At 34.0% G+C, this 288,358-nt stretch overlaps 15 protein-coding genes across 18 annotated transcripts; 6 read left to right on the top strand and 9 right to left on the bottom strand.

Annotated features, from left to right (window-relative positions):
• The first annotated feature begins 23,818 nt into the window (after positions 1-23,818).
• LOC123665269 lies at positions 23,819-25,345 on the top strand. Its single transcript, XM_045599596.1, has 2 exons — positions 23,819-24,401; positions 25,154-25,345. Exons 1-2 carry the CDS (start codon positions 24,222-24,224, stop codon positions 25,319-25,321), a joined length of 348 nt encoding a protein of 115 aa, XP_045455552.1. The 5' UTR covers positions 23,819-24,221; the 3' UTR covers positions 25,322-25,345.
• A 51,288-nt stretch (positions 25,346-76,633) lies between these two features.
• LOC123665267 (leucine-rich repeat-containing protein 70-like) lies at positions 76,634-83,012 on the bottom strand. Of its 3 annotated transcripts, none has more exons than XR_006745019.1 (3): positions 82,717-83,012; positions 80,772-80,895; positions 76,634-76,731 (listed from the first exon to the last, which is right to left on the bottom strand). XR_006745019.1 is itself a non-coding variant. In XM_045599595.1 (2 exons), the coding sequence occupies exons 1-2, from the start codon at positions 80,323-80,325 to the stop codon at positions 76,700-76,702; spliced, it is 429 nt and encodes a 142-aa protein (XP_045455551.1). In that variant the 5' UTR covers positions 80,326-80,372; the 3' UTR covers positions 76,634-76,699. The 3 variants fall into 3 exon arrangements, 1 of the variants encoding a protein (XP_045455551.1); XR_006745020.1 differs by having other exon boundaries at positions 82,761-83,012; XM_045599595.1 differs by lacking the exons at positions 80,772-80,895; positions 82,717-83,012 and adding an exon at positions 79,929-80,372.
• Positions 83,013-86,592: 3,580 nt separating this feature from the next.
• On the bottom strand, positions 86,593-87,564 carry LOC123665265. The gene has a single exon (XM_045599593.1). It carries the CDS (start codon positions 87,439-87,441, stop codon positions 86,680-86,682), a length of 762 nt encoding a protein of 253 aa, XP_045455549.1. The 5' UTR covers positions 87,442-87,564; the 3' UTR covers positions 86,593-86,679.
• A 5,703-nt stretch (positions 87,565-93,267) lies between these two features.
• On the top strand, positions 93,268-94,718 carry LOC123665264. Of its 2 annotated transcripts, none has more exons than XM_045599592.1 (3): positions 93,268-93,527; positions 93,608-94,021; positions 94,292-94,718. In XM_045599592.1, exons 1-3 carry the CDS (start codon positions 93,315-93,317, stop codon positions 94,424-94,426), a joined length of 762 nt encoding a protein of 253 aa, XP_045455548.1. In that variant the 5' UTR covers positions 93,268-93,314; the 3' UTR covers positions 94,427-94,718. The 2 variants fall into 2 exon arrangements, with proteins under 2 accessions (XP_045455548.1, XP_045455547.1); XM_045599591.1 differs by having other exon boundaries at positions 94,283-94,718.
• An 8,402-nt stretch (positions 94,719-103,120) lies between these two features.
• LOC123665262 lies at positions 103,121-104,351 on the top strand. The gene is made up of 3 exons (XM_045599589.1): positions 103,121-103,583; positions 103,657-103,845; positions 103,928-104,351. Exons 1-3 carry the CDS (start codon positions 103,187-103,189, stop codon positions 104,221-104,223), a joined length of 882 nt encoding a protein of 293 aa, XP_045455545.1. The 5' UTR covers positions 103,121-103,186; the 3' UTR covers positions 104,224-104,351.
• Positions 104,352-111,877: 7,526 nt separating this feature from the next.
• LOC123664960 (equilibrative nucleoside transporter 1) lies at positions 111,878-136,336 on the bottom strand. Its single transcript, XM_045599326.1, has 10 exons — positions 136,262-136,336; positions 135,242-135,366; positions 128,519-128,694; positions 121,408-121,648; positions 118,874-119,019; positions 116,798-117,030; positions 116,153-116,348; positions 114,892-115,007; positions 113,377-113,579; positions 111,878-112,521 (listed from the first exon to the last, which is right to left on the bottom strand). Exons 1-10 carry the CDS (start codon positions 136,334-136,336, stop codon positions 112,386-112,388), a joined length of 1,647 nt encoding a protein of 548 aa, XP_045455282.1. The 3' UTR covers positions 111,878-112,385.
• Positions 136,337-165,714: 29,378 nt separating this feature from the next.
• LOC123665266 (transmembrane protein 80-like) lies at positions 165,715-167,703 on the top strand. Its single transcript, XM_045599594.1, has 2 exons — positions 165,715-166,087; positions 166,336-167,703. The coding sequence occupies exons 1-2, from the start codon at positions 165,847-165,849 to the stop codon at positions 166,527-166,529; spliced, it is 435 nt and encodes a 144-aa protein (XP_045455550.1). The 5' UTR covers positions 165,715-165,846; the 3' UTR covers positions 166,530-167,703.
• A 537-nt stretch (positions 167,704-168,240) lies between these two features.
• On the bottom strand, positions 168,241-170,417 carry LOC123664959 (piggyBac transposable element-derived protein 4-like). The gene is made up of 2 exons (XM_045599325.1): positions 170,229-170,417; positions 168,241-170,142 (listed from the first exon to the last, which is right to left on the bottom strand). The coding sequence occupies exons 1-2, from the start codon at positions 170,415-170,417 to the stop codon at positions 168,241-168,243; spliced, it is 2,091 nt and encodes a 696-aa protein (XP_045455281.1).
• A 3,904-nt stretch (positions 170,418-174,321) lies between these two features.
• Positions 174,322-175,347, bottom strand: LOC123664958 (zinc finger protein 813-like). The gene has a single exon (XM_045599324.1). The coding sequence runs from the start codon at positions 175,345-175,347 to the stop codon at positions 174,322-174,324; it is 1,026 nt and encodes a 341-aa protein (XP_045455280.1).
• A 2,700-nt stretch (positions 175,348-178,047) lies between these two features.
• On the bottom strand, positions 178,048-179,940 carry LOC123665260 (zinc finger protein 225-like). Its single transcript, XM_045599586.1, has one exon. The coding sequence runs from the start codon at positions 179,802-179,804 to the stop codon at positions 178,761-178,763; it is 1,044 nt and encodes a 347-aa protein (XP_045455542.1). The 5' UTR covers positions 179,805-179,940; the 3' UTR covers positions 178,048-178,760.
• An 8,665-nt stretch (positions 179,941-188,605) lies between these two features.
• Positions 188,606-189,787, bottom strand: LOC123665259 (zinc finger protein 93-like). Its single transcript, XM_045599585.1, has one exon. The coding sequence runs from the start codon at positions 189,785-189,787 to the stop codon at positions 188,729-188,731; it is 1,059 nt and encodes a 352-aa protein (XP_045455541.1). The 3' UTR covers positions 188,606-188,728.
• A 6,242-nt stretch (positions 189,788-196,029) lies between these two features.
• On the bottom strand, positions 196,030-230,231 carry LOC123665270 (phosphatidylinositide phosphatase SAC2). The gene is made up of 18 exons (XM_045599597.1): positions 230,007-230,231; positions 229,512-229,897; positions 228,830-229,105; positions 222,003-222,187; positions 221,481-221,592; positions 215,227-215,299; positions 214,465-214,657; positions 213,906-214,071; positions 213,557-213,718; positions 209,854-209,924; positions 207,570-207,708; positions 205,378-205,505; positions 203,552-203,720; positions 202,817-202,979; positions 201,325-201,431; positions 200,360-200,483; positions 198,231-199,018; positions 196,030-197,809 (listed from the first exon to the last, which is right to left on the bottom strand). The coding sequence occupies exons 1-18, from the start codon at positions 230,131-230,133 to the stop codon at positions 197,708-197,710; spliced, it is 3,471 nt and encodes a 1,156-aa protein (XP_045455553.1). The 5' UTR covers positions 230,134-230,231; the 3' UTR covers positions 196,030-197,707.
• A 335-nt stretch (positions 230,232-230,566) lies between these two features.
• LOC123665271 (GDNF-inducible zinc finger protein 1-like) lies at positions 230,567-244,554 on the top strand. The gene is made up of 12 exons (XM_045599599.1): positions 230,567-230,798; positions 230,986-231,157; positions 231,813-232,010; positions 232,527-232,664; positions 233,339-233,412; positions 234,942-235,132; positions 237,690-237,785; positions 239,781-239,915; positions 240,734-240,844; positions 241,996-242,201; positions 243,175-243,269; positions 244,133-244,554. Exons 1-12 carry the CDS (start codon positions 230,679-230,681, stop codon positions 244,190-244,192), a joined length of 1,596 nt encoding a protein of 531 aa, XP_045455555.1. The 5' UTR covers positions 230,567-230,678; the 3' UTR covers positions 244,193-244,554.
• Positions 244,555-253,722: 9,168 nt separating this feature from the next.
• Positions 253,723-254,706, top strand: LOC123664957. Its single transcript, XM_045599322.1, has one exon. It carries the CDS (start codon positions 253,723-253,725, stop codon positions 254,704-254,706), a length of 984 nt encoding a protein of 327 aa, XP_045455278.1.
• Positions 254,707-260,557: 5,851 nt separating this feature from the next.
• On the bottom strand, positions 260,558-262,997 carry LOC123664956 (GRIP1-associated protein 1-like). Its single transcript, XM_045599321.1, has 4 exons — positions 262,914-262,997; positions 262,263-262,406; positions 261,234-261,443; positions 260,558-260,905 (listed from the first exon to the last, which is right to left on the bottom strand). The coding sequence occupies exons 1-4, from the start codon at positions 262,995-262,997 to the stop codon at positions 260,660-260,662; spliced, it is 684 nt and encodes a 227-aa protein (XP_045455277.1). The 3' UTR covers positions 260,558-260,659.
• Positions 262,998-288,358: the final 25,361 nt, after the last annotated feature.

Raw genomic sequence — 288,358 nt, 5'->3', positions numbered from 1 at the left:
CATAAATGCTAACCTATTTTATCCCGTATGTATTTTATTACACTCTCTAAATTACAGATAGTTTACAATCCTTTAGTAATCGTCTAAATAACTTGAAATCACATATTGTATAGAAACTCTTGGACTATCTTTAGGATTGGATCTTATACTGAAGATGAAAATTCTGGAATGAACTGTAATCTTGTATGTATGCACTAACCCTTTTTTACCTGTTATTCTAAGGCGTATACTTTGTAAGTTGTCTTCCACTTTGTATGAGCAAATAAAAGATGACATGCTAAAATCATTTAAACGCATTGGTATCCATATTTATAAATCCATACGATAACCATAAAGAGTTTATAAATACAAATTGACAAGAAATTTTCGCCTACGTGTTTTGTTTCCACTTCACCGTGAAAAATAAATCTGACATCGTTTCGGTTCATTGACACACACATTTCTAATTTTGGCCCTATAACCCGACAAAATACAAAATCATCACATTTTATCAGTTTCACACTTAGCACGGTGTCATTCGATATAATCGAAATGTTCGCGAAAATTGCTAGCTAGAGTTCACGATCACTTTCTTTTTTCAAACTTGTTCATAGAGAAACTAATTGTACATATTGACTTAACAAAAATATCAATATGAATGTATTACTGTACGGTGAAAGATGTATGTAAATAAAATTTTGTATCAATGTAGCCTCTTAGCGTCCCGACCGTGAGAAAGAAAAGAAATGCCACTTTTACAGTACGAACTTTTGAAACTATGAATTTAGGTACGCACGTACTACGTAAGTTTCAATCTATAATTACAACAAACTACAATTTAATCCAATTTTATCGAAAAATCTTTTCACTCTTTTTTAATTTATTTTATAAAACATGTGTCAAGAGGTAATTATATTAACTTTGTAGAATATTTTTCTTAAAGATAAATCACGAAGAATCAAGGTTTTTAAAGTGAAAGCATTTTTTTTTTATAAAATATGTGATTAAATTGTAGAAGTAATTGTCCCATAATTTTATTTTATGTTGAATTTATCATTAGTGTTATAATAATTTATGGTAGTATATAAATAAAATAAATAAATATAAAAAACATTCTTTTACATATTAGATTTACATTAGATATTATTTATATTATATTTATATGTTGGTGAGATATGAACTTAGATAAATAAAATGCGCTCTAATTACAAGTATATAATTAACTGTATTTATAACCTTAAGGATAATCAGTAATTGAATTATTTATTTTATGACATCAGTTTAATAATATATATTTAATTAATGAATCAGCAGGAAAATATTATAATTTAAAAACTATTTCATAATTTATCTTTTCCAAAAACTATGATTGTATGGAATTTATTTTCGTATTAGTTGTGATTTATAAATTAAAAACTTTAATTAATAAAATCTTTAATATATTTTTAACAAAACGATTTACAGAAAAAAATGATTTAAGGTAATTAAAATTAACGCAATTTTGTTAAAGTTTTATTTAATTTGTAAATAAATGTTTTAAATTATTTTAGTGCAAACTGTAAAGTTTATTTCTGACTACTTTATACTATTCTGCTATATTTTATATCATTGAGAACCATAAAGCCATATTATATAGCATTGATTTCATATTACATAGCAAAATTTTATAGCATCATCATTACAGCCTATACAGTCCACTGCTGGACACAGGCCTCCACAAGTTTACGCCAAAAAGAACGTGAACCCATGTGTTTTGCCCATAGTCACCACGCTGGGCAGGCGGGTTGGTGATCGCAGTACTGGCTTTGTCGCACCGAAGACGCTGCTGCCCGTCTTCGGCCCAATTCTTAAAATACAGTTTATAATAAGCCAGCAACGAATAAATGTATGTGTACAACATTTATGCCGTGCCCTACCCCAATACTTTTTAATTGACTTGAGAAAAACCTTTTCCAATAGACTGTAATATTTTATATGTACTGCATAACTTTTTAATGAATTTGATACTGAATGTGATGATTCTTTTTACATTCGAAACTAAGGCTTACCATGTGGTCGTATTTAATCTTGAGCGAGACTAAATTTGACTTCGACTATGTCGATGATGTCCTCATTTTTATCACTTGTCGATGTACCTAAATCAAAGGCGGTTTTTTTTTCAAATATCCTTTGCTTTGTCTCATTTTCGTTAAATTACGGTTTTGTCTGGTCATTTCTTATCTGCTGTGAGATCTAACCCTTATTGCCGCAATAACGTTCCATTCTTTAATAATATTTGCGTTTTTTTAAGGCAATTGTTGTCTGTTTTGTACCATTGTAACTCTTTTTGGCTTCAAACTTCACAAAGTATTTTGTTTTTAGCGTGTAAATTGCGATTTTTTGGATTTTATGATAGAAAGTTTATAACGCCTTTTGAAGAGCGGGTGAATTATTTTCCCTTTAAAAAACTATTGTTGAACATGGGTAATTAGACAGTAAAAATTTGTCGTTTTTATTGGTCTTCTCTCACACAATACATTTGCACAATTTCGACACCCAAACTTTTGGACAATGGAATTAATATAAAGTATATCTAAACAATACCGATAATTTATTACTGTTAAATGCTTTTGTTTCCTTTCTATTTGACTAAAAACAAAAAAGTATCCCAGGAGAAATTTTGGGACTTAACAGAAATTATAATTCAGCCGACATTTCTTTCCAATATTTATTCCAATGTTCCAGACAGACGCTTGTGACCTAGATGCTACAGTGAATGTATATTATTTATTAAAAAGAATGTGTTATAATTAAATTATAATAATTAATCCTTTTGTTCATAAAACATCATATTATACGGTGCGATTGTGTTAATTTTTATTCATATAGAGGCTAGGAACTTAAAACGTATATGAATAAAATAAAATTCGGACCGTACTAAGAGTATTTTGTGACTTCTTATTTCAATTATATAGACAAGATTCGTAATACAATAGTAGAGATTTAAAATATTAGAACGCCGTAGCACTGTTAGCGACTGCTACGCTAGTAGGCGTGGTTTCATCTAGACTAAAGAGAGGGAGAGACACAGAAATATTTTAAGGTCACAAATTTCTTGCGGTCTTTATTGAACGAACTATTCTGACACAATAATTATAACACAAGAATTCATCTTACTCGGGAAAAAATGAGATCCTTTTTTTACAAAAAATACAATCGGATTTTAAATTTATGGTTACGTCTCACGCGAAATTAGTGATTAATTCCTGAAATTTAAGTGCTATATTTTATAAATTTAATAAATTATAATTAAAAAATTATAATTAATTGTATTTAATAAATTTAATTAATTCCTAAATTCAAATTTATAGATTTCTAATTCTCCATTATAGGTTTATTCGTTGTAACGTTTACAACTATCTAAAAACCAGCTTAACAAATAAATACTTCTATTGAAATATAGTCGTATTTTATTTCAAAATGTTACAATTTTACACGTATTTACCATACAATTGTAAGAACTATTTTACTGCTTAATATTCCAGCATAGGGACATATCTCAGTAGGTACACAAGAATTAAAAAATTGTAAGTCCTTTCAACGTGGCGTATAATAAAATGTATTTTGTGTATCGGTCTGTATAGTATCTGTCTTTTTATATAATGTCTCCTTGTTTCTATATATTTTATTAAACTAGGCCAGCAAAGAAGCGTACAGATTACCTGATGATAAGCGTTTACCATAGGATATAGATGCTTACAATATCAGAAGCATCGGAAGCGCGTTGTCAATCCGATTACTTTTTAAGTGACTAATAATAATATAAGTTTTACTAGCATGATGCACATAAAGGGATACAGTAATTAAATTCAATTAACTTACCTTATATAGGCATCAATTACGTCATAAAACAGATTTAATTAGCCGACAAATGTGGTCACGTACGAACTAAAAGTAAAACTATATGACAAAACCACATAGTGACAAAATTATTAGGATAATTACTTAATGTAATATATTTAGTTATCTACCACAAATTTCTAACGTCATATCAAATATATACTGAAGTAGAACGTGGTCCATCTGAAATATTTAATTCCGTTATTTATTTCAAATATCATTTAAATGTAACTTCGTGGTTTTATGTAATACTATAAAAATTTCAAATGTCTAAATAAATTTTATAATATGGATATCGTAAAATGGCACCTTCTCGCACCAGTGGCTAGTGACACCAGAGCTGTTGTCTTAGCTTAATAGAGACATTATATTTAAATACAAAAAAAAATGACAATAAAATTAAATAGTACATAGATATGGTAAAATAAAGTTTTAATCGAAACCGGCCGAACATATTAATATCAACAATATTAATATTTTGTATTTGAACTTCTTAGTTAAAAAAAAAAACACAAACTGTCATTCATAAATATAGGAAACTAGCTTTTAACCGCAGCTTCGCTCCCATAGATTTTTTTTATAAAAAGTAGCCCATGTTACTTCTAATACCTCCAAGAATATTTGTACAAAGTTTTATGATGATCGGTTAACTTGTTTACGCGTGAAAGCGTAAAAAACAAACTGACATTCACATTTATAATATTAATTAGGTATATAGGGATAGGTATAGGTATTTCCTAAATTACTGATTAGTTCAAAATTAATAAAAGCTACCCTGACCGATGTTGTTTTGTCTCGAAAACTATAAAGTAGTGTAGTGTAAGTTAAAAAAATCGATGATTCCTGACATTTTAGATCTGAAGAAATTGTGCTGCATCTGCATTTTTTAAAGTTTTTATTCCACGAGAATCTTCCGTCTCAAAGTATCAGAACATCACGGCTAGATCTATCGGCTCAGCCGTTTTCGAGTCTTGCGCCTAGCAGCACATTTAGCGATTCATTTTAACTAACTTCAAAAAAGGCGTTATTTATGTTACTTTTTACTGGGTGTACCGATTTTGATGGTTCTTTTTATAAGCGAAAGCGAGTTCTTGTCGTGGGAGCTCATTTAATTAAGTGATGACAATTTCATTTTCAACAGGGTACCCATTTTCCGTAAACGTACGTATTTTCCGTAAACTCAGAATCTTGAAATTTGGTACGAAGCAACATCTTACAGCACAAAGAAAGGAAAAATTGCGAAAAGCATAAATTTTTAGTTACATCATACCATAAAAATATTTTAATAATTTTGTTTGTAGGTACAGAACCCTCGGTACGCAAATCCGACTCCGCAATTGGCCAGTTTTTTTTTTGTTTTGCCTGACTAACGTGGACAACGTTGTTTCGTCGTTAACGTGTTTTGCAAACAATCAATTAACTAAGACTATTTATTATTGATTTATTGACCATTAGCCATTCATTGTTTTCATTCATTCGTTTATAAAAACAAACACTTAGGTAATCATTGAAGAAAGCAAAACAATACAATTACTTTGAGGAGCGAATGAAAGGTACAAAAAAAAGTTTTTGTTCGCAGACCGTATAAAAATTCTTCGAAAAGTAAAGAATCAACATCAATATAACCTAAACACTCATTATCTTCACTAAAAAAATATCATAAACTATGAAACTAAAGAAAAGGTTTGATACTTAGCGACGTAACTATCTTTTTCGAGTTGAATAATTTTTGCAAGCATAAAACTGCATCTTAGGTATATTATGCAACATAATAAATTTTCAGTTTAACTTAAATTCTGAAATAAATATATATATATATCAAACAATTTAAGTATTAATTATTACTATGTTTGTCTAATTACGAATTTATTGCCCAAAACAAAATGTAAAAAATAAAAATACTGCATTAGTTACAAAGTCGCTAAGTTTAAATTTATTAAAATAAAACCTCCTCTTAATTAATATTTAATTTTTTAACAACTATAATTTCTTACATTTATCAATTAAGATGATAAAATAACTAATTATAAGAATTCATTAGAAAAAAACATAAAACTACACTAAATAAAACAATTTGACTATGTATTATATATTTTAATTGTTAATTAATTTTAAAAAACGTTTTTTTTCTATACATCTATACAAATAAATAAAATTGGAGTGTCTGTTTATGTTATTAAAATAACCGCTTTTTACTAAATGCATATGGATATATGGTACAAATATATATATAGTCTGAATCTCGGAAACGGAAATTTAGTATGCAGATTTCGGGGGCGATAAATCGATATAGTTAGGATTCATTTTTAGAAAATGTCGTTTTACCCCTGTTATTAGGCAACGAAGGTAAATTTCGCAACAGTCAATAAAGTTGTAATAGCTTAAAGGGAAATCGGCCGGTCAGTATCGACCGAGAGAACCACGGTTCAAATCTCAGGTGTCCAGAACGAATATTTATTTTCCTTTTTTTTCTAATTGCACTCATGATTTTTTATTAAAATAACCAGTTCATATTTTTTATTATTATGTCGGTAAAATCGTAAAATATTATTCAGATTTTATCAATTTGTAATTTTAATATGATTTCTAAAAAACACGATTTACTAAAAATATCGAGCTAAGCTCGGTCGACCAGGTACTATAAGTAAATAAACTCATTGGTTAGTATGTGTCATCACTATATGATTGTCAGTATCCCAACTTTGATCTACCACTTATTTTCAACTATTTTTTAACACACTTTCGTTTCTAACAAAAAACTTTTGGCGCGTTTTTTGCTCCGATCTGTTTGTTTGCGATAAACTAAAAAAAGCTACTTATTACCGCATGTGTTTTTTGCCAATAATGTGATTCATGAGGTAGGTTAAGGGTTGTAAATTAGGAGGATGTGTGAATTAGTAAAAAATTACGATAGTTGATAAAAAAGTACAATAAAAAAAGTCATCTACAAATTTTTGTTGACATCGCTGCCAAATTTTTTTGAGACAGAACTATACGACGTATGATGGAATAATTTCAAGAAAAGTCATTCAGAATATACATCTATTTTTTAAGGATATTATATCTATTCTAACATTTCATACATATTATTATAATCCAGGCACACCAGGCACCACCACCAGGCAGCACCACCATTAATTTTTTTTGGTGGACTGCACATAGATTTAACTCTTATTAATAATTTAAAAAACTTTATTTATAATAAATATTAGAACAAAAAAAATTAAATAAAAAAGTAAAGATTTCATATACAAATTTTAATGCAACATAAAAACAAACAAGAAAAGAACAGAAAACCGAATTTACTTGAAATTTTTAATGACAAATTTGGCACTGTTTGCCCCATAAAACATGTTTAACGTGCCGCAAGCGGTCCGCAGGCCGCGTGTTGCTCATCCTTGCTTTACACCATGTAATTTAAATAAATATCTTAAGAGAATTGGCTGAATAAACAAAATCTAATTTCACACTTCAGCCAACCACATCCTACGGTTGGACATAGGCCTCGTCAAACATCTTAGTTTTCCGCGATCCTCACCCGGCCTCCACCAACAATCTTACGTAGCTCATCGGTCCAGCGGGTCATTTGCAAAAACTCAAAAAAAAAAAAAACGTGCTATAATAAATAAATCTCGCTAATCTCACGCGATGACAGGGATGTGACCATCCCCGTGCCGCACCCTTCGGCGTCGCTCGTGCGTAGCTGGGGCTAAAAAAAAAAATAAAGATGAAAAAAATGTACATACATAAAATAGACCTTAATTTGCTTTACTTTAAGATCAGATGACCGTGTATTTCAACTTCAAACTTACGAATTATTATATAGTATATATATAATCACTAATAAATAATTATCCAAGTTATGCAAATATACAAACATAAGCAATTTTTGTTTTAAACTAAATACGTGCTTGGTAGTCACATCTTATTAATTTGCCAAATAAGATTATTACTGTAATTATATCACGTTTTGCTATTGCTTTTTCAGCATATGTAGAGTGCGTCATATGTAGTATTTTTTTTTATATTTCTGCATTTACTCAGTACCGATTAAATATTCTTTAATAATATTAATAAAAAAGGCAAATTAAAAATTAAGTTACTAGGACATAATGATTAAAGAGCGAAAATATATGCGATCTGAATATTAAAAGACATATCTGGAACAGCATGCTTACTAGCATATGTTATACTTTTTTTATTTAAAAAAAGCTAGATTAAAAAACACGCAAGGGCGGGGGTGCAGACGCCCACTTGGCTGAAAGCTTCCAAATTCAAATCGCAAAAAAATACGCAACTGCGCACGAGATACCCTATAAAAGGAGGGCACGTGGTTGCACGGCCATCAGTCGTAACTGAGACACTACAGTGTTTGCACGTCCTTATCGAGACTCGCGCATTGCTCATCGTAAATAAGATCGATCGAAGAGTTCAAGGAACGTTTTAAAATGGACATCAAGGTTTTAGACCCCACTGGCATTTACTAAACATTTTTGAAGATCACGTAATTTAGAAAAAAATATTTTTAAATCGTCTTCATTCAAGAAATTAAAGAAAATGTTCGGCTTGGACCCGACTGGTGTTTACTGAAGTTTGTGAAGATTTTTTTTTCGTCTGAAGTATTTTCATCGTTGGTAATCAAAATGTTCGGCCTTGACCCCACCGGCATCTACTGAAACATTATCAGTATCAATTTGCAAATCTTACATTTATTGCAAAATCGAAGAAAATTATCAAGATGATTGTTCTCGACCCTACCGGAGTTTACTGAAGATTGGAGAAAAGTGTTCAAGTTCGTGTTGAAAATAAGATAAAAATCACCATGTTCGGCCTGGACCCCACGGGAGTGTACTGAGAAAAGACTATTTAGTGTTAGTGATAGTTTTGTGTCCAAAATGGCTTTAGACCCAACTAATGTTTATTAGGATTATTTTTTTAAGCTAAGTCTAATTTTTCTTTACGCTCTAATTATGGCTTTCGGTCTAGATCCGACCGAAGTGTATTAGATCAGTATTTATCGTAACATCATTTTGTTATAATTGAGTGCATCCTGTTAATGCTACTTTCATATTCATTTGCAATGTACAAGTGTTCTTGCACGCATCGGCGTCACAAGTTGATTTCCGTGAGTAGAAACGAAGTGTCGTCGAAAAGGAAAAAGAGGAAAATGTTAAATTTCAATGATTTAAAACGAATATAATTATGTATTTAGGGAACCAAAGACTGCAAATGCCTGCCCTTCAAAGTAAGTCTGCCCAGGATGCGAGGGTCATACACACTTTATTATATAAAAGTTACCTGTAATGTAAGCGGTTATTTATTGTGTTAATGTTAGTAGGCATGTAGTATTTAGTCGAAGAGTCTTTTTGACCAGTCCTTGATAAATTTGTCTGACATAAGTATATCCAAGTTTTTTTTTTAACAATTTATGTACACTTGTATAGCAATAGGAAATAGCTCTTATAAACAATTCTGGTACAAAGCACTACTTATCCCATAATGCAATCTCTTCCAGTAGTCCTGCCATAGGAAAATTGTAATACATTTGTTAAATTAGCGTGTACAGTCTCAACATATTAAAAATTAAAAATTATAATTAATAACAAATACATAATTATACAATATATAAATGCATACATACATAATAATGTATGCACACGAATAATACAAATAATATGATACTTATACATAAACGCATACACATATAAAATACATAGTTAGAAACTCATACTAAATTGTTCTTTCTATCATCGACTGGTGAAACTGACTCGAAATGTTGTAACTTTCCAGTTACTTCTCCGATCTATTTCGGATGTTATTGGGATCGTTGATGGAACTATTAATTGTGCATTTATTTGAACGCAATGCATTTTATCTGATTTTATACTCTTTTAAAATAATAAGACTGTTAGATAAATACTCTAGCTAATTGTTGTCCGATAGCGTTTTTAGAATAATAAACTTTTCGTAAAAACTCTTTCTTTATTTATTTCTCCTCCTCGTCCCTTTTAATAAAAAAATATTAAAAGTGAAAAATCAGAAATTTAAAAATTTCACAAACCATTAGTAGTAAATTTGAATTATTACATCAGCTAAGAAAAGTGAACGTAAGATTGTTGATTGATCAAAGAACATACTAAAGCGTCGTAGTATAGAACATGGATGAATGTTATCCAATAATTGTATATGTACTTCTACTATATGTACTCCTTACTTTAAGCCTATAATAAAAATTTAAAATAAATGCAATAACGAGCTCTTTCAGACAATATTTGAGAATAGGACACATAGATTTGACCTGTCAAGTAATCAAGCAAGTAATCCAAATTGTCTTAAAGAACAATAAATAAATTGTAAAAAAAAGAAAAATTTCAAAATTAATTTTAATCTGTCGAGATTGTCATTCACGTGAATTTCTTAAATTGTATTCAGAATTGTATATTACAAATAAATTCCGATTGATTAAATAATTCGGGTTTTAGTAATTTTTTATAAAGGTTCTTTACCATAATTGGAAGGAATTGCTTTAGGAGATCCCAAGTTATTTAACCTTGCAAGCTCTTACATCTACACTTTGATACAAATGAATGTACAATTTATATAAGTGATTTTTATACTTTATTTAAAAGTGTTTATCATACGGGTTATAGGTATATATTATATTATTTTCTTTAATTTGCGGGTTCGATTCCCGCCTGAATCTTGGTGTAGTATTTGTATTTGTATATGTATTTTTTCTGTGTATTTTTGTAAAAAATAAAAAATTTCTATAACAATCTGCTGTTTCCTATAAATCTAATCATTATAAATCTGCTGTTACCTACCTATAACACAAACATTAAGTTGCCTACCTTAGAAACAGACGACCGTGCGTGAACGTTATAAAATATTTATTATTTAAATAAATTAGTCATTTAAAAAGAAAGAACAATATATACTTTTATTTAATAATAAACCACCACGCATATTTAAAAAAAATAACAACAGATCATTTGTCAATACACTCCAAAAAAACACATAGATTTTAATCTGCATTTTGCAATCTTACACATTCTACAGGTAGGTAATTCAACTTGCACATTTAACGTAAACATATTGCTCAACACAATATAATATAATATAAATAATTTATTATTAGTAAACAAAAATGCGCAAATTATTTTTGTAGTATTTAATTTAATCTTCTTAAGCTGAAAATTCGATTATATCATTGAATTATTATAAATTAAAATCAATAAATTTTAATATCAATTGTTATTGATTACCCGTTTCAAGGGCTGAGTTACGCTTACATTATTCATACAATAAACACCTGGCTTGCTTGAGTAAAAAATATTATGGTACGTGTCACGTGACGGACGACGCCTTCTAATATTGTTTGTTTATTTAAGAAAAATATCAATTATAACTGTAAATAAGATCATTCACAAACTATCTTCAATAAAAATAGGCTAAAAACATTTCAATATTGTACAAAAATATTTAAGTCTATTACGCTATTAAGAGTTGTCAGTAAACAAATAAATATGAAACATAATGTATTTGCTTCTTTGTCATTAAGACTAGTAATTTGAATACATTTTCTATTGATAGAAAGCTACGTCTTAAGTATTTCTTTGAGAAACATCATCTAAAAGGTAAAGACACAGCGCCATATCATAAGTTGTATTATGTAGTACAAGAGCAGGAGCTAAGCGCTGTAAGGGTCGGTAACTGCAATAAACTTTTAATCTAAAATAAATGTAATCCCACCATCAAGTAATGTACCCTTAATTTAACATTATCTTATTATTTATTCATTGGTTTTTAATTAACTTTATTTCATCTATCTTCATATTAACTAAAAATTAGATATTACTTAAAATGTATGGCGACACAAGTTTTCAATAAGAAACGTCTTTAGGAATACTAAATTTTGAAATCGTCTATTAGTTACTAGATGGCGCTTACTCCATGGTCCCTATTGTTAAAGAAATGACACTCAACCCTCCTCTCCTACAGGGTTCCACATCGCACATTAATTACGGTTAGATCGGATTGGACCATGCTGCCATTTTTTATGTATGTTCGGGGATAACTCCGTCGTTTATGAACCGATTTTGATGATTTTTAATTTAATTGAAAGCCGGTGTTTATCAAGCGGTCACATTTTAATTTCATCGAGATCTGATTACAACTTTTGGAGTAATCTTTAATAATGCGTATTTACTTAAATATTTTTTCGTCTACCTACGTTGTATTAGTTGATATAATTGAAGTCGGTTTTTCTTTGTTTGCCTGCAAACACAATTATTACTAAATGCATATGGACGGTATACACGTATATACACATACATATACCAAAATAACAATTTTAGCAATTTTTATCTCTCTGTCTGTCTGTCTTTCTGTTTGTTCCAGCTAATCTCTGAAACGGCTGGAACGATTTTGACGGGACTTTCACTGGCAGATAGCTGATGTAATAAGGAGTAACTTAGGCTACTTTTGTTTTAGAAATTTATTTATTTTATTATTCTGCGAAATGAAAAATAACTTTTTTGTTAATTTCCACGCGGACGAAGTCGCGGACACAGCTAGTTTTCAATAAAACTTATCAAAAACAACACAATTAGTTCCTGTTATGAGAGGTTTACTCGTCTCTCCCTCGTTGGGGACTTCTGAGTGTTATCTTATAAAGATACGAAAAGACAGCTGCAAATTACGTGTCTGCGTTGTTTGCTAAAGTAAATGTTTGAACGAATATCTCGAGATTAAAGAACTTAACCTGCCCTCGTATCTATCGCATAGATTGTTTGATGTTGTATATTGGCAAACGTCACCTGGATTTACAAAATGATTATATGTTTAACTTCAACATAGGCTTAAAACTACACTTCAACTACTATACTTCTACAATATTTATTTATTAATCTTAAAAAAGGGTGTGCGCTGTATTTTTAAAGATTGAATGTCTATTTTAATTGTTCTATCATATATGTTAATATGCTGAGATTTAAGATGTCTGCCTCCCTTTTTAGAAAAAGCCTTACAATTATTCCACATAAATTATATATCATGAGATATATAGATAATAGCTTGGTCTACCAGCGCAACCACAAAAAAAATGTTATTGCTTTTTCTTTAAATAATTAATTATAAATATATATATATATATATACGGCTTTAATTTTGAAACAATGTTAACATGATTGACGGACGATAATTTTTTTGTTCAATTTCAAATCAACTCACGTAATATATAATAAATACTTTTTTGTAATTTTGTAAAGTGATAATTATTATAAATAAATAGATTTTTATACTTATTTAATGCGAATTGTTTGCGCGGGTATAGCTAGTATAAATAAATATATTACAAATAAGTGAGTAATGAAAAAATTATAATTAAATCGAGAAAAAAAATGAATATTTCTGTCTGTGAGATACTTTCTGAGTGTAAATTTCAAACTGTGATGTATGTATCATATTTAATTTCTTAATTATTTCAGTGCTATTGAACTGTGAAAAAACTAGATCGCAGCCGAAATTTCTGCCAAAAGTTCAATATCCTAATAATGTTTCTACTCCATTTCACGGAATTATAAGACTTATCTAGAATTTCGTATTGAAATGCTTTTATCAATATTCATTTTTAATTAAACTATATTTTTTTTTAACTTTATTTATATCTTCGTTAGTTTTAATTTTTAATCTCAGATAAAAAAGCATTTTATTAAACTCTTATTAGCATTAACAAAAAAAAGACAATAAATCAATTAACAGTTGACAGATGACATGTGGCACAGATAATAAATAAAAAAATAGGTACGTTCTGATTCAATGGCTTGAAATAATCGCATGAGAGTTGGTAGCACTGTGTCGATCGTAAAGTTTATAGCTATTGAGTTTTCACCCGGAAACTAGGTTTCCAAGGCCTTTCACTCGCACGACTAAGATATCCCTAGAAAATAATCCAAATAGTCTATATAAATCATAAGTGTATATATATATATATACTAAAATACTGTTACTATTTCCTTTACTATGTCTCCTTATGATATATTGTAGCATTATATTTTTTTTGTGATTTTATAATTCATTCTACTGTTTTTAATGACTTCAAAAAAGGAGGAGGTTCTTAATTCGACTTTATTTATATATTTTTTATATATGTTACCTCCTAACTTTTGGATGTACCGATTCGATGATGCTTTTTTAAATATTTTATGATTGAATTGTTTTGTTTAAGTTTTGGACGCGTACTTTTTGATTTATTCCTTATAATGCGTATTTAATTGACCGTTTTACGACTACCAACATCGTAACGTTAAAGTTGGTTTTTTTTTTCGTTTGCGAGCAAACATAATTATTTATATGTGTCAAAATATCCATAATCACTTACCAATATTCGTAATGATCGCATATCGAAACGTATTTCACAGATAAAAAAATTCAAATGTCACCGAGAACAGATAATAAAATGCATGACGTCAGGTGTGGATGGCGGTCAGCGACGCTTTCTTACTGTAACCTACTTTTGCGGACAGAGAATGTTATGAGTTAACAATTGCTATTAAATACTTGTTCTTATATTTATTATTTATACATTTTTTAGATTTATTGTTATTACTGTGCTAATATTGATTACCAAGATTAAAAATCTATTATTAAAATTTTATTTATTTAAATTTATTTTATTGCACAACGCAATGCTCAAAGACACAAGAACACGAGCAATGCGTCCTGCCTGTTTTAACATGCGGAATCGAGACGTGGATACTGACGAAGGGACTGGTCCACAAGCTTTAAGTCGCTCAAAGTGCAATGAAAAGGGCTATGCTGGGGGTTTCTCTCAAAGGTAGGATTAGAAATGAAACTATCCGCGAGAGAACGAAAGTAATCGGCATTGTCCATAGAATTAGCAAGTTTAAGTGGCAGTGGGTTGGTCACCTGTATCGCAGGACCGATGGCCGTAGAAACAGACTGGTCCTGAAGTGGAGATCGCGTCTTGGCAAACGCAGTGTGAGGCGTCCCGCGTACATAAAATAGAATACTACCTACTCCCGAATCATCTTATGTATTTACTTAGACCAACTCAAATATAACTATCGTATAGTATAGGTTAGCCTAAGTGTTTCATTATTTTATTTAAAAAAAAACTAAACTAGGTATGACAACCACGGTACTGGTATATAATTTGTAGTTGACCAAAACTCCTATCAAAGGTTTTTTTACATTTTCAATATTTTTTTTGCACCTTACAAGTAGTTCGTAGTCGAAAAATAGTTTAATTTTTAAGACGTAGTCAGTCTCCATCGACGTCTCTGTCCTGAACCACATCTAAACAAAGGTAGCATCATTTCCACTCTCTCCGTAAGACTAGAAATGCAAAACTAGCTATTATCTATAATATTGTTACAGACATATATACATATTCATTTAAATTTAATTTATTTTCATTTAAAAACTTTAACATATAACAAAGTTGATAAGACAAATTTATATCTGATTGATTCCGACTTTCAAACTATAAAATGTATACAAAAAATACTATTTATTCATTCATTCAATTACACCAATACTTCATGATCGAAAATGATCTAGCACAGACTTAAAAGTGATATTATTTTCAAATCAATGTCAGTAAAATTTCCGACGGTATCGAAATAAACGCAGGTTAACTGGCGTGTCTATAATAAATAATTATAATAGTTATAAATGTGTCTTATTCTCGGTTTAATTTGTTAGTGTTTAAATATTTTACTGGGCCAAGCAAGTTGTTTATTTCTTTATTATAAGATAATAATCAAATATTTCGTCGTATTGAGGCTTGACTCTAAAGGGATGATAAATAAAACGTATCTATTCAGTCGGTATGATCATATAACGACGTTTATTTATGGACAGACGCAGTTGGTTTATTTACACATAATTTATACATACGTCAATAGGAAAGTGCTAAAAAGTCATCAATGATATAACGAAATCATTCATGATTCATACATGTAGAGCAATGACCACTAATGTCAATCATTCTAATTAAATTTAGCAATAAAACACGGGCAAAACCAAACGCTCATCGAGTACTAGATAAAAATGAAGGTGAATACGTTTATTTAATTTCTGACTACAATAATCTAATACTTAAATTATATTTTAAGCTAAATAATACATACATTCTTCTTCTGTATTAAAGTATTTCAAATTTATGTCTTTAAATGATATTTAATATAAATATTCAGTCATCAATAACATTGTAAATTTTAGGGTTCTATTGTCAAAAAAGGAAACCCTTTTAGTATGACTGTGTTTGTCTGTGTGTCAGAAGTTTGTGTTAGAATTTAAAATTTCTTTCTTTACTAAAACATAGACTGTTTGCCTAAAACATAGACGAATAATTAACAAAAATAAAAATAGTTAGCTTTATTGGACACAAATTTAATTCATACAATAAATTGATTACTTTGACTCTTGTACTAAAGTAGGTACTAATTGAAAAAATAGTACAAAAAACAATTGAAATATAATAACTTTTAACTGAGGTAGGGCACAGTAAGAAATATCCTGCTCAAAATCTGCCCGACTGGGGATATACCGAAAATCACAGCTAAATAATATTGCTTTCAAGCAGTGTTGTGGATCGTCAACGTCCTTGTGATGCTTCTGGTATTGCAGGCATCTATAAGCTACGGTAATCGCTTACTATCAGGTGTTTCGTATGCTTATTTACTAACCTAGTAGTATAAGAAATTAACATTACCAAACAAAAAAAATCCCTTTTCTATGTCCTTCACATTCTGACCAGCAAACGCGGAACCACACACCGACCGGCCTGAAACGCACTTAGCCGGCTTTTTTAATGAATATATTAAATTTACGCAATCGCATTTTTACGATAAACGGCGGAATTTTTATACGTACGTATTCCTTGCCCTACAAAAGAACCTTGCATCGGTGTCGACTGCGAAAGAATGCAAGTCTTATTATTGAAATATGTCTGTGAACATAACGAAATGTGGTTTGGGTTAAATATATACATTTATTGTAAAGTTATAATGAATTAACATTTTTATGAATTGTGGTGAAAATTGTATGATATTTTTACTTCGAAGTGATAATTAATAATCAAACTCTTTAACAGGATATAAAAGAGATTTTATTTAACACTGAACTCTGTCTTGAATTCAATTTTTTTTTATAACAGATAATAAAAATCAAAGAACGTAAGTGTTAGTTGTAAGTCGCGTCATCGTAATCAGGAACGAAGTGATGAATAATTTAATTATATAATTAACATAGAATTATCATTTACTAGAAATAAAGTCATTAAATAATAAATTTTAAATAAAGATTACAGAAGACAAACAAAAAAACTACAAATCGAATAAGATATTTTGCTAGTCACAGCCACGCATAATTATCACTTGCAAGACTTGCATACTAAAATGTTCTTGAATGTAGTTGAGTTAAATATATGTGTATAATTTTCCAATAAATATGCCTACACGGTCAGGATTTCGAAAGTTGCATCAATTTATTTATTTAAAAGCGTTTTTCAAATGGTCTAAAAACAAAACATGGGCAATTGTTTCAATCTATACTAATATTATAAAGCTATAAATAATTACACAAAAACCAGTCCATAATTACTTTGCAGCACAAAAGATATTTCTTGAAATTATTTCTCGAGAGACAAAATAAAACACGTGATCAACTGAAAAAATGTTTGCACGCTTATGTTCGGCACTAACGTGGGATATCTAATACGCAGTAATGCTCTGCGCATGCGCACCGGTGTGACTCAGCTGTAGTAGCAAAATACAGAAAATGAATTGATTTTTAATTTCATGAATATCAAATATGTATTCAGTTGGAGCACCGCGATAACTACGCAATTTGTAAAAAAAATGTGAATGAGTTTCAGCCACTTTTTAAGTTCCTACCTCCTCTTGGTGGTAGGATGTGGTGAGGTTTTAGACGACTCCCCCCCCCCCCCGCCCATCACGTGTATTTTTTAGGCAAAGAAAATCGAAATTTTCAGAATACTATCTTTAAAAACAGAAATAACTGATTAAATTTTGGAAAATTAAGCATTGTGATACCAACTTCTAAGTAGCCATCAAGGTTGCAGGATATTTTTTTTTGTTTAGAAATAGCGCGTTCAATGAGAAATAAATACACGTGACATCTCAATATAGCCCCCTCCTTGTGATATTTCGTAATATTTTTACTGAACCCCTCTCCCCTTCACGTGATTTATGGACAACTCTCATCAATAAATATAAACCCCAACTCAAAGAGAACCTAATTGATCTTACGCCAGACAGGCCTTTATTATTCCCATATTGAACTCAACATGGCAACCTAAGGAGAACCCTATTGGTCGCACATTCAAATTTCTAGTTTGGATAGAATGTACACTGTAAATCTGACCTTTTTATTACAAGAGCCCGGTTTCACCAGCATAAAACGTCACCAGCAGAAGAGTTCTCATTAATGGTCACTAAGCTGCTCTTAAGACTAATTACGAGTTGTTTAATAGTCTTCCTTTACTATATAATATCTTCTGCTTAAGAGTTCTTAACATTAGAAATATAGATATTTACTTTACACACATAGTAGTCTTACTACTTAATTAGTATTGATAATAAATATTTCAATATTTTAAATGCTATAGTTAATACTGTAAAGTATTTCTAACTTTCCGTAACATCCATATAATTCAGTTCGTGTACCTGTTTTTTTTTAAAGTCATAAGTAAACAAATGTAGTCTAACACAAACATAGTAACCATAACAATCATTGAAAGTTGTAAAAGAAATAAATATACACACAGACACACATACATGCATATACAAACGCATTATCAATATAATTTCACCAAACAAATTTATTTTTACACTAGCTGTAAAATATAAAATAAATATATAAAAAGAATTTCCAAAATAACTGTAACATTGTTTTTGAAATTTTTACGACCTGCCCTTAAGGACATGTAAATAAAAATATAAACATTCAACAGAACAAGAGCAAAAATACATACATAATCTTACGTACAAAAGTATAAGTAATAAACAATCGAAAGCCGGCCGGCCATATTGATTCTATATTAAATAATTAGCTGTATTGATGTCAACAAAGAATATTTTTCGCTTCAGCCTGTAATATCCCACTACTGGGCATAGGCTTCTTTCCCCATGTAGGAGAAGGATCAGAGCTTAATCCACCACGCTGTTCCAATGCGGGTTGGCGGATATATTCCGTACTATGAGTAACGATCGCTATCAGGTGTACATGATAACAACCGGGACCGACGACTTAGCGTGCTTTCCGAGGCACGGTAGGAAGACTCACAAGGACTGTACAAACACCCAGATCACGGCAAACACCTGTATGGCCAATACAAATGTATGTCATGTGCGGGGATCGAACCCGCAACCGCCAGCGCAACAGGTATAATCCATGGCTGTAACGATTGCGCCAACGCGGCGAATATTTTGATATCAAGAATATTTTGGTAGTCTATAATTCTATTTGTAAATTCTGAACGCACTTATTCGTTTTTAATAATTTTGCCACCATTAGCAGCCTTCATTAATTAGAAATAAAGTAGGCTCTAACACATCACTTTGTGACTTATCACAAACATCTAGACTTTTGTATAAATTGCAATTTTGCACTTTTAATATTTGACAAAAGGCGATGATTTTAAGCAAAACACTGAGTTAAAATATATTATAAAAATGTCACGCTAGGACTTAATCAGGTTTGTAAAGTAATAAACACTGTAACGTATATAAAACCGCACAGGACTCACTAATTATTATAAATAATAAAAAAATATTTACCTGTAGAACTATGTATTAAAATCTATCTCAATGAAAAATGCCGAAATGTACGCGTAACTCGCATAACTACCTCAAAACCGCACCAAATAGAAATATTTTTTTCTTTTTTGTTTTGGACAAGGTTTATATGAAAATAATATAAAAAAATCAATAGATTCACAAAAATAATTGTGTTTGTTCGCAAACGAAAAAAAAAACCGACTTCAATTACATCGAAGAGTAATACAACGTAGATGGACGAAAAAATAGTCAAGTAACTACGCGTTATCAAAGATTACTCAAAAAGTAGTTATCAGATCTCGATAAAATTTATATTTGACCACATGATAAACATCAGCTTTCGATTAAATTAAAAATTATCAAAATCGATACGCCCAGTAAAAAGTTATTGCAAATTTTTGAGTGTTTCCCTCGATTTCTCTAGGATTCCATCACCAGGTCCTAGTTGCCTTATCAGGGTACCTAAACTAGGGATATCTCCTTTCCAACAAAAAAGAATTATCAAAATCGGTACATCCAGTAGAAAGTTATGTGGTATAATACAACGTAGGTCGACGAAAAAAGCGTCAAGTAAAAACGCATTATTAGTTATAACTCGAAAAGTAGTTGTTAGATCTCGAATAAATTTAAATGGGATCAAATGACACACACCACTTTTCGATCGAAAGAAAATTTGTCGAAATCGCTCCACCCAGTCAAAAGTTCTGAAGTAACATACATAAGAAAAAAAATACAGTCGAATTGAGAACCTCCTCCTTTTTTGTAAGTCGGTTAAAAAAATACAGCGGTATGAACAACTAGTATATTTAATGTTTATTAAAATACTAGCTGACCCGGCGAACTTCGTATCGCCTAACACAAACTTTATCGTATGGTATTAAAGTTCAAATTGACTTTTAAGTATTATCACAAATCTTTTGTATGGGAGTATAGAAAAGTGTTGTTTTTAGACTTTTTCAGGAAATTTTAAATTTTTTTTTTTTTTAGAATTTTTCTCTCCGTAAGAACCATCCTCGTACTTCAAGGAATATTTTAAAAAAAGAATTAGTGAAATCGGACCAACCGTTCTCGAGTTTTGCGCTTAGCAACACATTCAGCGACTCATTTTTATATTATAGATTAAAACAGACATAATAATTGTAAGAAGTGAAAATTCACCTCATCTCAAAATGAACATAATCGGTGATTACACCTCTGAGTTTTAAGTTGCGCCCATGGCTCGCCCTACTTATTATTGTGTCCTCTTCGTACGCCACTAATCGTTATAATACTCGCCTTATTAAGGCTTGTATAGGACAAAATTTTCTAGTAATTTGTCAGAATCGTAACATATATTATTTACACATATGTATAGATATTATATCTGGATATTTAAATAAATGCAAATGATATCAAAGTTGCAGTGTCGTATCGACGTTTTAATACAATATTACGGAGAGTACAAATGCAAAATATGAATAGACCAAGAGAGAGTTAGTTTTAATGTACATGCAAGCTTAATGTTACGAAGGAAAGGGATAGAAGCAAGTTGATTGTATGTGTGTGTGTAATTGTGTGTGTGGAGTGGAAAGCAGTTTTCTCGCTTAGGAAAACGGAAACGTGTTGCTGTTCCTACGGTTTATAGCTGTAAGCTGACTAGCTAATATTCGAAACTTGTCTATAACTCGTGTATTTTATTCTTAAAATTGGATATGATTAGATAGAAAGATCCTGGTTTGTAACTAATTATATTTATGTTCTCAAATACTCGAAACCCTGAGTACGAGTAATATTAAGACATTTTATACATACTAAGGTCGCTAATTTTATTATTTTTTGACTATTTATAATATAGCTAAATTGATTGATAATACTTATAATCAACTCACCCGCCAAATCTTACATGACCATGTTATATATTTTGTATACCGATTTTTTGACTTTTTGTCTTGACACTAACGGGCACAAAAATGAATTATCATACATGGTGCACTCCTTCGTATGTTGTTATGTTTTGACGATTCATTTTTATATACATTACCTTAATTTATTGCCGTTTGTTTATTATTTATGTAATTTATATAAGTTTCATTGGATTTCTTTTTTTTTACTTTGTCTCAAATTTGGAATTTAAATGCTTATCAAACCTAATCTATGTACGTATTGTTAATGTACTCAACAAACATAATATGTTCCATATTTAAATCACGCTTTTGCGGTTTGTAAAAATTATTACCAAAAAGTGGTTTAACCATTAAAGAACATAGTTAATATGAAGGTAGACAACTATTTATGCTAACAATTATAAGTGTAACCGTCGAGAAACACAACTACTCGTAAGGTAGTCAAAAACATTTAGTACATAATTATTGTAGCCGACTTCAAAAAAGAGGAGGTTCATTCGAGTATGTATTTTATGTTTACTATCTAATAACTTTTGGGTGGGGTGTATGGATGACTGGATCTATGGATTATGATGATTCTTATTTTAAACGAAAGCTGATGCTTATCATGTGGTTCCGTTTAAATTTGATCAAGAAACAACACTTACTTTTTGAATTATCCCTAATGAGTATTTTATTGACTATTCTTTCGCCTACATATGTTGTATTATAGTATTACTACTTATCGATCTCAATTCTGCACACCTACAAACGTCTGTGCTTGTACGTCCTAAAGTTGGCTGGTTGAGAATCCTTTTTGCATTAAGCCCGCCTTGTGTACAATTCTTTTATATTTGTATTGTGTAATAAAGCTGTAATAAATAAAATAATAAATAAATTGAATCTAGTTATGTTTGCTTGCAAACATAATAAGTTATCAAGCTTATGATTTAAAGATACCCACTAATTATTTAGATTAATCTTCTGTAAGGTTATAAAGATATAAAAGTTATATAGTAATAATTTTGTAGTATGAGTTGAATTAAATTGAGTCACTACGTCTCGTCGCTTCAGCCTGTATTCCCACTACTGGGCATAAGCCTCTATCCCCATGTAGAAGAAGAATCAGATCTTAATTCACCACACTGCCCCAATGCGGGTTTGCGGATATATTCCCTGCTATGAGTATATGGAACGACGGCTTAACGTGCTCTCCGAGGCACGGTTGGCAGATCCATAAGGACTGCACAAACACCCAGACCACGGCAAACATCTGTATGGCCAATACACAAACTACGTCACTACGTCTATTAATAAATGTATGTAAAGTCATGCTTGCTTTATTTGTGACCTCAACCATTAGTATATTGGTTATTATAATTCTTCACAAAGTTGATTGATTTTCAGAATATTATTGGATATAGTATTATTTTTTTATATTTTTTATATATATAAAGATATATCTACAGACTTACAAAGCCCGTGCTTTTGTTATTCCAATTTTTATTTTTGTTAATAATCGTTACGATATAGTATTATTTATAAAATTAAATATTTTACATAAAATGTAGATATTCAAACAAAAAAAAGTTATATGTGCCTTTTTACTTACTCGTTAAGGTATGGCGGTAAATAAGTTGTACAACTTTAAAATTTTGTTTTTAAAGGAAGTTATAATTTATTAAATTGTTACAACATTGTATGTAATAAGTTCGTTAATTGTGCTTAAAGAATGATGAAGTTCTTAACAATTTAGAATTAAAAAAAAAACCTTTACGAAACATTACCGAATGTCTATCTACGTTAAAATTGATATAGATAGCGCTTAACTTTTAAAAACTTTTATAAATACATAAAACAAGCGCTTATAAACCCAATTTAAAAACTAATATAATTTCGCACCTTTGTATTGGCGCAGGTGGTACCATACGCGCTGGGCCAGTCAATCTTGTTTTAAAGCCATTGAGCATATGCCGTTCCATCGTTTTTTAAGACTCTTTATCAATGGGTACAGATGTTAGCCCTGAATTGCACCAAAATGACGTAAGTTTACGGTCATGGTAACCCTATCCGTTACAGGCCGTCGGAAAAGTCTTTTCTAAAGTTTTGTCCACTCGCCGCAAGATGGCGGCCCCGAATGGAGCTTTCATCATATAAACCGGCGCTCGCGCCGCACCGCTCATAGCCCGTCACGGCGCACGCGCGAACAGACCACTGTGTGAAAGTAGTACCCTCACATCGCGACTCTGTGCACGAAACGAACTTTTGTGTTTAAATGTGCTACGCAATGGATATTGTTACTTTGGACCCAACTGGACTATACTAAAAGCTGGAAATTATTTACCACATCATCATGGACGGCCTGACCCTAGACCCCACTGGTCAGTACTAACTAATGGCTTTTAAGAGTTTGGACCCGACCGGTGTGTATTGAACTTTCTTATTAGAATATTTCTTAATAAAATGGCGGTAAAGGTTCTCGATCCTACCGGACAATACTAAAGTAACAAAATGGTCGGGTTAGATCCCACAGAAATCTACTAAACACTTTCTACCTTCTATGAGGCAATATGTGCTGCGGCAGACGGAGAATTCTTACTGGCACGCGCCCAGAGGAAACATCTTCTTGTAGGAAAAGGAGGCATTCGTTTGAAACCTAACTGACTTCCGAATAATGACAACAGCTGTAAATAATCCGAATAAATTGAAGGGGGGCGTGAGCGCAAGGTCATCGGATGGAAATCAGCTGACTTGCGCGCAGCGTGCTATCCGGAAATGCAGACATAGAAAAAAAACTCTGTGCAGTAACTTAGTTCAAAAAACGCTTGTTACAGAAGATCCTTATTATTATGAGGTACGTATTTCTATATTTTCTTCAAAAGTACTTATCTCATTTTCGATAGTTTGTTTTAGTTAATTTTAGGTTCAATGAGCTAATTTATTATTTTAATACCCTCAAAGTCTAGAATTTGTTTAAAGATGGTCCAATCTAAATTTTAAATGTTTTATAAAACAAACAACGTTTTTTAAAGAACAGGTATTTTATTAGGTCTTTGTCCTTTCAAATTTGGACGTAGTTATACTTAAAACAAAACCCAACCATGACGTTTCCTATCCAAAATAGTTGATTTCGAAGTATTTTATAATAAAATAATACAATAGTAGCTTTGTAATTTTTTTTATTTTCTACCCGAATTTCGGCCAGTATCGCAATTTTTATGGCACCGACCGCGGGTTCGATGACCGGACATATTTTATTTCATCGCGCGCTTCCACGTACACACACAAACTGCACACACACATACAAGTAGATGAAAGCACGCACACTATCACAACATATCTCCGCATGTTTGCGCCCAGTTTCGCAAAAACATTACACCATGCTCATTTGTATTATGAATGTTATCATTTAATTTGCTACACTTAATTATCATTGTCACAGACATTACTTAAACGAAATAAAAATCCACGTAGGTAGGTCAATTATTTCTTACATCGGCGACAATTTTATAAGCCTTCGTTATAATTATTATGACATTTTTTGCGTGGACGGCTTAAAGGTATTTATTTCACAATGATTACACTGGAGTGTCATAATACTTCCAGATTAACAAAACGCGTAATGCGCCCGTGTTTGCCGAAATATCCAGTTCAACAACCCGGCGAACGCTCGATCGGGAGTTCAAAATAGACGCGAACGCGGCCCGGCGCTCTTCGGCGACACTCGAAAATGCTCATCCGCGCCTTTATTCCCGCCTTTATTGGACCACATGATTATAAATAAATAAACGGTTCACACTCAAACACTTTGTTTTTCTTTTAATTAGATAATAAATTTAAGTATAATTTTTGCGGGTATATTGTTAATGTCGATACAGATGTCTGCTAACTCAATTTGGCACTTGAGATGATTAAGCGATGCGTACGAGTGACCCTCCTTGACCCCAGTCCACTGCAGCGTGGTCTGTTTTTCGGTTACGTCATCATAGGTCTATTACCTCCCTAGCCATATTTTTTTGCTCATAAAGTTATGCTTAGCACGTGGCCGTCTTCCTTTGTTTGATCATTTAAACTCATACCAGCTATTTCGGTAACTTAATATGGTCGAGACGAGCTGTGTCGTAACTTAATGTGGCGTAATTTGATTGTGATAACATGAGCTAAGCGACGTTTCGTTTTATCTTCACTTGTTTTACATGTTTCATGTGGAATTGTTCGGCTTGTTTCTAAGGAAACGTCTAATCTTTAATCAAATCGGATCTATTAAATTATATAAATGAAAGCAAAAAGTTTTTACGCTTCGTAAATAGGAATTATTATACGAATTAACGAGCCAAGCCTATTTATTATTACCGCTTTGAGTTGCAGAGTTTTATCGAAAACTATGAAAATTTTATTAATTTAATGTTATCAACACCCTGTTCCAGGTAATAATAATAAACGTGCGCTTATAACGCATAATCGATTTTCTCGCCTAACGATGTATGTAAAATTTTCAATGTTCTAAGTACGAAGTTCGGTAAGTTGAATAATTTCGACACCGGACGTTAAAATGACAGAAGAACGCGATAAACATTCGAGATGGTAACTTTTTGTACGTAGTGACAAAACATAAAAAAAGTACTACATAGGAGTCGCTATTATACGATGATCAAATAATAATCATAAAAATCTATATAGAAAACTGCGCGAGCCCATTTTTCTTAAATTCAATTTTTTTTTTCTTAACTCTATAGTGTTGATGCTTAATTTACTTACGCGTTTCATAGTGGGATACGGTTAAAGGTGGCTGTAAATATGGCCATTTGTTCGCTATGCGAAACGTACCTATATATCTTGAAATGTAAAACGCATGTTACAATATAATCGCTCGCCGCGTTATTTTTTCAACATGCGTGCAAAAAGTGTTCATGAATTGAAGTTGAAAATATGCATTTTTTGCAATGCAAAATACATGTCGCGTACAAAGGTGCAATACAAGGTCGTGTGGCAGGTGGCGGGTCTAATTAAAGGTTTTATGTTTAAATAATTAAATGAACACTAGTAGGTACAGTACGGACAGGTGCCGCGTTACTTATGCAAGAATGAAATCATTATTTACGAATACCAAATTACGTGCATTAATCGTCGTAGGTATTATTAATATTTCGTTGAAGATAAATTATTCCGCGTAAATTGCTACGATTCTGAAATCGTACCTTATTTAATAAATATTATATTACTTTTAATCGGACAACAAGAAAGGTGTTTTGTTTTTAGAGGTAGCTATTTATTTCTTAGATATGTAGTATTTATAAAGATCGAATCTTACAACGAAAATATTTTAAGGAGTCAACAAACCTTAGTGGAGGAACTGGTTCTTTTATTAGTTTGAACTCAAATATTTTATTTGGCTATTCTAATGTAATATCGAATAGCCGATGACTGTTTCTGAGTTTAATAACATTGAAATTACGATTTAATTTTTTGTTACGTTTGTTTCTATCGCAAACAGACCTAATCTATCTTCTAACTAGAAAAAAATATTCTAACATCCGAATGTATTACGTATTTCATATTTGAAATGAATTATAAAATATATAATAGACACATAATGTTAAAAAAATAAACAAAATAGGTATATTTAAAAATAACTATTTTAATTTAAGTTATATCACACTTCATACGCTTCAGCCTATTGCAGTCCACTGCTGGACATAGGCCTCCAAAGTTTGCGTCAAAAATAGCGTGAACTCATGTGTTTTGCCCTTAGTCACCACGCTGATCAGGCGGGTTGGTGACCACAAGGCTGGTTTTTGTCGCGCCGAAGACGCTGCTGCCCCGTCTTCGGCCGGTGTATATCAAAGCCATCAGTTGGATGGTTATCCCGCCATCGGACGGTTTTTTTAAGTTCCAAGGTGGTAGTGGAACTGTGTTATCCCTCAGTCACCTCTTACAACACTCACGGGAAGAGAGGGGGTGGCTATATTTTTTACTGCCATAACCACACAGCATTAAGTAATATGTTGTACTTTATGTCATAGTAAATTCGAGGCCATCGTACCTATGTTCATTAAATATGAAAACCATAAATATTTCATTATCATCATCATTTTTTCATTATGCCCATTGCAGTCCACTGCTGGACATAGGCCTCTATAAGCTCGCGCCAAAAATGCGCGAACTCATGTAACCATAACATAACCATAAACATTTACGTATTAACATTTCAATAGCGTAATTGTTTAACATTGTTCCCGCTTGATAATTAATTACAAGCAATACAAAATGATTTAATTCCTCGTTTCACCAATTGCATGGCAGATGCATAAATATTAAGAAATATAAGGTTTCATAACATTCTCAGCGTCGTAAGGCCGTCTGAACGCAGTTAGTGGGTCAAACTTCAGTCTCAGACTTAGCATTACATATTTATCAACCTTGGTTATGCCGAACCAAGTTTAGTTACATAATTTGCAATTGCATAACATTCTTGCCATAATGCCGCAGTCAATAGTTCTTTTTGGTGCTGCGATGTATTTAAATTTTTAATTATCGGTTTTTATCGATCTCGACCCAATAAAAAACCTCAAGATATCGACTACATTACAAGTATCCTTGGCTGTTTAAATACCTCTCCACGTTCATGATCAAAAATACCGATTTCGGCAATTATTATTATAGCAATTATGACAAAATAACTATGTACATGACACTAGTCGATTGGTATGTTAATTTTATTTTTTATACAATGTCCCACGCCGACTTAATATTTTTATTATTATTATTGCGAATTATATTGAAAACATAACATAAATACTTTCAATAGAATTTGAATTGTACACTGACAAATAAAATATTTGCATACCTGAGGGTATTTCATATTATCACAATAATATGCATATAAACACTCGTACATTGCTGTGTAAGCCGACTTTTTTAATTACCCACACATTGGAAAGTATTGCTGACGTTTGTTAAAAAATAATTGCTATTGTTTTTCTTTAGCATAAAAATCCATTTTTAAACTTGAAATTTTACATTAAAACTATAAATATCTGTAGTACATTTCAGTCTTATTGGGAGATATAGTATAAAATACTTTTATTTATAGGATAAGAAAAAACTAAGCGAAACCTAAAACAAATTTATGTAATAGGGCACCGAAAATAATTGATGTATAAATTTTATCAATAACTAACCCTATTTAGCATCTAAGCAATATTTTTCTTTCGGTGTATTAGTCATCTATCAAGTCATTGACATCACTGCACCAGCGATACCGGGAGATGATGAGACCGTAAGCGGTTCAATCAACTCTGCACCTACCTAATCAAAGTAATTCACCCATGCGGACTATCGCGATCGATATTTTACTAATAAAAAAAAACTTGTTATGTAACTATTCTATAATAGATTTAAAAAAATACATTTTAATAAAATGTAATAGAAGTTACCACACGTACTTTTTATACATATTTTTATTATTGCAACTAAACTTCTCATTACGAAAGTGTTATCTGATAAAGTATCTGAAGTATATTTATCTCTCTTCACTTTTAGCTAACTCTGTTCTCACTTCTATCGATGTATGCTACCCTAGTATCTGAAACATAGCAACGACTTACAAACAACACATTTTATACAACTTTCTTGTATGTGAAAATTACACAGAGACAAATCACTCACATACACTACGGGGCGCGGATTCTCATTCGTATTTTCAGGATGTTTGTGTATGTTGTGGAAAATATTTTCTCTCTATACTATATCTATTTAGTTGACGCTCGTAGTAACTACATACTAGTGGTTGTATCTCATACCAAAGGAACGTGTGTTAATAGCGATGCTGTTTCCGCATAGGCAGTTCTAAGAGCCAACGAACACGTCAAGCGTGCCCCCGTGTGAGCACGAGATCGTCAACCTTACAAATTAGAAAAAAATCACTCCGCGCTATTTATGTTATATTTATAGTCACTCCTTAAAACATTTCGTTTTATGTAAATAATTTAAAAAGCAGTAATTTTATTTCAATTTAAGTCGTAACCACATTGCATAATAAATCTTATCAAAACTGATTACATATAGATCGTCACAAATGACAAAAAGTGTGGTGATGGAAATGGAATGCGTCAAAATGTCGTCAGTTGCTGTGATTGTGACGCGCCTACACGCGCTAACACACACCTCTGTACGTGTTCACAAACGCACATTTACACTACGTCTTTATATCTAACTACATTGATACGTAGTACGTCATATGGTGGCCTCTCGCGATATCTGCGAGCCTAGTACCTCGTCTCTCCGTAATAAGCTGAGAAGATAACTCGCTTTTCTTGATCTTTGCTTAAAGGAAAGGCATTATTAAACTTCCGCGTATCTTTTTCATGTTTAGTATTTAAAAATATAATGATTGATTATAAAAAATGATCATAAATTTTTGATTTATAAAATACTATATAGATATCATGATATATATATTATAAAGATCGAGAAATAAAAATAAAGAATATAATTTTTCAGTTTTTGACATCGTTACTCTGCGATCTGCATTCACAGGTCAAGGAAACCTGTTAGTATTTTTACGTAACTCTGACTCATTTAGCTGCCATGTGGCTAGAAAGAAGTTACTAAAACTCCTTTGTGATTATGATCTCCTGGTATTAAGTGTTCTAGTTGACGATCCGAGCGATCACGAGATGAGAATAAATAATAGGGTATTTAATAAAAACCACATTTTTTGTTTCCATTGTGCTGTTTGTGACTAAATTAAATCGTTTCAGTTTATTTATAATACTTTATTTTCAAAATAGTTCATCATGGCTATCGTGCAAATGCAACGTGTAGCGCCATCTGTTGTCGACTGGCGAAAAATACTTATTTATGATGTCGCAATAAAAATATCTCGTCTATGACAGCGGGGTTTTTAAGACATGATATTTGAGGCACATGTCGCCAGGTTTAATCGAACAGGTGCAGGGAGCCTACTAAACCAAGGATAACCAGGGACCGGTGCACACTAGGACATGTGGCATGCGCTAGCCAGTTTTAACTTAGGATACATGCATTTCCATTATAATTAATGTCTATCAGATGCCTGTAATTGGCAAACTTCAATGACAAAAACGATCTCTAGAACACATAAAATAAAATAATTTAAGCTCGTATCAATTAAGAAAAGTACAGTTGAAATGTTCTTAAATATATATTAGATTTATAACACATAAATGGATAGAAAGGGTATGTGCTGACGCTAATAGGAGGAATTAAGTAATTAAAACGTAACTGGCTATTAACTTCCTCTTCGCAGAGTCCAAGTGGAGTCTTAATGTCATCGCCTGACTAAACTCACACCGGCCGTTTATAACATCGGCTCTTAAAGGAACGTACCTACTAAAAAACACAATGGTTAGATACAATCTGCCTAACCAAAAACAAATTATTGTACACAAACATAAAGAATTTTGTGAGACAAACAAACATTGTGCAATTACAATAGTAAAAAATTCTTGCAAAAAAAATAAAAAAAAAAACCGAGTAATAAACAACGATCTCCGTGTGATATCCGTTGTAGGCGGTTTTTTAACGAACGCATCCCTTTTGTTGTCACTAAGTTGTCCATTTTTCAAAATTTGTGCAAAAAAAGCCGATAGTGGTATCCTCACGCCTCAAACAAATACATTAACTATTTTATCCAAGACATCGCACAACTAAAACCCAATAAAATGTCTTAAAATGAAATAAAATAGGTTTTACCTCTTTTAAAATTCGATCAAGTTACTTTATTTCAAGTCTGTTTTATGAAAAAAATACTTTATAATCTACATTTTATAGGCCTATTAAAATTCGATTAAAATAATTCAAAATTTAATATTTATTCTATAAAATATCAATATTTAATGCGATCATGCTAAAAATTAATAAAAACAAGAGTAATTCACCTGACATACGGTAACAAGTCAATAAAAACCTAACGCCGGACTGGTTTAGAGGTACCTAGTATTTACCTTGCAAGACAATAATAATAATTGTGTTCGTGTAACAGGCCCTACGATGGGTCAATGGGTAGAAAATTCATTATTATCCATGTAGGCTGAATACATATCATGCATTTATTAAGTTTTTACTACTATCGATAAATTTTCATCAAATAACATTAAATATAATTAATATATTAAAACTATTACAACCTTATAAAGATATTTGAATATGTGAAACTTTGTTTTACTTTTATACTAAAATTGTCGATACAGATGAATTTTTAAGCTATTGAAAAGTTAACGCTTCGGTTTTGATAGACAATTAATACCCAAAAAAAACTTGTCCCCTTAAATATAAGCAATGAGAAAGAAAACTATTCGTGTACCTATCTATACATAATACTGTTTGTCCCACACAATATCTATATCTATACATCTATACAAATCAATAAAATTGGAGTGTCTGCTTATAATTATAAAATAACCGCTTTTTACTTAATGCATATGGATGTATACACGCTACATATACCATAATGATATTTTTAAAAAAAATTGCCTGTCTGTCTGTTTGTTCCGGCTAATCTCTGAAACGGCTGGATCGATTTTGACGGGACTTTCGCTGGCAGATAGTTAATATAATAAGAAGTAACTTAGGCTACTTTTATTTTAAAAACTAGCTGCCCGGACAGACTTCGTTCTGTCAAAAGTTAATGGTACGCGCTTCAGCCTGTAACAGTGGTGTAATAGTGGGAGCTACTGGGCATAGGCCTCTTTCCCCATGTAGGAGACGGATCAGAGCTTAATCTACCACGCTGCTCCAATGCTAGTTGGCGGATATATTCCCTACGATGAGTAACGATCGCTATCAGGTGTACATGATAACAACCGGGACCGACGGCTTAAAGTGCTCTCCGAGGCACGGCAAACACCTGTATGGTCAATACAAAAGTCTGTCACGTGCGGGGATCGAACCCGCAACCGCCAGCGCAACAGATACAATCCATGGCGGTGATCGTTGCGCTAACGCGGCGTCAAAAGTTAATGGTAATTTTTTTTTTTTTTTGTATTAAAACCTTCCGTGGGCCTTAAGGAACATACAAAAAAAATTTGCCGCATTGGAGTAACCATTCTCGGGTTATGGTCTTAAAAACATTTATTGAACTCACTTCACTGAAAAATAACTTCTTTGTTAAACTCCATGCGGACGAAGTCGTGGGCACAGCTAGTAATATATTGCAATATACGGTCTAGAAAAAAAAACTCCATCTCTAGTGATAAGAAAAGTTAGGTAGTTCATAAAAAAGATATTTATGTATTTTTTCTTTTTTTTTTCAGATTTTTTCCCCGCTTCACATCATCCGCATCACAGTTTTCAACTTCATCTCCTCAAGACTCCAATCACTGTTTCATCAATACTCACTAGTTTTAAGCGCTATTTGACTGAATACATACTTTTCTAAATCTTACATATCTTTCATGCATTTGTATTTTAAATAAATTATTGTATTTAAAAATGTATAATTGTAAGTTGATGCAGCTTTGTTGACAGCTATAAGATAGATTGTTTTAGATAGTAAGCTAATTTTTTTTTAATTCTAATAGTATAAATAAGATGTATTTAATATTTAGTGAAAATGGCAATCTCTATTTTCTGTCAATAAAGTAGCATCGAACTATGTGTAGAGTCTACACTGTAGATGTTAAGAATTATATGGACAAGCAAAAAGAGGCAAAGGGTTTTTTGAATGGTTTTCTTTGTTGGACTGTATATTTTTATAAGAAACCTTCAAAATTTACCATATATAAAATTTATAGGTAGTTATTAGTTAAGTAATACGATTTCCGCTTCTTATTATTTTCCGCACCATTCGAGTTACCAATTTGATTTCATGCTTATACAAAATGTAAATAAAATAATGCTTTCTTCTGCTCTTTCTTATCTTCACTCTTTCTTATTCAAATATGACATGAATGAAATATTTTTAACTAATAAAACTGCGAGTAGCAGTCTACAAAATTTAACGCAATTTTAATTCAGTGTTGCCATTTAAGACTGAAACATTTTAATTAATTGTTATTATCGGAAGGAAGGATATCTATCGCCTTTTCGTAATGAAAACGCCCAGAAAGTATCCCACCCTAGCGTACACGAGTTATAAACAATGTAATAATTATCGTATAGTTATAGTGAATAATAAAGATGTTATATATTACTTCTGAAATTATTTTTTATTAAACCTTTTTATGAACCTTAACTGTGTGTGAACAATTTTTAAATTATTTAACAAGTAGCTATTCAAAGTTTCCAATTATTTGAATATGTAATCAATAACGTAATTACATCAAAATAAATGAGAGAGAAAGAGAAATTACACAATTGCCAGAAAATAAATATTAAGTTTATAAAGGGATTTAAAAACTAGTTACTTGAATTATAATTCAATTTAAGATGTAGAAAAGGATAAAGATGTGTGGATTTAGTAGTGATGTATTTCGTGTAAGATATGACAAAATTTATAGTAACTGACAGTTTTGTTTTAAAAATAAGTGCGGAATTTCTGCATATTATTTATTCTCTGAACTGCGGTCACCAACCCACCTGCCCAACGTGGTGACTCTGGGCAACACACATAAGTTCACGCCATTTTTGGTGCGAACTTGTGGAGGCCTATGTCCAGCAGTGGACTGCAATAGAGTAAAGTGTGTGTGTGTGTGCGTGCGTGCGTGCGTGTGTGTGGGCGTGTGTGTGTGTATGTGTGTGTGTGTGTGTGTGTGTGTATTCTCTGGATAATCTGTGGTAGAATTATTGTAACGATAATTACTGCATTAAAATCAAAAACTTAATTAAATTTAATTATTTTTTTATTTAGCTTTTGAATACATTCCATATGATTAACTAATTATTGCATCTTATGGTTCAAACTTTAGACTAGACAACCCTCGTTCAGTTTTTATGCCTTGTTAAGCTTTTTGACCATTCCGGAAATTACTTGTACTGTATTTTTAAAATATCTACTTATAAATTATTTCCTAAATAACACAGATTTTATTTATCTTCTATATACATAAGTAAAAATTAGTCGCTATATGTGTTGCTAAGCGCAAACTCGAGTGTGGCTGGACTAATTTGGACTATTTTTTTTTTAATATTTCTAAATACTTGAAAAAGGTTCTTATTTAATGATAGGTAAAAAAAATTATACAGAAAATTTAATTTCAAAATACACGTTTAGAACTAATAATTAATATATTCAAGGGATAAATGCAGTCGAGGCCCATTATTAAAGAAATTATAAAATATATCACAACAAAGACTAAGTACCATAAAACAATTACTATGTAAACACAAAGATAAATAAAACAAACGGGGTGAGCTAAATAAAACCGTTTAAAAAAAAGAATGAACATTTGAATTGAAACAACGAACAGTAACATAGGATATATTTTATTTTAAATGGGTACTCAATTTGCAAGCCATGCTGTGCCATAAAATCGGCTAATCCGTATAGTGAAATAAACAACTGGTTTAAAATTTGTTCACTATTTACAAGTAAGTAAATAAAATATTTAAGTTTATAATTTAATTTTGTAAGCCATTTGGCTGTCTATTCTACTGTCTTTAGTCGGTATAACTATACAAATATATGAAAACCACAGCAGTAAATACAGACACACACACACAGGCACACACAGAGAGAGACATACACACATACCTGCACACACCCACACATATGCATTGACGCACACTCACACATACATTCGCCTATAAACGCACACACTTTTGGACTAATAATTAATGTCTGTTATTATTAGTGAGATATATTAACAATACACTGGCTCATAATTTCACAATGCTCAGACACACGTCAAGCCACAACTATCTCACAGCTACAAATGATAGTTGAATTTAAATAAAGTGATATTTCGCCGTCTTTATCCAGAACATGACCTTATGTAACAAAAAAAATGGCAATAAAGAAAAAAAAGACATGAAAATTTGTGAAGATACAATGAGATATCTATGCCGTAGGATGTACTAATGTCTCTCTGTCATAGTTCGGTAGAAAAATTGCGTAATATGCGAAATGACATCACTAAAAAAACTAATAAGAAATGCCACCATTATGGTATTAAAACAATGCATATATTATTATCCATCCATGCTATTGATTTATTCTTAAATAAAAATAATAATAATATCAATATCCATCCTATTAAATCAGGCCCCTACAAACATTTTTGATTTGTAATTTTACAATAATGTTAAATTGAGATGAGAAGATACCCGCAAGCTAGGAACAAAATTTTTTTTGTATACTATTAGGATCGCAAAAAAGATCCGCCTGATTGTAAGCTAATACCGTAGCACAGAAACACAACACTACTTACACAAAACTATATAGCTAGTGTCTTCTTCAAGCTTTTTATTTCTTTATTTATGAGACCAAATCAACGTTTGTTTATAAGGATACTTTCGTCAAGAGATTCGTACAATGATACCTGAAAAAAAAGGTTATATACTCCAGTCCGGCTGCTCCAAATTTTGAAGAAAAGATTTTGCTGCAAATTTTCTATACTTCTGCTGAGAAAAACTATCAGGTAACAATTACAATATTAGAATTCTAACACCGCTACCAGGTCATAAGTCACTACCAGGTTAGGTACTTCTTAATTTAGACAAATCAACAAACTTTTTAATTATTTTCATAAATAAAATTCGCGAGCATTTTTATGATTTCATTACACCTTCATACTTCACTTCACTTCAGCTTGTCGCAGTCCACTGCTGGACATAGGCCTCCCCAAGTTCGCACCAAAAATGGCGTGAACTCATGTGTTTTGCCCTTAGTCACCACGCTAGGCAGACGGATTGGTGACCGCTGGGCTGGCTTTGTCGCACCGAAGACGCTACTGCCCGTCTTTGGCCCGTGTATTTCAAAGCCAGCAGTTGAATGGTTATCCCGCCATCGATCGGCTTTTTAAGTTCCAAGGTGGTATTGGAAGTTCATACTTTATACTATTAATTCGCTGCGTAAGCTAATTCATACAAATCTTAGGCTTTTTTACCCCATTTAGTTAGTATAGTTATGTACCGCGTTTTATTGTCTATAATAGTCTAAAAGTGTAAAGTTTAATTCATCTAAACATTAATATAATATCAAAAATCCGTTCCAGCGGGGATCGAATCTGCATCTCCGACTTGCCGTGTCGGTGCTTTAGCCAATTCAGCTATGGAACGATGTACCCGTTAGGTCGAAATTTTTGATATGATCATTTTATATCCGGTCCTAAGCGACCGCGGTGCCTGTTTAAAATTCCCTAATGTGTGGGTAAAACAAAAATTAATAAGAATTTAATACATCTAAGTTTACAATATACATACATACTAGGTATTTCCTTCCCTTATTTTACCCCCTTGTTTTATGAACTGCTCCAGTACTCATCACTTTAAGCAATGCATTGAAGACAAACTAAATGCAAAATTGCAACTTCTTAAAAATCGATAAAGTTCCATTTTTATACTGCGCAAGAACAGCATACCCGCAAATACAGATGCGGATCATTCGAATGAAATCATGAACTGTGGATAAAAGACACGAGTCTCAACAATCATACTTCGAAATATTTACTTTTATTATACCATAAAAAACTGAAAAAAACCTTTAAAATTAGATCAAATTTTCAAAGGTTTCTCGTTTTGTTCTTTTATTTACCTCAAAGTATTTTATTGTTTCATTATGAGTATATATTTCTTATTACCGCCGGCAACTTGCTTGTTAGATCCAACCTTTTAGTAACCACCAGGTATAATGTCTGCATTTTGTTCCACCTTTTTAACATTGTTAGTCAAAAAAAAGGGTTAAAATAAATAAAATGTTCCAAAATTCATAGTAATAAAAATATTGCTGAAAATTGGAAAACCTTAAATAAAAATCTTCCTTTTCGTTCCTTTTTTTATTTAGTGATAACTTCTAATATATTCATTTAAACTATATGGTGTAAATGATTATTATCATAATTTGCATGAAATACTGGTAACTTACGTATTTTATTAGACAAGGATTGACGTTGTACTGTCTAAATGGCTTTATGTGTACCGAATTGTGCGTGACACATTTTTTATAAGATGGCAGTATATTGTAATTTAGTATATTGTAGACTTTTTATAGACCTACAAATTAGAAATAATTCTACTATATACTGTCTTGTTACTTCTCAAAGGGATTAGACGTTGCTTTCAATGAAAAACTAAGTAGCTTGATTCGTTCCGAACTTTTAAACAAGTAGGTATCATCGTAAAATTCAAAGAAAGAGCATACTCTTATTTGAAAGGTTGGCAACGCGCCCGCTAATCCTATAATGTAGCGGGTGTCTATGGATGTTGTTTTTACTTACCACCAGGTGAGCCAACTGTCTGTTTGCCCCCTCTTCTATAAAAAAATCAATCAATTAACACAAAACCTTAATGTACACACCAGAACTTTCCTCATTACCTAAACACTCTGGTTATTGATGAAAACCGCATGAAAATCTTTTCAATAAGTTTTAAAGGTTTTCAATATGGTTAGTCAAGTACAGCACTAACATTAATGTACTACATACTAATCTAATTGCGTCCCCTAAGCTTATTCCCGCCTTTTATACCATTGTCTTAAAACTATGATTCTTGGATTTCGATAGTCGAGATTATAAGATATTAAAAAAATTAATACACAAAATAAAAATTACTTCAAATTAACATGGCTCTATTTAGTTCGTCGAGAAATCAAAGTATAGAATTTTAATAATTGTGTTTGCTGGCAAACGAAAAAACCGACTTCAATTACATCGAGAAGTAATACAACGTAGGTAGACGAAAAAATGGTCAAGTTAATACGCATTATCAAAGATTACTCCAAAAGTTGTAATCAGATCTCGATGAAATTTAAATGTTACCACAAGATCGGCTTACGATTAAATTAAAAATCATCAAAATCGGTATACCCAATAAAAAGCTATACGGATTTTCAAGGGTTTCCCTCGATTTCTCTGAGATCCCATCATAAGATCCTGGTTTTCTTATCATGGTACCACACCTGGGATATCTCCTTTCCAACAAAAAAATAATTATCAAAATCGGTTCATAAATGACAAAGTTATCCCCGAACATACATTAAAAAAAAAAATATATATATATATATATATTTATATACACGGTCGATTGAGTAACCTCCTCTTTTTTGAACTCGGTTAAATTAAATAATGCCTTTATTCGGACATTAAATTTACAATTATGTTAAAATTATTCACACATATGACGTTTTTTAATTTTCTGTAAGTCCGTTTGCCAATCGACAAAGGCCTCCTCCAACCTATTCCATTCTAATCTCTCTCTGGCCACCCTACTCCATGTTGTACCTACAACCTGTCTGATATCATCATCCCACCTTTTTTGTTGTCTACCTCTTTTTCTTTTACCTTCCCTTGGGTACCATTGTGTAACTATTTTGCTCCACTTGTCCTTTCCTCTAATCGTGTGTCCCGACCACTTCCATTTTAGTTTTTTTATTTTTATGGCGACGTCCTGTATCCTGGTTTTTTTCCTAATCTCGATATTTCGCTTTCTTTCCCCCTTTTTTACTCCTATCATATTTCTCTCCATTGCTCGTTGGCAAATAGCAATTCTGTCCATTGTGTTTTTTGTTATGGCCCATGTTTGGCTTCCATACATTAAAATTGGTAAGATACAGGCATTAAAAAGTTTACTTTTTATTGTAATACCTACATTTTTGTCTTTCATGACTTCTTTTAGATCCCAATACCTTTTCCAACTGTTTGCTATCCTTCTTTCGATTTCTTTATTTATATTATCATTAGGTGATATTAGCTGACCGAGGTATATATATTCGTCTACATAACTGATTTGTGACTCACCTACATTTATACCGCTTTTATATCCATTACTCATAACTTTTGTTTTCTCGGGATTCAATTTTAGTCCTACTTTTTCACTCTCATATGCTAATTCGTTTAACATTATTTGTAGGTCACCTGGCGTTTTTGCGAATAACACAATATCATCAGCAAATCTTAAGTGTGTTAGCGTGCGGCCGTCGATGTTTAAGCCCAGATTTTCCCAGTCGAACTTTCTGAAAATCATTTCTAAAACAGCGGAGAAAAGTTTTGGAGAGAGAGGATCTCCTTGTCTTACTCCTTTTTTAATCTTAAATGAATCTCCTTTCTTTTCTAGCTGAATGCACGCTGAGCTATTTTGGTATACGTTTCTGATCAGTCTTATATATTTCTGTTCTATCCCTTGTTCTTTTAATGCCTCCCAGATGTTTGCATGTATCAACGAGTCAAATGCTTTACTGTAGTCGACAAATGCCAAATAGTATATAAGTTGATGTTCCGTGTATTTCTCAATGATTTGTCTAGCAACATGGATATGATCAAGTACTGAGTAGTCTTTCCTAAAACCTGCCTGTTCTATTGGCTGTTGTTCGTCAAGTTTTCTTTCCATTCGTTTGAGTATGATCTTTGCAAATATTTTATATAGATTGGACATCAAACTTATGGGCCGATAATTTCCGATATCGTACTCATCGCCTTTTTTATACAGAAGGATTATATTAGATTTAGTCCATTGCTGTGGAATTATTTCCATGTTGATGATCTCATTGAAAATTTCTCTAAGAATAGGTATTATTGTATGTTTTACTTGTTTTAATATTTCGTTGCTTATTCCGTCAGGTCCAGGAGCTTTATCATTTTTTTGGGTTTCCAAAGCAAATTCTATTTCTTCTTGCATGATACTGGGTACAGGTGAGATGTCCAACAGTTATTTAAAATTAAATAATATCAATTAATGGACTGATAGACCATCAACGACTTTAAAATCGTAGTATTGATACTACCTATATACATATTTTAAAATGAAGTAAAATAACTATAACGAAACCAACAAACTACATAATATAAAAGTAATTCTTTGTCATAGTCGTTAAAACCTACCTCAATGCCGCCATTATCATACGTATAGTTCCTTATGACAACATTTTGTATAATTAGACCCAATTAAAATAATGTTAAACTTTTGTAAAGTAAAAATAACACATTAAAGCTATAAAACTATTAAAAACATATTAATTTAAATTATTAGCATTTGATAAATATTTGTTCAATCTATTTATATGCTATTATAGTATTATTGAACTAGATTTCTTCTGTAGTTTTACGCATTTTAAATGTTAGTTCTTAGCACATATTTTGTTGACTTTATTTTAATTATTTTGCTTGTATTATAAAATAGTAAGTAACAATAATTATCATATAAGTAAAAAAAAGACTAATAAATAATTTAAGATAGTAAAATTAAATAAATTATAAATAAACATAGGAATAATAGTTAAAGTTCATCATATTATTTATTAATAATAATTATAGTTATAATATTGGCCTACATCTATACCAAGTATCAGAGTATCATAAATCTTAAGAGAAGAACGTACACCATAAAGGACTTTACCGTTACCACCTACATTCCAAGCGTATATGGCGTAATCGCGACATACGTATAGATTTAATAAGATACTACCGAAGCACTAACATTTGATGTATCGTCTAGCGGTACCTATATAAGCTAGCCCGCTATGTAGGGCTGGAGACCCGTTAAACATTCAACTAGTGATGCGGCATCGATATCTACGAGTTTTATCGATACCATTTGGGTCATTACGTAACGTATATTTTTGATTAAATTATTGAATAAAGAAATATACAACCCAAAACTATAATTGTAATTTAATTCAATGTAACCTACATCAATAAGAGTCCATGAATGACACATTTTTTTACCATATATGATAAATTTTAAGAGCATTACTTAATTAAAAACATGCGAATTGAATGCCACGAATAGCAGCACATTACTTGGTCACCTTTTGAAAGTTAAGTTACAAAGAATGCAAGGTTTTATCTGTTTACATATCCAACCGCAAACTTTATCGCTTACACAATGTCAAAACTCACCCAAAAAAGGAAAAACAGCGCCACCTGGTATTGAATATATTGACTGTCATAGACTTCTCCGTAGAATACCACGGCTGTATAAGAAAATTCAGGTTGTCCAACTATTTTATTGCAGGAATATGACAAAGGCAAAAAGGATGAACGTAATATATTTCGACGAGCCTAAGGACTATCCAGGTGTTTGTTGAACATCTGTTTTTTAACGCAAATTGACTTGAAACACAGATCTGTCATCGTGTCAAATTAAAAACGTTTTAAGTACATAAAGTAAAACCAATATCATATATCGTATTTTATACATAACACAATCAAATAAATACAATGAATAATCACTCACACTGATTATTACTTGAATAATTATTATTTGAATAATGAATTCAACCGATTTATTTTCTCTTTCGAATTATATTGTTTAAAATAAATTAATGTAAATATTTTACTATCAAATTTTAGTTATAATATTTGTAATAAAAATGGCCTAACAACATAACGAGCATTGATACACTCATTAGCAACAGCTGGAGCAATCCACATTAGCGACAACCAGACCGAAACATAATTATTCGTGTGTCGAATTTCATTCAAATATCCGTCACAAATAAAAACCGAAGCAACTATAATTTATTGTATTACCACAAATTTAGATCATTTTATTTATTAATAATATTTGCCAATCTTAGATATTACTAGACTGATCTGAAAATGTATTTACGTGCAGTTGTTACTGCAGACAGAAATTAAGAAAAGTGTTAAGACTATAGCATAGCTATTATTTATATATTATATATTATTTATAAATACTTTTCTATGACTAATGAGAGCAGAGCAATAACCATATAAAAATAATTGTGTTTGCAGGCAAACGAATAAAAACCGACTTAAATTATATCGTCAAGTAATACAACATAGGTAGACGAAAAAATCGTCAAGTAAATACGCCTTATCCTCCTCCTTTTTTTGAAGTCGAAGGTAATTTGTCAAAATCTGTCACTCGCCAATTAATTGCATTACTTAATTTAAAACAAAAATTTACATGTTATGTTTCATTTTATATACATCATTGACTAATTTATGTGTTCTTTTTTACATTTAAATATAATTTGTGCAGTAAAATTGTATGAAAATAATGTTTTATGCCACTAGAGTGACAAATAATCGTACAGTACGCCTGATAGCAGTTGTCGTAGCCGTGGAGGCTTGGGGCACCAGGAGAATTGCAAGCGCGTTCCCAACCTTAACCACGCTACCAACACAACGCATCTACCTTACTACAGAAACACAACATGAGAGCCGAATTATTTGGTTGTGATCTACTGTAACTTTGAGGTACGTCCCCAGCCAGGCTGCTCTTTGATCAGTACATTCCTGCTATGCTCTACATACTAAAATATTACCCACATTAACAAAGTAACTCTTATTATTATTATGTGAGAAAAGGTTACATTACAATATTATTTACAATTATGGTTCGCGGCCATGTTTACTAAATACCATATTTACATATAATTACTGATTATATCGCATGATAACTTCTTTAGCAGCCTCAAACTTGATAAAGAGTAATGATGTTATACATATTTTTCTTACATTTTAATATTGTAAAAATATATTTTAATAAGCAATTTAGAAAATGAGAATAGAATTTTTCAATGTGTATTTGTCACAATTGAAGAAACTATTTTTTACATATTATTCGTACAAAAAACTACTCAAAATTGATCATTATTAAAATAGCTAAAGAAAACTTTCTCTACACAATAAAAAATTATTATCATATTTTCTACATGAAATTACATTATGATTACATTTAATTTAAAACAACAAAAATTAACTAAATTATAAACTAAGTCTAACTAAAAACGTGTGTACGTAACAAAAGAGTTCCTTTAATCAATCTATCGACTAGTATCGACTGTGGCGCAGCCCGCGACAGGATCAGGAATAGGCGGGCAGTAGCGCAGTGGGTCGCCGGCCGACAGGAATGCGGAAACCCATCCGAGACCCACTACACGGATTTATCACGAGATTTGTCTATGCAACGATTTAAAAAAAAAAGACGTTTGATTTTTCATTTGTTTTCATCGATTACGTGTTTTCGATATTTGTTTTTGCGTATGCTTTGTTTGATTTTTTCCTTTATGTTTCCATCGATTTCCTTTATGTTTCATCGGAATAGTACAATCGCTATTTTACAATAGAAATATAGTGAAGGTATCGTATTTTTTTTATTATTATTTAATTTCAAACAATTTATTTCAAAAATTATAGGTGTTTATAATGTACCATAAATAAAAAATGTACCATAGGTGACTATAATGTAATATACCAAATCATATGGAAATTATTTTTAACTAATAACTGACACACAAAACGTATATTTCAATGTAAGTGACGCTTCCTATCTCTTTTCCATAAATATCTCAAGATCAATCCCCGTGTCACAACGTAATTTGTATTCATATTTAACGGTACCCATATAACTAAAAATCAGGCGTAGAGTCCGATAAAAAATGGAGTCCTATTTAAAAAAACCATCGATCCTGTTACTTAGGGTACTGACCTTAAGGGTGGAATGACCTATTTAGATTGAACGGCCTCACTATCTGAGGCGATATTTCAATCGCATTGTATTTTGAGGTACCATTACTTTGTAACATATGACAGGTAATTTTTATGACAATAATTTCAGTTTATCTACTTACACGGAAACGTACTTTGTGTTAAAGGGCACTGTCTAGATGTAAGTTTTAAATAAAAAAGAAAATAAAATAGTTTTTCAGATTCTTACATTCATAGAATATTAAATGTGTTAGTAACAATATGTACCTATCAACATAAGTTGGGTACAGTTCAGTCAGTGGGATTAAGCACATTCAGTGTCTGGCCCGTCATTGTTTCTAATATATAATGCTGTAATACCTATATAATTTATAATGTTTTTGAATGTAACTATCAGAGTAAATTAAATCAATGTTTGTTTTTGTATTTTAAGAAGATTAATACATTGTTTACATCAAGCTATTATAAGACTTACAAAATCCGCTTCAGCCTGTAATATCCCACTACTGGGCATGTCCTCTTTCCCCATGTAGGAGAAGGACTTACAAAATAAAATTAGAAAAATAAACGGTTAATATTTAACTATAAATGTATGTTTTTTATAGTAGTTTATATTCTATAGTTTATACTACTAAGTCTTAAAAAAAACACTTTTTACTTTTATAACAAAAAGTATATTTAACAAAAAGAAACCTGAAATAGAAATATTAGCATTTAGGCCATATCGCTTGCTAACTCCTCGATCATTAAGTGTCTATTACCTCATTTTTACCTTGAATGCATAATTTATTATTTTTTGCCGTTTGAAACTTTTTAGCGTAATATTTTCGAAGATTTTGCAAGTTACTTAAAATATTGTATTTAAAAGCTGGTTGCTGGTCTATATTCTATTTGTTATCGATACTAATTTTTTTTTTATGTCACTAGGTCGGCAAACAAGCGTACGGCTCACCTGATGGTAAGCGATTACCGTAGCTTAGAGACACCTGCAACACCAGAAGCATCGCAAGCGCGTTGCCGACCCAATCCCCAATCCCCCCAGGAGCAAGGAGAGACTAATATCATAAATAGGAAATATTTGTTGTTTTTTTTTTTTTTTTTGTTTGTAATGAATAAACTTAAAAAAGAGAATTTACCAGGAGAATGGGAATTTATCAATGTAAGACAACACAGACAGACTATATTTTAACGGAAGAAAACAGAACTGCGAAAACCACACGTAATCCAAACGGGCAAAACCGCGAGTTCAATATATCATATATAATTATAACATTGCTTTTACACGTATAATGGTTTTTTTTAAACGCTGTCTATGTATATACATATAATACATATGTAGGCCTACGCTTCAACCTGTAATATCCCACTACTGGTCATAGGCCTCTTTCCCCATGTAGGAGAAGGATCAGAGCTTAATCCACCACGCTGCTCCATTGCGGGCTGGCGGATATATTCCCTACTATGAGTAACGATCGCTATCAGGTGTACATGATAACAACCGGGACCGACGGCTTAACGTGCTCTCCGAGGCACGGTGGAGAAGCCCACAAGGACTGCAAAAACACCCAGATCACGGCAAACACCTGTATTGCCAATACAAATGTTTGTCATGTGTGGGGATCGAACCCGCAACCGCCAGCGCAACAGATACAATCCATGATTGTAACCGTTGCGCCAACGCGGCGTCTATATATATGTAGGCCTATTTAACTTAAATTTATATAGTAATAATACAATCGTCAATCCACCATTGAGCACCGTGAGGAACAATTCAGCAATTTTTACTAGTATCTATTACATACAGGACAGGAATTTTTGCCGCGACAGACACAACCTCGGCAAACAAGTATTTTAGACGCTGAATCCGTTAAAACTTAAAAGTTTCTTTCGTTTCTTAAAATCGATTATTACATGGTTTTCCTTGTAGGCCAAACCACAAAAAATCAAGTTTTATATAGTGTTTATTATTTTGTAAAAAAAAATATGTACAGGGATATACAATTATTAATTTAGCATTCGAAACGGTTATTCAGGTCATCTTGTTGCTGAGCGATTTGTTATGTATTAGTTAAGTAGTTACTTAATTAGCATTTATTCAAGTGCAAGCGGGTAGAATCATTTTAGAATGCACTATATTATTTCACTAAATAAAAACAAACTAATTATTAATTCAATGTTATAATTAATTAGCTAACCCGGCAAATTTCGTACTCCAATATTTTTGTGCATATATCGATTTATATATATATATTTACCAACTCTGTCCTGAAAATAATGGAAAAAATGATATTATCGATTTGGTGCAGTCGTTCAGATATTATAAACGTATATATAGATTTTGGCTATTGAATTTTTTTTGTCTCATGTTAGGGAAACAGCCTTAAGAGCGGGATCCGCTACGGAAAAAGCTGAAACGACTAAACGGCACAAATATTCGTCACGAATTCCAAATTATATCTTTGTGCCGTTTGCAGTCGAAACACTTGGACCTTAGAGTAGCAGTGCTATTTTTTTTTAAAGATAGCTCCTTGCGTTACTGTTTCTACTGGTGACAAGAAGGCTGGTGCATTTTTTGCCCAAAGAATCGGCATAGCGAATCAACGAGGAAACGCTGCCAGTATTCTTGGCACCATTCCACGCGGGAATGATTTGTACCATAACTATCTGTAAATATATTATTTCTTGAGTTGTGAATTGTATTTTATTTAAATTTATTAATGAATACATTTACAAAGCTACCGAAAACGAACGAAACGACTTTTGTAATTGTTCGAAGCAATAATGAGCAAAATAGAACGTCACAGGCTCTTAATTATTTTCTATTTGAACTCCACAGTGTGTATTGAAAGCCGCTTCGCTAGTTCAATCAAAGAGCTTTAATCCTTTACCGGTCTAATAAAAAATCCTATTAATTGCGTAAGCGTTAGTAATAAACTTTTGGTTCGGTAAAAATAACCGAGCCAACGCACCACTGCCAGCGCGGGTATAAATTCTTAAAAAACATAAACTTCTATGACTGATTGTCCTTTTTAAAATGACACAAAATTAAAATAAAGTAATTTAAATTTCGAACAAAACACAATCTTATAAGAGTCAAATTGGAATTGGCGACGGAGACGACGTGCGTCGTTCTAGTTCGGAAATCACTGAAATCTATGATTAGAAGTAGATTCTAAGACACAAAAAATAAAGTTTAATATAGACGCCGGGCGTCGACGCTTCGATCTTTACTCCGCGCCTCAATTCCGGCTAGGATATAGGTCATTGCTCCCCTAAACCTGCGGAGTAGTCAGGGCAGTTCATAAGTACTTCCATGTTTAAATTGCCCACTCGTATGTACTCTCGGTACAGGATACTCGGACATTGCGTACCGTGACAGCCCGACAAATAACCGTCTTGCTGTGATACCGACGGGTTTTCGAACGATCCTTCTGGAACGAACTATTATTACGAGAGCCCATTATCTTGTTACTAACTTCAACGAAAATATTTAAATAACCTTCTCGATTTATTTGAAGTATGTACCTTGAAAATATACTTTAACTTAAAGTTATCATAACGTTTTGAAGTTAAATATTGATTAGAGCTAAGTATGGTTTTGTAGACGTCTAGACTGTGGCTAGGTAAATAAAGTCATGATTTGCCTAAAATCTTTGTCACAGTCAATTAATCGAACATAAAACATATGAAATCAGAAGATCAAAGTCGAAAACAAACATCAAACTCGGCTCGTTTTCTTTTTTTACACGCCATAACATATTGCATTTTAAACTTGGAGCAACATTTATTTTGCCACAGATTAAGGATGGTTTCTCACGATATTGAACCTTCTTTCACAGTTTTTGGAGGCGCTGTCTTTTACGTTCGCTTTGTTTCTTCTTGATCTTATAATAAAGTATAAAATTGTACTAGTTTTCCACTCTACATTAAAGGTTATTAAAGATTTTCGGTGTTTTTACATTTTTAAAAATAAACGATCTTTATTTGTTTGGAAGATAGATAAAGAAAAGATATTATAATTTAAAAATGAATGTTTTAGACTATAATATTCCACGACTTCATAGAGCTAAATAAATAAACTTAAAACCTCAACGGGTCAAACGCACTGTTAATTCTAGCCATCTAATGTATTAAATAAACGAATATCACCAATACAAGTATCATCTTTACACACAACACACTTCTTGTTTACTGTGTATATTCTTTGATTGTTCTTTGCCTTTTGGCGTTTGAGTTTTTTGCCGATTCTTCTCCGCAAAATTTACATTCCGAATCAGTGGTTACTTCACAATAACTATATGTATAAATACCTAATACCTAAGTATATACCTAATTTATTAAAAACGAATATAATTTTAATTTGTATAATGAAGATATAAAAGCGTTTTAAATTTTTGATTACTAAACAAATCAAGATCCTGGGGGGTACTATACTAAATAGGAGGGGGTCGCGGTCCACCCGGCCTGTATATACGTCTATGACCATAAGCCCCACGATGGGAAAAAATTAATAAATCATCAATAGCAACAACATGAATTTTTCGCGTCAACTTCCGATATTATCGCGTCTAAAGCTTCTAAAAACCGTATGATTAACGATACACAGGCAGGTGATACGCTGTTAAGCCTTTTTTATAGAACATGCAAACACTTTTTATCTCACTTTTGTATAGTTTTTTGCTAGAAATTAATAACTATAGGATAATAAGTTTCAGTATTATTGAGAGTTTTAATTGTACCTACTTGATTTTTTAATTACTAAATTTATTTTAACAATCTCCAGAAGGTACATTTTTAATTTCAGTTTGGCGTAAATATACTCATGATTATAAATAAAACACAGACATGGTTTAGACTAGATAATATTTCTTACTAGCTGTGCCCGCGACTTTGTCCGCGTGGAATGTAACAAAAAAGTTACTGTACACTTCGCAGAATTATAAAAAAAAAAAACTATAATAAAAATAGCCAAAGTTACTCCATTATGTAATTTTGTATATTTGTGTTCACATATTTAATGTTATTTATAAACATTACCATTAAATGAAATGGTTTCCAAAATAATAACGATGGATACCGTATCCACCTTCAATTAAATGTATAAGGAAAGATTAAATTAAATAGTTACAAAATTATCACAGAGTAAACATCATTTTTCTTGACTAAATTTTTATTTTATTTTATTTGTACCCATAGGATGGCAAAATAGCGTACGACCCGCTTGATGATAAGCGGTTACTGCAGCCTCTATAGACTATAAGTCAGCAACACTAATAGCTTCACAAGCGCGTTGCCGACCCTACCTCCGCTGTCTACGCAGTGCATCCCCAAGAGTGTTGGCTACCTTACAGTAATACAACACTATTTGGAAGCAGTATTATTCGGCTATGATCTTCTTTAAAGTTTTTTTTTAATTATTATTATAACCAAGTCGGCAAACAAGCGTACGGCTCACTTAAGCGATTACCGTAGCTTTTGTCGTCTGTAAGATTAGAAGCATCGCAAGCGCGTTGCCGACCTTTCCCCCAATTCCCCCAGGAGCTCTGGTCACCTTACTTACCAACAGGAACACAACACTGCTTTAAAGCAGTATTATGTAGCTGTGATAATATATAAAGTTAAGGTACTTCCTCAGCGGGTTTTATCCAAATTTTGAACAAGTATTTCCTGTTGTATCCTTCCTCAATTAAATGTATTACATGTATCAAATGTTCGTAATGATCTGTAACCTAGCAATGTACCGAATATTAGATTATCAAAATCCTACATAACACTATAAAACTTACAAATGACTCACTGGCAGTTGACAGTAAATGTCAACTTACCTATCTGCCTTTCAGCTCAATAAAATATCTATATCCACTAAATAAGATCTTTAACTTAACGAAGCAGCAAATTAATTAGCATTACTTTAATAACAACCTTGCGATAGAGTATACAGTATCACTAAATCGAAAAGTATAATAATAATATTATGCATGAATTAAAAAGTATTTATATGTACATATAAAACCTCTTTCGTAAAAATGTCTTCATAGTAATGATAGTGAAAAAAAAAACAGTAGTTATACGATAATTGTATGTACAACAATATTAAAATAGCTTCCGATGGCGTTCCGATAAAATACAAATACTTGGTAGAATAAAAAAAATCAACAGGTGAATGAAATCAACATGCTTTAATAGACTGATTTTGACAAGTGCCCGAGCACAGAGATGTCGTCGAGCAGATATTTGTATTAAAATTGACAACAATAAATACCTACAAGCTAATGAGTTAGGTATTATATGATTCATAAAGATCAACCAATATTTGTAACACGCTGCAATCCGATTTTGAAAATAAAATCAGAGGTTATGGGTATTCGAAATTTAAGTAATGTTTTTGTGATTAAACTTCATAAATAATCAATTAAGGAAAAAATTGCATAATTGTGTTTGCTGGCAAACGAAAAAAAACCGACTTCAATTACATCGACAAATAATACAACGTAGGTAGACGAACAAGTAGTCAAGTAAATACGCATTATCAAAGATTACTCAAAAAGTTGTAATCAGATCTCGATGGAGTTTAAATGTGACCACATGATAAACATCGGCTTTCGATTAAATTAAAAATCATCAAATTGGTACACCTAGTAATAAGTTATGCGGATTTTCGAGGGTCTCCCTTGATTTCTCTGGGATCCTATCATCAGATCCTGGTTTCCTTATTATGGTACCACACTTAGGGTATCTCCTTTCCAACAAAAATAGAATGATCAAAATCGGTTCATAATTGACGAAGTTATCCCCGAACATACATTAAAAAATTATATATATATATATATATATATATATATATATATATATATGGTCGAATTGAGTAACCTCCTCCTTTTTTGAAATCGGTTAAAAAAATAATCAATTAACAAAAATGTTATATATGTATTTAAATTTGAAAAAAAACATACTAAGCGTGTCATTTTATACATACATAGTTGCATACCAACAGTTCGTTAAAAAAATTAACAATCGAAAAGTATAATTTTCTATAGGAACTGAATGTTTGAACATAACCCAAGAGTTTGAATTATGTAATTCTAAAATACGTAGTAAATAATCTAGCCGTGTAAACACTAAAAACATAACATGTACACTCTTAAAAAAAATCTCCTCCAAGGTCGAAATCTCTAGTTTCTCAGTATTTTCATAGTATGTAGGTACATATTAGTATTTTTCTTATTTTATTGATCAATTGTTAAGTTCCTTCTAAGTTACAGGAGCTTTTTTTTTTTAAATCTTTATTTGTATAATGTAAGAGGCTTTGGTCGCTTAGCGACTATGTCACCCCATTGATCATAACAAAATCACTATACTCTTAAACTAAACAATCTTAAAAACATCCAATACACCTTAATCGCCAGTGCCGACGTAGGATCAGAAAGGATAGCATTAAAAATTCCCACACATCTAAAATCAATACCAATTTCCTTTTCCAAGCCTCTGCGTTCGGCTCCGATCCGAGCACACTCCACTAAAGCGTGGTATACATCTTCTCGCGTGTTACATACTGTACAGTTAGGAGACTGAACAATTTTCATCATAAACCCGAAAGCATTTAATGGGACGTGCCCGGATCGAAGTCTTAAACTAGTAAGTAATTATAAAACCAGGGTATCTTGGGCGGCTCGTTTTGAATTGTTTTATACCATATACCCACGTTACAGGTGTTGTAACCACGAGTATAAAAGCTCATACAAATAATTCCAAATAATATGCTATGTACTAACTATACTATATACTAACTTACTTTGGCAGTGTCAATAGATTTCTTAAATTTCATTTTTTTTACCAAAGTCATTAAATATCTTTAGATTTTTGTATTTTTATTTTAAACCAAAACGCACTAAAAGCAAGTAAGATAACTCCTCTCTACGCATTGCAACAGCGCGTGCCATTAAACATGTGTAAAACAATTACAACTGCAAGTGTAACACTTATTTCGCCTTGAACTTTATTACGAAGCGATAAAGACCAGTTTATTGAACACTAAACCGTATTGGATAAGGTTTCGTATGGTAGCGGATCACCTGTGCCAATTACGAGCAATATGTGTCTCTTAGCGATATATGTATATGCGTGAACACTTTATCTGTAATGTTACCATAAATTTAAACAAAAAATGCGGACATTAGTACTAGCCCCAACTTGAGTTCTAGTGGTGTTATATGTTATAATGAATATTAATTGTAGATTTATACCGACTGTCGTAATTCTGGGCTAAAGCTGATTTTAAATCCTTAAAATAAACACCTATATATTATTGAAGAACTTCTGAGACGTTTACCTTTATCTAAAGAAACCAATTTTTATCAAAAAAAGTTATTCTGGCAAATTTTCTTTCAAACTGTGCCTTATTATTATGTAAAAATATTTTATACTAACCACTTCACTAAAATCTTAAAGTAATCTTTAATCTTTCTTACCTCAAAATAAGCAAGAAATAAAGTAAAACTATCCCGCCAGAAAGGGGGACATTTAGTACTAACGCGTATACAAAATAAAAAACGGTAGGTGGCATGCATATTATAATTAGTGTAGTTTTTTTTTATATTAAATAGTAGACACGTATTATATTATTCGTTTATAAACCTAAGGTATGTTCTTAATGACCGTAATTATTGTACATTATTTTACAAATAATAATACTCATGCACATTTTTTGTCACCAGGGTCACAACCCAGCGTACGGTCCACCTGATACTTACCGTAGCCTTAATATGGACGCCTGCAAGTTATAGCATCAGAAGCATAAAAAGTGCCGACCCTACCCACATTACCCATTAACCTCTTCCTCAAGAGATCTAGATACCTTACACACCAGGAACACAAAACTACTTATAAGAAATATTATTTGATTTTGATCTTCTGTAAAGTTGAGATACGAGTACATTCCCAATAGGTCTTCTCTAGATATTGAGAATGATATTTTCTGCTGTACAACTGGTATCCCTTTGCTCTTATATTATTTACAACATTAAAATGACTTATTAAGATGCATTTTACGTATAAAAAAAAGATTCAAAATATTTACACTAAATAAATTTATACAAATTTATTTTGCATTAAAAAAATATAATATTTGGTTCTTTGAATCGTATAACTATTAAGTTCAGTTACTTTTTTAACAAAAATATTTTTTGTGTGATTAAGGGTATAATTATGTCGCGATATATATTATGTATTTGTCTTTAACATGCTTTTGATATATGTTGTAACACACATGAGCTCGCGCCATTTTTGGCCTATGTCCAGCAGTGAACTGCAATAGGCTGAAATGATGATGATGATAATATTTGTTTTAAATCATTGTGTTTAAAATATATTCTTACATAATACCCTATAATAAATATCTATAATAATGTCTACGCTTACGCCTGTAATACCAGTGCTAGGCACAGACCTCTTTCTCCTTGTAGGAGAAGGATCAAAGCGTAATCCACCACACTGCTCTAGTGCGGGTTGGCGTATAATGATGTCCAATAACAACAAATAACATATTAAAATATAAACGTAAAATTTTATCTGGCCGTATTTAATCAAGTACAATATTTATTATTCACAGTAAATCGAAATCATACTTGTTTATTCCATCATTTAAATTACATAACTTTCAATTATTTTTTGTGCTATCTGCATATATAAATAATAATAATCATAACATTCATTTATTTCAGACAAAAGTTGTCCATAAAAAGTGTTAGTAACAATGATCTAATAAAACTATTTTTAGTAAAAATTATAAATATCAAATTAAATATTAAAAACAAAGGACATAAAAATAAAACAAAATAATATAAATTACATAAGATATTTTGGCTGGCCGATGATAGGATAGAGGTTAAACAGTTTTACTTGGCTGCGTGTAGTCGTATCCAGTGCTCCTTATTGAGATTCACATCAAAGCCTATCTTAGGAACAGACGACCGTGCTTATACAATATAAAATAAAAATTCTCAGGTCACATAACAAAATGTCTGACGTAGACAAGCTACACAAAATATGTACCTATTTTAATATCCGGGATCCTACAAAATGTATGCGCATAGTGCTTACCGGTTTGCGGTTACAATTTTTCCACTAAAACGCCTAAGAATATGCGCTATTTGCAAGGTTATATCAAAGTGTAGCCTGCATTTAAACACAACTAAGATATAACTTAATTTTAATCCAGTTTAGTTTTTTTTAGATTTATAATCGAAAATACGACTAATTTGATTTTAGAATCAGGATACAAATTCAAAACCAACTTATCTATACATATAATAAAAATGTAACGGGTCGCTGTCTGTACATTTAATATATATGAGAAAAAATATTATTGAGACCTTTATCAACGGAAATAGCACCCAAAACAATAATTGTCAGAATTTTTGTCTGTTTGTCTGTGCGTTTGTGCACGCTAATCTCAGCAACAGCTTATCCGGTTTAGATGTGGTTTTCACTAATATAATGTGTTTGTGTTATATCAATTGGCTCATCAGTAAAAAAGTTATGCCAATTTAAAGAATCACGTTGAACAAGTAAATTCCCTATTCCACGCAAACCAAGTCGCGAGCACAGCTAATAACAAATAAGTAATATCTTTGTTCTATTTTTTATCTTCTGCCAGTTAAATAAAAATGACTATGACATGAATATGAAATGAAAAGACAGAATAACGTCTGACTAACGGATCGTCTAGCTTGTAGCCTTATAACAATTTGACCAATCATATGTCATATGTCACTTATTAAAGGTTAATAATATACCAAAATTAATGACACCTTTATTCATTTTTGTAACATGGAAGATTGTCTATAAATCATTTCTAAAAACTCTAAGGTAAAAAAGAATATAGGTTGCAATATTTCTATTCTCTAATAAGTGGTCAAAATACGAGTCAGTTGAGTATTTTTAAAGCTCGTTGCAAAGCGCCGACCGTGACATTTTCTTATTATGCCATTTATGACAAAATGCATTATATTAATAAATATCTTAAAATACACTCGCGCTCGAGAGTGCTATGTGAAAGTAATAATTATTATAAAAATAACCGCTCTGGTGGTGTGGTGCGTGTAGTGGCTTAATACGCCGACGGTTTGCGGATTCGATTCCCGCACGGGATGGTTATTTGTATTTGTACAAATATTTCTTTCCAGTTTGGATGTCTGTCCTTGTGGATCACCCCATCGTACCTCAGAGAGCACATCAAGCCGTCGGCTACGGTTGTTATCATAAAAAGCTGATAGCGATGGTTACTCATGGTAGTAACATACCCGCCAACCCGCAGTGGAGCAGGGTGGTGGATTAAGCTGCAATCCTTCTCTTTCACGGAGATAGAGGCTTACGCCAAGCAGTGGGATGTTACAGGCTGAATCGTAATATTTTTATACCTTCAATTTTTTACACGAATGTTACTTTTCAATCGTACTAGTTTTTTTTATATATATATACAATTAGGTCTGCGGTCGATGCTGTATGGCTACGGCACCAAAGAATAAAGTGAAGAGTAAAAGTGAGGAGTTAAAATATATTATAAAAATGTGTGTGGCTACGGTACTAACCCGTGGGTGTCGTAAGAGGCGACTAAGGGATAACAAGGTTCCACTACCACCTTGGAACTTAAGAAGCTGACCGATGGCGGGATAACCATCTAACCGCTGGCTTTGAAACACATAGGCCGAAGACGGGCAGCAGCGTCTTAGGTGCGATAAAGCCAGCCCTGCGGTCACCAACCCGCCTGCCCAGCGTGGTAACTTTGGGCAACACACATGAGTTCACGCATTGCGGGAACTTGTGTAGGCCTATGTCCAGCAGTAGACTGCAATAGGCTGGAATAATGATGATGATGAGGTCGGCAAACAAGCGTACGCCTCGCCTGATGGTAAGCAATAACCGTAGCTTATAGACGTCTCTCAGATGTACGTGTCTCAGATCTCTCAGATCTATGTATGGTCTGAATGTATGGTCTATGATTATTGTTTTTTTTTTTTGTAATATTTGGGTTTTGGTTATAAAACAAAATTATTTAAAAATTAAATTTCACGGGCTCAAAATGCCCATGCCTTTTGTTAAACATGTATGCATTATTATAATACCACAGGCGAAAAAAACTTATTGTAACATATCTGGCAAATTATTGTTTATTTATACATTTTATAAAGATATGTATTTTGGTGGTAAGTATACCGACAGGGAAACACGAATTTTTAATCAGACAAGTCAATGTTACCTGTCAGGTGCAAGGCAGAGCTCACGCATATTGCTCGAATTATTTGTACTTGCATGTAAACGCAAATTTATTACAATAAAATAAGTTTTTGTAAGTCAAGTTCTAGATGTTTTTGTAAAAACGAGACATACAAGTCTAATAGCTTTATCACGGAAATCTAATAGAATATCACAGTGAAATAATACTGTTCTTGAGTATTCCTGTATTGAGTATGATACCCAGAGCTCCTCGCGAGATTCGTTTGTAGAATTGACAACGCGCTAGGAATGCTACTGGCATTGCAGGCGTCTATAGGCTAAAGTTTCCGCTTAAAATCAGACAGACCATTCGCTTGTTTGTCACCATAAATGTATAAAAAACGTATGTATTTATACGTACACACGTAAGAAGTTATACTTCATTGGCTAGCTAACTTCATGTTGCTAACTTCTTCTTCGTTGACTAGTTAACTACGGGGTGTCGATTTTTTTCGTGACGCTGTGTGCGCACATCGTAAAAAATTGACTCGCATAATTTTTCCCAAACGCGCCTAGCTTCCAAAATGACCACATTTCATTTGATGCTAACTGACACGGCAAACTTCATATCACCATTTTTTGTGTGACTATTTTTTTTTACAAACCTTGTGCTGACAATAAAGAACGCAATAAAATATTATCCGATTTGATACAGACGTAGGATAGTTATGTGAGTACATACATTTCGTCAATTGAATACTTCGAAATTTGAGTTAAACATTAAGTGAAAGTTGGTGATAACAATAAGTGTAAAACAAACGACAAGAGTGAAATAATAGCAATTATAACAATGCTTTTTATTGCACTACTACACTACTCAGAAAAAGAAAAATAACAATACATATAACAATAGGACACAGAGATATGAACAAAGGCGGTCTTAATGCTAAAAGAGAATTGTTTATCAGATTATATTTGGTTACAAGACAAAGATCAATGAAAAAAAAACTAAGAAATATAAAACTTTTTTTATGGGCAATTGAGCTTGTAACAAAAAATAAATAAAACGGATCGTTTTCTTGCAATATTATACATGTAGTGTTTTGTTCTATTTACAACCTCTTATATAAAATAAACGTAAACATGGCAAATAAAACTACAAAACATTCCTATATATACCATAAAATGCGAACTAGAAGAAATTTATACAAAATACCAAAAACACGTGAAGTAAATAAACATACATACGTTTATTCTGCAGACTTATCTTTACTAATATTATAAAGTAATTATAAATTTGTAACTTTGTTTGTTTGTAGAAGGTAATCTTCGCAAATACTAATCCGATCACGAAAATTCTTTCACTAACAGAAAGCTACACTATTTAGAAGTGACATATGCTATATTTTATTTTGATGGAATAAAAATTCAGTGAAAAATCTTATATGTAAAATTCTCGTGTCACAATGTCATTTACAATACTCCTCCGAAACGGCTGGGCTGATTTTTATGAAGTTTTGTGTGCATATCGGGTAGATTTGAGAATCAATCAACATCTATTTTTCATAGAGCTAAGTTATAAGGGGGGGGGGTGATTCAGGGGGGTTAACCACTTATATGGCAAAATGACCCGCCTGCCCAGCGTGGTGACTATGGGCAAAACCCATGAGTTCACGTTATTTTTGGCGTAAACTTGTGGAGGCCTATGTCCAGCAGTGGACTGTATAGGCTGTAATGATGGCAAAATGACGTTTGCGGGGTCAGCTAGTATTACATAAAGATAAAAAACGGGATTATAATGTGACAAATAGTGCGCCTTTCTTAACCGACTTAAAAAAAGGAGGAGGTTCTCAATTCGACTGTATTTTTTTTAAAATTAATACTTCTTTTGGCGCGTTAGGGAAAAATGATGAAAGTAAATTTTTACGATGCGCGCGCACACCGTCGCAACAAACCGACACCCTGAAGTTAGCTAGTCAATGAAGTATAACATACGGGTGCACATAAGTCAACACACACTTTTTTAATTTTATATTTTTAAAGTTTTGTGTATGCGTTTGTTTTTATTATTTTAAATAAATGTATAAGATAATAAATTGTAAGAGATAAGCACCGTTGACATCTGACCATGTCCAAGTTTGACTACTCAGTCACGGGACAGTGGATCTGAAGACATTTAGGCAACTTAGACCCTGCAGATTTAGTTTATTTTTATTAAAAAGTAATTTAGGCATTTTTAATTCCTTTTCCATTTGAGATATAAAGTATAGTATACGAGTATAGTCTTTATTTCATGTAGTTATTTAAAAAAAGAATAAAAGTCCTAAACTTATCCTTATTTACCTACCTGGCAACCTTAATAACATGACTCATTCTATACAATATCTGAAAAGGCCATAGTATACGTATGAGTTATGTTGATGACAATTGTTTTTCAATCGAATCGGATTCCTCACAAAATGGTAAAGGCGTTAACCTATCGTCTCTTTTGACCGTCTCTAAGCGTCGTCTATATAAGGGCTTGTTAGAGATTCCTTGAATGTAGGGCTGCCATATAGAAATTTGAAAAGTACCAGCAATTAAACAAAAGTTAGTAAAAAAACCTGGTTATGTTACTCATAAACTCTGTTATACTATATGTGATGCAATAGAAAACATCGGTCATCTGTGTACTCGTATATATTCGTCGATCGATATCTAGACTATACAAATGGTTCGTGTAGTCCAGCCATTTGTATTTGTATTCTGTAATCGCAGAACACAACTGAAGATTTTTATTCTACTGCGAAAGTCGAGTGTGTGTGTGTGTCATACATAGTTTACTTTTAATCGAAAAACTGCTACAATACTAAACTTATTTATATATATGAAAGTAGGCTCATAGAAATGCGGGTGGAACTACGAGACATGTCTAGTAAAAGTGATTTTATTTTCAAATTCAATGATCGAGAACGTCTTATTTCACATCTCATTCATTGTTTGCCTTGCGCTCGAAAAATTCAGACCAAAAGGTCATGACTCCATTAAAAAAAAATATATATATATATATACGGTCGAATTGAGTAACCTCCTCCTTTTTTTGAAGTCGGTTAAAAACAAACAATACGAGTTCATTAACCGATTTTCTTATGATTATTTTCGATTTTTTTATAAAAACAAAATAAGCGAAGTAGTGCACTGAAATCATTGTATTTCCATCTTTAAACCAAACATAATAAATATTGCTGCAATCAAAACATAGTGTTATTGATTATAATATATTAAATTTAGGTGCATATGTAATATTTTTTTTTTAAATAGTAAAAGTCACTAAAAGTAGTTAATTATAAATTTTATTTCGATACATAGCAGCTCCTTTTAAATGTTTTTATTACTGTCTGGATTCAAACACTAGTAATACTATATAGAGTAATAAATTAAGACCATTTTTATATTCCTACTTCAAGCTTTGAATAACATTTGTTACTGACTCTACTGTATCGACTTTAATCAATAGTGATGTAGCGTGTTTGTCTGGAAACCGATCTTTTACACTTACATCGATTCTACAGTTGTATGTCACTTTTCAACTTTAATCAAAAACTTACACTTAGACAGTTATTTTAGATCTATGAAAATATTTCAGAAAGTGAAAATTTAAAGTTATGGTAGCCCTACTTGAATGATGCATTTTCGGCCGAGAGATTGATTCGAGATTGAATCCGATCATCAGACACAAACAGACACAGTTTTAAATACAATAGCATTATTTACAATGTATCTTTCTGGAAACTATACGCAATCTATGTTTCTGTGTTCATCCAGACGATTTTAATAAACTGTAAGCTTATTTTGTTTGGAAAATATAACTAACCATTTTTTTATACCACTTATAGGGCAAGTTTCGGTCAGCCTAATGATAAGTCGATACTCTATGGATGCCTGAAACACCAATGGCATTTATAAGGCCAAGCGCGTTGCCGACTTTACAACCCCAAGAGGCTCTGCCGTACTCACCACAGTAACACAACCCTATTTGAACACGTAATCGAGACTGCAAAACCAGGTGGTCCAAATATTTTAATAAGAATTCCGTCCGTACAGGACGAAATTATTAACACAATAATATACATTTCTCAGAAAAACATAAGTACTAAAGAATAGATATATAAACAAAAGTTTTTTTCTCGGTTTCTTATAATTTCAAAACAATTAATAGAGCTGAAAGAGCTCCCTAAATAGAAGTAGAAAAATATATGTTTATAAAAAAACAAATAACTCAAAACACGACGTAACCCAGAATTGGTAGAAAGTTTACAACAATTCCGTAAAAACAAAGACGCTACCTTTTGCAAATGTTACCGTAACTGTGGCAGTCAATTGTTGCTGCTGACAAAACAGTTGTAAATATGGGGATTAAATTTAATCCTATTAAGGGTGTCGAAAAGACAAAGGGTTGGACAGTTATAGGACACTCTCAACAATGATGTTTTAAACACAATTGATGGTTAACATTACACATAGTGCTAAAATGCTCGTAATAAGACTTAAGTAAATTGTTATAGTAGAAGACAGCTTTTGTCTAAAAGTATTGTTCTTCTTAAATTATAAATGGGCTTTATAGAAATGTGCTGTGTGGCTACGGCACTAAAAAATTTAGCCACCCCCTCTCTTCCCGTGGGTGTCGTAAGAGGCGACTAAGGGATAACAAGGTTCCACAACCACCTTGGAACTTAAGAAGCCAACCAATGGCGGGATAACCATCCAACTGCGGGCTTTGAAATACACAGGCCGAAGACAGGCAGCAGCGTCTTCGGTGCGACAAAGCCAGTACTGCGGTCACCAACCCGCCTGCCCAGCGTGGTGACTATGGGCAAAACACATGAGTTCACGTTATTTTTGGCGTCAACTTGTGGAGGCCTATGTCCAGCAGTGGACTGTATAGGCTGTAATGATATTTATAGAAATATAAAAATAGACATTAATTTGCAGTACTCATTGTTATACAGACTACAATGATGTTGAATGTTTTGTAAAACTAAACCATTAAATATTGTTTTGAAAGTAATAACTGTTGAGAAGAACGGACCAGAACAGTACAATCCGATTGTATTTTCACTTAAAGTACGTTATGATATTTAAAATGATTATTTGATCAAGATTTTCATGCCGTAAGTAAATAAATATTCGATTTTTTTTTTTTTTTTTTTTTTTTTTTTTTTTTTTTTTTTTTTTTTTTTTTTTTATTACGATATGGGCTTACTCTTGACCTCAGTCTAGCCCTAGAGCACAGACGAGGTCGAAGATGGAGCGAGTTCGCCCAGAAGAAGCCTGTTCACTCGCGCTTTAAATATGTTCGGGTTATATGAACTCGGAAATACAGACGCCGGCAGGGAATTCCATTCCTTGGCTGTGCGCATTAAAAAAGATGATTCGAAGCGCTTTGTACGTATGAAAGGTATATCAATCAGGTAGGAATGAAAGCCTGCGGTACGTCTGAAAGTCCGATGGAAGAAAGGAGATGGGGGTATGAGCTCGTGCAGCTCCAGGGCACACTCTCCAAAGTACAACCTGTAAAAGACCGTTAGACTGGCAACCTTTCTTCGGTGAGCCAGAGTGTGAAGAGATTTCACCAAACTGGCATTACCGATAAGCCGCTTGGCTCTGCGTTCCACTGAGTCCAGTGTGGCGAGTTGATATTTGGCTGAGCCATCCCACAAGTGACTACAATATTCCATGCACGATCGGATTTGAGCTTTGTATAGCGTAAGAAGCTGTTTAGGCGTGAAATATCGCTTAACCTTATTTAAGATGCCAAGCTTTCTGGCCGCAGTTTGCGCTTTGGACTCAATGTAATTGCCAAAGTTGAGGTTAGAATTCAACTCTATGCCAAGGAGGTCGAGGGTATCGGACACAGGGACAGGTGTACCACGGAAAGTAGGAGTCAAGTTGAAAGGACTCCGTTTGGTGGAGAATAAACAGGCCTGCGTTTTGGCGGCGTTGAACGTGACCAGGTTGCAATCACCCCATTGGGATACTTGCTCCAGTATTGAATTTGTTCGTTCCACCATGGCCTCTCTCTGAGAACGTATTACGTCCCTGCTGTCTTTTGCGCTGGACAAATATCTCTCAACAATCGTACTGTCATCTGCGTATCCAACAATGCTTGGTCGTAGCATGTCGTTAATATGGAGCAGGAAAAGAGTTGCAGAGAGAACAGAACCTTGAGGGACGCCGGCGTTTATATCCATCAGGTCAGAGGAGCAGCCGTCCACGACCACTCTGATCGACCGTTCACTCAAAAAGTCTGAAATCCAGCTACAAAAGTCAACAGGGATGCCGTAAGCAGGAAGTTTGCTAAGAAGACTTGCGTGCCAAACCCTGTCGAAGGCCTTCGAGATATCTAGTGATACAGCGAGCGCCTCACCATGTTTCTCTATGGCTTCGCCCCAGCGCGATTTTTATTACATATAATTTTTATTAATAAATTTTCGATTTTTCTCTATGAATAATACAGCAAAATTAAAAAAAAAAACAATATCGATATCACAATGCTATGAAATGTGAACACTTTTTCCGAAATATCACTTTTGTCGGCACGTAAGTTAAATTGAGACGGAGCTGCCAAAAACAAGAGTGCGTTTATCGATATTACCGTGGGATTTCCCTTTCATCTCCATACATGGAACTCGATAATAGAATTTACGTTGCATACCATAGTACGAAACATCCAATATAATTTGATACTTTTCATTTAGTATGTTATATATTTTAGACTTTATACCGTAGTTTTAAGATTGAAAGTATTTAATGATTGCCAATAAAAGTGTTTTCGATACTGGTAGAATGTTGATCGCGGGTCTTAATAGGGTTTTGTGCGTTTTTTGGAGGAACTTAAGAAGGCGTAATGGTACGATCATACTTAAGTAATTTCGAATCCTTGTTATTGCTGTGTAAATGACATCGAAATTCCCATTGTTATAATTAATTATGAGAGAAAAAATTTTAAGCTTTAGAAATTATTTTTCACATTTTTGAATGATGAAAAACATTTAATTCTGCCTTTTATATATACATATGTACGTATTGGAGTGCAACATACGTATATTTATTGCTTTTGTATTGAATTTAATAATTACTACTTACTTTATTCTTTCTTCAGCTGTTTTTTATTTCAGTTAGGTGTTTCCGATAATATACAATTACAAAGTCCGCTCTTATACGTCTTAAGGTTGACAGGTAAGAATATATTTTAGAATGAAGACATCCTATTTTACAATTTACTAATTTATTGTGTTATACAATATTCATAAATAAATAAACCTATTATCACATATTTATCTATAATCTGCCTGTTTATTTATAGTTATATCTTTGTATTGAATCAAATTCTTTTTTTAAATATCATGTCTATCTTCTCATTTCTATATGATTAATGAAGCCTTTACAATAATTAGCAATGAGCAAAAAATCAATTTCCTGACTACCAGTAGATCTATTAAACGCTCGAAATTATTAATAAATATCAGAAAACAACTCTTTAACTTATAATAGCGAATTTAGACAGTCGATCCATAACGGTTTAAAACCATTGTTTACTGATGCGACCGTCATTTTTTATTGAAAATCCTATCAAACCCTTTCTATTTGCGGACATCTGCTGAATCGATTTTGCATTTTTTCGGATGAAAAAACGCGGGTGCAAAAAGGTCGGATCGGTAGTTTTTACTCGTTTATAAATGGCAACCCTTTGATCAAATATGGCGGTATGTAATCAGATTTCGGCATGTGCTGTCTTTTTTTCAATTTTTTTTAAGGAAACACGATAGTTCTTGAGTATGGAGTGTGCCAAGCCTTTGTGGCTAACGAGTGTATTTGCTTTCGCCTCCTTCGTCTTCCGCATGAAAAAAAAAATCGCACGAGCCCTTTCTGTCATCACAATCATGCGTTTGTATAGTAAAACGTATGATAACATCTTTTGATGCACCTTTTCAACGCGTGCTCTTTTTATAAAGCTACAAAAATATTATAAATAACTAAGAGATAAAATTTATATTTAACGATAATAGTTTACAGTGAAATTCGTTTTCTTGAATTATAAATTTAAAAAGCGAAATTTTTTTGAACAAAAAAAAATAGTAGAACCATCATTATGATTCGTTATGGCAACTCTTTTAATTTAAACTTCTTACGAGCTATGAACTACCTAGAAAAGTTATAAAAGTAATATTTTATATGTAAGTTAAGCCTTTTTTTAGAATTTTTAATTTTTTTAATACTTGTGAGTACAAGTAGAGAGAGTTCTTTATTTTTTTAATGACGAAATGCGAAGTTTCGTTATGTTTGTTATAATATCTATATTTCTATGAGGACTCTGCTACTACAAGTCACGTATTTTTTAAATTTTCTCGAGAACAGGCTCTAACATAAAAAATCAGATTGTTGTCTGTATCAAATAATTGGTAATATGAGTTAAAGTTTTTGATGTTATCGCATATAGCAACAGTCTAAAGCGCTTGATGCTTATCCAAATACAATAAATGCAAAAAAGCTCTACCTATCTGTTCATCTACGACGCTTTTCTATTTAGGAATAACTAACATAAAAAGGAACAGTATTGTTTTTCCTCATGGTGTTTTCCTTTATCGTTAAATAAATACTAGCCGAATATTGAAGACTACGCATGCATTGAAACTTCGCATTGTCAGCCTGGATTTTAACATACCTACTGGTATAATTGTACGTATTCAATATACTGGATTAGTCACATACAGTATTGTTATGAGAGCAATACGCGAAGTCGTAGCTGATTATCTAGTAAACAAATAATACTGACCAATTTTAAAAAGTAAATCATAATTAAGTAACAAAAGTATTAAATTTAGTTATACCTAGTACCTAAATTTAATAAATATTCTCAATTTTTCGTAGGTCTATATTTGAACAAAATGTGATTAATCGAATTAATATAAACAAAAATATATGATAACGAGCATTTCGGTAGCTGAAACTGACGCCACAAATATAAAAATTACCATACAAACGCCATTAGTCGATAATCAGGTATTGTAACAGCACATAATAGTTTAAGCATTAAACTATAGACGAATAGCCGGCGGTCAGGTGCGCTCCACCTTGCATCTTGTTTTGACAGGTGGATCTGGAGACTGCAGTACTCTTTGTTTTTAGGATCTATTTTAGGATTAAGACGCGAACGTTTGGACTTTTTGTTCGATTATCGCGTTACTACACTAACATGTGATAAGTACCTTTTTTATAATATTGAATATGTGACGCGTGCTAATTTTTTTTTGTAGTGGATAGTATTTCAAACAAACAGCCGTATTGATTTTGGATGATCAAAACTGAAGATTTATGTTAAAATCTGAGTTTGCTTAAAATTTCGTACCGTTGTCGGCGGTGATAGAAAATTATTTACTAAGCTATTTTCTCACTTCTCTAAATATAATTATAAATGTACAATAAAGTATTAAATTAATAAATTAGTGATGAAACCTGCATGTCTTTAAAAATTATATAAAGCAAAGTTATAAAAAAAATTAAAAATTTATTTTGGATGCACTTTACAAACGCTAATGAAGTCAAAATTGTAATTATTTTGATTGAATAATTTACCATGGAAATTGCCGTAATTTGAGTTCCTACTACGAAGGTGAGGTGAATGCAATATATTTTTATTTGAATTGTTTGAAATTAAGTCATTAAAGGTAACATTACCACTGAAAACACTTAAAACAAACAAATATTGGTACAGAATAACGAAATTTTGTATATAAAACACCACATTATATATCATTTGTTCTTTGCAATATAACTTTATTTTATTTTATTTATGCATTTCAATGTGAGAAACTTTAAATTAAATACAATAAATGTAAGAGTTATTAGCAATTGTTCATTAAATATAAAAAAATGGATAAGAAACTTAACCCTATAGCGACATTTTTTATAAATTTGAAAATAAAAACCTGTGTGTTATTCCTAAATAACTAAGCGAGGTATGTAGGTACAGAAACACAATAGCGTCGGAATTCCTTCAAAACCTGGAAGGTTCATCAATATACCGACAAAAACCGGGACAAAAACGTCTCTCCCGATTTTTATTTGAAGGAATCTGCCCTCATAAGTATGAGAACAGTCTTCCACTCGCGAGAAACAGTCAAACGCGCCGCGTCGGCAAAAATGTGCATAATTGGTTTCGATCTCAAGAAAAAACCTCTCAAAAAGTCGACCTCTAAATGTTTTGAAAAAGTGCACGCGCACAGGGTGTTCGGGAAAATAATTACTATCACTTCACATGGATTCTCTCATTTAAGAACACACTACAACACAAAGATTAATCTTCGTCAAGCACTATTTTCTTCTATAAGACAATTATTTTAAAATAAAATGAATAAAAATTTTCTAATAAAGGACAACTAAAAAAGCAAAAATGAATAAAATATATTAATAAATATTAAAAGTATCGACAATTTTATCTGTCTAGCTCTATTTTGTTCTGTATTGTTATTTACGCATGGCACAAAATGAAAGTAAAATTTATGTCATCGTATTTGATATAATTCATCAATAGAAAACTTAAAAAAATAATAATTATGTATATTATTCAAAAACTCGTATGATAAAGTTTATATTAATTTTCATATATTAAATAACAAACAATTTTTAATTCAAGTAGGTAACATTATTCAATATATGTACACGTAAAGAGCAGTGTGACCACCTTTGACCTTTCTTTACATAATTTACTCAAACTGTGATGCTAATGTCTATTGTCCGTAAATCATGATAGTTTTACTTTATTCATTTAAACCGTGTATTGAAATTTACTTAAAACATTTACTACTACTTAGAACTTTATTTATTTTGATTTGTTTTTTTTTTTTTTTTTCAATTTGTTTAGATGCCAAAAATTGGCATTTAATACTACAACCATTGAACTTTCCGTTTTTTATAGTCTTTTAACGTCGTTTGAAATGTTTATGGTTTTTGATATTGCTTTCGTAAGGGTCTAAAATCTTTTGTACCGCATTATACAATTTTTGCTAATGTTGGTATCGACATATTTTAACGAAACATATTTTAATTTCAACAAGGAATTCGTTTTCTGAAAAATCTTACCTTGAAAATGTAACGTTATCATAAATATATCATATATTAAAGTAATTTTAATTTCGTTATAAGTAACATTCACTAACTACTGTACCATAATAATAAAATATTAGACGACATACGGTAATACGAAATATCCTGTATAGTGTTGCATTTCTATAAAGGATTGATTTATTCAAATCGAAAATCTTTTGATAGTGCCCTTGGCCGCGGGCCTAAGGTATTTGTTTTTGAATAGCAATTATATTTTATTTTATTAAACGCACCGTCTCGAATTATTTCTTTCAAAATACCTAATATTTCCGCGAAACGCGTCTAATACGGGGCTGAGATGAACGATCTTTTTATCAAATAAGTTAATACGGCATGCAACATTCTTCGGATAATTATGTTTTTATAATCTGTAGCAGATTATCCTAAATTTTACTTTTTTTCCAATTTCGTAATGTAACTTTTTATGTAACAATATTATACTTAGGCATAAATTATAACAAAATCTCTTTTTGAGTGCTTAAGAAGTTGCAAACAACTTAGAATCATAATATTATGTTTGGAATCGTAAAATAAAATTAAAACTTTCTAATATAAGAGAAGTAAAGAGTTAAGTTAAAGTTATTATAAACACTAAATTTACATACTTAGAAATTAAATTATTTTGTACTTATATATATTTTTTTAATAATTAAGCGTTCCGTCACGTTCTCCCACTTTTAATTTTTTTTTTAAATGGGTATGATCACATCACTTCATTCATTTCTGTAAATATGTTTATTATAATATTCATTGTAAATATGTATAATGTTTCTGTAATAGTTAAAGCCAAAATATACCATACCAAAATCTTTACTAAGAAAATATTCAATGTTTAAAAAAATTGAATACGCTTATACGCTTCAGCCTGTAATATCCCACTGCTGGGCATAGGCCTCTTTCCTCATGTAGGAGAAGGATCAGAGATCCACCACGCTGCTCCAATGCGGGTTGGCGGATATATTCCCTACCATGAGTAACGATCGCTATCAGGAGTGCATGATAACAACCGGGACCAACGGCTTAACGTGCTCTCCGAGGCACGGTGGGGAGACCCACAAGGACTGCACAAACACCCACACCACGGCAAACACCTGTATGGGCAATAAAATGTTTGTCATGTGCGGGGATCGAACCCGCATCAGCCAGCGCAACAGGTACAATCCCTGGCTGTAACCGTTGCGCCAACGCGGCGTAAAAAATTTGAATGAAAAATATCAATTAAAAAATTAACATAAAAAAATGCAACATAATGATATAAATGCAAATTAAATAATGGCAGTCAAAACTTTACATATTACTGATGCACTAGTAACATCACCATTAATGATAAGACCGCCTTCATATTTTCTTATAAAAACCTAAATGGTTATCGTTGCGACAGTCTCTATACTTGGATATCAGCATTTCTTCTGATACACGTATGCAGAATTCCTTACGATTTTCAAAATAAAGAACGATATACCTACCTATTAATTTAAAACGCATATTTGATCATAAGAACTGTAGTCAAATATTAATTAAGAAAGATACTATAAACTATTATATCATTCAGCTCTTACCTAAATCACATTAGATTGACTACTTAAAAACAGATGACCGCAAGTATGTGATAAACATGATTATTAGCGACTGCCTAAATTTGTCGTTCTAACTATTGGACCATCACGATGCACATCTAAAAAAAACATCGAAATATTGACCCGTTGGCGCAGTTTGTAGCGTCCCTGCTTTCTGCTCCGCGGGCTGGGGGTTCGATTCCCGCCTGATTCTGTGTGTAATATTTGTATTCGTATTTATTTCGTATATATTCGTATATAGGTATGTATTATTTCCATGTCTATTTATTTCAAAAAAAATATTCAGCTGTATTAGCCGGCTGTTACCCAACACAAGCATTAAGTCGCTTACCTTAGGAACAGACGACTGTAAATATTATAAGATATTTAAAAAAATCAAAATAACTAGTCAGTTAGAGTTCAAAAGAACCTTCGAATCGTCATCTCACAAATTAAAATGTAACTTATCATTAATACTGTTTAAAAAAATAAATGTGTTGTAATACAAAATTGGTAATATATTGCATGAAATACAGCGTCAGTAAATCCACTCTGAACTGTGATCGTGATCGTAGTGATGTAATAAGACTACAATAATTGTATAAAAAGCAAATATCAAATTTTGTTGACGCTAAATTTCTACACTTTGACCAGCTACACATTCTACACATAGGCCAGCTGCTGCCATATTAAATGTAGTTATTATATTAAATTTTATTCCTATACTACCATTTTTTTCTTAAATCAAAACAAACAGTACGACATCAGCAAACACCAGTAAAAGTCAGTACAGCGTGTACCAGTACACAGACTGACAACCAGAAAAAATAATTAATATTGATGTTCCAATATTATTCTCTTATTTATCTCCTTACATTAATGTATTCATAATCTTTTATTTAAAATGTAATGGTTTTTTTTTCTTTTTTAATAATTTAGTTTTATATGTGTTGGAACTTTGTTTTACATTCTTTATAAAAGGAAGCTACCATTGATTCCTGCAATTGTAAATTCGTTTGTGGTACTTTGTTGTCTATATACATCTAATATATAAAATTCTCGTGTCGCGGTGTTTGTAGTTAAACTCCTCCGAAACGGCTTGACCGATTCTCGTGAAATTTTGTGTGCATATCGGGTAGGTCTGAGAATCGGCCAACATTTTGTTTTTATTCCCCTAAAATATGGGGGGGGGGTTGAGAGGGTTAATAAAATATATGGCAAAACAACGTTTGCGGGGTCAGCTAGTATATAAATAAAAATGAATCGTTAAATGTGTCGTTATGCGCAAAACTCATTTTTTTTTTGTTACTTTTCTAACACTAAAAAGTTCTTACGCAAAAAATAAAAGTAAAGAAAATTGTGCAGAATATTCAAAATTATCAGAAAGCCTAATAATAACTTTACACGTTTCGGAAGACAGTTTATCTACAATGTCTGTCGGGTGCGCTATTATTTAATACAAAACAAAGTAGATTAATTATATTTCTAATTACTGTTAAGTACATACAATAATTTACTTATATTATAAATAAATGAATAGTTTTCCAAAAAGTCTATTTACATTCACTTATTTAAATACTATTTAACATTATTTGTTATATTCATGCAAGAGTTCTTCCCAGCAGTGGGACGCTAACAGGTTGTTGCAGTTCTGTTCCGAGTAAGTATGTGTTTATGCTGACATCCTGTAGGTTTAAAAACACCGTAGGAAGATTTATAACTAAGCCTTAATTAACTGACCGAAATGCGGGTAAAACCGCAGAATCTTCTAGTGTTGCTACATGAAAAAAAAACTAAAAAATATTTTAAAACTTATGACTTACGAGCTCATTGGGGCCTAATTATAACAGAGCTTGACGAAATTTACATATTATATTTAAATAAATTAGAAACAGTTTTTTTTTTTATGCATCTTCACTAGTGAAATATCTATTGAGTTCTTTTCTTATTTTCAGTAATAATTATATAAACATTTAAGTAATACATTATCACAGAGCGTAATAATACTTTACAACTAATACCAAACCAATAATAATCTATAATTTATTAATCCAATAAGACCTATTAATCGCAAAAAAAAAGTAAATATGCAAAACATCTGTCCTCAAAAAGGCAAAAGAGACAAACCACTAAAAATCGCACTTCCAGTAAAAAAATGTCATCTGCATACAACATCTGGTCAATATAAAAACGACAACTGCCGATATGTAGAAAAAAAACCGCTAAAAAGCGCCAAAGTTCAAATAAAACTATGAGTTTTTTTCTATGGCTTTTAATCGTAGCATGTGCCAAACTGCCGTTGGTGCACTCATAGATTTTTTTTAAAGTTTAATGTTTTTACATTTAAATAAAGTATTTATATGAAAACCTCATTCATAAATAATTCATTGCGACATTAAAAAAAAGAAAAAATAATAATACAACTTCGATGATACTTCTTAAAGAAATACATTTATTTCTTATTAGAAAAACTTTTGTTGCTATACTAATAGAAATATTTTAATGAATTAATTTTACTAATGAAAAGTTGTACTATGCGTTACTTAAAACATTATAAGTAACCAAAATTCGGATCTATTTTTGGTTGTACCAGATAAAACATTTAAAATCTTCTTTTATTCATCGTATTTTCGTATTGCGAATCATTGTCATTAACCACATGTCATTTAAAAAAAATAATTTCTCTACACTCTGAAATGAAATTATAGAAAAAAATATACAATAAAAGAGAAAAAACCTTATACGAATGTTTTAGTAAAAAACGAGAGTTCGAGCACGAGCCATTTTTTTATAATTTCCCTTTTCATCTCGCAGACGTATTATAATACAAACACAGACAATTGTTGATCAAATTAAGAAAAAGTTTGTTACCTCGGCGATAGAAATGTATAGATATCCTTTTTGATACTTAAACTTTTTTATTTTATTTAAAAAAAATATCTTAGCATAAATTACTACTAAAACTAAAGTAACGTATCAGTTCAGAAACAAAATATTACGCACAAAAATAATATATTTTAAAGGCATTTTCAAAAACACATCTTACAAAGGATCAAGACTAAATATACATAGAAAGCATAATATTTTTTTTAAAAGTCATAATAATGAATAAAAATTATATTATACCAAGTCGTATCCACTATAGGATTGCGCTCGTGCCAAACCACGGAAGTGCCGCAATATGCCGCCTCTTCCTGTCTTACCTTCCTCGCCAAATTTACTTTTTTCTTTCGTTTTTTTTATATCTTTTATCATTTTTACAACAATTAGGAGCGAATGGCTCGTGCCAGTCAGCTGCCGATACTTTTGCTTTTTACTAATTTCAACTCATGATTAATTTAAAACTTTTTCTTGCCAGAGGTAGGTATATAAAAAATAATAATTAATTACTTTTACAAATGACAAGCTTAGGCATAATACCATATGCAGTAAGTACACTCAATTTTAAATTAACAACTAAATTATAAAACAATAATAAAAAAGTCATTTTTTGGTTATTATAATTATTATTATTATAATAAATAAAGGTAAATAAATAAACGTCATCCGTAAATACGATGAAGATATGTAATCTTTTTTCACATAGGTACATATTTTTTTTTGTGCCAGACTTTTTAGTACTGTCCTAAGCTTAGCGTATTAAGAGCGTTTCAGTCTTGACAGCTGCAGCTAATATTCGCATTCTTTCACCGCAATTTATTCCTAATTAGGACTACTTTAAACAATTTTAGACAATTTTATATCCGACATAAGACCGCACAGGAGGAAAAAAAATATCCCAAAACACGTGCAACTAAATTTTTAAAATCAACATCTGCGAAATCGGTATTTTTTATCGAAATTTCTTTTGGTGTTCGATAAAAAAGTTGGAGATCGGAGTTTTTTTTTCATATCGCATATCGGATAGATTCTATACGGATAAGTTCGCGCGTTACATTAGACGTTTAAAGGATGATTGTATTAACTGTGACCACAGATAAAAAACAACTAACCCAAAAGAAAATTATTATTTTTTGATAATGTAAATAATTATATTTTGGTTTATTAAAGTTATTTGCGTCATGTCTGGAAAATACTACTTTGTATTTACTACTCAGATTAATCACACTCACACCAGATAGTTAGCAGTCAGAGTAGTCAGTTTATCGTCTAAGAAGCAATTTTGTAGTTTTTACTATAAATAATGTTCTTCATAATTTTTCACAAGGATTTTCTTTTTCTTTTTTTTTTGTAAAAAAATATACGTAGTAAATTAAAACAAAAATATAAACAATTCCTTCAATCTTACATCCTGTAGACGCCAATAGTTTGATATGTCAGGTAAGGTAAGGCGAAACGGTGTTTTTTTTTTACTTTTTTAATAAAATGATTCCTCAAAGCCTTAATTATCTGGCACGAGATCGCATCGATTTTTTACCAATCCTGCTCGGCCCTTCCACGCCATTTGGTAGAATCGTGATATTTTAAAATGCCCAATAAATTACAAATATAATACATTGATAACGCTATAACACTTTATTGACCGACACGCACTTAAAATATTAATAGAAAAATTAAAATTATCTGTTTTATGGTTGTAAGCCCAAAAATAGGTAGAACATTAGTCAAGCTTCGTCCTCCATCTGTAAGTTAGAAGAGTATTGGCTAGGCTTGAATTCTATTAGTCGTTAAGCGTCAGGCCAGTCAACAAGAAGACTAAACATTCTTAAAGGGCTATTTATTGATTTGAAAATTTCGCTGAATATTTTCATGATTACTTTTACCTGTTTATTAAACCTTAAATTCAAATTAAAATTGTACTAAATAATAATAAACTAATTATGTTGTTTCGTGTTTTTTGTTTTTACTTTTAACTTACCAGACTTGTACAAAAGATAATATTTGTAAATAATTATTTTTGGAATACATCTATAACATCAATATTATATGTAAGCGCTTCGCTTTTTAAAGAACATATTTAAAAAAAAAAAACAAAGAATACGAGTAACCAACAGTTAAAGAACTATCAAAAGCGTGAAGATTACCTAGAAAAAAAAACTGGATAGGGACGCTAGTCACCTATAGGTATCAAATATACCTTACGACCTATTTCCATACCTATCAACTTTACATAAAACAAAATCATAAAAATTGTTCGAATCATTGAAACGAATTCAAACACAAGCACCTTGATGCAAGATTTTTATATTTTATATATACGAGTACATCCTACTAATATTATAAACACAAAAGTTTGTATGTATGGATGTATGGATGTTTGTTCCTCTTTCACGCAAAAACTACCGAATGGATTTTAATGAAATTTTACAATAATATAGCTTATATATTAGAATAACACATAGGCTATAATTTTTAAAGATAATGTGTGAATTGTCCAAAATATAACGATAATTGTCAAATAAGTCGCAAAAAATCTGCCATCTGTGAATTATTCTGGCGTGCGCTGTAAAAAATGTAGAGTTTCCACGTTTATAATGTATAAGAGAAATGTTAGCCCTACAAAAAATCCGCGACAGCACATACCTATCTTTTATGAGTAAACCATTATCGCAAAAACAGTGAACCATAAATACACAAAAAATTGATAATATATTTCTACTGCACATTTGGGAGTAACAAATTGTTTTTTTATGTCACAGAACCAATTTTGATCAATTTTGGTATAAAGATAGATATTGAGAACATAATACTCTAGGTACTCGAAGTACTTACTAATCCTGCGTAGACGAAGTCGCGGGTACCAGCTAGTTCTAATATATACGAGTATATGTGTAATTTATGAAAAACAAATATGTAAATTATTCGATCTACGAAATAATAATGCAGTGGAGAAATATATTAAATAGATAATACACATGGTTTCAAAAAAAAATTATTTTACGCAGGGAAAATCCTCATGGGCTCCAACCCGCGGGGAACCGGGTAGGTTATGTCAGACTTTTACTGACCAAAAAACCACCACGTTTGAGCAGTCATCCGCCTGGGTGGGGCGAGATGGTGTCCAAACACTTCAAACTTAAATTTACTTAGCTCTTTCACAGCACTCCTTTAAGAACAGAGAATAACATTGATTATTATTCAAATATGTATATAATAATAAAATAAAAATAAATAAGTAAACATAACAACGTCAGCGTTGGAACACATTCTGTAGGATAAACGTTAGCAATAGACGTTTAAAAAGCATTGACAATTTAGAGCCCCTTAATGTTTGTTTATAATAAAATTAATGGTTCATAAAAAAGGAGGAATATAGACATATATTTCATAATAAAAAGTATTAAGTAGTTACTAAGTCTACTGTTTGAAATGTGTTGTATATTAAAAAGAATAGCGTTAATTTTGTCTGATGACACTCAAAACATCTAAAGCATCATAATATCTAATTCTCACGTTATTTAGAAATACCTAACTTTACAAATTAAGCAGTTTTAACTCATAGTACTGTGTGGCTACGGTACTAAAGAATTTAGCCACCCCCTCTCTTCCCGTGGGTGTCGTAAGAGGCGACTAAGGGATAACACAGTTCCACTACCACATTGGAACTTAAAAAGCCGACCGGTGGCGGGATAACCATCCAACTGCTAGCTTTGAAATACACAGGCCGAAGACGGGCAGCAGCGTCTTCGGTGCGACAAAGCCAGCACTGCGGTCACCAACCCGCCTGCCCAGCGTGGTGACTATGGGCAAAACACATGAGTTCACGCTATTTTCGGCGTAAACTTATGGAGGCCTATGTCCAGCAGTGGACTGTGATAGGCTGTAATGATGATGATGATGATGATGATGAACTCATAGTTGGTTAAGTTCTAAGAATAGTTAAAAAATACAACTATCTGTATACAAATAAATAAAATTGGAGTCTGTTTCTAATATTAAAAAAACCGTTTTTAACTAAATTCATATGATGTCTTTGATTCAAAATAACATTTTTTATAATTTTTGTCTGTCTGTCTATCTGTTTGTTCCGGCCAATCTCTCAAACGACTGGACCGATTACGGGACTTTCACAGGCAGATAGCTGAGGTAATAAGGAGTAACATAAGCTACTTTTATTTTAGATTTTTTTAATAACTCGCAGGATGAGGTCGCGGGCACAACTAATTCTAATACATAAAAAAATCAGTTAATTTTAAGATTGTCCGAACGCACTAAACACGCTGCTTTATAGCATACCTCAAAACAAGTAAAATTTAAAATATATAACTAGACAAAATCTACCTTAGCAATTTTATTTATTCCACCTTTATAAACTGCACAAAAAATAATTAATAAGCATTTAACAAAATAGTTACTGTACCCAGCCATAAATAATGCACATCGACCTTTGGCAAGAGACAAATTCGTAGCGCGGAAAAGTTCAAGATCCCAGACCTTCCTTATATTCTGATTGGCAGAATATAATAATATGTAGACGGGTAATGTACAAATATTTTTTTTAATAAATTTAACGCAAACGGCAAATATCAGCGCCATCTGCCTTGAAGTTATCAAACTACTAAGCTATGGAAAAAGCAGAAATTGCTTTGCATAATATGTTACATTGTAGTATCAGCAAGCGACACTAGGTGGCGCTTAAACTAATTAACTTAGTGTTATTATATAAATTTATTACAGAAAAAATACAATTTATGTCATAAAGAAAGCAGCAAAAACAATTAACAGTTTAACAGTGCACTAAACGATTAATTATAATAAAATTATTTGTGTTACTTGACGTGATATTCCATGTTGTGATAACCTGTAATTAAAAGAACATTGGCATATATTGTAAGCTCATCTGTAAGAAACTATTAATATTGTATCTTTTTAACCGACTTCCAAAAAAGGAGGAGGTTCTCAATTCGACTGTATTTTTTTTTTTTTTTTTTTATGTATGATACATCAGAACTTTTGACCGGGTAGACCGATTTCGACAAATTTTGTTTTAATCGAAAGGTGGTGTGTGCCAATTGGGCCCATTTAAATTTATTTGAGATCTAACAACTACTTTTCGAGTTATATCTAATAATGCATTTTTACTTGACGCTTTTTTCGTCGACCTACCTTGTATTATACCGCATAACTTTCTACTGGATGTACCGATTTTGATAATTCTTTTTTTGTTGGAAAGGGGATATTTCTAGTTTGGTACCGTGATAAGGAAACCAGGATCTGATGATGGGATCCTAGAGAAATCGAGGGAAACTCTCGAAAATCCGCAATAACTTTTTACTGGGTATACCGATTTTGATAATTTTTGATTTAATCGAAAGCTGATGTTTATCATGTGGTCACATATAAATTTTATCGAGATCTGATAACTACTTTTTGAGTAATCTTTGATAACGCGTAGTTACTTGACTATTTTTTCGTCGATCTACGTTGTATTACTCGTCGATGTAATTGAAGTCGGTTTTTTTTTCGTTTGCGAGCAAACACAATTATGTTAGTTACAAATTTATTGGTTATATTTTTTATTATTAAGCGAATTTAATCCGCCACACTATGGATTTGTGGACCAGTCACATAATTACATGATATAGAATATGACATTACCCCACGATGATTAGACCTTCGTTATTTTGTTAAGCCTGAATGTTTCTCCGTATTTGCTCTAATGTAAGTAAATAATATAAAAACTGAGCTTTATTCTTTAACAAAACCTATTTTATATACCGTTACTAACTTTAAAACACATCATAATTCATATTTCCTACTGTTAGATCATTTTTACCGGTATTAACGAAAAAACTTTCAAGTTTTACAAAATAATGATGATCTGATCATTGTGGGGTCTTTAGTTTCTTGACCCAGGGTAATTCCTTATTGGTACCCAGATCCTGCCTACCTTACTCTTCATAGGGACACAACACTACTTGAAAGCAGTACATATACTATTCAGTTGTGGTCTTTTATAAGGTTCAAACACTTCCCCGATCGAGCTGCTCCAATTTTTGACCAAGATATTTCCTGGTGTGCTCTATCTTTGCTGTGTGGTTCCGACATTAAGAATATAGCCACCCCCTCTCTTCCTGTAGGTGTCGTAAGTGGCGACTAAGGGATAACACAATTCCACTACCACCTTGGAACTTAAAAAGCCGACCTATGGCGGGATAACCATCCACCTACTGGCTTTGAAATACACAGGTCGAAGACGGGCAGCAGCGTCTTCGGTGCGACAAAGCCAGCCCTGCGGTCACCAACCCGCCTGCCCAGCGTGGTGACTATGGGTAAAACACATGAGTTCATTCGATTTTTGGTGCGAACTTGTGGAGGCCTATGTCCAGCAGTGGACTGTAATAAGCTGAAATGATTATGATGATGATGAGTGATGTGCTCTACCTTAAAAAAATCGATTGTATGTATGGCATTTTATTTATTTTATTCCGTATTTTTTCTCTTGAAGACGATAGTCTTTTGTTCTGTCAATACGATTGATAATATTGAATTTCTCAATGAAGTACGCGATAACTATCGACATACAATAGTAGACTAAAATTGACAATAAACACATATTTAGACAATTGAATTTTTGAAATAATGACAATCACTATAAAGGTAGCAAATTTAGTTCTAATAATTTACTAGTAAACAAAAATTGACAGCCTAGACCAGACAAGCTTCTGTATGACCCATACACATATCTATACAAATATTTGTCATGAGCGGAAATCGAGGGATCGATCGGTTGTAAAAAAAATATTCATTTTTGAAGTTAGAATCATGAAACTCTTTCTTTGGTTACTGATTGCAAAATTATTAAATACTTCGAAGTAATAAATGACGATTCAGTGTATTTTTAATTTGTTATTACTGACTGGAAGGACTCAGCTCCTCTATATTTCTTTTAAGAAAAGTTTATCAGTTGGTCGAGCCAGACTAAGAATAGGTACTACTATATTAGCAGTGTTGCCAACTCTGTAGATTTTTCTTTAAGAACAGAAAGAGGGTGATAAATTATTATACATATGGCTGATATAAAAAAAAATTTAAACTTTATTTCTATATTAAAATAAAACGATCTGTATAAAAAGCATTGTTATATTGACATATAGTGAAACAATAATTGACTGACGCCGAGTTGCACGAAAAGAAATTAAAATTTAAGTAGTGATTAAACTAATTTAATCGCAAGAATTGTATGAAATTCTTGTGATTAAATTAGTTTAATCTCTACTTAAATTTTAATTTTGTTTCGTGCAACTCAGCATTAGAGTGCCCTTTTTCATTAGTTTCATACATTATATAAGGCAGTTATATCACTTATTACTGTGCATGTGGCGGGATATTGATACGATCAGTGCGTATATCAATCCCTACTTTCCACTATTAATTAATATACTTTGCGCTTGTTTTAAAAATGCAAACGGCAAAAATTCGATGTGCAAACTATGCCTCTAAAGATATTTAGTTAAAGAATATTATTTTGATGTCCAAATCGATGTCACTGCGACAATTCAGAAAACGACCTAATGATGCCTTCAAATAACGCATTTAAGCTTGCCACTTTACACGTCGCTTAATGTATAAAATTGTTTAAACTGTCGCGAACAAAACTTGTAAATAATTTTTATGTTGTCTTAATTTATATTAACAAAATCAGCCCTTTGACAATGTATATTAAAAATAAATAAAAATATAATTTTTAATTTGCGGCTGATGCTATATCGTCATACAAATCGGTAAATAGTGAGTTAAAACTATCGTGTCGCTTACAAAATATGTCTTTGGTCGTCACACATACAGGATAGTTTCCATCGTAGTAAAAACTATTGTAGGATATATCTAAACTTTTTACTTCATTCAAAAGGGACATAAGACAAGCGCACTGCCAAGGATTCTGGTTGAAGTAAAACTTAGTTAATTTTGCACCTGAATTTCTTAGTTCTAAACAAAAGTTATCAGATAAATAAGTAAACCTGTTGTTAGATAAGTTTAAATTCTTAACCGACGTACCTCGAAAAGCATTTACAGGAACTGATCCAATCAAATTATGAGATAAATCAATATTCGCTAAACTTTTCATATTCTGAAATAGATTTTCTGGGAGATGAGTTATCTTGTTGCCTCTGAGTACCAAAACTTTTAATTTTCTTAATGGCTTGAAAACATCCTCACTTATTTGTTCCAAGACATTTTCAGCCAAATTTAGTGTTTCTAAATTTCTTAAATTTATAAAAGTGGCGTGATAATCAAGTTTACTTATTTCATTTTTAGACAGTATTAAATATTTCATTGTCAAAAGATTGCTAGCAGTTGCAAATATTGGTACTGTTTTAAGAAGACATCTTTCTAAATTTAAAAACTCTAATACTCGCGTAGCGCTTAATAATGAACTAGGCGACCCATTCATATCGTTAGCTGAAAAATCAACGTAAGAAAGCTGATCATTGTATTCAAAAAGGAAAGGGTCTATGTCTTTACCTTGTAAACGATTACGTGAGAGTCCCAAGTGCCTTAATTTTTTTAAAGAAACAAAAGCACCTCGATTCAATTGCAATATTTCATTTCCTGTCAAATCGAGAACATCTAAATTGGGAGTTCGATTGAATAAATCAGACTGAACTTCAGAAAGAAAATTATTAGAAAGATTCAAATAAATCAACTGATTTACACCATCAAGAGCTCCGAGTTGAAGTGCTGTAATTTTATTTTGTGATAAATCTAAATATTTAAGAGAAAATAGATTACGAAACGATCCATTCTCAATCGAGGATATTTTGCATCCCATAAGGGATATACTTATTGTTTTGTTATTGTCTGACACTAGATTTTGAGTAAGAACATAGTTTGTATCACCATTTTCATTGCAAGACACTTCAGTTTCTTGTTCGTTAATGTATTTACAAGTGGGTTTCGTTTCGACTGTAATAAAATACGCAAAGGCCAAGTAAACGATCAAATATTGCCGAAGGTGTGCCATCTGAAAGAGAAATTATGTGTATCAGTTAACATAGGGTAACTTTTAGCAAATGGCACCGTAATAACAATATGTTAAAAATATATAGAGCAACGTATGGACGTATCAATCCTAGTAGTAGTCAAATGAATGAAATAATGCTAGAGAATTCGTAAAGTATAGTATATAATGTGATCTGTTTTACGTTTGTGAAGTTACGTATACATTTTTGGCTCTATTATATAACTTTTATTTTTATCCGTATACAATAATTAATGTAAAACAAAATTATATTTTGTTTTACATTAATTATTGTATACGGATAGGAAATTGTTAACTTAGTAGCCCATAGAATAAAAAAGTTAATTTTTTTTACAAAAATACATTTTTCCTACGTTTGTACCATAATAAATCAATTACCGGTGATCACACATTTAGTTTCATGAAATTATCTGCACAAAAACCTGATTCTGGAAATTAAAAAGCGCGAAATGACAAAAATAGTCAAGGAGAAGAGGTAATTTTTTTTTTCGATCATAAAGCACTAGAAAGTGAAAATGCAATATTTGGTTCAAATTAATTGAATAATGTTTAGTAGTGGATTGATGGCGGAAGTGGGAGATTTTTCAAACGTGCGTAAACTCTATTCTCTAACACAAATTGACTTTTAACTTCTACCGACTACGATAGTGTGTGTAGCAACCATGATTTGGTTTCCAGTAATTCTTTACAAAAAGTCACGTATAAGTGGGAAATACAATTAAGGATAATATACAAAAGAAGTTTAACTATTTAATAGAAAACGATGACATCTCTTGAGACTTGTTAAATGCGTTAAGTTAAACTAATATTTTTTATGAAATTTCCAATTTTTTGCACAATTTTCTTATCATAACATAACTTTAAAAATTAATTCAGCCTGAAACTTTGATAATTGGTAGCAAAGAAAGAAAGAAAGAAGACGATCGAAGATTATTATCTAGATCAGTAAATATGAAAATGTTTTAGGCGCGTAGGGAACATACCCATACTACATGACCCGTTAAAATATTGTAAAAACGGGTCACGTAGTATGGGTATGTTCCCTTATGCGAAAGCAATGATTCCAAAAGCTATACCTAATAATAGTTTAATAAAGTTTTTTAATATAGGCATATGTATTCGTTTCAATTTATTTTATTCAATTTACAAGTATAAACATTCGTGTACAAGGAAGGAAAACGCTCTAATAAAATTCATTTGTACGTATAATACAAAGACGAGGAAAATTAACTAAATATTTATTTGTGACACTAATAGTCTAAACAATTCATTACTTTTCGGATGTTTGTCTGTATGTTTCTCTTGCATTACACAAAAACGAATGTCTGTTTATCTGAAACACCACGCTACATAAGTGAATCAAACAATTATAATCAAAACGAATGCTGGAAAAACAGCACAGATTAATATTTTTATAATTTGATTAAGCAATATGGTAATAACAAAGCAAGGTATAGGACAGGAAAGATAGGTAAAGGACCTTATGACACCGATAAATCAAAACACACAAACTAACTTGGACAAGAATATATAGTATACTATCACAAACATCTAAAGAATATTGACTAATAGGCATACAAGTATTTTATGCCTTCTCACACGAGAAGATTCCTTAAGTAAAACAAACTTTATCACTATTAAATATACAAATAATTGATATACAAACTTAAAAATAACCTGTTTCACAAACAATTACTAAAACACTTCTTGAAATACACAAGACGCAGAATCCAGAAATCCAATATACCGTTAAGAATAATCTAATATTTTTTAGTATTTGCAAATCTACTTTAAGATACATACCATCAATACACTATAACGTTATTCAGTATTTATATGAAATTTACCTTGAACTTCGTTTGAGTTTCAGAAGAAAAGAGTTAAAAACACGTCCTCCTTAGAACAAGTCACTTCTAAAGTATATTTTTTGAGTTTCCTCTCGTTGAAATATCTTGTGTAGCTTGTCTTAATATGAATAATGTGGATTTTGCGCATATTAATTTAATAGGAAAAAGTGGTACAACTATATGAATTTATACGGACATAAGTCACGGTGCATGAGTAATTAGGCACTCGTTCACCACAGATAAAGATTTGTAACTACTAACTGATTCATTTAATACACCTATTACAATATTTTATACAATATTACTTACACAAATATACATATATTATTTTACTAGCATTAGTAGTTCAATGTAATAAATTATCTATACAAATAAATAAAATTGAAGTGTCTGTTTGTAATATTAAAATCACCGCTTTTTACTAAATGCATATTGATGTATGTATCACGGTACATACACCACAACAACATTTATTACAATATTTGTCTGTCTGTCTGTTTGTTCCGACTAATCTCTGAAACGGCTGGACCTATTTTGACGGGACTTTTATTTTAGAAATGTATTTATTTTATAACTCTGCGAATTGAAAATCAACTTTTTGTTTAATTCCACGCGGACGAAGTCGCGTGCACAGCTAGTTAGTAATATAATTTTGACGTAAGCTACGAACGAATTGTTTCTAAAATCTATCTAGGTATAATCTAACTGACCCGGTAAACTTCATACTGCCATATTTTTTTTATCATACAAACTTCGTCTCGGCAATACCAACCACAACAAAATAAGAATTGCCCAATTTAGAGTAGCCGTTCGGAAATTATGTGCGTACATTAATATCGACGATTTCATTGTCGCAACTGACTACTATACCTGATTTTTATAAAGTAGGTACCGGTAAATATAAATCGTCGAAAATCTTACTAGAATTAAACTTTCCAATAGAATGAATGCAATATTATAGAATAGACTAGCTGTGCCCGCAACATCGTCCACGTGGAATTTAAAATAAAATATCGCTCAGTTCGCAGAGTTACAAAATAAATAAACTTCTCAAATAAAAATAGCCTAAATCACTCCTTATTACATCAGCTACCTACCAGTGAAAGTCTCCTCCAAATCGGTCCAGCCGTTTCAGAGATTAGTCGGAACAAACAGACCGACAGACAGAGACAGACAAAAATTGTAAAAAAAAATATTTTGGTATATGTACCGTTATACATCCATATGCGTTATAAATCGTTTATTTTAATATTACAAACAGACACGCCTATTTTATTTATATGCATAACGCGATCTTACTGAAATGTAGGTATTTGGATGAATTAAGAGTTAGTAATTACTGCGTTCATTTGCTTTGTTTCACTGAGACTTATGTCAAAGAGTACTAATACTAGTAGTAGTAGTAATTACTATTTATTTTGTATACATATATATGTGGTTTATCTAACATTCTTTGATTGATTGATCCCATGTAACAACCGCTCTGATGCGTGTAGTCACCTAAGAGATCGAACGGTTTGAGGGTTCGATTTCGGCTCGGGATGGATATTTGTATTTTTACAATTATTTCTTTCCAGTTTGGATGTCTGTCCTTGTGGGTCTCACCACCGTGCCTCGGAGAGCATGTTAAGCCGTCGGCTCCGGTTGTTATCATAAAAAGCTGATAGCGATCGTTAATCATAGTATAGGAACATAGTATAGGCCAACTGGCAGTGGAGCAGCGTGGTGCCTTAAGCTCCAATCCTTCTCCTACATTACCTACATTTTAACAGGCTTTCCGAGGTACGGTGGGGGTCTTCCCACCACAATTACAGATACCCTGACCGGAAACCAATCAATATTGATACATACATACATATGTATACAAATATAAATTTCTGTGTGGCTACGGCACTAAAGAATTTAGCCACCCCCTCTCTTCCCGTGGGTGTCGTAAGAGGCGACTAAGGGATAACAAGGTTCCACAACCACCTTGGAACTTAAGAAGCCGACCGATGGCGGGATAACCATCCAACTGCTGGCTTTGAAATACACAGGCCGAAGACGGGCAGCAGCGTCTTTGGTGCGACAAAGCCAGTACTGCGGTCACCAACCCGCCTGCCCAGCGTGGTGACTATGGGCAAAACACATGAGTTCACGTTATTTTTGGCGTAAACTTGTGGAGGCCTATGTCCAGCAGTGGACTGTATAGGCTGTGATGATGATAAATATTCATCCCGAGTGGGAATTAAACCCGGGACCGCCGGTGTTGGCTGATTAGGCGCCTACACGGAACACGCGCCATTGTTATCACAATAAAAAAAATTCAAAACTTTTCTAAAAAGTCTATGTATCTTATTAGCAAATGTTTCTTATAAAATAAAATCTCAATCAGTATGTAAATGTGTTCATTATCAAGTAAGATGTAACTAATATTTTACAAATTGTTATATTATTGGTAAGATTGTGCTGGCGAGGTTGTCTGTCCGGGAGGAATGGGATCTGTAGTGCTGTGTTGACTGATCCGCGCCGCAAAGACTCTGGCTAAGGCTGGCAGGCTTCTTGTTGGCTGAAGCTCTGCCAGAGTCAGAGTACTGGAGCAGTGCCCAAGTGCATGGGGGTCGAGCACACTCACCCGAAATGTCCATTCACGGGTGACTGAAGCAGGCCGTGCTTCCGGTGCGGGAAGGATGGACACACTTCCCGCACCTGCACCGGTACAGCGTGCTGTGCAGTCTGAACCAGCGCCGGCAAACCGACGGTGCACATCTGGGAGGCAAGGTCGTAGCTCTCTAAAGATAGGAAAAACTTTAGGGCGTAAATTAAGCGGCCCAATCAGCCGTCAAGTTGCGAAAGAGGCGACGGCTATGTTGCCGTAGTCCCTCTTCATGAGTAGTGAGCGCTCTATTGGAGACTGACGCGGCACAGGTGGGCCAACCGTCGGGGCATCACGGATGCAGGCGTTAGCGATCCCGTGGCGCCCCACAAAGAAGATGTTGAAGAAACTGTTGGGTTTTATTGTCTTATAGTCCGGCGCGTTCTGTTCGTGTCGGGTACCCCACACTTCGGGCGATGAGGCTAGTGCATAAAAGCGTTTCTCAGCGTTAAAAAAAGGAACCTCAATCTAACAGAAGAAGGGAAGGGACTTGGGAGGGAAGGGGAGCCGGTTTGCTTAAAATTAAGACAAATAAGAAAAGGATTACTGACAACAATAGTATATGTAACAGAAAACAATATATTGATAGGAAAGTAAGAAATACAATTATTATAAAAACGAAAAAAATTTATTTAAAAATTATGCCTGAATCCAAAGTGGCCGGCCAGTGACAATAACGGCACTTATTTTTTATTGATACTATTTGGTGTCACCAAAATGGCGGACATATGCTAAAACTTCATGCCTTGGTCTGGTCAGTAAGACACTTCATTTGTACAGATCCACACAACGCAGTCAATAAAAATAAGATATTCTTTTCATCGTTATTAAAGAAATATAAAACAATATTGACAATTTGTTCGGTCAATATACGTTTTAATTATTTGCCAAATTTATCGAAACAATGTTTTATCTACTTCGTCTGTTTTAAATGTGCTGCCTTAACTTGAACATAATTAGTTTTTTCGAATTATTTTCTAGCATACAATAGCTTCACATACCTATCTACATTTAAATTAAAATATATTTAATTTAAAAAAGGACTCCAAAAAATTAGAATCTCTGTTCAATAATCTTACGTTAAAATTCTAATACGAAAATATTTAGGTAAACAGAAACTGGATAAGACGACCTTCTATGACGTAATGCAGTTGCTTAACAATATTTGATTATCGCTGATGTTAATAAAACCGCAAATATTTCGCTAAGTTTATTTACATCAAAATAAAAATATGCTTAATTTAATTAAAGTTCACGTCTTTTTGTCATGCATATTAATAACTTTCAATCACATTTTTCACAATAGGTTTTATTTTGAAAGCTTTGAGATTCACTTGAATCATGACTACACATCTCCTTGTAATTTATCACAGCGCCTGAATCATACGAATTACTCGATATGTTTCGTGACACATCCAACTCGCTTCTCAACTGTTGAATCGATTGTATCACCTCATTTTGGAAATTCATATTTAGCTTGTACAGTTGTTCCGAATGTTCCTTTTCTTTTCTTATTTCGTTCTTCAAATGTGTATCCTTGAATTTTTCGTATTCCGTCATTATCCTTACTTTAGACTCATAAACGTGTTGCACCATAGACACTAAAGTGAATAATTTATCGATCACCTTCTCTTTTACTTCTTTAGAAATGTTAGGATCTGATTCGAGGTCTGATTTCGCGTCAAGAGCGAGATCATTAGCGGATGACGGAAAGCCTAAAAAAGATTTCGCCGGCGTCCCGTTGCTCGATTTAGCTGTAGGCGAGTTTTCTGGTTTAGGTGACTTTTCTTTTTCAGTTTTCTTTGTTGTAAACGCTCCATGCGTCACCACTTCGGTAAACACTCCCGAACTTGGTTTGTGTGATTGATACTCCGCTGTTTTTTTAGTAACTTTTTGTAACAATTCATTACTTTTCTCCTTCTGTTTATCATAATTTGTCTTCTGTAGCACTTCTTTGTGTACTTTTCCATCAGCTTTGTCTTTGTTTTTAGTGTTAAACGGGCTCCCGATTCTGTTATTAAAACTCGTTACACTTAACTTTGACATGTCTACGCCTTTTAAGGTAAGGTTTGGAAAGTTTTAGGCCACCGAACTAATTTTTCTATCACATAACTCTGTCCGCCCTGCGTGGTGACGATCTATGAACTAAACGGTTAGTTGGTATTGAATGATTGCATTCTCCATATGAGTGTAGGTTTCGCTCCATAGTTTTGGATTGTCAGCGCTTCCTAAGTGTGGCAATGAATTTATGATTACTTTGGAGACCGCCAACTCTGCGTAGGTTTTAATGCAGTTTGCATTGAATATTGTCAATGCTGTAAGGTATTTAATAAAATGTTTGAACAACAAATGGATCTACGTATTTGCGTGGAGTGATGTAATCGCAAAACCGGATCGTGAACATATTTAAATTTAGGTTAATTATTTTCAGAGATAACAAAACAGAAATACTTACGTGTTTCTTATTAACTCATCATTTTATCATGAAATTAATGAATATTGTTTTGCCACAGCACAAATACTAAAGCATAGTTATTTTAATACTACATAATATATATTATAACAGCCGTTATTACCGTTTGTCATAGTTTTAATATTACGTAAATGTGGCGCATAAAATTCATCACTTAATTTAATTTTTTTATTAATTTTCAATAACAACTCGCCAAGATCACGCCAAAGATAGATCTTTATGATTATTATGGTAGACCACCACCTACGTAAGACTATATATAAGTTAATTTAATCTATGTAAATATATACTCGAAAAAAAACTGATTTGAAATTAAAAAATGTGATTTGATGTGATGACTTCATTATTGATAAGCTACAACTATATTCTATATAAACATCAAAAAAAATTTAAAGAAAAAGAAAACAAAACGAAAAAAGGTAAAGAAAGGGAAAAAGTTGACGAGAGAAAATTAAAGAAAAAATTATAAAAAAATTAAATTCTTATAGTACCTATACCAGCTGACCACAACGACACATTAAATTCATTTTTATTTAGGTACATACTAGCTGACTCAGCAAATGTTGTCTTGGCGCTAAACGCTATTTAAAAATAGTGGTTGGTGGTAGAAGAGTGAAAATTTCGGGTTGTATGTATTTTTTAACGCCAAATCATAACAAAACAAAAAATAAATAATTTATCTAAAAATTAAAAAAAAATATATTTAGGGGTGGACTACCGCCAAACATACCTTAACATTTAGGGGGATGAAAAATAGATGTTGTTCGGTTCTCAGACCTGCCAGAGAACCGGTCAAGCCGTTTCGGATAAGTTTAGGTAACTACAAACAATCCGACACGAGAATATATATCTATTATATATATGCATTAATTCGAAAGAGTGCGTAATAATTTGTTAAAACAAAAATAAATGTTAGGTTTAAAATAAAAATCATTAAAAAATATTCAAGTTTCCTTGAAGCGTTAGGTGGGTGATGATAACCTCGTTACTGTATAACGTTTTATTTTGTCTGTATTATATATTAGTGGTGCGGGGCTCGGAGGCCGTTAGCATACCGATGAGGAACAATCGTAACTATTCGATTACGATTGTAATCGAATAGTTCCGCTATTGGGGAAAGTGATTACTGGTCTCGTCTTCGATCACTTGATGAAAGAAGTTATCTAGCTGACCTGAAACAACTGACAAACTCTTCTAATAATGTTACTAAATATGTGTCATCTCCAACACGCGACTGGAGGTTACTTCTTGAAAACGCTTATTATGATATTTAAACAATTAAAATATTTTTCGACTAGCTCGCTGGCGCAGTTTGTTGTGGCCCTACATTCTGTTCCGCGGGCTGCAGGTTCGATTCCCGCCTGAGTCTGGGTGTAATATTTATATTTATAGGTATATTTATTAATCTAATATTTCTATGTATATTTATATATGAAAAAGTATTTAGATATATCAGCCATCTGTTACTTATAACACAAGTATTAAGTTGCTTACAATAGGAACAGATGACCATGTGTGTATGTTGTAAGATAATAGAATATATATAGCTGTATATATTTATACTATATTACAATTCTAATAAATATAATATTATAAATTATAAAAATAAATAGTTAAGCTATATTTAACAGATAAATTACATTACACTTAAAAAAAAACCTTAAGTATATATATACACATAATATAATAACTAAAAAATATTATTAAAAAATATTATTAAAAGGAGTCCCTTTAGGCAAGGTTCCGAAGATACTGGCAGCGTTCCCCCTTTGAATAGCTAGACTAATTCTTTGTCCGAAGTAGCTGCCAGCTCTTCGGTCTCCTGTGACGTCGACTAACCTTTTTGCTATTTCCTTAAATAGTGTTATAGCACTAGGACCCCACGGACCAAGGGTTTCGACACCGAATGGGACAAAATCATATTCGGAGCCTAGACCCCTGTATTTGTCTGCTTTTGTTTTTTCAGCCGCTTCACAAGCCGCACCAGCTCTGTTGTTTGTTCCATGTAGATGGGAAGGGGCTAGCGGGTCTGAACAGGTTGCATCCCATACCAGCACCCGACCCATCTTCCATGGAATCAAACTCATACCGTCCGGTCTCTTGCCATCGTCTCTTGCAATACCAGTCGGCTCAAGTAGACTTGGCACGTTTACGGTGGCAAGGGACCGGCGTATGATATCGTTAAGTGCGGCATGTCTCGAGAAGCGGCCTGCACTTTTTAGGCATGACAGACCGTGATGTCCTAGCTTATCGACATCACTGCCACAGGGACATTTATGAGGAGCGCAGACCGGAACCCCAAGCCGTAGACAGGTTGCGATTCGGAGCGTGTCAGGCTCAAGAAATGTTCCTGTATTTGTTGAAGGGTACGCGTGAAGCCAGTAACCGGCCTCTTGCGTACCCACGGCCAAAAGCCTAGCACGCGCCGAGCCTGTACTACAGCTTAAAAGATTGTCATAAGTCAATTTGCAGTTTATGTCGTCCCAGCTCTCTCTGTGAATTTGGAGAAACTAAAAAATTTTGACCTGGGCATGCAATTAAGAAAGCGTTTCTAGCTTCTTCCAAACCAGCAATCTCAAAGTTTGAAGGGGATGTCCTTAAAATTTTACTTATGAGATTTGCTGAACTATGGACAGAAGATAGGAAAGCTGGTAAAGCGACACTGGAAATTTTGCGAATCCCTAAACCACCATAACGGATAGGTAGGGATGGCTGTGGCAGTGATGTCGAACAAACTTTGATTCAACCAGTAACATGCCAGAGCTGGGCATAGACCTATTTTTCCATGTAGGAAAAGATGAGAAATGAAATGAAAAATTGAGATGAAAAAATGAATGAAATTATAATTAATTAAAACAATTAAACTCCAAAATGAAAAACTTCGAAAATCGAAGCGTGCTATTCCACGGCAAAAGTACTAAAAATCGTCCTCTCATCGTCACTAAGTAATTGTAAGCGTCAACGTCACAGAGCACCTCAACATTACAGAAGATCGCAGCTAAATAATATTGTTCTCATGTAGTGTTGTGTTCTTGTATTGAGTGGGGTGGCCAGAGCTTCTGAATAAGGTCGGAAACGGGCTACGATGCTTCTTCTAGTTTTGCAGATATCTGGCTACGGTAACTGCTTAACATAATGTAATAAAATTAAATAATAATCGTAATAAAAAAAATAGAATTAAATTTGATATAGTTTTCATAATTGCTGGAGGTCTAACTTAAAAACAGAAGCATATTATATCTCAATACTCGACTTAAACCTTAAGATAATTACTTTATTCCACGCGAACAAAGTCGCGAAAAACATTAATATTTAGTTAATATTAAAAGTATAAATAAAGTAAATCATAACTAACTGTGGGAAAGTGTGGAACACTGATTTTTTTAATAATAAAACTGTGTTAAATTCTTCTCATTTTGTGTACAGGAAGTAACGTTATAAGAAAGAAAGCTGTTTTTTTAAATTATTTTTGCATTTTCAGTACATTGTTCCAAAAATTCCGAGACCCTTATTAAATGAAAAATTGTCCTTAAATTAACTACGGTCTTCAAACTGTTTTCCAAAATAAAACGAAGTTACCATCATCACATCTTCATTATCACATCAGCCTATCGCAGTCCACTACTGGACATAGGCCTCCACAAGTTCGAGCCAAAAATGGCGTGAACTCGTGTGTTTTGCCCATAGTCACGACGCTGAGCAGGCGGGTTGGTGACCGCAGGGCTGGCTTTATCGCACCGAAGACGCTGCTGCCAGTCTTTGGCCTGTGTATTTCAAAGCCAGCAGTTGGATGGTTATATCTCCATCGATCGGCTTTTTTAAGTTCCGAGGTGGTAGTGGAATTGTGTAATCCCTTAGTCGCCTCTTACGACACCCACGGGAAGAGAGGGGGTGGCTATATTCTTTAATGCCGTAACCACACAGCACCAGTTTGCTGTTAATGTTATAAGATTTTATTAGGTACCCACTATTCAATAATATTCAATAACGATCTCAATTCTAACTCTCTACTATTCTGCCAATTCTTTCATTAACTAGTTCTAATAATAGTGTTTGCTGGCAAACGAAAAAAGACCGACTTCAATTACATCGACAAGTAATACAACGTAGGTAGATGAAAAAATACTCAAGTAAATTCGCATTATCAAAGATTACTTCAAAAGTTGTAATCAGATCTCTATGAAATTAAAATGTGACCACATGACAAACATCGGCTTTCGATTAAATTAAAAATCATCAAAATCGGTACACATAGTATAAAGTTATGCAGATTTTCTAGGGTTTCCCTCGATTTCTCTGGGATCCCATCATCAGATCCTGGTTTATTTATCCTGGTACCATACTTAAGATATTCCTTTCTAACAAAAAACAATTATCAAAATCGGTTCATAAACGACGAAGTTATCCCCGAACATAATTATATTAAAAATATATATATTTATATATACGGTCGAATTGAGTAACCTCCTCCTTTTTTTAAGTCGGTTAAAAAGACCAAAATAAAAGCGGAGAATAAACTTTTACTATAGTCTACTATGGTTAACTGACAAAGAGTTGTTACCTAGATCGAAACTAACTCTAAAATTAAACATTTAAAAAACCAGCTACGCATAACTCAATTATTTCATTTTGTGTCTTAGATAATTTTGAAAAAGAGCTGATACTCTCCAAATTATTGGATCCATTTTTACCAAACAACTAAAAACCACAGCTAGGAAACATGCTTTTAAGAAAAAAAACTAAATCGGTCCATCCGTTCGAGAGCTACGACGCCGCAGACAGACATTGATATCGAACTGGAATACAAAAAGTGTTATATTTCAGTAATCAGTCAGTATTTGTTCCAGAAATTTATCAGATATGATATTAAAAAAATGTTTTCTAAGACTAATACCCTTAGCATTGAACTTAAATTCATTGATGATGTTATCTCCGGAGTGACAAGTTCAATGATAGCAATTTAAACTATTACGTATTCATACGGCGCGTGCGCTGTGTCTGCTCTTCCATATCAAACACCTACCATTACACACTACTGATATCTCTTTCTAACACCAAGACTTGTCATTCAGACAGAAAGGGGCAAAAGATCAGAATCGTGCCTTCGACGAATCAGGGTATGGTGTCACAAACAACAGAAAAGGCGCCTTAAGCTAACATTTCTAAAACGTTCGTCGATCAAATGACATTGCTACAACTTAGGCCTTTTTGTACTCGCGTACAATAGAAGGATTCGTATCAAACAGCTTTCCCTTACACTTACACCCGTCACAATGAAAAGGTCGTAAGTACGCGATCGAGTGGTACATACCAAGACAATCCGTACCGGAACTGTAAACAACGAGCTGAATTTGAAATAGCTGTATAAAAGCCATTGAGTCCTTGTCGAAACTATCACAGTCTCACCAACAGTCCTCCAGTGAACACCAGGAGTCAAAATAACAAAATGGCGTCAATTAAAGTGGTGTGTTTAATTGTTGCGCTGTTAGGGGCAGCGGTGGCTCAACCCTCTAAAGAAGAATTCTGGAAGGGAACAGCCATGGACGGCATGGTCGAGGAGATGCGATCTGGCTGCAACGAGGGATCCGATCCCACTGCCTGTATCAAATATAAGGTTATGTCCTTATTAGACAGCATCTTTAAGAAGGACACTTTCCAGGTAACTAAAAAACTAATTACTTTCATTGTATTTTAAATAGAAAATAATAGCAAACACTTTCTAATCAAAAATCGTTACAGATCACTGATGATGTTGAAGTAACAAAAAATGGCGCTAGCGATGAAGCATCAGCTCGTTCTACTGGCGACTTCATGGATTCCATCGAAAACTACATTCAGTCTCATGATGTTACTTTCCAATTACCCATTGCTGATACCAAAGTGACAGTGAGCCCTAGAAACCTCGGCAACGATGAACTCAGCCTGAACATCAAATTCAACAAGGAGGAAGGAGCTCGTTCCGTAGGCGAGGCTCGTAAAGCTAAGCTCAAGAAGATCATCGTTCCCATCCTGGTGTTCGTACTCCTCAAGGCCATGACTCTCATCCCCCTCGCTATCGGTGTCCTCGGTCTGAAGGCTTGGAACGCTCTGCAGCTGTCTTTCTTCTCTTTCGTCGTGTCCGTCGCGCTAGCTATCTTCCAGCTTTGCAAGAAGGTGAGTGTGAATATCAAATAACAATAATCTGAATACGGACAATGTCTTGTATGTATAGAAATAAATATACTATAGAATACTGCACATGATCTTAAGTAATGCACATTTTCTTCAAGCACCACAAATTTAAGTTTATCACAATTTAATATTATAATTAGCACTCTATGCCTTTACACCGGCTGCAAAATTAACTTTACGTTGAGGATCGGACTGATCCAGCACTAACTAATCTTCAAATTTTACCTTCGAATAACGTTATAGTTTACCCAGATTGCCGCAGACAACTCGCACCCTCAGATCGCCGCCCACGGGCCGTGGGATGCCGCTTACGCCGCCACCCGTCATAGGCGAGACGCTGAACCCCAAGAGTTGGCTCAAGAGCTCGCTTACAACGCCTACCACTAGAATCTTGACGATGCTATGAGGAAATTGACCAAAAAAGACCTCCCTTAGTACATTTAAGCTCCTATAACTTATTTGGGTATTTCATATCCTCGTATCTTTTATATTGGATTCCGATAAACGACCGATGCTAACCCGACAACCGTCTGTTTGTCGCTTCAAACAAACGGGTATAAACCAAAAAGGTTTTTCGAAACCATGTATGTAAATAGTGTGAAATTATTTATTTGATTGTGTGATTGATTGTGATGTGTGATTGATGTTATTTATTGTTTAAATAAATCATTTAAAAATATGCTTTCATTTTATTTCCTGTATTATGCTTTTAACAAATGTAAATGAAAAAATAAATACAAATCATTCTGAGTTATAAATTTATTAACCTCCGATTAATATTATTGAATAGATAGAGAGAAGAACATAATTAAAAATACACCTTCATAGTACATTATAGTCAAAACAAATTTCTTTCAAGAATATACTTTAGAATTACTTTATAAAATTAGATTAATTATAATTTTACAAATTTTAAAAGTAATAATGATTAAATAATAAAAGTTATGTATACACCCCTGAAATATTTCGATATCTATCACTCAATTTTTACAAACCTAAATAAACCTGAGAAGAGTAAATAACATTTAGTATATTAATTATATAAAAAATGAAAGTGGATTACTGTACACACACATGTAAGGTCTTATTTTTATAGTTATATAGGAAAGGTAATTAAAAGTCCTAACACATATATTTTCTTGCTTTCTATTTCGCGCTTTCGCTCATAGAAAGCTTCATTTAATTCTTATCACATTCACTTCACCTGTAAGTACTCACACTATGCCACATTTTATACGTATGCTCCCATGTATCTGTATGTATATATTTTCCTCTATGTAAATACAATAAAATCAATTAAATCTGTTACTCAGCTACCAATTCCAGTCGAATTTTGTTTAAAAAAATCATTTTTTCTAATACTTTGTAGAAGGTTCTTATAAAGAAAAAATTAAGGAAATTGCATTGGAAATCAGAAAATTTCGGAAAAACATAACAAGCATCTAAGCTTCATACGTTTGCCAGTTTGCAAGACAGAACAACGTCTGTCGGGTTAGCTATTTACGAATAATTCGCACTAAATAAGTATAATTATTATCACTTTATAAAATTACAGAAAAGTATTTATACGTGAGTTAATTTGAAATTGAACAAAAAATGCACCGACCGTCAATAACGTTGACGTTGTTTCAAAATTAAAACCTTTATATAGGTATGTAATTTTAATGATTAATTAATTTATAAAATCAAAAGCAATAATAATTTTTTTAGTTGTGGATGCCGGTAGATCACGCAATTATCTATAAAATGATATATAATTCATGTGGAGCAATTGTGAGGCTTTTTTTCTAAAAAGGAAGGCAAACATCGTAACCTTAGCGTATTAATATATTTGATAGTAAAAACACTTCACACTCAACGACCCCTAGTAGTATTTACTCCAGTCTTTATTAAACATCTCTAAAAATAATGGGATTCTCGGGGTAGGCATTTTGAAAGAGGTCCAATTCCGGGGTCATTTGAGGAGCAAAGCCAAACTTTATGTAAAAAAGCTCGGGGTTCTGAACGGGACGGGCCGATACTTCACATTGGGACATCGGCTTATAAGCCTCAGATCCGCCCCCGTGTGGAGTATTGTTCGCCCCTTGGGGCAGGTCTCCATACCAACTCCACTCATTTGACTCCGTCCAACGCTGGGCAGTTGGCATTGTCGACGATCCTAAGCTCACGTACGGCTTAGAACCCCTAAGTATAAGGAGACGTTGACTCCCTGTGAGTTTTTTACAGTCTGTACGACGGTGAGTGTTCTGAAAAACTGTTTGATATGATGCCATTTTTACCATCGCACTCTGCAGCGAAGAACTAAGTTTCATCCACCACACCACTTGGATGTATGGTTTGCAACCAATGTGCGAGCTTCGTGCGCATTCTTTCCAAGGGTTTCCCCTGAGCGCTATAATCTAGTGGTTTTCAAGCGTCGAGTGTATCCTTTTACATAAAGACCGGCAACGCACCGCACTCCTCTTATGTTGCAGATGTCCATGGGCGACGGTAGCTGTTTAGCATCAGATGGCTTCGTCTGCTCGTTTGCCCCCATTGTTATAAAAAAAAGTGTAAAAGAAAGACACAATACAACAAGCACATATAGCTGGGCCACAGCAAACAGCTGTTCGATCTATACAAATATTTGACCCAAGCGAAGATCGAACCCGGGACCGCAACGCGTCAGTCAATCCACGATGTTACATGTCGTGAATAAACCTGGTCTTGGAATACGCACTTAAAGTTTGATGTATCCTTAAAAAAATAATACGTAATGAGGTTATAGTAAATGCACTAAGCATTTCACATTGTATGCAGCCTGTAATGTCCCACCGCTGGGCATAGGCCTCTCTTCGTGTAGAGGAAGGATTAGAGCTTAATCCACTACGCTGTTCCACCGCGGGTTGGTGGATACTAAGCATTTACTACGTCTATAATATAATCAATCTTTCATAAGGTCATATAAAAAACAATAAATCTACATTTTGTCTCTCAATATAATTAAAATAATCAAAAATACATAATACTAATAAATGATAGAATTAGATATTTGTGAGGTTACAAATACGTATGCTAATTTTTGTTTAGGTTTAAGCATATCAAAAAATGTCTCTTAACAAATATTACGTTTAATTTTTATTGTATATATACAATAAAAATCAACTTCCATAGAACGTTAACAGGTCGTATAAGATAAGTAGGTGAACGCCCATAGCAGCGGATTGGGAGGTAGCAACACCATAGTGAACACACAAAGAGAATACAAATTAAATAAGTCATTAAATTATAATAAAATAATCATGAATTTTAGTAGTCTAATATTTTAAAGTTTAAAATTCTACAATGCTATATATACACTGAAATTTACTAAAAGTAATTTACCACAGATTATTGTGGTATAAATCATGTTTGCGTGGAATGGTATAAAGGCTGGTCACAATACTGATTCTCTGGTAAAGTCACGAGATCAACATTCAATTTATTACTAAGCTAATTGTTATTGGACATAATCAAAACCATTGTTCTCGACAACAACTTATAGCCTAACTTATACAAGTTACAAACACTAGGTGTTAGGTATCACAAAGGTGCATAGGTAATAATAAAATAGGTAACAAGAACAAACCTACCTTTCTCCTACATGGAGAAACGTTACATGCTGATTCAGTCAGTCAGATGATATGCTTCAAAGCTGATTTATGATTTTATTATTATAATTGAATCGAATCCGCTACGACCTAAATATGTTTCATGTTATTTCATATAAATTACCTTTAATATCATAATAGCGGACAGGCCAATAAGGGTCTCATTGTAATTCTAAAGGACGCGTCAGGATACATCGCCTTACTCTGTAGCCTCCTGACCCACTGGCCACGCGATAACGAGGATTGACATTCACACCGCCCGATTAATCGTAAAGTCCCCCACAGACCTCAGTACCTATATTCCTTATTTATATACATATAATTTTCCACACAAAGTCCTTGACCTTATTATTTATCCTTATTTCTGTTGATCTACATTGTACCTACACATCCATCCACAATCATGCCTTGAATCTTCTCATTTTAGTAGTTCCTTAATTTGTATATGATTAAAGTTAAGCCATAATTAGTACTTGAATTGTTAATAAAAATTTTGCTTCAGCCTGTAATATCCCACTGCTGGGCATAGGCCTCTTTCCCCATGTAGATAAAGGATCAGAGCTTAATCCACCACGCTGCTCCAATGTGAGTTGGCGGATATATAACATTTATTTGAATGAAATTTGATTTTTGTGAACCAATCAAAAATCATAAAATTTATATTTTTAATCGACCTCAAAAAGGAGGAGGTTACTCGATTCGACCGTATTTATATATATATATATATATATATATATATATTTGTTTTTTTTTTTAATGTATGTTCGGGGATAACTTCGTCGTTTATGAACCGATTTTCATAATTCTCTTTTTGTTGGAAAGGAGATATCCCAGGTGTGGTACCATGATAAGGAAACCAGGATCTGATGATGGAATCCTAGAGATAACGAGGGGAACCCTTGAAAATCGTAGTGACAACTAGTGCGGTTATTATTATTATTATTATTTTCGTCAATTTACGATATTTTACTTGTCTATGTAATTGAAGTCGGTTTTATTTTTCGTTTGCGAGCAAACAATTATAAGCAAAACAAATCGATCGAAGAGGTTACTTCGTATACAGAAAACCTTAGAAATTCCTTCGTTATAACAAATTTCAAAAAAGTTAACTTTATTACAATAGCACAAAGTTTATAATACGTTAACAAATACAAAGGTGTACCCACATACACAATGAGATATATACATAATACATAGTGAGAGTCATCTAAGATTTGGCTTGCTCATTGGCATGATCGTCACGAAATATATAAGTAGACTGACGCGTACGAGTGTTACCTAATATGGAAATATGAGCATTCATTTTGTTTACGAATACGAGAAGGAATTTTATAATTTAGATAATCGAACCAAACAGCCCTAATAATTAATTTATTGATTAGTTCAACCCACACATCCCACTGCTGGGTATAGACTTCTTTCTCCATGTAGGTCTTACGGTAACATATAGGTTATAAAAGGTACACAACATCCCTAATAATAATAAAAACTAGGATGTAACTAAAAATTTTAAAAATATAATATAAGTAAAAAACTAAAAAAAAAACAATATTTTATTACAAAATTTCAGCTCAATCGATTAAAGATAAATGCTTCAAAATTGAGTTGCAAAATTCCACCCTAACAAACATACATACATACTTACATATTGCAAGTGAAATAAAAACTTTAAAAAAGTATTTTTTTTTCTCTAATAAAATGATCCGCCGCACAGCCGCGCGTCTCTTGTCTTCTATTATTGCGTCCTTGTTATTTCTTTCCCTTACTTTAATAATTTCTTAAAATTTTACTTTTCGTAACACTGAAAGTATGGGATAAGTCCAAAATATTTTCATACATGTTACCGTATCTGAAATGTCATAATTATCCCTGTGTTATACGCTTTTTTCAACCGTAATAGCCCACATATTTCAATTGCCTAAATTTTCAATTTTCACTATAACCTAGGCTATATTAGATATTAATTTTCTATCTGGGTTTAACGTACCTAAAATTATATCATAGAACACAAAATATCAATATAAAAATCAAGTTTATTTTCATTTGTATTTCTTACAATAACATCAAGTTCAACTTGATTTTTTTCTACAAATTTGTCGAATAAACAACCGTACAATAAATTTACGTTGCACATATTTTGCTGTAAACATAGATTTAAAGAAAAGACACGTTACACCTAAATTGCTTTAAGCATACGGTTTGAAAAAAACACACGAACGCAATTGGTACTTAAACACTTAACAAAAAGATACAAGTTGTCTGTCAAAATACAAAACTCTGAATTTGTTCGACATAAACATATTTATTGTAGTAACGGAAGTGAAACAGTAATTTCACAATCCGGACATGGCTGCAAATGCAAATGGAGGTTCGCGGAACGCATACAAAATGTCTGCCAACCCTTATTGCATAACGAAGAACGGGTAAAAGATACACGCGAGCTTTTTGCTAAGCGATAAATTTCACTTTCCTAGAAAAAACGCCTGTGTTTATTATATGTCAGCTTTTAATTTAAAATAAAACAGTAGTGAGTGCAAAATATACAAAATAATTTCTTGACGGAGATGTAATCTTCGCATAATTTTTTCTCATTCATGCCTTAAAAGCTATCATCTTATTAAAAATAATAATTTCACAAAATCACAAGAGACGTCCTTTATGTTACACAGTCCTACTGTAACAATGTTGTTAGTATATAATGAGGGCTGACTTAATGTGAGCTTGATCCGTTTTATTTATTTATTTATTTTATTCGAAAACCAACAGCGTTTCAATTCGTATATATATAACATTTAACATAATATTAACAATAATAAGGCCAGTAATAGGTTGAAAAACAAAACAAAATTAAAGTTAATAAAATAGCCACATAAAGGATAGTAACATAAAAGATACATAACCCATCACATTAAGCATCACAGACTAACAACAAGACGTAGAATAAGCATAGTGTGTCCAAACGTATACAAATAACTGAATCTTTAGTTTTAGTTAGTTTTAACTGAATCAATAAACCTTCAATCATAGGGCTGACCCAAAAGACCAGCAAACGCACAGACAAACAGACAAAAATTCTGACAATCATTGTTTTGGGCGCTATCTGCGTTGATAAAGGTCCCAATAATATTTTTTCTCAATATCTTAAATGTACAGACAGCGACCCGTTACACGTTTGCAACGACCTAAACTAAACTGGCAAAATATCAACTTTTTAGTACTTCGTTTGTTTCTTAACAAATAAGGTAACTATTTTCAGTCACTAATGCTCCCTTTGTTTGTCGGGATTGTCTATAACAAATTATTATCAATGCCTTTGCTCTGTGACCCGTTAGTATATTGTATTTTTTCTTTGACATACTTTAAAGTGAGCAATAAAAATTAAACAAATTGCTGAATAAATGTGTGAACATTCAATATTAAAAGTATACAAAATACAACAATAATTGTGTTTGCTCGCAAACGAAAAAAAAAAAACCGACTTCAATTACATCGTCGAGTAATACAACGCAGATCGACGAAAAAATAGTCAAGTAACTACGCGTTATCAAAGATTACTCAAAAAGTAGTAATCAGATCTCAATAAAATTTATATGACAAACATCAGCTTTCGATTAAATTAAAAATTATCAAAATCGGTACACCCCGTAAAAAGTTATTGCGGATTTTCAAGAGTTTTCCCCAATTTCTCTGGGATTCCATCATCAGATCCTGGTTTCCTTATCATGGTACTAAACTAGAGATATCTGCTTTCCAACAAAAAAAAAAATATCAAAATCGGTACATCCAGTAGAAAGTTATGCGGTATAATACAACGTAGGTCGACGAAAAAAGCGTCAAGTAAAAACGAATTATTAGGTATAACTCGAAAAGTAGTTGTTAGATCTCAAATAAATTTAAATGGGACCAATTGACACATACCACCTTTCGATTTAAAAAAAATTATCGAAATCGGTTCACACGGTCAAAAGTTCTGATGTAACATACATAAAAAAAAATTAAAAAAAAATACAGTCGAATTGAGAACCTCCTCCTTTTTTGGAAGTCGGTTAAAAAATCATGAGTGCTGCTCATTAGGTCAATAGCAAAGGGACTAAACCTAAGTAGTATTGTTATACTTATAACGCTAGGCAGATTTGACTACCTACGTCTTTTTGTTTGTTTCCATAATACCTACCATTAAACCACTGCATTAGTCCTACGTGAGGATATTGAATAATTTTGGCGCTAAATAGAACATTATGTAATCCTCAAGATATAATTCTGCTAGAACATTTTAAATTTTTTTCATCATATTTGAAAAATAAAGTGACGTTACTCTAAATCCAATAAGATAGATTTCTAAAGACGCCGGACTCAGTTTTTATGTTTTCCTATATTATGGGGTGTCAAATGAAAGGATTTGCTAAGAATACCAACAATATTTAAAAATTAAAATATAATAAAAGTACTTTTCTTTTAAAAAAACAAGCTCCTTTTCATTTTTTTCTAGAATTTATGTAATATAATAAATAGCTTATCGCGAGATTTATCAGTGTAGATAAAAGAGAAAATTTGATAACTTAATCTTAATAATTTTAGTTTTTAAAATTTTTCATAATACATTAAACACTATCAAAAAGTAACATAAGCTGTAATGTGCCTTTCCATCCACCGAGAAGCAATATTTGCAAATGCCCTCGGATAATAAAATTTAATTTCACTGAATTTGCTAAGTCGTATAAAGAAAGCTCTATGATAAATAAGGTTTCAGCTTATGCAGAGCTAAACTATTGCAGAAATACAATAACAAATAAAATAACCAAATCCTACATTTACATATTGACCAAAACGTTTTGCGGCAACATCAAAGGCAACATCACGTAACATTTAACGTTAACCACGTAATTCCGAAATAATAGATTATATAAAAGCTGGTTCTTGAATTCGAACGACTAAAGTTTTTGTAACGAAGACCGAAATGATTGATTGATATGTACTGCGAGACGGTGAGAGCTGCACCTTTGTGCATACCAATATAGTGATTTATTGACTAACAAGTGTTGTGACTTCAGGTGTGACACGATTGTGACACAATTATTACTGATAGATCTTTTATTTAATTACGATAAACATTAAATTTAACAAATAATTACTTACTAATTTTAAGATTTTAAACATTTTTAACGTTTAGGTACTTCTAAAATAATGACAACTTATTTTTCATTTGAACCACTAAGAATATCGAAGAAATTTCTTTTTAAACACGGCTAATGAGTTCTAATAGGGATATGACAATATGATATTATTAATAAAACTGCGCTCACTCTCACCACCAGGACTTTCTTAAATGAAATTAAATAGTTTGCCAAGTATGAAATCGATTCGTATTCCGTGCATGCATTGACGCCGCGTGCCTTGCCGCCCAAAGGATCACATATAAAAACCAAGCCCAATGAAAAATTAAATCATTGTTGTTCCATTAACCGCCTGGGCCGTACGTTTAATTAATAAATCTAATGACAAAGTGAAAATCGCGAAAATGAAGTGTCTTTACCTGCTGTTGGCATCAGCTGCCTTAGTACACAGTTACGCCATCCAGGACAATGAAATCGAGACCTCGCGGTTGGTTACAAGTGATGATCTTCTTAGAAGTGTGATTAGTGATTGTTTCGAAGCCAAATCCCCGATATCGTGTCTTAAAGTGAAAGTCCTCTCATTCTTAGACACCAAACTTGGTGTTGCATCCGAATCAGCAAGGGCTTTGGATGAGCAAAATATCGATAAAGTGATCTTTGACCGCGTTGGAAGGATCTTAAACGAAAACGAAGTTAGGTTCCAATTGCCCGAGTTCATCTTCCAAAACGCTGAGGTCTCGTACCGTGCTGACAGAGGATTCGACGTCGATTTCCCAGATACTAACGAGGAAAATGGTGAAGGTATTTGAAAATTTTGAATAAAAACAATGTCACCGATAGATTTTTGGAAATTAATCTCAAAAATCTTTTTCAGCCCGTGGCATCCTCAAAAAGAAACTTCTGTTGCCTGTACTTCTGCTTCTTAAACTGAAGATGAAAGCACTAATGCCAATACTGGTTTCTATAATTGGTATTAAGGCTATCAAGGCCCTTATCCTCAGCAAGTTGGCTATCACTCTTGTCGTTGGATTTTTAGCGTACAATTTGCTAATGAAGAAAGGAGGTAAGAGATTAATTTAAATAAGCTGATATAAGTTTTCTCATAAAGTAATTAAATATAACTAATATATTTACTATTTTTTCAGCAATGCCAATGATGATGACTCCCACCGAACCGACACCAGCATCTCAGTACGGCCCACCTGCATCTCAGTATGGTACTCCTTCAACGCAATCTGCTCCGCAAGACTCCTACAGTCCACAATGGGAGCCCGCTAGCTCAGGTCCCTACGCAAGAGTATGGGACCCCACCCAGCTCGCTTACAGCTCGTACTATCCTGGTGATTCGAGCGCCTCATCGTCCTCAAACCAGTCGCCGAGCTACTCAAGCGTAGCATCAATTTCGTCATCGTCTTCATCAGCGTCATCACCCACCTACTAAGCCCAATTACCTCACATTGTAAATATGTTAAGCCTTCACGAACGAAACGGATAGTGTTTAGATAGTTTATTTATTGACAATATTTATTTCATTATTTATAAACACAATAAATGAACTGTTGTTTTTAAGAATGATTATTTTTGCCCAGCTGTAATAACAACGAAAAGTCTTTGAAAAAACTGATTTATAATAAATAATATGAAATAGAGAATTTTAACCACAACCGCTAATACGCAATACAAGAATGCAAAACAAAACATTTATTTTTACACTTTCGATTGTCTTTATTAAAATTCAAAGCCCGTCTATGTGTTGACAAAAAGCTATTTAGGTCGAATATTAATAAAGTTTTCTCTATTGAAAAATAAAATTATTCCCAAAGGGTTTAATGAAAATATAAATATAAAAAATATATTAATATTAATGTCAATGGCCGCCATGGCGTAGCGTGGTGCCGGGGTAGGCATGGCCTCGGGAGCACACGAAAGGGAGCGACAAAATTACCACGATTTTTTCAAATGACAAAAAAATAAATCCAAATCACGTCCGCATTATTAAAATATCAAGTGATTAATGGACAACCTGTAATTAAAATTAGAATACTTATGTACGCACGTAAGATGTTATACCTACTTCATAGCTAACTTCACGATGCTAACTTCTTCTTCGTTGACTAGCTAACTTCAGGGTGTCAGTTTTTTTCGTGACGTTGCGTTGTACGCGCACATCACATAACGCGCCATAAAAATATAAATTCAAAAGTAACAAAATAGGGTAGAGGCAGCAAACTTTTAGTAGGCTGGTGGGTGGGTGATTCTTATATTGTTAATACATTTTTGTTATGCCCTACACAAGCCCAGGCAGAATAAGATTTTATAATAATCTTTCGTACAAACTTTTACTCTCAGGGGATTATCCCTATTCATTAGAGAATCAACTTTCAATAACTCTATCAAAGTTATCAATTTGTGAGTATTATATGAATTCTACGAGTATTGTAAATTATTACCCGACTGCAAAGGAAGGGTTATGATTTTCGCGGAAATCTTGTGTGTATATATGTAATATTCTTTATTACCTCATATCTCCAGAGCCGCTGAACGGATTTACATTATTGAGGTATCGTTAGATTTCTCTTAGTAGCCCAAGTGTTGTTACATAGGTAATATTAAAAAAATCAAACATGACGGCTGTGCGAAGCCATTGTAGTTAATGAAACAAAAAAAGTTTTTTTCGAATACAACAAAATGGGTATCAAATTAAAGTGCTCAATTCAAGGATTTCAAAAAGATATGATTATTATTACCGTAATATTAATAAAAAATACAATAAGAAAGTTTAAAGACGATCAATTTCGGGGTGTATCCTTTTGAATAAAAAAAAAGAATTATCAAATTCGGATTACTCTGTAAAAAGTTATTCATGATCTCTGGTCACCTTACTTACCACGGGAACAAAACACTGCTTACAAGTAGTATTATAATATAGCTGTGATCTTCTGTAAGATTGAAGTACTTCCCCAGTCGATCTGCTCCAATCTCCAAGCTGCTGTGTGGTTACGGTAATAAAAAATATAGGCACCCCCTCTCTTCCCGTGGATGGCGTAAGAGGCGACTAAGGGATAATACAGTTCCACTACTACCTTGGAACTGTTAAAGCCGATCGATGGCTGGATCGCGATGGTGGCAGCGTCTTCGGTGTAACAAAGCCAGCCCTGCGGTCACCGACCTGCCTGCCCAGCGTGGTGACTATGGTCAAAACACATCAGTTCACACGTCATAATATGAAATAAATGAAATATATTCAGTACTTGTTTATTTTTATTTTATATTTGCATAGTATAATTAGAAAAACAGCGAAATTTTAAGAATATTTAGTTGTGTTAAAAACCAGTAAGTACAATGTGAAAAAGTGGAAAAATATTACAAATATCGGATGTATGGTACGGTTTACTATTATTGTCATAACATCTCAACAACAAAACTGATTTTTAATAGTAAACCAAAAATGTCATTGTCGGAAAAAGAAGAAGTTTAAACATAGAGATTCAAAATATTAAGTCTTCAATTAAGTTTTTTTTTTTGAAAAATCTAAACACAATTATAAAACACTTAATAAATATTAATATAGATTATATATATTACTTGACAAACTAATAAACAATTAAATAAATAAAATATATACAACTTTTAATTATCATTAAACCAAAAACAATAACTGTTATTATTATATTAGGTACTCTGAAAGTTAGTAAAATGCATTATGAAGACAAACGGAGACATTAATCATATTAATTTTTTTAAATAGAAGTCGTCTTGTCTATAGAACTTCGTAAAAATAATGAATCATAAAACTTATTTTTGTTGTAAGGGGTCCATAAATTACGTGAGGTGTTTTTTTTTTAATTTTCTGTCCCCCCCCCCCCTGGTGAGATGTCGTAAGATTTTATTCAACCCCCTCCCCCAACCCCCAATCTCACGTGAGATTTTACAAAATGTGGGTTTCTTACGTAAACGCGTTGGATTGTTATTGTGAAAAGAAAAAAAAAATTGCTTCGTGCTTTTATTTACGACTAGTTAAGACTAGTAATCAGACACAATCAACAAATCAGACAGTCAGTAGATGTATAACGTCGAAGTATGAATGAAATTATTTTCTTTCGAACGAATTAGTGAATTATATTAATCGTATTACGATTAAATCTTAAGCATGTACAATCTGGATTAAATGGACCAAAATAGTATAATATTTTTTTGTTTCAATCAGAAAAAAATTGCGTGATATTTGCAGAGCCCCCTCTCTCCAACGTAAGATTAGATGTGACTCGACTCGACCCCCCCCCCCCAAACATCTCACGTATTTTAGGAACGCCCCTAATTTACATAACTACTGAGTGTCTTCAAAAAGTTTTTATAATTTTATTTGACTCATGTCTGCAATTGATCAATATAATTATAATATAAATCATATAAATGACTACGAATAAATGCTCTATTTACATAAAAATGTAATATTCTATTAATAAACTTTTTATAATACCTACTTATTAATATTTTACAATAATATATAAGTATACAATATGTTAAAAAAACAAACTACAGTGGACCTTATACAAAATGTTTTCGCAACTCATGTAATTCGTCGTTTCATTATATAACTATGAGTAATTAAAGGTTTACAAATTATTATAAATATTTGTACTCGAAGGTGTGAAAATCGTAGTTATACTAAGGATTTTTAACATCAAATTACGAACCAATAGATAATTATTTGCATAATTAAATAGTAAATACCTACTTTTCTGATTAGACAGATAGTAACTGAAATATTTTATAGAACTTTTTCATTCATTTTTACGATAAACGATTAAATTAATGAAAGAAAAAAATGTCTGGCCCCTCTAATGTAAATGGGATTTGTGCCGTTTAGTACGTAAGATAAGAGGATGAAGGAATTTTGGTATCTACAATGGTGAGGTTAAAGCTATCTCTTCACAGCCTTCGACTCTACGAGGAGTGTGTATAAGTATAATTCATGAATTAGCGTGATATGAATGCGTGAAATGATTTATAAGCTTACAGGGTTGTTTGATATAAAAACATAAGTCATCTTTCCATTCCATGGCCCATCCATAAATTACGTCACACGAATTGCTCAATTTTTTTACCCCCGTCCTAGTCACAGCTGGTCACATTAATTAGAGCTCCACTCATACCTAGTGTGACGTCACATATTTTGCAATTTTATAGATCAGTTTCGTTATTTTAATTTAAATTATTTTTCAATAAAATCAACATTAATTTAACATACCTACCTACGTATAAAAAAGTTATCAAAGATTTACAAAATAAAAGTTCGGCCAATAACACTACTACAGCAAGTGTCAAATTGCCAATAAAACAGTTCAAATTTTAATTTATTGTTAATTTTTAATATCTATAACGCTACAGCCTGTAATATCCCACTACTGGGCAAAGGCCTCTTTCTCCATGTAGGAGAAGGATCAGAGCTTAATCCACCACGCTGCTCCAATGCGGGTTGACGGATTTCAATATCTATGATGTTCAAATATTACGTTTTAATAGTTACAATTGGATATACCTATTACGTATATGTTGAAATGTGATGTAACAAATTTAGGACCCTCTCCACCCCTTGTCACGCTTCTTCGATCCCTTATAGTGTGTGTCGTAATTAATGATTGACTCTTTATTACAAACGATATTTAGGTATTCGATTTATGACTTTTCTTTTATTATATCGCAACCCAAAATGTATCGCATATAATTATTACTAACTATTAAGTCTGTTTATATATCAAATAACCCATACAAAATTTACTATATAAGTATGGGCAGATTTATAAACTTGTAAAGATTATAGTGGACTGACTATAAAGTATCTAAAAGCTAAACTTTCAACAATAATAGTTGAAACAAGACTGAAAGACGTAGTATGTTATAAATATTAGAAATGTTCTGAATAGGGACACGAAAAAAGTATCGATACTTTCTGGTATCGAGAACAAGGGAGAGTACATATTACTTTTTTTGATTTTAATCGACTGAAATTTAAGAACAATTGTTCAGTATTAAGTGTATAATACTTTAGAGCGACGACCTCTTTTGTGGAAGTCGAAGTATCAATACTTCTAGGTATCGAGTACTTTTGTGTTTGTACTCGATAGCTAGAAGTACCGATACTTTTATGAGTATGCTGTACGATACTTTTTTTTCGATACTACTCATGAGTACAGTATCGATACTCTGTATTCGATACCGTGTCCCTAGTTCTGAAAACATTACGTATAAATTACAAGCTTAGCATAATTATACAATATACATTCTTATGTTCTATTAAATGGCAGCACTAAAACTTATGCCTAGAAAATATTCCCGTTATTGTCGTGGGCTTATATGAAATCATTGAAACGGTATCTATATATTTTTTATTTTAATATTATATAGCATGCAAAATGATCTACTATACACATTGTTATACAGGTACTTGTTGAATATTTGTGTACGAGAAAAACAAACATGATACATTTTTTTTTAATGTTACCTCTATTTTTACATAAAAACCACTCCTTTTCATTATTTACCTCAATATAATTATAATAATACAAAATTGATTACTCTAGAACGGCTTAAAATAGTAACTTTTGTTTCTTTACATACTTAAATCATGTTATCTGGATTAATGCTTTATGTAAAATGAAATAAAATATAAGTACCAATAAATTATATAATCTGTCTGATTTAGCTGTTTGGGTCAGGCTTGATGTGTCAAAACAAGGTGTTAATAACTTTTACTCATCCCAAAAAATTCCGTATCCAATAAACATTTTTTTTTTAATTATTGTTAATTTTAACTGAGGTAGGGTACAACAGGAATTTCCGGCTCAAAATATGGAGCAGCCCGACCTTACAGATCAGAAGATCACAGCTAAATAATACTGTTTTCGAGCAGTATTGGGTTCCTGTTAGTGAGTAAGGTGACCAGAGCTCCTGGGGGAGGGGGGTTGGGTCGGCAACGAGCTTGCGATGCTTCTAGTGTTGCAGGCGTCTATAAGCTACAGTAATCTCTTACCATCAGGAGAGCCGTACACTTGTTTGCTAACCTAGTGATATAAAAAAAATCAAACAGATAATAAAGAATTTACGCAAGGTAGTCAGCAGGACTGCTGACTGGCTGTGCTGTGTGGCTACGGCACTAAAGAATTTAGCCACCCCCTCTCTTCCCGTGGGTGTCGTAAGAGGCGACTAAGGGATAACAAGGTTCCATAACCATCTTGGAAATTAAGAAGCCGACCGATGGCGGGGTAACCATCCAACTGCTGGCTTTGAAATACACAGGCCGAAGACGGGCAGCAGCGTCTTTGGTGCGACAAAGCCAGTACTGCGGTCACCAACCCGCCTGCCCAGCGTGGTGACTATGGGCAAAACACATGAGTTCACGTTATTTTTGACGTAAACTTGTGGAGGCCTATGTCCAGCAGTGGACTGTATAGGCTGTAATGATGATGATGATGAGTCAGCAGGACATTAAAAAATTTAGAAAATAAATAAAACACTAGCTACCAATAATAGCCATAAATGAACAAAGGAAAAAATAAAACAAAAAGAAATGGAAAAAAAACCTTTACTTTACAATAAATAATAACTAACAATGGCTAGTGTGGATAAAAAAAATACACTTTGTTCACATAATACCAGAAATTATTTGGTTTTAACATGGAACACAAGGATAATCTAGCAACAAAAATATTTTATTGCAAGATAACGCTTAAACAAGTAGATTTTAAAAATAAAAAAATATGTTTTTCAAAATTAAGAAAGGTTTCATATTTCATAAAAGTTTGACATTTAAGAACATATTCCTTAAAATAGCTATTACTTTCATAGAAGATATTTTGTTGTGCGTTTTCAGGTTTTATATTACCATTCAATAATAATTCACGATAAACAAAAACTATGGAGATACTTTATATTTCTTAACCATAATGTATAATTTTAAATTGTATTTTTCTAGAATTGCATTAAATAAATGCATCAAATTTTTTATAAGCACCAAATAATAATTTTAAAAAGTTATTAAATAACGTTAAGAAATATTGATTTAGGTTTGAATTCAAAATTTAAAAAACCAAGTTTACTTTGTAATAATATTACTTTTTCAAATATACATTTTATAATATAATACCAGTCAGTAAAAATAAAAAAAAATAAAAAAATTGTTATTCGAATGTCAAATAAAGAACTTTTCATAAAAAAAAGTTACCAGTGTTTCTAGTGTTGAAAAAACATTAACACAAATTTCATGTCATATATTAAAACATATTTTTTATATTCGTAACAATTACAATTTAGTGCTTATGTATTTTAAAAAGATCTATCATAAACTTAAGTTTACAGCCAGCTGTAGTTCTTTTAATAATAATAAAATATTAATTAGACCATTGCCATCAGACATCTTATCGTAACTATCGCTTACTATTCAATTATAGAAGCACTTTGGATTAATATCTTTTATACATTAAAATTACATACAAAACTAAATAAAATTATAATGTATGGGAGTTGAATGTGTAATTTAATAACGTATTACATAAATTGTTTTAATATTTATTCAGAATTTTCCCAGAAAAAGTTTCATTACAAAGTACTGTAATTTATTTTGACAATAAAATTGTTTTCCAAAACTCAGTTACATTTTTATGTGGCTTCACAAAAATCATACAAATATGTAAACAATAAATGGAACGGATATCGGAAGTAATAAAATGTATTTCTACTTAAATTTTAACAATTTGTACTAGTTACAATATAAATACTCTAAGCCTCAAAACTTTAACAATTTTTATATATCCTCTGCTGCACACTATCGGAGAACCAATCAATATCAGAATATTCCACTTTAAGCTCGTAATATATGATAACATATAGTGTTGTCTGCTTGAAATCAGCATTCTGTCAATAACAATTCATATTCAATAATAAGCTTAGAATTTCATATATTTTGATACTTATGGCAGTTTCAAGATCTGTAACAGCAAGGGTTGTAAACTGAACTACTGTGCGCTATATATTATGTAATATTTATTCATTAAATACTTTTAATTACGTTAAATTATTAACAATTTAAATATTAATAATATTAAATAGTTTTATTCATATTTCCAATACATTATCATTTATATGATTATATTCGAGTAATTTCAATTCCTTTTTTTTATGATTTTCCTTGCAGTAACAGATATTAGATTATTGATTTCTATTAATTTCCATTCAATATATAATAAGACGTGAAATAGTTTAGTAATGTTAGTAAGTGAATGCAATTCATAATCATCATAGTCAATCTCGAACTGTATAATGTATAATCTTGTATCATATAAAAAAATTAAATGAATCTAATCATTGTTACAGATTACTCATCGTCAATAATAAAAAATGCCTCTCATACAATGTATCAGACACTTCGATAAAGGAACATTTATACTTAATTGTAGTGACATGTCACTAAGGCGTGGCAAAGGCGGGGTATCACTTATCACAACTCGTCACTTTAACACCACAATAAACACGTTACAGCGCAATACGTCACTTCCCAACACGCACAAGAACGTTCCAGAACGTTCCAACGTATGCAAGTAGTCGCTATATACTTGACCAGACGTCAAGCGACGCAATCAATGGGCTTAATTTGGAGAATGTTATACCAGCGAAAATGCCTGTCACTAACGTTGCTCCTCCTATCATACCAGCGGTTTGGGCGTGTTCTGGGGCCACAGTACTGAAAAAATATTATATTAATCATTTTAGAAAGTTTGTATTAAAAAGAAATTAAAAAGCTAAAGGGGGCAGTCTAAAACCTCACCACACATCACCAAGGATATGGGTTAAAAAGTAGCTAAAAAATTAAAAAGTAGCTAAAAAACACGACATAATTAAAGGACGGCTCCTAATGTGTAATAAGACATGTAGCAAAACATAGTCAGCACAAGTGTTCACTAATACATGCGTGCTACGCGACAAGTTTTACCGTTACTGTACACACTTCTAATGACAATGTATCAAATACTTAGCGAATAACACTGAGTAGCTAAGTGGGATAGTTTGTTAAATATTATATTTTATTTATTATAAGAATTTTATTAAGTTGATTGCATACATATATACACACATTTTAATATAATTACATACATACAAGATAATACAAAAAACTTTTAAAGCATTGTATAAACAATTGTTAAAAAAAGTATTTCTTATATTTAAATAATATGATTTATTAGGAAAGAAAAAATTTCAGTAGAATTATATATTTGCTGATATACGATGATCACAATAAACATTAAATTATTAATGTTGGAGAATATCTTAATAAATATAATTCTTGTGTACATGAATTAGTCACCTAACTCCTGGCTGAAAAAGCCTCGATCGATTTTGTGGTAATTTTGTATGAATGTAATTATGTATATTCAATGGCTTCATGGACGGTTTAAAAAACTCTATAGGTAACGGTAGGTGGCGCTACAGTCGGTATATCTGCAAACAAGTTTATTAGCTATTCCGGGCAGGTCAACGTCTGCTGGTTCTGCTAGTTTATATATAGTAACTTGGTACCAAAATATTAAAATTAACTTACCTGCTGACATACATCATGCCAAGTGAACTGCCATGTCCCGAGCTCCATCCGAGTAAAACAGACAGAGCCCAATAAACCCAATCGTTATCAACTAATACAGGCAGTGTCCTAACTCGGCCTTGTGGGTGATAGTTACATAGCAGGAACAATGGTATGAAAAGTAGACGTGCACTTGTGAATAGTGCCAACCAGCGATGATTTGGCTGAAAAATGTTTTTTTTTTTACAATATATTAATAGTTAATTTTTTTAACTCATGTTACATAAAAAATTACAATAATGCACTCCAAAAATCTCAGAGATTTGTCTGGAGTGTTAAGTTATTTATGTATGTGTAAATTTATCATTTCATATTTTACTATATTGTATATATCTTTTACATTATTAAAAATAATGTAAAGTGACATCACACAGTCACATCACAGTCATCATTTCAGCCTATCACAGTCCACCGCTGGACATAAGCCTCCACAAGTTCACGCCTAAAATGGCATGAACTCGTGTGTTTTCCCATAGTGACCACGCTGGGCACGCGGGTTGTTGACCGCAGGGCTGGCTTTGTCGCACCGATGACGCTGCTGCCCGTCTTCGGCCTGTGTATTTCAAAACCAGCAGTTGGATGGTTATCCCGCCATCAGTCGGCTTTTTAAGTTCCAAGGTGGTAGCGGAACCGTGTTATCCATCAGTCGCCTCTTACGACACCCACGGGAAGAGAGGGGGTGGCTATATTCTTTACTACCGTAGCCACACAGCGTACATCACAGTCACTTGAATTTATAAAATGAAAATACTTTTAGAGTTGTTTTTTAACAATATTTAATTAAAAATATTATGAAGAATAGATACAAACTAAAAGTATTATATACACAAATTTATTACTAAAAAATGAATGTGTTTTAATAAAGCGTTGCTGTACCCACTCAGTAGTAATGTTGATCATAATCTCGTTGATAACAGAGCTTTGTATAGTGGGATATTTGTAAAATTAAAAAACAAGTTATTGTAATAGATGACATAGAATAAGTTAAAAAAGAAGTCAAATAACCTTTCATGCAATAAAAATAATAATACATGTAATTTCACTAATTAAGATTTTATTTTACTTTATAATTTGACATGTAACAAATTTTTATTTGAAATAAAATAATTGTTATTATTATTATCGGATATTATTCAGGAAGTTTCATACAAAAGAAGGTTAACGGAATTTAAATAATTGTAATAGAGACAAAATTTTTAAAATTTTCATTCTTGTTCATCTAATTTATAAGATCTTAGCATAATTTTTTGATATGCAAAATTTTGTTTTTGAAAAATTACTATTTCTTAAAAAAAAAAACAGATGATACAAAAAAGTCAATGACACTGCTTTATTGATAAATATGAATAACCCTTGGCACACGAAGGGTCTCACACTATTCTACAAATTCATCAAAAAGATGAAAAAAAATTAGTCATTCTGGTGTCAAATTGTTAGAGAATTAATTGATATATGTGTAAAAGTATGCATACTTACAAATTGCCACAAACTAGCTGTAACATTGCCGATCATGGCCATGAAATTAAACGTCAAGAAACATGTAATTCTTACAAAGTTTCCCCCCAGAAATCCATGCTGTATCGGCTGAATGTCTAAAAACAAAAGAATAATATACAATAAGTAAATAATACAGATAAAATAACATTAGTAAAAGTTGCTGGATTGTCTGTTACTTTAATAAATTTGCTATAGAATATTTCGAAAAAAAATAACTGTCAATTGACTGTTAATATGATTCACTCACGAAATGGTTTCAAAAATATAAAAATATCTTTCTAGAAAAAGAGTCGCTCTATTATTTACCCAAACCTATTAATATACATAAGTATTATAAAGCTAATTGAAGAAAAGATATTTATTATTCTTTCACTATAAACATCCTGTCCGTTAAACCGTTTATAATAAAACTTGGTATGTAGATTTGGATATAGTTCCCGTTAAGCATTAATATACTTTTTATTCAAATTTTCTTACAGGATTGGGGAGCAAGAGTAATAAAATAATTATAAAAACTTAAAAAATCTTCAGCCTAAAAGGACTAATGACCTTGAAACTCTTATTATCATAAAAAATCTTTTATTCAATAATAAAATGTAGCCAAACTTAGGTGCACACAAGTTTACTGATAAAACTTGCGTGTGTTTTAGTAGAGCGTTATTTTACCCACTTTGTAATAGTGATGGACGCCAATTTGGCGACAACACTGCGTTGGGTAGTGGGATATCGCGTAAATTATTCATCTACATTAAAAACAAATGAAAATAATTTATTTAAAATAAAATGTTTGTGTTATGTATCAGTCTAATGATCTACTTGTATGATGTTACATCTTTTTTTAGAAAACCTCTTTATTGTAAAAAAAAATTGAAGGAAAAATAAACCAACCAACCTTCCAAGTATCTTAACTTAATAATAATATCATAGGAGTGGTAGATTTTCAAATAAAGAGGCTTACAATCAAAGTTTTACATAAACTCATTAAAACAGACAAATATTTCATGACAATACTACTGTGACTAGCCCCTTGACGCAGTTTGCAGTGGTCCTGCTTTCTGCTCCAAGAGTGTGGAGTTTTTATTTACATAAAATATTTTCTGTAACGTACATGTATATTCATTAAACAATATGTAACTACATCAGTCGGTTTTTATCTATAACATGCACGAAATTGACTATTATTACAATTGTATAAGTATTATAAGATATTTCAATAATATAGAACACAAAAAAAACTTACCTGAATGTAGAGCAGGGAAAACAGCCAATGATACAAAGAATACAATAAATATATTGTACAATTGTACAAATGACTGTTTAAAGATTAGTCCATAGGGAATACGTTTAGTTGAAGGAGCATTTTGATTCGTTGCAGCCAATGCTGGGTTTACACGTAGAGTCCTCTCTTGTAATGTTTCGTGATAACGGTAGAATCTCTGAAATTAATATAAATATTTAATATGCAATAATCGTCAAATAAGGTGTAGTATTAACATGGCTCTAATTTTGACTTAAAATTAAAAAATGTTGCAATACTTAGGTGCACAAAAGTTTATTGAGAAAACCTGCGTGTGTTTTAGTAAAGCATTATTTTACCTACTGTAAAAATGTGGCAACACTATCATTAGTGATGTCACTGCGTTGGAAGTGGGAAGGTAGTTTTTGTGTGACAATTTTAGCAAATTAACACATTTTTTTTTGCTATGCTACTTTTATTGCATTTTAGTGTAATTATGTTTACATATACTAAAAAAAAAATTATAAATAAACAACACTATCAAATATTAACCGGAGCTACTGCTGGTCTTATCAAAGTATTAAATGAATATTTAATGTTTGTATTTGTAGACAACTAATCAGTGAATTACTATCTAAATATACTCACATTCAACGGCAAAGCGAAGTACGTATCAAAACATATGAGCAAAACAAACATGCCAGTGATGAAATAATATATAGCCGATGTCCTGTAGCTATTCGTGAACACATCAGACGCCCAATTGATGAAAACAACGAGGGTACCACATATATTTGAACCTAGGACCACTGCCCCAGTATATTGGGGTGGCAAGCGTGCTGCCACGCCGTATACTGAGTTCTGGAATATAGCGTTGAAACCTGTAAGAAGATAACATAATTTTATATTTCAAATGGGTTAAAAGGAGTGAGATAGGTATATTTATTCCTAGAAAAGTTTTACGATTTTTATTGATAAAGGGACGTCCATTACGTTGTTTTTTATGATGTGATGAGGTTTTAGACCCCCTTCCTTCTTCCCATTCCTTCACCCTACAATCACGTGTATTTTTTGGTACCAAGTATATTGCAACATTTAGTACATTGTGTTTAAATACAGGTATTATTTATCTGAATAAATATTGAACAAATAAGTATCGTGATAAAAATGTCCAGGCAGGAATCAAGGTTGCACGGTGTTTGTTGGCTGATTGTTTGATTTAAAAATTGCGCGCTCAACGAAAAATAAATCCACGTGCTATATCATTAACCCTCCCCACTTTCGAGCCTCGCGTGATCGATGGACGACCGCTAAGATAAAGATAAATGTGTCCATAATAATACATTTTTTATTCAAATTACGTTTCTTTAATTATATAGTATTATTTTGGTTAATTATAATTAATTGCATTTAATAGCCAATAGTAAAAAACTTATTGATCAAAAAAACTAAATGTAAATATATAGTATATATTTTTAATGAATTTAGTGAAAAGATAATTTCGAACATGGTACCAGAAAGTTATCAAACGTACCTACTGAAATTAAACTAACTCTATATCTCATTTATCACTCAAATGTTCAATTAATTTATTTAAGCAGTAATTTTTAGAAAAATAACTAACTCTACTGACAATTATTAACTAACTCTACTGACAATTATTCCCATTACTAACGAGTGTACGTTGTATGTGTTTTGTATGTGTCTTTGTGTTAAATGTAGCAGATTTCAGGTACACACAAATTTATTATTACAAATTTGCGTGTGTTTTAAATAGCAATAATTTTCCCACTTTTGTAGTGATAAACACAATTTAGATGAGTTCACTGCGTTGGATAGTGGGGTTTAAATACAATAGGCAATTTATTATACTTCATAATTTCTTTTTTAATAATAAATTTATATACATTTATTACAAAGCTTAGTCTGTATATTGACTACGTCATTATCTCGTATTATTTCATATTTTATTGCCTTAAATATGTTTCTCTACTGTTTACTGTTGTTTTATCTTTATAAATTATTTCCATATACTTTTTAGCTTTCATGTTTAGGAAAATGCTACGATACTTTTCCAAAAACATTCTGCTTAACATAAGTTATTTTCGGCAATCGCTTTCATTAATAAACTATTAGGAACAAAAAAATTTCTTGTCTCCGGACTGCATGGAGTTACAAAATCCATCAATATGATACACAACCTAGATTTGAAGGTGTTAGTGTAAATGACGTAGATAATACCGATAACACCCCATACAAAGGCACGGGTGAAGTTAAAAAAAGTTCACAGTCCACTTATTGTAATTTTCAATTGTTTGTTTATATAGGACGTTACAAAATTCGCAAAACTTTCACCATTGTAGTTTTTAACGGGCTCAGCTATAAATTAGCAAACAATTTTGAGCCAGGTCTCGTAACTAAGGTATATATATATTTAACACTACACCTATTTTAGAAACAAGCGGAAAACGGTGAATAAAATATACTTTTTGTTTATTTATTTAAAGTAAGATAACAGCAAAGTGCAGCAGTAACAGAATACGTATTTATAATATGTGGTTACGAGATGTATTCTGTGAAATTAAGTTTTCAAGTTGTAACCATAATAAACTTTACGTATATTTCAAAGACACAAGCCTTACGACAGACAAAGAAAAAAAAAATAACCAAGTCATAGTGATGTTCGCAATGTTTGGGCAGGAAAACCTTAAAATATACACTAACCATTTAATAAGAAAACGCTTATCATAGTCAGCCAGAAGAAAACCATGGACCATTCCGAACTATCGAGCATGGCTAGGATGACAGTCACCACGAATATAAGAACTTCTATACATAAAGACCATACTATTCTAGTAGTCAGGTTGCCCCTGTGAACAAAGAAATAATTATATTAATAATTTTAATCGACTTAAAAGATGTGTATGTGTGAAGTATTCACGTCAACTGAATTTATATAATAATTAAGAAGAGGATCACTGAGGTAGGACACAGCAGGAATTTCCTGCTCAAAATATGGAGCAGCCCGACTGGGGTAGTACCTCGACCTTACAGAAGATCACAGCAAAATAATACTGTTTTCAAGCAGTATTGTGTTCCTGATGGTGAGTAAGGTGACCAGAGCTCTTGGAGGGATTGGGGATTGGGTCGGCAACGCGCTTGCGATGCTTCTGGTGTTGCAGGCGTCTATAAGCTACGGTAATCGCTTACCATCAGGTGAGCCGTACCCTTGTTTGCCGACCTAGTGACAAAAAAAAAGGATAGATTTTTTCTTTATAATTGATAAGCTTTGTGAATATTGAAATTTAACTAAATATCTACTTTTGAATCATGTAATTTCAGATAGCTATATCATTAATACGTAGTGCATTCGGTGAAACAGCGGCAAACATCAATTTAAAAACTGAGGTAGGTCACAGCAAGGAATATCCTGCTCTAAATCTGGAGCAGCATGACTTGTAGGTACCTCGACCTTACAGAAGATCACAGCTTAATAGCATTGCTTTCTAGCATGGTTGTGTTCCTATGGTGAGCAAGGTGACCGGAGCTCCTTGGGGCTCCTTCGGCATGTATTGCAAGCGTCTATAATAAGCGGTAATCGCTTACCATCAGGTGATCCGTACGCTTGTTTGCCAACCGAGTTGTATAAAAAAATTATGTATTTTGATTCATATAAATTGCGTTATAAATTATCAACAAAAAACAATAACACAGTAGGTACTCTCAATTATATAAGATATAAAATAGTCACTCGTTTAAAGTTATTGTAGCAAAACTTAGGTGCTCACAAACCTATTGAGATTCGCGAGTGTTTTAGTAAGCATTCTTATTTACCCACTTTTAAATTGTGGTAGTCAGATTATTCTGGAAAACCACTGCGTTGGAGAGTGGGGAACGAGGGGCTAACTGTATCATATATATCTTATATTTGTATACTATATTATCTAATCTCCATTGCCGAACATAGGCCTCCCCAAGTTGGCGCAAAACATTATGGCGCGAACTCATGTGTTTTGCCCATAGTCACCACGCTAGGCACGCGGGTTGGCAGGGCTGGCATTGTCGCACCGAAGACGGTGCTGCCCGTCTTCGGCCTGTGCATTATATAAATAAGGTCGGCTAGGCTTATATTAAGAACCGTCATTTTAAAGTTAGGTTAGGTTAGTTTTTTTAGTTTTTAAGATAGGTTAGGGTTATTTTTTTTTTTTGTAACGAAATTATGTCGATAAACGGTCTAATTTGGCAGTTAGATAGGTTAGGGTTTTTTTGTAACTAAATTATGCCGTTAAACGGTCAAATTCTTCAGTCTGTTAACTTTTGGACGGCTATCGACAGACTTACGCCGAGTTGCACGAAACAATTTTTAAAATTTAAGTGCTCTATATTTAAACTAACTGCGTATCATACAAAATCTCTCTCTCTCTCACTCAAATATACGTAATTTTATTCATGTATGTATAATTTTTAGCGCCAAGTCAATGAGACTCACGTATTAAACACTATCTATGCCACTATTGAGATAAATTATATTTTTAATTAATATTTATACATTCTTTCAGTTATAAATATATTGTATCAATCTATATTTACTTTGATTTTTTTTATTAAAAATAAAACATCTTGTTATAATATACATAAGACTCAAATTATAACACATTACATAACAAAATGACCTTCATATCTAAATTATTACAAACTTCTATATTAAATTCTCGTGTCACAATGTTAGTTATAACACTCCTCCGAAACGGCTGGACCGATTTTTATGAAATTTTATGTGCATATCGGGTAGGTCTGGGAATCGGCCAACATCTACTTATCATACTTACCCTCAGTTATTGGATGGGGGATTAAGGGGGGTTTTTAACATATATGGCAAAAAAGAAGTTTGCGGGTAACTGTGTGACGTCCTTCTAAATCCCATATCACATATAATCAAGTTTTATGGGAAAAGTTTATTTTATTTTTTTACTTTTAATTTATTACTAGCTAGGCATTTGAATCCTTAGGAATGAAAAATACCTCATGGACAATTCAAGTTTATGTAGATAAGCTTTATCTTTTATAACATTTAATTTCGTGGCATAATTTAGAATATAATTGAAAATAAAATCAAATGAAAATAAAAGTTATTATCCTTACTTAATGTTGAGCATTTCAATCATTTATCTTCATTTTCTTAAGTGATAGTTGAGACCTTTTTTACAAAAGTATTAACAGAGCTGTATGAAAATACGTTACTAAAGACTTCAACTTACCCGATTTTAACAAATATATTGAACCAGCTAAACAGAAGATTGGGCATTTGGCAAGCCCATCCAACGTACGTCATAAAATCGCCTGATACCTGAGGTGCATTAACCAGTTTGTACATAACGAAGTAATCTTTAGCAGTGATAAACATGTTCCATGCTGTCAACGTCCCGAGACCGTGCATCATTAGTGTAAAGTATATCAAGTTCCATTTATCCTTCGGTGGCGCTAAATCCATAGCAATACCTGAAAAAATACAGATATTTAATCCAACTTGTAGATGGTTCTTTCTATTAAATTACATCAAAATTACAGATATTTTTATTTTATATTAATAATAGTTAGAAAAGTTACCATTTTCTTTTAATAATTTATAAGATAACACATTAAAGCTCTCCTCTTAGGCACTAGATATTCTAGGAAAGTGACTAGACTTAGAGCACGAAAATAAATACCAGCCTAGTTTCTGCCTGATTATTACCTGGTAATTGATAATGCTGACACATACATCTTTTCGGCCAAAATCAAATGCATGTATATAGCATAATAGAATGTAACAGTTATGCAGACCATGTTTTATCACAAAGAGTACAAAATTTAATACATAAATAATATAATAACTCGAAGATCACCAAGAAATGGGTAGTTACGATAAGATTACTTTTTGGATTTCATTTTGATACTTAACACTTCACAATCATTTCAAAAAGAAAGAACGAAAAGTTTGTAGCAATACTTAGGTGCACACATATTTATTTATAAAATAAGCGTGTGTTTTAGTAAAGCTCTTATTTACCCACTTTAAAGATGTGACAACAGTTTTGTGAAGCTGGTGACACTGCGTTGGTAGTGGGAGTTTCTTTGAATCATTTTATTAGGTAATTGGGAACGAGACATCATCAACACGACGTGTAATTTTGTTGATAGCCTTAGTACCAAAACCTTATGTTGCTTTCGATAAAATATTTTCATTGAATATTTATTTTATTCTTTTGGCATTTTTCGTCCTAATTTCTGCTAACAAGTAGACATGTTACCCAATGTCAATAAAAATAGGATTGTCAGTAATTTAAACGCGTTTTTTTTTTGTCAATGTCGTTTAAACATATTGACATTTCTGCTCTTTCAAAATATAAGATCTGAATAATTTTCAAAAATATTGTCACAACGTCGTTACACAATTTATGTATATGATATAAAACCTTGTTGCGAGATATATACAAATAAATAAAATTGGAGTGTCTGTTTGTAACATTAAGATAACCGCTTTTTACTAAATGCATATGGATGTTTGTACACACGGTACCTTTACCAAAATAATTTTTTTTACATTTTTTGTCTGCCTGTCTGTTAGTTCCGACTAATCTCGGAAACGGCTAGACTGATTTTGACGGGACTTTCTACTTTTATTTTAGATTTTTTTTTATAACTGCAAACTGAACGATAACTATTTTGTTAAATCCCACGCGGACGAAGCCGCGGGTAAAGCTAGTAGGTAAATAAACAAGGGAATTAAGTAACTTGATCTAATTGATTTTAAATTTTCAGTTTTTCAAACTACATTGCCGAAATCACTTCTACTATATTGGTACTATTGAAAACCATTTAATCAAATGAATAAATAAAAAGTATACTTAATACATATATCAACACTAGTACTGTCATACACAATTAGAAAAGAAATTATAAACAACAGATGCAACGATCGCGCCACCTAGCACATCGTTCGATAGTCATCTACCCTCATTTATTATATTACTCGAGTTATTCTGACGTGTACGAAACGAACGGTGCAACCGCCGCTAAGGCAGTCTTGGCTCTGGCTTGGTACGATACACTTGTTGTATCCTGCTAGTAGCTTAACCTAGACTCATTCAATAATTAATTTGTGCAAACGAATTAATTGTTATCTATTACGATTAATTTGGCTAGGCGGGACGTATAACTCGAGCAGTGAAGGTGAGCGTTGATGCGCATCTCAAAGGGGGCCTCCTTAAACCTACACCTGGGTCGCAAGTCCTAGGCACTGCTCTGAGTTACTCCCTCCGCCACACGATGGACTCGATCGGAGCACTGAAGAGCGCGCACGCATCCACGTGTTCGGTGTACGTTACAATTTTGTTACAATCTTTTTAAGTACTACCTACATAATATTGTAAAGAGTGCGAGTATAACCTACGCCCGCGCCCTGCAAATATAGAAAAGGAGCTTCCAATTAGTCGAAAGACTACACATACAAAATATAGATGAAAACATAACATATAGATGTATGTAAACAACATATAGATGAAAAATCATGAGAAACATTTTTTATCTGTAGCAATATTTACTGGTGATTGAGTATTAACTTGAAAACATCAGCATCGAGTACCTACAATATTTATACTAATGAGAGAGATGGAGACGAACGGTTGTAAAATCGTATGAAACTTATAGTATGCTTATCTGTGATAAAGAGGGTAGTTTAACAATTTATCATTTTTATTAAGAGTATACAAACAAGTCTAGATTTATGAATTTGTGCAATGCGAGGGCTATGAAACAAAATGGCTGTAACGGGAAATTTATCGGGCGGGCATGGGGTGTAATGTAACATTTTTCACTGCAATGCGTGAACTTGCGGCCATTCTGCCGCAGAAATTGCTATACGGCGCAAAGTTTCTAAATTAAACGTTGAATTTCAACCCGGGCTCAGCGTGCCTACATTCTAAGTTATCCATTTGCCTCGCGAAACTGAAATATACTGCGTCATACCATTATACTTTATATAATTAGCTTTTTTATAAAAGAGTTTCACGAAAATGAAACTTTAATATATGAACGCGCCAACGTGTACGGAATATGTAAGATATCAATTAAGTTAGCATAATTTTGGTCGGTGGACTCACGTCTGCATTAGGGATACTAAGATAGAATAATTAGTTTTCTTAATGTAAGCTGCAGTAGTGTACTAAGTAAACGATCACTAACAAAAATAAAAATCGGAATGACAAAAGCAGCAAAAAAAACGTGTACGGAATTGAATTTAATAAAATGTCTGTGAATATCCCACTGTTAGGCAATGTTCATTATTAATTAATATTCCTTACTGGTCTGAGTATTCGTCTTTGTGGATCATCATACTGAGACCCTCATGTATCCTATTTATTAAAAAAAACAATAACGAGCAGCGAGGCCTAACAGTGGAACATTTGCAAATAGTTTAATTTCAATTTAACCCAACAAGCTAATGAACATAACGAACGTTAACATCTATGGTAATTGTTTTCGAACCGAATTAACATAAGCTATCGTAAATTTATAACAAATCAACAGGCGCAGATATAATATATATTTAAATTACTCCATTAGAAAAATTAGCATTAAAGATAAGCGTTAATAGACAATTACAGTACATAGTGTTATATGCATATGCATAAACAAGTCATTTGGTTTATTTAAACGTCGAAAACAGGCTAGTATTAAGATTAATCCAAACATTATGTTTTATAATTAGCGTGCACCGAGTAATCAAATATTTCTAGTTCGTATTACAAAATAATAGCCTAAATCGTTCTAATATCATTAGCATAATCTCGTGTATTCTCTAATGTAAGCAATCTAAATAAAGCTCGAGGCAAGGACCGTAGTATTGATGAGCCATGCTATTAAAAAAATCTTAAAAGCATAATGTTTCTGAATTAGAAATTTTTTTTTTTTTGTTTTGACCATTACTCTGTTTTAAGTGTTCTGGATTATTCGCATTGTAGCACTGTGTTTGTGTATTATATTAAAATGTTAAATATATGAATAAAAATGAATTACCCAAATACATATCTATACAAATAAATAAGTGTCTGTTCGCGATATATAAAATAACCGCTATTTACTATATGCATATAGATGTATACACAGTACACAAACCATTTTTTTTTTCAATTTTTGACTGTCTGTTTGTTCCGGCTAATCTCTGAAACGGCTGGACCGATTTTGACGGAAATTACACTAGCAGATAGCTGATGTAGTAAGGAGTAACATAGGCTACTTTTATTTTAGAAATTTATTTTATAACTCTGCGAACAGAACAATATTTTTTTATTACATTCCATGCGGTCGAAGTCGCGGGCACAGTCAGTGCGCATTCAGCTTAAAAGATAATAAAAAGAAACTCAATATAGTTTTAAGATGATAGAAATTTTTATCATTGGACCAGTAGATCTTGTAATATGTATCATTTAATAAATAAACTAATCAACTTTAATGTTAGGTTAGCTCTGGTTTTCTTCATGAAAAGCTCTTTTCTTATTTTTACGCCGTTTTATCACAAAAATGATTACTGTCTAAGCGCTTCGTTGCGTTCAATAGAAAAAGGGTTCCGCATAAAAATGAATTTACTTCGAATATTTCCCATTTTTAAAAAACAATAGTGAAACAGTCCGTCATTGAGGAAATCAGTTTATTGCCAATAAAACCGTTTTTAAGGCAATATTGATTAAAATGTGTATATCGCTTAGCATACATGTATGTGTATATGTATAATGTTTACTATATTTTTTTGTGTTTTGTATTACTTTTACAATACTTGACATCTTTCCACGGGCAAACGTAATGGTTCTCTAAAAAAGATCATGTAGAGCGATAAAACCGCGTTTGAAAATAAATTGTATATTTTATAAAATATAGTTTATATCTAAGCGACAAATATAACAAGTAAGATATAAACATGTCCTATATTCATTTGAACTAAACTACATCTAATTAACTACTAATGAGTTGAATTGATGACTTTAATATACATATATTATACTGTACACAATAGTAATTAAATAAAATACTATATTAAAATGAAACTAAATACAAAAATTAAAACAAATTAACCTATAAATATGTCCAATATTCAACGGAGACTAGCTAGACTATAACCTAGCAAGTATTTGAACAATGAATCAAGATCAGTAGCCTTAATTCGATACGCAAACTAACCAAATTCAATCCGTCCGTAAAATTAAATACAAATATAATTTCAACGTTCCCCGTTACGTAGTTCTGATATCATTCACGAACATCTAGAAACTTTCATGCAACGAAAAGTTTAAACGTTTCAAATATTTTGTATAAATTTTAAACTGGAATATACTTAAAACTGCTTTTACTTATATTTTTAACCGACTTCCAAAAAAGGAGGAGGTACTCAATTCGACTATTTTTTTTTAATGTATGTTAGAACTTTCAAACCTGAGAACTTTTGAATGGGTGGACCGATTTCGATAATTTTTTTTTAATCGAAAGATGTTGGATTTTTTCTTTAATCAAAAGTTGCTGTTGTTCCATTTAAATTTAATTGAGATCTGACGAGTAATTTTCTAGCTATATTTAATAATGCGTATTTACTTGACTATTTTTTTCGTGGAACTACGTTTTGTTATACCGTACCTTTAAGTTTTCACGGGGTCAACCAATTTTATAATTATGTTTGAATCAAAAGCTGTCAATGCTTGTCTTTAAAAAATAATAATATTTATTTAGATAAAACGTTTACATACATAATACCGTTGTTGGGACATCCTTTTAAGTAAGTGATTGTCTTGTAGTCCCATTTAAATTAAATCGATGCCTGACGACTACTTATTGAGTAATATTTGATAACGCGCATTAACCTCACTATTTTTTTCATCTACTTACGTTGTATTTACATGTTGATGTAATAAGGTTTTTTTTCGTTTACGAGCTAACACAATTATACTAAGTTATTGTGATAAAAATAGCAATAACATAATTCTTGTATCATTATTTCTGGTAATATTAAAAACAGATAAAGGCTGCAGTTTTTTACCTCTATAATAAAATATATATCTATAGATGAGATAGATATTATTATATATATTAATGAATATTTGTCTATATGTCCTTTATAAAATCCTAAACTATACATTTGATCATGTCATGATCTTCAGCAAAGTGTTGTGCATGAGCCCACAACGGTTTCTGAGTCAGTATGATCAAAAAACAAAGAGTTAAATATAATAACGCAACATAACACTACATAGAGTATAAAATATTTCGCTACGACTCATAATGACGGATGAGTAGTCAGCAAGAGACGTCTAGTTCTAACTGTATATAAAAATATACACATTTTAAAGTTTTGTGCCTTATACTACACATAATCTGGGTCTAATGGCGATAACACTAGTAAGCGTTAAAGTACATTTTGGTAAGGTGTCGTTGAACTCATCACACCATCGCATCCACGATAAGCATTTGATATACCCATAAATATCAAAATGATACGAATATGGGAATATATATCAAATGAAAAGCTGTGCCCACGACTTCGTCCGCGTGGAATTTAACAAAAAAGTTATTTTTCAGTTCGCAGTTATAAAATAAATAATCATATAAAATAAAAGCCAAAGTTACTCCTTATTATATCAGTCCCCGTCAAAATTGGTCCAGCCGTTCCAGAGATTAGCCGGAACAAACAGACAGACAGACGAAAACTAAAAAATGTTATTTTGGTATATGTATCGTGTATATATCCATATGCATTTGGTAAAAAGCGGTTTTTTTTTCTTATTCCAACAGACTTCAATTTAATTTATTTGTATAGATAGATTACACTATAGTTATTTGAAAAAAGTCAGATTTTTTTAACAAAAAAGTAAATTACCAAAGAGCAAAAATATGTATTCAATCTTAATGTGGCGGAAATCCCATATTGTATGGCCCAAATTTTATTACATTTTGAATGCAATACGATAAAACCAATTTTCAATGTCAACATTTTATACAAACATGACACACGCGTACCAACTCATCCATCTTTTGCCTTGCTTTGCGTATAAATAATAAGTTAGTTACAGCTGCTAAAATGAAGAAACACATCATAATACGTGTATATATATAACTAAACCAATAACCTACCCAATTTCTTTAGTTATAACTATTTTCCTCTGTTTTTTAAGCAATAACGAATTTCAATAAGACTAAATAGTAAATTCCGACAAGAATCAGAAATAGATACACTACAACAACAAATTCGTGAGGGCGAGGCCACGGAAGGAAGCTAGTTGTAAGCAAATATCGAGAATCTATTAGAGTTTGAGTTATTTTTTAACATGTTTTGCGGGTGATTACCTTTTAAGTTGAGCGTGTCATTGGGCAGGTTAGAGCCTTCCCACGCCGGCGTCAATTTTACTGGCTCATTGCGTAGAAACGGTGCCTTCTCGCCTTCGCTGGCGTCCCAACCTAAGAACAACGATAAATAAATAAATAAACACCATGCACACAAATGGCCAGACCACGACAAACGTCTGAATGGTCAATACAAATTTGTGCAAGCAATGTTATGTTTGTTCTTTTCTTACAATTTCTTAACTGATATACCTATAGTTTTAGATCACTTCGAAAGCGTGGATTTCTAGCACAAGTTAATTTAATAACAAAGAAATCCACCTACCACCAGATATATCTAATATATAAAATTCTCGTGTCGCGGTGTTTGTACTCCTCCGAAACGGCTTGACCGATTCTCATGAAATTTGTGTGCATATTGGGTAGATCTAAGAATCGAACAACATCTATTTTTCATTACCCTAAGTTATAAGGGACTCATATATTATATAATATATTATAAGTAAAAATTTCAGAGTCAGAATCATAAAGATTATTTAATTGCCATACCATTTACCTTATCAGTAAACGATCTCATTATATGCATAACTTTACAATAATTGTATCAAAATCATTTAGAATTTTCTATTCTGTTATATAGTGACAACCACATCTAAATAGGATAAGCCGTTTCTGAGATTAGCGTTCACAAACGCACAGACAAAAATGCTAACAATCATTGTTTTAGGTGCTATTTGCGTTGATAAAGGTCCCAGTAATATTTTATCTCATATCTTCCATGTACAGACAGCTATCCGTTACATTTTTATTATATGTATTGATAAGCCCATGTACACGACAATACTTTAATAAATAATTGTGTTTGCTCGCAAACGAAAAAAAAAACCGACTTCAATTACATCGACAAGTAATACAACGCAGATCGACGAAAAAATAGTCAAGCAACTACGCGTTATTAAAGATTACTCAAAAAGTAGTTATCAGGTCTCGATAAAATTTATATGTGACCACATGATAAACATCAGCTTTCGATTAAATTAAAAATTATCAAAATCGGTAAACCAAGTAAAAAGTTATTGTGGATTTTCGAGAGTTTCCCTCGCTTTCTCTGGGATCCCATCATCAGATTTTGGTTTCCTTATCACGGTACCAAACTAGAGATATCCCCTTTCCAACAAAAAAAAGAATTATTAAAATCGGTCCATCCAGTAGAAAGTTATGCGGTATACAACGTAGGTCGACGAAAAAAGCGTCAAGTAAAAACGCATTATTTTATTATTTTTTATTTTTATTTGCTTCTATATATATTTATATTGATTTACTAACATTAGATATAAGTTGTTTTTGTAATACTAACATTAAGATATGGACTATGTCTGAAACAAAATAAATAAATAAGTAAATAAATTATTGGATATAACTCGAAAAGTAGTTGTTAGATCTCAAATAAATTTAAATGGGACCAATTGGCACACACCACCTTTCGATTAAAACAAAATTTGTCGAAATCGGTCTACCCGGTCAAAAGTTCTGATGTAACATACATAAAAATAAAAAAAAAATACAGTCGAATTGAGAACCTCCTCCTTTTTTGGAAGTCGGTTAAAAAGACAAATGCCACAGCGAGATGTTATTCTAAGGAAAGCTTTCTGGAGATATTGTTCTACTGATCGCATTATATATATTGAATAAAGAAAACGCAAGTGGTTTTAGTTTACAGTACCTATATATTTTCCGTATTACGTTGGATACTTTCAATGTTTAAGACAATATGATCGAGTGGATAACCCATGGGTAAAAATGCACCATTGATTTTTCAAGTGAAAAGCTTATTTCGAAACACATCAACAGTACTAATGATAAATTGCGTATATCGAAAGAAACGATACTACTAAAATATATGCCAACTCATAAGAAAATATTATTTGCCTTTGTTTGGTAATTTTGCAGGCTATTTTTAAACAAAACCTTCTATAGTCCAGAACGCTTTTTTGAAAAGGTCCAAACTTCTTTTCAAAGGATCCAGACTTCTTGATGCTTCAGTAAAAACTATTTGCCTGGTATACAAAGCTAATAACGGTACCCTACATAACGTCAAAGTCTACATTTCGAATTCCTCAAATTCCTATAACTCGGTATTCACATTTCACATCACAAAGCAAATTCACTAACCTAAGAACCTTGATTATATTAAAATTCACTATTAGATTGAAATTTAGTAGAGATCACAAGTACAGTATAATTATAGTCTTTCTTTAGAGAGAAATCAAGTAAATTTTGATTTTCAACTAGACGTCTTGAATTTAACGGACTAGTTCCAGTATTGAAGTCGATTTTATTGTACCGTCCAATTTCTATCGAACTAACAATGGGGTATTATCGCAAGTTTCGCAGTAAGCCTTTTATATTTATCGCCTATAAATTGGTACACTCGAGTTCAGTCGCCATTTCAGGACGGAGTCGTCAATTCAAAATGGCGGGACTCATTATGGCGCCATACTATTTTTCAGAAATGCAATTTCCCATTAAGTTCCACTTAAACGCCGCGAGGACTCTATTCACAGGATTTTTATTAAATAAAGCTAAATTAAATTACCATCCTTTAGAAATTTCCATTTAACTAGAACTTTTTCATCTATCATCATTACTTCTGGCTAAATGAAGAGCAATATAGATCTAATTTTTTAGAAAATATTAATAATAAGACTTTATTGTACACTAAGCAAAAAATAAAATAAATAAGCAACATTAAAAATTAAACCATATCATCATCATTTCAGCCTATCGCAGTTAACTGCTGGACATAGGCCTCCACAAGTTCGACGACTCATGTGTGTTACCCATAGTCACCACGCTGGGTAGGCAGGTTGTTGACAGCAGGGCTGGCTTTGTCGCACCGAAGACGCTGCTGCTCGTCTTCGGCCTATGTATTTGAAAGCCAGCAATTGGATGGTTATCCCGCCATCGGCCAGCTTTATAAGTTCCATGGTGGTAGTGGAACTGTGTTATCCCTTAGTCACCTCTTACGACACCCATGGAAATAGATGTATGATCGTTATTGTCATCAGTAATATAATATAGACTTAAAATTACAATATATCTATATTTACATACTTATTCCAAGAGGTTTTAGGTTCTTGAGTCGACTCTAGCTGGACATTTTTATATTAGCCTGTATACCTTCAATATTATATATCGAAATTTTAACCAACACATATCGCATATAATATAAGAAATGGTAAATATGGGAATAACGTAAAATTAAAAACGACGTAAGTCGTTAAAGTTTCGTTGCGTGACCTGGTGCGTTAGGTAAAGTGGTAAACCTTTATCTTAATTATACGCTAATAAATACTTATAAAACGTATGTTTCTTTATGTCCAGTGTAATTAAACCAATGAATGAGCGTGATAACCAAATTACATAATATAATCCAAAGGGTCACGAATGTTACTCTACTGCTAAGACAAAGAAAAAAAAGGTTTATTCTCTTGGGCTCATACTTATCAAAATAGCCTGATTAAAGGATTTTATTATCGAACCTACTTATTTTTTCAGATTAAATAGATTAGGTCCAAATTTTAAATCGAGAAAAGGTCATTTCATTTCAAAGTGGACAAAATAATAAATGTCACATCTATATACATATATAAATAGAAATGAATGTTTGTCTGTATGTCTTTTAAAGAATCGTAAACTAAGCATTTAATGATACCACTTTGCTGAAGCAGTGTTGTGCACGAGCCCACAAAGGTATCTGACTTGGTACTACCAAAAAAAGCGTAGCAAAGCGCGTAGGTTATGGCTAGTTTTTAATTAACATATCAAAACTATTTAAAAAGCAGACTTAAAATGTGAAAAATTAATCCATTTAGTTTAGCCTTTGTTCATAAATAGTTCTATTTCAACTTCTAGACTTTTTAATTTGCTATCTCTGTTTCTTTAGTTTATTACATTTTCTACCAGAAAATCCGAGTAAATAATTTAATACTCGTACATAATAGTTAGATAAGAGTAAATAATTTAATACTCGTACATAATAGTTAGATAAGAGTCATCAACTTATTGTGTGAGATAAAATAAATATGAAACTGGTTGACGACCTCAATCTCGACACACGAGATCGTAACATTACTCAACTAGAGTCAACAAGTAATATGTTGGAGTAGATTTAATTGCCAAAGTTTCAATTAATTTTACCCTTTTAATGACACAACATGATCAATTTATAAGGAAATCACCCATCCTTGAACATTTCTTACAACAAGGTAATATTAGAAATATCCGCCAATTTCTGTGTTAAAACAATTGCAAATATTTACAAACAGCGATATACGTTGATTGACTATCTGTGTATTCTAGAAGTGGTACGTGCAAATATAAACATGTATGTTTATAAAGTTAAATATTTACGTACTTGATATTACAAAAACTTATAAAAATGTGTTCGAGTTAAATAATAAACATAACATTTATTTGAAGTATGATATAGCAGGAAATATCTTGCTAAAAACTGAGGCTGCCCCACTGGAAAAGTACCCTGACTGTACAGAAAATATCAGCAAAATAACGCTGCTTTTAAGTAGTGTTGTATTGCTGTGGTAAGGCGACCAGAACTGAAGATACAGTACCACACCCCACCTCTAGGCAAAACGATCTCCTCTATAGACGAAGGGAAGGTATGCCACGCTGATAAGGACCAATAACCATACCAAACAAATATTTATATAAACACTAACATCCTATCCGAACGGGAATTGACCTAGCCAATTTCGTGCGTTTATAAATCTTGCTTTACCACAACACCAACGGTCGTCAAAGCTATCAAATTGTTGTCATAACTAAGTAAAATTCATGACCTGAATTACCGTTTACATAGTCACTCAGTAGACTATCGGTGTATGAGACTAATCTATACGTTGTAGGTATAAATAGAATTTGTTTTTTATAAGAGTGAAGTGGTAGAATTTTTGATATTTCAGCATTATTGTAGGGCAATGCATCCGTTATAGAAGTCAAAATGACCAATAACAAACTTGGTAACTATAATTTTACATAGTATGAGCCCTAGTGTTTAAAACGTCGATAGTTTAAACTTATATTGCGAATGTCAATTAATACCTAAATGATCGAAATAAACAATCTTTTAGGACACTATTGCATACATCCTGAATGGACATACGAGTAGATAAAATTAAGTATCCAATATTTGTAAGTTATAATCATTTCCTTTCAAGCAATAAGCTAGTGCATCAAATATATTATCCCGAGATCTAGACTAAACTTCATTAAACAGTGCCTCAATTGCTCCACAGTATTTTACACATGAGAGAATTGGCGTAATTGAATCATGGACTGTAATATGACAACTGTGTTCACTTTGTCACTTGAGTTCATCTTTCAATCTTTATGTCACGCTGACGAATTATTATTGTCACTGTAGTTGTAGCTCGTAATTTTATGAACGATTTGACGGAAAAAGGCGATTTGGTTAATAAATTGATGAAGTAATTTTTTGATGACGTTTATATCATAGTGGCGAATTTTGACATAAAATCATTGAATTGGATAATATTACTAAAAATATTTAAGTTACATGAGAATTTTCACAGAAAGCTTGCGTCATTGTTTACTTTAGGTGATGCTCTGTATATTTAAAATTAAACATTAGACTTACTAGATTGGCAATATTGTTTTGTTTACAACACCTCAATGGAAATTCTTTCTGTTTACGAACTACAAGATTTAGATACGGTAGGTATATCACGAATTTCATTTTATTATCAATGATGGTTATAAAGTTTTTTAATAAATTTTTCATTTTACCTAGCTTTTACATGATTTTAGTTGTGGGGCATTCCACGCGAAGCGGACAGCTAAAAAATGTCGATGTTTCCGATTTTAGTAATTTTCGAATATGTTATATCTATATATGCCCTCAATACATATGTGTAATATTATTATAGTATATTGCTTAGTTATCGAGTTATCAGTCATTAAAGTGTCGAGTAACCAGCAGGAACGCCCTACTGTAAGTGCCAATATTAGCTATTTTAAAGTTATTTTAAAATAAACAAGATAGAAAAGTGTTTACGTGATGAAATGACCTTTGTGATGATGTTTTTTGAAATTTGAAATTTTATATATTTTTTAGGAAAAAATGCATTTAAATTTTTCAATTATTTTTTTTTTTAAACTTGGACTCCTTTAATTTTTTTAATTTTTTTTCTCTAAATAGCTAATAGTGTATAGAAAATACTTGCAAAGTTCTAGAGTGGGCCGAAAAGTCGTTTAGGAGCTAGACTAGTTATAATGCCTGAGCGCTGTAGCCGCTGGTCGCCGTCCGGGCTACCTCTGACGCCCGCTAGCAACAGTTTTTATGAATTTGTATTTTTTTTTCATTTCATCATTACATTTGAATATTTTTACATTATTTTTCTTAAAAAAATAAAAACGATTTTGACATTGTCACAAAAATAAATTTATTAACAAATTTTTACCATTTTATAAGTGTCACTGTTACTAGTGCGCTTCATCTTAATACCCTCAACAGTCGGTATAAAAGCATGATATTTTCTTGTACCCGGTATTGTCAGTGCAGCTGCAAATCAATTTTTTAGAAAACATCTATTTGCTTCAATGTCTTCTTTTGGAACGTAGAATAAATTAGTTTGTGGCATTGATGTTTTAGCCCATTCGTATAAACTTTTAGGTGTCGAAATATACGTGTTTATCTTCGATTGTAAACTAGCTCGTGTTGCTAGACGTTTCAAATTGCCACCGAGACCATCACATGGCCCTTTTCCATGTGATGTCGCGTGAAAATGAAATTCTGCATCTTTACTAAAGTCCTGTTTAAAATGGAAAAGATTGACGAAATTGAATTTGTTTTTAAAATGTTGTGGTGCTCCGTCAGTAATAAAAATATATTTGTTTGTAGGTATATTATAGTTCTGTAAATGTTGGTGCAATTTTTTTGAAAAGTGTAGAAAGTGGTAGTGTCGTGCTTTAAATCATCTGATATCATCACGATACTTCCGTGTTTTAATTTTCCATCTTTTTTATAGTAATAAACAGATGTCAAGAGAGTGGCTTAGTTGTTGTTCCAGTGGAATGATTGGGGAGAATCTTGAATAACAAAACTGTAATTTTCGGAGAAATCACATTGAACAGTAACGTTACCTTTTTCAATAGATTCTTTTAAAATTTTAAAATACAGAGCTTGCTCGTTTGCTATGTATGCATGTGGTTTTAAAAGTTCTAAGGCTGAGCAAAGTTTGTCGACAAATTTATTTTTTATTCGACAAATTTTCACGCGACACCACATGGAAAAGGGCCATGTGATGGTCTCGGTGGCAATTTGAAACGTCTAGCAACACGAGCTAGTTTACAATCGAAGATAAACACGTATATTTCGACACCTAAAAGTTTATACGAATGGGCTAAAACATCAATGCCACAAACTAATTTATTCTACGTTCCAAAAGAAGACATTGAAGCAAATAGATGTTTTCTAAAAAATTGATTTGCAGCTGCACTGACAATACCGGGTACAAGAAAATATCATGCTTTTATACCGACTGTTGAGGGTATTAAGATGAAGCGCACTAGTAACAGTGACACTTATAAAATGGTAAAAATTTGTTAATAAATTTATTTTTGTGACAATGTCAAAATCGTTTTTATTTTTTTAAGAAAAATAATGTAAAAATATTCAAATGTAATGATGAAATGAAAAAAAAATACAAATTCATAAAAACTGTTGCTAGCGGGCGTCAGAGGTAGCCCGGACGGCGACCAGCGGCTACAGCGCTCAGGCATTATAACTAGTCTAGCTCCTAAACGACTTTTCGGCCCACTCTAGAACTTTGCAAGTATTTTCTATACACTATTAGCTATTTAGAGAAAAAAAAATTAAAAAAATTAACGGGGTCCAAGTTTAAAAAAAAAATAATTGAAAAATTTAAATGCATTTTTTTCTAAAAAATATATAAAATTTCAAATTTCAAAAAACATCATCACAAAGGTCATTTCATCACGTAAACACTTTTCTATCTTGTTTATTTTAAAATAACTTTATAATAGCTAATATTGGCACTTACAGTAGGGCGTTCCTGCTGGTTACTCGACACTTTAATGACTGATAACTCGATAATTAAGCAATATACTATAATAATATTACACATATGTATTGATATATAGGTATAACATATTCGAAAATTACTAAAATCGGAAACATCGACATTTTTTAGTTGTCCGCTTCGCGTGGAATGCCCCTTAAGTACAAAATAACCACACGCAGTTTTTGCTGTTTACATATAGTTTATAATTTTTTTTTTTTTTTGATTCTATTGACTATTACCGTTACACTATAATGATCTAAGTATGTAGTCTCAAAGTATGTCTGTGTGCCTGTGACGACCGATTTTATACAAATACTTGGCTTACTTTCTTAAACCGAATAGTTGAAAGTTCTCATTTAAACTAAGAAAAAAAATGTTTAAACAAAACTCTTTTCTTTTAAACAGCATCAAAGGGAAAATACGACTCGTTTTAAGTTTGATGTAAATGTACATCTACCCTTAAGAGTTCTCAGAGTAAAACTAAGCTAAACACAACAGGCTCAACAGAGTGTGAAGGAGACATTTCAAAGAAACTCGCTCTGAAAGAATTATACTTATATACTCTCACTCCGTAATCTTAGTAAAGGTACGCTTCGCTAAGGAGGAATGCTTCTAAACGGATATTGACCTTTCTTTACTAATGTAATGAGAAACTTACTTCTATGATTCAATGTAGAAATCTTCTGTCATGATTTTAAGGGAGTCAATAAATGTACTGTCGCTAATATAGCGCAGAACGTGTAGTGTAAAACATATTACAATATTTGTTTCTTATTGTTATTTATAAAATTGTATCATAAAAGATGAGCAATTTTTATTTTGTTGAAAAAATGTAAAACAAAAATATTCGTAAAACCAACATTTTAGTTTCGTAAGCATTTTAACGCTACAAAACATACGCCCGTGGAAGTCAATTTCAATTAAAATTATTATTTGTGAGAGAGATTTTATTTCACTGAACATACAAATAAAAAAGCGAAACTTTGAATTAGATTCAGAGTCTTTGATACATAGTCACTTAAATACGTGTTACATCCTTCTTAGAGTTCATTGATTTTTAAATCATTTTTAACTAGCGCTGACGTCAAGCGATCCTTTTGAGAGTACAAGCATATAAAGAACCCATATGGTCCAACAATATAACGAATAAATAATACTTGAGTGGGTGACCTGTGAGCGTCGACCCGGAGAGCACATTGTTGAAACATTGCATTATAATTGAATCCGTAATCAAACCGAGTTCATTTGTCTCGATTTTAATATATTGAGAGAAAGGAAGAGAGAGTCAACAGAGTTTGCTATGATACATTCAAAATGCAGGTAATTATTTCTATTAAAAAAAAAACACTAAATATAATGTAATCTTAGAATCACAAAAGCGTTGCAACATCCATATCAAATAGAAAGTTTAAGAGTAACGGAATTGAAAACTATTTATATTTTGGTAAAGTAGGTAGGTAAATGAACTAAAAACATCAAATCCTTATTTGGAAATCGTGTAAAAAAATAACATTTTAACAATATACCATTTTATTCTAAGCAAAATATATATACAACATACTATGGTAGTCAAATCTAAAAAAAAAATGAAACAATTTTTTTGTCTCTCATCTTCATCAATCATTCTTCATAAATCTTCTGCAAGACTCGCTTAAAGCTCTTATTAAGAGATACAAGATAAATGTAAAAATATATAGCATTTGATAATTTATCAAGAACAAAATGTAGACCCTATAAGATCACCTGTTCATAAGATTGAAACAATAGTTTATTTAACATTAGCTCTAAGGTACCCGATCAGACAATGAACGATATTCAAAGTAAGCAAGAAGGACCGCGAGGGATATCTAGTCGGTTAACAAGATATTTGAGGCATGCAGGCAGTCAAATAGCGTGCCATGAACCGCGGTCGGTCGAACTATCTGAGTCACTGGAATGTAAATATTGTTGTAGACACGTTGTTAGAATGATGTCTCTTTTGTTCTGTCCACAAAACGAGTGATATCAAATTACTGTATTAAAATTTACGACATAAATGCTTTGTGGAAGGTTTGATAAATTTTATTTCTTTATTGATGTATTTCAATGTCTCCAACGCATGTGAGAACTTAGTTTTTGTTGTGAAATGTTTTGGGTCATTATAATTATAACATTATACGCATATTCTTCAATGTCAAACATTTATACTGGCGGAAGTTTTATTATTGAAGTATACGTACGTATTGGAATTATGTTTAAAAGTGTACATATATTTCAAGAATACGATAAATCGGTGATAAGTTTTGGTCACAACACAAATATTACAGCTAAGCTTATCAACTATTTAAAAATAGGGGAACACAAGCTTGTATAAAAAAGAAATCGCCCCTGCAAAGTCCCGATCTTAATCTAAAAAGAATTATTATGGGACAGAGTAGAAAACCGAATCCTACTAGCTCTAAAGATTTTAGGGAACCCTTTCAATGTCTTAAAAGGTTATGCCAAACATTGTGTTGAAAAAGGCACAAAAGAATGTCAGATTTGGTTGATAAAATAGGGCATGTTGTGGGTGTTTATGGTATTTTTCTCGGATAAGATGTTCTGTTGGACGGATAATTGGATCTCGCGATACACCTGTGAATTACCTAATTTATAAGGAATAGAAGATACTTCTATGATTTTTCTCCTTGTCCGGAAGCTTTTTGTGGACATTGTAGAAGTTCCAATTTAAGGTATTATATAAGAAATTTAGAGGACGTACGTATTAAGTAAAAATTAATAACTTTATTGTATTCCACAATTGGACTTAGACTTCCTCATGTTCGCGCCTAAGTATCACCAGTAGACTACAATAGGTTAAAGAAAGCGAGAAAGCAAAATAGCTGCAAGTAATATTTTTAATTTATTTAAACAACTTAAATACCCAACATAAATGATAATTATGTTAATGATTCAAGAGCGTCGTAACCAAAACAATTTCTGTTCGGAAAACAAATGAGATTTTATGCTTCGTAACCTCTTGCTCGTTAAAAATACAAACCTATATATTCACTCCTTTCAAAACAACTAATGGTAAAAGATACTGCACTTCAGTGTACTGAAAATAATTCATTGGAATATAAAGAGTCGTTATAATAACCATAAAAATATTACGAGCAGAACTAAAACCGAATGGCAAGCTAACGCTGCGAGTAATTTATAAATCTTTCTAGCAATTAAACACTACACAAATTTAATAAAAATGGTAATAGGTCAAAATAAAATCAATAGCGCGACCTATTTTCAATTCTATATCTGATATATTAAATTCTCGTGTCAGGGTGTTTGTTATTGAACACCTCCGAAATGACTTGACAAGTTTTAATGAATTTTTTTGAGTACATTTACATGTAGGTCTGAGAATAGGTCATTAGCTATTTTTATAGCCCTAGGTGATAATAGTGTCCCTATTCGTAAGGCGGAACAATGTTTGCCACGTCAGCTATATATAAAAATGAATCCCTATTTACCTCGGTCACGCCATAGCTTCAGAACGATTTTACAGATTTTATACATTATTTCTTTTAAGTTTTCTAATAAATAAAAAACCCACACTCAATAGTTAGTAGACTTTTAACAAATGGAAAATCGACCAAATTTCACAGGAAATTAAATCATTTCAGAAAGTGTAACGATTATATTAAGCTCACGCGTTTGACAGTTTGAAAGACAGAGCGAGCTCTATAGGGTCAGATATTTCATGTAAATATTATCATTAGCCTGTAATGGCCTGCATATTATTAATCTGACCCACTTTGTTTGAGTTCTGATAATTGTGGAAAACAAGCAGCGAGTATCGTAAATATGATAAATAAATAATTGACACATAAGATCAAATTTTGTATTAAGTACAGGTGATATAAAACGTTTATACAAAGACTAGCTGTATATAAGTTTTTATATTATCCATAAAATCGGGGCTCTCAAAACATGTTTCAGTAATACTCAGCTGGTATAGCCTACCACTCAGGATAAAAATGAAAAAAAAATCCAACCACTCAGAATTATTACTCATCATAGAATTCCCTGCAATAATTATTTGCTGATAAAAACATTTACAAAATTGGACCTCAAATATTTTTATTATAGCTCTAGATAATCTTCCGAAGGCGACAATTTTATGATAATGGTCGAGTTACACAAAAATTATCTGAAACGTACAGTTAAATGGACTTACTCGTATTTGATGAGTGCTTTTACCGAACTCATAACGACCCTTTCGTATTCGATGTTAATTGAATTGCATTGTAAGTTTCGCTACGAGGACAATGAGGTCAGTTACAGTTATTTCATTGTATACATATATATTTTATACGCTGCACGAAATATTTTAGCGAACGAGGAATTTATTTCATCAGTTGTTACACAAGTCAAACTTAACAAACAGTAAATTATTTTGTCGTGTCTCATAAAAAACTTACGTAACTGCTTAGGTTTTTATTGAATATTTATTGTTCATGTGACATAGAAGATCCTACGTTTATTTGAAACAACTGAACGCTAACTATTTGCAACCTTGAGACAGGTTTATTAACAAAACGTTGTAAGAAGCTTTTTCTTTTTTAAAACCTATAAATATTTTCGTTCCAAATTAAAAATAGAGAAAAAGCCGATGTAAACACAAAGTTTTATCCTCTATTTCGCCCATTTTGGAGTAATTTGAAAAATCTTTCTTTTTTGCAATGTATATATGCGTTTAAAAATATAATGCTTTAACTGTATTTATGTTCAAGTCAGATTATTGCTTATTCTAGGCATACTTGTACAAAATTATATCGATCGGAAATTTGTCGTCAATTACGATATAGTCTGACACGATAGCTGAACCTAATTTATTTACGGCGATACATTTGCCATACAAGTGCCATTAGATTAATATCACAAAGGTCATTTCACCAATTTTAGTGCGCACATTGAAGTTTGATACTTAATCAGGATATATTAATGTAAAAGTTTATAATAACTTTTAGTAGTGTTCGATTTTGGTATCGACATTAGCAACAATGATTAAAATTATATTTACCACAGATTAATTAAAAAATAAACAAATTTGAAACATGTACTTAAAACGAGTAGTAGTGATTTGGTGATATAACGATATTTATTAGCTAATTAAGCTATTACTCGTATAGTTGTTATTTTTTCTTACTTATGCTTTTGTATGCCATGACATAAAAGAGAATACATTATACTTATTTTCAAATTTTAAAATGTCTTTAAAAAACATCGTGATATTGAACTTGAAAAATTCACCAAAAACTATTATGTTGATTTTTTTCTGTAACTTCAAGAATGCTTCTTGGTTTCTGTGTAACATGTCATCGTCATTTTTTTTTCATAATTAATTTCAATAGAAACAACCTAAAAAGATTTTGCAAAGCAAGTGCGAATTAATTAATAAAAAAAAACGCTACACAAAACACGTTCTATTCTTATGAATATATTATATGAATGTATTTTTTATCTATAATATTTATGAATATTCCGTATTCTTAATTTTGAAATTTTAAAGGTTCCAAAGATAATAGGGTTCTATTGATTATGAAACCCTAAATATTGCGATGGTAAGATAATATCTTCGTCTAAAGTAAGTAAGCGTCTTCGGTGCGACAAAGCTAGCCCCTGCGGTCACCAACCCGCCTGCCCAGCGTGGTGACTATGGGCAAAACACATGAGTTCACGCCATTTTTGGCGTGAGCTTGTGGAGGCCTATGTCCAGTAGTGGACTGCATAATGCTGATGTGGAGATAATATGCCCTAAAACCTATTCTTAGAAATCAAGAAACACTCAAATGTCCTATATTTATTTTTAAATATGTACTTCTATGTCAAGACAATAAAAACTGTTTTTCTATTACATATTTTATTTACTAAACGTATAACAATTTATTATTAGTAATTAGAGCATAGATGAAATACTTTCAGGAAAAATTACCGCGGATATTGCAGATGTCTGCGGCAGTGCACGGCAGCCTATAATGGTCGTCGGTGATAAAATAGGGAGTGGCAGAGAATTTTAAGCTTCGTCCCAGTTGCGTTATTATAAAGCCATTTATACCAACCGCCCTGAATTGCAGCCGACGCATAATTTAATCTCGAGTATGGCAGAAGTTACTAAAGTAAAGTTTAAGTTACTTAAACAAAACAATGTTGTTTTTGTTTTAATTCTTGAGCGTCACAGAACTGCCGTAACCATGTCACGATTTCCATAAATCTGATTCATCCTCATCTCGATTTTATTAATATTGATGCAAATTTATACTAGTTTGTCCTCAATTACAACTACCAAGGTTAATTTTAAAAATAAAACTATTTGTATACAATAATATAAACTTAATAATATATAGATAGAATACACTAAAATTAATAGTCGAAAGGTATGTGTGTCGCATAATGACCGAACGACTGCACCCAATTCGATAATTCATGTTTTTTGTGTTCGCTATTGTCTGAACAGGGTTAGCATAAATAAAAATTGATAAAAAATCGTAGTTGAAATAAATAATATAAATTCATTTAAAAAAATGGTGGTTGAAAGTTCGTCAAGTCAACTAGTAATGTACCTATATATTTCATTATACCTATTAAAGAAATAGTTCTATCATACAGTTACTATGCGATCCGTAACGTCGAAGAAAAACACTATCATTCAACAAAGAAAAATAGGGGTGCCATGCACTCGCATTCATTGGCGAGACGGTGGCCTAGAAACCTAGTGAGCCTTATTTTATTTCTTCTTAAAATGACAACCCTGCTGATTGGAATTTATTGTGACTCATTTCCATTGTAGTTTTATGTTTAAATAAACGTACAGTTACATACCCAAGTTTAATGTTGGTTACCTAAAGGCGTTTAAAAAAGTGTGATTTCACATTAAATCTTAACACTTTAAAAATTCATAGAAAATGCAAATGTAATTAGTACTTTCACAGAATTTTTATCTACGTTAAACTTTCAGGTCAACTACAGGAAATTTACAAATTTAATTACCGACCTGCGTCAGCTTTTAGAGAGTGTAATAAACTAGAAACATAACTATAATGTAGCTTTACACGAGCTTATAAATAATGCATGAGAGCATTTTTTTTTTTGGAAATGTAAAAATCTGCATCACACGGCGTTAAGGTGACTTACACATAGGACTAGACCAGAACAGGTGACATTGTGTTTTATTTTACCAAATTATCATATAATTAGCGAGCACTGTATTAGCTATAATAAAATTATCACAAAATTGACAGAACTCAATGTCAAGTTCACTACAATTATTGAATTACAAATATTGAAGATAAAAAAGTTGACTTGGTTGCTTTTCAATTGGTGTCAAAGAAGAAAGTTCACTAACCTAGAGAGAAGCGAAAAAAAAACATGCAATGGGAAATAGCTGCACGAGAACGCATTGTCTAGATAGTGCTCTTACGCGTCGGAGGTATCGAGGGCTCTCGAAGCTTGAAAGAGCAAAGGGCGACGTCAAAGGACGACGGTAGAACAAAATATGCACCTCATATTTATCGTCTTAAGTTTTATTTTGGTATTGGTGGCAGGTGGAATGTCGTGAATTTTAGTGAATTAGTTAAAGAAAATCCTACTAATAGATAGAGAAAGAGGCCTATACCCCTAGCCTGAATCTATAAAAATTGTCAAAACAATGTCAAATCACTATAAACGCCATTATATAGTTACTACTTTCTACTCACGAGTATTATCCCCCAGACCTCGTAACAAAAAAAAATATTATAGGACTATTTTCGTCAAATTTATTTCAATCGTGTCGAGATGAAAATAATGAGGTTAAATTGGCTTATAATTAAAATAAAGACAATACATATTCAATGACAAGATCTATTATTATACACTGTGGCTATAAATTCAATTTTATCTCGACTGAGACAATGGAGATGGGTTTGACTTAAGTATTGTTAATGAATTTTCCCTTTGAAGGGTTTTCGCTTAATAAGTGAATCGTTTCTACATCAAGGATATACAGATAATACAGAGGTGTATTATAGGAACAAATTTAGAATCATACTAAATAAACGTACCTATTCTATTTTTAACCGACTTCTAAAAAGGAGGATTTAAATTCGACCGTATGTATATATATATATACCGAAGTTATCCCCTAACATACATACATATATATGTGTATATATATATATATATATATATATATATATGTGTGTGTGTGTGTGTGTGTGTGTGTGTGTGCGTGTGTGTTAGGGGATAACTTCGTCGTTTATGAACCGATTTTGATAATAATTTTTTGTTAAAAATGAAATATCCTAAGTGTGGTACCATGATAAGGAAACCAGGATCTGATGATGGGATCCTAGAGAAATCGAGAAAACCCTCGAAAATCCGCATAACTTTTTACTGGGCGTACCGATTTTGATGATTTTTAATTTAATCGAAAGCCGGTGTTTATCATGCGGTCACATTTTAATTTCATCGAGATCTAATTAAAACTTTTGGAGTAATCTTTGATAATGCGTATTTACTTGACTATTTTTTCGTCTATCTACGTTGTATTACTTGTCGATGTAATTGAAGTCGGTTTTTTTTCGTTTGCCAGCAAACACAATTATTAAGAGCGAATTTCAAATTCTCTATTCTTAATTATCTATTTATTTTTGTTTAATTTTTAAGTTTAAACGTATTTTGTAAGCATGTCTTATAGACAATACCTATTTGCATCCCATTGCTAGGCAAATGTCTATCTTCTTTTGAAGAAAGCTACTGGAACAATGAAAAGGAATCCGTCACGAAATTAGGATAAACTATACTGATATTGGTGCACATGACTCAAATATACTTTCCTCGAAGCCGATATGATCTTTTCGCATGTAAAAATTAAGCGTTCACTGACTCAAACCCACGACATTACGTTAAAGTATTGCGTGGCCTATTCACTCACATTCATAAATAATACCCACATATAATAAGTCTAATAGAAACTGTCGACTTCACTTCGTTCCCTCACTTCAACTTACTTGCGCAACCTTTACCTAGAGCTTTATATTACAAAATTTACATATCAAAACCCATTTAAAGTTGAAGGTTAACATCGACGTGTGGGTGAAGAGACCAAATCGAAAATTTCACATTAGACGCTTTCAATATATTATAGTGAAATACGTGTTAAAAGTAAAAGGTCACTAAAATGCGACGCTTGCTAATGTCGGTAATTTAAAGCATTTAAAATTAATGGCGTTGAAGTCACTCCGGTAAAATGTAAGGTTTGTTTTGAAATTAATGGTAGCTCTAGTCATCCCTTGCGATTTTACCTGCATTACCGCTGGTTAACATGTATAGTATTATTTTTAAAAAGTAACTACGAATTTTCTTGCCGATTCTTCTCAGCAGAATCTACATTTTGAAATGAACTGATGAATAACTGTTAACCATAAGTAATAATTTGTAAAATGACGGATTCGAATGTGCTTTTGGAACCTATTTGAATAAAGTTAGCTAGTTCAAGAAACCGATCTACACCTGTGCGTAGTAGCGTGACACTGACACTCCATGACAAACATGTTTTTAACGAAACATTTTTAACCGACTTCCAAAAAAGGAGGAGGTTCTCAATTCGACTGTATTTTTTTTTTTTTTATGTATGTTACATCAGAACTTTTGACCGGGTAGACCGATTTCGACAAATTTTGTTTTAATCGAAAGGTGGTGTGTGCCAATTGGTCCCATTTAAATTTATTTGAGATCTAACAACTACTTTTCGAGTTATATCTAATAATGCGTTTTTACTTGACGCTTTTTTCGTCGACCTACGTTGTATTATACCACATAACTTTCTACTGGATGTACCGATTTTGATAATTCTTTTTTTGTTGGAAAGGGGATATCCCTAGTTTGGTACCGTGATAAGGAAACCAGGATCTGATGATGGGATCCCAGAGAAATTGAGGGAAACTCTTGAAAATCCGTAATAACTTTTTACTGGGTGTACCGATTTTGATAATTTTTAATTTAATCGAAAGCTGATGTTTATCATGTGGTCACATATAAATTTTATCGAGATCTGATAACTACTTTTTGAGTAATCTTTGATAACGCGTAGTTGCTTGACTAAGTTTTCGTCGATCTACGTTGTATTACTTGTCGATGTAATTGAAGTCGGTTTTTTTTTCGTTTGCGAGCAAACACAATTATTTTTATATAACTCTAGATATGAGCGAATATTTATGATGTACTAAATGGACTTATTGTCCTGTTGTATCTTCATAAGCGGTGACCTATAGGTCATTCTGCGAAATACTGTTAACAAGGGCTTCATCGCGTTATCTACGCCTACATGAATTAATAATTAGTATTTAACGTGGACAAGACGATAGGGTGACAGAAGTTCTCTATTTATATGATTTTGATAACATACAGAACACTCAAGTGTTATAAGTTCTGTAAATTAGACAATAATGTGTAAAAAATGGAGTTAGAAAGTTTGTAGGTACCTATTTTTTAGGGATTTTGTTTTCGATAGTTATTATATCCTAAAGTCACGATATATCGCGTTTTATGAAATGAAGTATTACGGGTTATTACTGCAAAAATAGGTTTGGTGATTTCACCAGATATATCTTTTTTTTTTGTAATTAAATAAGAGAAAAAAAAATTATTAATTATATTTTCGGTTTCCTTTTTTTCTTGATAAGTAACATTTATTCAATCATTTTCATGATCAGTACAAGAAGAAAAAACACTAAAACTCGGACGACGAAGTTTGCTTGGTGATAAAGGTATCTCAATGTAACTTTTATCTATGAGATCAGTCTTAACTGGTCGAGGTGAAAGTTAGGAGCCTCGGAAAAAAAACCACCGCTAACGTTTCACGACTTATTTGGTAAAAATAAGAAAACACGAACAGCTTCTTTGAAAAGTGTGAAAATATCATGGTTTTTTTATATCAAACTAGCTGTGTCTGCGACTTTGTCCGCATGGAATTTAACAAAAAAGTTATTTTTCAGTTCTCAGAGTTAAATACAATATAAAATAAGTTTCTAAAATAAAAGTAGCCTAAGTTACTCCTTACTACATCAGCTATCGGCCAGTGAAAGTCCCGTCAAAATCAATCCAGCCGTTTCAGAGACAGACAGATAGACAAAAATTGTAAAAAATGTCATTTTGGTATATGTACCGTATATACATCCATATGCATTTAGTAAAAGCAGTTATTTTAATTTTACAAACAGACACTCCAATTTTATTTATTTGTATAGAGTGTTTTTATTTATTTGGATAGATAAGATTGCGCTTAAGTGAAACTATGCACAAAAACTGTTACATGGAGATATCTAAAATCATTAGTAATATGTTTTTTTATGATAATACTAGCTGTCCCCCGCGGTTTTACGAGCATTAATTTGAACAAAAAGTCCTTCCTCAATGAATGGGCAACACAAAAAAAAATCAATTCGAACCAGTCGTTCCTGAGATTAGCGCGTTAAAACAAAATTTTCAACTGTATAATAGCATAGATGATATGCTCTCAACATCATGTTGAAAATAAATCTAATCTTACCAAATTTTGAAACATTGTAGTATTAATATATTTGAATTAACAAATAGTTACTGTATTACTAGACACCATTAAAACTATAAAAGTAAAGATAAATTTTAACATAAAAACAACGGGAATATATAAATTATTATACAGATAGAACATGACGAATCAGCTGATATGTGTAACGTATTACGGAGAAAAATATTTCCGACATACTACTACTTAGTAAAATACTCTCGTACTCTGGTAAATAAATTCTGAGGAATATACATATACCTACAGTTTACAATAACAACTGCGTTATATCCATTTATGGGTCTGGAATAAATAGTAGCCTCAGAATAAGTACCTAATAACCCTTGTACTCGTTGTCCATCGATCAAATTTGTCGGATGAGAAAGATTAGACAATAAACTATAAGGAAACGTCCATTTAAAACTCATCTTCACCTATGTGTGGAGTGCATTCGTTCAGTCTTTCGTGAAGCGTGATATATTATCCAATAAGATAGAGCAATTTGTTTGTTGAATACATATTTTTTTTTTACTTTCAAATGACCTGTAAGAAATCCAATGAAACTGAAACTAGCAGCTAGCAGCTAGCAGCCAAAATTAAATGACACTGAAACTAGAAGCCACGCTTTGTATCTCTTAAAAAAGCAACAGATTAAGTTGTAACTGTACAGAAATTAGTGACGTTATATCATCTCGCTATGAAAAAGATCTAAAGGGTAAATTCCACCCCTTCTATTTTTTATATTTAAAAACCCAAACAGGGAGGTTAATTCGATATAAAAGCAAAAAATCTATGTCTTTAAACATGAAATAAGGTTAAAATTTAAATCAAAGGTCGTTTAGAATATTAAAAAAAATTAGAAAAAAAGGTAAAAAAATAAATAATCCACTTTGATTATTTTTTTAATATTGCAATTTCCCTAAGGAGGCAATTATATTGTATTTGTGAAAGTAATCATATCTCTGCTCGTGGACACTACATTTTGTTGTAACTTCGCAGAAACCTTTCTGTTACTGTCTAGAAACGATGATAAAAATTTCAAAAGGGATACTCAATCCCTTCTATTTTTTTTTAATATTTTTTTTCTCTAAGACTACGCCTATGTACCATTTCTTCAAATGTCTATATCTCTGCTCGTGGACACTACATTTTGTTGTGACTTCGCAGAAACCTTTCTATTACTGTCTAAAAACGATGATAAAAATTTCAAAAGGGATACTCAATCCCTTCTATTTTTTTTTTTTTCTCTAAGACAATGCCTATATACTACTTTTTCAAATGTCTATATCTCTGCTCGTGGACACTACATTTTGTTGTAACTTCGTAGAAACCTCTCTATTACTGTCTAGAAATGATGATAAAAATTTCAAAAGGGATACTCAATCCCTTCTATTTTTTTTTATTTTTTTTTTCTCTAAGACAATGCCTATATACTACTTCTTCAAATGTCTATATCTCTGCTCGTGGACACTACATTTTGTTGTAACTTCGTAGAAACCTTTATATTACTATCTAGAAACGATGATAAAAATTTCAAAAGGGATACTCAACCCCTTCTATTTTTTTTATTTTTTTTTCTCTAAGACAACGCCTATGTACCATTTCTTCAAATGTCTATATCTCTGCTCGTGGACACTACATTTTGTTGTAACTTCGTAGAAACCTTTATATTACTATCTAAAAACGATGATAAAAATTTCAAAAGGGATACTCAACCCCTTCTATTTTTTTTATTTTTTTTTTCTCTAAGACAACGCCTATGTACCATTTATTCAAATGTCTATATCTCTGCTCGTGGACACTACATTTTGTTGTAACTTCGTAGAAACCTCTCTATTACTGTCTAGAAATGATGATAAAAATTTCAAAAGGGATACTCAATCCCTTCTATTTTTTTTTATTTTTTTTTTCTCTAAGACAATGCCTATATACTACTTCTTCAAATGTCTATATCTCTGCTCGTGGACACTACATTTTGTTGTTACTTCGTAGAAACCTTTATATTACTATCTAAAAACGATGATAAAAATTTCAAAAGGGATACTCAACCCCTTCTATTTTTTTTATTTTTTTTTTCTCTAAGACAATGCCTATATACTACTTCTTCAAATGTCTATATCTCTGCTCGTGGACACTACATTTTGTTGTAACTTCGCAGAAACCTTTCTGTTACTGTCTAGAAACGATGATAAAAATTTCAAAAGGGATACTAAACCCCTTCTATTTTTTTTAATTTTTTTTTTCTCTAAGACAACGCCTATGTACCATTTCTTCAAATGTCTATATCTCTGCTCGTGGACACTACATTTTGTTGTAACTTCGTAGAAACCTTTCTATTACTGTCTAGAAATGATGATAAAAATTTCAAAAGGGATACTCAACCCCTTCTATTTGTTTTATTGTCCACGAGCAGAGATATAGACATTTGAAGAAATGGTACATAGGCGTTGTCTTAGAGAAAAAAAAAAATTAAAAAAAAATAGAAGGGATTGAGTATCCCTTTTGAAATTTTTATCATCATTTCTAGACAGTAATAGAGAGGTTTCTACGAAGTTACAACAAAATGTAGTGTCCACGAGCAGAGATATAGACATTTGAAGAAATGGTACATAGGCGTTGTCTTAGAGAAAAAAAAAATAAAAAAAATAGAAGGGGTTGAGTATCCCTTTTGAAATTTTTATCATCGTTTCTAGATAGTAATATAAAGGTTTCTACGAAGTTACAACAAAATGTAGTGTCCACGAGCAGAGATATAGACATTTGAAAAAGTAGTATATAGGCATTGTCGTAGAGAAAAAAAAATAAAAAAAATAGAAGGGGTTGAGTATCCCTTTTGAAATTTTTATCATCGTTTCTAGATAGTAATATAAAGGTTTCTACGAAGTTACAACAAAATGTAGTGTCCACGAGCAGAGATATAGACATTTGAAGAAATGGTACATAGGCGGTTGGTACATAGGGGTTGAGTATCCCTTTTGAAATTTTTATTATCGTTTCTAGATAGTAATATAAAGGTTTCTACGAAGTTACAACAAAATGTAGTGTCCACGAGCAGAGATATAGACATTTGAAGAAATGGTACATAGGCGTTGTCTTAGAGAAAAAAAAAAAAATAAAAAAAAATAGAAGGGATTGAGTATCCCTTTTGAAATTTTTATCATCGTTTCTAGACAGTAACAGAAAAGTTTCTGCGAAGTTACAACAAAATGTAGTGTCCACGAGCAGAGATATAGACATTTGAAGAAATGGTACATAGGCGTTGTCTTAGAGAAAAAAAAAATTAAAAAAAATAGAAGGGGTTTAGTATCCCTTTTGAAATTTTTATCATCGTTTCTAGACAGTAACTGAAAGGTTTCTGCGAAGTTACAACAAAATGTAGTGTCCACGAGCAGAGATATAGACATTTGAAGAAGTAGTATATAGGCATTGTCTTAGAGAAAAAAAAAATTAAAAAAAATAGAAGGGATTGAGTATCCCTTTTGAAATTTTTATCATCGTTTCTAGATAGTAATATAAAGGTTTCTACGAAGTTACAACAAAATGTAGTGTCCACGAGCAGAGATATAGACATTTGAAAAAGTAGTATATAGGCATTGTCTTAGAGAAAAAAAAAATAAAAAAAAATAGAAGGGATTGAGTATCCCTTTTGAAATTTTTATCATCATTTCTAGACAGTAATAGAGAGGTTTCTACGAAGTTACAACAAAATGTAATGTCCACGAGCAGAGATATAGACATTTGAATAAATGGTACATAGGCGTTGTCTTAGAGAAAAAAAAAAATTAAAAAAAATAGAAGGGATTGAGTATCCCTTTTGAAATTTTTATCATCGTTTCTAGATAGTAATATAAAGGTTTCTACGAAGTTACAACAAAATGTAGTGTCCACGAGCAGAGATATAGACATTTGAAGAAATGGTACATAGGCGTTGTCTTAGAGAAAAAAAAAAATAAAAAAAAATAGAAGGGATTGAGTATCCCTTTTGAAATTTTTATCATCGTTTCTAGACAGTAACAGAAAGGTTTCCGCGAAGTTACAACAAAATGTAGTGTCCACGAGCAGAGATATAGACATTTGAAGAAATGGTACATAGGCGGTCTTAGAAAAAAAAAAAATTAAAAAAAATAGAAGGGATTGAGTATCCCTTTTGAAATTTTTATCATCGTTTCTAGATAGTAATATAAAGGTTTCTACGAAGTTACAACAAAATGTAGTGTCCACGAGCAGAGATATAGACATTTGAAGAAGTAGTATATAGGCATTGTCTTAGAGAAAAAATAAATAAAAAAAAATAGAAGGGATTGAGTATCCCTTTTGAAATTTTTATCATCATTTCTAGACAGTAATAGAGAGGTTTCTACGAAGTTACAACAAAATGTAGTGTCCACGAGCAGAGATATAGACATTTGAAAAAGTAGTATATAGGCATTGTCTTAGAGAAAAAAAAAAAATAGAAGGGATTGAGTATCCCTTTTGAAATTTTTATCATCGTTTCTTGATAGTAATAGAAAGGTTTCTACGAAGTTACAACAAAATGTAGTGTCCACAAGCAGAGATATAGACATTTGAAGAAATGGTACATAGGCGTTGTCTTAGAGAAAAAAATAAAATAAAAAATAAATAGAAGGGGTTGAGTATCCGCTTTGAAAATTGTCTTATCTTTTCTTGATAGTAAAGAAAAGGTTTCTGCAAAGTTACAACAAAATGCAGTGTCTATGAGCCGAGATATGATAACTTTAATAAATTTTATTTAATCGTCTGCTTAGAAAAAATCCCAAAATAAAAAAAAATTAAAGTAATTTTTTTTTTATAATCTTTCTTGTTATTATAAATTACCTTTGTTTTCAAATTTTGACCCTATTTTATGCTTAGTAACATTAATTTTTTAGCTTTTATATCGAATTAACCTCCTTTTTTAGTTTTTAAATTTAAAAAAAAATAGAAGGGGTGGTATTTACCCTTTGGATTTTTTTCCATAGTTAGATGAACAAACGATACTAATTTGTGTAAAGTTACAAATCAATCTGTTGTTTAGAAGCAGAGATATAAAGAGTGGCTGCTAGTTTCAGCGTCATGAAATCCAATAAACTTTGGGTCTTTTTACGGTTGATGAGAAATTACATACAAGTATTTTTTCTCATTAGGTGTCCTATCCTATCTTGGGTCCCGTCAATAGAAGTAAAATAGCACCCGCTGATAGCTTCCTATAAGTATTTATTTATATAAATACTAGCGACTCGCCCCGGTATCTTGATATTACAAGCTATTCCGACTCTATGCTCAAAATTTTTTCATATATTGATTTTTCGTAACATAATTTCCTAATATATCGATAAACAAACTGCTAAAAATAAAAGATATAAACAATTCTAAACCACCTAAGATTAAGCGGTTTGCGAACAACGGAAATTTACTTTTAGAGACAAAAAACCAATTTATTACCATGAAGGTATTTTAATTTAAATAAAGATGTAATTATTGTGTTACTGTTGTTAACGGAATGAAGTTATAAAAAGTGGTATTTTTAAATACCATAAAATAATAATAATATTTTAAAGTTTGTAATTGTTCTTAAGTAAAGATCATAAAATATTATACTCTATCTCACGATACGATTAGATAAGATAGACGCTACTACAAGATTAAAAATGTCATATTTTTATTATATAAAGTATAAAGAAAAAGTAAATCGTTAAAAAAAAGTAGGTGATAAAGATGTAGTCTAGATTAATGACGCGCCCACAAGTACGATGTTAGTTTATTAAAAGCTACCTATATCAATACATTGGAATTCAGTCTGCCTGTCAAAATGATTTATTTTAAAAAATACTCCCATTACAACAACTATATATATAAAAAAACAAAAAAAACAAAACGAAACAAAATTCATCTTCCACCAAAACATCCATAATACTTAAAAAATCATAAGCGAAGTTTTAAGAAAACTTTTTTCAAGTAGGTAAGGCGCCTTCATTATGTCTTGGATACTTTAGAATGGGAGATATTCAAAGAACTATTCGTAAAATTCGAAATTTAATCAACTATATGTTCTAAATTAAACCAATCGGCTAAAAACGAACCGTTTTAGGGAGTACCGATTTTGATGACTTTTTTTTTTTTTTTTGTTTCGAAAGCTGGTGCTTGTCATGTCAAATTTGAATGAGGTCTGACAAGTAGTTTTGAGATATTCACAAAAAACTGTATTTGAAGTCTTTTTCTTTTTATGTGAGAACAAACAGGATTATTTCAATATAGGAACCGGCCTTTAAAGTATATAAAAATATCGACACAAGTAAAAATAATATCGGTACCATATTTAAATCCCATACTAACACCGATTATAAACTAAGGTCGATATTTTGAAATTTTATCTTATCGGCATTACCGTTTTTTAAGGGAACGGAGCCGTAATGACATCACCGTCTTGGCAAAGTTGGTATAATCTTTTTACTTCATGTCATTTTAAAGTTAGAACATAATAATAATTTTTGAACTTTTGGTAACTTTAAAATCCAATTCGTAATCAAATTCAATTCGCAAGTAAAAATTTGTATAAGTTTGTTATGAAAATGATGGAAAGTTAAAGTAAAAGAACCTACTAACTTTTTCGACTGACCTTTCATTTACCGTGAGACATTAATTTTATACTGATACCTTTTTTATTTTAAGCCTTATAATGCAGAAGTTCTCAAGTATTGTCGTAGTAAGTAAGAAAGGATTATACTAGTAATGTAGTAGTAATATGAATCCATCAGTAAACAACATTGTTATGTTAAACTGATAGCTGCTACGATAACCTAGACCGAACAGTGTACAACATGAAATACATGATCTAATTGCATGGTCTTGTATAATGTACTGTATCTGTAATGTCTACTTACTAGCTAAGCCGAAAGACGCTCTATCTTGTGTAATTGTTTCTTGACATTTTTCAATTTTCTGCTCAATTTTCGTAATTTTTCATTATGCAAGAACTTTTGCATAGAATTATAAAAATGGCGTGAAGAAACATTTTTTTAATGCAGCAGGATTATTAAATTTAATGACTAGGGCGTTATCTGCTTGCATATGTAATATTTGCATTATAAATATCGTCAAATGGCGTGTAAATTTGCAAATAAAATACTCATACACTTATTTTGTATTTTCTGGTGTCATAAATGTATTAACTAGTTCGGCCAACAAAAACATTTCGGCTTCTGAATATACATAATAAACATCCTGCTTTGATTAAGTAGTTGTGTAATTTCCACCCTACATTCCACGTTTTAAAGATTTAATATAAAATTATTTTTGTAACATAACTACTACGGTAACTGTTCATATATTGAACTAAATCAGCCTATAGCCACTATTAGGTAAACGCCTCGTTTTTATATAAGAGATCCGAGCTTAATCTACTAAGCTCCCCAGCATGTGCATATTATATTTTATCCAGTTTTTTTAGCCCTGGGAAATGCTTTCAAGCTCCTCTTGCTTCCGCGACATGATAATGAGAATCACGAGGATATTCAGCCATACATACACCCAGACAACCAGAAAAAAAAAATATTGTACAAATCTATCCCAATCAGGAATTTAGGTGACCTCTAAACTAGAACGGTTGTCACCAGACACATACACAAGAACCGTTTTTTGTTGAACACTAAAAAAATTCACTTTCAATTCAGCGATTAAATCGACACCAGAAATTTATATTAAGCTAACTCATAAAAATGAACTTTAAAATAGAGGCTTATAAAAGGGAAAAACGTGATACCTTTTATATTAATTAAGAAACTTATTTGAAATTTGATATCTTTAGTAGTTAATTTATTCATTGCAATTTCATAATTTTTATTATTACAAAAAAAAAACACATTTATTCAAGTTGCATTAAGAAAACCGACTTATCGAAAATTCGAGTTGGCGTAGTATAAATTGTTGGTATCGAAATAATACTAAATTAACGTGTTGACGTCATCAATACAACCTTGACTCTCAATGAGTTTTGCTTATCAATGCTAAACGGATTACAAGTGCTGACATTTAAATACCGACATTCGTTTCAACAACAACAACACTTCAGCCTATCGCAGTCCACTGCTGGACATAGGCCTCCCCCAGTTCGCGCCACACATCCCGGTCTTCCGCAATCCTCATCCAGCCTACACCGGCAATTTTACGTAGATCGTCGGTCCAACGGGCCGGAGGACGTCCCACACTGCGTTTGCCAAGACGCGGTCTCCACTCTAGGACCCGTCTACTCCAACGGCCATCGGTCCTGCGACACAGATGACCAGCCCACTGCCACTTCAACTTGCTAATTCTGTGGGCTATGTCGGTTACCTTCGTTCTCTCGCGGATAGTCTCATTTCTAATCCTGTCTTTGAGAGAGACCCCAAGCATAGCCCGTTCCATTGCACGTTGAGCGACTTTAAACTTGTGGACCAGTCCCTTGGTCAGTGTCCACGTCTCGGCTCCGTATGTTAACACAGGCAGGACGCATTGCTCGAAAACTTTTGTCTTCAAGCATTGCGGAATCTTCGAAGTGAAGACTCGACGAAGTCTGCCAAACGCCGCCCAGCCCAACCGAATCCTCCTATCGGCCTCCTTCTCGAAGTTGTTGCGGCCTAGTTGGATAGTATGGCCTAGGTAAATATAATCCTGAACAACTTCGAGAAGGGTACCATCGACCGATACCGGTATCGGTATGACTTGGTTGTTAAACATAACTTTCGTCTTATCCAAGTTCATACAGAGACCGACACGTCGGGAGGACTCGTTTAGGCCGGCCAACATTTGGCCTAACTCATCCAGCGTCTCCGCAAAGATGACAATATCGTCGGCGAAACGAAGGTGAGAGATGAATTCACCGTTGACGTTGATGCCCCGTTCCCCCCAATCCAAGGTCTTAAAAACATCCTCTAGCGCAGTGGTAAACAGTTTCGGTGATATTACATCACCCTGTCTTACCCCGCGCCGGAGGGAAATAGGTCTTGTTCTTTGGTCATTGACATGAACGGTCATCGTCGCCGCGTCGTACATAGATTTTAGTACTTCGATATATCGCCAGTCGATATGACATCTCTGCAGAGAGTCCAGGACAGCCCAGGTCTCGACGGAGTCGAAGGCTTTCTCGTAGTCCACAAATGCCATACACAGCGGTTGATTATATTCTTCCGTCTTTTGGATAATCTGCCGAACAGTATGGATGTGGTCCACGGTGCTGTAGCCATTTCGAAACCCAGCCTGCTCTGGTGGTTGGAATTCGTCGAGTCTTCTGGCGAGACGATTCGTAACAACCCTCGAAAACAGCTTATAGACGTGGCTCAGAAGTGAGATCGGTCTGTAATTCTTTAACAGAGACTTATCGCCTCTCTTAAAGAACAGCACCACCACACTCCTGGACCACGCCTCCGGCGTGGTACCTCGGTGGATGACGGCGTTAAATAGTCTTGCCAAGGCTTTCAGGACAGGTCGCCCTGCGGCTTTAAGGAGTTCAGTGGTAACTCCGTCATCCCCCGGGGCCCTTCCGTTTTTAAGCTGCCCGAGCGCTGCACCAATCTCATCCTCTTCGAAGTCCGGGATACACTCCGAATAATGGCGCAACAATGGTGCCCGTGGATCTTCGGTGTCCCAAGTCGCAGGCTTGCGTGCGCTCGACGAGTACAGCTGTCCATAAAAATTCTCAACCTCTTCTCGGACCTGAGGGCGAGAGCAGACGGTTCTGCCATCTGCTGTTTTAAGCTTCGCAAGAAGGCTTCTCCCCAATGGTCTTTGGAAAACTTTGGACCCCCTATTCTGCTCAATCAGAGTAGCAACCTCTCTCGTATTTGAGCATAGGAGGTCTCGGCGAATAATTTTCCGTACCCTCTTGGAAAGAGCCCTCTGTTCTGGCGAAGCAGCCGGCAACTCGCGCCTCTGCCGCATCAGATCCAAGGCTTCGGGAGAAAGTTTGGACTGCTTCGTTGGCTTTGTTGGTGGAAAGTGCCTGCGACCCAGTGTACACACCGTCTTCACCACGTTGTCGGTTATCTCGTCCACGTCGCTAGTAGTTTCCAGCGAATCGAATCGGTTTTGGAGTTCCAACTGAAACTGCTCGGAGCCACATAGTATTTGGGGCAGCGTAGGTCGGAGAGTAGATTTCATCAAGCGGGTCCGCTCCTTTCGGAGACATATATTCAGAGTGCCCCGTACTAGCCGGTGGTCGCTGCCGGTGTTAAACCTGTTAACCACTGAGACATCTCTGAATATATGCCTTTTATCCGCTATGATGAAATCTATCTCGTTCCTCGTCACAGTATCGGGGCTTTGCCATGTCCACCTCCTTTGGGGCTTCTTCTCAAAAAATGAGTTCATCAAGAAGAGCCCCTCCGATTCGAGGAAGTTGACAAGCGTCTGCCCCCTGTGATTCCTGTGCCCCAATCCGTGTGGTCCGATGCTCGATCCGTCGCGGCCTTGTACTCCCACTTTAGCGTTGAAGTCTCCCATAACAACGCTGTAGAAGGTCGAAGTAGTGCCATGTATGGCCCTTGTAATATCTTCATACAAGGCTTCGACTTCATCGTCAGAGTGTGCCGAGGTCGGCGCATATACCTGTATCACTTTCAGGGAGTACCTGTCGGTGAGCTTAAGTACAAGGTACGCTACCCGGGTCGACACACTACTGACTTCCACAACGTTGTTAGTGAGAGTCTTGTGAACCAGAAAACCGACGCCACCTTGGGAAAGCCCATCACCTTCACGGAAGTAGAACAAGTGCCCGGAGTCCAGGATCATCGTGTCCTCTCCCTCTCTTCGGACTTCAGACAACCCCAGTATGCTCCACTTAATGTGACTAAGTTCTACCTCAAGTTCGGTGAGGTGATGGTCCAACCGTAGCGTGCGTCCATTATACGTAGCCAGGAATATTTTTCTATGGCAGCCTCCCGTACCCCGGTGATTCTTAGCACCCTCTACCCCACCGTTACCACGGCCGCTGCCGTAGCCGGGAATAGTGGGGCTGCCGGGAACTGAGGGCCTTATTTTTAGGTTCGAACTCATGGGGGTTTTTGCCCATAGTCACCACGCTGGGCAGGCGGGTTGGTGACCGCAGGGCTGACTTTGTCGCACCGAAGACGCTGCTGCCCGTCCTCGGTCTGTGAATTTAAAAAGCCAGCAGTTGGATGGTTATCCCGCCATCGGTCGGCTTCTTAAGTTCCAAGGTGGTAGTGGAACTGTGCTATCCCTTAGTCGCCTCTTACGACACCCACGGGAAGAGATGGGGTGGCTAAATTCTTTAGTGCCGTAACCACACAGCACATTCGTTTGCTATCTATTTTTTTAATTTATTTATATATTATATATAACTTGGCTGGCTAACAAGTATACGGCTCACCTGATGTAATCGATTACCGTAGCTTATAGATATAGACATTTGCAACACCAGAAGCATCGTAAGCGCGTTGCCAACCCTATCCCCAATTCCCCCAGGAGCTCTGGTCACCTTACTCACCAACAGGAACACAACTTGAAAGCAGTATTATTTAGCTGTGACCTTCTGTATGGTCGAGGTATTACCCCAGTCGGGCTACTCCACATTTGAAGCAGGAAATTTCCTGCTGAGCCCTACCTCACTCTGTCAAGTGAATTGCAGTTCGCGGCTTGCTCATTGTCGAACAAAATTATAAACCTTAAGGTTTAAGATACGATAACTAAACAGTTTGGGAACATATTAATGCTAATGTCTGCCATCAACTAAATTATCAACCACGTACAAAAATTTGAGGAACTACAGAAAACCAAATTATATGTTCCTTTCTGTAATCCATAGTTATTTGTAAAGACTTTATAACATACTTAATACGACGAGTTAATTTTATAATGGATGATCTTCGAGTAAATTATTTAATACTCTAATGATACATAAAATATGCACAACAAAAAAAAAACATTTTAATATACTTAAAACACTCTAGAAACATCAAATTAACATATAAATTCTGGTCTACTCTTGAAATTATTGGGAGAGTTTGATTAGGGTGCGACTAATAACCAATTTCTGTACCTACATTCGACTTAATTTATTTGACGCAGTTTAACATCGTATATTGATATTAATTATCATGATCTATAAAATGAATTAATTATACGAATATTTTTTAAATAATTATTAACACCTAATTATAGTATTAAATTCAGCATTAAACCTATAGTAGTACTAGCCGACCTGGCGAACTTCGTACCGCCTTATTTTTTTTACTTGAGTATATATCGAAATAAAATATAGCCTATCTTTCAAGTTAGATCAAACTGCATACGGTGTGCAAATTTGATTAAAATCGGTTAATTAGTTTAGGAGTCCATTGAGGACACACATTGTGACACGAGATTTATATATATTAAGATGTTTCGCTAACATTTCAAAACATATTTTAAACCAATATTATTTAGATATAAATTAAAAATCAATAGTTCACTGACTGACTAACGATACACACGTAACAAAAATGTCCCAAAGGTGCTAACTCATTTAGATTTCTAGACTTATTAATAGTCAATGCAAGAGTGTGCATTTATCATTGAATCTTTCTGAATCCTTTCACGTTTTCAATACCAAAAACTGCTGTGCACAACCTAATATGGATCACCTACAGTCCTACAGGCTATCTATGAAATATGATATCGTAATTGCCATTATTAGAATTTTTCGGATATCTAACATTTGTAGCCACAACTCACATAATGTTCCACCTCTTTGTGAAAGTATTTTTTTCCATAATAAAGACATGGAAATTACGTTACACTAGACTAGATCATGATGAGTAGACTGATAATGATCTCTTTTCAACATAAGTTTGCCATTGCAAATTACCACTTTAAACCACAACGCCTCAGCCTGTAATATCCCACTACTGGGCATAGGCCTTTTTCCCCACGTAGGAGAAGGATCAGAGCTTAATCCACCACGCTGCTCCAATGCGGGTTGGCGGATATATTCCCTACTATGAGTAACGATCGCTATCAGGTGTACATGATAACAACCGGGACCGACGGCTTAACGTGCTCTCCGAGGCACGGTGGGGAGACCCACTAGGACTGCACAAACACCCAGACCACGGCAAATACCTGTATGGCCAATACAAATGTTTGTCATGTGCGGGGATCGAACCCGCAACCGCCAGCGCAACAGATACAATCCATGGCTGTAACCGTTGCGCCAACGCGGCGTCCATAAAACCATAAAATAACCATAAAAATTTTAAAAATGGTCTTAAAGTGCAATAATATAAAGTACGAATAAACCTATAAATGTACAGCTTTACTCATAATTCATTAATACGAAACTATGAAAGTTTTCCTATCAGGAAGGCAGCGCAAGAAGTTAAGTTCAGAAGAAGTTAAAGCATTTATGACCAACTGCCTATCAATCTGTCATAAAATTTCCACTGGTTTATCACCTAGAAAAGTAAGAAAAAAGCAAAGATGGCAATGTCAGCTAGTGAATGGGACTTTAAATCTAGAAATCCAGGCCTAGAATGCCGAGGTTTCGAGGCACGGACTATATTTCAAAAAAATGATATAACTCACGTCTCTGTCCAGGCATGATGACGCCGCTCCGCTCCGAACGGAGCAGGCTCTCCGCCTCCGCACCGCCTTGGTGTGACATCTCCATCACACCCACTATCATAAAACTGATACGGTCATCTGTGGAGGGCTGGCTTTATTCTGAAAGAAACAATACAATCTTGAAATTATCCATTATCTTTTATAATAATATAAATTAACATTAGTGTGCTAAGATTTTAAGATTAAATAATCAGGATTTTTACTCTATTATATTATTAGCTGTACCCTGCGCGCGTACATATATACACATACAAACGTTCATTTTTATAAATATAGATTCTTCTTCTATGAGTTTTCTAAATTCTGCAATTACATAAAAAGGGGGATGAAAGTTAGTACGAAAGGTCCTTTATGCTTGTTTTGCTAGAAATACCCACATTTAATTTGTAGATAGCACTAAGTAGGGTTACTACAAAGTAAATAAACATAATTATGTATCTGTAATTTTAAGAAGGCAACACTTAACACACACTTAACAATGACATAGAATATGCACGTTTATAATAATAAACACAAATATTTTGACTAATAATTTAAAATTAAGAAGGAGTTTAATGTTTAAACATGCTTTAATTTTACCTATTAGGGAAATTAAGTGATAAATAAGCTAATAAGTAGCTTATAATGATAAAGTATTTGGATAAAATTAATACTGTCCTGGCTTAAAATATTACTATGACTTCCAATAAAACTTAACATTATCAAGTTTAATCTATAAATAAAGCTTATCAACATTTTATTACATATCTTTATTGATGTTTTAAGTTATTGCACCGTCACTATAAATGATCCAATTTTACCATATTTTCACATGGCAACTGTATTAAAATTTCTTATACAACAACAATAATAATAATAATAATAAATACTCCTTACTATACACTACAAGAAAAATTACAAAAAATAATATTTATGTACTTAATAAATAAAGAATAAAAAGAAATAATAAAAAAAAAACAGTGTTTATGTATAACATATTTAAGAACAATGTATGTATATTTGAACCTTTTTAATATTTAAGATAAAGTGTGCATTTCTTACTAGTTGATCACAGCTGAATTTACAATCCCAATCTTGGTAGTTTATATTATCTATGATTAATCAATAAAATATACTACGTAAAAATCTCGACGACCCTCGTGTGTAATGATGCGTGCCGTGTCGGCGGCGCTTAAGCACCAACGGTCGCGGGTTCGATTCCCGCTCTTAGTGGATATTTGTGTTTATAAAAATATTTTTTTCCAGTCTGATTTAGTTCTTGTGGGTCTCCCCACCGTGCCTCGGAGAGCACGTTAAGCTGTCGGTCCCGGTTGTTATCATGTACCTACACCTGATAGCGATTGTTACGCATAGTAGGGAATATATCTGCCAACCTGCAGTAGAAAAATCCTTAGAACTTTTGACTGGATGGATCAATTTCAATGATTTATTTTTTAATCAAAAATTGGTATGACATGACATGTAAAATTAATTAAGATCTAACAACTACTTTTCGAGTTTATATCTAACAATGCGTATTTACTTCTGTTTTTTCATCGACCTACATTGTATTACATATATCGCATAACTTTTCACTGAGTAAAACAATTTTCAATGATTCTTACTTTAACCGTAAGCTGATGCTTGTCTAGTAGTCCCATTAAAAATTTAATTGAGATCTGATGACTACTTTAGAAGCAATCTTTGATAAAGTGTATTTACTTAACAATTTTTTTTTACTAGTTTATATTACTTCTTGATGTGATTTATGTCAGTTTTTTGTTGATTGTACGTCTGTAACACAAATATCTGATGCTAATTAACTACTAATAAATATATTACAAAATTTTCGAAATAATTAATAATGTGTATAAAAAAGTTTTAAAGTTCATTATTAGGTTTTATTATACTTTAAAGACTAATTATTTAAAAGACAGGACATTAAATTACTTAAAATATGACTTATAGTACTTAAATTACTATACAACTTGAAATCAGTCATCAAGCATTTATTTTAATGCTCAGATTACTGCTAGGAATTGCCTACCTAAAGCTAATCATAATAAGTAATGATTTAACATTCATTAGCTTACAAAAACATTTATTATAAGATATGTGGTACAAAGTACATAGTAACTAATTTATGTACTGTCAGACTGTTTGCATTTATACAAATATAATAATAACTCATGATAATGTTTCAAAGGCCAGGGTGTGTTTTGTGCAGCTAATTGTTTTAACAAAACAAAGATTACTTACACATAAATTTTCGAAAAAATTCCTATAAAGAAAAATTCATTAATTCTTACAAATACTGATAGTTGTACTAGGTACTTAATTGAAGTATTTTTATTTTATTTTAATATTAACACGAATATGTAAAAGATTATGGTATAGATACAATTTTCGAAAAGTATGTTTTTTTTACACGATATACGAATATGATAATTCAATATTTTAATACCGATAAACCCTTGTTTCATATTTGATATCTAATACTATATAGTAAAGTATATAAAAGACCATTAATAACGTAATTAATTGTTAACGGTTGCCAATTCGAAAATTTTTAGTCAACAATTCACCAACAAAGTACTTTTTATCTTACAACAAACGGGATCAACAAAACGGTAAACTGCTAAGACTTGGGTGCAACTATGCGTTAAATGTTGGACATTTCAGGGAAAATTATTATTTTGAAATCTTACGATCAATAATTTAACATCAGACATTGAAAATGAAATTAAAAATACTAACGACATTACTTAATGAACATCTAAATTCGTTAAAACGTGCTTTTACGAACGCGTGGTGGATAAATGTGTGGAATTCCAGAAATTAAATACGTACCAAGCTCTGTCAATTCATAAATTGTATCTTCACTTAATTTTTAACCATCCATTAATTCATGAAAAAAAATATGAATCATAGTAAATTAATAGGTTACTTTAACTACACGTGCACTCATTTACAACACGACCGACAATAACGTCGTTGTCCGTCGTTGACTGCTGTAATAATTAATAGAATAATTTCAAAGTTGCCTAGTGAAAAGGAGTGAAATGTGAACTAGTGAAGTGTCACTCTCGGTCTCAAGCTCAACTCTCAGTAAACGTAAAGGTACGCTTACACGCTTGCCAAGGCTTGACAAGCATCGACAAGCACAAGCGTGTAAAGAGGCCGTTTGACTTGGCTTGCGTGAACTTGCGGACGCTTGTATCCTATCCGGATCAGTGTCGGTTTTTTGATACAAATCAAAGGGCGTTTGTGGCTAGCGCTTGAGACGTGTTTACACGCTGGCGCGCGTTTGTTAGCTGCTGTGATTTCGCGACGAACGCACGTCTAGGTTTCTATTCAAAATAAGTGGCTGGTCGAATGAAGAGAGTTTAATGTTCTTGAAGTATTATCAGAGCGAACCATGTATTTGGAACCCCAAAGACGTTAATCATAAAGTCTTGTCGAGCTAATGGGAAAGCCAGCTTGTATTTGAAATAAAAGTAAATTAAACCGAACGTAATAGCCAATACATGTTCAGTGTCCGCCATGCTTGGATGTCCGAACGACTTCCAAATGCCAAGCGACATTTGTGAACGCTTGGGCTTGTGGATGCTTGTCGAACTTTGGCAAGCGTGTAAACGTACCTTAAAGTATGAAGATGAAAAAAGTATAGTCTGTGTGACTTTACTATTAATCGTTCTTTACATTTATTGTTAGTGTAGCCAAGTAAAAAATATTACCATTGCATTTGATTTAATAAACAATTCGTCTTTTGAATGTAGTTAATAGTTGAGTAGGTCAAATTATGTAAATTAATTAAATAATTTGTATATATTTAACATAAAAAGTATCGTCGTTATACAAGAAAATTTCGATAAGCCTTTAATGTAACTGGCAACATACAAGACTTCAAGTAAAAGGAAATGAAATTATTATTCAATCATTCAACATTGATCAACATTCTTTTTCTATAATCTGTGCCAAACCTCGGTCTATTTTTAAATTTTTTGTTATAAATTTTTCTCCAATATAATCAATTTTCTTCTATAAAATTATCCAAAACAAGTGGTTTAAATTATCTAAATATCTCATAAGCAATGGTTAATTCAAGTTTAGCGTATGAAATACTTCTTTATATAAACTCTTTTTACTTCGGACTATTTGCTACTTGTGAATTAGGTACACTAATCTTGAAGTCTGTATTGATCGGTGGGAAATATGACGATATGGAGAAAAATAGGACAAGGCTGGGCCAAGACTATGGAGTACTAGTAGCCCTATTTGTTATCGAAGCTGCTAGGCTATTTTTGGGTCGGAAGGGTAGTCTCAGTGAAAGAGGTACTTGATTACTTTAATTATTTTTGAAGTAAAACTTCTTTATGCACGTTTGACTTAGGGAGTAAGCTGGTCAATGCGTGACGACAGCTTTACGAAAATTGTGATCGGGCGAGGCGAACGGAAGTTGAGAGGGAGCTATAAGTTAGATGGAGCTAAAGAAGTTTTACTTCAGTTGTGTGGTCTAAAGCACACTCATTTTTATTATAATAATTATTTTTCTACTAACTAGGTTTTATTTGCTTTCACAGATGTGCCAGTAATGTTTTCAGTACTGCTAACGGTTCCTTCTATTGTAGGGGTTCTTTACTTACTGATATGGCAAGTAGTTGTATTAAGAATTGAGTATATTTGGTGTACGCTGATGTTATCATTACAAATACTAGAATTCCTGTTTGCGTCCATGTTTATAGTTACTATGTGTAGAGGTCCTTCGTATGACTAGAACATTGCCTTGTGTATTTGGTGGTCCAATTTATTCGAGTCAGTAGGAGGTTTTATGCAGTAACTTATATTTATACAAATTAAATTAGCATTAGTAGGAGAGACATATACAACCACAAAATCGTCTATCAACTTACCAAATGAAAAACTAAACAAATAATGTATTATTAATTTTTTTACTCTAATAAGTGAAACTCAAGAACCAATTTAAGTTACTTGACTACAACAAAAGCCTTGAGATTCTTTATATTTAGGGTTTATGATGTTACTAATTTATTAACTATATATTATTTAATTTAAATTTTTATCAACATTTAGCACATTTGACCAATGTTTATGTCTATATAGATAGATATTTTTGAAATATATCAGATGTGTTTTTTAGATTAAGATTATATTTAAAAGTAATAAATAGTTGACTTTACTATAGACCTTAAGGATACAAACCCATGTTAATCCAAATTGCCAACTGACATTATTATTAGAATATTCAGTTAATATTATAGCAAACACATGTATACATTGACTTCCTTTTGTGATAATTTGAGAATGTTTACTACATAAAAGTCTAAAAATATTTATACAATGAGCATGATAATTTATTTTCTTAGAATTGAACATTTTAGATTAAAAACTAAATGTTTACACTAATTTACATGTTATACATAAAAATAAATTCTAGTCAACTTTTATGCTGGATTGACAGTATAAACACAAGTTCTTACCACATATATATGATATATGTAATATTTAAAATATATAATTTATAACATATGCACAATTATTTTAGGGAAATGTTTGACTCAAACATTTTTAACAATAGGTAGATGATATACAAAGTAAACCAAATCATAGTCCCTAATAAAAAGCATAGGAATGTTCCTATATTATAATTGTTTATATATTTTTAATGTACTAATATTATCCATCGTACTGGCCAGTGCCAATGACACCAAAATCTATATATTGTATAATCATAAGTATACTCCCCACTGGCCATAAGCGGGATAAGATTTAGAACACTAATTGCTTAGATGTATATCCTATCCTATAGGAGATGTGATTATAAGTGGCCTTTGTAAAAGCCTTACATTTTATTGTGTGTAATCTAACAATATATTAAATGTGTATCAACAAAAAATTTTTAACTTTTAAAATTATATACTTAAAATATATTTATCTATTACTTAATAGCATTGTGTTGTTACTAATATTAAATTTGTTAAATAATCTAGTCAAAACAAAAGTATTTTGTGTGTAATACCCCACTTTTACTATTTAACAAGCATATTATGCATTATTAACCTCTCACGTCCCGCTAACGCAAAATGTCAAAGTTCACTGCATCCCGAGGTCCGCGCGCCGTCGACAACCGATATGCACGATATCGCGTCCACGGGCGTTCATAGTAGCAAACTGTGCCATATACAGGTTGATATTTTTTTGCATACATAACTACGAGTAGGTAGGTTAAGAGTAAAATCATAAATGAACTGCATGGATTTTGGTATTTTGTATGTAGGTAGATCATGACACTATTTATCCAAGAAAATATTCCTGTGATATAATTCCCTAGTTTTTGCCCCGGCCTCGCTTGCTAAGTCTTACCTGTATAGGGACAACGAAAACAACTTTTTTAAACTTAGTAGTTTTATTCAAATTAAAAAATAATCTTACATAATACACAAACAAACTACATAATAAACTTACATCTAAAGGTTATTGAGTGTATGGTAGTCTATCCAGCACTGCCCAATGCATAACGGAGCACGGCATTTCTGACACATAACCGTCACTTGGGTGCGGACCTGACGCGCTGTGCATCGCACGCAACGTCGTCGTATGTGCTGTGTAGGTTTCCCACGGATCGTTTCTGTGTGTACCGGATAATGGTCCGAAGCATTATCCAGCCGGACTAAAGCCGATGGCATTTGCCGTATTGGGTGTGCTGGCTCGGCCCTGGGGAACCGCTTGCACAATCCATCTGCTAAAGCATAGCGGAACTGCCTGTGCGTTAAAGTGGATGTGGTTGGATGTTTCTGGTACATTATAAAAGTGTTCAGAATACTGATGTTAAGCAGTCTTCTGAACACTTTTATGTACCACTTCAGTCCCCTTTTCCTTTCTAACAAGTACATGGATAGCTTCTGATCCTTAAGATCGACACCGCCCATGTACTTGTTGTATTCAGAAATGGAGACTGGCTTGTTTATATCCTCTCCTGCACGCCTGCCGGCTACAAGTTGATCATCATGGTAAGTTGAAATTGTGGCTACTAGTTTAACGTCTTTCCAGACTGTGAGACTTATGTCACCGCAATGACAACTCACCACATGACCACGCACCACATCCTCTCTAACATTTTTGATGAGAGCGGGGACATGGCGACGCCGCCTGTTCAACGTTCCAATGAGGTCTGTGCCGCGTTGATTCAAATACCTGGTAAGGGGTAACTGGTTATACCAGTTATCCATTACCAGGCAGTGACCAGCATCCAGGAACCCCTCCATAAGTTTCAGCACTACTTTTTCAGTAGGGGCTGCAAACCCATCGATGGGTCCCTCGTGCATAGAGGAATTCTTCCCGGCATATATGATGCACCTAAGCATATATCCAGTCGTTGCTTCGCAAATTTCGAAACTTTTAATTCCGAACCGAGCCGCCTTAGTGCGTATGCACTGTACCCAGCTAAGGCGGCCCTTCCACAAAATCAACGACTCGTCTATGCTTAGGTGCTTATTTGGCGTATATAAGGTGCAAAACTTTTCATTACAGTGTTCAAGAATTGGGGTTATTTTTGCCACCTTTCTATCGTAACTCCGCGTGTTGTTTGACATGTGATCGTTATTCACAAAATGGAGGAAACGAGTAATCATTTGGAACCTGTTCCTGGACATAAGGAGTCGAAAGTCAGGCATACCCAAGATGTTGGTTGCCCAGTACTCAGGTATATGCCCTCGAGGATTGAGTGACATATACATGAGTACTGCGAAATATCTGTACATCTCTGGCACATTCGTCTCAACCCAAGTGTCGAGGTTCGCGCTGATATTACCGCTTTCAGAAAGCTTCGCGATGGTCTGCCAGGCATACTTATTCGTCTCCTTGACAATGTGATCCATAATGGTCGAATCCCATACAAGCATAAAGAGCTCGAAAGGCACTTGTGTGCCGGCACTATCAGACAGCCCGGGCGTTCTCTGATATTCCATTTCTTGCCCATGAAACGTCGAATAATCTTGGCTCCAATCGAAACTAACGGGCATATCACCCCCACCAACTTCTCTGCTGGGCTCAGCTTCCTCGGCCTCCACCACTGCTTGTGCAGATTCGAGTTCGCGGAGTTCTCTCACTACCGCTCTCATCCCTGCATAATCTTCAAATTCATTCTCGTCGTCGTCGTCGGTACCAATTTCTACTTCGCTGCCAGAATCTTGCAGGTAGTCAAACGATATCGAAATCCGACGACGACGTTGAGGGCGGCGGGTAAGCCTGCGAGGGCGGAGGTTTCTATTGGATGGGGTAGACGGCACTACCGGCGTAGACGGCATTGCTGGCGTAGACGGCATTGCTGGCGTATTGGCAACGGTCGGTGTCACCGCAGGATTCCAAGTCTAAGGAAATAATGAAATAATTGGAATATAGTTAGGAAAACTGACCATAAAACTTAACTCTAATAGATGTAAATATTGACACTTACTACCACTCTGTCTTCAACCCGTTCACCTAAGAATGGGCTCCCGATAATATTTATGTGACCGCCAGGTGTTTGACACACATTATATATGGGAAAAAGCTGGCGAGGCGCGTCGTCGGTAGGCTCTGGGGCGGACATCGCGATGGGAGCGTTCACAGGAGCCGTGCGTTCTTCGTCATCTCTTAGTTCCATCTTAGAAAAAACAATAAAGCATATTACCACACTAGCTGTGTCCCGCGGTTTCACCCCCGTAAGTCCCGATTCCGTTTGAATATCGGGATAAAAGGTACCCTTTATGTTATTCCTGGTCTCCAGCTATCTACATACCGAGTTTCATCGCAATCGGTTCAGCGGTTATTGTGTGGAGGAGTAACAAACATACACATACACACACACGCACACACAAACTTTCGGTTTTATAATATTAGTAAAGATAATACTTCCATACGTGTGTTTCCTGTCACTTTGTATAGAATAAAGTTAACACAATATAAGTGTTTAGAATAATTTACCTACTGATAGTAATAAAAATAGAAATTACTGTAAAGTTCATTTTTCTCTTCCCTTCGTATAACGAAGACTCGAACAAAAATGCATAGTCGAGAACATCCTGTATGCAATTAGTGTAAACAACAAAATGGCGGCCATTCTTTTTTCGAGCACACAGATTCAAACTTCAAAATGGATTATATAGCTCATTTACACTTTATTTATACATATTTTGACTTTAAATAATAACTACAATAACTTATTTCATTAGTAAATAAAGTTACTTACCGATTCATCCATATTTCACACAAAACACACGAAAAAACTGCACTACGACGTCACTTGTTTCGATGATAAAAAACGACTAATTTCAACTGTTCAGAATTTTGAACTTGCACCAATAGGGGATGAGTGTGATACATCAATGGGAAGCTTGTATTCTTACCTGTTCATACATGTAAAATACAAGCGAAAATATACCTTCTGCTGACAGAAATTAAGCAGAAACTCGCATGAAGTCATAGGACTCGCTATCGCGACTTTGGGACGCAGAGAACACTTTTCAGCCGACCGGATATCGCGTCATCGGGACGTGAGAGGTTAATGTATACATAATAAAGCAATTTTTTAAGTTATTATATTGTGTAATTCATTGTTGTTTATTTTGCTTAGAATATGTTTATTTAAAAATATTATATTTTAAATAAACAAAATATGTATAATATAGTTTTTATTCTTTATATTCAGCCTGTAAATATAATGGCCTTCGACCCTTTGTCATTTTTTCTCTTTTGTGAATTCTAAGCTCATGCCTCATAAGAGCTTTTCGAGTGCTATACTTATTATCGCAACTTTTACACTCAAAGTTTTTTAATCCTACATGATCAGAATTAAAATGTAAGGTCATATCCCTCTTTGTATAGAAATCTCTGCCACATTCAGTACATTTAAAAGGTCTGTGTTTATTGTGTGTTAAAAGATGCCTCGTTAAATTACTTCTAGTCAAAAATTGTAGACAACATTTATCACATGAAAAAGGCTTCTGACCTGTATGACTGCACATGTGCATTTTTAGAGACTCTCGAAACCGTCCTCTATAGGGACAAATTTTACATTGATAAGGCAGTTCAATAGTATGTAACTGGCGGTGTCTTACTAAATTATCTTTGCGGTACATCTTCCCACAAACTTCACAAATATGATGAGAAGAGGACTCATGTCGTGCTAAATGTTTTTTATACAATTGTGAGGTTAACAAATGTTTACAGATAGGACATTGAATGCGGACACTTTTATGTTGTTTTGAATTTTTGTGAATGACTAATTCATTCTGAGATAAAAAAATTATATTACATATTTCACACTTATTATTTATAATTTCAGTACTTTTATTCTTATTACAATACTTTTCAAATGTTTCAGTGATATTTTCAGTTCTATCACTCTCATCATCGTTAGAACATGTCGATGATTCAACTTTCAATATGCATTGTTTTTTAAGGATTAAATTAGTTTCTTGTGCCTTCCTTCGAAATAACATCGCGTTCTGAAGAAAAGTATAGCATTTATTACATAAATATTCAGGGAAGCCGTCATCTTTATAAACCTCTATACCTCCGAACATTTTAATGGATTCTTTTATTTCTATTGAACTCTCGACACTCTCGTCAAATATTGATATAGAACCATCAAGTAAGCAAATTCTGCACTTAGTTTTGTTACAATTTTTTAAATCCGTTTCAGAGTTATAATTTTTTTCTTTACCCCTTTCTTTATTTTTTAAAGTACTCCTTACTCTTCTTAAAATTTTTAATTTAAAATAAGACGATGCCATTACCACTTAGTATTGTGCTCTGTGATTACCACTTCGTTACTGATAATGACTGCACACCATATTATACAATAGGTACTAATCTATGATATTGACGGTTGTCACTGATGACAGAAATTACGAAAATAATTTTCGTGGAATGTCAGTGTCAAAAATGCCATTTATGCAAGGCTACCAATAGCTACTACCTGGGTTTTTGCTGCCATGAGATATTTAATTTTAACTTAAGAATTAATTATAATTACATAGTATTTAAAAAGTTTATAATTTCCGTCAAAAAACTTTTAACGTATAAGCTATCTCAATTATTAATTTAATGATTCCGAAGTGAAAACACATGCCTAATCCTATGCGATATGAGCATAACGTGAAATAAGTTCTCGGGGTAGCTTTGATTGACAAGTAACTTTGACAAATTTGCCAGTTTTTGATAAATGATTATATAGACGTTTTAAATAACTTGAGAGTATGAAAACCAACCTGAGAGCACAAATTAAATTAACACTTGTCTCATATTTAACATTGTCAAAGCTAAAAAAAATACAGTAATAATCTGTCAAAGTTACACCAATTGACTGTACTGAGTGCCTAGTGGTAAGTATTACTATACTCTGTGGCCTAGTGGGAGTTTTGTTTAATCCGTCTCGCAATAACTATAATTTAAATAATATGTTGCTACTAGCATATGAAATGATACATTTTTGACAGTTAGCCTCTAAGATGGAATTGGATTGGAGGCCTTTAAATGTATAATTGTATACTTTCGCAAGCAAAACCGTAGTAGAAGAACATACGATAAATAGGAAATAGAATATGAATTGCATGAAACATAAAAAGTTCATAATTCTGTTTGAAATTTAATGTTTTTGTTTTTATTTTAATTTTTTACACATCATCGTTTCAGCCTATTGCAGTCCACTGCTGGACATACGCGTCCACAAGTTCACGCCAAAAATGACGTGAACTCGTGTGTGTTGCCCATAGTAACGACGCTGGGCAGGCAGGTTGGTGACCGCAGGGTTTGCTTTGTCGCACCGAAGACGCTGCTGCCCGTCTACGGCCTGTCTATTTCGAAGCCAGCAGTTGGATGGTTATCCCACCATCGGTCAATTTTTTAAGTTCCAAGGTGGTACCTAGTGGAACTGTGTCATCCTACTGGTGGTGGCTATATTCTTTAATGCCGTAGCCACACAGCTTATTTGTATACATTGAGAAATATTTGGAATTTGTGATTAGATATTTTAGGTAGTCCATAAATAATGTTAATAAAAACATTTGTTTGAAGTAAAATTATATTTCTTTTTCACATAATCTTGTAACAAGTTTGTTTCTTAAATTCATAATTTCTTGTGAATTTCAAATATTATAACAAGTTTCTAAACTCTTACCATCATAATAACCAAATCTAGAGTTTTGTTTCTTAATATGCAGTAGATAGAAGCAATCAGTTTAGAAAAAATACATCCTATCATGCTTACTTTCCAAATTTCTTCAGCCTTTTACAAGAGACCACCACAACAAACCTTCAAACCAAACCAGTTAGAATAGTACCTAATTCTTACAATTCCATCATAGTAGGGTGGAAAAAATAATAAGATTTTAAATTGAGTCAATAATACCTGATTGTTGTTACATATGGATCCTATCTCAATTATTATTGTAATATATTATTTTAATACTATGACCATTATTATTATTATCTTTGATTTGGAATGCAGTTAGTTTTCAAAAAAAATTTAGTTGCTATGAAAGTGATTTGAATATGTTTTATAGGAGTTAATTGACACTGTTTTTATCTTTATGTGGAGGTTTATAATAAAATTTTAATTTTTCCCTTTTATGTACCCTCCTTTGATGTTTCACCATAGCATCTCTGTAACCAAACGCCTGTCCACATATATTGCAAGTATGTCTTTTAATGCCCAAGTGGTCTACCTCATTATGACTTTGTAGTTTTAAATCAGTATGAAAAGCTTTTTGGCATTTTTCACATTTAAACTGTGGCTCTCTATGTTTTAACAGAACATGAGTGTTCAAGTTGCTCTTAAAGAGAAATCGAGCAGGACATTCTGAGCACATGAATCTACGTTCGCCAGAATGTGTTTTCATGTGGCTTCTAAAACCTTCTGAATACCTACATTTATACGGACAAAGTTGACACTTATACGGATAGTCACTCCTGTGTCTGAGTCGGTGACTGTAATAGCCTACTTTTAATCTAAATTTCTTACCACATATGTCACAAATGTACTTTTGATGGTCAGGATCATGCATCGTCATATGTATTTTATAATAGGATTTCTTAATAGTTTTGTTACATTTCTGACACTGAATTTTTATATTTCTTCTCTCCTTTTCCTCTTTCTCCTGTTGGCATAGTTTATTTATAATATCGTTTTGTTTTTCTTCATCTGATAAATTGGGCTCTGATTTTATAATTTTAGATAGGTCATTGCAGTCAACTTTTAATCTATACTTGTTTACTGTTTGTTGTTTTAATTTATCGTTCGTTTTTATCGCAATTTTTCTGAACATAATAGCACTTTTTATAAAATTATAACAAATTGTACATAAGTATTTTGGAAATAAATCATCTTCTTGTACTTCAATGTTCGCGAAAATTCCTAAGGCTTCCATTATATCGAATTTGTTTTCGTCACCGTAAATAAACACTACACCTTCCTTAAGACACACTCTGCACTTATCATTACAATTTTGTGTTATTATTCCTTTTGAAATTGGCGCATTATATAAATCATTAAAATATTCGTCTGCATTAATGCTATTTTTATTCTTGGTCATTTTCATTATATAGTAGGAAGTCACCATTTTTTTTTTTATTTTAACAATATAAATAACTAAAATTATACAATGTTAGTATTATTCAAGGAGTAAAATAACTTACTTATACCTGTTTCTGAAATAAATGTACGAAACTCAGTACAAAAATTCAAGTTTGACTTATATTTGTGTCATAGCCTACTTTTTTCTTCACATTCAATTATACTTAAGTAGACTTAGGCATTGATCATACTGCCTAAACCGATCACTGTAAATTAAAAAATATCGAAATGGTCAATTATTTTACCTTTTGAATGCATACAATAATTGAGTAGTGTTACACATTGACTATCCGCGAGAGAACAAAAGTAACCGACATAGTCCATAGAATTAGCAAGTTGAAGTGGCAGTGGGCTGGTCATCTGTGTCGCAGGACCGATGGCCGTTGGAGTAGACGGGTCCTAGAGTGGAGACCGTGTCTTGGCAAACGCAGTATGGGACGTCCTTCGGCCCGTTGGACTGACGATCTATGTAAGATTGCCGGTGTAGGCTGGATGAGGATTGCGGAAGACCGGGATGTCTGGCGCGAACTTGGGGAGGCCTATGTCCAGCAGTGGACTGCGATATAGTGTGTGTTACACATTAAACAAGTGTTTCATTAATATTTTGTGAGTTCATTTCAAAGCCGTTGAGTGTAAAACGTTTATTTATTATTTATATAATAAAAAAAACAACCGTTGTGGTGTGTGTGGTAGTCGCCTAAAACAACGACAGTTTTCGGGTTCGATTCCCGGTCGGGATGAATATTTGTATTTGCACAAATATTCCTTTTTGGTTTGAATGTCTGTCCTTGTGGGTCTCCCCACAGTACCTCGGAGAGCACGTTAAGCCGTCGGTCCAGGTTATTATCATAAATACCTGATAGAGATCGTTATTCATAGTATCGTAGTAGGGAATATAGTATAGCAGTAGGGAACATATCTGCTAAGTCGCAATGGAGCAGCGTGGTGGATTAAGCTCCAATCCTTCTCCTATGGAGAAAGAGGCCTTGGCCCAGCAGTGGGATGTTACAGACTGACTGCATGCATTATAAAAGTCGCAACATTTTCAACGGTCACTGCTGAGCAAAGCATCTGTCTTCATATAGGAGAAGGGTTGAAGCTTAATCCAACACACTTGTTTCACTGGGGGTTAGCGTATATCATATCAGGGGTCTATGACAACTACCGGCACCGACAGCTTTACTAGCTCTCCGAGGGACGATAGACTGCCAAGGACATACACCTAGAGCTGAAATTAATACTTGTACAAGTTCAGTCCCGAGCAGGATTCAAACCAGCAACAACAGGTGTTCTAAGCAACTACTTGCACTACTACCAACACCAAGAGTTGTCCGAATTCCAACAAAGGTTGTCATTAAGAGCCATTTCACAATTTTACGCTCTGCAAGTTAGGTAAATTTGGTTGCATCGCGCGTACGTCGCGCGTGCGTGCGTCGTACGAGCCGCGCGATCTTTGTGCTAGTAAGTATAGTGTGACAACCAAAAGACCATCTTCATTATTTTCTAATGTATAATAAAAATTAATAACTATGGTATAAAATGTTTTTTTCATAATTAATTTGTTAAAAATTTCAAGTATGTTATATAACAACAGTCAATAAATTTAAAATAAAAATAAAAAATCAATTTTATGAAACAAATGTTTTTAAATTGATTTAGTTTTTCAGTTTACGAATGAATCTAATATTTACGATATGAATAAAATAGCATTTTATGACATCGACACCGACAAACATATTAATTAACAAATAACAAGACAAACAGATTGAAATGCCTATTTGTATTGATAATGTGAGAAAAGAAAATTAAATTATACATTTGTTTACAGAAATTATCATTATATTATTTTACAGTCATTTTCGTAATATGTTTATTTTATTTATATTTTATTATGAAAGTATCAAATGCGGTTTATCCGCTATAACAACAGGCGCTACGCGCGTGTGAGCGAAAGAGATGGCTGCGCAGAATTTGGCGTAGACCTCACCTCTAAGAGCGCTAGCGCGTGACTGATTTACTGGGCTTGATACCTGGTAATATATACTATCTTTTTATTATTTAATATAAAATGTATTAAAAATGATTACATCTTTTAATTATTTTTTTTTGTATTGATTAATGATGTAAGTTTACTTTGATGAAGATAGTTCGTTAAAATTTCTTAGTTTTCTAAGAAAAATATCGCTTTTAAAATTATACTTATTTGGAAAATATTCGTAACTTTAATTTTTTTTTTTTTTCGTTTAATAGAGATACAAATGGAATAAAAATCTATGATAGTGTGCAACAAAATTATATTCCACATATTATGATATTTTTTTAAAATGGTTTCAACGTAGAGGTTATTGAAAAGTAGGACTTCCAAAGTATACATTGCGACCGTTTACCCAGGGAGGAGGCCTTTTCATCAGAAAAGGTTAATAATTTTATACACATAATATAAATCAAAATTCTGATCTGACTATCGACTACAACAAATGTTGCTCTATTATATTATAAGAATATAAATTACATTATTGCATCCAACACTGAGATTAACGACGTCAAAATATTACAATTTCGCGGATTGTTACCGATTTTTGTGAAATGGCTCTTAAATCAATCAATCAATCAAATTAATATGAAGAAACAGCCTAAGAATATCAATAATAAGCCGATCTTTTCCTTGAAGTTATTTATACCAAAAAATCAAGTGTGTAAATAAAATAAAACAAGTTGAATTTGATCAAAATAAATTAACTAAAAGAAGCTTAAATTAGACAAAATTATTTCCATAAAATTAAAATAGTACCATATATTGATTAAAAATAAAAGTGAAAATAAAAACCACACTTTTCATTAAAATGAAAAATTCATTAATTAACTTAGATTTGAAAGTTCTCTCATACTATTAAATTCTTCATGGTTCAGTTTCCTTCGCACTTCAACCTGTAATATCCCACTACTGGGCACAGGCCTCTTTCCCCATGTAGGAGAAGGATCAGAGCTTAATTAACCATGCTGTTCTAATGCGAGTTAGCAGATATATTCCCTACTATGAGTAACAATCGCTCGCAGGTGTATGTGATATCAATCGGGACTGACGGCTTTACGCTCTCAGAGGCACTGTGGGGAGGCCCATAAGGACTGCACAAATACCCAGACCATGGCAAACATCTGTGTGGCCAAAATAAATGTTTGTCATGTGCGGGGCTTGGACCTACAACCACCAGAGCAACAGCCACAAACCATTGCTGTGACTGTTGTGACTACGCGTCGTCAGTTTCCTTCATTAAAAACAAATTAATTACTGTGTTTTCTTTGATCATCAGAAATTCAATATTTTTTTATTTTTTCAAATATATATACAAATTTGAATATTGTATTAGAAATCTAACTAGCATTATTAACTTTATTGGAAACACTGTATGAAAACCTTAGTTTCTCTCTTTTATGTACTCGTCTTTGATGTTTCATCATAGCATTTCTATAACCAAATGCTCGGCCACATATATTGCAAACATGGCTTTTGATTCCTAAATGATCTACCTCATGATGCCTTAGAAGCTTTATTTTAGTATGAAATGCTTTTTGACAAGTTTCACATTTAAATTGTGGCTCTTTATGTTTTAATAAGATATGAGAGTTCAAGTTTCCTTTAAAGAGAAATCTAGAGGGGCATTCTGTACACATATATCTGTGTTCACCAGAATGGGTGCGCATATGACTTTTGAGACGCTCAGAATATCTCCCTTTATATGGGCAAAGTTGACATTTAAATGGATAGTCACTTCTATGTCTGAGTCTGTGATTGTAATACCCCACTCTTAATCTAAATGTTTTACCGCATATATCACAGATAAATTTATGATGATCAGGATCGTGCATAGTCATATGGATTTTGAAATATGATTTTTTTATCCTTTTTTTACATATCTGACATTGAACTTTGGAATTTTTACTCTCTTTCTCGCTTATTTCTTTTTCACAGAGTTTATTAATTAAATTATTCTGTATTTCTTGATGTAATGATTTTTGTTCTGAGTTGTTATCAGTTGATGGGTCGCCCCAATCATCTTCTAAAACATCGACTGTAACAAGTTTCTGTTTCAATATATTGTTGGTTTTTCTCGCAATTTTTCTTAAAATAATAGCACTTTTTATAAATTTATAACAAATTCTACATAAATGTTTCGGAAACGCATCGTCTACGTGTAATTCTATGTCTGTAAAGATCTTTAAAGCTTCTTTTATATCATCTTTGTTCTCGTCACCGAAAATAGACACTGCACCGTCTTTAAGACACACCCTGCATGTAGAACTGCGTTTTATTGTCCTTTCCGAAATAGGAGCATTGTACAAATTATTAAAGTATTCATCAACATTAATGAGATCGTTCTTCTTTGCCATTTTCATTATATAGTAGGAAGTCACCATTTTATCTGTCTTAAAGAGAAATATCCAATATTACAAAACAGAAAAATAATTTGCAATTTTTTATATTATAAACGTATTTTAATAAACAATAACATTAATATTTTGACAGCTATGAGTGACGTTAAGTTAAATTTGAGGCAGTGCTACCAACTCTTTAAAAAAATATTCCCTATATCTTTTAACAAAAGTCCCTTAATTAAAAACAAAACTCCCTGAACCTAAAATTGAAATTATTTAAAAAGAAGACATTTTATATATTAGTTTTTATTTTTCAAAGGGTTTAAAATAGCTAATAAATTATTTTATATATTTTGCTTTAGTATGTTCATTGAACATGTTCTTTTAAAAATTGATAATTGAGAATTTATTATTTTTACGTTTTTTTTTATATTAAATTATATGACGTTCTGAAAAATTACTAATACTATAAGAAAATTTATTCCCTTAAACTTTCCCGCTATTTGCAAAATATTCCTGAGTTTAGGGGAAATTCTCCAAAGCTGGCAACATTTCTGTGAGTATTTTGATTGTTGTTTCCAGGGGTGTGAAACGCCTACATTATAGTAATTCAGAAATAGTCATATAAACTAACGCCATCTCTTGGACGAGGAGGGTGAGTTCGATGTGATATATTAATGTGTCGAAAATAGATGGCAGTAGCAGCAGTAAGAGTCGAGAATTTTTGCAAATATTAATTTAAATAATCATCAATCATTCAAACATGTTTTGTATGATTCATAGGTATAAAAAGATATATTATAAAATATAAATATATTTTAATTTATCTGCAATATTTTTCGCCGTGGCAATATTATTGAGGCCCATCGTTCGTTCATCATCACTTCAGCCTATCGCAGTCCACTGCTGGACATAGGCCTCCCCAAGTTCGCGCCACACATCCCGGTCTTCCGCAATCCTCATCCAGCCTACACCGGCAATCTTACGTAGATCGTCGGTCCAACGGGCCGGAGGACGTCCCACACTGCGTTTGCCAAGACGCGGTCTCCACTCTAGGACCCGTCTACTCCAACGGCCATCGGTCCTGCGACACAGATGACCAGCCACCAGCCATCGTTCGTTAGTCGGCCATATTTGAATTTTGAATTACTCCTCGTTTTTCTGACCTACCCCACCCCAACCTGCAAAATAATGATACTTGTAATAAAAAAAATACTAATCGATAGATTGTCAATAGCTCAATTCAACTACGTTGTCCTTTTAAATTGGTCACCTTAAATCATTTAATAAAAAATAAAAAAAGTCATTAAAAAATATTCATTTATCAATAATTTCAAACTCCTTTATCTTTTGATGTATACAATATTTTAAATTGCTCAAAGTGTTAAAAAACTGCTCAAGTTGCATTTTTAATTGCTCAAGTATAGTTTGGAACAGATCCACTTTCCTTAATTTTTAAATAAATATAAATAGTTTGAACAAATAAAATAATAATATTTGCAAACAAAACAATATTAATCGATAGATTTTCAATAGCTCAATTCAACTACGTTGTCCTTTTAAATTGCTCACCCTAAACTATTTAATTAAAAATCAATAAAGTCGTTGAAAAAAATTCATTTATCAATATTTTCAAACTCCTATATATTTTGATGTATACAATTGATTGATTGATTGATTTTCCACGGGCTATTCTCCGCAACTCGACGTCTCAGTGCGCCTATTTTGCGTGGTAGGCTGGGGGCCTCATTCATGCCATCTTAGCTCCTTGAGGAAGCCTAGCAGACCCCTTGTGTTGCCGACGACCTCCCGGAGCGACCTCGGTGTCCCGAGGTGTAGCGCCCTGTAATTCGCCACACTACCGCATTCCAGCAGGATGTGTGAGGCCGTTTCTTCTGCCTCCATGCACGCTCTGCATAGGGGGCTGTCTGTAACACCTAAGTTGAGTAAGTGTTTGTTAAGCAAGGCATGTCCGGCAAAAGCCCCAACCAGTAGTCGGAGCTGGGCTCTCCCATAGCCGCGAAGTTTGCGGGACAATCCTGGGTAGATCGTCGGAAGAACTTCCTTGGTCTGCCTGCAGGTGGTTAGGTTTGTTCAATATTCTTGGTGCATTACCTTGGTGTTGTGTCGCAGCTGGCTGCGCAGCCATCCGAAAGGCAGAGGCAGAATGGGTTCGGGTCCGTGGACCCTCATCTCCGATCCATTCCTCGCTAGTCGGTCAGCCGCGTCGTTGCCTCGCGATCCACTGTGGCCCTTTATCCATTGAAGGATAATGGTGTTTATTTCACTTATCTTCGTCAGAGCTCGATGGCACTCGTATATTAGCCCCGATATCATAATGTTGCTCTGTAGGGCTTGCAGGACCGATCCGCTATCGGAAAGAATACGGATTGGAAAACCCTGTACCTCTCTAGAAGTGATCGCTGTTGCAGCCATTATGATTCCCATACATTCCGCCTGAAAGACGGTGTTGTAGATTCCCAATGGTAATTCAACGAGGCGGAACGTATCGAATAGCAAGTTGTTGGTGTATCTTCTTCTTCTTCCACTTCCTCCGCTTCTTCTTCCTCCGCTTCTTCCGCTTCTTCTTCTTCCGCTTCTTCCGCTTCTTCTTCTTCCGCTTCTTCTTCTTCCTCTTCTTCCGCTTCTTCTTCTTCCGCTTCTTCTTCTTCTTCTTCTTCCGCTTCTTCTTCTTCCGCTTCTTCTTCTTCCGCTTCTTCTTCTTCCGCTTCTTCTTCTTCTTCCGCTTCTTCTTCTTCTTCTTCCGCTTCTTCTTCCTCTTCCGCTTCTTCTTCCGCTTCTTCTTCTTCCTCTTCCGCTTTTTCTTCTTCCTCTTCCTCTTCTTCCTCCTCTTCCTCTTCCTCTTCTTCCTCCTCCGCTTCCTCCTCTTCCTCTTCCGCTTCTTCTTCTTCCTCCTCCTCTTCCTCTTCTTCTTCCTCCTCCTCCTCTTCCTCCTCCTCCTCTTCCTCTTCCTCTTCCTCTTCCTCTTCCTCTTCCTCCTCCTCCGTTTTGGGTATTTTTCGAATTTCTAAACCTATATTCTAGCACGCAATGTTACTTATTTTATTAGAATACTATGTCTGACGCGTTATTTTGTTTAAAAGTGTCTATTTGTCAGTCTTTAAAGGTCAGTTCGTATCGTGTTTTGATCTTGCAGTAAAGATCGTTTTTAAGTAAATTTGTTCGAAAATAACGCGTGATAGTCACAGTACGGAGCATGAGTACACTTACCGCAGCACCAGAATTAAGGTAGAGTCAGAAATAACAAAAATTTAACCTCCGATAAAAAAATCTACCTATATTGTACAAAATAGCCATTATATGTATCTGCAAAATAAACATTCATACTGCAAAATAATTATTTGGTCAGCAGGATTGATTGGCATTCATATTTAAATTTTGGTTAGCAATAAAAATAGATTGCGTTTTTTTTTTCAAAATCAACAGTGTTTGTTAAAAATGGGTGGAATGATTATAAAAATAAAGCTATATATATGACACTCTCCCAATATTACTAAATAGGGATCCTTTTCTTTCGACTTTTTTTTTTGGTCTATGTTAATTTCACAATAAGGCATTTTTTGGCCTACTATTTCAGTAGGCATTATTATCTTTAAGGCTTATATTACCAGCACAAAATAAAATTTTTGCTTAGTCTCTTAAGTGCTTACCAAAATTTTAATTAACATGAGTCACTCATTGCTGCTTTTACATATATTCGTCTGTACAAAAAAAATATACTATATACTGTTCAGAGACAATAAAAATTGCAAACTGATTTAGAAATATTTGCTGACTATATGTTGCTGCACAACTACTAGCTAACCAATAATATTTTTTTGCTAACAAAGATACAAATACCTTGCAAACTGTTTAAATCACACCCTTAATAAAATAGACGTAATAATTAACTCTTTTTATTCCTTTCATTGCATTTAGAATTCATTATTATGTGTCTTTAGTATCACTTTTATGTATAAAGCAATATTTTAAGAATATTAAAAATTTTCAGGACCTTTACATCGCTCTCTTAAATGGGAATATCCTCATACAGAGAAGTTTAACCAATAGAAATCTGTACTTGACAATACAATTCAAGAAAAAGGAAACAATTATATTTACAATTCCATTCGTATATGCTCGATTCAAAAACATTTCGAGGAGTACTTCAAATCATCAAGCAGACGATTGACGAGGAATACTGTCCCTACATTGAACTTAAGTAAGCATAATAACTTGTGAGAGACATAGAGTTGATTTGGTTGATTTTATTTGCAATCTTTGTATTAAGGTGATTGTATACAGTTGGTGCCTGGGATTAAATCGATTATTAAATGGAAAATTTTCAAATTTTGATAGGAATGACCATGTTAAAAAATAAGCATCCGATTATTATAATAAAAGACGAAAATAAACAACAGTTTTATAAATTCTATATGGTACTGGTGTTTTATTTTTAAACCCTGTATTTTCTGTTAATATTAGGTAAAATATAATTAATTTGAAATCAAAATTTTAATACGTAACACAAAAAAATATTAAATATTCTTAATGTACATACTTGTTACTTTTTGAAGAAAATTAATGATAAATAGATATAAAATACTTTTCACACTATTTCCACCAATTTATTAATACAAACTGTTTATATTAATAACTAAGTGGAAAAATTGTAAAGTACATACAGTATATTATTTGAATAATAATCACTCTGGTAAAAAAGAAATAAACAGTGCCATCTGTAGTATTATTATAAAAATAAAATTGTATGTGCACGCCATCTGTTGGTGGGAGAGGTCGTGATACATCAATGTTAATTTCTGAGTGGCGTATCTATACCCACAGAGTACATTGAATATACAGGTATCTATACCAGTATATAAGTGTATAATCTAAGGTTGTTTCGCTTTCGCTTCAACCGTTTCTAGAAGCTTTATAATAAGCTTTTTAAAATAATCATTTCCTTCAGGGGCCTAGGCTAAAACTTCCCGTGGGCCTATTATATATTTAAATCAAAATCACAAAATTTCTTTAATCAAGTAGGCACGCAAAAAAGGCAATTCTAAAGCACTTTCGAATTGTCATTTTATAAATTTTAAAATTATCTTTACATATAAATAAAATTGGATTGTCTGTTTGTAATATTAAAATAACCGCTTTTACTAAATGTTTAAGGATATGGATGGAGTACCTATTCACGGTACATGTACCAAAATAGCGTATTTTATAATTTTTGTCTGTCTATCTGTTTGTTCCAGCTAATTTCTGAAACGGCTGGACCGATTTTGATGGGACTTTCACTGATAGATAGCTGATGTACTAAGAAGTAATTAAAGGTACTTTTATTTAAGAAATTTATTTACATTATAACTTTGCGAACTCAACAGTCACTTTTTTATTAAATGCCACGCGGACAAAGTCACTAGCACAGCTTTTCAATAAAATATATTGCGACTTAATTTTTATTATGTCTACCTTATGAAAAACATCCCGTTGGGATACTTGAGCTCCAAGATCGTAAATGCCGCCAATAGCCCCAATTAAGGCATAGTGTGAATATTAGTTAAAGATTAAGCAGAACGGAAGAACACTACATATATAATATTGGTAATAAAGATGCACGTTTTTTTTAACGTGGGGAAAATCTTCATGGATACCTACCAGCATGGAGGCACCGGAGAGGTTATATCAGACTCTTACTGGCTAAAACGACCACGTGTGAGCAGACCTCCACCTAAGAGTGGTGAGATAGGGGTTACACTAGCATGAACCACCTCGCCCCGGCGCTTGGCTTGAATGAGGACATCCGGGCCCCAGCACCTAGAGTGGCGGCACCGTCAAGACCAGCCCTCCCAACGTGTGGGGTCTCAAGCTGGCCGAAGGTCCCGCGACCCCCAGCCGGCCACCCCACTTCAAAGACGCTCAACGGGACTGTCTGCAGATTGGGGACACAGGGTCCAGGAGTGTCCTATCTCCAAGCCAGGCAAGCCTGACCTGCAACGCTGGATCACACCGAGCAACCGAGCAAAGCTCCAAGGAGCCCAGTACGACCCGTCAACCACCCCACAGATCCGCCGGACTGCACCAACAACCGAGAAAAGCTCCAAGGAGCCCAGTACGACCCTTCAACCATCCCACAGGTCCACCAGACTGCACCAACAACCGAGAAAAGCTCCAAGGAGCCAACCCGGCACACCGCGCTTTCGCGCTACACGAGCGAACCCACTCGCCCCATCCCTCTGCTGGTTTTGGTCCGCGGGGGTCCGTCCGCAAGACCTCTATCACTCGCAGGTGAGTGGCGTTCCCCTATCCGCCACCTGGGGATGATAACGATGTACCTAACTTCTTTGTATATTTTCCTCTATCTAAAAATCTTTATCCGTTCCGTTCCATTTCGTTCCGATTTATTATGTTCTATTACGTTCTCTTCAATTCTATTATATACTATTCTGTTCTATACTTTTCTATTCTATTATATTCTGTTCTATTCTTTTCTGTTCTGTTTTGTTCTGGTCTAATAGCATAGAATAGAATAGAACAGAGTAAAACAGAATATAATAGAGTAGAGTAGACTTGTAACTCAAAATTTTCGCCTGCGCAAAGTAAACGTCCCCTTTCTAAGTTATGGTATTCGCATGTATAATATAATCTCACAAACAATTTTGGAATTGTCTCAACATAAATTCAGTTTTTTATATAAAAATAAAAAAATTAATAGACAAAGCATATTATTCGGTGCAGGATTATATAGTTGATATAGATGTGTGGACTTAGTGACGCTGTATTTCATGCAAGATATTACTAATTTTGTATTAAAACACAGTTTACATATTATTTTCAAAAGAGTAACCGCGGAGTTTCTTACTGATACTTCTCTGCAGGATCACTTATTTGCTGGTTATCATATATGTATATGTACATCTATTTCCTAGTTACCATATATGTACACTTATATTTTACTTACAATATACACTTAGTCTATGTTACTGTTAGTAATGTTTTTTTTTATTTTTTTAAATATATATTTATTTATAAATATAGTTATTATTAATATTTATTTATTTATTACCTAATTTACCTTTTTCAACTATTTTAGTTATTTCATCTGATAAGTAGTCTGACATATGGTTATTGTGAATACAAGAAACTCTTTTCCTAAATAATTAAGCTTATTCAATAATTTGACACCACATGTATTCATAAAGACATTCTATAATTTTAAAAAATAGGTAAAAAAACTTTTTAAGTTAAACGGTTTTATGTTAAACATACATTGCAATGTTTAAGATAAATGTACTAAAAACCAAAAAATAATAAAATAGATACAGTCGTGGGAATTATAAACATATGCATAGACTAGACTAAAATAAAACCGTGGGGCACGTCAATTGTCTACAAATTATCGACTTAATGTGCGATAGAAGAATCGTTTAATTCGTCGTTAAAATAGGCAGTTGGCCCGCAGACGGTGAGGAAATTACTTACTATTTTCTTGCTCATGGAAATTCCAATAGTTATACACTCCATGTAAATAAAAGAGATGTTTCAACTTGTAGACAATTGACGTGCCCCACGGTTTTATTTTAGTCTAGTCTATGCATATGTTTATAATTCCCACGACTGTATCTATTTTATTATTTTTTGGTTTTTAGTACATTTATCTTAAACATTGCAATGTATGTTTAACATAAAACCGTTTAACTTAAAAAGTTTTTTTACCTATTTTTATTTTCTAGTTTTTAGTTTTTATTTCGCATTCTGTTTAATTCATTTAGTGCTTCATTATTGCAAGGCCCATCTTAAATATTGAGGTTGTATAGTGCACTGTATTCTTCTTGTCAAGCCCTTTTATTTGATACCCATATTGGTGGGATTGATAAAAAATTGTTATCAGACATTTGGTAGCGGCGGCCAGCTTAGATTTCAATTTTGCATAGTAAATTCTATTCTACTTGTTGAGACCTTTCATTTGATACCCATGTTGATGGGATTGATAAAACCTAAGTTAACCGCCATTTTGTAGAGGCCGCCATCTTGGATTTTAATTTTATATAGTACATTGATTATACTGGTTGAGCACTTTCATTTGATACCCATATTGATGGGATCGATAAAACCTACGTTAGCCGCCATTTTGTAGCGGCCGCCATCTTGTATTTCAATTTTTTATAGTATATTGTATTCTGCTTGATGAGCCCTTTCATTTGATACCCATATTGATGGGATTGATAAAACCTACGTTATCCGCCATTTTGTAGCGGCCGCCATCTTGGATTTCAATTTTTTATAGTATATTGTATTCTGCTTGTTGAGCCCTTTCATTTGATACCCATATTGATGGGATTAATAAAACATAAATTATCCGCCATTTTGTAGCGGCGGCCATCTTGAATTTATAATGATAATAAATAAACATAATTGTATTGTCACCAAAATCCAAAGTGTATACAAAATTTCAGATTAATCGGTTGACAGGAAGAGGGTGAAATTTGAATTACTAAATTTGACCCAAGAATAAATAATAAATAAAAAATAAAACAAACGGGGTGAGCTAAATAAAACCGTTTAAAAAACCGTTTAAAAATATTTTAATGAAACTAAAATGTTTGTGCTATATAATTTTATTTGGGTATCATATTAAATATTATGTTTAATACATGGTTATTCATTCTACTTTTTTAAGTTTATTGATAGCTGGTAGTCAAACCTGATTTCAGACCAAGCAAGTTTCATTAGTATATATTTTATAACACAGTAGGTACTTGATATGCGCGCAATATGGCACCTATGATTTGTAAGGCAAGGTAATTTCCCCCTATTGTTCTAGTTTCAATAACACATACTAAGAGGGTCAGATTTAATTTGGACTCAGAGAAAAATTCATAATTCAGATCTGAAAATGTGCTAGGACACACTAATTAAACGTAAAATCAAATTAGGAGAATAACAATATTATTATAAGTAAATCAAACATTTGATATAGGATTTTTATTTTCAGCTTGTAAGTATGATGGCATTCTAGAAAATGTCATCTTTTCTCTTTTGTGAACTCGCCTCTGATGCTTCATCATTGCATTCCTGTATCCAAAAGTATTTCCACAAATATTACAAACATGTGTTTTAATACCTAGATGATCAACTTCAAAATGTCTCTGAAGAGCCAATTTGGTGTGAAATGCTCTTTTACAAGAGTCACACTTATGTTCCCTTTCTTTGTGTTTATTTAATATGTGACTGTTTAAGTTGCTCTTAAATAGAAACCTAGCAGGGCATTTTGTACACATGTATCGATAATCTCCCGTATGAGTCCTCATGTGTGTTTTAAGCAGCTCTGCATATTTCCCTTTATATGGACAAAACTGGCATTTATATGGAAAGCCATTTCCATGACGTAAGCTGTGATTGTGATATGCGCATCGTAATCTAAATGATTTACCACATATATCGCAGACATATTTATGATGATTTGGATCATGCATAGTTAAATGTTCTTTGTAGTATGATTTGTTCACAACTTTATTGCACACATAGCATTGAACTTTCGAAGCTACTTTAACTTTGGAGTTTTTAGATTGTTTTCTAGACTTGACAGTTATTGGACAAGATTTAAGAGGCTCTTTATCATAAATGTCTTCTGTATTTTCAAGATCATTACAGTCCAGAGATAAATCGGTGTCCTCTTCTTTAATTGGTGTTTTTAATAACTTATCAGTTTGTGCCGCTATTTTTCTAAATAAAGTCGCGTCTTTTATAAATTTATAACATATTTTACAAAGGTATTTGGGATATTCGTCTTCTTCAGTAACTTCTATATTACCGAATATTCGCAAAGCCGCAACTACGTCAAATTTTCTAGAACCGTATATTGATAAAGCGCCGTCTTTCATACAAACCCTACAAATAGTACTATCTTTACGGAGTAAAGTTTTCAAGTTTATATCGTTGTACAAATTACTGTAATATTCATGAATGTCTGTTGTACTCCTATTTTTAGACATTTTCATTATATAGTACGCGGTTGCCATGTTACTGTTTAGAATTTAGCTACTATTTATAAAAAGCTATATTTTTACAACTATAAGCGTTTTTGTTGACTACTGGTGCTTGTTTATATCACGAACTGTCATTTAAATAATAAAGTAGGTACCAATAAATGAAAATTGACATTTATACAGTGCTACCAACTTTTAGTAATCACAAAACTTATTTTAATTTTTATTTCAAAATATTCAAGTAGTATGTAATTTAAAAAACAAGTTTCTAAAACGGATTTACTCTTTATTTGACTTATCTGTTATTAACTATTTTCATAATTCTAAAGGGTTAGGGACAAAGTAGACCTTTTTAATACTATCGTTAATCCTAAATGATAAATAACCAATGACTATACTACTATGCTATAATTTAGGTAATCTATGAACCAAGATCTTATACATAGGTTTGGCAACTACAGTGATGAGGGAACGTCGGCTTTTAATGGTTTATAGCCGCCAGAGGCATGATCACGAAGTATATATACAAGGAGTCCAAAAGGTACAGGTTTTTCTATAGTAGTCATGTACACCGAGATCATAGTTTTCTTCTCTGCCACTGGCTGCGCTAGAACTTAGGACGTACCGATGCTATTATCTATATATTAATACGTGAAGCAAAAAATTTGTACCCCTTTTTACGAAAATAGCGCGGACGGAGGAGTACGAAATTTCATACACTTGTAGTTTATCTAGAAAAAGAGTGCAGAATGCGAATATATTTTTTTCGCTTCAGTCTGTAATATCCCACTGTTGGACATAGGCCTCTTTCCCCATGTCGGAGAAGAATCAGAGCTTAATCCACCACGCTTTTTTTGTTTTTTTTTGGTATCGCAGGGGAACCCACGAGTACGGGTATTTACGGGTAATGTCCAGGACGCCTAGGTAGGCAGTCCTAGACCGTATGTAGGCTTCAGCACTTGGGGGTGCAATACCGACCAAGCCCCTGCGGGAGCCTTCAGCCGCTTTAATTGGAGGGTCCCGGATCTGCAGGCAACAGGATCCCTCCAGTAACCGGCTGGCTTCGCCAGACTTCTCCTCCATGGGCACTGTCCGGCTCACCTCTGAACAATCCCGACGACGCCATGTCTAGCAGGACCGGGTTCCCATCCCGGCCTGATACGAGCACAGGGACGTTACTGGAGTCACATTAAGTAGCACCTCCTACGCACCCTCGTTCGTCTCCTGAATCCACCACGCTGCTCCAATGCGGGTTGGCGGATATATTCCCTACTATGAATAACGATTGCTATCAGGTGTCTATGATAACAACCGGGACGGACGGCTTAACGTGCTCTCCGAGGCACGGTGGGAAGATCCACAAGGACTGCACATTTTTTTAAAATTATGTATAAAAATATATTATATCAATAAAAGAAATATTACACACACTAACATGTATTTGACAAATAAACGCATATATAATAATAATAATAATAATAATAATAATAATAATAATAATAATAATAAATATATACGCTTTGGTTTATTGTTAAAGTCTGCAGTCAAATTGAAAAAATTAAAAAAGGTTCTTTATTTTCATCATTTTTTGGTTTTCTTTAATTTAATTTTTTTATTATGGTCGAATTTCGACCTCTAGGTGACCACTAGTTATTATTATCACACGTAAACACGCGTTGGCTTGCGAATGTTAAATTTAATTATAAAATATAGCTATCCAGAGCTGTCCATAGCAACAAAACTTCCCGCGCAAAGATTTAAATGAGTACTTCTTGAAAAATGGCTGTGAATAGGTTACTTCTAGGTAAGCGTGCTGTATTTAAGACCGCATTTTCACTTATCGGCAGGTGAAATAGTGGTCAAACGCAAGCCTATCATTGTTTAAAAAAAATGGCGCGCCCTGCCGGCAAAAATTCTATCCCCTAAATTGAGACCATTCGTTCAACATTACGTTCGGACTCCTTGTATCTATACTGCGTGGGCATTAGTATTGTGCTCTGTGGTGGGCATGACGATCGATGGTCTCATGGATTCTCTAATGAAAATAAGTTTAATGAATTTTATGGTACTAATGAGGCAAGTACGTGTAGAAAGTACAATTATTACGTAAAAATATTAATAATGGTAGGTTGTTAGGTACCATATAAGTATTAATTATAAATATGTACATATATATTTGTAAGGCTTTAGATAGTATACTGCACTTTACACTGTTTTCAGCTAAAAATTATTATTCAAGGACAATAGGTAACTGAAGAAATAAAAATTACAAAAAAAAAGTTTTTAAAGCAGTTTTATTTATAAGTAATTAATCAATAATAAAGAGAACGTTTTTCAAACAAAAATAATCACAGACAAAATAAATAAACAGTACATTGATTTGAATTAATAATAATAATACCAATTACATTATCTAGTCACTGTTATTCATCCAAAACAATTTTGGCTATTTTTGTTAAAAATTAATTTTTGTACAATTTATTTTGTTAACACAGTAAAAAATATGACTAAAAAAATCACACTAAAAATAATGGGTATGATTTATCTACACTATTTAATAGGTATGCCACGGGGAAAACTCAACTGTAGTCTATTAGTAAAACAGTACCTACCTAATAAGATTTTTGTCGCTAATTCATCCACTTCTTGTATTTAATGTGAAACTTGGAGAAAATATAAATTATAAAATAATAAAAATTTAATCTTAACAAATAATATTGAAGGTTTTGATTACAAATTAAATTAAAAGTATGTCAATATCTAATATCGACATATGTGTGAGAAACAGTAAATTTTTAAATAATTTATAATGTAGATACATATATTTAAAATAAAATGAATACTACACAATATTGTTCCATGAATACATTAGTCTTTGTTATGTATTTAGAAATTAAAAATATATTCGTTGATATTTTTCTGAATATTATTGAAGTAATATCATCAATACAATGCTATCATAAATTAATGTTTAGCTCCTCTATTCTATCACACATACAAAGCTGTTATACATTTCTACAATTGCTTGTTATAAAACAAATTACACATATCTAGCCACAAGTGATATGCTTCACACTCATCAACCTAGCCAATTAATTTTAATTTTTTACCGGATTATTATTCAAAATTGCACTCTAATGTAATAAAAGATATAAACTATTTGTAAATCAAAAAATATATAATTTAACTCGGCAAACGTTTTCTTGCCGCTAAACGCTATTTAAAAATAGGGGTCGGTGGTAGAAGGCTGAACATTTAGGGTTGAATGTATTTTTCAACGCCAAATTATAATAAAATAAAAAATTAATAATTTATCAAAAAATTAAAAAAAAAATGGGGTGGACTACCCTTAACATTTAGGGGGATGAAAAATAGATGTTGTTCGATTCTCAGACCTACGCAATATGCACACAAAATCTCATGAGAATCGGTCAAGCCGTTTCGGAGGAGTTTAACTACAAACACCGCGACACGAGAATTTTATATATTAGACTAATATGACATTGCAGTTTACCGGTTACTTATCAGAGATTGCTCGTGAGTATATTAGTTTGACAGCAACTACTGCACAATTTTTGTTCAATCTTAACTATAGCAAACTAAAAAATAGCTTAAAAGAAAAATATTGCGTAGATGTGATAGAACTAGCATGCTAGCTTTTTCTGATGAACTAAATACATAATGTAGTATTACATGCTTGCCGTTATAGTTTTTAAGTGACATTTTCACCTGTGACTACACAGATATAATTTTTGTTTATAATACGCAACAAGACTACCAATCCATAATATATTAACAGGATATATTAATGTTATTCTGTTTGACAAATTTAGTATTGTTATATATACATATGTAAGCAGTAAGCAAAATCGAAGCAAACAAATTTAATCATTATGCAGCTATTTAAATATAATCTTATTTAAGAACATGGTAACATTAAATTATTGAAAATATGCTATACTTTGGCTGTTTCACTTAACGCCCACAACGCTATCGACGACGACCGCTGAAATTACCGTTCCACTAACGTAACGCCGTAACGCCACGGTCATTGTACGCGAATTTTATAGGTGCGGTGATAGCGCATATTTGACGCTGTGTGCTCGCAATATGGCGCTTTGTGGCATGATAAAAACATGCAGCTATGGGGGTTGTGAGTAAATATTTCGCGTGGATTGGAGTAAAATATAAATTCAGTATGGATTCCCGTGAATTTATCGTTGCGTTTTTGACGAAACGAATGAGAAATAATGACTCTGAAAGTTCATCAAGTTCTGATGACATACACAGTTTGATATTGAGTTGTTTTTTCGAATTCCCGCCACGTTTTGACGAAAGCCAACTCGGACCTCTAACGGTTATCTATGACGTCGACCGGTCGGTCGCAACGACCACGGGCCTTAGGTGGAATGATACAGAGGTGTTACAATCGCTGCGGACGTTTAGTGGAACGTAATCTTCATAAGAATACAGTCTGAGCAACATTTTTAGTCTCAAACAAACATTCAATATTAAAACATATTCTAAGACTTATCTTTAATTAAATTTAATTTAATCAGGTATATTTAACAAAGAAATCCGTTAATTTGTACCAGAAATTAACTACACATAGTACTATACAGGCTAATTAACATTTTGAACCATAACACCGGCAGTCTAAAGCAAGATCTAAATATTTTTGAATATCACTTTTTATAACTGTATATGCATCAAAAAGGAGTTGAAATATTTTCGTGTACATTTTTAAAAGCACAATAAACTACATTCTATAAATAGTTTATTAAAAGACATTGAAGAAATACTACAAGTTAAATATTATTCGCTGTATGTGGCATTCGCTTAAGTATTTAATATGTAAATATTTCTTTCTAAAATAGGAGTATTCTGTGATTAATACTATTTTAGTATAATTATAAGACCCCTATATAGAAAAAAAGAAAGACGTAAGTTAATTTTAAATATTTGCAAGACAATCTTTAAATAATATAAAGCTACTCTGTTTGTTGTATGATATTGTAGTTTTTTGATAAGTAAACTTGTTTTAATATACAATAGGTTGCAAATGATAAATTTTATGTCTTGTATAGGAGGAAATAATATGTCAATAAATTTGAAGTCTCTTTCAAATCTTATTACAAATAGAAATTGAACTAATCACAACCAATAGGTACCTATTTGAAATTTAAAATATTGATTCAATTTTAAAATAAATATTTAATACAGATTTTATATTTACGCTTTGACGTGTCGGGGTCTTGATACTAATAAATTTATTTAAATAACACTATGTATATTAACATATTATGTCCAATATCAATAGGTAAGATTATAGAATTTCAGGTATAATTCTTACTATAACTATCGCAATACTGTATTTGCAACAACTAATGAGGTAATAAGCAATAATTGATCATTTTGTATTCGTATTTGTTTATAAAATTCAAGTTATTACAGGATGAAATGATTTGTAAGCTAGCTTTGAGTCGACAAAATATTATTTCTTTTATTTTACACTGTTTTGTGAAAATGTTTGAGCAGAGTCAGGAAGATATAGACATATTTCTTTAACTAAATGTAACGATTTATAAAAGTGTGATATAGTTAAATAGTAAGTTACATAAGATATTTTTTAACCGACTTCCAAAAAAGGAGGAGGTTCTCAATTCGACTGTATTTTTTTTTTTTTTTTTTTTTTTTTTTTTATGTATGTTACATCAGAACTTTTGCCGGTGTGGACCGATTTCGACAAATTTTGTTTTAATCGAAAGGTGGTGTGTGCCAATTGGTCCCATTTAAATTTATTTGAGATCTAACAACTACTTTTCGAGTTATATCTAATAATGTGTTTTTACTTGACGCTTTTTTCGTCGACCTACGTTGTATTATACCGTATAACTTTCTACTGGATGTACCGATTTTGATAATTCTTTTTTTGTTGGAAAGGGGATATCCCTAGTTTGGTACCGTGATAAGGAAACTAGGATCTGATGATGGGATCCCAGAGGAATCGAGGGAAACTCTCGAAAATCCGTAATAACTTTTTACTGGGTATACCGATTTTGATAATTTTTAATTTAATCGAAAGCTGATGCTTATCATGTGGTCACATATAAATTTTATTGAGATCTGATAACTACTTTTTGAGTAATCTTTAATAACGCGTAGTTGCTTGACTATTATTTCGTCGATCTACGTTGTATTACTGGTCGATGTAATTGAAGTCGGTTTTTTTTTTCGTTTGCGAGCAAACACAATTATTTAAATAAAAATTTTGGTGTTCATACATACTTATAATTTAGTTTGTCGACTGTTTACAGTATTATAGTTTATCATTAATGTGTAGTAAAAATTAAGTGCTCTTTAGAAATAGTAATAATATATAAAATTTACTTAACTGGAATTATTAATAAACATTTACATGGAATGTATTTTAAGAGCTTTTAAACTAATAGATCTCATTTGACCCTGACAAGTATTGCTGAGTGCAAATGCTAATAAATCTGACAACCTGGACCAATATGAATCATAGTTGGTGGGTAATATGATCGAAGTAGTAAGTTAGATAACACAAGTCTAGAATAATTTCAAATAAATATACAGAATGGACACGGGCGTACCCACAGTGGGGCAAGGGCTGAATTTACTCCACCCTGACTCGAACCTAATAGCAGACATTTTAGATTTTATATTGAAATTTAAGGTAGATTAGATAATTGAGAAATTTTAGGTAGTGTAGATAGTGAAGGTGAATAGAAAGTTGCAGTAACAACATGCAGTTTTCTATTGCTAAACGAGTTTGCACATTTATTTGTTTTTGCCCCTTCTTAACAAAATTTTGGGTACGCGTGCTTCTATTTCCAGATGGTTCCTTATAAAATTGACCATTTACTCCATCGTTTAGATCTTTTATACAATAGAAGCCTTCCATATTGAAGAACTAAGTTACATACATTTACTGAAACGAATAAAGATGAGTTGTTTACAAATTAGATTTTTTGTTATTGTAATATTTTTAAGGGCAAGTTGCTTTAATTTTTTTATAACGATATTTACTATATTTTAGTTGTATAGCTATAATATATTCGCACGTAAGATGTACCTAATATGCAATTACAAGCTCTATATTGGTGCAAAAAATTGAGCAGAATTCGGAGTACATTTATGAATTTGTTAAGTTTATTTCTATTTATGAAAAATATTTTTATATTATTAGTTTAAGAAATACAAATACATTTTTTTAAATATTTTATGCTTTACTTGTCAATTAAGTCAACATTTTGGCGCGAATCCACGAGGAAGCTAAAAGGGTGATAGATACATAATTAAATGTTTAATGAAAATTAAAAAAAAAGATTTAGATTTTTTTTAAACATTTAACTCTCAACCACTTAAATTGCCTCTCTAAATAAATTCTAAATGTGTCTTGGATTCACACCTATTAGCAATTACTTGATTCTTCGTATATCGTCACGATTACTATTTTGAAAATCGTTACTATCAATGTTGACTTAGCCGATGTCAAACTACGGACGAGACAAAAACATTAAAATGCCAGACATTTGCTAATACTCTTTAACATCCATTACTCCGACAATCATAGTCATACTAATTAGACTGTCTGGCTCTACCATAACACTCATTTTTCTAATTACATAACAATTCTTCTAAATAACTGGAACTCATCAAACATCTGGAGTGTGTCAATGACTCAGTCGTATCTAATTTTATAATTTATAATACTATAAAAATTATTCTAATAATTGAACTAAGCAAAGGAAAATTAGCTTGCTTTAACAGTTAGCACGTATTTGATATACTTTCTAAATTTTTTAACCTTTACACGAATTTGCTACTGGCTATAATAATACATTTGTGACTGGTTGTTTTTTTTTTTTTGAGATACAATACCTTTGTGAATGGATTTTCTATATTGGTAACACAGTACTTTTTTCTTTAGAGAGCAACCAGACGAGTATTGCAACCCTGCCATTTTTCTTGCAATTTCTTGTGTTCTTCGTATTGTTGTTCAGATATATGTTTCACTGTTACCGAACCCTGTAATATTTAGACAAATTAAAAAAAAATCTTGATCAATACCTGGTATAAACTTCTATATTAATAAATAAATAATAAAATATTTCTTCTGCTTCAGGTTAAAATGGCTTTTAATAGTGCCAAATGAGCACAGATGATTTCGCCAATGTCACGTAGAATGAAGAATACATGAATGAAATATTTCTTAAAAAATATACGGTCGAATTGAGTAACCTCCTCCTTTTTTGAAGTCGGTTAAAAATAGGCAAACAAAACTAACATTTACTAGTTTCAATATAAGTTGAGTTAGTTACAAGGCTTAAAATTTAATACCATTAAAACATAACGTGAGATGTACATATTACTTTTACTAAAACAGTGCTACTAAAATTGAAGTGTATATATATATTATAGATCAATTTAAAGTATGAACGAATATTACCTTTATCTTTCTGGGATCCAAATTAGCCCCCAATGATTGTACACCCTTCGCCAATTTAGAAAACGGCGATAAGACCATTTCTTTCGTAGCGCTCGACACGGGACTTGCCATATTTTTCAACTGTCTCAAAGCCGACTCGCTGTGCGATTGAGCAATATTCAAAGTTATTTCGTGTTGAGAATTAGATCGATGATAATTGACACCTTCTGGAACATTCTCGTTATCTTCGAAGTTTATGAAACCCGAACTATGGGACAGTTTTTGTGAAAGCATTAGAGAATTTGGTGGTATAGGTTTAGCGGCTTCCGATTCTATTTGAATTTCAGGTGTTATCGATTCCGTATCAAATGGATTTTTCTTGGCTGTATTATTTGGAGTTTTTAATGTCTGTTTTTCTTGGCCAACAGACGTGCTAGCTTCAACAACTTCTTCATGCGGTTCTATTTTAGAAGAATATAGAGGATTTTGTATCAAATCGCAGTCATTATCGTCTTTTCGTTGTTGGTCGCCAATATAATGTTGCATATTTTCAAAATTGTCCAATGTTGGTTCAAATATGTTTGTTCTGTTTTCGTCATCAGATGAGTAGTCCGAACTCATTCCATCCGAGAGGCTTCCTTTCTTCTTGTTATCTCCTTTATTTTGGCCTAATGTGAATATTTTCTTAGTTCGGGTAGCGCTTTGGTCAAATTTTAGTTGAAGGCTTGGTCTAGCTCGAGCGTTGAGTGAGTGACTCAGTTTATTTAACTTACTGAATTGTTCTGTCATGTTGTTTAAGGCTTTTGATCCTACAGGAAAAAGTAAATAATTATAATTCAATATTCATAATATTAAATGTACACAAATACACTAAATAAAAAGTTATAACATTATAATTTATTACTATAAATATGGGCTCAAATAGACAAATACAACATCTAAATGGTAAATTAGACAGTGTTGCTATATACAATTATAGTTATTACTATCTATATCTATAATACAGATATAGATACTATATATATTCTATATTATGAAATAGTATTTTAGCTAAAAATAATATATTAACAACGTTAAAATCATACTGAAGCTTACTAAATTACATAAAATTGTATATTAACTATTATCATACAACTTTTAAACATTTTCAAAGACATTAAATATGTATTTTGTCAAAGTAAAAAATTGTCGATATCACAAATATTTATACGACATCCTTCTACTATACACTTGTAAAATAATATCAATAAGTTTAAAAAAAAAACATTTATTTCGTTAAAATATTAACTAACAGTTTGTGTAGACGAATGCGATAGTCTTGAGCCCGGGTAGTTCGGCCATTTCGTACATTTTACAAGCGGTTGAGGAACTAAACGTAGTATTTGATCCAGTACCGTACTTGTTACTGATGATCCATTCTTTTCTATGACACCAAGTTTTATTTATCAAAGAATTATGTATTACTTAATAATATTATTCCAAAAAATATGTTGCAGGAAAGTCATAGACTATTTTCAGTTAAGTTTAAATATCATTGTCAAAAATGTTTTATGGAAGTATTTTAAAATGAATTGCCATTGCTATGAAAAGAAATTAAAATTATAACTTTGCAATACATTTATTTTTCTATTTTTGAATATTTTGATCACCTTTACAATTTCATTTTATCAACTACCCTCATCCTAATAACCGTTATTTAGTAGTTATTATATATTCATCCAAGATTAACGTAAACATCTTTATTTAACTGTATTCTAAACGTGTCTTTAACATAACATTAAGTTTTGAGATTTGATATATTATTCTTTACGGTCCTATAACAGTCTTTGTAGTTAACCTACAAAGTTAATGTTTTTAGGGGTATATGCATATAGTTTGTATTCACGAATTACTTCTAAGAAGTTCTAATGAATCGATAATTACTATTACACGATTTGCAGACCCCTATTTCTCTTAATAGGCTGTGTTACTCAAAATCTGTTTAGTGATCATTAATTTGGAACTAAGAGAACTAAAGAAAGAAATTTAAACTTTTATAATCATAGAACAAATCTATATAAAGAGACTATTAAATAAGAACAAACGACTACTATCATTTTTAGTCCCAAACGGGGCAGTACAGACGTCAGCAAAACGAACAAGTAACTCACCGACGCTTCGTATATCCGCAACAAGTTGCGTCTCGCTGACGTTTCGGGTGAGTGTGGGTAGACGGGACAAGTCCAGATACAGGGAAGATCTAGCTCCACCGGATGAGCCCTGGGTTGGGTGTATCTGTTTGATCGACGAACATAGATTATTTATTGAATTAAAACTTTTTTACGCACGCTTGACTTGGGGAGTAAGCAGGTGAATGCATGACGAGAGCGTTACGAAAAGTGTGATCACGGAAAGAGAGGTACGAGCACATATTTTCTTTCTTTCTTTTTCTCAAAGCCGTAACTACGTTTAGACTAATTTTAAAAAGGTAACTACGTGTCGTATATCTAAGACACAGTGCAGGCCTAATGTAAGGGCTATTGCTAAAGCAGGTTACTTCAGTGGTACACACTCGATTTTTATACTACTCTTTATTATACACCACAAATACATTACAAGCAAAGCTTAAAGATCGTTACGGAAGGGATATCACAGTTCCACTAGCTCCTTGGAACTTAAAGAGCCAACCGATGGCGGGATAGCCCCCCAACTGCTGACTTTGAAAGACACAGGTCGAAGACGGGCAGCAGCGACTTCGGTGCACTACTATAATACTATGGGCAACACACATGAGTTCTCGCCATTTTTGGCGTGAACTTGTGGAGGCCTATGTCCAGCAGTGGACTGCGATAGACAGAAGTGGTGATGATGATGATGATGATGATGATGATGATGATGATGATGATGATGATGATGATGATGATGATGATGATGATGACGACGACGACGACGACGACTATGACTCGTTTTTACAAAATGAATAATGTTACGCATCTTTTCTTCTACCTTAGTTATTCGTTTTATTATAATATTTTGAATTGTCTTTGACTAAGTCATGTCTTTTGTTTGTTACTCTATAGACTACTATAATACCGTTTATGTACTGCTATAAAAAAATAAAAAAATATATTAGTACCTTGGATTTCCTCCTCTCCAGTTTGACGCCATCGTGGAAGGGCACGGGAGGTAACTTCGCCACATCGCGGGCCACCATCAATGACTCGCAAATTGAATGTAACGATTCTGAAAAAAATCTTTTATGTTACTGTAATTTTGTTTAGTGTTTCAAGTCATTTTAATATCGGCTCTTAATACAGCCCTTTTGTAACAGTACTAAGATGTATAGATAGGAAAACCTATTACTGGCCTTATTATTGTTAATATTATGTTAAATGTTATATATATACGAATTGTAACGCTGTTGGTTTTCGAATAAAATAAAATAAAATAAAATAAAATAAAAAAATAAAACATTACTTTGTGCCCTATACTATAATTGTGTCATTGATTGTCTACGCTTAGTCAAAAAAAGGAGAAAAAAAGGAAACCGCACAGCGCCCGCTGTCTTCCCTTTCGCTTCCCTGTTACGTGAGTCGATACAACAATGGTATCTCCGATAAAATAGCCTTTGACATAATGGCATTAAACATATACACAGACAGTTTGTTCCTAAAGGAACTTGAAGCCTGTTTTAGGTAACAGTATACTCATATAACTAAAATTTTTGTAGTAAAACTTCTTACACACGCTTGACTTGGAGAGTAAGCTGGTGAATGCGTGACAAGAGCGTTACAAAAAGTGTGATCGGGCGAGGCGAACGGAAGTTGAGAGGGAGATGTAAGTTAGTGAAGATAGAAAGAGAGAGAGAGTAAGTTTCCTAATTTTTACTTTAGTGGCTTTTACTAAAGCATACTCGTTTTTTATACATACAAATCCTACATAGTATAAAACAAAGTCGCTTTCTTTGTCCCTATATTCTTATGTCCCTATGTATGCTTAAATCTTTAAAACTACGCAACGGATTTTGATGCGGTTTTTTTTAATAGAGTGATTGAAGAGGAAGGTTTATATGTATAATACATGCGTAATATAATAGAGGAACATTGATAGTTTTTGAAACCGTGCGAAGCCGGGCGGGTCGTTAGTAAATATATATATTACACCCAGACTCGGATCGGGAATGGAAATTATAACCCCTGAAACAGATTGCAGGGCCTGTTAGCACAATTTGAAGGAAATCCGTACAAACTTGTATATATGCGAACTGTCTAGTTGAATATACGCGAAATTGAAAATGATGTATAACATAGCAAAAACATACACAGAAATTCAGAAGTACAGAGACACACAAAGACAAGACAGAGAGTATGTACACAGAAAGACAGAGAGTATATATTTTAAAATTATTTATTCATTGACGAACTGACACAACAAACACTATACTGTTGTCCATTTTCAAACGTGTGCTATTGAAATAATCGTTACAATCTGTGAAAGTTTCCAATTTTCTTAAGATTTCATTTGATACAAACTTCTTACAAAACATTAGAAAACTTTAGACATAATTTCTTCTAGAATTATGGCTTAGCATAACATTTAAAGATTAGTTTATTAATTTATAATCTCACCAATCATCTCGTCTTTAGTGTTGATAACAACAGCCATATTGTTGAAGAACCGCAGACTAGTGGACCGGAACATATGGAAGTAGCCCGTCTCGCTGTTGTACTTGTAGTTGATCCTTATACAGTGTACTGGCTCCGTGGTGCTCTTACGACCCACGCTGAATAGCTGAAATCATTGTACGAATTGAATGACGAATTTGAACGATATTTTTATTTATTTTGACACAAAAAAAAAACAATTAAATTTCACAAATTACATGATATATATGTAAACTAGTTTTAATGGCATTAAAGGCGTGTACGACATTCTTTTAAAAGATTATTACAGTCTACAAATATTTGTGTATGGTCGCAAAAAATGACTTGATTTTTCAGTAAATCAAAAAAAAAAATGTAAATGAATCACGCATTTTCAGAGACGACTCAAAAAGTTCTCGTCAGATCTTGATTAAATTTAAGCCGGCCAGCACCAGCTTTATATTTGTTGTGGGCTGATATTTTGTGGTTGTGTTATGTTGTTTTGTGATTTTGGACCCCGTTACTACAGGGGCTACAATAGGGGCCGTTGTTATGTGTTTATATTTTTGAGATCAAACCGACAGTCGCTAGCGCAGTAGCCAGTTACTGTGACTACTGTACAAGCCCATTGTCAAAATGTAAAGTTAACAATATTATTAAAATTCCTACTATATAAATTAATAAAATAATATATAAATAATAGAAATTAAGTGGTATTACTGTAGCACTAGAGTCCAAAGTCCCAAGTTCGACAGAAGTTACGTCACTCAATGGCACTCGTTGCACAGATAACAAACGGTCGGAAGTTTCGTCATAATCGGTTACATAGTACGCCTCGCTTGTTAGTACTAGCACGCTGTCCATTTCCGTTTCTTGAGGGTCGCCAGTACTGAAAAATAAATATTTAAATAGATTTTTTTGGACAAAGCAAAATAAGTTTGAATTATTGATAGTTTTTTTTTTTTAACAGTAGCTACAAAGTTCCTTACTGATTCTTCTCTGCAGAATCTACATTCCAGATCTAACATTTACATTACAAACTCATATTTTAAATTATAAAATGATGCTTCAAAAGTGCCTTTGAAGCCTATTTGAATGAAATAATTTTCGATTTTAAACTTAAATTCTAATGTAAGAAACAAAAAAAAGAAAAAAAAATTCAATCACAAAATAAATCACTCTTATTATTTATGTGGCATATTAATATAACAATTCTGAATTTTATTGACTCTTCTGTGTTAAGGAGGCCATTATTTATAGAAGCTGCCAGTATAAAAGAAAAAAAAAAGAGAATTTTCAACTCACAACATTTTCACCCACTGTTTCCAAACTGGTTTGTTTAGGTGACTATACAGCTGTTTCCACATTTTTTTTTAGATTACCAGTGTGGCAAACAAACGTACAGCCTACGTGATGATAAGCGGTTATTGCAACCTGAGTCTACAACACTAGGAGGATTGTAGGCGCGTTGCCAACCCTATCCCCTCCCCAGGAGCTCTGATCACCTTACTCGCCACAGGAACACAGAGCCACTTGAGAGCAGTGTTATTTAACCGTAATCTTCTGTAAAGTTGCGGTGCTTCCCCAGAAGAACTGCTCCAGATTTTAAGTAGGATATATCTTGCTGTGCCCTGCCTCAATAATACCTCCTCTCGCCTCCTCAGCCTCTACATTACTACAATATAATACTCGTCAAGAGCAACAATGATGCATTCAAGCCTAATTGATATTGTCGATTATCACTTTGTGCCCTTTCTTATGCCTTCACGTAACTGCAATAGCCAATCTTGTTATCAAGTTTCGGCCACATTGATCGCAGGTAAGGCTACCATTCAAATATTCATATAGTAGCAATAAAATTCGTTCGCTGTGGCGAATACTACCAATGTAACGGCCGAGCTCCTGGTGCAATTGATCCTTGATGCTGTCATCTCAGTCCAGAGTTGGGGTAATAATATTAATATAATAAACATATGTATTTTTTTTTTATTTAGGCGTAATCGCAGTGTAAATAATTCTGTCCGAGATGTGACGAGGATATCTTCCCAGTTTCCTGATTATAGAGTTTTTTTACAACAAAGCCTACACCCGAGTGTAGGGTTTTAGTATTTGGTTTCCGTTTTCAGTAGGACGTATAATGACCGCCATATTGAATGAGCTCACCTTCGTCGCAAGTCGAGTCTCACTAAGTGCCGCTACATCGATATCATAGCGGCGAAGCTACAACTGCTGTTTTGCGTTCACACTCCAAAAGTTACGTTCAATGTTTTTGATTTTTGTTTCTTCAACCACGTTTAATTTAAGGTGCAAGGTAATGATCTTCCAGAAGATCACAGCTAAATAATACTGTTTTCAAGCAGTGTTATATTCCTGTTGGTGAGGAAGGTGACAAAAGCTCCTGGGGGAATTGGGATAGGGTCGGCAGCGCGCTTGCGATGCTTCTGGCGTTGCTGAAGTCTATAAGCTAGGGTAATCGCTTACCATTAGGTGAGCCGTACACTTGTTTGCTGACCTAGTTATATATGAAAACTATCAATAATACTGACTGTGGGTCCGCATCAATGAGTCCCCAGGAACCGAGAACGGGCTCCGTGTCCACTAGCAACTTTTTGCAGTCGTCGATGAGAGACTTCACGTGTTGGGCCATCGCTGCTGTATCGGGAGCGGCTTGCTCCTGGGTATAATAATATAATTTAATATTACTATTATGGTAATGATCGAGAGTTTGCTTTTCTGGTTCGTGAATGTCAGAATCTAGTAACAGATTTAGATTTAGGTAGGGCCTAAGGGGTCGTCCGTTAATCACTTGATGTTTTTTCCAACTTTATAACCTTGTGGGGGGAGCCCTCTTGGTGATATATGGTGAGGTTTTGGGCTAGCTGTCGCAACTTCATACCAAAAAAATCACGTGTATTTTTTCGTGAAAAATGTATTGAAAATTTGGAAAATTAATCAATGTGATACAAATGTCCAGACAGACATTAAGGTTGATAGATAGATAGAGAGATAGATAGATGATTATCGGTTGTTTTTTGGTTTGGAAATCACGTGTTCAACGAAAAATAAATAAATACATTTATCTCATTATAGCCCCTTCCCTTCCGTGTGATGTTTCGTGATTTATTTCGAACGCCCCCTCCCCCTCTGGTCGAGTCTCACGCGATTAATGGACGACCTCTAATAAGTAATATATTCCTCAAAATTTGGAGCAACTCAACTGGGGAATTACGTTGACCTTACAGAAGACAACTGAGGTAGGGCACAGCAGGAATTTCCTGCTCAAAATATGGAGCAGCCCGACTGGGAAAGTACCTCGACCTTACAGAAGATCACAGCTAAATAATACTGTTTCCAAGCAGTATTGTGTTTCTGTTGGTGAGTAAGGTGACCAGAGCTCCTGGGGGGAATTGGGGATTGGGTCGGCAACGCGCTTGCGATGCTTCTGGTGTTGCAGGCGTCTATAAGCTACGGTAATCGCTTACCATCAGGTGAACCGTACGCTTGTTTGCCGACCAAGTGATATAAAAAAAAAGAAGATCACAGGCAAATAATAATTAGTGTTTTGTTTTTGTGGTAAGCAAGTTCAGCGCACCCGTGCGTGTGAGAAGTTAAAAACATCAACCATCTTGACTGTGATACTTCTAATACTTCTCAAATTGGGCTGTTGAGAATTTTGAGTAGGTTATATCTTGCTATCCCCTACCTCGATAAATATATTGATAGAACATGTAACTTACATACGTAACGAAAGGAACCTTAAGGCAGAATAGCAACAATAATGTAAAAGCCTAAGCTACATTGCTTTGCTGAAAACAAAATTTAAGATCATATGTACTCGTGCACTTGTGCATTCATCTTTCGGAAACAAACTCTATGTTTAAATCAATGATTTTAGAATTTGATAGTTTGTCAATAAAAAAAAAAAGACAAAGGACATAACTGTAACATCATGGTTTACAAAGTAAAAACATTTTTTTTCCTTCTAAATTCCAATATTTCTAATAAATAAAACTATTATAATTTAAGCAGTCCAACAAGCCCAAAAATAATCTTATTGATAACATATAGACATCAAAACAAACTACTGCATACCATTTTTCAAACTATACATTTAATACTAGCTGACACCCCGAACTTTGTACCACTATATTTGTTAAGAAAATTAAAATTATTTATGTATTCAACATCAATCTTTCCCAAATTGTCTTTAAACAACTGTCCTCTTAAACCTTGTCCTGACAAAAATGAAGACAAGAAAAAAACATCCAAATTGTTACAGTCGTTCGGAAGTTATAGAACAATTCGACAATCTATACATCTAAATAAAATAGAAGTGTCTGTCTGTATAAAGCGTATTACAAAATAACTACATGCGATAAAAACAAACACGATAACTAAAACGGTTATCGTGTTTGTCTCAACGTGAACGGCTGGACCGATTTTTATGGGATTTTCATTAGAAGATAGAGGAGGTTGGGAAGCAACATTTAGGCTACTTTTTATCCCGGAACTACTGCGAAATCTACGCAAAGATTTACGCGGGAAGACGAATCTATCGAATAAATAGATATGAAATAACCAAACATTTTCTTCTAATATAACAATTTGTGAGCAAAATCTATACATTTATACTAATATTATAAAGCTGAAAAGTTTGTTTGCTTAAACGCGCCCAATCTAGGATTTTTTTTTAAATAGTAATAAAAATTAAACTTAGTAAGCTTCATCATGCACGCACATTTAGCATAAGCACCTTAACGGAGGTACATTTAGTACAATCAGGTACTATTAACTGCTCTGGTATAGATCTCGACTCCCCAGTCATAACATCTATTGCTACCTGACGTAATGCGTCTTTGAACGTCGATAGATAATATCTGAAACAAAGAAGGGTAATTCCTTAGTGAAGAATACCTAGATTCGGTCCTAGGTAGGCTAGCAAAGGTGTAATGGGGACGCGCATTAACTTCAAGACGTTTATTAGAAGAATAGGTCACACTTCAGAAAATGACTACCTTTTTATAACTTGCGTTTACAATTTACACGCCGACATTTTAATCTATATTGAAGCATTCAATTAAGTGTTGATTGAAAAAATAATATATTAAATTGTATGTGATATATCTTGAGTATTCAAAATACTCTATCTCTATCTAATTCAGTAGAAAATTCTGTCTTTTAAACGTTTAAACTAAAAAGAATTTATAGCCCTATTTTCTTTTTGAATATGGTCACACTCTTAATCCAATATAAGTTTTTTTGTTAGATGTCTTCGATTATAGAGGGATGATGATTTCAGATAACATTTTGTCTGTGGCAAATATATTGCGCTTAAATTGTTTTTAGTTTGGCTTGGACGAGACTGAATTTTATTTTTATTATTTTAGTAAATTATACACAATGATTGTAATAAGTGATATATTTTTTTTCTAAAAAACAATGTGAACAATAAAATAAAATAATGTATATTAATTTAATAAGTGGAATAAAATGTGTTTTAGTAAAAAATTGAAAAAGATAATATAATAACAAAACTTATCAGATTATTGCTGTGTTAGTAATTTCGACAAACAAAAAGCAAAAGTAAATAAATATATTGCCACATAGAGTGACACATAACAATACATTTTTGTAAAACTGAAGCGTCAAAACAAAATGGCGAGGAGGTCATAATGAAAGACAAGTGAAGTAAGGGGGTTGTCCATAAAATACGTTAGTAAATAATAGGGGAGGGAGGGTCTTTGCTTAGTATGACAAATAATTGATTTTCAAAATAAAACAAATAAATTATTAATCTGTATGCTATTTCTAATCACAAAATCATTTCTAGGAGTAGGATCTATCTTTTTTGACGTAAAATTTCTTAGGGTGCCACTGAAAGCGTGACTTATCGTGATATTGAGGGGATGGGAGGTGCCCAAAACGATAAAATTCCGAGTGACGTACGTATTTTATGAACGGCCCCTAAAAACCAATTTTATAATTATACTAAACTGACCTCCCCAATTTGTAAGTAATTTCAACTGATACCATTTCACTGGTCAACGCGTGTCCGAAATAGGATGGCATCATTTCTAACTTTGGTCGCTCTGTCTCTATGTTTTCAAGAACCAATAGAGAAGCGGTTTTAATATCGTGCCATAGATTATCTATTTCGTCTATGGTCGCGTCATTGACAGCTTGACCGAGAGCGATGTCTATGGCACATTGCTTTATGGTGTCGTTAAAATGGCGTAACAGGAATCTGAAGTTCAAATTACACTCTTAAGAGTAACTGTTTATTATTAATAAAGTATATTATTATAAATAATAACGTTTTCCTCTCAAATACTTACGCATTAAAAATCATAAAGTTTCTGTGATAAAATTTATCTCAATTTGTTTTTCTTTAATAGCATCCTACAAAGTATTACAAAACTTTAAAAAAAAGACTAGAATTAGTCCAGCCATTTTTGAGTTTTACGTTTAGCAACACAATGCCGATTCATTTTTAATTAAAAAGGAGATAAAAGTCTTTTAGTAAATTAACCAAAACAGCACAGATGATTTCGGTAATATGTCACGTAGGCGAAGGCTATGAAGTAACTGAAAGCTATGCCTTCCCAAACTTCTACTACACCCTTCTACCTTCTCTTCATCCCTAATTTTGTAGATTTTGTAGTGCAAGCGATTATTACAGTTGCTTTTTTATTAGGTGTAATCAAACAGTGTAATTAGTATATTCAGAACTACAGAGATATTGAATTTATAAAGGCGTAGTCAGTGTATTAGCTACTAAAGGTCTTGTTTTTTTTACATTTTATACTGTTTAGTGTGGGTAACATTTTTTATTATATGAAGCCGATTCCGACTTTTCGTTACAAAAACTCACAAGGCAACTGACAAAATTATAATCATCCGGATCTGTTAATGAAAAGTTCCTTAAAAATTGTAATAGTTACATTTGGTGCTTATATTACTATGGTCTTAATAATATTAAAAATCATTTTCACTTATGTTATCAATACTAACTACATACATACCTGTTAGCAGAAGCCACGCCATCTTTCATCATTCCCGTTAATTTTCTTTCCCCAGTGCGCGTGTAATCACCCTGGATTATAAAAAAAACAATTTTCATTTGTGTCACTGTAAATATTAATTAAACAGTAGCATGGCCTTGTGGGTCTCCCGAGCGTGCCTCGGAGTGCACGTTAAGCCGTTGGTCCCGGTTGTCATCATATACACCTTAAATATCGCTATGAGTTACTCTATCGGCACAGCAATAAATATCCTGCTCAAAATCTGGAGCAGCCCCACAGGGGAAATACCTCGACCGTAAGGAAGCTCAGAGCTAAATAATACTGTTTTCAAGCAGTGTTGTTCCTATGGTGAGTAAGGTGACCAAAGCTCCTAGAGGGGATTGGTTATTGGGTCGGCGACACTTTGTGATGCTTATAGTGTTGCAGGCGTCTAAAGGTTATGATAATAATCGCTTACCACCATGTGATATATAAACATAATATATCCGCCAACTCACAGTGGAGTAGCGTCGTGGTTTAAGCTTTTATTATTCTCCTACTTAGGGTCAAGAGACTAATGCTCAGCAGAGGGATACTGAATCGTGAGTTCTATGGTGTGACACGTCACAGGTCACACTACACACGCCACAGGTCACACTACACACGCCACAGGTCACACTGCACACGCCACAGGTCACACTACACACGCCACAGGTCACACTACACACGCCACAGGTCACACTACACACGCCACAGGTCACACTACACACGTCACAGGTCACACTACACACACCACAGGTCACACTACACACGCCACAGGTCACACCACACACGCCACAGGTCCCACTACACACGCCGCCCGTCACTCGGTACCTTGAGCGCCTTGGTGCCGGCGTACTGGCGCGACACGAGGTCGCCGCTGTCGGCCCACATGGCGAGGAAGGCGGTGGACACGCCACAGGTCACACTACACACGCCACCGTCACTCGGTACCTTGAGCGCCTTGGTGCCGGCGTACTGGCGCGACACGAGGTCGCCGCTGTCGGCCCACATGGCGAGGAAGGCGGTGGACACGCCACAGGTCACACTACACACGCCACAGGTCACACTACACACGCCACAGGTCACACTGCACACGCCACAGGTCACACTACACACGCCACAGGTCACACTACACACGCCACAGGTCACACTACACACGCCACAGGTCACACTACACACGTCACAGGTCACACTACACACACCACAGGTCACACTACACACGCCACAGGTCACACCACACACGCCACAGGTCCCACTACACACGCCGCCCGTCACTCGGTACCTTGAGCGCCTTGGTGCCGGCGTACTGGCGCGACACGAGGTCGCCGCTGTCGGCCCACATGGCGAGGAAGGCGGTGGACACGCCACAGGTCACACTACACACGCCACCGTCACTCGGTACCTTGAGCGCCTTGGTGCCGGCGTACTGGCGCGACACGAGGTCGCCGCTGTCGGCCCACATGGCGAGGAAGGCGGTGGACACGCCACAGGTCACACTACACACGCCACCGTCACTCGGTACCTTGAGCGCCTTGGTGCCGGCGTACTGGCGCGACACGAGGTCGCCGCTGTCGGCCCACATGGCGAGGAAGGCGGTGGACACGCCACAGGTCACACTACACACGCCACCGTCACTCGGTACCTTGAGCGCCTTGGTGCCGGCGTACTGGCGCGACACGAGGTCGCCGCTGTCGGCCCACATGGCGAGGAAGGCGGTGGACACGCCACAGGTCACACTACACACGCCACCGTCACTCGGTACCTTGAGCGCCTTGGTGCCGGCGTACTGGCGCGACACGAGGTCGCCGCTGTCGGCCCACATGGCGAGGAAGGCGGTGGACACGCCACAGGTCACACTACACACGCCACCGTCACTCGGTACCTTGAGCGCCTTGGTGCCGGCGTACTGGCGCGACACGAGGTCGCCGCTGTCGGCCCACATGGCGAGGAAGGCGGTGGACACGCCACAGGTCACACTACACACGCCACCGTCACTCGGTACCTTGAGCGCCTTGGTGCCGGCGTACTGGCGCGACACGAGGTCGCCGCTGTCGGCCCACATGGCGAGGAAGGCGGTGGACACGCCACAGGTCACACTACACACGCCACCGTCACTCGGTACCTTGAGCGCCTTGGTGCCGGCGTACTGGCGCGACACGAGGTCGCCGCTGTCGGCCCACATGGCGAGGAAGGCGGTGGACACGCCACAGGTCACACTACACACGCCACCGTCACTCGGTACCTTGAGCGCCTTGGTGCCGGCGTACTGGCGCGACACGAGGTCGCCGCTGTCGGCCCACATGGCGAGGAAGGCGGTGGACACGCCACAGGTCACACTACACACGCCACCGTCACTCGGTACCTTGAGCGCCTTGGTGCCGGCGTACTGGCGCGACACGAGGTCGCCGCTGTCGGCCCACATGGCGAGGAAGGCGGTGGACACGCCACAGGTCACACTACACACGCCACCGTCACTCGGTACCTTGAGCGCCTTGGTGCCGGCGTACTGGCGCGACACGAGGTCGCCGCTGTCGGCCCACATGGCGAGGAAGGCGGTGGACACGCCACAGGTCACACTACACACGCCACCGTCACTCGGTACCTTGAGCGCCTTGGTGCCGGCGTACTGGCGCGACACGAGGTCGCCGCTGTCGGCCCACATGGCGAGGAAGGCGGTGGACACGCCACAGGTCACACTACACACGCCACCGTCACTCGGTACCTTGAGCGCCTTGGTGCCGGCGTACTGGCGCGACACGAGGTCGCCGCTGTCGGCCCACATGGCGAGGAAGGCGGTGGACACGCCACAGGTCACACTACACACGCCACCGTCACTCGGTACCTTGAGCGCCTTGGTGCCGGCGTACTGGCGCGACACGAGGTCGCCGCTGTCGGCCCACATGGCGAGGAAGGCGGTGGACACGCCACAGGTCACACTACACACGCCACCGTCACTCGGTACCTTGAGCGCCTTGGTGCCGGCGTACTGGCGCGACACGAGGTCGCCGCTGTCGGCCCACATGGCGAGGAAGGCGGTGGACACGCCACAGGTCACACTACACACGCCACCGTCACTCGGTACCTTGAGCGCCTTGGTGCCGGCGTACTGGCGCGACACGAGGTCGCCGCTGTCGGCCCACATGGCGAGGAAGGCGGTGGACACGCCACAGGTCACACTACACACGCCACCGTCACTCGGTACCTTGAGCGCCTTGGTGCCGGCGTACTGGCGCGACACGAGGTCGCCGCTGTCGGCCCACATGGCGAGGAAGGCGGTGGACACGCCACAGGTCACACTACACACGCCACCGTCACTCGGTACCTTGAGCGCCTTGGTGCCGGCGTACTGGCGCGACACGAGGTCGCCGCTGTCGGCCCACATGGCGAGGAAGGCGGTGGACACGCCACAGGTCACACTACACACGCCACCGTCACTCGGTACCTTGAGCGCCTTGGTGCCGGCGTACTGGCGCGACACGAGGTCGCCGCTGTCGGCCCACATGGCGAGGAAGGCGGTGGACACGCCACAGGTCACACTACACACGCCACCGTCACTCGGTACCTTGAGCGCCTTGGTGCCGGCGTACTGGCGCGACACGAGGTCGCCGCTGTCGGCCCACATGGCGAGGAAGGCGGTGGACACGCCACAGGTCACACTACACACGCCACCGTCACTCGGTACCTTGAGCGCCTTGGTGCCGGCGTACTGGCGCGACACGAGGTCGCCGCTGTCGGCCCACATGGCGAGGAAGGCGGTCCGCAGCGCGGGCGGCAGGCCGCAGCCGGGCGCGCCGAGCCCCAGGCGGCACAGCTGCAGCTCCAGCACGTACTTGGCTATCGCCGTCTGTGGAAAGTTAATCTTATCAATTTGATGATACCAGAATTGTTAGGGATCGTCCATAAATACATTCACAAATAAGTTGGAGCGAGACCTTAGCTTAGTGCAATATGACACGACATGTTCTGAACGATTTTCTAAAAGATAATTTTAAAATACAGTCTTCAATTTCAGCAGAATTAGTCTACCTTACCTGAACAACGTTAGTTCTGTCCAAACAGTCGATGCAATTGACGCGGAACACGCCATTCTGCGTGCAAATGAGTCCACGATCGTCCCTCCAACAGAAACGCATTTCGCCAATAACGTCAGCAATCGCATTTATCAAAATACTGACATTTTCGTAATGCATGCCACGACTAAAAATATAATAATAAAAAAAATATATTACATGTATATGAATAAAACAAATATTACAGGATAATAACTACATCAATTTGTGGTAACTAGATTAAATCAGTTTTATTTGTGTAATATTTATATTTACAGTTTTTTTTTTTTTTTGTTAAATAATAATATGAAATAAAATTATAAACAAATAGTGTACAAAGTAATATAAAGGTTTTTTGTATTAATTTTTATTAAAAAAATTACAATATTCACTAACTGGCTGCATTACACACATACTCATGAATTATAAATTTAATTTGAAGCTAACTCTTAGCCTATAAAATTAGAAATTTTTGGAATCCAATATATTCATATTTGTAAAGATGCAAACTAAAGATCTAAATATCAAATTACCAACATACCAATATTCATGGAAGTCGAAAGTAGCGTAAATGATATCAGGGCTGTTATATTTGAGCACATGATTGCTATACGCCTCCCAAATGATTCTCTCTCTCCCTTGCTGTTCCACGAGATTCACTATACAGACTTGCTTGTAAGTTTTGAGTTCCTCTTCGAAATGTTTCTTGAAGGCGACATGGGATTCCTCTTCAGCTATTGTAATAAAAATGTGACAATACTACGATTTGAAAGATTTTTTTATTTACAGTCACTAAAATATATATAATTAAACATTGTAAAATATGTTGTAATGGAGAAATTGAATAAATGATGAAAAGCTACAGTTTCGGATTTACGTAAGGCATTCTATAATACTAAATTATTTCGCTAATTTCATTGAAATATTGCAATTAATTTTAAAAGAAAAATTAAAATTAAGGTAAATTATTTAATAAGTTATTTCTTAGTTTTATAATACAAAACGTTATAAATAATATAGAATCTTTGGCATTTGTACTAAAAAGAGGCATATCACAAGGATCAATTATAGCTCCTTTTGATTTCTTTTTGTTTAACATTGATTAATGATTCCATGCTAGCAATTTTTTACCTAAGTCATTCATAAATTAAAAAGAAAAAAGACTATAAGGATTTTATAAGACGATTTCAAGGTGAAAGCCTTATTTAGATAAAATGTATTTTTTTCCGATTATGTATAGAAATACTTTGTCATAGCATAGCAATAGTAAAACAATCTGCAATAAAAGAAAAATTGTACAAACTTTTATCTAAACGAGGCGGAGGACGAAACTTGTAGTCCGGTTGGCTCCAGAATATTGGCACTGATCCACGAACCTTAAGAACAAAAACACTCCTATTATTTTACTAGAAACAAAATCTTGAGTTGTATATTTCAAAATTGTTTCCGTCCAAAATCTGGTTCAGCATGACGGAAGAATAAAATAGTATACAATATTGGTAGTAGAGTAATAACTCATAGTAAGAGTAATATTTTGAAATAGTTCTGAAACAAGACTTCTATATTATTCCATATTTTTACTAGCTCCACATTATTTACAAATAATGAGACTAAACGCGAACAAATTACATTTGGCATTTGCAAATAAATTAAAAATTAGCTGTGCACGCGACTTCATCCGCCTGGAATTTAACAAAATAATTCTTGTTCAGTACGCCGTTATAAAATAAAAATAAATAATCTAAAAAAACAAGTAACCTAAGTTACTCCTTATTAGATCAACAATCTGCCAGTCAAAGTTCCGTCAAAATCGGTCCAGCCGTTTCAGAGTTGAGCCAAAAACAACAGACAGACAGACAAAAATTATAAAAATGTTATTTTTGTAAATGTGCCGTGTTACATCACATATGGATTTAGTAAAAAGCGGTTATTTTAATATTACAAACAGACATTCAAATTTTATTTATTTGTATAGATATACATAAAATCCGTAAGACGAATATATAGTTTTTATTGGTCAATTTACTAATTTATGTATTTTCTTACGCATACCGAAAATAATAAGGGATAAATAAAAGAAAGGAACAAAATGTCTTAAAAAGAAAGTCTTAATATGGTGGATAAGTATTCTTAAGTTTTCTAATTTTCCGCGCAATTTTCTTCATTTTTTCTTTCATAAGAACCTTCTCCGACAATAACAATAAAAAAAAAAGAATTAGTAAAATCGGTCTAGCCGTTCACGCGTGATGGCATAACTAAGGGAAATAGGGATTCATTTTTTATATGTGTATAGAAGACTAGCTGCCCGGACAAACTACGTTCTGTCAAAAGTTAATAGTAAAAATTTAAAACAAAATATATTTTTTTTGGATTAAAAACTTCCGTGGGCCTTAAGGAACAGCAATGCACTTAGCAACATTGATTTTTAACCGACTTCCAAAAAAAGAGGAGGTTCTCAATTCAACTGTATTTTTTTTATGTATGTTACTTCAGAACTTTTGACTGGGTGGACCGATTTCGACAAAAAAATTTTTAATCGAAAGGTGGTGTATGTCATTTGGTCCCATTTAAATTTATTCGAGATCTAACAACTACTTTTCGAGTTATATCTAATAATACGTTTTTACTTGACGCATTTTTCGTCGACCTACGTTGTATTATACCGCATAACTTTTTACTGGATGATGTATCTAATGATGGGATCGCAGAGAAATCGAGGGAAACTCTCGAAAATCCGCATTACTTTTTACTAGGTGTACCGATTTTAATAATTTTTAATTTTATAGAAAGCGGATGCTTATCATGTGGTCACATTTAAATTTTATCAAGATCTGATATCTACTTTTTGAGTAATCTTTGATAACGCGTAGTTACTTGACTATTTTTTGTCGATCTACGTTGTATTACTCGTCGATGTAATTGAAGTCGATTTTTTTTTCGTTTGCGAGCAAACACAATTATTATTCATATAGATTACAACATCAAATATACAATCTATATAAATCTATACTAATAAAAGGAGAGCCGGTTTTTTGTTCGGTTATAATGCGAAAACTACTGAACCGATCGGAATAATACTTATAAAATAAAATGCAGCGTGTTTCTTATCGTGTAAAAAAATATGGACGGACGGAGATCGCTAGCATAAATACAAATCAATCAACGAATTGTATTATGCGCATAACTCCGAACAACTGCACCAAATAATTCTTTTTTTGTTGTTCTCGTTTTAGTCAGAACAAGATTCGTATGAAAAAAAAAAAAATAAGAAAAAACTTGATATAAAAGTCACCGAGTTAGCTACTTATTTATAAAACCTGACGAATATTACATAACATTTTTAATTTTACTGGCCGACGTACGCTCTACCATTTTTTTTCCCGTGTACTATTCGATTTTTTAAGAAATATAGCAAAAATATTTATTTCTATATTATGTACTTTGTACTAATACAAAACTGAATCGTTTGTTTGTTGAAGGCTCTAATCGTAGAACGACGTGTGACTAATTTATAGTCTTTGAGCTAAAACTCAACTGCTGGTGAAGTGGTGCGTGCGGCATGTGCGCGTCTAAACATCGACGGGTTGCGGGTTCGATTCTCGCTCGAGATGCCTTTTATATACTTCTTTCTGGTTTGGATGTCTGTCCTTTTGGGTCTTCCCACTGTACTTCGGAAAAAACGTTAAGTATATAATTATACAGAATACATCCATCAACTTGACCAATCAGCAGTTGAGCAGCGTGGTAAATTAAGCTCTGATGTAGGAGGAGGCCTATGCCCAGCAGGGGGATATTACAGATTAAATTGTATCGTATCGTCGTCGAGCTTAAACTATTAAACAGATTAGAGTAGCCCGTTGGCGCAGTTTGTAGTGGCCCTGCTTTCTGTTCCGCGAATTTCTCGTTCGATTCCCACCTGAGTCTGGATGTAATATTTGTATTTATATAAATATATATAAATATGTATGTATTATTTCTGTTCTGTGTATATTTATCAAAAAAAAAAAAAATACATACAGATGAATTTAGTCTGTAGGACTATCGTACTATAGTCGTAGTAAGTGTCCATTTACAAGTATAAAAACATATATTAGAGAAATAATTGTGGGGATTCTACTCTAAAAAGGGTGAAATGGCGGACTAAAGTTGGTATAGAAATGCTATCATTGTAGACGCTAAAAGCGGAACGATAGTCGTAAATGTGACAAAGCGCTGGTCGCTCAGTAAGTAAATGATGTGCATAGCAGAATTTAAAATATTATAATTCTGATATTTAGATCTCGAATTGAACGCGCTCAACAATTGATTAATCTCTATATATTTTTTATATTATTAAATAGACTTAAAAAAAATTATACACGTAACGATATCATATGGATGCTTATGTTAGTGAATAGTTACGAGTGCTGTAAAGGACTCACTATAGACGGCGCCACGGTCTCTTAGACCGAATATAAAATCATCATATCAAAAATTTCGATCTAGCGGGTACATCGTTCCATAGCTTAATTGACTAAAGCACCGACACGGTAAGTCGGAGATGCAGGTTCGATCCCCGCTGGAACGGTCGATTTTTGATATGATATTAAAAATTGTTTAGAATTTCCTCATGTGTGGGTAACAGAAAAATAAACCATACGAATTAAAAATACCGAGCTAAACTTGGCCACTCAGTTACTAATTATAATACGTTAATCAGAGTATACAATTTTGTTTCCGACTGCAACAAGTATCCGAAATACTGCAATAAATGGGCTATTTAGTACATAAACCGATCGTATATAAGGCATGACATACGCATAAAAAATCCTAGTATATAATGGTACCTAATTAGATAAGCGTATGCCTATTTCATTTCTGTACTTATATTAAGACGTGAGATAAGATTATATGCGTACTTAGACAATTTCAATTATGTTTTTACTTCTAGAAAGAAAGAAGAAAATTTATATAACCAATGTAAATCGCTTATATAATGTTTTGCTAACGATAAGAGCTAAACTCGAGAACGGCTGGACCAATTCCAGCCGATTGTCTTTTATGTCTGGTCAGGCAGTTATTTAATAAATAATAACCATAATATACTGTGTGGTTACGGTATTAAGGAATATAGGCCACCCCATCCCTTCCCGTGGGTGTCGTAAGAGGCGACTAAGGGATAGCACAGTTCCACTACCACCTTGGAACTTATAAAGCCGACTGGTGGCGGGATACAGGGGTGGTACGCCATTTTTGGCGCGAACTTGTGGAGACCTATGTCCAACAGTGGACTGCAATAGGCTGAAATGATGATGATGATGAAATGATGAACCATAATATAAAAGACATTATTTATATTATGAAGTAAGCAAGTAACTCCATTCTTATGTATATAATATTGCATTCAACATTGCACGCACGTTGAACATGTGGGTCACTTATTATGTATAGTAATTACATTTAAACAGATCTTTGCATTACTTTAAACTGAAATAATGTATATAATTGTTTTTATAATACCATATTATTATGGACACGAACACCATACATTGAAATCTGGAGTTATAACCTCTATCAACCAGATTTACCTTAATAATGTACTTTTGTATAACTTTACTAGAATAGTTATATGTTAAATAAATAATAATTTAAATTATACCGATTTATATCATAATACAAAATAGCTACCTTTTTGAGTCTTAAAAAAATAAAACATTAAATATAAATTTTAGTTGTAAATCGCATTGCAATATCGACACGTTAAGTTTTCAGGAGAGCGTTTTACAATTTGGTTGCATTTAAAAAGTGGCTAAGTGATTTTAAATAAAGCCGCATTCGTAACGACGTTATTTGTGATATGAACTTGACCAAGTTGTGATACATTGAACGGAAAACTGTTTTTGTACAAGTTACAATGATGAAGAATACGATTGTTTTAGTTTAAAAACATTGTATCAACAGTCATATCTTGACCTGAAATTTTTATCTGAATATGTGAAGTACGCCTTAAAATCTCAACGCCTATCCAAACTTGAATATAGTGCACTGCTATTGGCATCGACTATTATTATTATGGCAATCGACCAAATCTATCGAAAATCGTTTTACCGGTTGGTTCTGAGAAAATGTGTAGGCCTTTTAAACGCTCTGTTTTGTATTCATATATTTTTACAATATTTAATGCAAAATAGTAAGAATCAGATATTTGATAATAAGTATCTGAGAATTGACCACCAGCCTAAGCTAGCGGGTATGTATTCGTATACAGGGTGTTCATAAAAGAATGGATGATCCTGGAGCGCCTAATAGTACGGCTATTAGGCGCTCTAATAAAAATACACTAAAAACAATCCATATGGTGCCAAAAATGAGATTTAAAAAAATACATTATTATTGACCTAACTGTACTTTCATGTACATCATGGCCGCAAATTAATGAAATCTGTTGTGTTTTTGGTGTTATCTTTTTCCTCATAGACTATACTATCAGAATTGCAGTAAATAGTATGAATATCTATTGTACTGTTTTAGAAAAAAAAAATATTAAGTTAAATTTTTAGCATGAAATTTGATAAAAAATCGTTTTCACAAAGTTTGAGAGCCTTTCGTGCAAAAAAAGTATGAAGACCTAAGCGGCCAACTATTTCAAAAATATGCACGGTCAATACAGATTACAAAATGGTATAAAACACATTTTTATTTAACTTTAAACTCGACTGAAAAAAGAAAAAAAAATAATAATCTTGTCTAAAATTGTTACAATAAAAGCGTTAAGTTAAAGGTTTACTTTAAGCATTAAGGGTTAATTTAGGATCAAACAAAATGTACATGTACATGGCGAAATTATTTTTGTCAAATGGCATTTTATAAACGTTGGCTCTAGTAAGCATTACTATTTATATCGTTTTTGGCGCTACTTAAAATTTCAAGTATCACTGATAGTAAATACCCCGCAAAAATTCAATCGATCTTATTTAATACAGTTATAAAGGCCAACAGCGCGATCACTGTGTGGTTATCGCTAATTGCTACATTGTACTTTTTAATAAACTCGTAGTTATTATCTATACATATATATAAAAATTTCTTGTTACGATGTATGTTTGCGATAAACTCCGAAACTACTGAACCAATTTTTATGAAATTTTGTTAGAATCTGTAATTTGGTCCAACTTGGGAGATAGAGTAGTTTTTAACTCAGTTAGACCCAGTAGGTGGCGCTGCTATCGGTATGTAAGTAATCAAATTGGGTAGCTGTTTTCCGGACAGGACAATGTCTGCCGGGTCAGCTAGTATTGTATAAAAATTTTACAACATCAATAAAGCATTTAAGTATAAAGTTTATCGTTAACTTTCCACAAATTTGCAGTCGTCTATTACAACCTAGTGGTAGCAATTATTTTCTCAAGAACTACTTAAAATATCTTTAACCTAGGTATTAATTATATCAATATTATAATTGAGTAATTAATATATAGTAAGATAGTAAAAATAGAATTCTTGAAGATACTTGTAACATATAAAATAATATAATCAAAGATACTTAATGTATGTTACAATTACTATACAGATTCTTACCTGTACAAAAGATGCTCTGTGTATGCTATCTGAACATATGATAGAAACTATTTGCTCAGTTTCCACATAATTTGCAACTTTTCCATCTGGCTCAATTCCTCGACGATTGTACCTTTAAAGAAAATTACATTTTAGTGAAATTTTTTTTTGTTACAAACAAAATTTAGTCATCAAAGGTTTTTTTTAACACTCTTTATAGTTATATGATCTTGTATTAATTTAATGATACTGCCTGTAATGTCCCACTGCTGGGCAAATGCCTGTTTGTCCAGATTGGAGAACCATTTATTTACATGATATTTTATTTTATCGTCGTGCTTAAAATGGATTTTGGAAACATTAAATTTTTAGAAAGCAAGTTTTGTTTCAAAGGTTTGTGGATTAGATAAAAATATGTACTATGTATTTATGTGTATTTATACAGAAGAAGTTTTATTACAAAGAGTTAATCATTAAATTTCTTTAAACACTAATTGTTAATTTAAACCTTACAAAATTAATCAATAATAAAAAATTACTGACCTAGTACCAGCTTGATACCTAGACCGTCTGGAAATAAGACCCAAGGTAAACTTCTCATCACATGAGTTAGCATTGGACAAAGATTCTGTGTTCAAAGGATTTGCATCGGGTGGTTCTACAGCTATTTGCGACAGATGGACGTACCCTTGTATGATCGGTAAGACCCACTGGTCACAGTTTGGACTCTGAGAAAGAAAATAATTTTTTAAAATTACTCAGTTTTTCACATTGTCAATATATCTGGAGTTTCAAAATGATAATTTCAGTAAGTCCATGATTGTATTATCACGAAAATTTAAGTATATAAGAGTGGATAAACTTAAATATATAGAGTGGATATACACTATATACCATTTTAGAGGTAAATGAATTAAAGGTTAACTCAATGAAATAGAAGCAGTAGCTTACGTTCAGTTTGTACCGCCTTTGTACATCTTTCTTTGTATGTATCACTTTTGTTACATCTTTTTTTATGGTGTACAATAAAGAATATTTATTATTATTATTATTACCTTTCTTGTATCTAACCTACTGCTTACATTTACTGTTTAGTCATATATGTTCTAAAATGGAATGTGGTATATGTTACTTATTTAATGCCTTGATTAAATCAATCCAGTTTATAATATTTGGTATATTTTCCTGCTTAGTAATAGTTAATGTCATTGGGGGGGTAAAGTTATTCGCGTCCGTAGGTACTACCTAACCACTTGCCCCTACACGTGCCCCCTGGGTGGTGCTAAATGAATAACAAGCCGAGAGTGCCTGCGCAAGCAACCGTGGGCAGTGCCGGCGCGGGCACTCCCGTTAACACACTCACACACACATAATATACTCACCTAGAACACCACATTTACACTACACAGATACACTCTCACAGGCCCCCATACGCGCAAGTGCGTACATACTAAACATGCACCTATACACCTTCTACACACAATAGACACTCACAACAAGGTTCAAACATAACACTTCTGCAGGGATGGTGTGGTCAAGTTCCTGCGGACCTTCCGTCGCAACAATAAGCGAGGGTTGGCCCCAATTGACCACCCGCGTGTTTGTGCCGTGCGCGGGGACCCGTAAGGGGGGATGAAGGAATCCTGGTGGCTGAGCCGAAAGAGCGTCGGCTGTTGTACGTCTCCTAGGCAACACTCCACTTTGGTCTGGATTTCTCCTGACACGGGAGGCCGGAGGCTAGCCACCTTCGGTCAATCGGCTGCGACGTCCCGTCAGAGGGCCGTCAGGCGAGAGCTCTGTCCCGTTGGGGGTGGACGACGGGTGGGACGGTGTAAATCATCTCGCCCAGCTCGGCCTGCTTCCTAGCGGGGTGGGGCTCTATATCCTGAGGTGACTTCTGGCGCTAACAGCGTCCCCACTTGAGGGCTCCAAGGAGGGTGGAAGCACTCTCAGGATGAACTTTATACTACCACTCATGGCAAATAACAAAAATAAAAACAAAAAACATAACACCAAGGCCGCACCGGGGGCGAACAACCCTGCTGGAGCGCCTACCACCAACCAACCGGCTGCACCTCAGGCTCATAACCTGAGTGTTGCGCCAACAATCGAACCGGCTGCACCTCGGGCTCACAACCTGAGTGCTGCGCCAACCCAGCTACTGGCTGCACCTCAGGTGCAGCACCTGAGTAGTGAGGCAAGTACAAGCACTATTGACCTCACTTCTCTGAAGGCAGCAATGCCGACAGCCACCCAACCCTGGCAGGACGAGTCTTGCTGGAACCTGGTGACTGTTAAGAGAAGAGAGGTCAAAAAACGTGACCAGGTGTCGGCTCGCAAGGGGAAGCGGGCTGTAGTCCGTGCGGAGGCGCGGCGAACGCGACGCCCGACTGATGACGGGAGTAGGCCGCTTGAAGCTGCCGAAGGGAACGGAAGGACCCACGCTGCCCCTGTCAGTGTTGCGCTGGTCCCTGGCGAAGCCGGGCCAGCTGCACCTGTGGGGGCACCCTCGGAGGTTGTGGCAACTGCTGCTGCCTGCGCCTCCACAACCAAACGAGCCAGACGCCGAAACAAGAATGCGACGAATGCGAGCCACGGGGAGCATCCAAGTCGGTCGAAACCCGCGAAGCGGGACCGACCGGATGACTCCTTCACCCCCCAGGGTAGTGGCAAGCGTCGCAAGCCCACCCACACTATCGGTTCTATCAAATACGCTGACGCGTTAAAGTCTAACGACTACTGCGTCGCGATTATGATGGAACCCTACCACGACCTCTCCAAAGAGCAGGCTGAGGCAATTGAGAGGCAGTTGCAGGGGGTGATGGACGAGGAAATATTCTCGCCCACCACTTCCACAACACCCGTCGCTGCGCCACAGTTTAGGGGGAAAGCCTTCCATAGTGAGGGCACCCTTAAGATGTGGTGCAGGGACGATTTTGCCCTCCAATGGCTCCGCCGCTCCATAGGGAGGATTTTGTCACCACGCGCGGGAACCAGACTGGTTGTAAGAAAGCAGTCTGAGATCCCGCGGCGCGTCAAAGTAGGGCTGTTGATCCCGCAGGTGGAACCGGAGGATACTCTGGATAAGATCCGCCTGCGGATCATGTGCCAGAACCCGCAGTTCCGCGTCTCCAACTGGGCGCTTTACAATGCGGTGCCAACGGAGGAGAAGGCGACGATGTATCTCCTCCTTGGCATCCCGGAGGATGACGCGGAAAAGCTGAGGGAAAGCGAGCGTAGAATTTACTACAAATTTGGTAATATCTACGCTCGTTTCCACGACGACCGCACTACTGCACTGCCGAATCTCGGTGCGGACGAGAAGGTCCCTAGTGACCTAGGCAGTGCAAATAACAATATGGTGGAGGGACAGCCGGGCTCCAGTAAGGAGCCTGTCGTCGACACCGGCTCGTCTGAGGTGAGTCCCCAGTTTGATCTGGGTGATCTTTCCAAGGATGAGCCAGGTGACCTTGACGACGCCATCCTATCTAGTGATGATGGCGCTGCCAGCCCCACCTAGAAACCAGTTAAAAATCACCCAAATCAACCTCCAGCATAGCCAGACTGCGACGGCTAACCTACGCAGATTGCTGGAGGGAAAAACGAAGACCGTGGCCCTGATCCAGGAGCCGTGGATCAGGAACGGGAGAATCTGCGGTCTAAACAACATTGGAGGTAAGTTACTTCTAAATAATAACGTATACCACCCACGCACTTGTATCTATGCACACAGGGACGTGAACATCACCTTAATAACCGAGTTCTGCAGCAGAGATCTTACAACCGTTAGGCTCCAAAAGGAACCCTCTTCGGGCCTGCCTGATGTGGTGATGGCATCCGCCTACTTGCCGGGCGATGCTGACATCCCCACTCCGGAGCTGGCCGCGCTTGCTGAGTACTGCGAGCGCCAGGGTCTGGAGCTCATCATATCCGCTGACTCCAATGCGCATCATGCGCTATGGGGCAGCAAGGACAACAACCAGCGAGGTGAGGATTTTGTTTCTTTTTTACTCGCAACTAACCTTAATGTAATTAATAAAGGAGCGGAACCAACCTTTGTAACTTCGAGATCCCAAACCATCATTGATCTAACTCTGGCGACAGAGCATGTGTCCGAATATATTTCAGATTGGCATGTGTCTGACGACGTGTCGTGCTCTGATCACCGGTGGATCAAATACAACCTAGAAGTCACGCTGACGTCACCTGCACCCCGCCGTAACCCTCGGAGGATGGACCGCGGCAGGTATGAGCTTCTGACAGCGGAGAAACTCAAAGGCGTCGAACTACCCGATAACCATGAAGGCACGGAGGACATTGATAACCATATCAACCAGATAACTGACTGCCTAATCACCAGCTTCGAACAAACATGCCCACTTTCATCACCTAGAGCGCGACAGTTCTGCAAGGGGCACTGGTGGGGACCGGAGCTCGAAAAGCTACGACGCAGGGTGAGGAAGTTGTTCAACAGAGCAAAGAATACTCGTCTAGAACACCACTGGGATGCCTACAAGCAGACCCAATATCACTACAAAAGGCGCATCAGAATAAGGAAGAAGGAGTGCTGGAGGCGCTTTTGTACCAACATAGAAACGAACAATCAGGCGAACAGAGTTAAGAATATATTGTGCAGCGAACCGGTGCACAACCTGGGTAACCTGAAAAAACCGGATGGAACATACACCAAAACGGATCTGGAAACTTCAGAACTGTTAATAACTACACACTTCCCAGGATGCCAAATCGAAAGAATTGCGGCATGGGAGGAAGAGCCAAAGAAGACACCTATAATGGTGGACTGGATCACCGCCAAGAAAATTGTCACACATGACAAAGTAAAATGGGCCATCAACAGTTTCTTACCATACAAGTCGGCAGGACTGGATAAGGTGTTTCCAGGTCTGCTAAGATGGAGTGATAGGAAACTTATCGACCACCTTGTCTCCATTTATAGGAGTTGCTTAGCTTATTGCTACACTCCAAAGTTATGGAGGGAAGTTAAGGTAGTCTTCATACCTAAACCCGGCAAAGGAGACTACTCACAACCAAAATCATTCAGACCTATTAGCCTTACCTCCTTTCTATTGAAAGTTTTGGAAAGGCTAATAGATCGGGAGCTGAGGAGCACAACTCTGGTTGGGCAACCCCTGAATCCCAACCAACATGCCTACTCAATGGGCAAATCAACGGACTCTGCCCTGCATAAGGTTATATCCTATATAGAGGGCAATCTCCATCACAAAATATCAACCTTAGGCGCCTTTATTGATATTGAAGGGGCCTTTGATAAAACTAAGTTCACCAGCATAAGCCGTGCCCTGACCAAGCATGGAGTCAATAACACGATTGCCGGGTGGATTGACAGCATGCTGAAATACAGGGCCATCCAATTCACTGTGAATGAAATAACTAGAGGCGTTGTAGCGAGAGGGTGTCCGCAGGGGGGGGTCCTTTCCCCACTTCTGTGGAACATAGTGATCGACGAACTGATCACCTTGCTCAACGACCGCAGATTTCTAACAGTGGGCTATGCAGACGACTTAACTGTACTCATCAGTGGACCATCTGAGAGGACAGTCTGCGACCAAATGAGGGCCGCACTAAAAGTCGTTGAACAGTGGTGTACGGACCACGAACTAACAGTGAACCCCGCAAAGACGGAACTTGTGATGTTCACAAATAAACGGAATTTAGGAAACCTTAAACTTCCTAAATTATTTGGCACCAGTCTTGCCCTAACCAAGGAGGTCAAATATCTTGGAGTAATCCTGGATAGTAAGCTTCTTTGGAACAGGCATTTAGACTCAAAAATCAACAAAGCCAGCATAATTCTCTGCCAATGCAAAAGGCTCCTCGGCAAAAGCTGGGGCATATCACCTAAAATTACTCTATGGCTTTACAAAACTATTGTCAGGCCTATAATCACCTACGGTGCGGTAATCTGGTGGCAGAGAACAGAACTTACAACCGTTAGAAACAAACTCCAGCGGTTTCAGAGAATAGCATGCTCTGCAATCACTGGCTGTATGCGTACCGCCCCAACAGCAGCTCTAGAGGTTATGCTTGACCTGGCACCGCTTGACTTGTTCATACAACAGGAGGCGGCTATGTCGGCTATCAGGCTGAAACACTTGGGCTTGTGGTGCAACCAGGAGGGTCCACACAATAGACTTTGGAGCAACCTTGTGAGCTATGAGCCACTACTTGCTGCTCCTTGTGATAGGATTCCCAAACAACATATTTTCGAAAGAAAGTACCATATACAACCGTTTGAGGCTGAAAGAGACCAATCCGGCATACGCGAGGTCCGCATCTACACGGATGGCTCCAAAATGGGGTCTGGCACCGGTGCCGGAGTGTACTCACAAGACCTCAATATCAACTTATCACTAACGCTGGGCCAACACAGCTCCATCTTTCAATGTGAGTGTGTTGCGATAACCCATGCAGCCACCGCCGTCCTGTCAAAAGGCATTAGGGATTACAATATCCGTATTCTGTCGGACAGCATGGCCGTACTTAAAGCGCTAGAGAGCAGTTCGACTAACTCTAGTCTTATATACGAATGTCATCAAACCCTGGAAGTTTTAGCCTCACACAATGAGGTAACTCTCCAGTGGATAAAAGGACATAGTGGATCGCACGGAAACGATGCTGCCGACGAGCTTGCAAGACAAGGGTCCAGTACAAAGGTTGCCGGCCCAACCATCCTATTGCCGCTACCATTTGGACAACTGCGCTCGTGGGTAAGGCAACGTACACGTGCAAATCACAATGCCCTTTGGGCAAACCAAACCGGCTGTAGACAGTCCAAATTGATACTCACGGAAGTATCACCGCACCTAGCGTGCCGACTGCTCAGTCTCAACCGCCTGGACATCAGAATAGTTGTTGGCACGATTACCGGCCACATGGCACTCAACCACCAACTATTCATCATGAATGCAACAGACAGCCCTCTTTGCAGGGGCTGTCTGGCTGCTGAAGAAACAGCCGCCCACGTAATCCTGGAATGCGAGGGAGTGGCCGCACACCGGGCTACCATCCTTAAGGATATAAGGACGCTCCGAGAAGCCTGTGAACGCCCCAGGAGGCTTCTGAGCTTCTGGAAGGAGCTGGGCTGGCTGAACTAGTCAGCCCACTTTTCACGCATAATGGACCACCTTTGCGTCTAAATGCGGAAAATAGAGCCCAACACAAATACAAATACAAAATACAAATAGTTAATGTCATTAAATTATATTTCACAAATTACTTTTTGTATGAAAGTATAATATAAAATTCTTTAAAATATTTATTGTAATTTAATACAGAAAATATTAATACAAAATTTAAATTTAATTAATATTTTCCTCTACCTCCAATGCTATAATATCTTTAAGCATATGTTTGTTCCAGAAGAATCTATCGTCCACATATTTCCACCATCTTGTTATATCTGTTATAGGTTTTCCAGTGCCTTCTTCTGTTTCTAGAATCTTCTCTATTTCGTACTGTCGTTGTAAGCTATTGGTCAGGTCTAGTGTCCGCGAATAGTAGAAGCTATCTGAGTCGTCAAATATTTTGTGCAATTCATCTGTTAGCCTCTTTTCAAAACGTTCAGCTAGTTTTGGGTCTCGTTGCTTTTTAACTGTTTGCTTCACCTACGATTACGTACAAATTTATGAAATTTTTTACTTAATGTTTTTCATAAAATAATTATTGTTTAATTATTATTAATATATTTTTAAATTTATAGATACACAATTTATAGTTATTAAGTTAAAAGGATTAATTAGCCTTATTTTAGTACACTTATACTTTTTAATCTTTGTTGCTTAATTGTTATTGAATTATAACTTCTCTTATCCTTTAATCACCACTGGCTAGGTTGGCACACTATACAAAAGTTCACTTGATTTATAGTATTTTTAACAAATTATTTTATTGTAAAAGTTGTGTATTTTTTGTACTAAGAGGTTTAATAGCTAATCTTAATAGGAAAATGCATTAAAAATATTATAATGAAATAAGTATATTTATGATTATAATTCATGGAGTATTTGTTACCTGAGTAGCAGCTTGCTGTGTGGTTGTCTTAATTGTGTTACTAACATTTTTAACAGCTCCTACTGTTTTATTTAAGAAGGCGGAATTTTCAAACAGCCGTGCACCCATTTTTCTACTGCCTCCTTTATTTGTATTAGTCATTATAATAGAGGAACCATGTTTCGTACACGGACATAGCTCTAACTCCTGATTTGATGAGCCCATGTTAAGGAAGCAAATAGATTTTATTTTGTATATAGTGTGATGGAAGTAAATTTGGCCAACAGGAACGCTTTCTTTTATAATCATTAGCCGCGGTTCGTAAATATTCGAGTGTTCCACTTTCCCTATAATGCCTTCTGTTATTCCTAAACATTCTATATCTTCTATATCTGACAAGTCCCATGCTAAAAAATAAATATAGTGTGTCATATAAAAAGAAGAATAAATAATAAAACATAAGTAATATTCGCTGAAAAGCTCTTGTTTTTAGATTATCTTGAGTAAAGTACTTACCTGATCGCACTGAAAATGCTCCCGTTGATCGATTCCACCACAAACTGGACTCGTTTCTAACAAATATATAATATAATTCCGATCTAAACAATTCCATTTTTTTATTTTTCGTATTGTTTCTTTGCATATAATTTCATGATGTTGATTGTTATTGTAATTTGTATGAAATTTGACGTTTTCAGGTGAATGGGGGAGGGGCGGATATTTTAGTTGATGATTGGCAAATTGGTTGTTTTAAAATTTATCCCCAATAGGGAAAGGCAAAGGACTATAATCCATACAGCCTTGGCAAATTGGTTTTGGCAATGACTCTACTGTTTCATTCTACGTAGTCTAATATATCTGCTTATTGATTAATTTGATATATCAAAACTGAGCCAACACTGTTTAGAATAAGTATATAATATTACACTTAAACTTTCGCTCACAAATATTTTTATAGAAAAGGTTTCAAAATAAAGTAAAAGTGTCATAATTTTTATTTACAAAAAAGTAACATTTGTCAAAATGTTCCCATATTTTGTATTTTGCGTGAAATGAAATGTAACCGACGCGCTTTCTGTTGTCTGTCATGTTGGCAATGGCTGACATAATGCTATTTCCGGTTATAATAATGTATTATTTTGTTGAGTTATAATCATATCCACTAAAAAATTTCATAGCTTTGTAAAAATGGATTGGCAATTAACGTGTCGCGTATGTCTGGAGTCGGGAGATATGGTCTCTTTATTTGATTGGGACGAAAATAATGAACAACTCGGCGACAAGTATACCTACTGTTGCGGCGTGGAGGTATGGCAAATTACTACTGCAAATGGTTGCGATGGCCACCCTATAAATTTTTCATACAATAATGTTGCTATATTGTTTTATTTGTGGTGATTTTGTGATTTTTTGCTGACATCCCAGAAATTGTTTAACTTTTGACTTTATTTCAAATGTTAAATAGTAATTAAAGAATTATCCATTTTTAATTCAGGTGACCAAAAATGACTCATTACCGACGCTAATTTGCTTGAACTGTGTGGATCGCTTAACATTTGCGTGCCAGTTCAAACAGCAATGCTTATCTTCAAACGAAACTCTAAAAGAGTGCCTCGATGAGTTTTTAAAGACATCGGCTGCTGTGTCTGCGAATAAAAGTGACGAAGGTGAGCAATAAGCGTAATAGCGTTGCGCGTCTTATTACCATAATACCTATATTCGTATTGTGCGCAAAAACGAGGTAGTCACAGAGGCACAGTATGTTATCATTTGTATTTACATCCTTTATTTGTAAATAAATAATTATTATTTCAAGATCGTTATATCTGATTTAAAGGTTAATATTTTTTTTTTTGTCTGATACACAATTACAGTGTATGGCTAACTTAATGTTATTATCAATATTTAATACCTGGATGAAGTATTAATTTAATTCATCACTTCAGACTACACAGTCCACTGATAGACATAGGCCTCCCCATGCTCTCGCCAAAAGGGCGCTAACTCATGTTTTTTGCTCATAGTCACCACACTGTGTAGGTGGGTTGGTGACCGCATTAATTTAATTAATAAGTAAAAAGTATAGTAGGCAATACAAATTAACGGGTTGGTGTAGTACTTGTATGTTCAATCCTTGCTCGACGTTTGTGGCAATCTGTCTATTTATGTTGTGTTTTATGTCTGTATCTCAACCTCTGACACAGGAATTTGATGTTAGGCTACTGTTGATTTTAAAATGTTTATTTATAAAAAAAATATCCATAGTTATGTCTATTCAACATTAAAACATTTCATGTAGCTATATCTATCATAATCTTTTAGGTAATGAGACAGAAACAATCACAATAAAGCAAGAAAATGGTTTGCTATTACAATATGAGTTGCCCGTTGAACATGATCCTCAAGCACAGTGGACGAGAACACTCATTAAGACTCCGACTAGTGCCGTTGTTACGAAAGCACCGGGCAGGCGAAAGAGAGGCAGACCGAGAAAATATCCTAATGAACAGGGACAGATTGGTAAGAAATAAAAAATGGCCTAAATAGGAATTTGTACATGTAAAATATTTGCTTTCATAATCAAAATATACAAGTATTGTTGACATTATTTATTGTTTTTTTTAAATATATATATATATATATTTTTTAACTTTTTGTTTACTAGATATTATCTTAATATGATATGCACTTGTTTTTAAGCTTCTTCAATAAACTGGAGTGCTATTACAAATTGAACTTTTTAAAAAAATGTTGACAAACCCAAAAAAGCTGTTTTGCTTTTATACATAAAGTAAAACAGCAAATAATAATGTAGATAAAAGTAAAGTGTTTATTAAAATTATAATTAATATGATATAATTATACATACTTAATTATACTGTTTTTAATTTTTTTTAACTATTTATTTCAATCGTAAATATTTGTACAATACTTATTAGTTTAAAAAAAATAGCTTGGCTTCATTAAAATGTTAATTAATTTTTATATGTAAATAACAGTTGTAACAAAAATAAAAACTTCCATTTTTAAATTTAGATGTGTCACCATATCAACGGAAAAAACCAAAACCTGACTTGAAAGAGCCAGAAGCTTTAACAACATTGTTGGCATCTGGGTCCTTGGAACTGAAGCAAGAGCCTGATGATGAAGAGCAAGACAATTTCGAGACTGAGGGTAAATATAATTAATAATTATTGTACTTGTAAATAATTTTTATTGAAATACTGTGTGATACATTGCTGTTTAATAAAAATTAAGTTTACATTTTAATGTTACATATCATAAAGATTTTACTAAACTTCTTATGTTCTCTATTAGTTAGTGAGTTCAATTTTCTTCCAACTGATTAATCTAAAATTTTATATAGGTACTCAATTAGTTTGGTTGATAATGTAAAATGTACATAGTGTTTAATATTTCAATTATTTATCATAACAAGAAATTAATTCAAACAATACCATTAAGGAAATATACAAAGTATTATGAATTTTAGGAATATTTTTGTGTTTAAATAACTTATTTTGTAATATTACAATTTTATGACACAAAGCTTAGAAATTAATTATTTAAAATACTATGGTTTCGCCTTTTTTGGCGCGAACTTGTGGAGGTCTATGTCCAGTAGTGGACTACAATAGGCCGAAGCGATGATGATGATGATGGTGATTAACTGTGGTTTAAATTCTGTCTACATGAAATAGTGCCAAGAATGTTGTCAGCATTTACCCATTGGAAATGTCAATATTCTCTGGGCAATTAGTGCAACAAGAATGTTCAGTCTCACCATAAACTCTTACCATTATTTTTTTTTTATGTATAAATTGAGTACGGCTTTTATTTTGTTTCAGAATTGGAAGGTGGAGATGACCCAGACTTTGTCCCTACTGAGGAAGTGGAATCAGAGCCAGAAACAAAAAAAGAGGTGTGTATTCTTAAAACAAAAGAATCATAAAATAAAAGGCCTTCTACACGGTCGGGATCGACCGCCGACCGTCGTGTCCTTGGTCGGGTCAACCAATTTTTGTATTCATTCTACACGGTCGGTGGTTGACTCAACTTGTCAGTTCTTCTTTGATGAGATGCGCTCGCGACCAAGGCCGTTGACATCAACCAAATATTGGTCGGGTCAACCGTTTTCCACACTGTCCATTTTTATATCAACCCGACCAAGGACACGATGGTCGGCGGTCGATCCCGACCGTGTAGAAGGCCTTTAAGTAAAGATAATTGTGTTTGCTCGCAAACTAAAAAAAAACCGACTTCAATTACATCGACAAGTAATACAACGTAGATCGACGAAAAAAGCGTCAAGTAAAAACGCATTATTAGATATAACTCGTAAAGTAGTTGTTAGATCTCAAATAAATTTAAATGGGACCAATTGACACACACCACCTTTCGATAAAAAAAAAACTGTCGAAATCATTCCACACGGTCAAAAGTTCTGATATAACAAACATAATAAAAAAAAATTCCAGTCGAATTGAGAACCTCCTCCTTGTTTGGAAGTCGGTTAAAAATATTAATAAAGTCAATATTACATTTAAAAAATCATTGATGTGACATTATTTTCATAAATTTTACATATTTTGGTGAATGCAATTTAAAAGTTTCATATTGAGCCGGTTCGTTTCAAGGAAATGTAAGAGCTATATTATGGTTTATGTAGTTGTATATTTATTTATGATGATATAATTCTTATTTGAATTTAGTTTAGATATGATTGGAAGTTCTTTTAATTATTTCATTAGTAGTTACTTAGTATACATTTTTTATATACATTTTGTACACCGTTACAAAATATCCAATACAAAATATACTTTATCAAGATCAAGGATCAAGTAATACATAACATATATTAAACTTAACATTTTTGAATATCATATCAAAAATTGACCGCTCCAGCGGGGTTCGAACCCGCGTCTCCGACTGACCCTGTCGGCGCTCTCGCCAATTAAGCTATGGAACGATGTACCCGCTAGAGCGAAATTTTTGATATGATGATTTTTATTTTCGGTTTAAGCGAAACATATTAAACTTGATTATTATAATTTTTTTTATCCCCTTAATGTTAAAAGAGTGCTGGTTGCCAATTCTAAAAAAAAAATGATAGTATGTGTCTAGAAAATGGGTAATCACTCTTCTCTTACAGATATCATATGTAAAAAATATCATGCTTAAATTTCTGAGTTCTTACCTTAGTCATAAAAGGTAGAGGGTTAAAATAAACGGTATTACGTCATCTGGGACTCTTGTATGTATGGGGGTTCCACAAGGCTCAATTCTGGGTACATTCTTATATTTAATATACACTTACGACTTTACATATTTAGTAGAAAAGAAGGATGAGATTGTATCGTTTGCTGATGATAGTTAATTAATATTTACCACATATTTCACTTCACCACATCACGCTATTTATTTTTAATACAAATAAAATTTTCGTTTAAGGTGGTTCCAAAGAAACGCGGTCGGCCTCGTAAGTCTGTCACTCAAGAATTCAAACCAAAGGATGAAGACGAAGACGTACTTCTAAAAGAGACTATCATGGCTTTCTCCGAGCCAATCCCTGAACATATCCTCAACCCCAAGCCTAGGAAAAAGCGTATGCAACCTAAGAAGAAATATGTCTATGAGAAAACGTAAGTTACAAGTTGATTTTTTGCTTGTTTTATAATAAAAATTGTTATAAATATTTATTTATTTATATAATAAATTATTGCACATTTGAAATTACATAAGAAAAATAATAATATTCTCACTTAAATAGATCAAAGGTGTTATCATATAAAGGTGTTCTCATAAAAACCACTCTTATTAATATTGATAACATAAACAATAAAGTATGAAAAGTAATTGTTTAAGTAGTTATTATTATCTATAAATAGTGGTGACTATGGCAACACACATGAGTCCACGCCATTTTTGGTGCTAACTTGTGGCGGACTATGTCCAGCAGTGGAATGTGATAAGCTGAAGTGATAAATAAGTGTCGATGCAGTAAGGGTGGTGTCTACAATTACTACAATTTCTCATCTATCAAGCACATCGATTTGTAACAAAAAACTTCTAGCCATTAGTCAAGCACATGACATATACATTGACGGTTAAAATAGGCACATTTTTGATGATAAGATTCAGTTTTGGTGAATATTAACGTACTATGTGATTATGGTATGTACTGTGTGGCTACGGTACTAAAGAATATAGCCAACAAGGAATAACACAGTTCTGCTACCACCTTGGAACTTAAAAAGCCGACCGATGGCGGGATAACCATCCAACTGCTGGCTTTGAAATACACAGGCCGAATACGGGCAGCAGCGTCTTCGGTGCGACAAAGCCAGCCCTGCGGTCACCAACCCGCCTGGCGAGCGTGGTGACTATGGGCAAAACACATGAGTTCACATTATTTTTGGCGTAAACTTGTGGAGGCCTATGTCCAGCAGTGGACTGTATAGGCTGTATTGATAATGATGATGTGATTATGGTACGGTACCGTACGGTATCGTGGGCTGCCGCTACTACTCTAGCTGGCGACCCCCGTGGGAGCTCGTGGCGGAGGTCCTCGCCGAGACCTACTCATACGCACGTAAAGCCGGGTCCAGACATGATCGTTTGACCGATCCTATCACCGTATCCGATCACCGTATCCGTATCTGCGTATTGTCAAGCCCCGTATCAAGTTATGGACGCCTCCGATTTGCTCCGTATCCGTATCTTCACAATAGTCATGATCGCGTATCAAATTGCCCAGTTCAGTTTCTGCTCTCGATCAAACATGTCGTCGCAGTTGGTTGAAATGTACGAGAATTTAGCAATTTCATGTGCCTGTTTTATTGTTATTCACAACATTCTAACCTCAAAACCAAAACAGAGACGATGGTGGCAACCGACTGAGCCTCGCGAGTGATGCGTTCAGACTGACCCACGTCCGTATCTGTATCACCTTTGATGATCGGACAAAAACCGACACGACATGGGACGGGCCGTATCATAACGGCGTATCGAGATCCCGTATCATGATACGTATATCATTACCCGTCCACATATGCGATCATGATACGCGTCGACGATACGGATACGGTGATCGGATCGGGCAAATGATACATGTCTGGACCCGGCTTAACGCGCGCTACGTAAGCGCAAGCCGTCTGACGCAAGTTCTCACCGGGCACGGCTGCTTTGGCGAATACTCGTGTCGGACGGCCCTAAGGGAGCCGACGACTGGATGTCACGATTGTGGCGCGGCGGTGGACTCTGCCCAGCACACCCTCGAGGTGTGCCCGAGATGGGCGGCGCTACGTCGCAATCTGACGACAGTCCTCGGGGGGACTTGTCACTGCCGAGCGTTGTCACCGCGACGCTCGGCGACGACGAGTCCTGGACGGCAATGGTCTCCTTCTGCGAGACAGTAATGTCACAGAAGGAGAATAACGAGCGGATGAGAGAGGGGGCCGCCGACGAGGCCTCCGTCCGCAGGCGACGAACGCGGGTGCGTAGGAGGCGCTACTTAATGCGTCTCCAGTAACGCCCCTGTGCCCGTGTCGGGCCGGGATGGGAACCCGGTCCTGCTAGACATGGCGTCGTCGGGATTGTTCAGAGGTGAGCCGGACAGTGCCCATGGAGGAGAAGTCTAGCCTTTTCGCCGAGGCCAGCCCGTCGCTGGAGGGATCCTGTAGCCCGCAGATCCGGGACACTCCAATTAAAGCGGCTGAAAGCTCTCGCGGGAGTTTGGTCGGTATTGCACCCCCAAGTGTTGAATCCGACATACGGTCTAGGAGTGCCTACCCGGGCGTCCTGGATATCACCCGTAAATTGGTTTCCCTGTGATACAAAAAAAAACTGATTATACAATTAACATAAAAAAACATGTCTAAATATTATTACTTGAGACAGAGTTAGCAGTTGTTAATATGTAACTACATGCTACAACAAATTTCAGAAATTTTAAATTTCCTACTTGAATGTTATAGTTTATTAATATGATATATGACTAGGTATATTATATATATTATATATTTATTTATTTCCGTGTTTACATAACATATTCAAGTAACAAGTGACAAAAAAGGAACAATCAGTTTCTAGGTGTAATTTTAATTTTTTTATTAACATAAAAAACATGCCAAAATATTATATCTGAGTGACAGATTTAGCAGTTAGTTGACTATATTTTTATTTTTCAACTTGTTTCAGACATGTCTGTGAAACATGTGGAGCTTCATTCACGTCTAATGCATCCCTTCAAGCTCACATACGTCGACATTTGGGCATTAAGCCATTCGTTTGCAGGTATTTATAGTAAATTATATTATTATTATTAGTATATAAATATACTTATAAATATTAATCTTAATATAAGAGTCCTAAAGGTACTGAAGAGTGAATTTAAATTTGATCTTTATTTTTAAATTATCTTTTACTCATAAGATTTATATACTGTAAAACTAAGCTTAATATTTTGTAAACACATTTAACTTAATTAAAATTTTAATGGAATATTATTTTAATGTAAAAATATAGTACAAATCATGGGTGCGGGTGATATGGCAAGGTTAATTAAAATTGTTGATTGAATTAATTAATGTAAAATAAGTGTTGGCTTTACTTAACACCTGCGCCCATTATGAGGCATTTGACTGAAACCGCACGTATTCTATCACCCGCACCCGCGACCAAGCAATATATAAGTTTTACGATTAAACTGTTATTAAAATTACTAAGATTGCCGGTTTAGACTGGATTAGGATTGTGGAAAACCGGTCTGGCGTGAACTTGGGGAAGCGTATGTCCAGCAGTGGAATGTATTAGGCTCAACTGAGTGACTGATCCCCTTCGTATTCAACTATAGCACGATATGTTGACTAATCTTCTTTGCTTTAAGGCAAAATATTCTGTTTCAAATATCTGTGATCATTAAGGTGTTAAATATTATTGTTAGTTGTCTGACGGTTTTATTAATTTAGGAAATATTTTAGTATTTTAAAAACTAAATAATTTATAAATCTTGTTTTAATTTTCATCAAATAATTTTATTGGCTTAAAACATCCTTCATTACAGAAGTAATTAATTTGTTACCTAAAAAATATGAACTCTTGCAAATTTATATTTTCCTCATAAAAATTATTAGCTTGCCACCTTCGCTCGACCAAACTCTCGCTCGCTAGGACTCGCTAGGACCAAAACTTATCGAAAATTCTAGAAAAACTTTTTAACTTGGGAGTTATGTCGCCATTTATTACAAAAGGAATTAGTGTTTTTTTTTTTAAATATTAAAGTGAGTTACAATCCATTTTTACTCATGGAACTTTGTTATTTTACCACCTACCAAAATATATAACTTTCCTATTTCGAAATTCGACTCGCTAGGACTAAAACTTACGAAAATTCTAGAACAACGTATTTTTGTTTAGTGTTTGCGGTTATGCTTGCGTATTGAACATGGAGTTACGTCGCCATATGATGAGACATACGGGCGTGAGGCCTTACAAGTGCAGGGTCTGCGATAGAAGATTTGGGGACTTTGGGAGTCGCCAGAAACACGAAAGGCGAGTCTAATACTATCCCGCCATGTTTGATGTCTTGTGACGTCACTATTGGTCTAAGATCCGGCTTAAGAAATATATACCGTCGCGCGAAATTACAATGATCCAGTACATATGCGTGATAATACATATATCGACATATATCTGATAGGTTGTTCCAATGAGCGCGTAAGCACGCCTATAATTTAGAACTAACTTACCCTTATAATTTATTAAATTTATAAATTAATTAAAGTTGTCTGGACGCGATTTTAATGTTGTTGCATACCTACTGAATCAATATCATCAAACACATGAGGGTATTTATTCTTAAGCCGGATCTTTAAGCCGGATCTTAAGTACGAGATGTAGTTTGCTCACGGTCTTGTGAGAAAAGTGCGTGCGGTTTCGGTCGATAGATCAGGTTAGTTGTGGTGAGGGACGGTTGGAAATAATGTATGTTGTAAGCGTTAGATTATTATTATTATTTTATTTAGGAACATGTAAAAATTGTTATCGAGTATTTGTTATATTACAAAGATTTTATCGACACACTTTATTTCCAGACGTTAAAATCCTTGCCTTATTTGTCTCATAACAGTGAGTATACTAGAACTAGCATTAATCAAACATACCAATTATGATCTTTATTTGAAAAAAAAAAAAAAAAAACTATAAACTAATATAAGGTATGACTTATGCCACTTCTGCTATACTCAATATATTGTATAACATCACTAACGTCTATCGATGTATCGATAGCGTTTGCGACTACTCATGCGTCATGAAAGAGGCTCTGAAACGTCACATGTTGAAACACACTGGAGAAAGGCCTTACAAGTGTCGGATATGTGACAGAAGGTTTGGAGACTATGGGACTCGACAGAAACACGAAAGGTATTTTTTTATACTACTAGGTACACAAGCGTATGGCTCATCTGATGGTAAGCGGTTACCATAGCCTATAGACGCCTGGAACACCAGAAGCATCGCAAACGGGTTACCGACCCTCCCCATGAGCTCTGACTACTTTACTCACCACAGGAATACAACACTGCTTGGGAGCAGTATTGATTATTTATCTGTGATCTTCTGTAAGGTCGAGGTACTTCCCCAGTCGGGCTGTTCCAGATTTTGATCCGGATATATCCTACCACAATAAAAAGGTATGTAGTTTAGTATTAAACTTGTGCTAATCGATTTTGGTAAATCATAATGATTCATAAGGCTAAGACGTGAGAAAAATTTGAGGCAGATACTTTGGAAAGCATGAGATACAGCGGTTAAAGGTAAGAAATTTTGTTATTTTATTATGTTACATATATTTCTATTGGCCATACAGACGTTTGTCGTGGTCTGGCTGTTTATGCTTGTAGATTTTGTTTTCGGACCCTTACATAGGATTTGTGTACTACTGGGGCCATTGAATATAGTGAGTTTTTTACTTATTTATTTATAATAGTCGTTCAATTATCTTATAAACATCTGTAAATTTGTGAAGAACGCTTACAATGAATTTGATACATGAGAAAATCATTGCATTGTGTATAAAAAACAGTGTAATAAGTTATAAGTAATAACATCTCAGCTTTTTATGGCCATGTCAAACTGGAGAAATTTTAATGATTACTCTCTTTTCAATATACGTTGTTTTCTATGATATTAAAGACATTTATTTTGAATAATAATAATAGCATGATATATGTAACATCCAGGTTGCACATGGGCCTACGTCCGTACCAGTGTTCGCTTTGTGGCAAGGCGTTCACATACTCCTACGTGCTAGCCAACCACATGCTGACTCACACTGGCGAGAAGAAGTACTCGTAAGTATATTAAAAGAAAAGTATTATAGTGTATATATATATATATATATATATATATATATATATATATATATATATACACATATACATACATACATACATACATACACACATACACATATATATATATATTAGGCTGCGCCAAAAAAATCAAAGTTAAGGTTGAAGTTGACATGAAATTCTTGTTTTGAATAATTTTTCAAAGGAGTGAATTTAGCTAAAAATGTTGAAGACGTTTTATGTAGGCGATTTAATTCCTTCAAGAATCTCTATCGGATTTTTTTCCGGATACTGAATTTTTGTGAATTACAAAATTAAAAAGTTAAAAATCAAAGTTTGATATCAAAAGAAAAGAGATAGAAAAATTTCTATCACCAAACGTTTTAGATACTAAAATTAGACCATTCCATAACTTATATCCATTATCTATCTTGCATTCAAAATAAGTGGTGCCGGCTGCACACGGTGCAAATTTTTACAAAATATTTTTTTGTCATCTCAAATGATATTTTCGATATACTTAAAAAATTATTTTTGTGTTACCCACACATTAGGAATTCTAAACATTTTTGAATATCATATCAAAAATTGACCGCTCCCGCGGGGATCGAACCCGCGTCTTTCGCTTAAATCGAATATAAAGATCATCATATCAAGAATTTCGATCTACATCGTTTTATAGCTTGATTGGCTTGCGTAGCCGACACGCGGTCAGTCGGAGACGCGGGTTCGATCCCCGCTGGAGCGGTCAATTTTTGTAATGATATTCAAACATGCTTAAAAAAATGATTTTTTTGGCCCAGCCTAATATATATACATATACACATCATATGATCCAAGATGCATAAAGCAAAAGGCATTAGTTTAAAATATATAACAATTTTTAGCTATATACAAAAAAAAGTTAAATAGAAGAACTTGTTTGCTACCTCATTAGACTGATTATTATATATATAGTTATAATTATCTATATATAGACTAATCTGCAGTGGAGCAGTGCTGTGGTTTAAACTTCAATATGTCTCCAACATGGAGGACGAGGTCTAAGCTCAGCAGCAGGATATTACATCTTGGATCAAATATAAACATCCTTAGGTACTTGAAAACAACTACCTATATTTAAACTAACACATAAATAAACTCACCTACAGATGCGGTCCATGCAACAAAAAGTTCACCAAAGCTCACCACCTCAAGTATCATAACAAAGTTCATCACAAGGAGCTCTACATGCAGCAACAGTTAGAACAAGAAGCTAAAAAGATAAGGCAACAGCTCAACGTTACTAACTTATCTGGAGTCATCTCCGGTCAAATAGTTGACGGTACCTTACAACTTATACAAGCATCTTCTGAAGGTATGTTTTTATATCTTCTAATATATAATATTCTCGTGTCGCGGTGTTTGTAGTTAAACTCCTCTGAAACGGCTTGACCGATTCTCATGAAATTTTGTGTGCATATCGGGTAGGTGTGAGAATCGAATATCTATTTTTCATTCCCCTAAGTTATAAGGGGGGGTGGATTGAGAAAGTTAATAAAATATATGGCAAAACAACGTTTACAGGGTCAGCTAGTTTAATATATATTTTTATACTCTAAGGGTGGCAAACAATTGTACGACTTACTTGATCGTTAAGCAGTTACTGTTGCCCAAGACTTCTGCATCACCAGAAGTATAGTAAACATAATGAATGCCAACCCTATCCCCGACCCTCCCCAGGAGCTTTCGTTAAGAAATACATGAGGGCTATCAAGTCTTTCATTCGAACTATTATGGTGAATGTAGTGTATATAGCCAATTTCAGCCTTTGTTGATATATTAAAATTTGGATAAAGCTTATAAGTTCCTAATCCTCCACGGCTACTACTTTACTAAGTAAAGTTACTTATACTGACTGAGAATGACTGAGTCGCTTGCAACCGTGACATATTGTTACTGAAATATCAGTAGTTACTAAATGACAATTGTAGTAAGTATAAGTAGAAGTGTTGACTGTATTAATTGTTTTAGAATATAGCGTGTTTGTTATCTACATGATTATATTTAAGGATTTGTATTTATGTTTAAATGTACACTTGAAAAACGATATCCTCCTGCCTACGTGTAATATACCAGACATGCTTGTTTGATTTAAATGTAATTCTGGAAAATTAAATCATGACTACATTTGTGATCAAATTCAGCAACTATATTGGATTTCTTCAACAATTCAAAACCAAATACGTCGTGTATCCCTACCGTATTAAGTTGAATAAAAAATATCCTGGTAACGTCCTACCTTATGTTCTTAGATGTTTTGCCATAAATTTGTGCGTATATATTTTTAGATGGCGAACAAGACGCTCAGATGCAAGTAGTCGTAGATCAGGACGGTGATACCGAAGAAAAAGAAACCGATCGAGCCGTCGCTGGAATGCAAGGGGTAATCGTTTAATTATTTATTTACATAAACCAATATTTAAATCAATTATTGTAGGTGGTATATATATATAATATGTAAAATGACAATTTATGATTGTTTGCTCGCAAACGCTAAAAGAAACTGACTTAAATTACATCGACAAATAAATTATACGACATAGGTAGTCGATAAAACAGTCAAAAACGTTTTAACTTGGGTTTGTGCATTTAGTGATTGTAAATCAATTTTTAATAAATAATTATTATTTATAAGGAAGTAAGAAACTATTTCTTTTAATTTTCATTCAAATTGAATACGCATTTACGCTTCAGCCTGTAATATCCCACTACTGGGCATAGGCCTCTTTCCCCATGTAGGAGAAGGATCAGAGCTTAATCCACCACGCTGCTCCAATGCGGGTTGGCGGATATATTCCCTACTATGAGTAACGATCGCTATCAGCGGGACCGACGGCTTAACGTGCTCTCCGAGGCACGGTGGGGAGACCCACAAGCACTGCACAAACACCCAGACCACGACAAACACCCTTATGGCCAATACAAATGTTTGTCATGTGCGGGGATCGAACCCGCAACCGCCAGCGCAACAGGCACAATCCATAGCTGTGTGACCGTTGCGCCAACGCGGCAGAATACGCATTACTAAGGACAAATTAAAGAGGACTCGCCAGATCTCGCCCAAATTGAAATGGGGCCCCATGACAAGAGCCTGTTTTTGATTTAAAAAAAATCATTAAAATCTAAAATTATGAGAAATTTCTCCAGTTTGAAAATTGGTTAAAAAGAGCATTTGAAGCCAAGTTGAATGAATTAATTATTAATTTTGATTTCGTTTATAAAATTTAATATTTCCTTTTATTTCAGGTTGTCTTAGAATCTGAGTTCTCAATGGACGAAGACAGCAAACAGAAGTTTGATAATTAATTGTGTAGTTAGTTATAAATGAATTTGTATAACAATTACTAAAATTATTTGAAACGGGACATTATCTACGAATGTATTGTCCACGAGACTCGAGATGCAAAGTAAAAATAAAAAGCATCGTAAATATCCCGGTTTTATATAATTTTAATAATGAAAATAACCACTTAAATTTAAAATCTTGTATAATATCTGTGTTTGAGGTTCGGAAGGAACGTAGCGAGCGCAATTTCAATGTTTAATCGAGAAAATGATTTTTATATCACTCGTTTATGTTATTGTAATTAAAGTTTTAAGTATTTAGGTGTAGTATACTAATTATAAGATATGGAAATAAATATTATCATGGATACCATTTTATTTCATTCATTAGTTTTATTTCAACGTAATAAAGAAATGAAAAAAAAAAGTATTAATAATGTTGCTTCATGACAATGACGTAAGTAAGTAATTAAGCACATTTTCACACACATTAAATTTTGGCGGCCATGAAATCTCGACATAGATTCACAGTATTAATGGTCTATGATACGAACCTAAGTCGATCTTCACCGAGCTGATGAATAATAGAATGCAACATAATGTATGATCAATTTAGTATATTAGATAATACATTAAAAGTGGGTTGCCTTAAAAATCAAAAAGATACCTGTAAATAAAATGTAGAAGATAACTGGCATCGACATACCTGTTTGTACCTGGTAATCCAGTAGTTCGTCCAGGTAAATAATAGGCAAACCAACGGCTACACATTATATATGTTTCATGCTATCAAGTCGGATTAAATTTTCTTACTATCTTAATGTTGCAATTTTTAATTAAATATATTTTTTTTTTAGTTTTTAAATAATTAAAAATAGTCCAGGATTTTTTTACATATTGACTGGTTAGTTTTTTTTTTATTATTTAAAAATTAACATCCAGGGGCACAAAATGCCCATGCCTTTTTTTAAACATGCATCCATTATTACATACCACAGGTGATTTTTCATTATAGCTACAAATCGACAGTCCTGTGACTGTGCCTAGTAAAACTAGGACGTGGTCCGACGCTGACGAGTTTTTTTTCACACATATCGTTCATTCATTCGTAGTTTCTGAACATATTATTTTTATTATCTATATAAAAAGTCGTATTATCACTCATCGTCTATAATTACACTCATTTGCTAGTTGTCATATATGTACTCTTATGTTCTACTTACATTAAATACTTATCCTATGTTACTGTTAGTAAGGGTTTAATATTTATTTATACATATAGTTATTATTAATAAATTTAATAGTTATTATTATTAATAATAGTCTTTTTCCGCACCCAGGTACTCCATTTATCCACTCCAGCTTTAGCAATTGCCAGCCCACGATTATTGACTAATGTTAAAGAAACAACTTTTGGATTCAGTTACGCAAAACAAAGATCGCTTTGAAACATTTGTCGTAAACGAGACGCCTAAGTCCATCGTCGTCAATCGTCGCGTCATATGTTTGCCATGGTATCACTGTGAGCTAAACCCAATTGAGCTTATTTGGACTCAAGTGAAAGTTCGAACTCTTTGTTACAAACTTACAAGGAGTAGTGTAGCCAAAAACGGTCGTCATGTGTCAATCATGTGATAAACGAGATCGAAACAAAAATCTGCGAAGCCAAGAATTATGTAGAAAATATGTTAGAGCAGTTTACAATTCATGTGTCTGCAGAGTTATATATAATGTCTGCAGATTACAAGAATTATATAATAATAATTTATTTGTAAGTTTTCATCTATACTAATATTATAAAGAGGTAAAGTTTCTAACTTTGTTTGTATGTAGGGGGTAATCTTCGCAAATACTGATCCGATCATGAAAATTTTTTCACTAACAGAAAGCTACACTATTCAGGAGTGACATAGGCTATATTTTATTGTAATTGAACAAAAAATTCAGTTAATAAGAAAAAGATTAAAATATAATATCAAAATGGTAAATAAACTAGCGCCATCTATCGCTATTAGAAAACAATTTATTAGTCTTTTGACGTTATTAATTTAGTCTTATTTTAGTCTATCGACGACGTTTTCTCGATTTTTGATAGATGGCGTTGGAGCAACATATTATTTATTGAAGTGCTATAAAATTAGTTCTTTAAAGTATGTTATTTGGTTAATATAATAATAATTAACGCCCAACGAAGTGGGCACGAGTCGACTAGTTCATAATATACTTATAACCAATATTGTTTTATTATTATTTATTTATGATATTATTTATAAATAAAAATAATTTACTTTTCTCTACATTAAATTTTAGGGAGTTTTCAATATGAACGGGCTTTTACAATTAAAAAACAAGAACAAAGGCATTTTCCCCACCCCTAACAATGAACCATCTCACTCTGTCAATATCGGAAATGTGCGAGAGACATAGTCAGTATGTACTCGTTTGTTAAAAAAAAACAGACTATAGCCATATCAAATCATAAGGTTGGGTATTTATAGACTGCAATTGCAAAGAAGATACATAGTCAATACATTGAAATGTACAATAAGATTATTCTGTAGTATTGGCCATGCAGATGTTTGCCGTGATCTGGCCGTTTGTGTGTATTGTGTGTATTTCTGGACCCTCAACACAGGAGTAAAACCTACTTTCTAGTGCGGGCCGTTGAGTGTTAATGTCAGGAGATACTCATACTGGGACAATTAAATGTGAGACATTCATTAAATACAAGAAGGAAACCGCTATATGCCAATACACGGTTTAAAAGATCTCCGAAGTTACCAAAGCAGTTATCTAATCAATTCGAAGTTAGCATCCAATATACTAATTAATTAATACATAGTATATAAATATATACTGTAATATAAAAATATACTGTAAAACTAAACAATGATTCGCAGTAACGAAATGGTTGCAATTAATATCAAAGCAGGCGAAATTGCGGACATCTAGTTATTTATAAGGAAACAACCGTTGTATATACCATGCGCGAGTACATAATAAAATAACAGTTCAAGCATAAAACACTCCCCAGCGACTTACTCCCCATCAGTTTTTAAATTCGCTAAGCGCTTCACATATACAACGTGTTTTTATTAAAACTTACCAACTTGTGTTTTTTCAACGCAAAAAACTGGATTCGAACAAAAATCAACTCTATTCCTTTACACCTTAAGCCTACTACAACGAGCGTTGTTTTTATTTTTTTAAGTGGAGTGGGCGATATTAAAAGTTGTGCCACCCTTCTAAGTAGGCGCTTTTTTCCTTTTTGTTCTTAATGTAAAAAGAAAACGCGAAAAGTTTCGGGACGCGACGAGTTTAAATTTTTTCTACCCTTAATGCGCTTATTACGAGTGGAGAAAAATTTATGAGTTTCTCAAACCTCTTTAAATTAAATAATTTTAAAATATTTATAATTATGTCATAGTTTATTCAAATTGAAAGAAGAATATTTTAGATTGAATTATCAAAATTCAACCCGGAAACCATAATGTCATTCAGCACGTAATTGAAACAACGGTTCTCGGTGTACCACTACACGCTTAAATCACAACTGAGGAGATTGAAGGTAATTTACGGAAAAAAGTTTTGAGTTGTACAACGTTTCATAACTATTAAGTACCTATTAAAATTGTGATAAATGATACTTGTTTGGCGCAACGGTCACAGCACTGGCTTGTGGCTATTGTGCTGGCGGTTGCGGGCTCGATCCCCGTACACGAGAAACATGTGTATTGGCCATACAGATTTTTGCCGTGGTCTGGGTGTTTATGCTGTTCTTGTTTCCCCATTTGTGCTTTGGAGAGCACGTTAAGCTGTCGGTCCCGGTTGTTATTATGTACACCTGATAGCTATCGTTACTCATAGTAGGGAGTATATCCGCCAAGCCACATTGGATCCTTCTCCTACATGGGGAAAGAGGCCTATGTCCATCAATGGCATATTACAGGCTGAAGCGATACCTACTTGTACAGTTAAATAACTTTACATGTACAATTTGTCTTTGTTAAATGATCCTTGCGTAATTTATTTCAAAAAAAGTTAAAGATATATTTTTTACCCCTTAGATATTATCCTTTAGATTTATTATTTTTTGTTATCACTTGTCTATTTACTTAATTAACCTGAATTTAACCAAATTACGAAAGTGTTAGATTCAAAGGGATATAACTCTCTCAAAAAATAAATGTCAAATTAAACACAATCGCATTTAAATCACAAAGTACGAAACAATAGCGTTGAATTCTAGATAGGATAGATAGAGTGATTGATTACTGAATGGGTATAACTTGACAAATATCGATATTCACTTTTTTTTTCACACAGCTATATCACTTTGTACAAAATTTATTTCCGTCACTATAGCAGATAGAAGAACATGAGTTAGACCAACATTTTTTTATTTTTTTCTGATATTGCCCATGATCACATCAAAAAAGTGCTAATAATAATAATAAATAATATTAACTTGAATTATATCACTTTAATTCCGGTCTGGGTGTCTACCCTTCTTATCGTACCTCGGAGAGCACGTTGTTAGTCCCGGTCGTTATCAAAAGTCACCTGATAGCGATCGTTACTTGTAATAGAAAGTTATATCCGTGGTGGATTAAGCTCTGACCCTTCTCCTTCAGGAAGATAGAGGCGTATGCTCGGTAATAGGTAATTTACGAACCTTATTTGAGAGGAAGAACCTTACAAAAGATCACAGCTTAACTACACTGCTCTCAAGTACTGTTCACTGCCTGTTAACTGCTAGTAGTCAGAACTCCTGGGGAGGGAAGGTGTTGGTGTCAGCAGTGCACTTGCAATATCCCTAGGGTAAAAAACGTCCAATGTTTATAAGCGCCCATACACAACGGTATTCGCTTATCATCAGCCAGACCGTACGTTTGTTTACCAACGTCTTAGTATAGAAAAATTAATACTAGTGGAGTTTCTTGATTTCCCTGCACTTATATGATTCTATCATTAGATCCTGATATGGTTGACGTTGAAAGTGTGAGAAGTGACAAAATGAAGAGTGTCTTTGGGGGAAAAGCTTTCAAATAAAAAAGAGGTTGAAATCGATACAGACATTTAGTTGACGTAAATCAATATGCCGAAAAATATAATTTTTCGTTTTTCCTAAGTTTCCATAATCAGATTATGACACATATACTAGATTACTCAAAATTGAGAGAAATACCGGCGAACAACTTAAGAAATTCTATAAAAATACATGCAGACATGTTGAACCTGCTCCGTTTTTTGAAGTCAGTCAAAAACAGTTAAACTTAACTGTAAATATCATACTGACTATACAGTACTTGTTATATTGCTTTGATTCTTAAAGTTATCTTCAAAAGCTTTGAAAAAATAATTTGTTTTTAGTTATCCGTTAATTAAATCATTAGATTATACAGTAACACTGATTAAAGTAGGTACTTTTATTTCTAAACGAAAAGAAATCCCTTAAAAAAATCATAATCGTTGTTACTTTGGTTTAATAAATAATATGAAATGAATACCGTAAGCCTAATATTGATTTAAAAACTTTTATCTAACAAAACAAAAATATAACAAGATATCTACTAACACAAGAAAAATGAATAAAATACCATATTAAAGACTTTATTTATTGTTGTTGTGGTTTCATAAATAATATTGAATTAATATCGTAAAGTTTGAGAGGCGGTGCTGTCAGAAGCCGGCCGCACATTTGGCGCGGGCGCGGGACGTCATTTACATTTTTATTTTATTTACAGCTTGCTCGGCGCTCTTCAATTCTGTGTTACACAAAAATAAATTTGCTTTTGGTTCGTCTATCTCGAATAAAAAGTGCAAAGATGTAAGTATATTTTTTTAAAAAGCTGATGAAATTTTGTTTAAAGTTTGTTTTTTAAGTAGTAATTTCGCAGATATCTCTTATTTTAATGATCATAAAAATACTTAAGTATAATATACGTATAGACAACGTAATTATAATAAGCATTTTATATTATATAATCACGTGAAGTTGTTGTATCAATATTACTATTACATACCTACGTACTTACAGAAAGTGAATATTAACACTGTTATAATTTCCAAAAAATCGCACTAACAACATTTTTTTTGCTTTTTTTCTAATGAAGATTATATAATTTTACAACTTTACAATGAAGTCCTCGTTTAAATTCATTCACGTTAGATTCGCGGGATTTTAATGAGTCGATAATATTCGACTGGATTAGGCTGTGGTAGCTTTTTTTAAAATTAAAGACCAACTTAACCGACTTACAATAAGATAAGCCAATCTGGTATATTATATCCAACAGATAAAAGTTTGTAATATGTTTTGTTTTTCACCATCAAATTGAAACAAAAAGATCAGTAGGTCCTACCTACTGATAAAGCCTATCAACAATCTAGGTATGTGCAAGACAACCTTTATCATATATATATATATTATCGGTATAGCATGAAGGCTTTACTTATTTAAGAAATATCTCATCATGTTAATGTTTTCTTTAGTTTACTGACATTTGAATATTTTTCAGATTATCGATCATGCTCGTCTTTAAAAAAAGGACGAAAAATCTTCAAATAATTAAAATATTTTAGATATGCAAAAATAAAATAGTGTTAGTAGTGGCCTAGTATTAAATAAAAAAAGTATCATGAAGTTTAACTTCACTCAAGACGTTACCTCAACGATTATTTCACTGAAAATCGTTTTACAACCGTAATAGCTTTTATGTTGTAGAAGACGAGGCGCTTTTATACACTTTGCCCTTTCTTAAAGATCGAGTACCGCGTGAAGCCAGCGGACCGTCAAATGAGAAAGACGATCGCGAATGGGGAACGATTAATCGCTAATGGACGTATCAGATATGGAGAATAAAGATTTATTTGTACGCAATTTATATTTTACGCAGTTATACCTACAAAATTCTTGATATTGACAGCTTAATAGCTTTTGACGTTACTTCTTTAAATTAGTAGAAAAATACCTATAAATTTTGATGTGATTTTGAGGCGAGACCGCAAGGTCACAGCATTCGCTTAATATGCACGGAGAATTATGGCTGTTGCGCTGGGGGTTATGGGTTCGATGCCCGCACATAGCAAACATTTGTATTGGCTATGTATACATGTATTTGACGTGGTATGGGCCGTTTGTGCTTATGTTGCGTTTGTGTATTATTTTATTGTGTGTCAGAATCCTCGAACCAGGAGAAAATGCTATGCAATTATGCTAACTAAAACTTTTGTCTTGAAAAGTTTCCTAACTTAAATCATAAATTTTAAATGTAGCAAAATTTTTCACAGCCTTTTCAAGCTTTGATTTTATTTAACAGCATTTATTGTACGATTTCTTAAGCTCGATACACGTTTTCTCTAGTATTATATCCTTCTTGTTTGCTTCTCTTTTCCAAGTTTCGAGATTAGCCATTCGTTTTTACTGCATCTCCCTTCAAAGCATTGGCCGGAAAATAATTAGGTATAATCGTAAGATCCCGTAGGTTGTATGTTTATTATGTCTGACAGTGAACGAGATATTGGAGTTTGAATGCTTAGGACATCTACTTTTATATTTATGAAAAAAGTAATCGTACAAGGTTTTTTTGCAAAGTGTTTGGGATTAAAGTGAATCGAGTCTTCTGGTAATTCAGAAAAATGATGACAGTATTTCCTTTTGCACTACCGTAGGTGAATTTGAATGAATACTGTAATACTGCAATAGTCTAAAGTATCAGTGTACATCTCATTCATGTTCAATGATTCTGTTTCACATTTGAGTCCTCCAGTCTCTTACATAATGACCTAAAATTAAATTTAGCTATCTTACTTATAACAACTACTACTAGCCTCAACGCACGAAATCTCATTTTTGATTTTTTGTAGTTACATACATCACCCTGCTGAAAATTCCAAATAAAAAACGATGATTTGTATGGGTAGTTATTGTAAACTATTGAGTGTTTGAAACAGGGATTCCAAAATTTTCATACAGTTTTCATACAATTTTTATCTGGTTTTATCTGGGCTATCTGGATTCCATACAAATCATCGTTTTTTATTTTTGAATTTTCAGCAGGGTTAGCATATTTATTAGTAGTTACTTACATTAGCAAAGATCACCGACGATATTTGTTTTTATACTAAGCTTAGTATTAGCACTCTTCATTAGTATAGAGGTGTACAACTTATTTCTATTAATATAATCCAAGATCTACGTGCCTAAATTAGCAAAAAAATCATCATACATTTTCTACAGTACCTATTAGTTTTAGTATAGTACCGATACTTTTACTTTAATACTGCATTCATATTTATAAGGAAAATACTATTATTTTCTAAGCTATACTCTTATGCAGCAATAGTAAATAAAAAAAGCCTTCTAAGCAAGGAAAGATGTGGCATATACAATTTTTAGAATTTAACTCGAGTTAATAAGTATAAATACTTAATACAATATCAAAACCACGAGCCAGACCAAAGTTGGTCAAATAAAAAATATCCCATTAACAATCAATTTGACAAGTCTATTGACAAAGTTGAGTGTTTACCAAACCAATTACGTAGCATCCCTCCGGCGAAACAAATGCGCGCAAGAAAACAAACACACGGACAAAGCAGGCACAGATGTGACTGCGACCGATATGGACTGCGGACCTAATTAAAAGTAGTATTTATTTAAACCAACATGTTGAGATTCACAAGTATTTGAAAACTGTGATGATTATACTTTAATAGATACTACCCTTTTTTATGTAATTTTAGCATATGTACTAAAAGTAGCAAAGTAGCTTAAGTAGTTGAAAATAAAAATAATAATATCTATTCTTTATATCTAATATCTATAATATAAAAATGAGTCGCTGAATGTGTTGCTAAGCGCAAAACTCGAGAACGGTTGGACCGATTTCGCTAATTCTTTTTTTAAAATATTCCTTGAAGTATGAGGATGGTTCTTACGGAGAGAAAAATTCTAAAAAAAAAATAATAGAATTAAAGAATCGACTGTTAGGCGATACGAAGTTCGCCGGGTCAGCTAGTTTATTAATAATAACTGAAGTAAAAACTTTGTACCCCTTTTTACGAAATTTGCGCGGACGGAGAAGTATAAAATCGAAAAAATATCCCCCCACCCGCCGGCGGAAGCAGTTCAAATTTTATAGTGTCGGAGTATTTTATTCAATTAAAAATAGTTAAACACAAAAGTAAAACATTAAATAGTACTTATTCATCGTATAGTGAAGTGTACACATAAGTTGACTTAAAAACTGAACTTAAATAGTAAAATAAATGTGATAATTGGTGATATTCCGTTATCTAAAAATCAGCTGTTTTTACGTTCGTAGTGAAATATACCCGCTATTGAAAACATCGTACAACGGTGCAAGTAAGCTTAGATAAGTGTTATAAACTAATATTTGCTGGATAAACTTAGTAAACTAATGAAACAAAGACTCATATATAACTAGATAATATATATATTGATTAATTAAAATATAAAGAAATAAAATAAATTCGTTATAGTTCAAGTAGTGCCATCTAACTTCTTTAACTCTCACCATCTTATTATGGCAAATAAGTGCAGTGTGTGTGGCAAATTCGTTTCGGGTACTGATGGCGCCAAGTGTACGAAATGCACTGGGGTCATGCATAGATCATGTGCGACCGGATTTGATCCCTGCAAAGCTGGTAGTTGGCGATGCCAACCGTGTAAGGATAAAGGATCGAGAAAGTCTCCTACCTTTGATACCGTATCGGATGGCGTATTCCAGGATGCGAGTGTGGAAGAGAGTGTGACAACCAGTCTGGCCCAGGAAATCAGGTTGCTGCGGAAGGAGATGGCCTCGGTGCGCGAAGAAATGTCATCCTTTAGACTAGAGTTGTCGAACTTAAACTCCAGCATGACAAAGTTTAACAAACGAGTTGACGCCGTAGAGGAAAGAATGTCGGCTATTGAACAGCTGGTGAATCAGCGTCAAACTTCTCCGGGTGAAACTTGTCTAATGGACACAATTACACAACTAAAGGCGGAATTGAATGAACGGGAACAGGATGACCTTTTAAACGACATTGAGATCTCAGGGCTGCCAGAGAAGATAGGAGAGAATCCCGTTCACTTAGCATCGCTAGTCGCCAAAAAAATAGGAATCGACATCAGTGTGAGTGACATTGTGAGTGCTGAACGTAGGGGTCCCCGGCGCTCGGAAGCGAAGGGCGAGGACCAGCAACGGCCGCGGCTAATCAGAGTGCGGTTGGCGCGGAGGTCCTTGCGCGACGACATTCTCCGCGCCGCTCGGACGCGCCGTGGTGCTGATACCTCTGGTATATTAGACGGGGATGCACGACGTATATTTATTAATGAGTATCTCACACGTACCAACCGGCTACTCTTTTACAAAACTCGTGAAGAGGGACGTCGACGCAATTGGCGTTATGTATGGACTCGTGGCGGACGTATCTATGCGCGGCAGGACTCGGGAAGCAGTGTCAATCGTATACGTACCGATGCCGACATAAATCGAATTTTTGGTGGAAGCCCCGTTTGCATATAAATATTATACTTATTAAACATGTTCTTTACTACCTTACAATACTGTTCTTTTTACTATACTTTAAATACAAATGTAACTTAGTAAAGTATATTTTAAAAGAGCTTGTTATTAAAAATATGTTTTTATGTGTTGTTTACTTTGTTATAGTGATTGTGATTGGTTGGTTAATGCCGCGGCATTTGTGTAGTACTGAGGTATGGGGGGAGCCAAAAACATTGAGCGAAAGTGATGGAGCATATACTTATTACGATTTATTAGATTACCATTTATATTATTATTATTGTATTTATAACTATTATTATATATGTTTTATTATCTTATTTATCTTATATGACGTTTACTTTATCAAAATGTCTATATTAATACTACCACAGTGTTTTAGACAGGTTTGCTTAATTATTTGCCGTACTATTGACATTCTATGTTACTGTCCATTAATTTATCTGTTGTACCGTGGTCGCGTGGTTAAAGTTTTTAATCGGGAACACCCAATTGCCTCATTGTTGGTGATAATGGTGAGGATACTCTCTAGTGTCTGTAATAATGTGCTCAGATTGGGTCTAGATAATTTAATCTATAGTGACGATGCCTAGACGTCAAAAACTTAAAATTAGCTTCCTAAACCCCGGCTCTCTAGGAACTAGGCATGACGAGTTACTGGTCGCCATTGATAAACACAATATTGACATTCTAGCATTGAATGAGACCTGGCTAAGAGACGGTGAAGACGGCCGTGCGCCGCGTGTACCCGGCTACCGGTTGCGTCACATACCGCGCTCGAGCGCCGTGCGGGCACGCGGAGGGGGAGTTGGCTTTTACATACGTAACGGACTATCCGTGCGCACATATACCCACCCAATTACTCCAATGGTCGAACAGATGTGGTTAACACTTAATATTGGTGCGAAATTGTGGTTTATTGGTACAGCTTATCGGCCGCCGTGGTTGTCAGTCGGAGTGTTTTTGGATGGTTTGTCAAGCACAATCAGCGCACTGCCGGGTTTTGATCACATACTATTACTGGGTGACTTTAACATTAATTACTTAAATACTAATCATCATCACTATAAGATGCTACAGGAATTTCTTAGCTTACACCAGCTTACGCAATTTACAACAGAACCGACACACTTCACTAACGATAGCGAAACCTTGATCGATCTTGTTTGCTCAACTGCGCGCCTGGACCGGGTTTGGGTTGACTTTATTCCGGATCTGAGTAATCATTCATTTATTCACTTTGACCTCAATGTCCCAATAGTCAAAATACCTCATAAAAAAATTATGTACAGAGGAATTAAGAACATTGATCAAACAGCACTAAGGGAGGCACTTGATAGTATTGATTGGGGTAGAATGGCTCAAGTCGAAAATGTTAACAATATGGTAATGGAATTCACTGAGAGTGTGCTATGGCTATTTAATGTTTTTGCTCCTATTAAAATAATAACAGTTAAGAGTCACCAATATCCGTGGATAACGTATAATGTCAAACTCATGATGCGGGCGCGGGATGAAGCGGGTAAAAGAGCACGTACTATTAAAACAAGTTCCTCGGTCGAATATTACAAAGATATAAAGCGCCAGGTAGCGCGTGCAATTGCCCGTGAAAAAAATGCTTATTTTAATAATTATATTAATTCTAATACAAATAATCCACGCATTCTTTGGAAACATTTAAAACAAAATATTACAATCACGAAAAATAAGGAATACCTATTGCCTGAACACCTTAAAGATCCTATGAAAATTAATAAATGTTTTCTAGATATTCCTGGCAATGATTATGTCTCGGCGGGAACCCTTCACTTCTACGAAAATAATAAGTATTGCACATCTAATTTCTCACTCAAACCAACAGACGAACGTACAGTCTTGAGAATTTTAAAATCCCTAAAATCGAATGCAATAGGGGTGGACGGTATCTCGCTTGATATGTTGTTGTCAACGCTGCCTAACAGTCTTGATGTCGTGACGGGAATAGTAAACAGGTCTTTAACTACGTATACGTTTCCTAAAATGTGGAAAACGGCTATTGTAAGGCCTGTGCCTAAGAAAGATAACGTCACTGACATTAGGGATCTACGCCCGATTAGTATATTGCCGTGTCTTTCAAAAATACTGGAAAAAGTAGTATGCGATCAGATGACTGAATATCTTGATACAAATAAGATATTGCCCATTACACAGTCCGGCTTCCGTAGGCGGCACAGTACTACAACGGCGCTTGCGGATGTGTTTGATAATGTGCTGTCTGCTCAGGATGAAGGTCAGGGTACTATTCTCGTTCTCTTGGATTACTCACGTGCGTTTGATACGATTAATAGAACACTCTTACTGTCAAAGCTCGGGTTTTATGGCTTTTGTCCTGACACGATATCCTGGTTCGACAGTTACCTCAGTGAACGTGCTCAGGTGGTTGAGGTAAAGAATCATGATGGTACTACAGTATGCTCTGACCTCAGCCATACTTATAGAGGTGTCCCGCAGGGTTCCAATATTGGTCCTTTAATATTTGCACTGTATTGTGCTGATATTATCAAGAACATCGAACACTGTAAGTACCACATTTATGCAGACGATATACAGCTCTATATATCTTGTAAGCCTGCTGATATACGCACAGCTGTTGAAAAATTAAATGAAGATCTTGCCCGTATTGCTAAGTGGTCTCAAGCTAATGCACTGACGTTAAATCCAAATAAAACCAAATATATTTTATTAGGCACCCGATCTCAAGTACAAAGAATGTCGTACTCACCTCCCGTCATCCAAATATTAAACAAGCAAGTTGAACGAGTTACTGAGGCGCGCAATTTGGGCGTCTTGATGGATGAAGGTTTAAAATTTGAGAAACACGTCATACGAACCGCAAGCAATTGTTACTACCGACTGAAAGTTTTATATAAAATAAGAAATTCATTATCTGTTGACCTACGTGTAAAACTATGTGAGTCATTGGTCTTGTCGAAGTTTAACTACGCTGATGCCGCGATAGGGTCGTGTCTACTCTCTCGATCAAAAAAACTAATACAAAAAGTACAGAACGCATGTGCCCGATTTTGTTTTGACGTACCTTTCCGTGCGCATGTGTCGCCCTTCCTCAACGAGGCTAAGATCCTTCGTATGGACAAAAGAATGGAACTACACTTTGCTACTCTATTATTTGGCATAATTCGTTACAGAACACCGCCTTACCTTTATGATAAATTGCAATGGGCGAGTGATAGGCATAATCATAACACTAGAGGATCAGCGTTCATGCTCATCACATGCGCACATAGAACAGCAGCATTTCGAGGTAGTTTCAGGTACATGGCGACAAAGTGCTGGAATAATTTACCTCCGCCATTACGATCTCTTGAAACGGTTAATAATTTCAAAATTAAATTTAAAAAACACTTGTTGGATGTGCAAATACACTGCTAATTTTTATTGCTTTTAAAATATTGGTTACATGAATACTTACTAATTTAAACAGTATTTACATGCCATATGTTTTTACACCATAATTATTAATTAATAATTATGGTGTAAAAATCGGTGTGTATGTATGAATGTATGTATATGTGTGTATGTATGTATATATGTATGTGTATGTATGTATGTGTGTGTAAATGTATATGTGTATATGTGTGTATGTATGTATATATATGTATATGTGTATATATGTGTATATGTGTGTATGTGCGTATGTATGTATATTTGTATATATATGTGTATGTGTGTGTGTATGTGTGTATATGTATAAGCAACGAGCAAGGGCTCACTACAAATCAATTTATTTTAATTGAATTGAAATCAATTTTGTGTTTCGAGTCTTATAATATGTACAAATATTCATATTAAATCTTATGGTTTTTTTTTTTTTTTTTTTTTTTTTTTTTTTTTTTTCTGTATAAGGTTAAAGTTTACTTATTTCTCACAAGAACACTTACATGAGAAATAACAAGAACTAAATTAAACAAAAATGAATAGGTAGGGTACATCGCAATACAACATATAAGCAATTCATAGTGGAGACGAGAAATTGACACTATGTAAGGTAGTATTAAAATATATATACACAAGTTAACAAAAATATACGCAACCGGAATTGTCATTGTTTAAGGAGTTACTTTATGTGTTATTATATAACAAAAATAATACACCAATCCATTTTTCTATATTAATTTATCCTTTTTTTTTTTATTCATTAAAGTGAGACGTATTAATTGTTTTGCTTTATCATATGTATATAATTTTAGTATCTTATTATATGTGTACCAATGTTCAAAATTTATTATTATTATAGATTTATTAATATATTTTATATAAGAACTGCTTTCCGCCTATCTCTTTACGGGTGACGCTGAAAATCGGCGTTGGAGTCTTGATTCTCCAACAAATGCCGAGCGTCATCCATTTCAATGCTCCCATCAGTACATCGCTAAACAGATCGCCGCTTTCTTTCTTTTTTTTTTTATATACATTTTGCTTATTTTTCATTATTTTGTTTTTTTATTATATTATTATTATTATTTTGTTTTTTTTTTGCTTTTTTAATTGTTATTGTTGATTTTGTGTGGGTAGTTACCTATTATTATTGTTTTTTAATTTCATTGTCTTTTATTTCGGTTGTATATTGTGTTCCTTGTTTCCAATTTAGCTATTTGTCATAATATCTATATAGCTATATTGTAATAGAATTGTTATATTGTGATTTCTATTTTTTTGTCTTTACTGTATATCGATGTATGTGTGTGAGTATGAATAAATGTTTATTATTATTATTATTATTAAAATTTCGCAGACTTATAGTTTATACAGAAAAAAAAATATGCATATAATTAAATTAAATCAATAAAAAAAACATTACACACACTACCATGTATTTGACACACACACGCATATTATACTTTTTGATTGTCAAAGTCTGTAAGTCAAATTTTTTTTAAAGGTTCTTTATTTTCATAAGCTTTTAGTTTTCTTTAATTTAAAATTTTAATTATGGTCGAATTTCGACCACTGGGTGAGCATTAGTTATAATAATTATGTCAATAGTATAGTAGAAGGATGTGTAACACATTAAATTAGGCTATAATTACTTTTAAGTTTAAGTCACGTTAAGTTTATTCAACACGCTATTTTTACTTTTGTCTGTCATAAATACCAACTTAAAGGTACTACCAATTTAACGTAAAATAAAAAAATAACTACATTCTTTTATTAATTCGGGTATAAATTCTAGACAATACCCATTAATACAATCTTCATCTAACAATTACAGAATTATAAAAATCTGACGCAAATGCGAGCAGATTGCCGAGAAATTATTCACAAAGCACCCCGGGCACGGGACTTGATGATATTGTATTAGGTGATCACATACGAATGCGATTTTAATGGATATACCCCAGCTCCCCTCATAAAACACCTCGCGACCTAACATCCTATGAAAAAGAACCCAATTTTCCCGTCGTTTCGGTTGACGTTTACGTCATTTCGCGCGCCGACGTATGGCGACCCCAATCTAAATTAAAATCTAAAACCTTGTAAACAAGGCAAGTGCTCACTTTTTCGGGGATTTTAACCCTCTGAATTAACGAGAGATATAAAAGGGGGTAGGGTCGCCAGTGGTTTTGTCTCGTACTTTGGATACGTTACGGATATTAATGTGACGTTAACTTTATTATACCTTTGTATGAATCTTAGTTTCATTGCTTTTGCTGACCGTTTTTTTACATTTTAGTGTAACCATTTTTAAATTATAAGTAAGTTAAATTTAGTACCATTCATATAAAAAACGAATGATAAAAGGTCGATAAAAGGTACAAAAAAAAAATCGATTACATAATAAAAAATATATATATAAAATAAATACAATTATAATTGTTATAATTATTACACAATTTCAATATAAAATCAAAACAAAAATTGACAAGTAACTGGCTATCATAAGCGACATGGGACTCTAATAATGTTCAGGTATACGAAAAGATTCATTGGAACGCGGCGGTGATCCTTTTATAATCAACGAGCTGAAGGGTGATGATCGAGGTAGGGCGGGCTCTTTCCTATGACGTATAGATAATAGAGAACTTTGTTTATACGGCTTTTCTATCACTTTGTGGTCTACGGAACGTCCACGTTGAAGTTCAGTCAAGTTGCTTGCCAATTCAGCTGCTGCTTCACCATATAATCGTTGACCACGGCGCACCTAAATTTAAAAAATATGATTTCATAATAAATCTCCCAACTGTATAAAAAATAATATAGTTTAAAAAAACGCTTTAAAATTGGAATGGACTAGTTAATAGTCTAATTGATTTAATTAAAAGGTTGCGTAATTAAATACCGAATAATACCGCGCTTTTGAATGATTAAATGTTAAAGATTAAGCCTTCGATATCTGCACTCCTCAGTAAAAAATAATAATTCTACATATTTGCTGGTGGAGAATGATTTAATCGGAAAATTGGACATCAACAAGCTTATCTAGCATAAGCGCATCTACTTATTAGCTTTCATTAAAGTAAGAGAGGTACCTCGTCTCTAAGTTCAGCGCGTCTTCGCGACACCCACTCGATCTGTTCCTGGAGTTTCTTGCACTCCTTCTCGTTCGTAAGGAGATCGTTCTTCAGCGACTCCATGATCTCTTTGTACTTTGTCCTCACGTCGTTATCTATGGCGTGCAAGTTCTCAATTTCACACTGAGTTTCACGGACTTTCGATTTAGAAATGTGAAGACGCCCTTCCTGTTTGAAATGATTTAAGGGTAAATACAGATAAATAAGTTAAAAATAAGGCTTTTAAAAAAAGTTCTCTTAAATTAAACACGTTCAAAGATTGTATATTTGGATATTTGAAATGTGAAACTTTTTGTCCGGCTTTTTTTTTGGCTCACGTACAAAGATAGGCACTTCTCGCTAGACATTATTAGTTAAACAATAAAGGCAAACTTCTCTCGGCATAATTCGGCTTTCGTTTGGTTTTTAATCTTTGTTTGAATTAATAATATAATTGATTAATCTATTATTGTTTTGGTGCTTGTATCGCATCTAGAACCTTCTAGGCCGTCGTAGGTAATTTAGATACCAACAGTAACGAAATTAGAAATACTGGTCAGTAATCCAAATTATTGATTCTATTTAGAGAACAGACCAGCGTTCTGCCTACCACACGACTAAAGCGATGTTGATCGATCCGGGAACCTAACCTGAGCATAATTTCTGACCACGTGGCTTGGTTTCACCATATTTCACCAAACCAAACAATCTCATGTCGAACTTTTAGTCGTTTTAGCACAGTAGGTAATATCCTGCTCAAAATCTGGTGCAGCCCGACTGGAGAAGTACCTTAAACTTACAGAAGATCAAAGCTAAATAATACAGCTCTCAAGCAGTAAGTAAAGTAGCCAGAGCTCATTGGGGAGGGTCGTGGATAGGGTCGGTACCTCGTTTGCGATGCTTCGGATGTTGCAAGCGTCTATAAGCTACGGTAATCGGTTAACATCAGATGAACCGTATGCTTGCCTATTTATTATTACTAGGTCGCTAATTGTATATAAAAAAAACCTTTTCCGCAAGTTTCCGAGTGAGTACATCGAGATGTTCATCGAGGCTGTCCTTCTGTTCCACTTCGAAGCTCTGCACCACGTTGTGATGGGGACACAGTCGGTGTACCAACTGAACTGGACTACAAGGCTGACTTGGTAGTGGCTGAGGGTATAAATTAGGTATGTAAAAAATATCTTTGTAAGCATATGAAAAAGTTTTATACAAAACACGTATATAAAAATCTTTATGTCTTCAAATTGAACTTCTTTTGGTTTAATGGCTTTCACTGATGCCCAAAGGACATTGATCGCTACGAAAACTGGGTATACCGCGTGGTTTCATTCGTTATATTTTAAACATATTTCTTAACTATATACTATTTACTGCTTACAAGAACGGCTCATAGTGAAATACTTTTTCTATGTAGGTATATTATAATTACATTTAGCGAATCAATAAGTATATCATACCTATCTAACTTCAAAATTGGCCGTTTATTGGCATAATTTCGTTACAAAATTAATTCGATGGCTCTTAATCTCAAGATTAGCCAAAAAACGTCCATCAATATTATCCAATACCATCAGGTCGCTTAGTAGCTTTTTATTATGAATAAAATATAAAATAGGAAGATTAATAACTACTTGATTTTTATTATCTATTTATTACCTTACTACTCCTCCATTTCCATTTAACAATGAGTATCAAAATAACCAATATCAGTCCTACTGCAGCGGCGGCGGTCGCTTGCATTATACCAAGAGTGTCTCATATCGTATTTAATAAGGCCTAACGGTATCCAAAAACATTTCCATTTACTGTGTAAATGTAATAATCAAAAATATCAAAACAAATATTAAATGTAAAAAACGTCAAAAAGACAAGGTAATTTGGATTTCGAATAACATGTGTGCACGTGAAAATTTTGTAGTTAAAATATTCTATTAAAACTCTTTCTGTTAATAATCATTACATAGTATAAAATAAGTCGCTTCCCTCTGTCTGTAGGTATGCTTAGATCTTTAAAACTGCGCAACGGATTTTGATGCAGTTTTCTTTCGCAAATATGTATAGTGATTCTAGAGGAAGGTTTATATACATATAATAAATACATGCATAATTTAGTAGAGGAATACTGATAGTTTTAAAGATTTCTAATGTGATGTAGTAAATAAACACACTTTTTTGGGCTTACATTGCAAATATTAATTTTATATTTTATATTTAGTATCAGCATTGTATCTGTGCGAAACCGGGGCGGGTTGCTAGTATAAATGTAAAACATATACTACAATTAATTAATTTAATACTATGAAACAAATATGTCGATTAGTAAATCGTACCTAATTAATGAATTCGTGGTCCTAAATAAATACATAATTCGAACTTAGTAAAAAATCATTTGTAAATAACAACACATTCTATAATTATTAAAACAACCTATAAATTTTATATAAGCTCATGTAGAACATTCTGGGACGGCGATAGAGTGAAGCCATAAACATTTTCTAAAAATGAAAAGTAAAAAAGTAAGACCAAGAGGAGATTTATGATCTTTAAGCAACGGTAAAAAAGACTTTTACAGAATCTTTATCGAAATTTAAATCTATAATCTGACATCTTTAACTAAGAAGTAAACTAGATTCACCGCTATGTTTGGTTTTATTAATCGCAATGTAGAGTCAAAGTTGAGAGATGTGTACATAATAATAATTGTCGGTAAACTTAATACAAAAAGAATTAGGGCACGAAATGCATAATTTATAAAAAAACAAACAAAACATCAATTTTTATAATAGTTTACAGATTATAAACAGCCATGGATTGTACCTGTTGCGCTGGCGGTTGCGGGTTCGATCCCCGCACATGACAAACATTTGTATTGGCCATACAGGTGTTTGACGTGGTCTGGGTGTTTGTGCGCAGTCCTTGTGGGTCTCCCCACCGTGCCTCGGAGAGCACGATAAGCTGTCGGTCCCGGTTGTTATCATGTACACCTGATAACGATCGTTACTCATAGTAGGGAATATATCCACCAACCCGCATTGGAGCAGCTTGGTGGATTAAGCTCTGATCCTTCTCCTACAGGGGGAAAGAGGCCTATGCCCAGTAGTGGGATATTACAGGCTGAAGCGAAGCGATTACAGATTATAAAAATTTAAAATATAGATTCGCAAAATCAGACGCGGGTCACTCGCGCCCACGGCGTCTGCAAGGTCACCAAAATATCGGGAGTTTTAAAAGTCGTATCGGGAGTATTTCGGTGTGTCAAGTAGAATGAAAAAAAAAATGATACTAGTGAGCATGAAAGTTTCAAAACTTACAGCCGCAATATCTCTGAAAAAGCAGACAGTTTAATGACAGCGTCGTTATAACATCCGTATAATCTCCTATGACTGCTCATCCATCAGCGCTCAGGTGTCGAGACATTAGATCAAATACGTGTCGTTAATGCCTACTGCCACTAAAGGGCGCTTTATGAAGATAGCAGACACGTCTCTTAATACGTGTTTGATCAATTGAGGTTATTAAAAAGAGGTTTAGTACGTTTCTCTGTTTGTGTGAATTTTGGGCGTGTCTGTAGAGGTAATAAATTATATTTTTAAGGAGGTATTAGATTTTAAAGTAGGTATATTGTGGATGAGTTAAAAAGAATGTATCATATTTTATTTATTGATAAAATTAGAAACCAAATTTACTAATTTAATCACTATTAGTTTAGTTCCAACAAACATCGCCCTAATTTTTAGTAGTAAAACAGTTACTATAGACATAAATAATAATTATTATTTAAATAAAATATATATTATTCAACTACTATTAATCTCAATCTCACCTAAAATAGGCCCCATTATTAACAATAAAGCGTGCTGTGTGGCTACGGCACTAAAGAATTTAGCCACCCCCTCTCTTCCCGTGGGTGTCGTAAGAGGCGACTAAGGGATAACAAGGTTCCACAACCACCTTGAAACTTGAGAAGCCGACCGATGGCGGGATAACCATCCAACTGCTGGCTTTGAAATACACAGGCCGAAGACGGGCAGCAGCGTCTTCGGTGCGACAAAGCCAGTACTGCGGTCACCAACCCGCCTGCCCAGCGTGGTGACTACGGGCAAAACACATGAGTTCACGTTATTTTTGGCGTAAACTTGTGGAGGCCTATGTCCAGCAGTGGACTGTATAGGCTGTAATGATGATTAACAATAAAAATAAAGTACTTAACCATGTCTATATAACTAATTTATAAAAACAATATTCTGCTTTATTCTACAAATCTTACTGTTACTAATTACATAAATACATTAAATAAATATTTGTTACTATTTTAGCCAAAATATATAGAACCCATTTCAATAATACCTTGCAAATAGCTAGTGATCCAAAATAACAATTTCTATAAATAATATCTTGATAACGCATAATATAACGCATTTTTTTATAAATACAATGTTCAAAATAGTACAGTTTAAACACTATTATTCAATTGTAAGGGAACAATCTAACACAAAAATAAAAATTACATTCGCAATTGCTATACATAGCAATCGGTCGTTAGATTCGTAATACGAGCCCTTCGGAGCGAGGCAATTACGCAGCGATACGGGAAATAATTGAAAGGGGATCGTTTTCTAATTGATTGTTTCTGGACGACCGATTGATATGATAGAACGATTATTCCCGCCCACGGTATGTGACGTAGCTAATTACTCTCTACGTTTCAATATGTGTGCTATGTAATTATAATTAAAGTACATACACTTCTGTAAATGTAGAAATATTATATTTTTGAGAAAAAAATAATTGAAAGAAAATTGTTATTGACATTCGGAATTTATTTAAAAGCCTAACTTTGTTATTTTGTTCTCATATAATAAATTAGAATAAATCGAGATTAAATGACTTTTAAACGACTTAAAAAAAGGAAGTTGGTACTTTATTCCACTGTATTTTTATGTGTTACCTACCTCATAACTTTTTACTGGGTGTACCTTCTTGTTTTGATGATTCCTTTATAATCAAGAGCTGGAACTTGTTGTGTGGTCCCATTTAAATTTGATCGAGATTTTTTGTTGTAAGTACTTGTCGATGTAAGTTGAAATCAGTTTTTTGTTTCGTTTACGAACAAACACAATTATCATTAAAAGTAAACACCGCAAAAGATATTTATAGGTTGTAGTAAACAGTCCATGCCTTGGAGAGCACGTTAAGCTGTCGACCCTAGTTGTTATCATAGACACCTAAAAAGCGATCTTTACTCATACGCTTCAGCCTGTGATATCCCACTGCAGGGCATAGGCCTCTTTCCCTATGTAGGAGAAGGATCAGAGCTTAATCCACCACGCTGCTCCAATGAGGGTTGACGGATATATTCCATACTATGAGTAACGATCGCTATCATGTGCACATGATAATAACCGGGTCCAACGGCGTAACGTGCTCTCCGAGGCACAGTGGGGAGACCCACAAGGACTGCACAAACATCCAGACCAAGGCAAACGTCTGTATGGCCAATACAAATGTTTGTCATGTGCGGGAATCGAACCTGCAACCGCCAGGGCAACAGCCACAAACCAGTACTGTGACCGATGCGCCAACGCGTCGTCCTTTACTCATAGTAGGGAATATATTCGCCAACCCGCAGTAGAACAGCGTAGTGGAGTAAGCTCCGACCATTATACAGACCGACATAGGAATAGTGGATCATTTAGTAGGTCCTTAGTAGTTCGCTACTGTGATACGTTGTGGATTGTATAAGTGTTCATTCATAATAGTTATATAGTCCGTGTACAATTTCCTCTTTATAATACGTGTAGTGTCTGGCCGTGTAGTATACGTGTAGTGTGACCCACGATTCTGCCTGATATATACTGTAAATAAAAATAAGATTGTAAGATATTTTTCACGTCAATATTCATGTTAGAATTTTAAACTATTAAGCATGTATTATTAATGGTTTTCGATATTGCGATTACATTTTAATAAGTACCTATAATAATAATCTGTGCTACGGAATTCCCGCCACATTCGACATTAAACGCTGCGTTCAGAAACCGCTTACTTTCAGCGTTCCGTTTCACTTGCACCGTGATCAAAGCGGCGTTGACGGCGCTATATAAGTTAGATTTACAGCTTACGGAAGCTAATTAGGTAGGACTGGTAGGAGTGGGTGGATCAGTCGGCTCATGAGTCATGGTTCATGGTTCATGGATCACTAGCGTCGCGCCGCGTGCTCAGCGAAACGTGACTGTTTTAACGCTTTTAGAAATTGTTCGTTCTATATGTAGTTTGAGTTTAACGTTGTGAAAACGGTAGTCTAATGATCACTAAGTTTTTTGCATGGAATGATTTGGCCTTTTTTGTTCTTAAGATATTATGATTTGTATTAAAATAGTCGATCCGTGCTCTTTCTCTCGTGTAGAATGAATACTTAATACTATACATTCAAAATTGATAAAAAATGTGGGATTGAAAATAATAAAGTTTTTAGTACGTTATCCCACGTGTTTTTTTACCTCTTATTTTTTTCATTTTTTCAACATTTCCCTTGACTGTTTTAAGCAATTTTATGAGAAGTGGAATTTTTCCTAAGAAACAGAAAAGACCTGAAATAGTACCGTTTACAAAAAAGGTGATCTAGCAGACAATAAAAACTACCGTCGAATTTCTATCCTCTCATGTTTTCGGTCCTGTATGTAGCTTGTAATCGTGTGTGAGCTTTTAAAATATATATATAAAATATTTTTTTTTTCATAAATATTTTCTTAAAAACATATTTCATGTAGGTAAGTATCATGTAAGAAGTACTTCCAGTTTTTTATTATTTTTCAATTGTGTGTATAACTATTATAAACGCAATTTTAATAACAATCTAAAGTGATAAAAAATAAATAATTGTGTTTGCTCGCAAACGAAAAAATATCGAATTCAATTACATCGATACCTACCTATGTAGGTAGATATACGAAACAATAGTATACTTAATAAATTAAATATGTGTTATTAGAGATAACTCAAAAGTTCTTGTCAAATCTCAATCAAAATTGAGTGAAACTACAAGAAAAGCACCAGCTCTCGAATAAAAAAAGAATCATCGAAATCGGTCCACCCAGTAAAAAGTTGTGAGGTAACATAGAAAAAAAAAAATACACTCGAATTCAGAACCTCGTCTCGTCTCGAAGATGGAGCTTCTCAATTCGACTGAATTTTATTTTATTTTATTTTTATGAATGTTACCTCAGATTTTTTGACTGGGTGGACCAATTTTGATATTTTTTTTCTTCGAAAGATGGTGCGTTTCATGTGGTCCCATTTGAATTTAATTGAGGTCTGACAAGTACTTTTCGAGTTATTATCTAATAATGTGTACATGTGTGTAACTTGACTATTTTTCGTCGACCTACGGTTGTATTATACCGTATAACTTTTCGCTGGGTGTACCTACCTATTTTGATTATTCTTATTTTAATCGAAAGCTAATGGTTTCTCGAAGTTCTTTGTTATAGTATAGTATGGTCGACTTATTGGGTTTATATTTTGAAATTTATTCATTGCCATTTAGAACTGTTCCTGAATTTTTTTAGAGTCAACGGAACTAAAACTTTATTGTAACCCACATTCTATACTAAGTTATGTAACTTATTTTTTTACTATCTTACTTTTGTACGCCTTTTTTAAAGTTAATTTACTAAACCTAGCGAAATTTTGACAATTTTAGTTATGACAAGATAGTTAATAATATTTACGCAATAATAAAGACACATAGGTATAGCATTTGAAAACTATCGGTGCAATACCAAATTAATTCCATCGACTCTATAGTTATAATTCAAATACTCTATCGCACAGGATCTCGTCTCCATTTATTTTGAAACAAAAATTTCAAGTAATAATAGTAATATTTTGCTTATTTTATCTTATTCTTATTAATTTCGTGTCACAATGTAAGTTACAATATTCTTCTGAAACGGCTGGACCGATTTTTATGATTGTTTTTTGAATTATGTGTGCATATCGGGTAGGTCTGAGAATCGGCCAACATCTGTTTTTCATCCCCTAAGTTAAAGGGGATTAAGGGGGTTAATAACTTATATAGCAAAACAAGTTTTGTTTTTTGGGTCAGTTAGTACCTAATACTATAAAAGTAAAGTTTATAGTTTTTGAACTCACCAGGAAAATAAAAGTTTAGATTTACGCTTCAGCCTGTAATGTTCCACTTCTGGGCATAGGCCTCTTTCCCCATGTAGGAGAAGGATCAGAGCTTAATCCACCACGCTGCTCCAATGCGGGTTGGCGGATTTTTAGATTTAGCGGAAGTTTAGATTTACTTTTATCAAAATAAGAAGATATGCTATGTGGTTACGGCATTAAAGAATATAGCCCTCTCTTCCCGTGGGTGTCGTAAGAGGCGACTAAAGGATAACACAGTTCCACTACTACCTTGGAACTTAAAAAGTCGACCGATGGCGGGATAACCATCCAACTGCTGGCTTTGAAATATACAGGCCGAAGACGGGCCGTAGCGTCTTCGGTGCGACAAAGGCAGCCCTGCGATCGCCAACCCGCCTGCCCAGCGTGGTGACTATGGGCAGAACACATGAGTTCACGCCATTTTTGCGTGAACTTGTGGAGGCCTATGTCCAGTAGTGGACTGCGAAAGGCTGCTGTGATTTATCAAAATAAGTGCATTCGTTTTAAAATTCTTAGTAAAATTTTTTTTCACTAAGTGGCACAGTTTATAAAGCTTTATGTTATAGAAGACAGGTTTTCAAACAAAGCAGTTATTTGTGTATTTTGAAACACCAGTACAATAATTATTCCACTGTAATAGGAACATGCTACATACATAACTTTTTTTTTATTGTAGTTAAATATCCAAGTGTGATAGAAATATGTGTTTAATTAGTGAACTATTATATTACGACACGGTAAGACATTCTGCGACACGCTCCACGGAAAATGTGTCTCAGACATGTTGTCGCACGTTTTTGTGTAATAATTTGTTACTAATTATGGCACAAAGATACCGCGAAAGGAAATCTCATGTTATTTGGTTATGCCTTGTTGACGATAGTTTAATGATGTTCAAATACTCTTTATATTTAGAAAAAAAATGTGTTTTTTTTATCTACTGGTCAATTTATCGATCAAAAATTTCTTTATTCAAGTAAAAAGCACGTGAGCACGTAAAGAATAAAAGTTTTATTTTTTAATAGGAGTACAGTTTTTTACTTTTAGAGCAAAATATAGGTTAAACAAGAAACATTAATTCAAAATGGCGGACGTTTGATTCGCCGACGCGTTCCTTCTCGCATATTTACTAACATTACCATACTTCAGGCGACGAAGCTTATTTAAATGCTCTACCGACTCCATTTAGAGCTTGGAAAAATAAAACTCGGGAACGGATCCCGCGATCTCTCGCTGAGCCGCTTTTGTGGTAAATATGTATAAACCTGCCAAGATACTCGTTCATTCAGTAGAAACGATTCTCTAGGGAATGCCAACCTTATGATAACGCATCAACTACCCTCCGAAATGAAAATCGACTCAGTGGAAAAGTTGTCTGTTTGTAAGTATCTACGTTTTGTCGCCGAGTATTTTTATTTTATCGCATTTTATTTAGAAACACAGCTGCCAGTCGTGTTGTTCGCGGCTTTTAAATTATCCTTTGTATGCCTATCTCACATATGTATCTATATCATTGTCGAACTAAATATGTATTAGATGTTAAAAAGAGTAGAACTGTACTTTTTTTAGATTATTTGCATTTTATCTTAGTGCTTGTATAAATTAGAACAGAGTAAAAATTAAGTTAAACGATTAAAAAGGAGCCCCGGGAACGGTGTTTGAACAATGATTCCATTATCTCTGAACGGCGCGCCGGTACTTAGACATAAAAGATAAAGCGGAATAGCCGCCAATTTTGTTCCATTACTCTCAAGTACCGCAGAATACATATTATCCGTAAAATGGAACGCAAACAAAGTGAACGTCGTTTCCCCGCCAACGATAACTTAATTTCAGTCCGCCATAAGTACGTAATTAGCGAGCCGCTGCCTTATCGGCCAGTGGGTAATTAACCTCTCCGAGGGTGCCCCAACCCCGGTGCCACCCGTCCTCCTAGCGTACCTTGAATACCTCCTCACCTCGTAATATTTCCGCCATATTATCCGGGCGTCCGCCTACCTCCTCCGCCAATGGGGGCCATTCCCGCGCTTTTGTTTTGCACCGTTACGGCTCCGTTCCGAAACGTAGTAACGTGACAAGTTCTCTTTGGAAAATTTAGCTGTATGCGAGCAGAGTGTGGTATGTTTTCGTAAGAGCACGTTTATTATGCTACATCTTTGTTGATTTTAAAATATCTTAAGTTGACGTCGAATTTGAGACGTTTTCTGCTTTATTGTGTAGCGTGCAAAGTATAAATTGGTTTCGTAAAGAGTTTTCGGGTGAGGGGTTGTCGTCAGTTCATATTTCATGTGTTATCATCTTTTATTGAGTGCGAGGCCGGGTATTGTTGTCGGTTTACAGCGCGGTTATCTCCCGCGGCTGCCGGTGTTTAGTGACGCCTCGGCTGATGAATGGAATATTGGTATGACGTGTTACTGCCTCCGTTGGGAGTTGCTTTTATATTATATTTTATCTTAATATTTAATCTAAGAATGGCTCGACAGTAACTTTTGTTAACGAAACCTATTTTCATAAAATGCTAATACATTTTCACGAATAACAATAATTCCTTCGGATATAAGTTATAATTGGCAAAATAAAATAAAAGAGAATAACGGATATAAACCTCCATGGTACCTATAATCGATCAAACTCCATTTAACCGTATTCCTGAACGGTCGTTTGTCAAAATTACGCGGGAGCCGTTAAGCCGCATAATTTTTGGCGCGCGTTGGTTGGCGCGCACTAATTGGGTGCCGCGGCCGTCGCCGATAAAGCTCGGTTTACACAGCATTTTAATTAATAGAGTTCGTCAGAGTCTAGGGTTGGCAATAACCGTCGTAATGAATTATCTGAATCGGTATTATGTATGATTCTAGATACGATACGTATATTGGTATTGTTGTTATCGGATTGTTTGAATCGAAACGTAGTTAAAGCTTGTAATAAAATACTTCAATAACATAACACAAATTCTGTTTTTATAAAATTTAAGACGAATTTTTAAGACGAAATTAGTTTTAAAAAAAGAAGTGAAAATGTGTTTCAGGCAAAATATCTTACTTTATTGCAGTATTTAAAACTTAGACCTTAAAAATTTTAGTATCCGAGACAACAAGTTCTTATTAAAGTTGAACGGTATATTTTCTGAGAATGATTTCGCCAAAATTCAATGTAATCAAGCCGAAGAATTCCCTCCTCAGTTACGTTTGCCACGCCGCGTCGTGTCAAAGATTATAAAAATATTGTTTCAGAAAAAGATGTGCTAATAAAGCCTATATATGTATGTGTCTAATTTTTCTATTAACAGTTAACCAGTATGAACCTAAAATAAAGAAATATAACCATTGCTTTTTATTTAAAATAAAAGTAAATTAATTGAAAAAAAGTTGGATACACTAATTGTTATTCTAATTAACGTTTGGAAGACGTTTATTAACCAACAATGTTCAATATTTCCTTTTTAACATCATTTAAATTGCGTGTTCTTATTTTAGGTACATACCTAGTAGGTATAACGATTATTTTCGACACACATTTTAAATAGATTTTTTTTAACAAAATAACAATTTTAATCTGTGATACAGTATTCCAAAGTACAAATTGACTTTCGGCCGCAAAGGACCCGCCATTTTCATTTCGAGAAATTATTTCCTTTTCAAGAAAGTGTTATTCGTAAAATATAAATATTATGACAAATTATTTACATTAAAGCTTTGGTGCTTAATTAAATTACGTAATTTCCTCAATCATAACTATCATTACTTTCATATACTTATTTTATTCTAATTTAGCCACTTCCATTTTAGTAAAGTACTTACTTTAAGAAAATTGATTCCTAAGCAAATAACGTCATATTATAAAGTACTTACTGTCTTATTTATGTTGGGTATGTTTATATAATAGTTGATCATTTATACACTTTTTAATAAAGATACAAACTCGTATATACGAACATAAAATTTACAAAGCAATAAAAATGTTCAGTTAATATTTTCCGTTTTTCAAACCGTGACATAATCGCATGATCCCGAACGCAGCCATCCATTTCGTCTGTCAAGTACAACTTTGGCGGGAACGCGCTGCAATAAAAACCTTATAAAATTTCTAATGGGAAAACGTACCGGGAGTTTTCGCTGTGAATTATAAATGGTAACGAGGTCTCCCCTTTGTATCGAACTACCAAGTTTCGACTTGCTTCTTTTGTAGATTGCGGTACACGAAACGTGGAATTGTTCATCTCCGGACTCAAGTTTGAGTTTAGTTTTAATTGCATGCGTTTGTTTTGAGCTTTCTTTGTGTCAAAGTTGCTGTGGTGCCTTATTTTTGATGTAGTCATTATGTTTTTTAGTGAAACGTTTGAGTCAAAATGCTTTTGAAAATTTAGATATTTTTTTACTGAAAACTGTACTGTTTAAACAATGATTATTGTGTATATTATTATTATTATTTTATAAAATTTATTTAAGCAAAACTTCTTTACGCACGCTTGACTTGGGAAGTAAGCTGGTGAATGCGTGACGAGAGCGTTACGAAAAGTGTAATCGGGCGAGGCGAACGGCTCAAGAGAGAGAGTTGCGAGAACACATTTTCTTTCTCTCTTGCTCTCATAGCCAGTTACGTTTCGTATATCTAAGACAAAGTGCAGGTCTATTGTGCAGGCCTATTGCTAAAGAAGCTTTACTTCAGTCGTGTGGTCTAAAGTACACACGTTTTTTAGTGTATATTAATGATATAATTATTATATAAGTGATATGATTGATGTACAATAATTATGCAAGCAACAAACGTTCTGGTGTAGTGGGCGCCGTGTCGTGTCGTTCGCTGGTTCGATTCCCGCTCGAGATGGACATTTGTATCTATAAGTATTCCTTTCTAGTTTGGATGTCTATTCTTGTGGGTTTCCCCATCGTGCCTCGGAGAGCACGTTAATCTGTTGGTCCCGGTTGTCATCATAAATACTCGTACCTGATAGTGATCGTTACTCATAGTAGGGAATATAAACCACTTTTTTATATTTGTAAAGAAAATCTCTTTAATGACTAAAACATAGATTTTTTATTTTCAGTAAATATAAAACTGTTTTAAAATAATGTGTGACTACGTAAAAAAAACCTGGTGAAGGCTTAGACAATACACAACTATCTCCTTCACTCACATACAGGAACACATATAGGTATACTTTGTCTCTGTTCCTCATCAGGCGTTGAAGGCATTTTGTCTTTCAATGGAAATACAAGCGTGTGAACCCGTGCAGTTTTTCGACCCTTTTTTCATCGCCGCGGGCCGAGTATTAAAACTTGTATATCGGATTAGACGAAATTACTAAGTAGGTAGAGTTAAGTGTCCGTAGGGCGCTTTGATTCGATGTGGGTTTAGCGAGCTTTTCATTTAGAAAATACAAATTTAATTTTAGAAAAGATTAACTATTTTAAGAACCCTGTGTATTCTAGGCATCCACGTCCAAGCCTAAGGAGTTTTCAATATTATTTGTCTTTAAATTTTTCCTAAATATTGACGGCAACATTGTGATAAAACTTGCGTTTCTCAGGATTATCTCCATAGAAGATGAAAAGTTGGACTGCATACATGCGATTATATTATTTATTATGTTAATTTTTTTGTCGAAGAAGATTCTCATGTGCAGTTAACTCATGCTGACTTAACTGTACATCCGAAGAAACTTCGTTGCCCGTGTGCAGTAAAGATGTGAATAAGAAGTGGGCTTAGTAACACATATATTGGTGTCAGTATCTCTCAATAGTTTAGACTGTGCGGAATCTACTAATCCATCAAAATTTAAAATCAATGAATCAACATCGATTCAATTATTAAGGTACTTCTAATCACCAATTCACACAAAAAGCGTATTATGGGATCTCGCAGAGAACTCCCGGATTCGTATTACTAGTAGTAAAAGCTTTACTTAGAATTACAATAAAATCTATATTCTTAAATATTTAACTATCTATGATAGTCCAAAATTCGCTTTAGTGCGTTGTTTTATTATTTTTTTTTCCTTCTTGACCTTTAAATATAACGCGTTTTGTGAACTACCCTCATTTTTTATTAAGTATCCGAATTGAAATTAAAAAAAATTATTATGTTGTTAATAAGATAATCGTTTACTTATTTTTAATAAAGTCACGGTTATCAGTTATCACGCTGTTACATAAGATGATAAAGTGTAAAGTCTAACAAATTTATTCCACGCCATTGCGCTACATAATCGCACTCGAGTCGAAAGCTCCGTCTTACGTTGAATAAAAGATGGAGGACACGTGTGTCTAATGCACTCATCAATTATTACGGGATCTACCAATTCCACCCCGGATCCCGGAGTTTTGATAACACGGGATTGGGCGAGATGTACCTAACGACGGTTATGTTTTCGCTTTGATTTCATGGTTTATCATTACTTTTTAACCGACTTTAAAAAAGGAGGAGGTTCTCAATTCGATTATATTTTTTTATATGTTACCTTGCAACATTTGAGTGAGTGGACCGATTTTGATGTTTTTTTTTTTTAATTTAACGGTGGTGTGTGTAATATGCTCTAATTTAAATTTAATTGAGATCTTACTAGTACTTTTTGATCGATCGCTAATAAATAATACGTATTTACTTGGCTATTTTTTTGTCAATCAACGTTATATTACACTTCATTATTTTTTACTGGGTAGACCGATTTTAATATTTCTTCTTTTAAACGAAAGGTGATGCTTGTCATATAGTCTCATTTAAATTTTATCTAGATCTGCCGAGTACTTTTTGAATTATCTCTAAGAATACGTATTTACTTGACTGTTTGTTGTCGTTGTATAGTAATACAACGACAACAAACAGTCGACCAGTAGGTCGATGTAATTGAAGTCGGTTTTTTTTTTCATTTGCAAGCAAACACAATTATAATGTATTAAAACGTTATTGTATTTTTAAGTTTGTTCATGGTTTTTTTTATAGAAATTTAGTGTGTGATAAAACTGTTTATTTTTTTACTTGCATTTACTTTGTAGACTCTTAAAGTCCTTAATTTTTTTGTAGTTCTTCTTAATGGTCGTAGCATATTCAGTACTATGTTGTAGCGCTACATTCACAGGTTCAATCACCGACCGTTACACATGTTTCTTTAAGTCCTAAAGATTTGTTTTAGAGATTCGGTTATAATTGTTTGTTTGTAGCGGATATTCTACTGTAGGTCACGTCACGGATTTGTCAGCGTCATTTCCGGTCTTTTCGGAAATAATGGATTATATATAAAGCTTATGTTTTGTTCCGGATTTTCTATTCAGCTATCTACTTAATTTTAATTAAAATCAATTTAACAGTTTTTGCCTCAAATAATAACACGATACCTATCCAAACTTCTCCATTTTTAATTTTAGTTACAAAATTAAAAATTATCTCAATAATTTTTATTTTTTATTGTAGTACTGTGTGTGGTTACGGCAGTAAAGAATATAGCCACCCCCTCTCTTCCCGTGGGTGTCATAAGAGGCGACTAAAAGATAAAACTGTTCCACTACTACCTTGGAACTTAAATAGCTAACCGATGGCAGGATAGACATCTAACTACTGGCTTTGAAATACACAGGCTGAAGACAGGCAGCAGCGTCTTCGGTGCGACAAAACCAGCCCTGCGATCACCTGGCCATCGAGGCGACTATAGGCAAAACACATGAGTTCACGCCATTTTTGTCGCAAACTTGAGGAGGCCTATGTCCAGCAGTGGAATAGGCTGAAGTGACATTTATTGTAAAATTATTTATGTAGATGCGAAATCTGCAAGAGAATGAAAAATTATTTTCGAAATTATAAAAAAATTGTCGAAAACATTACAATACTTTACGGAACATTTATCGCATCAGTCTGTGACATCCCACTGCTGGGCATAGACCTCTTTACTCATGTATGGGAAGGATCAGAGCTTAATCCACTATGCTGCTCCAATGCAGATTGGCGGATATATTCCCTATTATGAGTAACGATCGCTATCAAGTGTACATGATAACAACCGAGACCGATGGCTTAACGTGCTCTCCGAGGCACGGTGGGAAGACCCACAAGGACTGCACAAACATCCAGACCACGGCAAACATCCAGACCACGGCAACATGTGCGGGGATTGAACCCGCAACCGCCAGCGCAACAGCCACAAATCGGTGCTGTGACCATTGCGCCAACATTATAATTTGTTTAAAATCGCACATATAAACCTTTCACGTGAAAACGATTATATTAAAGGACTTAGACTAAATAAAAAAAGCTATTATGTTACGCCTAAATAGACCGAAGTAACCTCAAACCCTTCATGCAAAATAACTTTGTAGGTACTGTAGATTCTAAGGGCTCTCGTCTGGTCAAACACGACTTGTAAATTGATTGAGTTCTAACAAGATCACTATTATGTGTAATAATCAAGCGAATGTCAACATTATTACATAGGGATAAGGTTCTTGAAGTATTTTAAGGTATCTCAAGTCGGAAATTGTACGTCCATCCTTGTACTCTTTGGATAGTATATTTAAATTGAACCAAATTTAATGTTTGTATTGGATTTTTAAAGTATCACCCATTTATGTGTGATGTGTTTTAAAAATCTTCTTTCGTAAGTTTAGCTAAATGTTTGTTATATTAACAAAGAGGACGTAGCTCTAGCAGCAAATGACCAGTGTATTAGTTTTTGAAGTTAGCACAAGATTACACACATACAAACACAAAAAAAAATTTGGTGAAAATGTTTCTTTTTTTATATAAGTTACGGATAGACTCCACGGTTACGGTTATACAAGGTACGACTATAGTTAAAATATCAGTGTGCTATACAGTTTTATGTGAAAATATTTCAATTTATTTTAATTAATAATTAATATAATATTTTTTTATATTATATATATATTTTTAAATATATGAATAGTATTAATCTATTATACTAAACCAGTATAATAAAAAATCCTTTTCATGAAAGGTAAACCGCCGGATTTAACATATTTACATAATTATTATATAGACCATTAATATTTAATTTGATTAATTTTAAATCATAAAAACAATTCAAACAAAATAGAAATATCTTGATATAAATTTCTTCTTCCTCTTATAAAGACTAAATACCTCGTTTTGGTTGATTTTGAATAATTATCCAAATTACGCATTACTTCGCTGTAATTCAAAGGCCAGGAATTAGCTAATCTATCCGATACCAATATTAATAGGGTTGCTAGAGAAACAAACAGCTGTTTACCGAAACAAATAAGACCTCGACGTACTACTTATCAACCTTATACGGACCCTAAAAGTGCTACATTGACACCCTATTACGTGTTGGGTTGTTGCTATTGTGATATCAATGATTTGATCGTTATTTTTTCAATAATCGAATTAAATTGACTAGTAAGTAACTGACTGATCTTTCCTATTATAATCATTGTCTAAACACCTATTTATGATGATTTTGACGTATGTTTTGTTAAATTAGTTCTAAAAAGCAAGTTTTTTGTTTGTTTTGACTAGCCCGTTGGCGCAGTTTGTAGTGGCCCTGCTTTCTGTGCCGTGGGTTGCGGGTTCGATTCCCGCCTGAGTCTGGGTGTAATATTTGTATTTATATATTTATATGTGTATTATTTCTAGGTATATTTATAAAAAAATATATAGTTACTAGCTGTGCCCGCGGCTTCGCCCGCGTTTAAATCTGTGAGTCACAAAGTTTTCCTGACAAACTTGCCACGATGTCCTTAGATGGCGAAGTGGCTTCTTCCGGACCTGGACAGATATAATATCATAAATAACGGTTCGTTATTAAACAGGTTTGTTATTTTTGTTGGCGTCCTGTCGTGTTGGCGCATTGGCGTGTTGGCGAGTTGGCGCATTGGCGTGTTGGCGTGTTGGCGTATTGGCATGTTGGCGTATTTGCGTGTTGGCGTGTTGGCATATTGGCACATTGGCGTGTTGGCGTGTTGGTGCATTGGCGTGTTGGCGTGTTGGCGTATTGGCACATTGGCGTGTTGGCGTGTTGGCGTGTTGGCGCATTGGCGCATTGGCGTATTGGCTTGTTGGCGTATTGGCGTGTTGGTGTATTGGCGTGTTGGAGTGTTGGCGTGTTGGCGTGTTGGCGTATTGGCGTATTGGCGTGTTGGCGTATTGGCGTATTGGCACATTGGCGTGTTGGCGTGTTGGTGTGTTGGCGCATTGGCGTATTGGCGTATTGGCGTGTTGGCGTGTTGGCGTATTGGCGTATTGGCGTGTTGGCGTGTTGGCGTATTGACACATTGGCGTGTTGGCGTGTTGGCGCATTGGCGTATTGGCTTGTTGGCGTATTGGCGTGTTGGAGTGTTGGCGTGTTGGCGTATTGGCGTGTTGGCGTGTTGGCGTATTGGCACATTGGCATGTTGGCGTGTTGGCGCATTGACGTATTGGCGTGTTGGCGTGTTGGCGTGTTGGCGTGTTGGCGTGTTGGCGTGTTGACGTGTTGGCGCATTGGCGTATTGGCGTGTTGGCGTGTTGGCGTGTTGGCGTGTTGGCGCATTGGCGTATTGGCTTGTTGGCGTATTGGCGTGTTGGTGTATTGGCGTTTTGGAGTGTTGGCGTGTTGGCGTGTTGGCGTGTTGGTGTGTTGGCGCATTGGCGTATTGGCTTGTTGGCGTATTGGCGTGTTGGCGTGTTGGCGTGTTGGCGTGTTGACGTGTTGGCGCATTGGCGTATTGGCGTGTTGGCGTGTTGGCGTGTTGGCGTGTTGGCGCATTGGCGTATTGGCTTGTTGGCGTATTGGCGTGTTGGTGTATTGGCGTGTTGGACTGTTGGTGTGTTGGCGTATTGGCGTATTGGCGTGTTGGCGTGTTGGCGTATTTGCGTGTTGGCGTGTTGGGCTGTTGGCATGTTGGCGTGTTGGCGTGTTGGCGTATTGGCACATTGGCGTGTTGGCGTGTTGGCGCATTGACGTATTGGCGTGTTGGCGTGTTGGCGTGTTGGCATATTGGCGCATTGGCGTATTGGCTTGTTGGCGTATTGGCGTGTTGGTGTATTGGCGTGTTGGAGTGTTGGCGTGTTGGCGTATTGGCGTATTGGCTTGTTGGCGTGTTGGCGTGTTGGCGTATTGGCACATTGGCATGTTGGCGTGTTGGCGTATTGACATATTGGCGTGTTGACGTGTTTGCATGTTGGAGTGTTGGCGTTTTGGCGTGTTGGAGTTTTGGCATGTTGGCGTGTTGGCGTATTGGCGTGTTTAAGTTAAGCGGGCAATAAAAAAAATGTCGATGTTTCCGATTTTAGTAATTTTCCAATATGCAATGAATCAAAACTAATGAATGAAAACTATTGCTAACGGGTGTCAGATGTAGCCCGGACGACGACCACTGACTACTGCGCTCAGTCAGGCGTTATACACATTATATAATTTATATGTAGAAAGCCGGTAGAGATAACTCTAGAAGAAGTCTCTTCCAGCTAACCTGCGGTAGTTGTTTTATTTATTTTTTATTTTATTACTGGACTTTCATTTGGACAAAATATCTGTGTTGTTACGGCGATAAAATATATAGCCGCCCCTATCTTCCCGTGGGTGTCGTAAGAGGCGACTAAGAGATAACATAGTTCCACTACCACCTTGGAACTTAAAAAGCCGACCGGTGGCGGGATAACCATCCAACTGCTGGATTTGAAATACCCAGGCTGAAGACGGACAGCAGCGTCTTCGGTGCGACAAAGCCAGCCCTGCGGTCACCAATCTGCCTGCCCACCGTGGTGACTATGGCAAACACACATGAGGAGCTTGAACTTGCGGAGGCCTATGTCCAGCAGTAGACTGTATCAAGCTAAAGTGAAGATGATGATGATGATGAACATGGAATCGACTATCTGTTTAAGCGTTATATCAAGTCAGTCAGTCAGTCCACTGCTGGACAAAGGCCTCGCTGAGTTCGCGCAAGACATCCCGGTTTTCTGCAATATAACAATATATAAAAACTAGCTGTGCCCGCGGCTTCGCCCGCGTTTAAATCAGTGAGTCACAAAGTTTTCCCGGCAAACTTCCAGTGAAACTCAAAATCTCATCAAAATCGGCTTAGTCGTTCCGTAAACCTTCCTCTTGAAGCCCTCTCTCCATTGGTAAAACCGCATGAAAAGCCGTTCAGTAAATTTTGAGGGAATCGATCACATACACTTTTGGGGACTTATTGTTATAATACACTAACTGTTGCCCGCGACTACGTTCGCGTGGTTATGAAGATATGCATTACTATCAAGATGTTTAAGCAAATTATTTTTTTATTTCAGTCACTTGAAATGCTTATCACGCTGAGTAATTTTTTAAAAGGCACAATTTAGTATAATTTATTAGTTATTTTTACAAAACCTCTCTATACACCACATTTTTAGTTTTATTTTCAGGCTGCAGTATAAATAACCTAGCAGGCGAACTTATAGCTGCTGTATATGTTTCATACACACTATCAACCCCAATCAAACGCCCTTAGCAGTGGAATATCAAAAAATCCGTTCTTAGCGGACGTTTACTAACTATAATCTACTTTCCTGCTAAATTTCATCTTTGTCCATCCTGGATGGGTGGACCATCCAGCGGTTTTTGGGTTCTCGTGAGGAGTAAGTCAGTGACTTTTCTCTTTTATATATATAGATTACGATGCATTATTTGGACTCCTTTTCACCATCTATAGAGCATACTTTTTAAATTTCGTCTCTTACTTTAAAAACATAGGCTTTTCATACAAACTTCCGACCCCCGTTTTATCCTCTTAGGTGTCGAGTTTCGTAAAATTCGTTCTTAGCGGATGTTTATGTCCTATACAAAACCTACTTGCCAAATTTCAAGTATGTAGGTGTTATAGTTTCGGAGATTTCGTGATTAGTGAGTCAACCTACCATCCCCCGTTTTAACCTCAAAAGGGAGTTGGTTTCTAAAGATACATTATTTGGACATCTTCTCACCATCTATAGACAGTACATTTTAAATTTCAAGTATCTTACTTCAAAAACATAGGACTTTCATACAAACTTCCAACCCCTGTTTTATCCCTTTAGGGGTCGAGTTTCGTAAAATCCGTTCCCAGCGGATGTTTACGTCCTATAAGGAACCTACTTGCCAAATTTCAAGTTTATAGTTGTTATATTTTCGGAGATTTTGTGATGAGTGAGTCAAGCTACCATCCCCCGTTTTAACCCTAAAAGGGAGTTGATTTCTAAAGATACATTATTTAGACACCTTCTCACCATCTATAGAGCATACATTTTAAATTTCAAGTCTCTTACTTCAAAAACATAGGATTTTCATACAAACTTCCAACCCCCGTTTACCCTTAGGGGTCGAGTTTCGTAAAATCCGTTCTTAGAGGATGTCTACGTCCTATAAGGAGCCTACCTGCCAAATTTTATGTTTGTAGGTGTTATAGTTTCGGAGATTTTGTGATGAGTGAGTCAAGCTACCATCCCCCGTTTTAACCCTAAAAGGGAGTTGATTTCTAAAGATACATTATTTAGACACCTTCTCACCATCTATAGAGCATACATTTTAAATTTCAAGTCTCTTACTTCAAAAACATAGGATTTTCATACAAACTTCCAACCCCCGTTTTACCCCCTTAGGGGTCGAGTTTCGTAAAATCCGTTCTTAGCGGATGTCTACGTCCTATAAGGAGCCTACCTGCCAAATTTTATGTTTGTAGGTGTTATAGTTTTGGAGATTTCGTGATGAGTGACCTTTCGCTTTTATATATATATATATATAGATAGATAGATAGATAGATTATAGATTATAGATAACAGTCGGCTGTTACCTGTAACACAAGCATTAAGTTGCTTACCATAGGAACAGACGACCGTGTATGTATGTTAAAAAAAAAGTGATAGTAATGACATAAAAGTTACTTGAAGTTTAATTGGTTATATATATATATTAAAATTAATAAAAAAAATGTTTGTTCGTACTTATTAATAAATTGTAATATAGATACTTCTATCTGTACAAATATTAGTTAAACTTATATTCAGGCAAATTTTGTACATTTAAATAAAATATTTTGACATTTTTCTGGTGTAGTAGCGCGTTGCTTGCGCGTCGCCTGGTGGTTGTGAATTCGATTCCCGCTCGGGAAATTTTACAAATATTTGTTTACGGTTTGGTTGTCTGTACTTATTGGTCTCTCGTCCGTTAAGCTGTTGGTCCCGGTTGTTATCACATATAACTGATATAGCAATCGTTTCTCATGGTCGTGGTGGATTAAGGTTCGGTCCCTCTCCTACATGGGGAAAGAGGCCTTGCTCAGCAGTGGGATATTACAGGCTGAATCGTTATCGTTTAGCCAAAGCAATAATTCTTACGTGTATTAAAAATACTAAAACCTTTTTAATGAAGGACAATTTAGGTGGAGTTTTTTTTTTATATTTGGTCGAAACTCGAAACATATATATGAACATATAGGTGAACAAAACCAAGTCATAAATACGTAATAGATCCTCTCCTGTACATTCGTTATCTTCGGGGCGTCTTAATCACGGTCTGGCGGCCATTACTCAGTAGCGACTAATTGCCACATTTGTAGGTCGCAAACTACCGCCGGGACAATGGCGCGAACTTCGTCTGATCACTTCAAAACTTCTTTAGTTTAGATATGATACAAGTTTCTGTTTGGATATAATTCACACGTTGTTCTGACGTCTATTCAAGAAATTGATTGCTTCTCTAAGATAGATGTAATTTAAACAGATATGTTTACTATGAAAGTTGTTCGATATCTTCGCGATTGTTATGATTGCCTGGTATTAATTAAATGGCATTTGCTAAGTTCAATAAATAATGTTGTTTTAATAAAAGCTAATTATTTATTTAATTTTATATATTATAATATATATATAAGGCTTTTCATATTTATATTAGATACTTTTACCTTTGATACTTTTACACAGTGATTAATGAAATAAGTAAATATGAAGTACTAGAAATTACAAGTACCTTCTATAAAACTATTATTTCCATATATTATTTTTGTTCAGGATGGTTTATTCGTTTACAAAGCTTTAGAAATTTTTTATACTTACTTACGAAGAATCTAAGTATACCTTTTTAACGAATTATTAATAAACCATACTTACCTACTTAACTGACACGGTAATAATAGCTTCATTAAAAAAATAATATGCAATAATTAGGTACTTATCTCCATAGCAATCTAAAAGGGTAGTGTTTATAAAATTACCGCGCTTAATAAACCTCCCTAAGCCAGGATGTTCGAGCATTACCACCTTGTAAAATATACGGAGGTGGCAACTGGCAACCCGAGCGCTCGAGATTGGCTCATTAATTTAACAGCGAGCAACACTTAAGCCAGTCGTGCCAACATTTTCGCAAATGAAGTGCCTGGTACAAGCAGGTAATGCTTATGTTACACTGGGCGTTTAATTTTCTTAGCATTAATTTTAATGAAAATACTCTTATAACCCTCTACTAGATAAAATACCTCTGCTAAAATGAAAAGCTGGTGGTTATGTGTGGAGTAGTACTGTTATTTGAATAGAAACTTTATTTTATTTAGCTCTTTCTATGAAACAAGTATTGTAAAAAATAATAATAATCAATTGCTACTTAGGTTAATTTCTCTCCTACAAAACTATAATTGGTTAATAATAATCATCATTATCATTTCAGCCTATTGCAGTCCACTGCTGGACATAGGCTTCCACAAGTTCGCACCAAAAATGTTTTGCCTATAGTTACCACGCTGGGCAGGCGGGTTGGTGACCGCAGGGCTGGCTATGTCGCACCGACGACGACGCTGCTGCCTGTCTTCGGCCTGTGTATTTCAAAGCGAGCAGTTGGATGGTTATCCCGGCATCGGTCGGCTTTTTAAGTTCCAAGGTGGTAGTGGAACTGTGTTATCCCTTAGTCCACGGGAAGAAAGGGGGTGGCTATATTCTTACTGCCGATTGGTTATTGGTTAATAAATTAAAATAAAATAAAAAATAATAATTATATCAAATTTCATTCACTACTGTTTTAAAAACGAATTTAAACTTGAGTGTATTAATAAAAATAATATGAAAATATGTTTTCGTAGATGCTGCAATGGACAAAAAAAAGGTTTGTTTTTTTTATACTTGTACTTTTTATGTACACTTTTACAAATAACACGAAACCATGTAGTGTGGTTTCTACACGAGTTTCTATTGTTGTTAGGACTAATTTCGTACACAATGGCTTGTACACAAGTATCAATATTGCTTAGCAACTCTCAGTATAAGTAACACGGTGGGTAAATCAAAATTAAGTGCATCGTCTTTGTCGACGAATTTGATTAGTTAGACAATTTCTATTTTCAACAGTCTCTATTTTCGTTAAATAGCTAAATAGTGGATTTATTTGAAATAATAATAGGCTTCGACATTTAAAAAAATCTTAGAAATATTAATCAGCGTTTTTGTAAGTATACTCTTTCATTTGATAGATAATTTGTTTTAGTAGACGATTGTTCTCTGCCCTTTTAAGTATTTGAACATTAAGAAGAAGAACCTAATATTTTTAACTAAATATTTCCAAAGTCTGTTTCATTCGTAGTTCGCAAAATTAATCATAAAAATCAATTTCTTCTTTTTTTTTTTAATTGTCATGTTACACTATGATTTATATGTAAAACGGGATGTTTATCATATTTGTTGTTGCGTGACTATGGCTTTTTAAAATTTGCCGAAATATCTAAACTTAAAATGACCAACAACGAATATACCCCGTTTGATACATAAGTCATAAATTTCTTTTTTCTTAATATCATTATATCAAAGAGAAATAAAATTTAGCGATCTTTTCGAAAAAATAAATGTCGGATGAAATCATTATTAATAATTCCGCCGTTTGATCAAATAATAATTAATTTGGTCTGTTTAATTTAGGTCTTTGTCCTAACACAAAAAATATAGAAAAATGTTAATAGCACTATTTAGAATTTAGATCAGATTGTCATCATATAGTAATATTCATCGAATGCTGTAATTAAATAATATTTTATAGCTATTTAAATATGATTTATTGTTATTATAACTTGGTATACAAACTCGATTGACTTTAATTAGCGGAATTAAGAGCAAACGACTTGAAAATGAGTTCCAGGTAGATGTCTATCTAACGTATTATAATTTTGATGAGAATATTGTGAACAGGTGTTACATCGATATCTATTAAAATTATAAATTTGCAGTTTCTGTTTGTTTGTTTAAACAGCATGAGTGTGGTTTTCAATATTACTTAGACTTCGCTAACGAAATTAATATTAATTAATATTATATTAATTCACAAATTACTTCTCATAGAACGAATTAGTAAAAGTAATCATACGTTAATTGAAGTGAAACTTTAATATTTTTATTTTCAAATATAATAATTATTAACTTACAAATTATCTTATATATAAAATTCTCGTGTCAAAATGTTAGTTACAATACTCCTCCCAAAGGGCTGGACCGATTTTTATGAAATTTTGTGTGCATATCGGGTATGTCTGAAAATTGGCTAACATCTATTTGTCATACCCCTAACTTATAAGGGGGGGAAAAGGGTGTTAACATATATAGCAAAGCAAAGTTTGCGGGGTCAGCTAGTATTATGTATAAATAGAGAAAATGCAATACAGTTACTATTATATTGTCATAATATATCCGCGCTCAAGATATGAATAAAATTAACATATTCTATTACGGTTAGTTTTAAAAACACTTCCAAACTCTCATCTATGCATATAAATAAAATTGATTTCAAAATAGCTGTCTTTTTAAGTGCATATGGTTATTTACACGATACTAACACACACAAACACATGATTCAAAATGTTTGTCTCCTTCTCGTGTTTGTATGTTTACATGAAATTACATAATTACTATTATTATTAATTTGGGTAGTTATAAAAGACTGACATTAACATGACCCTATATTTGTAGTAGAATAAACTCTATAAAAACCCTGATTAATGATGTCAACGCAAAAGGCAATCGTTTATAAATTTGTTAGAATTCCATGTTACATTTATTCTATTGACTCACACGTTTAACTTAAATCATTTATTTGGATTATTTCTGTTTAGTTTGGAGTAACAAAGAGTACCTAATTATTGTATTGCCCTTAATAATAAAATAGCTTTTGTGTCCTTAAAGTTGGTTCAATACCGTTTCTTTCAATTATAACAATATTTTTAAATTATATTTTATGTATAGATACCCAACTACCTAGTATTAACGTTATTATTATCAGTTTACTTTTCAAAATAACAAGTAATTTCAATTTACGTTTCAGTAATAATTCAGATATACAATAGAAACAGACTTGACTACTAAAAAACAATTTTTGCTAATGTTCCTATTTTATAAGTAAGCTCTTGTGAGTGAAAAAATTAATATATCCACCAAACCCATTGGAGCAGCGTGGTGGGCTAAGCTCTAATCCTTCTCCTACATGGGGAAAGAGGCCTGGGAGCAGTGGGATGTTACAGGCTAAAGCGCGAGTGAAAAAAAACCTATTCTGAGTGTATAGATTGCGATTTGAAAAAAGTGCAGAAATCTTTCTTAGACGCTGTTTTGTCCACAAATATCTAACTGTTACGTTATGTTAAAGTAACGCAAGTTATTTATGACCCGTGCCCACTTCGTTGGGCGATAATAATTATTTTTGTGATGCAAATATATAGTTAAGTTTTCATCTCGCTCGCATTTCTCCGACTTGATTTACATATACTATTATTTTTCACTGAATTTTTTGTTCAATAACAATATAATTGTGTTTGCTCGCAAACGAAAAAAAAACCGACTTCAATTACAACGACAAGTAATACAACGTAGATCGACGACAAAATAGTCAAGTAACTGCGCGTTATCAAAGATTACTCAAAAAGTAGTTATCAGATCTTAATAAAATTTATATGTGACCACATGACAAACATCAGCTTTCGATTAAATTA

The sequence above is a fragment of the Melitaea cinxia genome, chromosome 23, assembly GCF_905220565.1.
Source record: "Melitaea cinxia chromosome 23, ilMelCinx1.1, whole genome shotgun sequence".
Lineage (NCBI taxonomy): Eukaryota > Metazoa > Arthropoda > Insecta > Lepidoptera > Nymphalidae > Melitaea > Melitaea cinxia.
Note: the sequence above shows the minus strand (reverse complement) of the source record. Positions and strands in the feature narration are given on the sequence as shown.

Bases quoted from the DNA above. Each gene is read 5' to 3' on its own strand.
- LOC123664956 (XM_045599321.1), bottom strand. From the start codon at position 262,997: ATGCAAGCGACCGCCGCCGCTGCAGTAGGACTGATATTGGTTATTTTG. The intron at 262,407-262,913 runs GTAATAAATAGA...TTATACCCTCAG, and splicing joins GGAAATGGAGGAGTAGTAAG to CCACTACCAAGTCAGCCTTG. The intron at 261,444-262,262 runs GTTTTTTTTATA...CATTTCAAACAG, and splicing joins CTCGGAAACTTGCGGAAAAG to GAAGGGCGTCTTCACATTTC.
- LOC123665270 (XM_045599597.1), bottom strand. From the start codon at position 230,133: ATGCAAAGAAACAATACGAAAAATAAAAAAATGGAATTGTTTAGATCG. The intron at 214,658-215,226 runs GTTTGTACAATT...TTATTACAATAG, and splicing joins TCCGCCTCGTTTAGATAAAA to CTGAAGAGGAATCCCATGTC. The intron at 199,019-200,359 runs GTGAGTTACTTG...TTTTTCCTGTAG, and splicing joins TGCGGATATACGAAGCGTCG to GATCAAAAGCCTTAAACAAC.
- LOC123664957 (XM_045599322.1), top strand. From the start codon at position 253,723: ATGGCAAATAAGTGCAGTGTGTGTGGCAAATTCGTTTCGGGTACTGAT.
- LOC123665267 (XM_045599595.1), bottom strand. From the start codon at position 80,325: ATGAATGGGTCGCCTAGTTCATTATTAAGCGCTACGCGAGTATTAGAG. The intron at 76,732-79,928 runs GTACGTCGGTTA...TTTTAATTACAG, and splicing joins TCCTGTAAATGCTTTTCGAG to GTTATCACAACATGGAATAT.
- LOC123665265 (XM_045599593.1), bottom strand. From the start codon at position 87,441: ATGTCAAAGTTAAGTGTAACGAGTTTTAATAACAGAATCGGGAGCCCG.
- LOC123665260 (XM_045599586.1), bottom strand. From the start codon at position 179,804: ATGGTGACTTCCTACTATATAATGAAAATGGCAAAGAAGAACGATCTC.
- LOC123664960 (XM_045599326.1), bottom strand. From the start codon at position 136,336: ATGCCTGAGCGCTGTAGCCGCTGGTCGCCGTCCGGGCTACCTCTGACG. The intron at 135,367-136,261 runs GTATTTTTTTTT...CATTTTAAACAG, and splicing joins GCAACAGTTTTTATGAATTT to GACTTTAGTAAAGATGCAGA. The intron at 121,649-128,518 runs GTAATCACCCGC...GTATTTTTTCAG, and splicing joins TGACACGCTCAACTTAAAAG to GTATTGCTATGGATTTAGCG.
- LOC123665259 (XM_045599585.1), bottom strand. From the start codon at position 189,787: ATGGCAACCGCGTACTATATAATGAAAATGTCTAAAAATAGGAGTACA.
- LOC123665271 (XM_045599599.1), top strand. From the start codon at position 230,679: ATGGATTGGCAATTAACGTGTCGCGTATGTCTGGAGTCGGGAGATATG. The intron at 232,665-233,338 runs GTAAATATAATT...ATTTTGTTTCAG, and splicing joins AGACAATTTCGAGACTGAGG to AATTGGAAGGTGGAGATGAC. The intron at 233,413-234,941 runs GTGTGTATTCTT...TTTTCGTTTAAG, and splicing joins AGCCAGAAACAAAAAAAGAG to GTGGTTCCAAAGAAACGCGG.
- LOC123665269 (XM_045599596.1), top strand. From the start codon at position 24,222: ATGACAACAGCTGTAAATAATCCGAATAAATTGAAGGGGGGCGTGAGC. The intron at 24,402-25,153 runs GTACGTATTTCT...TAATACTTCCAG, and splicing joins AAGATCCTTATTATTATGAG to ATTAACAAAACGCGTAATGC.
- LOC123665262 (XM_045599589.1), top strand. From the start codon at position 103,187: ATGAAGTGTCTTTACCTGCTGTTGGCATCAGCTGCCTTAGTACACAGT. The intron at 103,584-103,656 runs GTATTTGAAAAT...AATCTTTTTCAG, and splicing joins TAACGAGGAAAATGGTGAAG to CCCGTGGCATCCTCAAAAAG. The intron at 103,846-103,927 runs GTAAGAGATTAA...CTATTTTTTCAG, and splicing joins TTTGCTAATGAAGAAAGGAG to CAATGCCAATGATGATGACT.
- LOC123664958 (XM_045599324.1), bottom strand. From the start codon at position 175,347: ATGACCAAGAATAAAAATAGCATTAATGCAGACGAATATTTTAATGAT.
- LOC123664959 (XM_045599325.1), bottom strand. From the start codon at position 170,417: ATGGAACTAAGAGATGACGAAGAACGCACGGCTCCTGTGAACGCTCCC. The intron at 170,143-170,228 runs GTAAGTGTCAAT...TTATTTCCTTAG, and splicing joins GGGTTGAAGACAGAGTGGTA to ACTTGGAATCCTGCGGTGAC.
- LOC123665266 (XM_045599594.1), top strand. From the start codon at position 165,847: ATGGTTAATTCAAGTTTAGCGTATGAAATACTTCTTTATATAAACTCT. The intron at 166,088-166,335 runs GTACTTGATTAC...TTGCTTTCACAG, and splicing joins GGGTAGTCTCAGTGAAAGAG to ATGTGCCAGTAATGTTTTCA.
- LOC123665264 (XM_045599591.1), top strand. From the start codon at position 93,315: ATGGCGTCAATTAAAGTGGTGTGTTTAATTGTTGCGCTGTTAGGGGCA. The intron at 93,528-93,607 runs GTAACTAAAAAA...AAATCGTTACAG, and splicing joins TTAAGAAGGACACTTTCCAG to ATCACTGATGATGTTGAAGT. The intron at 94,022-94,282 runs GTGAGTGTGAAT...ATAACGTTATAG, and splicing joins TCTTCCAGCTTTGCAAGAAG to TTTACCCAGATTGCCGCAGA.